Raw genomic sequence first — 225,554 nt, 5'->3', positions numbered from 1 at the left:
ACCATAAAGCTCTTAGGACAATACATAGGAGTAAGTCTTTTTGACTTTGGGTTAGGCAGTGTTTTTTTGTTTTGTTTTGTCTAATTTATTGATTTTAGAGTCAGGGGAAGGAGAGAAAGAAAGAGAGGGAAAAACAGATTTTTGTTGTTCCACGTACTTATGCCATCATTGATTGATTCTTGCATGTGCCCTGACTGGAGATTGAACCTGCAAACTTGTTATATGGGGATGACACTCTAACCTACTGAGCTATTCGGCCAGAGCAGCAATGGTTTCTTTGATATAAAACCAAACACAAGAGAAAAATATAGACAAATAGGATTTCATCAAAATTAAAAACTGTGCTTCAAAGGGCACCATCAAGAAAGTGAAAAGGCAACCCACAGAACAGGAGAAGATATTTGCAAATCATATAGCTGATAAAGAACAGTAATCCATGATATGTATAGAAGTGAATAATAAAAAGGCAAATAACCTAATGTAAAATAGGCAAAAGAGCTGACTAGACATTTCTCCAAAGATGATATACAAACGGCCAAGATGCACGTGAAAAGAGATTCAGCGTCGTTAGTCATAAGGGAAATGCAAATCAAAATCACAATGAGATATACCTTCAAATGCTTAGGATGGATATCAAAAACATAGACAATAACAAGTATTGTCAAGGAAGTGGAGAGATGGGAACACTCCTACATTGCTTGTGGGAAAATAAAATGGTGCAGCTGCTTTGGAAAGCAGTTTGGCAATTCCTCATTAAAAAGTTAATATGACCTAGATGGCCATATGACCTAGAAACTCTACTCCTAAGTATATACTCAGGAGACAATGTCCATAGCAGCATTATTCATAATCCTCAAGAAGGGAAATAACTCAGTGTTCATCAATTGGTGAAGGGATATGACATGGAATAGTATTTTCAAAAAATAGAATATTATTCAGCAATAAAAGGAATGAAGAAATAGTAGTGAAAAATATAATAAAGATTATATATATATATATATATATATGTATAGCGCTGGCTGGAGTGGCTCAGTGGATTGAATGCCGGCCCGTGAACCAAAGGGTGGCTGGTTTGATTATTAGTTTAAGGCACATGCCCGGGTTGCGGGCCAGGTCCCCAGTGGGGGGCACGTGAGAGGCAACCATACATTAATATTTCCCTTCCTCTCTTTCTCCCTTCCCCCTCTCTCTAAAAATAAATAAAATCTTTACATTTTTTAAAAAAAGATTATATGTATAAAAAAAGGAATGAAGTACTGATACATACTACAACATGGAAGGATGTTGAAACCTTACGGTGAATGAAAGAATCCAGTCACAAGGACCATACTTTGTATGATTCTATTCACATGTTGAGGAAAGGCAAATCTATAGACAGAAAGTAGGTTAGTGGTTGCCTATGGCTGAAGAGGTGGAGAAAACGATGTGTACAAGATTTTTTAGGGGCGATGAAATGGCCAAAATTTGATGATGATGGTAGCATAGTTGATGGATGGTAGTTGTCCATGTCCAACTGTGAATATTCTAAAAACCACTGCCCGGTTCACTTTAGATATATGCTCTAAATGTATAGTATTGAATTATATTCCAATAAAGCTTTTAAAATGCATTTATAACCATATGTGTACTCCTAAATTTATAATGCAAGATGGATTTAAAAATATTAATAAAGTAACTATACAAATTGTTCTGTGGCATTGCTACCACTTTTTATGTTAGATTATATAGTTTGTTTAATTTTTTTGAAAATTTCACGATTTTCTTACTGGTGGAATTTGGTTGACCAAAAAAAATTCATTCATCAATTCTACCAAATATTTAAGAAATAAGTAATACCAGTTCTACACAACTCTTCCATAAAACTGAAGAGGAGGGGAGACTTTCCAACTCATTTTATGAGGCCATCAATATGCTGATACCAATATCAGACAAAGACATGACAAGAAGATAAAACTACAGACTGATATCCTTTGTGAATATAGATGCAAAAATTCTTTTTTTTTAAGATTTCACTATTTTTTTTTAAAGATTTTATTTATTTATTTTTAGTGAGAGGGAAAGGAAGGAGAAAGAGAGGGAGAGGACCAGTGACGTGTGAGAGATACATCCACTGGTTGCCTCTCGCACGCTCCCAACTGGAGACCTAGTGTGCCACCTAAGCATGTCCCCTGGCGGGGAATCCAACCCGCGACCCTTCGATTCACAGGCGGGGGCTCAGTCCATTGAGCCACACCAGCCAGGGCTATGCAAAAATTCTTAACAGCATTTTTAACAGAATAAGTACATTGCAGAATAAACTGAATTCTTAGCAGAATAAACTGCCACACTGTTTGTGGTAATTTGTTACCAGAAGTCCTAGGAAACTAATATAAACAATAGTCTATATAGAAAGTTCTATGGAGCCCTGGCTGGTATGGCTCAGTGGGTTGAGCGCTGCTGGCCTTCAAACCAAAAGGTTGCCGGTTCTATTCACATCTGTCCAGGCACAGGCCTGGGTTGCAAGCCAGGTCCCCATTTGGGGGCCTGCAGGAGGCAAGCAATGGATGTTTCTCTCCCTCGTTCTCCCTCCCTTCCCCTCTCTCTAAAAAATAAAATCTTGTAAAAAAAAAAAAAAGTGTTTCTGTGCATGTGCAAAAATTATTAAATAAAAATGATGCTTAGAAAAAAAAAATCCCTGGCTTGTGCAGCTCAGTGGACTGAGTGCTGGCCTGAGAACCAAAGGGCCAATGGTTCAATTCCCAATCAGGGCGCATGCCCAGGTCCCCAGTAGGGGGCGGGTGAGAGGCACCCGCACATTGCTGCTTCTCTCCCTCTCTTCCTTCCCCTCTGTCTAAAATAAATAAATAAAATATTTTAAAAATATATTGAAAACATAAGAATGTTCCGCAGAATCTACAAAAAAGCTTCACAATCAAATGTACTGCAGAGCAGATAAAGAGCTTCCCAGACAAGGAAAAACTGAAGTTCATCATCACCAAGCCATTATTATATGAAATGTTAAAGGGACTTATTTAAGGAAAAGAAGTTCAAAACTATGATCAATAAAACAGCAATAAATATATAGCTATCAACAGTTAAATCTAAAAAAACTAAGCAAACAAGGAGAACAGAGACAGAATCATGGATACAAAGAGCATTTTCATGGTTGCCAGATGGGAGCGGGGTGTGGGGGAGTGGGTAAAGACGTGAGGGGATTAAGAAGTGCAAATAGGTAGTTACTGAACAGCCATGGGGATGTAAAGTACAGTGTAGGAAATGGAGCAGCCAAAGAACTTATACCATGACCCACAGACAGGAACAATGGTGTGGGGATTGTCTGAGGGAGTTGGGGGGTCCTGGGTAAAGGAGGGCAAAGGGGGAAAATTGGGACAACTGTAATAGCATAATCAATAAAATATAATTTTAAAAAAAGTTCTATGGACTCCACAAAAAAGCTCAATCTAATGAGTCAGTTTAGCAAGATTTCAGGATACAAGATCAATAAAAGCAATTTAAAATGAATAAAGACAGTATAAATTTTATTATAAAAATAGTGATTAGTAAAACAAGTTTTATTATTAAATAAATTGTTATAAATTAATTTTATTATAAGTAATAAAAGCAAATAAGCAATTTTCTTCTGTATGCCAGTAATAAACACTTGGAAATTGAAATTAAAAAATACCATTTATGATACTATCAAAAAATATGAGATACTTAGGGATAAATCTGACCGATTATGAGCAAGGCTTATACACTGAAAATTACAAAAATTTTTTCTAAGAGAAAGACCTAAAGAAATGGGGACCTATAATATATTCATGGATCACATGATTCAGTAATGTTAAGTATCAATTCCTTTCGAATTGATCTATAGATTCAGTATAGCCTCAACCAAAATCCCAGAAATTTGGGTTTTTTTTTCATCCTCACTGGAGAACACGCTTATAGAGGGGAAAGGAGGGAGCAGGGAGAAACATGCAAAAGAGAAACGATTGATTGCCTTCCATATGCAGCTGACTAGGGACCTTTGGACTCGGGGACCTCTCCTTCATGCCCCAGCTGGGACTGAACCTACAACCCAGGCATGCGCCCAGACTGAGATTTGAACCTGTGATTCTTCCATCTGTGGGAGGCTGCTCCAACTGAGTGAGCCACACCAGCCAGGGCCCCAGCAACTTTTTTTCTAGAAACTGACAAATTGATTCTAAGGGTCATAAACAATGCAGAGGACCAAATGCAATGGCCAAAACAACTTTGAAACAGAGAAACAGAGTAGATGGACTTACACTACATAACTTTGACTTATTTTAGAGCTACATAATTATAGGCCTATTGTATGACGCTTCAAGGCTTTTGATAGAGCTACTAATAGACTGTTGTGCGGCCAAAAAAATGGACAAGGAAATTAATGAAATGCAGCAGAGTCCAGGAATAGATCCTGTACATATGTGATAACTGATTTTTGCCAAAGGTGCAAAGGCAGTTCAGTTGGAGAAAGGATAATTTTTTTTTTTCTACAGATGGTCTTGGGACCTATGGATACTCAAATGGAAATAAATGAATTTTGATCCATATCTCACACCATTTACAAAAATTAACTCAAAATGAATTGTAAATTTTACAATATGGATCATAGACCTAAATGTATAACCTAAAATGAAAAAAGTGTATAGGAGAAAATCTTTGTGATATTGGTTATGCAAAAGTTTGTTGGCTATGACATAAAGGAATTGCAGACGTTATGAAAATTAAGAACTTCTGCACTGATAAGAGAATATAAAGGCAAGCCACAGACTGGGAGAAAATACCTACAAGTCAAATATTTTAAAAAGACTTGTACCACCTCATACCCATTATTATGGCTATGACCATAAAAACAGAAAATAAAAACAACAACAAAACCCAGAAAATAACAGGTGTTGCCAAGGATATGGAAAAATTGGAAACTTGTGTACCGTTGGTGAAAACGTAAATGTCTGTGGCCATTATGGAAAACAGTATGGCAGTTCCTCAAAAAATTAAAAATAGAATTATGATAAGGTCCAGCAATTCACCTTTGAAAAATAGGGTCTCAAAGAGATATTTGTACCCATGTTCAGAGCAGCATTATTAGCAATAGCCAAAAAGTAGAAGCACACTATGGCTATTGATGGATGAATGGCTAAGCAAAATGAAATGTTATTCAGCCTTAAAAAGGAAGGGAATCCTCCCCTGGCTGGTGTGGCTCAATGGACTGAGTGCTGGCCTGTAAACCAAAGGGTCACTGGTTCAATTCCCAGTCCAGGGCACACGCCTGGGTTGTGGGCCAAGTCCCCAGTAGGGGCTGTGCGAGAGGCAACTACACATTGATGTTTCTCTTCCTCTCTATCTCCCTCCCTACTCCCCTCTAAAAATTAATAAATAAAATTTTTTAAAAAAAGGAATTCATTCTACAACATGGATGAACTTGAGGACATTATACTAAGTGAAATAAACCAGTCACAAAGATAAAATACTGTATGATTGCACTTATATGAGGCACCTAGAGTAGTCGAATACATCAAAACAAAGTAGAATGCCGGTTGCCAGGGGCTGGGGGAGGGAGCATGGGGAGTTGTTTAGTGCGGGTAGAGAGTTTCAGTTTTGCTAGATGAGAAGAGTTCTGCAGATTACAGTACAATGTAAATGTACTTAACACTGCTGAACTGTGCACTTAAAAATGATTAAGATGGGAAATTTTATGTGTATTTTACCACAATTAAAAATAAAAATAAAGAATTCCAGCCAAGATGGTGGTGTAGGCAGACATGGCTCCCCTCTTCGCAAAACCACAACAAAACTAAAACTAAAATATAGAACAACTATCACTCAGAACCAACAGAAATCAAATTGAGTGGAAGTCTGACAACTATGGAATTAAAGAAACCACATCCATCCAGGCTGGTAGGAGGGGCACAGACATGGAACAGGCTGGTCCCACACCCATGTGTGGTGGATAAAAATTTGGAAGGGACATTTTGGGAGTGAGGACTCCCAGCCCCACACCAGGCCCCCCATCCCAGGGTTCCCTGCCAGGAAGGTAAGTCCCCACAACTTCTGGCTGCAAGAACCATCAGGGATTGAGTCAGTGAAAGAAACTTCTGAAGCCCAAAGCAGTTCCTCTTTAAAAAACCACACATAGAATCACCTACTTAGACTCATTCTCTCTGGGCTCTGGCACCAGGGAGGTGGCCTGAGGGGCACCAGTGGCGTGCAGGGTGAGGCTGAGGTGTCTGGCATCACTGCCCGCAGAGGCCATTGTCCCTTGTGGGGGCCCTTCCCCCACAGAGCCGGGAGACTGGTGCCTATCTAAGAGTCCATCAACCTGGCTAACGCTGTTTGATCTGCCTTGGAGGTCCTCAGAGACTCTGCCCCACCCAACTTAGGTGCCCACCCAAGCTGCTTTTCCATATGAATGGCTGGCCTTGGCTCCTGCTTCACAACTTCCTAAATCCTATCAAACAAGCAGCAGCTGGTCTCAGTGAGCCCGAGGCCTAGAACTAGCAACCTAGAGTCACAGCTTGGCTTCACCTGGAAATCTAGCCCAGCACAAGTAGAAACCACCTTGGATTGCTTTAAGATTTTATTTATTTATTTTTAGAAAGGGGAAGGGAAGGAGAGAGGGAGAGGCACATCTACATGTTGTTGCCTCTCGTGTGCCCCCTACTGGGGACCTGGCCCGTAACCCAGGCATGTGCCCTAGACTGGGAATTGAACTGGCAACCTTGTGGTTCATAGGCTGGCACTCAATCCACTAAACGGCATAAGCTAGGGCTCAGATTGCTTTATAACTCAGGCCCCTGGCAAAACACAGGTGGGGCTGACTTTGGCCAGCACCACCCAGGAAACCCCAGGGCCAGCATACCCAGTGGGCAGCTACCAACCACATCAGAGCACCACCACCCTGCCCCTGCACAGCTGATCCCCCATGGAGCGTGAAAGTTGGTGGCCAGTGGTCACAGCCAATCGTTGCCGCTGACTGGCCTGGGTAAATCCCTCCCATTGATCTGCCAACAGCAACCAAAGCTCAACTACAAGAGGAGGATATACTCAGCCCACACGAAGGGTGGGCACCTCGAGTACCCAGCTTGGGTGATAGGAGAGGCTGTGCCACTGGACCCTACAGGACCCCTTCTACCTTAGGCCACACTACCAAGACACATAGTCCAAGCAGTTCTACCTAATACATAGAAACAAACATGGGGTGGCTGCCAAGACAAGGAGAAAAAAATAACAACAAAACCATGGCCCAAATGAAAGGGCACATGAAAACTTCAGGAAAAGAGCTAAATGAAACGGGGATAAGCAGTCTGTCAGATGGAGAGTTCAAAACACTGGTTATAAGGATGCTCGGGGAACTTAGTGAGGACCTCAACAGCATAAAAAGGATCCAGTCAGGAACAAAGGATACACTAAGTGAACTAGAGAACAATTTACAGGGAAAAACAGTAGAGTGAATGAAGCTGAGAATCAAATCAATGATTTGGAACATAAGGAAGCAAAAAACAACCAATCAGAACAACAATAAGAAAAGAGAATCCAAACAAACAAGGACAGTGTAAACAGCCTGTGGGTCAACTTTCAGAATCCAACGTTTGCTTCATGGGGTACCAGAAGGAGAAGAGGAAAGAACAAGAAATTAGGAATCTATTAATGAAAGAAAACTTCCCTAATTTGGTGAAGGAAATAAACATGCAAGTCCAGGAAGCACACAGAGTCCTAAACAAGATGGAAACAAAGAAGCTCACCCCAAGACATGTCATAATTAAAATGCCAAAGGTTAAAGATGGAGAGATGGGAGGGGTGTATGGGAGAATGGGTGAGAAGTGAGCGGATTAAGAAGTACAAATAGGTAGTTACAGAATAGCCATGGGGATGTACAATACAATATAGGAAAGGAAGTAGCCAAAGAACTTTCATGTATGACCCATAGACATGAACAAGGGTCAGGGGAGAGGATGGTGGGTGGAGGGGAGCAAAGGGGGAAAAAATCAGGCCAACTGTAACAGCATAATCAATAACATATAATTTTAAAACATACAAATAAAAAAGGACATGTATCCAGAAAATCTAAAGAATTCTCAGAAGTCAGTTTCAGTGAGAAAACAAGTAATTTAATTAAATTAGGAAATAGCTTTGAAAAATAATTTTCCCCAAGAAGATATATAGGTGGCAAACACATGAAAAGTTGCTCAGTATCCTTAGTCTTTAAGGAAATGCATGTTAGAACAGATAAAAACCAAGCACACAGTGTATGTTTCCCTTTATGTACAATTCTTGAAGATGCAAACTAATCTACAGGGAGGGACCCAAAAATGCCAGAATTGTCTTCTGGAGGGTGGGCCCTTTGTGGTACAGACTTCCTCTGCTAGGTGAGTGTTCTAGGAACCCATCTGGATCAGTGCACCAGCTGGTGGTGTTGTGAGAGGCTGCGTTCAGCTTCAGTGAATTTTTTTTGAAGACTCTTTCAATGCATTTGCCCATTTCATGATGGGTGATTTGCGACTGCACCTGCCCACACTGTGCTTACTCCTCAGCAGTTTTTGACCAAAATGGGCCTGACGCCTGTGCCCCACCCTCCCTATTCACCTGATCTCACCTCAAGCAACCTTCTTTGTTTCCCTGGATAAAAAAAGTCCTCAAAGGGAACATTTTGCCGATGTGGAAGAAGTGAAACAAAAGAATAGCAGAAGCACTAAAAGGCATAAAATCAAAGAGTTCAAAATCTGTTTTGAGCAGTGGAAAAAAGTCTCAAGAGGTGTGTACCTTGAAGGTGGCTGAAGTTTAAATGTGTAAGAATAAACATACATTTTTTAAATAAATGAATTCTGTTTTTTTAGGGAGGCCCCCCCCTCCTACAGTGACAGAAAGCAGATCAGTGGTTATCTGGAGTCGGGGGAGCAGTGCGAACAAAAAGGATAAGAAGGGAGGAGATACAAAAAGGCAGAAGGGATGTTTTGGGGGGGCAATGGGTGTGTTTATTATTTTAATTGTGAAGATGGTTTCACAGGTATGTGTATATATACATCTAAACTTATCACAGGGTGCCCTTTAAACATGTGAAGTTTATGGAACACCAGTTTTATCCTGAAGCTGGTAAAATTGCATTAAAATAAAACCACTGAGGAAAACTGGGTGAAGAATACGAAGGACTTACCTGTACTACCTTTGTAACTTCCTGTGAACCTATAATATTTCAAAACAAAAAGTTTGAAAAGTAAAAAAAAGCAAAGATATACAAATTTTAAAAAATTGTATTAGTGCTTGTCAAATAGAAGTTATACCAGTTAAACTCTCTTTAAAGCTGTTTGAGAGAGGTCTGTTTCTCTGCAACTTAGTGATGGTGGGTGTAGTAAATAAAAATTACTTTTACAGCCCTGACCAGCGTAGCTCAGTTGCTTGGGTGTCATCGTGCAAAGCAAAAGTTCGCTGGTTGGATTCCTAGTCAGGTCAGGGCACATGCGTGGGTTGCGGGTTCAGCCCTGGTGGGGCATGTGCTCTCTTATTAATGTTTCTCTCCCTCTCTTTCTCCCTCCCTTTCCCTCTCTCTAAAAATAAATAAATAAAATCTTTAAAAAAATAAATTCATTTTCAGAGAGAGGGGAAGGGATAGTGAAAGAGAAGGACAGAAACATGGATGTGAGATTGCGTCTCGCGTTCCCCCTGTTGAACCTGGCCCGCAACCCAGGGAGGTGCCGTGACGGGGAATAGAACTGGCCACCCTTTGGTTCGCAGGCCGGCCCTCAATCCACTGAGCCATACCAGCCAGAGCTAAAAATAAATTTTTTACTAATCCAAGAGGTTTTTCAATTCATAGTCCTTTGAGTATTAGTCCAATTTAATGTCACTTTATGTTTCCGTGGGATGTTTTTATGTCTTCTCTGTCTTACCTCCTTCAGAACCTTACTTAGATGTCACCTCCAAGCAACTTTCCTGACCTCGCTGTTTAAAATCATAGTACCACCCAGTACCTGCTCCTGCTTTAGTTTCCTCTGTAGGATTTATCACCATCTGGCACACTGTTGAGTTTACTTATTGATCTTACTTAACATGTCTCCCCACACCAAAATGTCAATGTTTCAAGGGCAGAGGTTTTTGTCTGTTTTGTTTATTACTAAGTTCCCAATACGTAGAGCATACCTGGCACATCATAGGCATTCGATAAGTCTTGAATGAATGAGTGTTAATTTTTTTATGGGGGTATTTGTCTTTTCTTTTGATTTAAGAATTCTGTATGTTAGGGATATTTATCTTTTTTCACAAGGATGTATATATTTTCCCCTATTGATATTTGCCTTTTACTTTATCATATAGAAATTTAATTGTCTATTTAGCTATATATGTCTTATCTTTCATGTCTTCTGGACCTGTGTCTTCCTTCTGCAAGATTATAAACACTTTTCTGTATATTTTTCTTCTAGTCCCATAGATTTTTCCCTTGAAGAGATTTAATTCATCTAGAATTAATTTTTGTCAGATGTAATGTAGGAATAGAACTTAACTTTTTCCAAAGGATAGCCAACAATCTGTATTTTTCTTAGCATACCATTTGTATTTTACCCTGTATTCTTAACCAAGATTTTCGAGGCCTGGCTAGTATTCTTTTTTTTTTTTCTGGAAAAAATTCCTTTCCTGTTGTACAATTAAGTCAACATTTGTTCATTTCTTATATTTAGTATAAAGGAACTTGATCCTTGTGTTCTGCAGAAACATTTAGCACAGTACCTAGCACACAGTGGCAGCAGAAACTGTGGGAGGAGTGGACAGAGGAACAGAGATCTGTGTGCCTGCCCCAGTGGGCAGTGAGGTCCTTGCTGGGCATGCACATGAGAGCTGGAGGGGATTTCAAGAAATTTAAAAAATAAGGACAGTTATGCACACAAGCACATATATGTAGAGAAAATCACTGTACGGCTGCCAGCTGCCTTTTCTCGGAAAGGGTATAGAAATCTTGGCTTTCTTTTTCTGTATTAAATTCCTTTTTTGAAAAATATTTATTGATTTTTAGAGAGGGAGATAAATGCCAATTTGTTGTTCCATTTATTTATGCATTCCTTGGTTGCTTCTCATTTTTTAATTATTTTATTTTTAAGTATATTTTATTGATTATGCTATTACAGTTGTCCCATTTTTTCTCCCCTTTATTCCCCTCCCCTCTGCACCCCCCTCCCACCAGCATGCCCCCCCAACTTAGTTCATGTCCATGGGTCGTACGTATAAGTTCGGTTTCTCCACTTCCTGTACTATTCGTAACCTCCCCCTGTCTATTTTGTCCTTGGTTGCTTCTTCTGGGTGCCCTCACCGGGATCCAACCTGCAAATTGGCATATGGGGATGACGCTCTAACCATCTGGGTTACCCTGCCAGGGTTATGTTATAGTAAATTTCCTGTTTATAAAATCCAAAAGTAACGGAAACACTGAACTGTAGTCCAGCTTTCCATCCATATTTATTGAATCACCTTCTCTGCGATCACTACTACAGGGGGTTGAAGATTTCGCAGTGAAAAAAACCTGTATAGTGTGGCAGAGAAAGCACATTCCTGAAACAATGACGCAATAGTTTATTGCGGGTGAGGAACGTACAAGGAGGGAGACACGGTGACAGGCAGAGAGAAAGGGAGGCCCAGGAAAGAGCGAGGAAGAGCGAGCCCTACAACACACCATCTACCGGGTCGCTAGCGCATCCTCAAACTTGGCCAGAGGCCCTACTGGCTGGGTAGGGGCGGGGTGGGGGCGTGGTCTTAGCCCCCGCTATCCCGCCCACCCAACCGGCCACTGGGAAAGGGGGCGGCACGTGAGCGGGGCGGGGCGGGGCGGAACGTGCACGCGGGCGGCTGCGTTTCCGGTCGGAGGCCTCTGCTGAGCTCCCCGGGTCCCTGGGGGGCGGCGGCGGAGGCGACCGAGGCAGCAGGGGGATCCGGAAGTCAACACCATGTCGAGTCTGCACAAGAGCCGGTAAGGGCCCTTAGGCCAACCCGGCCAGGCCAGTCCTGGCCAGTCCGCTACCTCTGCCCAGCGGAGGGGGCGCGCAGATGCGGCCAGGCACCAGCCGTCCCCGGGCAGGGGGGCCCGGGTTCCTACTTCTCATTGCCTGTGGGCCTGACAGAGCTCGGAATGGAGGCACTTCTGCCTCCGTTTCTCCCCAGTGTCACCGCTTTTCTGTTTCGCCCTTACGTAGAACCCCTGGCTTCCCCCTTCCCTGGCGTCTTCCTGATTCAGGGCCTCAATGACCAGTTCCCCACGCCCCACCACCCCATCCTTGTTGTCTCCCTTGTCAACTCTCTGTCTCAGTACCCTCCTCTTTCCAAATGCTCCCCGTTCCCCGTGCTTGTTTTTACTAGAGATTCTAGAAAACCTGGATTCTCCCGTCCGTCCCCTCTCCCAGGCCAGATCCTGCCGCGTTGGCTAAATTTTGCTCCGTCTTCAGTTTTCTTCCAGGACTTGTTTTTTAAATCCTTTTGTCCTTGCCTGCCTGCAGGCCCAAAGGACTTCTAATGGTTATATTTTTGAGCCTGGAGAGCTGCATGCAGGTTCCACAGTTCCGTTGTCTACGGATCAAATTACTCCTGGTTCCTAGGGTTCATGGAGTTCAGATAGTGGAGCTGTGGGCTGGGCCTGGCCAGCAGGAAGTGCCCAATAAGTGCCAGCTCACTAAATGACAGAATGTATCTAATTTCACGGTGCTTGTTTGAGAATGTCTGGGCGAGAACATTTCTGTTTCTGGGCTTAGAGGAAGGCATGATCAATAGTTCTGTAGCTCCCTAATGTGGACTTTGATTAGGACCTTGACTGACTGCCATCTTTAGGTCCTAAAGGGAAGCGAGGAACAGGTTGGAGATTGGTGGCGTAATGGAACTGTGGGTTGAGGAGTGGTTACTAAGCCCGTCATCTTTCAGTTTAAGTGAACTTCATTTGCCTCTTCGTGTCTTCTAGGATTGCAGATTTCCAGGATGTGCTGAAGGAGCCCACAATCGCCTTGGAAAAGCTTCGAGAACTCAGTTTTAGTGGTAAGAGGCAGCTCTTCATTTTCAGGGTTTTCCTAGAGCAATGTTGCAGCTAGGGTGGAGGGGGACATGTCCAAGGCCATGCCTGCTCCGTCCTGGGGGCCAGCCTGCCTCTTGGTTCAGGTCCTGTGGAGCTGAACGAGCAGGGACTCTCCTGAGCTTGGAGGGAGTGCCCAGAGGAGTGGCAGCCACTCCTAGTGGCCACAGTTAGCTTGCCTGTGGGCCTTAGGGTGCTTAATTGGCATCTGAATGATGCTGGTTGCTTCCTTGGAGTAACTGGAAAGGACTGAAGATGAGAAGAAGAGAGTGGGGAGACTTCTTGAGCTGAGGCCGGGTCTTCCCTCATTCCAGCAAGCTTCCTGGGCTGTAGAATTTGGTGAGCTGCAGAGTAGTTCCTGATTCTCTCCCTGGCTTGGGATCAAAGCCTACTCAGGCGACAGTGAACTTTGGTTAATGGTGAGATTCCAGCCTTGAGACACTGGCTTGAAGGAGCTGCACCTCAGCGGTGTTTGACTTTGCCCTCGCTGGCACGGTTAACCTTCCGGCAAGAGATTTTGGTTCATCTTTAAAAAACCCCCAGGGTATTCTGTATAGTGTCTTGTCGCTGCTCTGCCTTTGTAACTTTGTCAGCGAGGAATTCTTGAGTAGCTTCCCGCATCCCCATGTGGATTCCGAGATGGGGGCATTACCTCCTATTCATAATACAACAGCTGCTTATCAAGGTGTCTGATGGAATTGCAGGGTTTTTTCTCTTCTAGAGTGATAGTTAGGCTCTCAAGGTCTTGTGAGGGGTCCGGGCACTGGACTGAGTTGAAAAATCTGCCAGGCCTCAGGGGTGGCAGCCTGCGGCCTTGTGAAGAGCTTGGGCTCTAGAGTCAGACCTGTGTTGGAGTCCTTGATTGCTCTTTCCTTATATATGAGTTTCTTTTCTTTAAGATTTTATTTATTTATTCTCAGAGAGAGGGGAAAGGATGGAGAAGAAAGGGAGAGAAACATTGATGTGCCAGAGGTACTTGCATCGGTTGCCTCTCGTGCGCCCCCTTACTGGGGACTTGGCCCGCAATCCAAGGCCCTGACTGGGAATTGAAAGGGCAGCCTTTCGGTTCGCAGGCTGGCATTCAATCCACTGAGCCACACCAGCCAGGGCAGATGAGGTTTTTTATCTCTAAGATGGGGGCAATGATGCTGATCTTCCCTACTTACTAGGGTTATAATGAGGATTCAGTACAGTTAGGCCCATAGAGCACAAAACACTTAGCATTCGTAGCTTAGCTTATACTCCACACGTACTTACAGAATACCTTCTGTGTGCCATGCCCTGTGCTAGGTACTGGGAATGTAAGACAAATATGCTTCTTGTCTTTCTGGGGCTTACCTGGTAGTTAAGGTTATAGATATTAAATAAGTACACAAATTATGTTACGTAATCCAAGAAGTGACAGATGCTCCGAGGAAGTCGTGGAGTCACTATTTATAATGGGTAACATGACTGATCGGGAAGAGATGGTGGTTGGTATAGGCCACTCTGAGGAAGAAATATCCAGTAAAAGAAGGTGTTATCCTCAAAAGAACAGCCCAGACAGAGGGAGCTCTGGCCTGGGGGAAAGGGTCGGGGTCAGGGGTCATGGAGAGAGATGCATATGGACAGGATTAGCATCTAGTCTAGTAGCCTTTGTGGCAGAAAATGATTCTTGGAGAAGTACTTCTCGCTCACTCTGCTCCCTGCCAGCTGGCTCCGAGGTGGAGGGCCGGGGGGATTGTGGGACTCCGGCCTAAGGGCGTGACCTTTGCCTGCTGTGTCCACAGGCATCCCCTGTGAGGGCGGACTGCGGTGCCTCTGTTGGAAGGTGGGTGTGCCTGGGCAGGGCTCCTGCTCTGCTGAAAGTCCCTGGGTTCCTGCATGGGCTGCCCCCACCCCGGGCCCCTTCTTTCTGTTCTGCCCCTTTGCTGACTTTGGGGAAACTTCCCTGGGAAGCCCTGGGTTTTCGGTCTCTCTTGGTTCCCTTCCAGGATTCCTCTGGGGATGGAATACTTTGTAATGTCAGTGAAGCCCTTTGCTTCCTGGTCTAGACAGAGCAGTGGCAGTGACGTGTATTGGGACAGAAGAGGCTGTGCTCTGTCCAAAGCTCTTAGCTGATATGGGAGTGGAAGCCCAGTATCCTCGTTTCCAGCTCCTTTGGGCACAAGGTCTTATTATCATTTGGAAGAGTCTGTGTGAGGAAAAGAAGAGGAAAGGCTTGGTTTGGGATAAAGGGCAGGCGCCCCCGGCCCATGCCTGTGTTCTAGCCTTCAGCCCTTCCTGTCCTCTCTGGGCATTATCAGGCCTTTTCCTTGGGGCCTGTCAGCCTCCGCCGCCTGTCCAGGGCTGGGCTGGGCGAGTCCCAGAGCTTTGCTCCTTCCCCTCTGTGCAGATTCTCTTGAACTACCTCCCTTTGGAGAGAGCCTCATGGACCTCCATCCTGGCCAAGCAGAGGTAAGACCCCGGGTACGGGGGCTGATGGGAGGGTCTCTGTATCAGAACACGTGAGGCTGAACCTGGCCTGCCTCCTGTCGGTGCCTCTCTCTTCTGGGCTCCCTGGGCAGGACCTTTAGGAATCATCTCTCCCTTCTCTTGTCTCCTGCAGGGAGCTATATTCTCAGTTCCTGAGGGAAATGATCATCCAGCCTGGCATTGCCAAGGCCAACTTGGGTGTGTCCAGGGAGGATGTGACCTTTGAGGACCATGTGAGTAGGAGTCATCAGCGGGGACTGAGGCTGCAGAGTGCGGAGGGGTGTGGGCTTTGGAGTGGGCAAGGCGCCCCCCACCTCAGAGGATAGGTGCAGCTGGTCTTAGTGCCGCCTGGCCCTTCCAGTACCTTCTTTCTTCATTTGGCTGCTCAGCCCCTGCAGGCTGTTGCCTCTCCCCTTTCTCCCGGGGCCCATTCAGGCACATAGGTGATAGCCGGCACTCGGGGAGTGCTGTGTGAGCAGCGCTGAGCCAGGCCCTCCGCAGACACGGTCTCCTTTGGCAGTTGAAGAAAGTCTGAGGGAGTGGGGGTGAGGGTAAACGGCCTTTCTGTGGCCTGGTGGGAGCCTCGTTCCATCCTCCAGGACTGAGCCTCGCCCTGTGTGCTTTGCAATGTAGGAAGTGGAGATGCATCAGACCCAGGCCCCTCCTCCAAGGATTGCAGTTGGCGACTCCAAGCATTGATGAGTTAGATTTGAAGAGGCTCCGTGATACGACATTCATTCATCCATTCATTCAGGCAACAAGCCCTTAGTGAGCACCTGTTACATGCAGCATCCTAGAGCCAGAGCAGCAGACAGACAGAAGAGGCCTGCCAAGCAGGGATCCGCTCAGAGCAGAGAGCAGGGCTTGGCTTGTAGCTGTGGAGTGTGAGTGGGATTTGCGAGGCTGCCGGAGGCCGATGCGCTCCTCCAAGGCTGTGCCAGGGGCGCAGCTGGGCCCCCGATGGGGTCGTGGGTGTGAGGCCACTGCTCAGGCCTCCAAACTGGTGCCTGCCTCTGGGGCCCTCTCTAGCCTAGGACAGCAGCTGATTTTCACCCCACAGCCACTCAACCCCAACCCCGACAGCCGGTGGAACACGTACTTCAAGGACAATGAGGTGCTGCTGCAGATCGACAAAGACGTCCGGTACGCGGGGGCTGGGGGCGGGCCCAGGGGGCTTCAGGGGATTCCCAGCTCCGCCCTTTCCCTTTCCAGCCCAGGCCCCTGGGGTCGGGCAGCGGTGTGAGAAGCCCATTGGTGGGCGATCTGGGTAGTCAGGTCCAGGCCCCAGCGATGGGGGCCTGAGAATGGGGCTGGCAAGAGCAGTGAGAGTGTATGGGGCGGCGGTGTCCTGTGCTTGCCTGCGCCTGGCTCTCTTTTCTCCCTGCCTTAGTGTCAGTTCTCCTCGGCATTCGTGGATTCAGCCGATCATTCCTTCATCAGGTGGACACGGAGCCCCTGCCCTGTGGCAGCCCCAGGGCCGAGCTCAGGGTTGAGGCTGAATAGACAGTCACGGTCCCTCCCGCAGAGGAACCTAGAACCTTAGGGGGAGGAGGGGAAGACAGGTGCTCCGCAGGTCAGGTCTTCCGGGGGATGAGCATTCACGGTAGATGCTCTGGAGGAAGAGTCAGGGTGTTTGCCGGCGTGCGGGACGCCTTCTGAGCCTGCAGAAGCAGTGTTCCAGCCGGGGCCTGGGGAGTCGGGGGCCTGGGGGAAGAGGGAGGGAGCGGCCGTGGTGGGTGGCATCTGCCTGCCTGGGGGGGGGGGGGGGGCCTGGGAGCGGGCGGAGCTGGGCGTGTTCACAAGCAGTGTGAAGGGCAGTGTGGTTGAAGCCACACTGGAGGGACACATGGGTGGACTTGATCCAAGGATGTGGGGCAGTCATATAAGGTTTTCGGCACAGGAATAACAGCGTCAGACAAGTGTTTATTTATTTATTTCCCCCCTTAACTGTGAGCTACAGTGTGGGCATGAGTGTGCTTTTCCACTTGGTATAGAACTGAGGAAATGCTGGCTGTGCCATCCTGTCGGGTTGGGGAGTGACCGTGGGTAGACTCCCCCGCGGGCTGGGGTGGAGCTGAAGGAAGGCCTGGTCTGCCGTGGGGCTGTGGGGGGGCGGGGGGCTGAGCCCTTCAGGCTTGGCCTCTGGAGTCCAGCCTCCTGCTGTGGGCTCCACCTTCCCCAGGTGTCAGTTGCGTTTCCAGCCGCTGCCCCTGGGTGCTGCTCCTCGGCTGGTGCTTGTTGTGCCTAGGTCCACCTGCAGGCGGCCTCAGGTGGGACCCCTGCCCAGGGCAGCCCAGCCAGGATGCAGAGGGGGGCTCTCGCCTTCGTTTTCAGGCTGGTGTTGGGGCAGCCTCTGTTCACAAAGGGTTTTAATGGTCCTGTGTAAATCAAGAACTGTGTCTTGAACCCGGTTCTGGAGGAACAGGTTCTGTCTTACACTGGTGCTGATGGTAGCGTGTTGTTCAGTGTTTCCAGAGGCCACGTTTGCAATGTGCTGTGTATAAGCAGTCTGCAAACTGTGTGTATCCTGCAGGGCATGTATGTTAAACACTGGATCATGTTCCTGAGACTGTTTTCAACCTGCTTTTTTTATATTTGATTATTTAGGTGGGGGGTGGGAGAGAGAGACAGAGACAGATAAACGGACATCAATTTGTTGTTCTATCTACTTATGTATTCATTGGTTGCTTCTTGTATGTGCCCTCTCTGGGGATCGAACCTGCAACCTTGGTGTATTGGGACAATGCTCTAACCAACTGAGTTACCCAGCCAGGGCTCAACTTTGTCTTGAACATTTATTTCCTGTGTTAGCTGTGTAATATTCTACTGTACAATGTGTAATTTAACCAGACCTCTTTAACCATTTTAAACCACACTACAGTTAATGCTCTTGTACATGTTAGATATTTTTGACATGGAAAGATGTCTGTGGTCTAAGGGAGTTGGATCGTAAGAGCATAAGGACATATATACGCTCGTGGATCTATTTGCAAATACACATAAGATGGGTATAGATATTATAATGACTATATTGCCTCTTGAAAACTAGATTTTTTAAAAAATATAATGTCATTTTTTTTTAAGATTTTATTTATTTTTAGAGACAGAGGTAGGGAGGGGGAAGAAGAGGGAGAGAAACATCAATGTGTGTGAGAGGACCCGGCTTGCAACCCAGGCATGTGCCCTGACAGGGAATTGAACCAGCGACCTTTCACAAGCCAGCGCTCAATCCACTGTGCCACACCAGCCAGGGCAGCGTTATTATTTTTTTAAAAAAATGTCGTTTGGGATGTTGGAATGTCTAAAACCTCTGTCCTGAGTAACGGCACTCTCCCCTGTTCCCTCTTGACAGGAGGTTGTGCCCAGACATATCCTTCTTCCAGCGGGCCACTGAGTACCCGTGCCTCCTCATCCTGGACCCCCAGAATGAGTTTGAGACCCTTCGTAAGCGGGTGGAACAGACGACACTGAAATCTCAGACGGTGGCCCGGAACCGGAGCGGGGTCACAAATGTGAGAGGCAGCCTAGGGGCCCCAGGGACTCCCCACGGCAGCCTTTCCTTTTGCTTCCCTTTGGCCACTGTCCCCTGTGCCCATGGCCGTCTTCTCTGGTGGTTACTCAAGGCAACTTTGATTCTGCCAGGCCTCTTCGGGAAAGTCAGGGATCAGGATGGAGGCTGGGTGTGATGGCTGCTGGGAGAGGTCCCTGCGGCGCAGTGAAGGAGCTGCGCTGCTGTGGCGGCGGAGGTGGCTCTCTCCACAGGAAGGACAAGTGTGATGGGAGCGATGCGGGGAGGGGAGCTGACCTGGTCGGGCCATCAGGGAGGACTTCCCTGAGGAAGTGACGTTGAGGCTGAGGCTCGAAGAGCCAGGAGGAAAGACCCTTCCAGGCGGGGAGGAGGGCATGTGGAAGTCCTCAGGCGGGAGAGGGTGTAGGGTGTTCACGGGTTGGAGGAGTCCGTCGTGGCGAGAGGCCGCGGAGAAAACAGGAGGGTTGCTGGAGGGCGCTGGAGAGGCGGTTGGCGGTGAGGCCACACGGGCCTTTATCGCGAAGGCTGGCGGGCCCTTGTAGCATTCTCAGGACGGTGATGTGGTTCCGGTCTGCCCTCCTAGACGACTGCTGCTGGCGCTGTGGGGCGTTTGATTGGAAGGGGCAGGAATAGAGATGGGGAGGGTGACTGGGGGAGCGGGGAGTTGGGCTGGGGTGGAGGGGGGATGGATCTCAGAGACTTAGGAGGTGGAATTGAGAGGGCTTGCGCTGGCCAGGTCACGCTGAGTGTTTGAATCCCAGCCTTCCACAGGCTCCTGTTATTGGCCAAACAAGCATGTGATCTTATTTGTTAACTCGTGTCTACTGCTTTGGTACCTGGAGCTCCGACTTGCTCAAAATTTTTTGCTGTCCTCCAGCAATGGAACAGTCCTCTGTAACCTGCAAAAAGCTAGGGACAGATAAGTGCAATGACCGATTAAGGCTCTGTGTCCCTAGGAGAGCAGCCACTTCCTGCTGCGGAGGTGACGGGCAGCTACAGCTGGCCCCAGGCTTCCTCATGCCTGCGACAGGGGAGGGTGCGCTGGGAGGTGCAGCGTGCTCGGCAAAGCGACCACGGGGCTTGCTGTGTGGGCCACCCTCTTACTCGGCTGCCGACGTCCTGGTGGCAGGACTTGGCTTCTGTCATTGGCTTCACTGAAGTCATTGGAGACTGGGAGCCAAGCTCTTGCCCATTTTAGGTTTGGACCTTGTCCTGAGGGCAGAGCACCAGACCGGAAAGCCTCACTACTAGATGTCTGGCCCCGTGGTGGAGCAGTTAGAGTTAAAGCCGACCATGTGTTTGACTCTGGGCACGCCGTACTGGGCTTACCTTCCTAGGCTTCCACTGCTGCCTCTGGAAATGGGGGCATAATCCTTTCTGCCCTGCCTGGCTTTAGAATTGCCAGGAAGATGTAATGAGGCCATGAGGTCATGTCTGTGCAGATTCTTGGAAAGCTGGAAAGCACTGTGCATTCGCAGGCCTGGACCTCAGGTTCGGGAGTCAGCTAGTCTGGGATCAAATCCCAGTGCTGCCACTTAATGCGAGACCTGCGGAGTGACCTAACTTTTCTGAGCCTCAGTTTCCTCATCTCGAAAGTGAAGTTGAGAGAATATTCTAGGTGGTTAGAGCATTACATGGACACATACTTGCAGAGCACTGTCTTGCACATAGAGAGCTCACGGTAAATGGTGGTGGTGGTGTGTGCATGTGTGCACATGTATGTAAAATGGGAACGAGAGTTGAATGTCCCCAGGGCCCTACACTTCCAGGATGGCTTCCTGCTCCGTCCTGGCCTGGGCTTGCCTGGGACTCGCTCATGCAGGGGTGCCCCAGGCACCAGATGCGTTATGGAGCTCCCGAGGACCCTGCTAGGGGGCAGCGATGGGCACCCCGGCTCTGTTGCACAAATTTTGAGCAGGGATTATCATCTCTATTTACCTCCCAGTTTTTTCTTAAGAAAATTTTGAAATGTTCAGAAAAGCTGAAAAAGTACAGTGCACACCCATACACTTTCCGCTTAAATTTAACAGTTAACATTTTGCCATCTTTGTGTATGACAGAGAGTGAGTGGCAGGTCATACCTTCAACCCCGAGAACGTCAGCAGGCGTCTCTTGGGCATAAGGACATCCTCCCCCTTACCAGCACCTCTAGGAAATTATCAGTAATTGCATGATAACACCTGTCATCCAATCCACGATTCCGTGTCCTTGGTTGTGCTGAGAATATTTTTGGTTTTTTACTTCCAAACAAGGACCAGCGCAGGTTTGCGTGTTGCGTTGGGATGCTATGTTCCTCTAGTCTCTATCGGAAGCAGGCCCCCCCTTGCCCCCCAGCCCCCCAGCATTTCACTTTTGAAGACACTTAGCCAATTGTCTGTTTTTCATATATTTAAATTTTGTTTTCTAAATTGAAGTACAGTATAACTTACATGCAGTAAAATGCACAAATGTCACAGATGCAACTAGATGGACGTTTTTTCTGTGCCCACCTGTGTAAATGCCAACCAGAACAAGACACAGAGCATTTCTATCGCCCAGAAAGTGCCCCCGCCCAGCCGGTAGCCCTCTCTGCAGAGGGAAGCTCTGTTTGTTCTTTTTTCACCGTAAATTAGAACTTAGTCCAGCTGTCTTGTTAGAGTGTCCCCCATCCTGGGCTGATCCACTTGTTTCCTTCTGGTGGCGTATGACATGTTCCTCTACATCCTGGATTTCCCATGAGCTGGAAATTAGGTTTAGGCTTCATGGTAGACATTGCTGGTGAGAACATATTGTTCAAAATGCCACCTGTCATCTTCATGGGCTCCTCCTCTCCTCCCCCAGATGAGCTCCCCACACAAGAGCTCGACGCCAGCGTCCCTGAATGAGTACCAGGTGCTGCCCAACGGCTGCGAGGCCCACTGGGAGGTGGTGGAGCGGATCCTGTTCATCTACGCCAAGCTCAACCCTGGCATCGCTTACGTGCAGGGCATGAATGAGATCGTGGGGCCCCTCTACTATACCTTTGCCACCGACCCCAACCACGAGTGGAAAGGTAAAAGGACTCTGGGTGAACCAGGGCTCGTGTCTGGTTGCTGGTGCCCTGGAAAATGGGACCACGGAAAGCCAGGCTAACGGGCTTTTTCAGGCCGTGCAGCTCACATCTGATCTCTGGGCCTCCATTTGCCCTCTCAAGGGGGTTGGCCTGGATCCTCTCTCAGATCTAATCCGGCTCAGACTTTCTAGATTGTTGGAAGTTTGCTGAGCTCTTGATATTTTAATGGAATTTCTGATAGAAGAGATGAGTTGTATATACAGGAAGTTGAGTGGTTAGAAAGAATTTAAATAAATAATGATTTGAAAAATGTCATCAGAAGAGCGTGTAATGAATTGATAAGGAGCGTACAGTGTTGCCAGAAGACACAGGAAGAAAGAAGTGATATCCTTAGTCGGGGGTGGAGAGAGGTCAAGGATAGAGAAGGTATGGAGCCTGACCATGGCAGGGCGGTGACTCGGTGACTCTGAGGTGAAGGAAGGGGTCTCCCTCCCATAGGTGAGATTTGGGGTGGGGCTCGGGAGGGCTCCAGCTCTCTTTCAGCAGCCTTCACCCTGCCCGTCTCGTCCAGAGCACGCCGAGGCAGACACCTTCTTTTGCTTCACCAACCTCATGGCTGAGATCCGGGACAACTTCATCAAGAGCCTGGACGACTCGCAGTGTGGCATCACCTACAAGATGGAAAAGGTGTACTCCACCTTGAAGGACAAGGATGTGGAACTCTACCTGAAACTGGTGAGGACCCCCAGGACCGGAGGGAAAGGGGCAGAGGACCGCAGACTTCCTGAGCACCCCTGGTCCGGGGCGAGCTCTGGCTTGAGTCTGGGATGGCAAGTGGCTGCGGCTGCTCAGGGAGCGCTTAGCCACTGCTGCGAGACCAGGCAGCAGATGCTGGGTGTCCCGGCAGGCTGGCGGTGGCGGGGAGTGCGTACAGGGCCCACTGAGTGCCAGGCACCGGGCCAGGCCTTTGCCATGCACTTCCTGAGTTCAGCCTGTTTGTCCCCTGAGAAAAGAAGGGTAAATTCACTTTTAAAAGTTAATAATTTTTTGAAAAATTGATTTTAGGGAGAGAAGGGGGGCAGGAGAGAGAAACATCAATTTGTTGTTCTCCTTATTTATGCATTCATTAATCGATTCTTGTATGTGTGCTGACTGGGATTGAACTCGCAACCTTGGTGTACGGGGACGATGTTCTAACCCACTGAGCATGGCCAAGGCTAACTTAAGAATAATTTTTAAAAATTATTGTACTGGTGGTCCTGGCTGGTGTGGCTCAGTGGATTGAGCGCCAGCTTGTGAACCAAAGGGTCATTGGTTTGATTCCCAGTCAGGACACAGGCCTGGGTTGTGGGCCAGGTCCCCAGTAGGGGGCGCACAAGAGGGAACCACACATTGATGTTTCTCTCCCTCTCTCCCTCCTTTCCTCTCTCTCTAAAAATAAATAAATAAAAAACCTTTAAAAAAATTATTGTAGTGGTATTCCATGCTTATTTCAGAAAACATTTCAGTAAAAATAAGTTATATATAAACACAAAGAGTTTTGGGAATAAGGAAATATATAAAGAGTTTTTGAAACAAATATGGAATTATGTTTTTGCTGTTTTGTAATACGCCTTTTCAGTTAATAATACTCACCGTGGCTGACCAGAGGCCTCGGGTCTGCGGGGAGTAACTGGCCCGAAGGGTTGTTGTGCGGAATAAAGGAGTGAGATGCCATACTTAACGTGCTGGGCCCAGGGCCGGGCGTGCAGTAAGCGCCCGGTTAGTGGTCTCTCTGTCTGTCTATAGTCCGCACAGTGTTTGAAAAGAACCCAAGCAACCATTTATAAATCTAGAGAGCTGATATAAAAGTTTGGGTTTTTGCCTTCTTTTTACAAAAAATCAGAAGACCCGACAGCATTGGCTGGCCGCAGGCAGCGGCCACCCCCTCAACCCAGCGAGGCCTTCTAGGGGCCCAGTGCCCCCCGCCCCCCCGGTGTGGTTAGGTCCTGGGCGCCACTGCTGATCTGAGTTCACCTCTGAGAACTGCGCGGTGTCACCTGGCATCCAGGCAGCTCGGATTCTCGTGCCTCTCTCCCCCCAGCAAGAGCAGAACATCAAGCCCCAGTTCTTTGCCTTCCGCTGGCTGACGCTGCTGCTGTCCCAAGAGTTCTTGCTGCCTGACGTCATTCGTATCTGGGACTCCCTCTTCGCTGATGACAACCGCTTTGACTTCCTCCTCCTCGTCTGCTGCGCCATGCTCATGTGGGTGTGGCCATGGGCGGGGGCGTGTGGGGGCCCAGGCTGGAGGGAGCCTCTGGGATCCTTGGGTGAGGGTCACAGCAGACTTGCTGGGGGTGGTGAGGAAGGAGCGGGAAGGTGCCCGGCTGGGCCTGCGCCCAGAGCAGCCCAGCGTCCCAGCACCTTGCTGCTTGTTGTCCTCAGATTGATCCGGGAGCAGTTGCTGGAAGGGGACTTCACTGTAAACATGCGGCTCCTTCAGGTAATGGGGTTCGGGCGGCAAGCTCAGTCTTAGCCATGAGGCAGTTCCTTTCCGGGCAGCCGCCCCACGCCCGCTGCTGTGACAGCCTGGGGGCCGCGGGGGTGAGCCTAGACCCCCGAGGCAGATCGGGCTTTGGATGGGTTGGAATCCCGGCTTTGCCACTGACCTGGAGTGTGGTGTGGCCTTGAGTGAATGACTGGGCCTCTCTGAACTAAGTGTTCTACCCAAATTAATGGCTCCTGGGACGCAGTGGCGCCCAGTAGGTGGGAGCGCTCATTGGCAGTCGCGCTCAGACCCAGAGCAGGACAGCGTAGGGCTCAGTGGTAAAGAACATGGGCCCAAGGGTCAGGCGGCGTTAGGTTTACGTCCTTGTTTGGCTCCGCTCGTCGCATGACCTGAGCCCAGTAACAGGCTCTCCAGGCCTCAGTTTTTTCACCAACACCTGGTCTGAGGTTGGTTTTCAATGACTTCATTGAGTAAATCTATAAAATTGGCATAATCGCCGTAACATCCAATGAGGAGGTTCTGGGGTGCCCCGGGCAGCTAACGCATGGCCCTTGGCTCAGGGCTGGCAGCGGGGCATGAGGTAGGCGGGCCTGGTCCTGAGGAAGGGCTCTGAGACCCTGCGGGGGGTGCCGGTCGGGTTGCTTACGTTTGTGCTACCTGTGGGGTTAGGGCAGAGGGGGTGTCTGATAACCTGTGGTCCAGCACGGTGACAGGCCCCAGTGGGAAGGACACAGGTGTGGCAGAGGTGGCGAAGGGTGAGCTGACTTCAGACGCGCCTTGTTGGCCTTTCCTGTGCCCAGGATTACCCCATCACAGATGTCTGCCAGATCCTACAGAAAGCCAAGGAACTCCAAGACTCGAAGTAGCCTGACAGTGAGAGGCCCAGGTTTGGGAGAGAAGGTCCCTGTGCCCTGGCTGCTGGGACACGAAGACGCGTGTGGGACCCCAGCCCGAGGGGAAGCTCCAGGACTGGCTGGCTCCAGGCCTCCTCACCTGGCTCCGTCCCCCAGGCCACTCCCAGTGGGGGCTCACTGTGCCATGCTCCTTCCTGACCACCAAGCCCTGGCTCTGTCTCCGCTCTTTAACACCGGGACCCTCTCCCAGGCTGCCGAGCAAGGCTGGCGCTCCCGAAGTTGTGTCCTGGAGCTGGGGCAGGCGTGGGCCCTGGGGCTCGCGGGCCCCGCCAGCCTCTGCTCTGCTGCCCCCTCTCCTGCTCTGGGGGAGGTGCTTGGCCAACGAGCCAGAAACCACTTCTTCTGGGGGTTGGTGCTTAGGCTTCTCCCTGGGGAAAGTGACACTGTGAGGGAGCTAAGAAGCTGCCAGGCCCAGGTCACACCCTCTGCCCCTCTCTCGCTGAGTGTGTGTGTGTATGAAGTTGTGGGTTGGCGTGTATGTGTCTCTTCGTCCTCCAGGCGTCTTGTCTCCTCTGTGTGTCTGTCTGTGTGGATATGAGGGAGGCGAGGGTGTCTCTGAATCCCCTCTAGGTCTCTGCTTCTCCTTCCTCTGTCTGCGCCGTCTCCCTCACTTCTCCCTCCACGTCTCACGGAGGCCGCAGGCCGGAGGCCGTGTGCATCTCTGTGTGTGCTCCTGCCCGTTGCGCCCCCCCGCCCTTCTCTCTTGGGGTGCCTTATCCCCAGCCTCTTCCCCTCACTCCTCCCCTCCACGTCTGTGAAACCCGGAGACAGAATGAGGAGTTGGGCTCAGCAAAGCCCCTGGAGGTCCACCAGGGCCTTTGTACCCAGTTCCCAGCCCAGCCCCAGGCTCCCAGCTCCCTCAGGCTGGGAGGGAGCCCACAGCGCCTCAGTGGAAGGCCCTGAACCTGCTTCCCCTGACAGAGATCTTGGAAACCAAAAGCTGCTGAGGAGTGATGGCTCACGAAGCTTTGAGCCTCTTACCCTCCTTTCTGCCTGGGGTGGAGGAGGGAGGAGAGCTGAGTCTTCCCAAGATATCCCCAAAGGAGCAGGGCATTAGGGGGATCCAGTAGCAGGGGTTGGAATCCAAGTGCTTCAGAAGAGTAGTCGTTCCCAATGGCTTCGAGGGCCTGTCCCAGGGAGGGCGAGTCCCATGAAGGGCAAATTGGACCAAAGGGAGCCTCTGCAGGCCGGACAGGGCTGAGCTGAGGCCCTGGATCCTGTCAGGGCCCAGGGAGCTGTGTGGCTCCCAAACAGGCTGAAGGAGGTGCTGGCCCTTCTCTGGTCACCTGCTTGGGCTGTGCCCAGGGTTCAGGGCAGGCACACTTGGAGCAGGAGCTGGTGGCTACTCCCAGTGCTGGGCAGTGGGTGGAGTGGGCTTATTCTGACCAATCCCCGCCCTCCTTTTGTAAGGAAGCAGGTAGTTTGGGTCTGGAAGGCTGGGTAATGTAGCAAAGGTCGTCATCCTCTCCTCAGTCTGGCTGGCAGGTGCCCTGTTGCCCGCTAAGCCTTCCTGATTCCAGCAGGAGGGACTTCGCTGCCCTCAGGGGCCAGGCTGTGGGCCAGGGACAGCTTCTCCCAGAGGGCTGCTTTACTGGGCTTCCCTTGGACGCTGCTGGAACTTTTCTGCACTTGCCTTTTTGCTGGAGGCAAAAGTTTTTTTGGAAGACTTTACTATTTATTCAGACTCCAGGTTATTTATTGTGGATTGTCGAGTGCTTGGTTTGGGGATGGGGGTGGGGGCCGGAAAGGTTGAAAGAATTTCGAAGCACGAGCTTCCTGACTTTCTGAGGTCAGGCTCTGTATCCCCTCCCCCTGCCTCTGGAACCTTCCAGGTTCTCCAGCACATCCTGGCTGGGAGTGCTCTGAGCTTGGTGCTGGAACTGAGTGTAAGGGAGGCTCTAAGACGTCCTTAGAGTGTGGGGTGGAGACACACTGCTTCCCACCAGCCCAGCCCACCTTCCCAGAGCTTGGGGGCTGGTGGTTCAGTTCCAACTTTGACCCTTTTACAACCTGAGGCTTGGGCCACAGCCGGGGACCCAGCAGACACTGCCCAGGACACCTGATGCATTCCCTCTTGCCTGTCCCCTTGCCTTCCCTTCTGGGGCCATACTACTTGAATCACTGCATCTTAACTTGCCTCAGTGGCAGGCCTGAGACTGGTGCCCTTTGACTTTGGGATGAAGGTCAAGAGCACAGAGACCATGTCCAGGTTTGGATGGGGAAAGGACCTCCCCCTTGGCAATACCCCCTCCCCAAACTCAGGAGGTTCCCAGCCAGCCAGAGCACCCAAGCTTCCTGCCTGGGAAGTCGCTGCCCCAGGAATTTGAACACTTACAGGTCGGGCTGTGTGAGTTCAGCAGGTTGTGCACACTCCGGAGGGTCAGAATGTTAGTCTGCCCCCCTTTTTTTTTTTTTTAAATTGGTTTTGTTTCTTGAGTCAATGCTGTTTGATGACAAGTTGTCTTTAATAAAAAATAATGTGTTCTTTACAGTGGGCATTGGTGCTGTAATGGGCTGAAACCTTTGAGACCTCAGAGTAGGAAAAAATAGTTTGAGCAAGGAAGGAGTCAGGAGGCTCTCAGAATTGTCTAAGCAAAGAGCCAGGACGTTCCTGTAGGAAGGGTGTATTTAACTCTTCTCATGCAGGCCTGCAATTTGCAGCTGGGGGGAGGAGGAAGTGGACTGGGGGAAATGGTGTTGCACCATGATTTTACTGCAAGGTATTTTTTAGATTGAAAAACTGAAAATTCAAAGACATGTAAATGAAACAAGTCATTCATACTCCACAGCCTGGAGAAGATCACTGGTAATATGTTAGTCTTTTCTTTGCAGATGTGATTTTTTTTCATGATTGTTTACTTTTCCCCCCCAAAGCAAATGAATACTTTTATTAACATGGTAAATTTTTTATTTTTTTAGGGCACAGTAGGGTTTTTTACCTCAAGTACCTGAGGTCAGGTCTGCTACTCAAATGAAGTTATAGCTGGACAATTTATGAAACTTAAAGATCCCTAGTCCCTCCCCATTTTAGGGTCCACTGCAGACAGTCCAGTCCTTCCCCAGAATCCCCTGAACTGCGTCACTGTCGTCTTGATAAAACAGTTTTGTGTATTGTCACTCCCCTCACATTAGGTGGGGGGCAAGTTGCTGTATGACCCATAGGATATATACAATTCTATCTAATATGCTGACAATGCTGGAAACCGGTCTATTTCTGAATATTGTGAGGAAGTTTCTGTTTGAAATACGTACTTGCATTCCCGATTTATTTCCCCAGCTAAGTCCTCTAAGTGGGTTTAAAGGTATAGATCTTTCTAAGGCTTTTCATCCATGCTGCCAAGCTGAATGGTACTAGTTTCTGTTACGACCAGCAATTAGGATCGGCCACCTGCATCCGCGTTCTCACCCTAGGTAAGGAAATCTTGGCCAAGCTTCTAGAACTTTTGGCTTATGGTGTAATGGTTAGGAGGATAGACTCCGGTGTCTTGTCCTTGTTCTGCCAACGAGAAGTTCCTTCTCTAGGCTCTTTTGACGGTTAAATTAAGTAGCGATGGAAGATCTCCAGCACACACACTTAGCACTCATAAAGTAGGTGCTCCACGCAGGCGCAGAAGGGGGCGTCTCCGTGGAGACCCGTAGAGAGGCGGGGCGGGGGTGGAGCTAGGCCTGGAGGCGGCCAATCACAAACCAAAACGCCAGTGCCATGCCCCGCTTCCTCCATCCCAGGTCCGTATCTTAAAGGATACAGAAAAGGCGTCTTTTCCCGGCTGGTCTCGGCCCCCCTTCGTTAGAGGCCTAAGCCGTTCCGAGTCTCTGTGAGAGGCAGGGACTGACGTTGCACCCGCCTGCCGTCCCAGCCGGCCCCATCTCCGCGGTGGGCCCAGCAGACCTGCCCGGCCCCTTTAAGAGCCTCGCAGATCGGACGCCGGAGGTCGCGGCGTTCTCCCGGCGCCACGGGCCTCCCTACGTTTATGCTGCTGTCGCCCTCCCGAGCCATGCGTGCACTGCGGGCTGGCCTGACCCTGGTGCTGGGCGCGGGGCTGGGCGCAGCTGCCGAGGGCTGGCGACGACGGCGAGCAGATGCGCGGCCGGCGCCTGGGTTGCTGGGCCGGCTGCCCGTGCTGCCTGTGGCGGCGGCGGCCCAGCTGCCCGTCGTGCCTGCCGTACCTGGGACCCCAGCGGGCGGCAGCCCCGGCGAGCTGGCTAAGTACGGGCTCCCCGGGCTGGCGCAGCTCAAGAGCCGCGAGTCATACGTGTTGTGCTACGATCCGCGCACTCGCAACGCGCTCTGGGTGGTGGAACAGCTGCGGCCTGAGCGGCTTCGCGGCGATGGCGACCGCCGCTCGTGCGACTTCCGCGAGGATGAGTCGGTGCATGTGTACCACCGCGCCACCAACGCCGACTACCGCGGCAGCGGCTTCGACCGCGGCCACTTGGCCGCCGCTGCCAACCACCGCTGGAGCCAGAAAGCCATGGACGACACCTTCTACCTGAGCAACGTCGCGCCCCAGGTAGCGCCCCTGGCCCGGGGGCGGAAAGCGGGGCCAGCCCCTCATCCCGCGGACCCTCGGTTTGCCCCTCTGCAACCGGGGAAGTTCGGAGAAGCTGCCGAGTGCGCGAGCTGGTCAGGTGCTTACTAATCACGCCGCGCGCTGTAAGCTGGAGGAACGGAGCACTGGGCGCCGAGCACCCTCTGCAGTTTGACCCCGAGAGCCCCTGGGCTTCGTTTCCTCTTCTGTAAAAGGGATATTACTGTTACTTACGTACTTTTTACAGTAGACTCGGCGCACATAAAAGTACTGAGAACCCTTCTGGCCCATGACAACCATTCAATAAATATAAGGTATAATGAGGGAACTGAGGCTCAAGAGACAAAGTGATCGATCGGCCCAGTGTCACACGTGTGGGAACAGACCCCGGCAGTTTGTCTAGTGGACCCTGAGCTTTCAGCCAGTCCTACCCCGCCTACTTTCCAGGAGTAAATGGAAAGATATCCGCTGGCAGTCAGCTGTTAGTAGCAAGCCGCCCTACCTTAGCCCTGGTCCCACAAGAGCCTGGCCCCCAGTGGATGAAGACTGATGTGGGGCCCAGCGTGAACCCCGTGGGGTCTGAGCCTCTGACCTGACTTCTGCTCTCCCAGCGATACAGTCTCCTATCCATTTGACCGGATATTGTGCTGAGGACTGGAGCACTCTAGAGATGGAACTGGGACCAGATTCATGATGGTCCCAGCTGGGCTCTGCATGTGGTTAAGGGGGGAAAAGGACAGACTGGGAGAGCTCGCTTTCCTCAGTGTGGTTTTTTGGAGCTGAGGAAGGGCTTTCAGATCTGGGATGCTTGTCCTTCTATTCTATATGGAGGAAGTGGTGGGGGCATGGTTGGTGGCTGGCACCCTCTTGAGCTCTGTCTAGGCTCCACCCTTACAGCCAGATGCCCTGAAGGAATCACTTTCATTCCTTGAACCAGTTTCCATTGCATGCTTGTCCCATCACCCAACTGGAGTCTCCAGGCTGGGAGCCCAGGGTAGCCCCTCTGACAGGGGGAAAGGTCCCAGCCAGCATCTCTGAGCCCCTGCTCTCCTGCCAGGTGCCCCACCTCAACCAGAATGCCTGGAACAACCTGGAGAAGTACAGCCGGAGCTTGACCCGCAGTTACCAAAATGTCTATGTCTGCACAGGGCCGCTCTTCCTGCCCAGGTAAGGTTAGAACTGGGGGCCCTAGGGACACCAGGGTTTCCTATTCACCCTGTCCAGGTTTGTCCCAGGTCAATCTTTGGCTTTTTAAAAAAAGTTTTATTTTTAGAGAGAGAGGAAGAGAAACATTAATGTGTGGTTGACACTCGTGTGCCCCCTACCGGGGACCTGGCCCACAACCCAGGCATGGCTCCTGACTGGGAATCAAACCAGGGACCCTTTGCTTTGCAGGCTGTCACTCAGTCCGCTGTGCCACATCAGCCAGGACTCTTCTGGCTTCTTCTTAACACCCCTGTCCACTCTGTGCCTGACTCCTGAATTCACTTCTGCAGCCAGAGACCTTCAGGACACCCACCGAGACCGTGTCTCCTTTGTCTGTGGGCCCCAGGCCCCACATCTGCTCGTGCTCCCCTCCCCTGCATCACCTCACACCACACCCACCCGTCTTGGCCAAACAGAAACCGTTTACCAGGCTCTTGCCCCTGGTCTCCTCTGGAGCAGCCCTCCTGCACCCTGCTCCTGCCCCCAAGACTTCACTCTTGTCCCTCTGCAGCCCTGCCTCCCAGGTACAAGGGATGGACATGCTCTGGGCATGCTCGGTGACTTTTCTGGCCCACTGAAGACCGGATGAGCGATGACAGGTTGCGGCGATGCACCTGGCTCTGGAACCCACAGGCTGGGAGGGCATCCAGGCCCTGTCACCCATTCTCTGGGTGCCGTGGGCAAATGACCTCAACATCCCCCATGAAATGGGGACAGCATGTTACCTACCTCGTGGTTGTGTAGGGGACAAAGTGGGATGATGGTCACCAGAGCAAGGGCTCGGCATAGGCTGGCCGAGGCACTGGTAACCCTGAATGGGCGAGCGCCCCCTCAGGCCTGCACTGGTGGAGCCCGCTCTGCTAGGGGTCAGCCCCGAGGTCGCCCCACAGGGCACCTGCCATTCACCTGGCCCTGTGCTGGCGCTGGAAATCCAGCTGCATGCCGGGCCCCCTCTACAGGGAGAGACAGGCATGTCAGGTGTCTGCATGGATGAATGTGGATGTTTAGAAGGCTGGGTTAGTTCAGCAGAATTTATTGTCACCACCACTTGCTCTGCCTGACCCAGTGTTGGGCATGAGGAAAACGGGACAAGAGTGAGTCTACCTTGCAGGAAGCTCCCAGTCTGCTGGGCAGCCAAGGAGGGCACAGAAGCTTCAAGAGGGGGTGTTTCTACAGACTGACCCAAGTTGGGGGTCAGGTCAAGGAATGCTTCCTGGAAGCGGAGGCCTTGGGCCTAAGCAGACTCCCTGGGAGCCCTGAATGGCCACGTGTGCCTGGGTTTGCCTGCAGGACAGAGGCTGACGGGAAGTCCTACGTGAAGTACCAGGTAATCGGCAAGAACCACGTGGCAGTGCCCACCCACTTCTTCAAGGTGTTGATCCTGGAGGCAGCAGGTGGGCAAATCGAACTCCGCTCCTATGTGATGCCCAATGCACCCGTGGATGAGGCCACCCCGCTGGAGCGCTTCCTGGTGCCAATCGAGAGCATTGAGCGGGCCTCGGGCCTGCTCTTCGTGCCGAACATCCTGGCGAGGGCCGGCAGCCTGAAGGCCATCACTGCAGGCAGCAAGTGAGGACAGCCGCCCAGCCAGACTGTGAGGGTGTGGGGCTGGGTCGCATTAAAGGTAGTTATTTTTGGAGAAAATCTTGGCTGTGTTTGTCCCAGGTGACCCTCAGGAACCTCTGGCTTCGCCACTTGCTTCTTCACTGTCTTGGGCCTGATGGAGCCTTCAGCTGTGCTGGGCGCCTGCCTGGGTGAGGCCCGGCTGCAGGGCAGCCAGGGAGATGAGAATGGCTTCCTGTGGGAGAAGCACGGCGTGGGGCTGGGCCCGCGGCCCTCCTCGGGGCCCGGGGACAGGCCCAGTGTCATCCTGCCGACCTGCCACTGGCTGGCTGAGCGCCCTGCCACGGAGGGGCCTCACCTCCCTGCTCCTCAGTCCCCCCTCTGTGAAAGGGGGATGGCCGTAACACCGGCCTCCTAGGCTCAGGGTCCCTGACAGGAAGCCCTCAGTTGGTACAGGCACTGCAAGGATGGGAGCAGGGTTTCTGCTGGGAAGGTGTGGCTAGTAGGCTTGCAGCGCCTGGTCCCAGCAGGGCCCTCGGGGACAAGTGGACTGAGGCAGGCCACCTGTTCAGACACACCCTGTGAGACTGGTCCCCAGCAGATTCCAGGCACGGCCTCCTGTGCTCAGCTTAGGAGTGGGGCTGCAGGTGCTGTGGACACACCGGCTCAGGCTCTCAGCCAGCGCATCCTGCCCCCCACGGGGACGCTGCCCTGTCCACCGTGGTCACACTCGAGAAAGTGGACCACTGATCATACAGCGAAGGAAATGGAGGCCCGGAGCAGGGGTGGGAGGGGTCTCCCAGGTACTGAGCTAGGGAGGCACCCTCACCCGGGAACCTCACACTCCCAGCTCACCTGTGTCCAGCCCCCGCCACAAGTCTGCGGTGTGGGAGGCCGATGGGGGAGAAGCCCATCTCCGGGGAAGGCTGGCTCAGGGTAGCCTTGGCAGGGTAGGCCACAGAGAGAGTCGCGTCCCGCCCTTGGACAGACCCCAAAGCCCCAGCTGGTGGCTGAACCTTGAGAACAGCCTAGGGCTGGAGGCAGGGCAGGGGGGCGACAGGCAGGCTCACCTCTGTGCGGATAGTGCGGCTGCCCTGGCCTGGGCAGGTGTTCAAATAGAGATCGAAGAGGACGCTGGGTTCAGCCACCTCCAGGTTGGGATCAGCATCCACTCCGGCCTCCAGTCCCTGGAGGCCCCCGAACACCACGAGAGCGTGCCTGGCACCCACAGGAGGGGGAGTCGGCTGGCTGCTCATCAAGGCCGCACAGAGAGCAGCCTTCCGCACACGGTGGGGGCCCGTCCACAGTTCTGCCCTCACCAGACTGGCCCTCTGTTCTGTTCCTTCTCCCCCAGCTCCTGCCCAGGTTGTACCCACCTGAAGCTGGGTAGCTGGGCCGAGGCCACATCTGAGCCTCGCTCTGATGTCCCGATAGTCAGGTCATACCCGTCTTGGAAGGGGGCCTCGGCAAACACAGCACCTGGGGGCGAGGCCAGCTCAGTGGCGCCCTGCTTTCCCCCAGCCACAGCGGCTTGGCCATGTGCATGTGGGCGGGGCGGGGCGGGGCGGGGTGCGGAGAAGGGGGCTCAGGGAGCGAGCCACCAGGCCCGCCACTGTTCCTGGGAAGCCAGGCACTGATCAGGGAGAGCTCACACCTGGGCTAGGCTGCGGACGCCAAGCAGAGGGCGGGTGGTCGCAAAGAGCTTTGAGAACACGTACCGCACCTCTGATCTATCTGGCCCTTTCGCCCCCAGTCCCAACCCCACAGCAGATGTTATCAATTGACCGTGATACAATACTTCCCCTCAGAAGCCTTTAACGGCATGCAGGCCGAGCACTCGGGGAGACTGAGGGCCGGAGCAGGAAAGGCAGCGGCCCAAGGACACAGAACAAGTTGGCAGGACAAGGACTCTGGTCTGAGTTTTGGGCCAAGCAAGGCTCTCTGTGGCCTGCCACACAGAGGAGATTCACAGAAGGAAGCGCTGTCCTTACTAAGGCAGGAGGCCAGTCGGACCGTGTAGCCCCAGTAGAGACCAGCTTTGGTGCGAGGGTCCTGGGACGACACGACTTTTCCACGGTGGGTCTTGCTTTCTGGAGGGGAGCAGAAAGGCTGTGAAGATGGGGTGAGGGGACAAGGAGGTGGAAAGAGGGGGCTCTGAGCCCTCAGGTACCTGGGAGCTGCTTCTGGTTTAGTCGCACAGTCACTCGAAGCCCAGGTTCCAAGTTCTTGTCAATCTGCACCTCCTAGGGAGAAGCCAGAAACGGTGTAGTTCCCCATAGAGCCAGCAGGGGTCACCACGCTCCCAGTTGTGCGGAATCTGTGGCTGGCAAGGAGCACAAGGGATCCAGGCAGGTCAACCTTTGCCCCTGCCCTTGGGCCAGACCTGCTTTCGAGACCACATTCCTGCAAAATGACTATCACAATACTCTGGTAAAAAATGAACGCTCTGGGCCTGGCAGGGCTGGAAGAAACTGTGTCGTGAGTAGACAAAACCCAGTTTTCTACATTTTGGTAGCTGTGCCACTTGCTAGCCAAAGGAGTTGGAGTGGCCCACTTAACCTCTCTGAGCCTCAGTTTCCTCATCTGTCAAACAGAAAACATTCCACAAACAACAGCTATTGTTATGCTGCCCAAGGCCTGGCACGAAGTGAATGCTGACTACGTGGGAGCTGTGATGAATAACCGGGATGTCTGTTTTGTGCCAATTCTGAATTCAGGACAGGGCGCTTCATCTCCGTCGAGGGGCGCTTACGCTTTTCTCTGTTCATCCGTTTCTGGGTCATCCTGGTCTGCCTTTAACCAGTTCTTTCTGGTTATTTGAGGGGAGGGGACCCTGCAACTTTACATGTCTCCACCTCTTACTCTAAGAGATGAAAGTAAACAGGTGGCAACCGAATGCTCTGCGTCACACTGGAGCAGCTCCAGAGTGACTTTGCCCTTGTGTTTGCAGGGTTTTGTTCTGCTCGTAGCCCAAGGACCATTTTCTGTTGATCTCCTTTTTAAAGAATAAGAAACAGTAACTTCACTCCTGGCTTTATCTACTGAGTCCCATCAGTGGGGAACTGGTGGGCAAAGATGCCTGGGTCCTGGGCTCCCCACTCTCACGCCCCAACCGCCCTCCATTGCCAGGCTGTGTCTGGGAAGTGGTCCGACCCCCACTCCAATTCCTACCTTCTTCATGCCACAGTTCACGAAGGAGCCGCGGCCCGGCCGGGTGGGCCGGTTCACCACAACGCCCTCCCGGAACTCAGATTCCTCATCCTGACGCACATGGTGAGGGCTGTCCAAAGGGTTCAGGAGCCCTGTGGGTGAGGAGGGGACAGGAGGATTCTGCGAGGTGCAAAAGCACATGAGGGTATGGCAGGGAACCCTGGCCCAGGTTCCCGCTCTGCCACAGACCTGCTGCTAGCCACCAGACACAGGCCTGCTCTGCCTGGGCCTGTTTTCCCGACTGTACAGCAATTTCTCAGGGCCTGGGGATGACCCATGGGAAATGGGGGTCAGACCCCCCCAAGCCTTACCTGCAAACTGCAGATCCTGGTGCTTGGGAAAGAATGCCTTTCTTAGGTACCTAGTAAAGGACACAGATCTCAGGAAGTTCCCAGAAAGGCCACCTCCTGCCTGCCCTGCACCTCGACCCCCTCCCTCATGCTCAGGAAGTCCGCCCTTCACCCCCTTACTGCGGACACTCCAGGTACTGCAGGATCCGGGCCAGCTGCACGCACGCCTGCCCCTTCTTGCCGATTCCCTTGAATTCCCCTTCCACAGTCCTGGAGAGAGAAAGACAGGGCTCAGAAGCCTACTGCGTTCCCTCCGAGAGCCCATCTGCCTAGTCTGACCTCTGCAGAGCCCGGCTTTGCAGCTCTACCCAGCAGGGCTACAAAGGGCGCAATTCGGGCAGGGCTCTCAGCCCACGTCATTTCCGGTAGCCCCTCCCTTCTCCCTGGGCCCCAGGACCCTGAGGATGGCCCTCTTACTTGGCGTCCTGGCCATCTTCATCGAATACCACAATCTCATCCACGCAGAAGATGGTGCAGGCTCTGGCAATCTGGCCAGCCAGGTAGGTGCGAAGCTCCGGCGACTGGGCATTGTCGAGAATGGAGCCAGGCAAGGCCACGCTCAGAGTGTAGTGCCGCCCTGGGCAAGGGAGGGGTGTTCCCGGTCAGTCTGAGTGGCCAGGCCCATGCTCTCCCCTCCTTCCTCTGTCCCCAAGGCCCAAAGTTAGAGAATCTTTCTACTGGGAGGAATTTTGAGATTAGCAAAATAGATCCAACTCCGTTCTCTAGGCCTCAATCTCCCCAAGATGCAAAACGGCCCAGTGTTTGGGAAGGCTCCCACGGACAGGGCAGGCCACTGGGCAAGGCCGGGGAGTGGCCAGCGGCACTGGTCTAAGTTTACATCCCGCCTCTACCCTTTACTGTCTCAGTTCCCCAGCTGTCAAATGGGGATAATAATGCAAGTTATTATCTATTATTAGTGCCTCTCACATGTGCACATTTACCTCATAACCCTAGGAAACCATGATCACCATCAAGAGGGGGGAACCTGCAGCCCCGAGGTCATATACAGGGCGCAAGGCCACACAAAAAGCAGGACAGCTGAGATATGGGTTCAGGTCGTCTGGCTCCAGAGTGGCCACCACACTCCCCTTCGGAGTTGTCCAAAGGGAGCCACATGCAATAACGTCTATAAAGGGCTTCCCTGGTGTCTGAAATGGTGTCACCACCATTACTGTTAACCACTGGGCGTTCAGGGTATGTGATAAGGGCCCCTGACCCTCCAGAGCTTCAGGTCTGGCTGAAGGAAAAGATACAATTTGTTAGGGTAGCTCCACATGCACTAATGTGGAAGAACATGCAGGACATGCAAGGTGAGAAAAACCAAGTCCACATGTACATGGATAAAGTGGCCTCATTTTTTGAAAACTGTATCTTTACATCTCTCTACATGTATTTAAGTGGGTGTAACATAACATCTGGAGAAACTTTCGCTGCAGTGTTTGCTGGCTTTTTCCTTTCTTCTTTATAGTTTTCTGTATTGTTTGGGTGGTTTTGTTTTGAACACAGATAATTTACTGAGAAAAAAAGAGCACTCAAAGTAATTCAATGAAGAATGGCATTAAAACACACAGACAGTGCTCAATAAAAAAAAATTAATTATCCCTATGATGATGAGGTTCTGGAGGCATAAAGTTATGATATCTGATGCTTACCACCCACAGACTTGACATCTACCTAAGCAGGAGGTTAGGACTCAGTTTTCTGGGCCTCTCCCACTCTCTGGGCTGCAGTTTTTCCATCCAGACAAGATGTCTAGACCCACTGGTCTCTGAGGCCCCTTCTAGACATGACGCTCTCCGCCCTGCCCAGGACCGCACCAGCTCACCCTGGTCCTCCCTCTGTGCAGCCGCCTCCTCCTCCTGCTGGCGCTTCGTCTGTTCCTCCTGCGCCTGCTGCCGCTCCAGTTTTTTCATCAGCTTAAGATCCTTCCACTTCTTTTTCTCCTCCTTCTCTGCATAAGAAGACATCCCAGTTGGTGGAGATGAGAGAGACTCTGGGGGGAGGGCCTCGGAGCAGTGCAGGAGATGACGCCCTCTCGGCAGGGTCAGGGCTCCCACTCAGGCCAGGCCGGCCTGGGAGCCTCCCAGGGCTTCTGACCCCTTCCTCCCATCTTGTGGGGCCCACAGTGGACAAACCTGGTGGCTTTCCCTAAAGCTTAATCGTGCACTGCTGGAGTGGCCTGGGGCGGCCTGGGGAAGGGTGAGCACAGACACTCCCAGTAACCCCCAGCCCCTTACTTACTCTGTTGCTTCCATTTTCGCCATTCGACCCTTTGGCCGTGTTCACCCTAGAGGAATAGGAAGAGGTATAGGAGTGAGGCTGAATGGTCACACTTGCAAGGGGGGTCCTACTTGCTGCAGGGAATCCACGCACAATGCTGTCCCAAGAGAGCGTCAGGAGGGCAGGGACCTGCTGTACCCCAGGGCCTGGGATCAGACCTAGCACGTAGTAAGCACTCAGTAAATAGCTGAATGAGTTCCCACTGGAGAGAAGAGGAAACTGAAGCTCAGGTAGTAGTTAAAAGAGATAAGCCACAAAAATGCTCGGGATTGAGAGCAGGGTTCCACCTCCTGAATCTGGGCAAGGGGCTCGGGTAATGGGTTACCTGACGCTGTCCCTCCTCTGGCTCAGACCCCGGCTCCCACCTCTAGTTCTCATCCCGGCAGGCGCGCGTGCGGCCACACGCATGCGACACCCTGGGGCTTCCGGCCTCAAGACGATCGACAAGCAAGGAGCAGGAGGCACAGCCGGACCCAGCCACAGGCCCCACGCGGTTCGTCCTCACGCCTCCACCCTGTGTCCTGCACTAGGAGTCCCATCTCCAGGTACCTACCGGGCCGCAGGGTCGCTTCCTCCCGCGCTCCGCCATGTTCGCCAGACGCTTTCAGCCCCGCCCCGCCAATCAGACTCACTCCTTCCGGCCACACCTTCCCCAAGTCGTCGAATCGGAGAAGCAAGGCGCGAGGGGGCGTGGCCTAGGTTCCGAGGGGCGTCGGGAGAGTGGGGGCCTGGTCGCGTTCCGCAGGTTGCGAGAAAGTGCACAAAGGTTGGAGGTTCTCGTTGCCGGCCGCTGTCCAGGTGGGCAGCAGTTCGTGTGCTGTTCCGGCTCCGTGGACCACTCTAGCCGCCCTGCGGCTCCAGTCGAGCGCGACACTCAAACCTCAGCTCGGTTTTATACATAGGGACCCTACGGCCCAGGCCCAGAACTGGATAGTGAGTCAAAACTGGAAATGACCTTGGAGATCATTTGATCCAATTCTTTTATAAATTCGTTCATTTACTCTCTTTTAATTAATAGACTTTTAAAAAGAAATTTAGGCTTACCGAAAGTTGAGCAGAGAGTTCCCATTTACCTGTATCTCCCAGTTAACACCTTGCCTTAATGTGTACATATTGTTATAGTTAAATGAATATTGATGCATTATTAAGTTCATTGTTTACATTAGGGGTCACTTCGAGTTGTGCATTGTATAGGTTTTGACAAGTGCATAATGTCATATACCTGCCCTTTCAGTACTATAAAGAATAGTTTCACTGTCCTAAAAATCCTCTGTGCTCCACCAACCCCCTTCCAAGCCCCTGGCAAACACCGATCTTTCTCACTGGCCCCGAAGTTCTGCCTTTTCCATACCGTCATATAGTTGGAATCAGACGGCATGCAGCCTTTCCAGACTTCCTTCCTCCATTAAGCATTAAGTGTCCTCCATGTCTCAAGACTTGTGAGCAAATTTCTTTTTATTGCTAAATGCTCTTCTGTTGTATGGATATGTCACAGTTTGCTTATCCATTCACCTTTTGAAGGATATTTTGTTGCTTCCAGTTCTGGGTAATTATGAATGCTGCTGCTATAAACATTCATGTGCAGGTTTCTGTGTGACATGAACTTTCAGCTCGTTTTGGCAAATAGCTAGAAGACTGAGTGCTGGATCCTACAGGAAGACCATGTTTAACTTGGTAAGAAACTTCCAAACTGTCTTCCAAAATGGCTGTACCATTCTGCATTCCTGTCAGCAATGAATGAGATATGTTTTCTTTCTAAAATTAGTAAATTTGAGTCAATATTCATTCAATCAGTATTTTGAGGCAGGGTTTATTTTGAGGCAAGAATTCCCTATGCTAACCACCAGGGACACCATGGTAAGGAAAGTAGATACTGATCTGGAGCAGATACTGATCTCTCTAGGAGAGGGGAGATTCATGTCTATGTCAATTCGTGTGTTAACATTACATGGGTCGTGTTATCTCACCATTCGCCCCTACGAGAAGGTCTTGGGAAGGCCTGCCATCTCAGGTTGGCTGAGGTTACTCAGTCTAAGATTTGGAACCTCTGTAGAGTCACAGACTTGAGTTATGGGCAGATGTTGGGTTGTTTCTTAAAGTTCCATGTTTCACTGTGGACTGAAGTGGATCCTGAATTTTTTCCAGTGAAAGTGTCTGGTTGCAACCCACTGAACTGGTGTTTCATCTCTCTCCCATCCTTTGCCTTGGAATTATTGAGAACAAAGACTGCTTCCCCGCCCCGCCAGGCCCGCGCCCCCCCCCCCCCAGCTTTGCACTTGGGGACTGCAGCTAGACAACATGATGTCAACTGTCAACTTTGGAGAAATTGTCACAATAGCTCCTGCTTAGGTGGTCTTGGTAACTGATGCTGTGCAAGCCACACAGAGAGTTGGCCTGAGTGCCTGAGGACATCATCAGAGACATGTGAACTTCAGACCGGGACAATTTGCTGGATGGTCACTGCCTTTCACTGCAGCAGAAGTTAAGCTTTGAGCCTTGCGTCTGGAGCTCTTCTCAACTGGCAGCCTCAGAGACTAGTTGGTGAATTGCTCTGATCATTGACCTTTGTTTTCATAAATCTAGTCAAATGCTGATGTTAGGGAATTTAACCTGTATAGTCAGTCATTTGGTTCATTCTACTGCTCAAGTTCTAAGACTCCAACAGACCACCTTAGAGCCCTTGGCACGCAGGTTCTTAGACAATAGGATTGTTTTAGATTACTTGTTAGGGGAACAAGGAAATGTATGTACTGTGGCCAACTCATCATGGTTTGGGTCCTGGGGGACATAATAACAAAAGTTACTCTTTATCCTTTCTCTCACATTAGGGAGCGGGTACCCTGACCTGCTGCTGCTTCTACAGTTGCTGTAGTCTCTGCTTGTAAACTGAACCCCCAGGAGGCCCTCTCTGAGGCTCAGGAACCATTGCGGAAGAAGTGGGTGTGTGAGATTGTAAGAGGGGCACAATGAACAGACAAATCTCCATCTTACAAGCGAATCTTCCCTCTTTAAAGCTTCATTTATTGATTTTTAGAGAGAGAGAAACGTCGATTTGTTGTTCTACTTATTTATACGTTCATTGGTTAATTCTTGCATGTGCCTTGACCAGGGATCAAACGCACAACCGTAGCATATTGGAACAATGCTCTAACCAACTGCACTACCTGGCCAGGGCTAATCCTCCCTCTTGATTGAACCTGGACCCAGGTGCCCTGTTTCTGTAGAGACTGAGAAAAGAACAAAAAGGGGGAGGGACTGTAAGAGAGTCAATGCTGGGTCTCTCTGACTCCAACTTGTTCTGGCCTCTGTGGTTCCCACGGCCCCCAGGCTAATAGCTCCTTCCCTAGACATGCTAATCATTAGAGGAATTCTGTGTGGGCTAGTGTTTTGTTTTGTTTTTTAATAAAAACAACCCCTCCTATTTTTCCTTCCCCTGACATAAAAGAAGACTGCATTTTGTACTTTTTAAAGATGGATTTGGGGAACTAGTAGGGCCCCCAGCTTCTTGAATTGTACCTTCTTGATCAATAAGCCTTTCCTTGCTCTGGACTCTGATGTTCTGAGTTTTTGCATTTCAGGGCGCTGGGCACCTGGAGTTTGGACTAGTAACACAGAGAGTGAGGTCCTGGGGGCAAGAGGAGTGTGCCGGGCTTTCGCGCCCTCAACGGATGTGCCACCCTCCCAGCACGTTGATGTGCGCACCAACCCAGAAGCTCCTTAAGACTCACAGATTACGTGGGATTTTATTACAGATGCATGATCAATTTAACCATTGGCCATGTGATGACTGAACTCAGTGTCCAGTCCCTCTCCCCTCCTTGGGGGCCGGGGGTTGGGGCTAAAAGTTCTGACCCCTCATCTCATGTTCAAATGGACTTGTTATGAATAACAAAAGACATTCCTGCCCTGGCTAGTGTGGCTCAGTGGATTGAATGTTGGCCTGCAACTAAAGGGTTGCCAGTTCAATTCCCCGACAGGGCACATGCCTGGGATGCAGGCCAGGTCCCCGGTTTGGGGTGTGCGAGAGGCAACTGATCCTGTTTCTCTCACATATCGATGTTTCTCTCTCTCTCTTCCCTTCTCTAAAAATAAATAAATAAAATCGTAAAACGACAGCAAAAGACACTCCTATCACCCAGTAAACTCCAAGGATTTTAGGAGCTCTGTGCCAGGAACCAGTAACAAAAAGACCTAATGCATTTTATTATATACTCTGTGTGCCAATCCGCTCCCCTAATAAATACCTAACAAAACCCATAGGCTTGCTATACAAATACAACTTCAAGGCAAGTCTCCAGCGCCACCTTCCAAACCAATCAGGAGCTGTCATTGCCTGCCACTAGGATGCCCGGCCCCTAGATCAAAGCGCACTCCACCTCAGCCCACTGGATGGCCTTGGGCACGCCACCTCGCCTCCGAAGCGGTCTCCTCACTGGTAAAATGGAGAAGTGATTTCTGTCTCAGTGGGCTGTTGGATGAGATGATTGAGGGCGTGCCTTGAGGACTGGCTGCTTCCCGCTCCTTCTGTCTGACTGGGTGAGCCCCGGCCCCCCGGTGCGGCCTCGGACCCCTGTGGGACAGGACTGTCTGTGTCTTCCCCGTCAGACACTCAAATGCGGCCCATCTCCTACATCCACACACCAGAAACACGTACCATCTGAGCCCCGGCTTTGAGGTTTTACCAGTACCTAAGTGTGTGACTCTAAATGAGCCCCAAGTCCCCGCCTTTCCCTGGGCCTCAGTTTTACTCTACTCCCCAAAACACAGGCGTATGAAGAGGGGCTCGGATCTGAGGTTCACCGAGGGGCCTTCCAATGTGACTAAGTCCCCATTAGCAACCAGCACCCGTGTGAAGCACAGCGAGGCCAACGGAAGTTTGAATAACTTAAAATTTTATTATGGGCAGAAAGCACGGGTTACATCCCAATGTCAAGTTTAGGTAAGGAAAGGGAGGGTTGCCGCAGCCTTGGTCGGGGCCAGTGCAGGGCTGGGGTCAGAGCTGGGAACCCAGGCCAGGACATTGTTGGACTCTTCCCACTGAGTCCCAGCCAAGTCTGGTGAGGCCAGAAGGGACCCAAAACTCTGCAGCCTGACCGAGGGAGGGGCCCAGGCCAGACCTCCATTACCTCCGCAACAGGATGGCAGGCACCATGGGGAGGTGCTCCTGACTCCCCCAAGACCAAGACGGGGCTCTGCCCTGGGACATTCTATGTTGCAGAGGAGGGGTTCGCCAGTACCATCTACCCCTAGCCTGGGAATAACTAAACCCTGGCCGAAGAGCCCTACAGAGCCTGCAGGACCCACCGGGGAGGCGGGGCCGAGGGGGCGCCCTTAGGCCCCGAGCTCATCCTTCCACTTGCGCAGCTTCTCGTCCATGGCCTGGAGCGTGGACTCACCCTGCACCGACACAGACGGTCCGCTCTCCTCCCATACCCACGGCAGGCCTGGGGAAGCCCTGGGAGGCTTTCCCTCCCCCGGCCCCGTCTTTTACCTTCACAAAACAGAAGCGGATGTAGTGGTCAAAGTGCTTCTGGTGTGGCACGCTGTAGAAGATGGAGACCGGGATGGCCACCAAGCCCTGAGGAAGAAGCCCATGTTTCAACAGGGCCTCATAGCCCAGCAGGCCTTGGCTCCCGGGGGGCACAGAGGTTCCACTATGGCGTGGGAGGAGGAGAGTTAGCTTTGATGCGGCACCTCCCAGTGCTATGTCAAGGTCAGAGGGAAGGAATCCCAGAATGTCATTCCAAGTCCCTCCTGTGTATAGACAAGGCATGGAGGCCAAGAGAGGGGTCAGGGCGGAGCCAGAGAAGAAATAAGCCTTAGAATCATAGCTCTGAGCTGTATGACCTCAGAATTAATGGGCCAACTCCTCCCTGTACAGATGGCAAGATTGAGGCCTTGAGAGGCCAGGAGTCCTTTCCTGCCAGCCCACATGGCGCCTCTGTGCAACTTAAACAGGCTCCCCGTTCCTCGACATGGACGCCACCCCGTACCAGGGCGTGTGGCAGAGGCCAGGCTGTATTTCGGCCCACCAGTGCCCTTGAGCAGTGTACAACCTACAAAACCACATGCAGGGGCCAGGCCGGGGCCCAGCCCACCTTGTTCTTGATCATCCACTTGACGAAGCGTCTGTCATAGGGCTCGTCCACAGCACCAGGCAAGTCAGGCATCTTGCGCTCTGGAGGACAGACACCATGCTGAGCCCTGAGCAGACTGCCACCCCTGCCCCGCTTAACCAGCCCAGCCTGGCCAGGCCCACGCACTGAAGTCTGAGATGTCTGTGACGAAGAAGTAGCTGCCCTGGGGGATCACGGGCCTCAGGCCCACAGACTGCACACTGCGCATCATGTGGTCACGGGTGCGCTGCATGGCTTGTGGGAAATGCACGAAGTAGCTGCTGGGCTGGCCGAAGTGCAGCTGCTCCCGCTCCAGGCTTTGGGCTACTGCGGCCTGCAGGGGACGGGATGGACAGGCAGGTCAGGCTAACCTGACTCTGGAGCCAGCCTGGGTCCGGGCCCTCCCCCGCCCCCCTGGCATGGCCCCCTGCCCCTCTGCACCTGGGCCTGCGTGGGACAATGAAAGATGGAATTCTGGTGCACGGTGTTCAGGTGCTTCAGGAGACTCTCCGGGCCTAGGACCCAGCCCACCTAGACCAGAAACACAGGTATGGGGTGAGGCCTTTCAGGGCCTGGCCAAAGGCTGCCTTCATTCCCAGGCCACCTTTCCTGCCAAGGAAAGGTGATCCCCCGGACCCTGTGGACTCACCTTCCAGCCAGTCACGCTAAAGGTCTTGCCAGCGCTGCCAATGGTCAGGGTGCGTTCCCACATGCCAGGGAGGCTGGCTGCCCAAGGCCAAAGAGAGGAGCTGCTGAAACAGCGATGAGGGGCGGGGGAGGGGTGGTGGCCAAACCCCCGTGGGTGCTCCAGCTCTGCCCACTCGGAGCTCTGATTTGTGCTAAGCTATTTACAGGATCTGTTCCACATCATCCTCCTGACAACCCTGGGGGTAGGTGCCACTGTGCTCCCTTCTTTTCAGAGAGAGTGAGTCGCTGCTCCAGGTCCCATGGACTGTGTGGCTCCACACCCTTCAGCCTGTGCTGACTCCCAGATTGGGCCCAAGGCCCTGGCCTAAGTGTCCAGGGGAATGGGGGCACCCCGCCCAGCTGGGCTCACCGATGCTGATGTGCTGGTACCCATCGAAGACCACCCACTGGTAGACCTCGTCGCTGATGCATAGCACGTCATGCTGCTGGCACAGGCGGGCCACCAGCTCCAGTTCTGCCTTGGAGAACACCTGCAGGGACCGCCCCCAAACAGATAGGCCTGCTCAGATAAACCCAGCACCAAGGGCTTTTCTGCCCCGCCCTCCCGAATCCCCACCTCGCTGACCCACTGCGGTCGGTTGTGAGGTAATAAGAAATATATATACTTTGGTCTTGGCCCATGGTTCCCAGCGCAGAGCTCCTGAAACCCTTATAAATCCCTAAGTGATAAGAACGCCAGGGACACCTTTTGTTCTAACAAGGCAACTTGGTGGGCTCCTGAACGGGCTGGTCACCAGGAAGACCAAGCTGGAATTAGAAGCCTGGGGTTTTCAACCCCACTTTTCTAGGAAGGGGAGGGGGCTGGAAATGGAGTTGACGACTGATCTTGCTATGTGGGGAAGCCTCCATAAAATCCCATACTATGGGGTTCAGGTTGGTGAGCATACCCACCAGGGTGACGCACCCTAGCTCCATGGACGGAAGCCCCTGTGCTTGAGGCACGCCCAGACCTGGCCCAGTGGACCTCCGCCCGCCCCCTCTCTCATACTCTTTAATACAGTGGTAAACGCGACAGTTTCCAAGTTCTGGGAGTTGCTCTAGCCAATTCATGGAACCCGAGGAGGTTGTCGCGGGAAGCTGAGATTCCTAGCTGATTGGCCAGGAGTACAGGTGACAACCTGGACTTGCGACTGGCATCTGAAATGGGGTGGGGACAGTCCTGTGGGACTGAGCCCTTAATCTGTGGGATTGGATGCTACCTCCAGGAAGACAGGGTTGGAAGTGAAATTGCTGGACCCCCAGTTGCCATCACAGAATTGCCTGGCGTGGGGAGAAAGCCCATCTTCCTGGTGTCAGAAGTGTTGTGAGGGTTGCAGCTGTGCAACAGTGTGGCAGACACACGGGGGAAGGCTAGACTGTCCTTCCTGTGGGTTTGTCATGTTCCCATTATACAGATGAGAAAACACTCCGAGATGTGAAGTCGCTGTCTCAGGGTCTCGGTCATGGAGAAGTGAGCAGGGAGGCGCCCGGCCACCCCACCACCGGCCCTCGCTCCTTCCCCGTGACTGTTGCCCCTGCCCTGGGGGCCTCTGGGAGCCTCATCCTCGCAGCTCGCTGCAGGGAGCCCTCCCCCTTCACCGAGGAAGAAACTGAGTCCCCAAGGCAGCAAATCAGTGGCCGGGTGGGGACGTGACCCCAGTCTGGAAGGGTCCCCAGAAGGAGGTCTGCCAGGTACCTTGCCCAGGGGGTTGTTGGGTGTGTTGAGGACTAGAGCTTTGGTGCGAGATGTGAACTTGCTGGCCAGCTCCTCGGGGTCCAGCTGCCAGGTGCTGCTGGAAGCCAGTTCCCCATTCTGGGTGGGGGTCTGCAAGAGGCGGGGCAGTGCTTACTTACCTGACATTCAGTGCTAGCGGTGTAGCCCTCCTCCCCCAGGCATCTGTCCAGTCCACCCTCTCCCCACCCTGGAGAAACTGGCCTCCATCACATCCTTCCTCCCCGGCGCCCCCGCCCCTAGGGCCCAGTGCAGCACACTCCCTGGACCCCTCCTCCTAGCCACACCCCGCCCGCATTCTCACCGGCTTCAGGGTCACAAACACAGGGCGCCCCCCTGCCATCAAGGTCATGGGCTCGTAACAGTCAAAAAAGGGCTCGATGATGATGACCTGGTACAAGGGTCAGATTAGCTGGGGTCGGTATCGCCCCGACCCCTGACCCCCACCCACTCACCTGACCCCACTCACCTCGTCTCCTTCATCCACCAGGGCCTGGAAGGCTGTGAACAAGGCCCCGTACGCACCCACAGTCACCAGCACATTCTTGAGAGGGTCGATCTCCTGTCCCAGCAGCTTCCCGAAGAAACTTGCCAGGATCTTTGTCAGTGGTGGGTAGCCCTGCCAGGAGAGCTGGGGTCAGCCACCCCGCTCAGCCTGGGCCCACCCTCCTGCTCAGCAGCACCCAGGCAATTCTAGCACCTTCCAGCCGCAGGCCTGGGGCAAAGTCAGCTCCTGTGGGCTGAGTTCTTTAATCTGCCTGGCAACACTTGTCATAGACCTGTTCTGTGCCCAGGGCTGGGATATGGTGGGGAACGAGGCAGAATGCACGCCGTCACGGGACACAGCCCAACACAGCCCCAACGCGGTGGCAACTCTACACCCAAAATGCCTCCTTTTAAGTTTGAGGAGCACATTCGTGCCACCTGACTCTCCCAGCAGCCTTGCAAGGCAGGCATTATTTGATCCCCATCATTTGGCAGGTAGAAAAAGATAGGCCAGAGGGAAGGAAGTGGCTTGCCCTGGTCATGCACAGCTGAGGTGCAGGGATAGGATTTTATGCCGCAGCTCTGGAAAGGCCCCGCTTGGAGAGGACTGGGTCTGCACGCTTGTTTGCTGAGGACACTTACTAAACACTCTAAGCCCGTGTCACAGGCTAAGCTCAGCGACTGAAACTGAAGATTAAGAATTTAACTAAATGATTCACTAAGCCAGATTTGACCGCATAAACACTAAAAATGTCTGTACAGCGAAATATACCATGAGCAAAGTTAAAAGACAAAGAGAAAAAACATTGCAATGTAAGAAAAGCAGGTGAGATGTTTAATATAGAAAGAGCTCTGATAAAGCAACAAGACAAAGATACACGCCCAAAGGAAAAAAGGAGGTAGGTCATGAAAGAGAAAGTGCTGATGCCCAATGGGCATGTGGAAGAATAATAATTGAAGAAAAGCAAAGCAAAGTAACATTGAAATAGTGCAATAAGAAATGACACTATTAGCAGATATGAAAAATATTGACACAGCCCACGGTTGGCGAGAGTGAGACAAATGAGTCCTCTCTTTCACCCAAAGAGTGAACTTTCCTGCCAGCTCTGAGACTGGTCTGGTAGGAATGTAAGTAAACCTTACTGGAGGGCGATTTGACAACATCTATCACATGCTTAAATGCTCATCCGCTTTGATTCTCTAGTTTTACTCCTAGGGATTTATCTGAGGGAAGCACTCACAACACAGGAGCAAAGATGTACACACAGAGCTATTCACTGTGACACTGTTTATAACAGTAAATGACCCAAGCCAGTCGAGCAGAGCAGGGCTGGTTAAGTAAATTATTCAATCTAGGCAACTGAATACTATGCAGCCATGAAAAAGAACGAGCTATTCTGACAAGGAAAGTTGTCCCTGACATGCTGTTTAGTGAAATAAACAAGGTACAGAATGTTATTTATAGTATGAGTCCATTTGTGTTAAGCACAAATCTCAGGTAGGTAGACATGCGTGTGTTTGTGTGTGTGTTTTTATATAAGCATTATATAAATGTGTGTGTGTAAACTTAAAAGTTTAAAAGTCTGAACACTCTAAGAAAAGTAGCAAACTGTTAGCAGGAGTCATCTATGGACGATGGAATCAGAGGGAGCATTCTTCCTGGCAATTCTGATGCAAACCAACATTTAGGAACCATTGGTCTACTCCAAGGCTTGGCAGATGTTTACTCTGTGACCCTTTACAGAAAGAGTTTGAATTTAGTCAAACGACATCAATTGCATGTCTCAATCAGTAGCTTGTCTTTCAGGCTTCGGCTTACATGTCACCCCCTCCAGGAAGCCTTCCCTGATCTCCTCTCCTTCCTGCCCCATTCTCTTCCTTCACAGCATATCAACTGCCTTTGTTTTCAGTTTTGCTTCTGTTTTTGTTTTTTTCCTTTCCCTAGACTATGAGCTGCCCCAGGGCCTGAAACTGGGGACATACTCAGTGAACACTGGACTATGGCTGGCCTGAATTCCCTGGGCTCTGCCCCTTCCTCCCCCAGGGCCTCCTCAGAGGCCTGTGTCCAGGGGCCCTGGCGCGGCTGGGAAACTCACAAATGCCTTGGTATACTGGTTGAGCATGAAGTCCTTGCTGACAGCATCCTGAAAGGCTTCCACGGCGAAGTCTGGAGGCGGGAAGTCGGGGAAGCCTTGTCCCAAGTTCACAGCATCATACTCTGTGGCCAATTTGGTGTACTCCACCCTGGGCAACAAATGGAGAGTTAGCACCAGCCTATCCCTCCACCCCACCCTGGACTTCTGCCTGTTTCCAGGGCAGGTGAGCAATGAGATCATTACCATAGAAATGGACCTTTCTAGAAAAACTGGGCAACGAGCATCTGCCCTGGCCTGAAGATCTGTGTCAGGCTCATAACTAGTCCCATGCCTTTCAATTAGGTGGGCCAGGCACTATGCCAAACACTGCTTTCAAACTTTGAAACTTTTCTTCAACCATGATCTGTAGTAAGAAATCATCTTTTACCTCACAAACCCTGCAGAGCACACAAGGCAATAACATTATCCTTCTGGTGTGATCTACTTCCCTTCCATACTGTTCCTTTCCTATCCTATCCAATCCGGTTCAGTTCCCTAGAAATACTTGTTGAGCAACACCCCCCACTCCAGGGTGGCTTTCATGAGCGATTTGTGCATTTGTCAACGCCATCTTGAAAGGCTTGCTCCCATAACCCTCCCGACGTCTATGAGGCACATCTTATTCCTGAATCACAGTGGGAATGGAGAGGCTGAAGTCTGGAGGGACCTGTCCAGTTAGTGCGATTCCACGTCTGTCTGCTGGAGCGAAGCTGATGCTCTTGATCATTACCCTGGACAGCCGGGGCCCCACCAGCTCTGCCACCTGCCATCTCTGACCCTTGACCACCTTTCTCGTGCGCCTGCCTGGTGGCCATCTCTTCAGGGGAACTGGGAGAGAGGCTGGGAGGCTGGATGAGGCTGGTACGGGGTTCCAGGTTGGCTGAGTTAAATTTGCATAACAGTAACTATCGTTCAGTCACTCTCTCCCCAGAGCTCCACAAGGCCCCTGAAGACACAGGGAGCTGCTGAGGCTCAGAGAAGCCAGTGACCTGCCTGGATTCACAGAGCAGCTCACGGCAGTGCTGAGAGACAAAGTCCAGGGGTGGGTGGTGATCAGGACAGGGGACCAGGCCCAAACATTCTACAGAGACTGGCTGCCCTCCAGGCTGGGCTCATAGGGTCAGAGGAATCTGGGGCCCATCTTCCCCCCGACTCTCATAACCTCGATCCCAAACACGGCCCTCCTGTTCCGCGCATTCTCCCCGGGCCCCCAGCTGCTCCGCCCTGTGCTGCTCTTGGCTTCGCCTCTCCTGGCCTCTGCCCCCCTGTACAGGGGGGGTGGTTAAGTTCGAGAGCCCACCAAGCCTGCGTCAGGAAGTACTCTTGCCGCCTCTCCCAGCCTACCTCCTCGTTCACTCCCCATTCTGAGTGGCACTTTGCCTTATCTGTAAATTGGGCCACCAGGCTGCCCAGCCTGCCTCACAGAGAGGACAGAGGGTGGCAGCCTGAGGATCAGGACCCCGGAGCCCCAATGTGGACCTCAGTCAGACTCTACAGGGCATTTGGGCCTGACCCCTCCATCCCTAACACCGTGGAGCGTTGAAGACGGTATGGGAGGGAGATATTCGCAAAACACAAAGCACTGTGCATGAGGGGAGTTTAAAAGAAATAATCATCCCATGTTTTGTAAAAACAGCCAATGATTTTATTTATTTATTATTTTTTTCCCACCGCCATTTATCCCCCAACACTCCCTTCCGCCTCCACCCCTTCTCCCCACCCACCCACCGCGATCCCCACACTGCTGTGCGTGTCCATGAGGTTTTTTTTTTTTAACTTTTTGGCTCAATCCTTCCTCTCTAGCTCCCCACCTGTGAGAGCTGTCATCCTGTCCTCTCTCTATGAGTCTGTCTGTATTTTCCTTGTTAGTTCCGTTTATTCATTAGATTCTACATGAGTGAAATCATATGGTTCTTGTCTTTCTCTGACTGGCTTAGTTCACTCAGTATAATGCTCTCCAGGTCCATCCATGCTGGCCCAAAGGGTAAGATTTTCTTTTCCTTTTTTTTTTTACAGCTGAGGAGTATTCCGTTGTGTAAAAGTACAACAGCTATTTCATCCACTCGGCCACAGGCCAAGGTCAGGTGTGGACTGGAAGATTGCGCAACCTTCGTCGCACATCTTCCCACGGCATCCATCCCATCTTCTGTGATGCGGGGCACATATCCTTCCGTATTGAGCGTAAGTCAGTGAAGAAAAGAAGTGCACCTCGGCCAATGCCCAGTGAAGAGCCGCCTGCGTCTCACCTTCTCGGCTTAGCTCGGCTCACTCTGTACTGAGCGTGAAATAAGAGGCCCTGGGAAGCCTGTGGCTGGGAATGGCTATTGCTATCATCAGTATTTTGTCTTATCTCCCCCCGCCAAGGCCGTTAGAGGGAAATAGAATTATCTCCATTTTGCGGCTGGGGAGCTGGGGCTCGGGGCAGGTGTCACTGGCCCCGGGGCCAGGGTCAAGTGGGGTGAGGCTGAGCTTGAACCCAAGCCTGCTGCTTCGGGTCTTGCCTCTCGTGGGCTGTGGCTGCTGATCTGACCATCCTGGGTACTACTGAGTTCCTGCAGACCCAGGGACCACCAGCCGTGTTCTGCCCCCCATGCCCGAGGGGACACCCCCGCACCTCCCGGCCCTGCCCGGCTCACCACGGGTTGTGATCGATCCCATCCAGCCTTCGAGCATGCAGCCTTTTGGCCATGGTGAGCTGGAGAAAGAGCAAACGGGAGGGTCAGAGGGGAGGAGGTGCCCCAGCCTGGGCCCCGAGGAAGAGAGGCAGCAACCTCCCCGCACCCGACGCAGCCCCTCCCATCCACTCCCAGGCTGGGTCTTGCCACCCGCCAGCCTGGGTCCTGGGCTCCTGAGACACAGACTGGATACAATCAGGGTACAGTCTGACTCAGGACGGGCTGGGAGGCCAAAGAGGGGGAGCAGGAGGCGGGGGGCGGTAGGGAGCAGGGGAAGGATCACGGCCACAGTGGCGGTGGCAGCTTCCGTGTGCAGAGGACCTGCTAAGCTCTTCCGTTCGCTTCTCGGGGCCCATTTTATAGATGAGAAAACAGGGTGGGGGTGCTGTGTTCAAGGTCACACGACAAACACACTCCGACTCAGGCCTGTCTGAGATGAGGCCATGTGCTGACCCAGATGAACTTGCTCAATTCTGGGGGGCTCGGGGGCCCTCCTCCAGCCACCTCTTCCCTCCCCTGTGTTCCTTCCAGGGCAGCTGCCCCCTTATCCGCAGATACTGGCCCGGCTGAGGGCCACAAACAGGTCCTGAGTCCACCCTGGCTGGGTGACACCGGACAGGAGACTTAGCTCCTCCTGGCCTCAGTCTCTGCGTTGGTATAGCGGGAGCATGGGTTTTGAGGTCCTGAGCAGCTTTGTGAGCCTCATGGCTGGCAGGTCTCTAATGTTCTCCTCAGCCACCTGCAGTGGCTGACAGTGAGCCCTGCTTCTCACGGTCTTTCTCTGTCCCCACAGCGTCCCTATCAGAGGTGGCTATGATAACCTCCCTCTGAAGACGAAGACCTGAGGTTCAGGGAGGGTTAGGGACCTGCCCAAGGCCACAGGAGGAGCCGGACAGGACCCTGTCCAGGGTGGCAGCAACAGCAGTGTTGCTAGCACCAAGGCCGTGTCCCCAAGGGCCTGAGGACCATCTGTATATGGGCCAGGTTTTTCCATAGCCTGGGGGTCCTGCCAATGTAAGTGGTTCAAAGAGAGCCCGGTGTGGGGACAGGCACCTAGGGGGAGCTTTGCCGACATTGGCAGTGCCCTCCCTTCACTGAATCCCTGACACCTATCACCACGCTGGCACTCACTATACATGAAGAGTTTAGTTTTTAAAAAATGTATTGATTTTAGAGAGAGAAAGAGGGAGAGAGGGGGAGAAAACGATGCATTGATTTGTTGTTCCACTTACTGATGCATTCATTGATTGATTCTTGTATGTGCTCTGACCAGGGATCGAACCTGCAACTTTGGTGCATCAGGACAACTCTCTAACCAACTGAGCTCCCCAGCTGGGACCAAAACTAAAATGAGCCCTGCCTGGTGTAGGAGGCTGCTGGTTCGATTCCCGGTCAGGGCACATCCCTGGTTTCCAGGTCAGGTCTCTAGTTGGGGTCAGGGGAGAGGCAACCAATCGCTGTTTCTCTTGCATATCAATGTTTCTCTCCCTCTCTTCCTCCCTTCCTTCTCTCTAAAATTAAATAAATAGAATCTTTTTTAAAAAAGTTTAAAATGAGGGTGATCCCTTCCAGGGAAAATCATGTTATCACCAAAATGTGAATTAGCAGTGATTATCTTTGGTTGGCTGGTTGGTTAAGAGATATTTTTTATTTTCTTCCTTACAATTTTCTTATTTTCCAAATTTTCTTTTCCTTTTTAAATTTTAGTTATTCATTTCCGCGAGAAAGAGAGTGAGAAGCATCGGCTCGTTGCCCCCCACCCCCTGCACTCACTGGCGATGTGTGCGCGTGCCCTGCCGGGGGGCTGCCAGCAGCCTTGGTGTATCCGGGCGGCATCCCAACCGGCTGAGCCACACCACCAGGACCAAATTTTCTAAACTGTTTTATTTTTATGATTAAAAATGTGGAGGGTTAGGGAGGGAAAGAGTAGAGAGGGGTACAGGGGCACAGAGGAAGAGAAAAGAAAGAGGTGAATGCGTTTAGGAAGGAGATAAAAGCAACGGGGGTACCACAGAAACTTGGGGTGCTCAAAGGAGTGACCTTCAAGTACGTCACACAACACTTGGATAAGTGAGGCAGCAGTGCTGTTCTTGGGCTTATGCACAATGTGCATAATCACATTGGTTTTTGTGCATAAACACAAAACTTGGTTTGCTTATTCACCAAACGTTCACTGAGTATGGACTGTGTACCGAACGAACATGGGCAGGACACAGTGGGGGATGGGGAGGCCACAGCACCAAGCAGCAATTCAGATGCAGAGCTATAAGTTCTAGATTAAAGGCAAGGGTGGGGAGGGGGACACATTCAGGGTGCAGTCAGGGAAGGCTTCCCGAAAGAGGAGGCTCATGCGCAGGTTTGAAGCCAAGACCAAGCCAGATGCCAGGGGCCCTGGGTCACGGAGGCGGCAGGATGCACTTACAGTCTGGTGCAAGCATCGGCTGAGTGAAGCTCCAGCCTTCTTTCTCTGGAGGAGCCCAACCAGGTAAAAAGAGGTGGCTGCCGAATTCCTGAACATGCCTCCCAAAGCCATGGGGCACTGATGACTTCTCCCAGGGCAGAGGAGAAGGGAGTAGAACACCCTGCCAGAAAATGGCTCCGAGCCCAGGGCTTGAGTTCCCAACACACAGCTCTAATAACAACGACAATAGCAACAAGGGCTAATATTTATTGAGTGGCCACTGTGCATCAGGCATGGCAGTAAGTGCTTTGTTGCAAGATTATCCCCCGGTCCTCAAAACTACCCTATCACCCCCTCTCACCCCAGCAACCAGGGCGACTCTTTTAAATGTAAATCAGCCCTGGCTGGTGTAGCTCAGTGGACTGAGCTCTGGCCTGCAAACCAAAAAGTCGCTGGTTCGAGTCCCAGTCAGGGCACATGCCTGGGTTGCAGGCCAGGTCCCCAGTTGGTGCAAGAGGCGACCCATCTCTCACACATCGATGTTTTTCTCCCTCTCATTCTCCCTCTTTCCACTCTATAAATAAATAAATAAGTAAATAAATAAATAAAATGTAAACCCCCCTTAATGGGGGAAAAACCCCCCACAAAAAAACAATCCAGGTAAAGATCATGAATAGCCCCTAATATCACAGTCAACCCTACATTATGTTTTGACTCTGGAAATACACACATCACCTGTATATTATTCTCATGCTAAATGAAATCCAAATCAAGTAAGGCCTCTGATCACTAAAATACAAGGGACACCACAGAGATGCAGTTTAACAGATGTGGACTGATGGACCTCTTTAGAACAATTGACCCTGTTCCTTCAACAAATAAAATGCAGGGAGAAAAAGTGTCTGGGTCACTATAGACCAAAAGAGTCTAAACAGACCGACATTTAAAAGATGAATGTCTTGAAAAACATTGGAGGACTCACTGCACATAATTTACTAAAAAAGCTACAGGAACCAGTACAGGTACTGGCACAAGGACAGACATATAATCAATGGAATAGAACTCAGAGTCCAGAAAAAACTCTTACATTCATGGTCAATTGTTATTCAATAAGGTGCCATGAAAACTCAATACAAGAAGAACTGTCTTTTCAACAAAGTGTGCCAGGACAACTGGGTCTCCCCACGTAGAAGTATAAATTTGGACCCTCACAGCGCACACACAAATGAACTCAAAGTGGGTCATAAACCTAAATGTAAAAACGAAAATTATAAAACTCTAAGAAGAAAACAGGAGTAAATCTTTGTGACCTTGAGTTAGAAGATGGTTTCATATACAACACCCAAAGTACAAGCAACAGAAGGAGAAATAGATAAACTGGACTTCATCAAAATTAAAAGATTTGTTTCAAAGGATGCCATGAAGAATGTGAAAAGACAACCCATAGTATGGGAGAAAATATTTGCAAATCATAGATTTGACCTTCTCCAAAGACATATAAATGGCTAATAAGCACAGGAAAATATGATCAACATCATTAGTCATTAGGGAAAAGTCACATTCAGATACAACTACAAACCCACTAGGATGGTTGCTATAACAAAGAAGATGGATAATTATAAGTGTTTTGAAGATGCTGAGAAATCAGAACCCTTATACACTGCTCCTAGGCATGTAAAATGGAAAATACCCTAGAAGTTCCTCAAAATGTTAAACGCAGTTTCCATTAGACCCAGCAATTCCACTACTAGGTATCTATCCATGAGAAATGAAAACATGTCCACACAAAAATTTGTACACATATATACATAAGCAGCATTATTCATAATAGCCAAAAAGTGGAAAAAACTGAAATGCTCATCAGTTGATGAACAAAATGTGGCAAATCCATGTGCTGGAATATCAATTGACAGCAAGAGGGAGTGGAGGGCGCGCTACAGCATGGATGGACCCTGCACCGCTGTGCCGGCGGAAGCCAGCCGCAGAGGACCACAAATTACATGATTCTATTTATAAGAAAGAGACAGATCTACGGAGACAGAGAGTAGATAAGCGATTGCCTTGGGCTGGGAGTGGAGTGGGAGTGAGGAATGACTGCTAATGGGTCCGGGGTATCTTTTTGGTCTGATGAAATGTAAAATTGGTGCTCACGATTGCACAAGTGTGAATATACTAACCACCAAATAGTACATTTTAAATGGCTGAATTATATGGTGCATGGATTGTTATATCTCAATAAAGATGTTTTTAAAAATTGCCGCGGTTTTAAAAAAAAGGCAGTGCCCTTATAGTTGCCATGGGAATGTGTCCCTCTGAGTCCAGGGGCCTGACTGAGGGGACAGCTGTGACCTTAGGCCAAGACTCCATGGCTGCTCCCGAGCGGCACCTGAGGGACAGTGAGGCAGGCTGCAGCTGGGAGACATGCACTCTCAAGTGTTCCATTGGCTTTGCTGGAACTTTCTGAGAACTGCCCTGCAGTCTGAGACTTTTCCTTCAGCCTTCCTTCCTTCCTCTTTCCTCCACGGTCAGGACAAGCCTTATAAAAGAAGTGGGTGTAGAGGGTTGGGGGCTGCTCTAGAGGGTACTGTGGGCACCCGCCCAGTCCAAGTATTAGTGTAGGTAACTAAATATTAACAAAGGAAGGGAGCAAAGGAAATCAGAATTAAGCATAATCAATAGGAAGCATAAGTCTGCTTTGCTAGGAAGTTGCACCATTCATAGATACCCCAGGGGATCACAGCATTGCCTCACAAAGAGGACTACCACCCCTTCCTCCCCTGTAGGACTGGGTGGAGGAAGGACTGGCTTCTCTCAGACTATGGGGGAAGATAAGCACATGGGCATTAGGAGCCAGGAGGGTGACCACAGAAGCCTGCTCCCAGCTCTCTGTGGGCTCCGAGGCAAGCCTGGGTGATGGACACCGCAGTGGCCCGCTGGCGGAGCATGGCCAGGAAGTGGACTAAGCTTTGATAGGGACTAAATTTCGGCATGGCACACAATCTTTGGACATTGACCCTATTTCTGGGCCTTATGAAGACAAAGTTGGACTTTTTCCCCTGGGGGACGGATGGAGGTGAGACATTGAGAATATGGGGACAGTCTTCTGTTTTCACCCAAATAAATCTCACCACGCCATAATCTCCCATACGTGGGACTCTTGGAATGCTTTCCTTGTGATCCCGCGAAAAGAACCCACTTCCACCAGCAAGATTAGGAGACTCTTATCTTCAAGCTGAGTCCAGGAGAGGAAAGCGTGTCAGGCAGAGAGGACGGTGCAAAGGCCCCGGAGCGGAAGCTGCTAGGAGATTCTGAGGTCAGTGTGGCCAGAGTTCACCCTCCCAATTCTCAGAACTGAGTCAGTTCTCAGGGACATCCGGCAGAAAGCAGTCCCTGATCCCTGCAGCTAAGCACTAGAGCTTGGAGTAACAAAGGGTGGTGTGATGGTTATCAGGAGGGACATTCCACAGTGTGTCATGTCAGGCGGTGCCACTGGCGTGCTTCGGCTTCTCTCAGCCAGGGGACTTGGGGCCCAAGGCCAGGTCTGAGCCCCATGCTGGGCACAGCTGGTACCCTGTGCCTACCATGTGTTCTAGGTGACCAATGGGCCCACTTGCCCAGAATGGAGGGGTTTCTCAGGACGTGAGATTTCTAGTGCTAAGACGGGGACCATCCTGGGCAAATGGGGCCAGCTGGTTCCCTTAGACTGGGAGAATGCAGGGTGGGCCACTCTCGTCCTGGGTCTGATGTCCCACTGACTCTTTCCAATGTACTCAACCCTACAGGGACCCTCTTTGGCCGCCTCCTAACCAACTGGTTCAAAATCTGCCCATGTCCAATAGGCTGATGCTCTTTCTGACCACATCCCTCCATGTCGATAGATTCTGTCCTTTCTGCTAAAGTGACTACACTTCCTCTGCTCTAAATCTTGCCTTTATCATCTCTCTGGATTACAGTTGTAGGAATTATTTGAAAACATTCAGCTCTAATTTGCTGAGTGCTCACTCCACACCAGGTACTGTGGTAAGGACTGTACATACGTCACTGGACCCTTTTAACAGCCCAGGAAAGCAGGTGCTGTCCTCATCCGTTTTAACAGGCAAGGACAGTGGTAACAATGATAAAATAATGACTAATGTCACACTGAGCTCCCAGAGGTCGGAGGAGGGCCTACAGCAGCCGGTGCCCAGCACAGGGCAGCACACGCACACTGGAGAAGACCCCACCCAGCTCATGGCCCTCTCTCCTCCCCAGCCACAACCTCAGCGCCTCACCCTCTTCGGGCACTGCCAGTTCTTGGGGCTGGAGGTGGCGTGGGCAACCTGGGTCCACAGAGGGCGAGGAGAGCCTGTGCAGGACAAGGATATGCTTAATTAGCCTCACTGCCCTGGGGCTGGGGATTGAAACTGTTTAGGCTTTTGCGGCAGGAAACTGACTGCCAGGGCCGGGGTGGGGGTGGGGCGTGCATGCCGGGGCATGTGCGCGTGCACGGGAGTGAGCATGACACAGAACCTTTGGTGCCACCCAGGCCCAGGCCCTGAACAGACCCCTGGGGAGATGATTACAACACAGGCTTTGATGTCATGCAGACCTTGGCTCTCTCACCAGAGGCAAGTCACTTTCCCTACCTATAAATTAGAAATAAAAATAAGATAATTCATGGAAAGCACTTCACTTAGTGCCTGGCACAGAAAAGGTGCCAAGGAAACGACGAGTATTAATAATAGAGTGGATACTTTATGAACACTCACTGAGTTAATGTAATACGGCTCGTGGGCTTGATGTGTGTGAATTTGTTCCTGCCGGCTGGCAGGCCTGACTTCTCCGTCAGGCCTCCTCCGAAGGTGTGCGCCAACCGCCTGCCATACTTTGAGGGGCCTACGAAAATGTTTCAATCTTAATTTAGTTTAAAGTAAGAAAAAAGAGAGGATACAATGATAATGAGTATATAATAATGATAAAATTCAGCTTGGGTGATATTCATTTTTTATCTACCAACAGAGTTGTAAAATATATATATATATATATATATATATATATTTAACTTTCTAATGGAGAAAGGGGCCCATGAAAGTCTTAATGTGACCTTGGACAGGAGTAAATCCACGTGTGGTTGAGGTTTCATGTGGGAACGTGAGTGTTTGCACTTGAGCATGCGCACACATCGGTCTGTGTCTGGGAACATGTGGATGTGGTGGGGGCAGTTTCCAGGAATTCGAAGAGGAGGAAGAAACCACGGGAGTCCCAGCAAAGAGCAGGAAGGGCACAGGTGGCCATGTGGGCTGCCCTTACCCGGCAATGCCACCAGGTCTCGGACACCCTCATTAACAGGCAAGGGACTCATCGTTGCAGGCTTGTTGTTCCTGAAGCTGCCAGCAGGGGCCACGCAGAACCAGCCCTAGACTTTGGGTTGGGACAGCCGGCCCTGGAGTCCCAAACACTCAGGCACAGGAAGACTTTCACGGCGGCACAGGAGGGCACTATGGCCTCACTTCATAGAGGAGGCCCACGGTGGGGATCGTGCGGGTCCAGACCCACCTGGAGGCGGGATGGCTCGCCTCCCAGTCCAGGGTTCTCCCAGTGACCGGGGATGACCCAGGGACCTCCAGGGGGGACCTATTCAGGGGCACCTAGGGGCCATGGAGAGCAGTCTTTCCCAGGCCTCACCTCCTCCAAGTCCTTGTGCCTCATCCTTCCTCTTCTAGGAAGCAGGTCTTCCTTGGCCAACTTTTCTATAGCCCCGAGGTCTGTCCAAAGGGTAGTGACAATGGACTTTTGTTTACTGTAAACTTCTGCTGTGCTAGGCAGCCTGCTGTGCACCTTACAGGTAAGTTGCATCCCTACAGAAGGGTTCCATCCAGAGGCTAAGCCACACACCCAAGGCCACAGCAAGTTGCAGAGCTGGAGTTTGAACCTAGGACTCTTGACTTCAAAGCCTGCCCTCACTGCCACTGTGAGACAAGGGGAGGCTCTGATCAGTGACAGGGTGGCTCCCTGGGCCAGTGACTCCACTTCCAGAAAGAGCCAAAGAGGCGTAGACTGACTGATGCTCAATGGGAAATGAGGGAATTTGGCTCAGTCACTCACATTTTATGGATGGGGATACTGATGACCAGGGCAGGGAACCGATTCCACTGGCACCAGGTCACCTGAGTCATAGTCCTGGCATTTTTATCATCCTAGCAGGCTGGCTCTCCCAGTGGACACTATGCACCTGGTACAGAGTAAGCTGCTCAGTAAACTTTTGTGGAATGAGAGAATGAGCGTCTGTCTCTCCCACCAGGCTGTGAGTTCCAGTAGAGCAAGGGCTCTCTCTCTGTTCATCTTTTTGTCATCAATACCTGGCACAGGGCCTGCCACATAGTAGGTGCACACCTTTTCATCACTTCAGCACCTATTTATTGAACTTCTATTATGTGCTATGCCCTATGCCAGCCAGCGGGCATACGGGGATAAACAGGATACAGCCTTCTCTCCTTTGAGGAGCACACAATCTAAGGAGGGGGACAAACAAGTGTCCAGGCCATTTTAATAAGGTGTGAACCTTTGTTTAAAAAATTGATTTGAAAGAAAGACAGAGAGAGAGAGAGATCAACTTGTTACTCCATTTATTTAAGCATTCATTGGTTGATTCTTATATGTACCCTGACCAGGGATCAAACATGCAGTCTTGGAGTATCAGGATGATGCTCTAACCTACTGAGCTACCCATCCAGGTAAGTGTGAGCATTAACATACAAGAGATTCTCACAAATCAAAAGACCAATATCTCAACAGGAAAAAAGGTAGGAAAAAATATATAAATTTACACAAAAAGAAAACAACTTGAAAAGATGAATCTCATGATAATCTTATGAATCCTATCATAATAAAATGCAAACTAAAATGAAACACTACTTTCTTTCAGATAGGCAGAGAATAAGAAGATTGAGAGTCATCAAATTGATACTACAATGCACTACACAGTCCATAATTTAGAAAATACCAGATTAGGGTGTTCACTGGAATCACTTTCAGAGCAAAACTTAATTGTGTGTGAGAGGAAAAAACTGGAGGCAATCTGATGTTATCAACTGGGGTGTTCAGTGTGTTCTGATTTATCTATACAATGCAATATTGTGCAGCCACACAAAGGAATGAGACAGGCCCTAACATGAAGAGATATTCAGGTTACATGAAAAATGCATGTTAATTTCAAAACTTACTACAAAGCCACAGTAATGAAAACAGTGTGGCACTGGCTTGAGGACAGACATATAGAACAGAATAATATTGAGAGACCAGAAATAAGCCCAGACATCTCTGGCCAACTGATTTTTGACAAGGGTGCCAAACCTATTCAATGGGGGAAAATAATCTCTTCAACAAACAGAGCCAGGACAAGTGGACAGTCACATGCAAAAGAATGAAGTTAGACCTCTGCCTCAATCCATCTACAAAAATTAATTCAAAATAAATCAACAGCCCTGACCAGTGTGGCTCAGTTGCTTGGGTGTCGTCCCACAAAGCAAAAGGTAGCCAGTTCAATTCCTGGTCAGGGCACATGCCTGGGTTGTAGGTTTGGTTCCCATTTGTGACACATACAAGAGGCAACTAACTGATGTTTCTCTCTCACATCGATGTTTCTCTTCCTCTCTCTCTCTCCATAAGGTCTTTTGATGCACAAAAGTTTTAAATTTTTATGAAGCCCAAACACAGGATTTACCTTATGACCTAGCAATTCCATTCCTAGGTATATACTGGAAAAAGAATGAAGACATATGTTCATGCAGAAACTTAGTAAATGCATTATTCATAATAGTGAAAAGATGAAAGCAATCCAAACGTCCTTCAATAGATAAATGGCTAAACTGTCGTACAGCCATATGATGCAATATTACTTAGCCATAAAAAGGAACATGCTACCACCATCCATGCTACACCATGGATGAACCCCAAAAACATTATACTAAGTGAAAGAAGCCAGTCCCAAAAGGTCACGTATTGGAGGATTACCTTCACACGGTATATTCAGAATAGGCAAATTCATAGAGTCACAAAGCAGGTTAGTGGCGACCAGGGGTTGGCAGGGGGGCGGGGGGGGAGAGTGTGGAATGCTTATTTATTGAGTATGGGTTGTTTTTCTAAGGTAATGAAAAAGTTTTGAAACTAGAGAGAGGCGGTGGTCACACAACATTGTGCATCCATTAAATGCCACTGGTTTGTACACTGCATCCTTCTCGTCAGGACCACTCTCGTCATTTATGTCGATAAATTTGCCTTCATGAAGTTTCTCTGGCTGGACAGCTACAGCCCCTAGGTCAGTGAACAGCTGCGGTCTCCACGTGCCCACTGTTGGCTGTTTCTTTTTTCGTTTCCTTTACGTTCAACTCCAGTTTCATGCTCAGGGCTGCCACTCTGCATTTTCCTGTTGTGCTTCCATCTCTGTTGGCCAACCTCCGCTTCTGATGATCTGTTTTTGTAAATGTCACCTGCATTTATCTCTGGAAGACAGGCGGCAGCACAACTGCGTGCTTTGCTGTCTGAATAGGAACTAAATAACATGCATGGTGACCAATCAATGACAGATGGCAAAAGAAGTGATGTGACCATCATGCGCATGTTATTCCATAGCGATTTGTGGACTGAAGAGCTAGCAGCAAAATCCACACTTGATGCAATTACTCATGGTTAATGTAACAAGGGCCCTGACCAGTGTGGCTCAGTCAGTTGGGCGTGGTCCTGCGAAGCAAAAGATTGCTGATTTGATTCCTGGTCAGGGCATGTGCCTGGGTTGTGGGTTTGGTCTCTGGTTGGGGCGCATACAGGTGGCAACCAATCTATGTTCCTCTCTCACATCAATGTTTCTCTCCCTCTCTTTCTCCCTCCCTTCTCCACCTCTAGAATAAATAAAAACTTCAAAACTATATATATATATATATATATATACACATATATAAAAAACATGGAGGCTGAAATTCAAACACTGTTGTTGAGGGACTGGTGTGCTTTAATGCAAAAAAAATTTTTAACTAAAAATTAACTAAAGTTACAATTTATTTTTAAATGGTGGTACCTGAAACTTATCCATATCAGAACCATGCAAAGCAAGGACCGCTTAATTATATATATATGTTTGTGCATAAGGATGTTTTCAGGGACACCACTAAATTATTAACTGTGGCGTTCTTTGGGGATGAGGTCATATAAACTTCTATAGTTTTTTTTTTTCTTTAAGATTTTATTTATTTTCAGACAGAGAGGATGGAAAGAAGAAAGAGAGGGAGAGAAGCATCAGTGTGTGGGTGCCTCTTATGCGCCCCCTACTGGGAAGCTGGCCCACAACCCAGGCATGTGCCCTGACAGGGAACTGAACTGGCAACCGTTTGGTTTGCAGGCCAGCGTTCAATCAACCAAGCCACACCAGTCAGGGCTATAGAGTTTTATTAAAAAAAAAACAAGAGGATGTGAAGCTCTGGAATAAAACAGACCTCAGGTCAAAGCCATTTACTGGCTGTGTGACACCTGGCAAATTACTGAACCTTTCTGAGAATAATTTCTGAAATGAGATTAATGAGTATCTGCCGCACAGGGCTGTAGCGAGAAGTCAGTGAGGTAACACATGAAATCACTTAACCTGGTGCCTGGCAGAGTCAGGGTTCAACAAATGCTCTCGTTATTATTGTTAAACACTAGTCCATGGAGAAGTGCAGCCACGCAGGCGGCTCAGGGGCTGTGGTGGCACTCAGGAGGCCAAACCTCCTGGACGGCACCAGAGGGCCCTTTGGACCCCTTCTAGGGCAGCTTCCCAAGCGCCTAAGGGCCCACGCCTCCTTGCTGTCAGGCCAGGGGCTGGTGGCCAATGGTCAATGTCCTCCCCCAACACATGCCTCCATCAGCCTGACCAGCTACTGGCCACCTTCTTGGCCAGAAGGCACCATGACTGGTGACCAAGAGGTGCAAGACTTCCAGGCAAATGCCTCAGTGACTGACACTCTGATGTGAACTATGCCTCCCCGCAGTTGGACAGGCCTTGCCACGTCCCTGAATTGATACCAGATAAAAGCAACAGCCTCCTCAGCCTGGGGTTTGGAACAGGCCTGGATCCAGACTCTGCAGTTTCCATGTTCTCTCCTTGTCTGAACACACAAATCCTTTGCTTTTGAACAGACGTCGCCCACCTTTGTTCAGGCTGTACCCCTGCCAGCCATGCCCCCTAATCCACTCCCCCGGCAGGCTCTAGCCCCAGCTCTGCCTCCTCTCTGCAGCCCTCTGTGTCCACCTGGGCCCTTCTCGGAACTCAGAGAGAACTTACTATGTGCCTGACCTCTGTGCTAAATTCTCTAATCTTCACGACAGTCTACTAGGAAGACGTTATCCCTAGTATCTCCCAAGAGGAGGCTAAACAAAGCTCATTCAGCTGCAAGAGCCTGAGCTGGGATTCAGGCCCTGGTCTGCCTGTTTCCAAAGTCCAAACTCCCCAAAAGTCCCTCTTTCAGGAGGTGGGTGCTGCTGCCTCTACCTGCTCACCAGCCTGCGGGAAACCATCAGCCCTTGGGGACAGCAACCATGTCTCATCCACCTTCCTTTCTGCATGGCAGTTTGCAAGGACAGGCAAGGTGATTTTGGCTTTGCAGGCTGGCTCCACATCACCAAAGCCAACTCAATGCAATAAGAACATTTGATTTTACTATTTCTCATAGAAGCACCCTGCGTGTTTGCAGCGAGTCAGTTCTGTATCGGGCCTCTCTGTCCAGTGCCTAGGAGGTATAGTGACCCTGGGCTCAAAATGCCAGGCACTTCCCAGTAGCTGAGAAAACACCAACCTCGGCACCTTTGGAGAAGGGTCTGGGGGGCAGGACCGGGTTCGGCAAGGCCGGTCTGTTACTTGAACAATCACAGATGATGAAAGCTTGGACTCTGACTTGGACTTGGATAAAATGATCCCAGCTCCACCGTGAAGTAGCTACAGGACTTTGGTCCTCTCTAGGCTCAGTTTCCTCACTTGTACAGCGGGGACAATAACAAGGTAATCATTCACAGAAAGCATTTAGCACAGGTCCTGGCCCACGGTAACCTGTACTAACAATATGCTGGAATAGTTAAACTTATAAGGCTTTCCGTAAAAAGTAGTACACCAAGCAGGACAACAAAATCTCTTGTTAGAAAATGAGTCCTGGTTTGTTTTTTCTTTGGGGGGGGGGTGGCAAGGGGAGAATCTAAAAACAGAGCCCCTATAAGACATGTAAGGTAAAAACTTGTTAATGGTTCTACTCAGGTCTCCCTGGGTTTGGAATTGGCAAAGGGGAAGTGACTTCTGGAGCCCAGGCTGCAGGCTCCCAGGCCTGTAAGCGGGGTTTGTGGATGGGGACTCTAAGTGAGACACAAAGCAAGTACCCCCCTCCTTACTCCTCCTTGCATGGAACCCAGATCCAAAACTGAAATCTCACCCTTTAGGGCAGTTTTACACATAAGGAACAACATATGTATATATGTTTAGTGCCTGGAACATTAGAGAGAGTCATATCCATTTTACAGATGGAGAAACTGAGGCCCAATGCAGGGAAATGACTTATGGAATCAGAGTCCCTAGAAAAGCACAGAAGGACGCCGTTGGTGAATTTAATGCTTGGACCACTGTCCTAGAATGAGGAAGTAGGATGAGCGTTGGGGAAATTTCCTCGGGAGCTGGCAGTGCCCCAAGAGCTCCTTTCCCACTGCAGCTGGCGTGGCTCTGGCCTGCTGGCTCCAAAAGAGAGGAGCCATACCCAGCCGGACATCCAGGCACACTGGCAACCTAAGAACCCAGGTGAGCATACACAGCCAGGGGCCTCCTGTGCGGCCATCTTCATTCCCCTGGGCAGAGTGCCAGCAACTGGACTGCCCTTCTGGGGGCCGAATGAATGGGGTGGGGGGGCCATCAGTGTGAAGGGCTTCCTCATTGCTCTTAACTTTCCTGTGTTCCTTTGTTAGCCCCACCCGGACTATAAAATCAGGGCATTCTACTCCTCGGGATATGGAAGGTTAAGTGTGGGGTGGGGGGTGAGAAACCACAGACTTTACCATGTGAAGTAATTCTCCAGGAGGAAAGAGCAATTGACACAGGAGCCAGACTGAACGTTTCTAACCGGCATGGTCTCCTATCGTGCCATTTACCTGCAGGTATGAGTAAGTCTCTGCTTGAGCTTCTAGCCCAGCGATTATCGTCTCCTGGCACAGATAAACTGATTAGTAACATTTCGCTGCACTCCAAAAAACAGTTTTTGCTGATCTGACCAAAAAATAGGTATACTTTCAATTCATTCATACCAAATGGCTATTGTGTTGGCTGTTGTTTTATTTTTATTTGACAATCAAAGGAAAAAAGATCAGCGCGCTGACTGAATAGTCAGGTATTGCATGTTTTAGGGGCTCCTGTGCCACACCACCGTGCCTCTTGCAGAATACCATCCCAAAACTGCTGTTTCATGTTTCAGAAAATGGCCCTGTCATTTCTCCTCCCAGACACCTATGGATCCTCAGTCACAGATTAAACGGGACCTCCTTTGAGAGCCTTTTTGACTCACCCAGGGTTGAGCCAGGTGCTCCCAAGGCCTGACCCACTACGACACTCGTCACAGATGTCAACTGCTGGATTTGTCACCCTCACCAGACTAATGAGGTTTTGTGGGCGGACCCTTTGGAGGCAGCTTTCTTAACTTCTCTGTGCTCTGCTCATTGATCTATAAAATGGGGCTAACTAATCTGCATGTAAAACACGGAGCAGGGCAGGTGGGAGCACTCTGTCAGCCACTATGGTCGTGGTTGTCATTTTTATAGGTGGGGACATGGAGGCTCAGAAAGGGACCTGCCAGGTCCACAGTGTCAAGGCTGGAAAGGGGCAAGTCTTGGACTCCAGTCTGGAATGTGAGCTCCAAAGTTTGCCTCTCATCCTGTTTGTTTCATTTGTTTAGTCAGTTAACAGCCCGTAAACAGTTACTGGACATCTGCTGGGTGCCAGGTCTCACGCTGGCTGCTGTATGGTTAACCAAAAAGCTTCTCAGCCAGAACTGTGGGCCTTAGTGTTAAATCCTCCAGGGCTCAAATTCCAACCTCCCCACTTGTGGGCCGTGAGATACTGCTAAGGTCCCCAACCTCTTGGCCTGTTTCCTCCTCTAGCAACAGGGGAAAGTAAGACCTCCTAGCAGGAGAGCTGAAACCAAGCACTGGCTCAGCACCTGACCCATGAGGGCTCTTATTTTATTATCTTCACCATCTTATTTCTGTTCATTTATTTATTTTTTGTATTTTAAGGCCCTAAATGTTTAAGTTTTTATTGAATTTACTGGGGTGACTTGCGTTAACAAAATTATGTAGGTTTTAGATGTGCAATTCTATAACACATCATCTGTATATTGTATTATGTGTTCACCACCCCAAGTCAAGTCTCCTCCCATCACCATTTATTCCCCCTTTACCCTCTCCTACCTCCCCCCACCCCCCTTTCCCTCTGGTAATCACCATACTGTTGTCTGTCTGAGTTTTCTTCTTAATTCCTTCACCTTTTTCACCCAGGTTCCCAAGCCCAGCTCCCCTCTGACAGCTGTCAGTTTGTTCTTTGTATCTTTCTGTCTGTTTTTATTTTGTTTGTTGGTTTATTTTGTTTAATACATATAGGCACTGGCCAGGTAGCTCAGTTGGTTAGTGTCCTCAGGATATGTCAAGGTGTCTGGTTTGATCTGGCACATACAAGCAGCAACCAAGGAATGCATAAATAAGTGGAACAACAAATCTATGTTTCTCTCTCTTCCTCTAAAGCAGCAACTTAAAAAATTCCATATATAAGTGGAACATCATATGTACTTCTCTTTCTCTTGCTTCTTCTCTTGCATAATCCTCTCCAGGTCCATCCATCTGTTCGTACGCTTCTTCTTCTTCTTCTTCTTCTTCTTCTTCTTCTTCTTCTTCTTCTTCTTCTTCTTCTTCTTCTTCTTTTACAGCTGAGTAGTATTCCATTGTGCAAATATACTAGAGCTTTTTTATTTACTTATCTACTGATGGCACTTGGGTTGCTTCCAAATCTTGGCTATTATAAATAAAACTGCAATGAACATAAGAATATGTTCTTTCATATTTGCACTTCTGGTTTCTTTGGATATATTCCCAGAAGTGGAATCTCTGGATCTTCACCATCCTATTTTTAAAATAACCAACCTGTGCACATGGTAGTAAATTCTGCCCCCTTGTCCCAGTACCCAGGGCTCCAGTTCTTCTGTACGAGGCCACCACAGTCGACAACTTATGCATCTTACCAGGTGGCTGGTGCACACACTCACAGACAATCCCAGCCCCTCACTTGTTTTATGCAAACTAGCTCAGACCAACGCTGCTCTTTTTATCCATTCCTTTTTTCATTTAAGGTATCTTACAAGTCGTCCCGTATTAGTGCATAGTGAACATTTTTCGTTTTAGTGGCTGCACATTATGCCACTGTACAGATTACTGTTTAACGTGGCTGCCGTTACCATGAGCAGTCTGGGAACTCCGAGGACTCGAGATCCTCACGGCTGAGGAGATGGAGTCCGGGACCCGGTTCCAGCCCCGGCTCTAACCAGAATTTACCGAACTACCTTGGGCTCCATCATCCCTACAGGTACTACAGTGGTATTCGGGTGGATTGAGCGGGGATGTGGGTGCAGGTAGGACCAGCCAGACGGGGACCAGTGTTAGACCGTGGGTCAGCGAGAGGCGCGCGCTACTTATTTTCGCGGGCGGCTTCTAGCTGGGAGAACCTTTCCGGCATCCCTTCTGCTATCACACCACCACCAAATGGTGCAAGTATTTTGGCACAATCCAGCTCAGAACCGGTTACCAAACCTCGGCACTTAAAACCTCGGGGCAGCAACGCTCGGCCGCTCGATTACTCACCTCTGCCTCCGCCGCTTCACACTGTCACCAAGGTCTTCCCGAAGGTTAGAACCGGTCCTGTCCCTTTAAAGGGGCCAAGCCCGGGCTCCGCTACTTCCGCCCCCAAACAACATGGCGTCAGCAGGGAGAGGAGGGGTTGAGAGTGGTAAGACAGTTCCTCTCAAAAAGATGGCGACGCCCAGGCCACCGCCTTCGCGCCTTAGGGTGACGTCACTTCCGGGGCGGAGAAGGCTGAGTGGTGCAGTGAGGGACAAACAAAAGGAGGCGCCGGAGGGGCGCAGCGGCCGGTGGCGGGACTGAGCGGCGGGGGCTCAGGGGCCGCCTGGTGGGCGGCCGGACGCGGCGGGCCCAGGTGAGTGGGTGGGGTGGGGAAAGGGGCGCGAGCTGTCACCTCTCGAAACCCACTTATACACGTCCCCGACCAGCTGCCGGGCTCCGGGCGCTCCTGCAGCTCCGGCCCTGCCCACTGGGGCCGGCTCCCTGGGGCCTCCCGCGGCAGTTCAGTTCTGCCTGTGTCCAGTCTCCCCCGTCCCTCGGGTCTCTGGGATCGCACCCTGTCCCCGGCGCCGCGGCGCGCGAGCCCCCTCCCAGGCACCCCGTGCCTCCCCTGCGCTCCACTACTGGGAGTTTCCGCTTTGGCTCCCCCAGGTCCCCTTGTCATCCCCTGGGTTCCCCCTGATCCTCACTCCTGCACACACTGCCCCCTTCGTAGAGGTTCCACTTCTGGGCTCTCTCTTTACCAGCTCTTTTTCATTTTCAAAGGTTCCCCCCTGCTCCCTTCTTCTGGGCTCTCGGCCCCTCCTTTCCCTTTGGGCCCCTCCCTCTTATTGATCTGGCGGGAGCAGTGCCCCGACTTGGGGGCAGGGTCCCGGGGTAGGCTCTTGGGGCCTGTCTGGGCTGGGGTCCCCGGGAAGACTGGTCCTGGGTCTGGGGCCTCAGGGCCAAGTCTGATTAGGTCCGGGCTGGTACCGCTACGGGTGAGCTGGAGATCCAGCAGAGTTGGCTCCCAGGCTGGGGAAACAGTGCCTCGGATCCTTGTGGTTCATGATGATTCTGCTCCTTTTGTTGACTCCTTTTCCCCCTTGATTTGGACGGGGGTGAACCAAGATCCGACTGGTTCTCAGCTGATGCAACTGCTGCCTTTTTTGGAAAGGAGGAGAGATGGCTGGGGGGGCGGGGGGTGGGGTGGGGAGTGTCCACAGCCTCCTCCTGGTGGGGACTTCGCTGAAAGGGTGGGGCCGTCCTTTGGTGACCACATTCCCCTGACCTGCCTCTTCCCTTTCTCTTCCCTGCCCTACCCCAGGAAGCATTTGGAGGATGAGCTGTGAGGATGAGGAGGGAGAGCGCTTGGTGGGGGAAAGGGAATTTGGGCTTAACTTGTGGAAGAAGATTTTGAAGAAGCTGAAAGCCTCCCAAGGGCCTCTCCCACCTTTTCCATTAGGAGGAGTCCATGTAACCCCTGCCCAACTGTATCCTGCCCACTGGAGCAGACAGACTGGCAGACAGACAGACTGGAGGCAGAAAGGGGAGGTCAGCTGTTGGTGACCCTTCCTTGTGGAGGGGATGGAGTGGGAGTTTGTTCAGGGAGACTGGGCAGTGGCTGTGGTTCATTCACATCGGCATTGCCTTGGTGAAGGTCACGTCTTCCTCTGGCTCACCGGGGAGGCAAGGGCAGATGACTTATGCTGAGGACTGGGTTTTGGAGAGATGCTAGGGCATGAATAACATGGCCTGTGCCTCCCTGTCTTCCTAGTTTTAGAGATTCTTAGGGGTTGGGTCTAGTGCCCCTGTGCCTTCCGGGGTCTGTTGGACATAGAGCAGGGGCTTGAGAAATGTTATGACTCCCCCGCCAGAACTCAATCAGGTGCTTTTGTGCTCCGTCCCATGGGCACACCCAGGAGGAAACGGTTTCCTTTGCAGACTTTGAGAGGCCTTGCTGGACAGTGGGGCTCCTGAGGGTTACCCCAGTAGGTCAGAACTCAGGGACATGGCTGGGCATTGGGTGGCTTCTGGCCTGGCCTGGACATCGCTGGTAAGAGTTGGAGGGAAGGAATCAGCCTGATTTCTGACTCTTGAGAGTGGAGATGATTCCAGGTTTTTACATGGGGACTCCGAGGCACAGGCAATTAGTCTACGGCCTCATGAGGTGTCAGGTCTGGTGGATGTGGAACCCTAGAGCCCAGCACACTCTCTCTCCCCCCGTGGCTCCTGTGTTCACTCAGCCTTCCGTTAGTAAGTGTCTGGCCTGGTTCAGAAATGGTGCTCGGGGAACGCAGTTCCTGGCCTCCTGAGCGGCAGTCTTGGAGGAGAGGCAGACAGGAAAGCACTGATACGGCTTAGTGATAGAAACATTACAGAGGCAGCCCCAAGAAAAGAGATGTTAGCTCTGAGTGACTATGGAGGGGCTGGTCACTGTGTGTTTCCTAGAAGAAGAAGTAGATGAATCCGTTACAAGGAGTCCAGAGGCCGGAGTTTGGGTCCTGGATCTGCCACAGGCATGTGACTAGATTGCCTAGTGGGTATCCCCATTCTCGCCGAGGAGGGCAGGGCAGGGGTAGAGGCCAGCTTAGGCGGCACTGTGGCTTCACAGCTCTAGGTGCTTTTCTGCGTCATTGCCATCACCTAGTGTGGGATTGCCAGGTGATTGTCTCCCTGTGAGATGGCGCCTGTCTTCTGCTTCTTTCCTTCCAGCACAGTGCCTAGCACTGAGTAGGTGTGATAGTGCCCCTTTGCATAAGTGGTTTAAAGGCTCCACAAGCAGGCCTAGAATCTTTCAAGTTCCTTTGTCTGCTTGTATTCACCCCTGCCCCCGGGCCCCCCACCCCCGCCCGCTAACTCCTGCTCATCCTTTGGCCTTCCCTGATGACTGGGCCATGCTCCCAGCTCCTGCTGGATTTAGATGCTCCCTCTACCCCTGCTGTAGTCTGAGTGCCCTTCTGTCCCCACGCTACTAACTTGTCTTGCTCACTTTTGTGGATATTTCTGAGCGGAGTGCTGGCAGGTAGTCGATGCTCCCTAAGTGCTTCTTGACTAATAGACAATGGTTGGCTTTTGAGTCTGAGTTGAAGTTATGTGTCTAGGCTGAGGATTTGTCTTTGCCCGGACCTAGCTCAGGCCACAGTAGCTCATCTCTCTCCACAGCCACCTCCGGCCCTGGATCTAGCCAGGTTGAATCACTGAACATTCTCTAGATGCCATGTTCTCTCCCCTCCAGGCAAACATGTGTTGTTCCTCTCTGCCTGGAATGCTCTTTCTCCAACTCCTCTTCTTCCTCAGCAGTCAGCTCAGGTAACGCCTTCTCCAGGGAGCCTTCCCTGACCCCAGCAGTGTGGGTCTGGTGTCTCTTCCATGGTCCCACAGCTTCTGGGTTCCCCGCAGCAGAGCCCTGGGCCCTCAAGAGCCAGTTGTAACTGTTGGCTTGGCATCTCCCCCAGTAGACTGTCTGATTCTCTGTTGTCACCCCAGAACCCAGCTGAGGGCCTGGCACCAAGCAGGCACTCAAAAAATGTTGGCAGCACAGCAGGTAACTCTGATAGTCACACACATCCCTGCTGACAGTAGCTCTTGCTTCCTCGTAGGGAGGCAGCTTCCATGGAACGAAAGAAATGCCAGGACCCTGCCCAGACAGAAGCGGGCCAGCCTCAGCACCGACAGCCAGCACGCAGATAGCAGAGCCGTCCCCGGGGTAAGGACTGAGCCCTCTCCCTCAGGCCAGCCACGGCCTCTGCCTGGGTGCCATCCCCAGCCTGGGGAGCAAAGGGCAGTGTCTCCTCCGTCTCTGCAGTCCTTTGCTCTTCTCCCTGTAGGTCTAGGGCAGAGGTGGCAGAAGGGAGAACCCTTCCTGCTCCTCCCGACTCAGTGGCCAGCTCAGTAGGATCTGTTTGCCGTGCGCTTCGAACGCCAATGTGAAGTTTCATTGCTGCCCTCTTTGTTTTCTCGCCTTCGGCCCAGACCTTGCCAAGCCGGGTGGTTGTGGGTGCTGTCTCATGGCCGCACTTCCCAAGGTGTGTTCCATGGAGCGCCGGTTTTCTCTGGCCACAGTGGGAAATGGCAACTTCCTGTCTTTGCTACAGGCCTTCTCGGGGCCTTGAGCGCACTGACCGAGCGTGACGAGTCTCTGAGAGGGAGCCGGCAGGTCATGTTCCCCCACGCTTACTTGGTCATGCGGATGGACCTCTTTGGGGACTGGGGTTTGTCATCCTGCACTTTGGAAAACAGCCCCTAAAGGCAGGAAGTGCCCTGGTTAGGACCAACACTTTATCCTCTCAGGCCCTGTGAGTGACTGCGGACCGGTCACTGCACCTCTGTGAGCCCAGTTTCATCATCGACAGAAAGCGGGTAATATCAGCACCTCATCTCCACGCAGATAGAGGGAAAGGCACTTGGCTGAGTGTGTGTCCCAGAGCGTGTTCCCTAATCATAGCAGCTTTATAATTTGGGAAACGCACCTTTATCAGTGATCTCCTTTGATCATTTGGGGAAGCTCAAGCAGTGGCCTTCCTCCCCTGTTTACAGACGTGGAAACTGAGGCTGAGAGGGAGGAAGCAATTCACCCAAACTCTTAAGGAAGGAAGGCAGGGACATGGCACTGGAACCTGATCCTGGGATCCTGGGCCAAGGTCCTTTGCTTCATGCCCAAGGCCTCCCTGCCTTCACCTCCCACCTCAGCTTTTTGTTAAGTGATGTCTGGCCCTTCCTAGGGTGGATTTAAAAAAAAATTATTATTATTATTTTTGTAATTACCAACATATTTGCATGTTCATTATGTTTTTATAACATTTTGGGTTTAATGTCATATAGAAAGGGAAAGTCCGTCCCCCCGATCCTCCTTCCAGTGATGTGAATGGGAGGGTGTATTCTTCCACACGTATTACAACTATTTGCTCATTCATGCAGAAGCAAGCCCTGTGACAGCTGCTGCCCCCACCTCACTCTTGCTTTGCTGGTGGTTACTCCTGGCCCTCTCTTCCAGGCCAGGGGAGAGCTGAGAGTGTGTGTCTCATCAGAATATCCCTGCTCTGGCTCTCCCACCCTCATGGCTCCCTTCCCTCACTCTGGCGGGGGGGGGGGGTGTTGAGCATTGTGTTGGGGCACTTGTGGCAGCAGAGGGGGGTGGGAAATGCTTGCTGTGTGATTTTGTTGACTCTCCTGTGTATCGGGGCAAGGATAGCAACTCCAGGCCCTGCCCTGTAGGAGTTTCCTGTTGGTTTTGAGGAGCTCTGTCCTACAGATTGGCAAGGCCTGAGCCAAAGTCTTTGGCCTACGATGAGCAGGAAGCAGCAGGTCCTACTTATCCGGGATCAAAATTCCTCCTCCGTGCCAGGGACGGCTTGGGGGGAATGGCGCGGGCGGCCTGGGAGTTTTGGCCTCCCTGTCTGCCTGGGGCAGGAGCCGGTTGGGAGGCGAAGGGGACACACACGAGTTGTTGCATGTGCCTGAGTGTGGCCCCGACTCAGTTACCCTGGTGTTTCCTAGCAGAAACTTCGGCCCTCGTTGCCTTGCAATGCTTCCTTTGGGTTTTTAGCCTTGAGGGTGGGCAGGCAGGCAAGAAGGCGGAGGGGCCTCTGTACGGCCTGGGTCGGAAGATAGGAGATGCTCTGTTGGGTCACAAATGACCTCAGGGTGGGTTTCAGTGCAGGGACTCCTGCCTGGCAGCCTGGTTTTGTGGAAGCAGGAGAGTGGTTTGGCAGGACCGAGCTGGGGGGAGGCCTGGGCCCCAGACGTCTCCCTCACCTGGCCGGGCTCTCAGGCTCCTGGCCTGACCCGCCCCGCTCCCGTTTGCCCCTCTCGTTCTTTCCCCCGGAGTCTCTTTCCTTCCCGCAGACACTTAAGCCCCAGGAGATGGCCTCTGCCTCCTCCCCGCTTCCAGCGGCAGGCCCTTCGGGCCGTGCTCATCCTCAGTGGCTGCGGTCCCAGCGCTGGGCCCTGTGCCAGGTCGTTACACATGTCTGCTGCCTTACCTGCCACAGCCGCCCGTGTGCGGTGGTTTCACCTTTTTACAGGCCAGCAGACCAAGTCTCAGAGGGACGAGGGCTCTTGCCCAAAGTTGCCTCAGTGGAAAAGTCAGGGTTCAAACCTGGTTCGTTTGCCTTGGCAGCCTGTGCTTTCACCCCACCTCCCACTTTGCTTTTTTCCTAGGTGCTTGGGCTTGGGGGTACTTCACAGTCACCCGGGGGCTTGTTGGAAATGCTGTTTCCCCTGAGCCCACCACCCCAGACCTGCAGTCAGAGCCTGGGGCTAGGCCCAGGAATCTGCACTTGAGAGGAGCTCCCCAGGCCGTCATGAAGCCAGTGGTCTGCAGGCCATGCTGGGAAACTGACCGGGGTGACTCTTTGGCCTTGGTCCCCACCTCTGGCAACGGAGGCTCTCTGCCGCCAGGACCGATGCCCCTAATGTGGAAGCTGGCTGAGCTCTGCTCGCTACTGGGAATCTCGGTGACCTCCCAGTAGGTAGGGGCGGGGGCGTTTAACCTTCTCTTGTCAGGACTGTGTGGGGCTGAGGTTCCCAGAACAGCTTTTACTCCCAGCCATGCCATCCCCTGCTGTCTCCCCTGGTGCGTTTCTACTGCACTGGTAGCAAGTTCTACATTTTAGTGTCTCTCGAGGGCCCAGAACCTCAAAACTAACTAGACCCTGGCAGTACTGCCTCAAGCCTGGAGTAACGTTGCACCCGAGCGAAAGCGGCTGTAAAATTCCACAGCTCTCACGTGCCACCTGGACACTCACAGAGGGTTCGCTGCCAAACTCCCGCCCTCTTGTCAGAGCCCGTGTGTCGTCAGCAACGCCGACCGGGGTGGGGCCTCATGGGAATCCTGTCCTTTGCACCTCCCAGCTGGCGCCCTGGGCCAGCGTCCCGGGGCAGCGCCCTCCAGCCCGAGGAGTGGGCTGCAGGCATCTCACCTGCGGCCGGGCCCCCCAGTCCCCGTCCCCAGGGATCTCAGCCGCCCTCGGGCGTTCCTGCACACATTTTGTAACCTGTCTAGGAAGCAGTGCTGGCATTTGTAGCAGATCAGACCTGTCTCTGAGGCCTCTCTGGCCCTGCAGGCCCAGACCCAGCACCTGGCTTCTGGGCTTGAGTCTAGAGCTCGCCTCCCTTCTAAAGTTTCCTTAAAACTGCACCTGAGAGACCCAGAAGCACCTGCGTATGGCTTGCTAGGTAGGGTTTCCTGCAGAGACGTTTGCATGTCCCCCTCAGAAAGAGGCGGCCTTGTCCCAGAAAGCACCTCCAGGGTCCCGGGAACCCGGCCAGGCCCAGGAGACCAACCTGCCTTTGAGGCCGATTGGCACAGTGGAAAGTCAGACCTGGGGTGGTGTTTCCCACCATCGAGCTTTGTGGCCCTGGGCAGGTCACCTAACTTCTCTAGGCCTCAGACTTCAGACCCTTAAAGGGACTGATATGACTTACCACAGTAACAACAGAAGCTAACATTACAGGGTCTTACTCTGTGGTCTCATCACTACCCTGCAAGGAATGAACTGATCAGCCCATTTTGCAGATGAGGAAACCAGAGCCCTGGGAGACAGAGTCACTTTCCTGAGGTCACACACGGGAGCTGTCTTGGTGGTTTGCCTGGAGATTGGGAACTGAGGCAAAGGAAGTGCTGGGTGCGACGTCAGTGACCAGCCACTCTAACACCAGCCTGGAGGGGCGGGGGGAAGCCCCCCGCCCCTCCAGCTGGGCCTTCTGCTTCTGTGTGCTTGGCTCACAGTGGGGGAAGTCCAAGGTGGGTGTCCCTTACGTGTCAGTCACCCTTTGCCCCGAAGGCAGGCCAGCCCTTACAAGTTTGCAGGAAGACAAGCCTGTTTGGGAGGCCCGGCCCAAGTGTGAGAGCAGTTGGGAACTGAAGCTCGCTCCCCTCCCACCTCTGGCCCAGACTGTCTTCCCTTTTCCTTTTCCTGGGAAGCGAGGGTGTGCCCTTCTCAGAGGGAAGAGCCTGGGCCAGGCGGCGCCCCCAGCCCTCAGCCACTGACTCACTCTGGCTGGGCCTGGGCGTGGGGGCCTGGAGGGCAGTGCCGCGCCGCTGGGGTGGGGGCTGTGTGCACCGGGGACATGGTCATATCCTCTCCCATCCTGCTCTGGGACCAGAGGAAGCCTATGCGTGCTGACCAAGGAGCAGATTCACAGGCTCAGAGCCCTCCTGGGACAAGGCCAGAGATCCAGTGTGTCCCTGGGGCCTTGCGGGAATGGCCCTGCCCCCTTTCCCCGGAGAGTGCTGGAGGGACAGCCTCCCTAACCATGGCAGAGGAGGGGTGCGAGCCTCCCCCTTCCCTCCTGCCTGGGAAGGTTTCCCAGTCTCTCTTTCTGGGTTTCAACAAAAGGCTGCCTGTGCCCTGTTTACCCGCTGCCTCGCCTGCCGCCACGGCTCAGGTGTGGCAGCCAAATCACTGTAGGCCGCCGTGGGGCTGGAGCTTGTTGGGTGGTCTCCCTCTGGGACTAAGCAGGCAGCGTGTCGTTTCCTTGTCTGTAAGAAGCTTCAGGAGGAAATCCACCATGGGGACCAGGTTCTAAACCCAAGGGGCGGCGTTGGGAGCAGAATGCCGGGTCCACACCCCGGGCCTTTCCTGGGGTCCTGAGCTGGGAGGCTCCAGAAGCTCATGGCTCTGTGAGTCCTGGAGGTTCTGGAGGCCTCTGGGTGTCTGCTCGGGGCTGTAGGGGTTTGTGCTTTCAGCTCAGCCCTCACCTGGGTGTCTCCCCCGAATTCCGTGAGGGTGTTCTGCCATGGCAGCTGGGTTGTGACCAGAGTGTGCCTTCCCCTGTGCCGGACTGGGTTGACACAATATCCATGGTCTTGTTTTAAATTCTGACAGGAAGCCTCTGAGATAGCTATGCAAGAATCCCCTTTGCCAGTTGAGGAAACTGAGGCTTCAAGAGGAAAAGCCTCGGGTCTGAGCTCACCCACCCTGAGATGCTGCTTCCCTGCCGTGAGGACTGCGGCCTGTGCCATGTAACTGGGTGGGGCAGGCAGGAGCGGGCTGACCTTTCTCTGACATAGGAGACGACAGGTACTTTTTGTAAACTCTTAGCAATCCTCAAAAACCACACAATGAGGAAGGCCTTTGGCTTTTCCCCCAAGTATTTTTTCCTGCTTATAAAAGTACCAGATTTAAATAATAGAAGAATATGTGATGTAGAAAACCCTCTAAATTTAATCATACACAGTTTTATGTATAGCTTTCTAGATTTTTCTATGCATACAGTAATAAGTTTGTTACTAATATAACTCCTTAAAACAAGAATGGGATTAAACATTTTTTCCTAATTTTTTTTTTTTATTGTGGTAAAATATACATAACATATGCCCTAGTCAGATGGGTTAGTTGGTTGGAGCATCGTCCCATGCACTGGAAGGTTGCAGGTTTGATTCCTAGTCAGAGCACATACCTAGGTCACAGGTTCAAATCCCGGTTGGGGTGCATGGGGAAGGCCACTGGTCGATGTTTCTCTCATTGATGTTTCTCTATTGCTCTCTCTCCCTCTCTCTAATACCAATGGAAGAAAAACGTATCCTCAGGTCAGGATTAAAAAAACACACACATGCCCTGGTGTGGCTCACTGGATTGAGTGCCAGCCTGCGAACCAAAGGGTTACCAGTTCAGTTCTCAGTTGGGGCATATGCTGGATTGCGGGCCAGGTCCCCAGTGTGGGGCATATGAGGGGCAACCACACATTGATGTTTCTCTCCCTTTCTCCCTCCTTGCTCCTCTCTAAAAATAAACAAATAAAATTTTTTTTTTTTTTAAGATTTTATTTATTTACTTTTAGAGAGGGTAAGGGAAGGAGAAAGAGAGGGAGAGAAACATCAATGTGTGGTTGCATCTCATGCATCCGCCGCTGGGGACCTGGCCCGCAACCTAGGCCTGTGCTGATGGGGAATCGGACCGATGACTCTGGTTCGCAGGCCAGCACTCAATCTGCTGAGCCACACAAGCCCGGGCAAATAAATAAAATCTTTTAAAGAATATACACACAGGTATAGATGTATGTATAAATCATGAAATTTACCATCTTAACCATTTTTAAGGGTACAGCTCAGTGGCATTGAGTCACATTGACATCATACAGCCATCACCACCATCCATTCCAGAACTCCTTTCATGTTCCCAAACAGAAACTCTGCCCCCATTAAACACCAGCTCCCCAATATCCCTCCCCCCAGCACCCCCGTTTGCCTTTCTGTCTCTCTGAATTTGACCACTCTAGGGACATCATAGCAGTGGGATTGTACAGTATTTGTCCTTTTGTGATTGGCTTCTTTTACTCATCATAAATGTTCATACTCATCAGCATTTCTTTTTTTATTACTTTATTACTTTATTATCACTTGGACATCTTTTGGGTTACTGTATATTGATCTCTGAGGTATGTAGCAATCTTCTTTCTTTGTAAGCCCAGTTTTAGAGAGAGAGAGAAAGAGGGAAATACTGACTGGAGAGGAAAACATTGACTGGTTGCCTCCTGTACATGTCCTGACTGGGTACAGAACCCACAAACCAGGCATGTGCCCTGATTGGGAGTTGAACCCGCAACCTTTTGGGGTACAGGACATGGTCCAACCAAGCGACCAAGCCAGGGCAGCATTATTCTTATTTTAGAGTTGTAAAAAGGGAGGCTTGGGCTAAGTAATTTGCCTGGGGTCTTGGAATTGTTTCATGGCAGAGCTGGATTTGAACCTGTGTCTCCCCAACTCAAAGCTCATGTTCTTTGCACCCTCTGAGATCTGTCTGCCACCAAGGGGAGGACCGGGGCCTCTGGGTTGCTTATCTGACTCCCAGGACTGGGGATGCCCCAGCCCTGCTGCAGGGATATGGGCCCACTTCTCCCCACCTGTGTGAGCAGCACGTGGGAAGGGTCTGGTGGCACCCTCCACACTTCCACTTCTCCCTGGGGGCAGGGCAGGGCCAGGAAGGGGTGATGCTGAACCTGCAGGAACCTTGGAGACCACAGGTGCTGCTGTGCCGGGGAGTAGCAGGCTGGTGGGAAGGAGTTGCTGCATCTGCTACCCTGGCAACCGGGTCCAGTTGCTACTGCCTCCAGCTGAGCCTGGCAGGTGTGAGGGCCAGAGAGAGGGCCAGCCAGGAGGACTGCTTTGGTAAATTTTGTATGAAATAATTTAAGCACACAGAAAAGTATAAAACTAAGCAAGTATCTTTGTATCCAGGTTCACTTTGTCAGACTTTAGTTTTTGCAGTAATTGCTTCAGATTTTCTCCCAAATTATTTCAGTCACAGTTGAAGTTTCTCTTTCAATCCCATTTGCTTCCCCCACAAAATGGAATTATTGCCTTGAATTGGAGCCCTCCATGCCTGTCTTTATACCTTCACTACTTGTGGATATATGAAGGGAGACCAAAAAAACCTGGCGTTTATTTATAAAAAATTGTGTATTTATTCTTATATATTTAAACTTCAGTCACCTTCAAAGTACTCTCCACTTGATATAATACACCTACTGAGAGATTTTTTTCCCACTGCTCTAAACAGTTTTTGAACTTACAGATTTTGATGCCTTTTAGTGCTTCTGCCATTTTTTTGTCTCACCTCTTCCGCATTGGCGAAACGTTTCCCTTTGAGGACTTTTTTCATCTGGAGAAACAAAAAACAAAGTTCCTTGGGGGCGAGATCAGGGTAGGGCACAGGGGTTATGACATTTTTTGATCAAAAGCTGCTGAACACTCAGAACGGTATGGGCAGGTGCACTCCTAAATCACCCATCGTGAAATGGGCAAATGCGCTGAAAGAGTCCTCAAAAGAAAAATTCAGTCAAGCTGAACACAGCCTCTCACAACAACGCCGGATGGTCCACTGATACGGACTGGTTCCTAGCACACACACCCAGCGGGGGAAGCCTGAACTCAAGGGGCCCGCCCTCCAGGAGACAATTCTTATTATTGGGTCCCCCCTCGTATACAATATAGAAAGCCTTACATAATGTGTGTAGTATTCTATAGCTTGTTTTTAGTTCAACATTGTTTTTTAATTTATTGATTTGCGAGAGAAAGAGAAACATTGATTTGTTGTTCCACTTCTTAATGCATTCATTGGTTGATTCCTATATATGCCCTGACTGGGGATCAAACCTGCAACCTTGGCATATGGGATGGTACTCTAACCAACTGAGCTCCCAGGCCAGGGTGTAGTTCAACATTATTTTTGAGGTCTATCCATGTACCTATAGTTCATTCACTGTCTTTGCTTTCCTATTCCATGGTATGATTGGGGCAGTGTATCCTTCCTTCCCTTGATGATATTCAGCTGAGTTTTTGCTATTAGGAACAACTCTTCAGTGAGCACCCTGTCCATGGCTTCACATGTGTATGTAAAGTGACTCAGGTCCAGAGAAGTTTCTGGATTGTAGGACCTGTGCATCTTAACCCGTCCTCTAGGAATTCAACATTGTTGCCAATTGCAGGGAAGTGAAATGGCATCTCATTGTTCTCAATTGCATTCCCTAATTAGTAATGAGATTAAGAATTACTTCATACATTAATTTCCACTTGCGTTTTTTTCCCCTTTGAGTTGTCTATTCATATAGTTGGCGTTTTTCCTCTTGCTGGATTGTTTCTCTTATGTTTCTGGGAGCTCTGTATTCTGTGATCATAAACCCCTTAGGACCTTGACCACCTTTTGCAAAACATGGGCACATCTGTGACAGATACTCTGCTCCCTTCCAGGCAGGGAAGCTGTGGCCCTGGCAGAGAGGCCATTTCTGCACTTCTGCTGGAGGCAGTGCTGGCTCTGGAGGGCTAAGGGCAGGGAGGGGACCAATGGCCCAGGGTGCCCCAAAGGCAGCTCTCAGGTGGGGTCTGCCCCATCTGAAGGGCCCCCTGGAGGAGATCTGGTATCACTTGCAGGCACGTGAAGCTGGCACATCACCTCTCTCCCCGAGCTTCAGTCTCCCTACCTGTAAAATGGGCATGAGGAGGAGTATTCAGCCTGAAAAGGAAGGAAATGCCGACACATGCTACAACATGGATGAACCTGAGGGTATGGCTCACACGTTAAGTGAAAGAAGCCAGACACAAAATGACAAATAGTGTATGATTCCACTGTTTGTCTCTAGAGCTGTCAAAGTGATAGGAACAGAAAGTAGAATGGTGGTTGCCTGGGACCAGGGGAAGGGAGAAAGGAGGATTTAGAGTACAATGAGGACGGAGTTTCAGTTTTGCAAGATGACAAGAGTTCCGCCGACGGGGGGTGGTGACGGTCGCACAGCAGTGTGAGTGCACCCGATGCCACAGCTCTGTACGCCTGAAGATGTTGAAGATGCTAAGCCTCATGTTCTATGTATTTTACTATAATAACAATTTTTGAGGAAAAAAGGGGGCACCAAAACAACGTGCGCCTCCTGGGCTTGTGAAGCTCCTGGGCTCGGCTCTCGGGCGCCAGGCGGGAACGGGGAGCTGCTCCAGCTGCGGGGGTGTGGGTGTTTAGTCACCTAGAGCCGCCCAGCTCCTGAGGAAGCTGGCTGCACGGGAGCTCCTACCTGTGAGGGGTCCGTGGCCTTCCCCAGGAGTCCGGTGAGGGGCTTGCCCGAGCCCCACCCCCTTGAGGCCCTGCCGCGAAGTTGGCACCCATTTCCCCTGATGTAACCTCGGCCGCCACTCCCCACACTTGGGGCCCAGTTACTCGGGCCCTTCTCTGTCTGTCGCACCCTCTCCACACTCTCACACTGGGTCGAGAGGCCCCTGGCACACCTGGGTCACTTTTATTGCCCCCACAGGACCGAGCCAAAGGCTGAGCAGAGTTCTGGATGTGCTTCGAGACCGGGTGTTGGGTGTGTATGTGAGGGGGGAGAGGTGGGCATGCTGGGACAGAACAGGCGGGACTGTTTCCTGCCCCTCTGAGCCGTAGGCTCCCTCAGCTGCACATGGAGCTGTGACCAGTTCCCAGCTCAGAACCAGGGATCAGGAAGGCAGTGTGTGCCGAGCCCCGGGGAGCGGGGCCCCCATACACCTCCTCACCGAGAGGCGGGGTGTTCCCCAGGCTCCTGACACACCCATTCCTCCTCTGAAGCAGGGAGGTTGCGACCACATCCTGCCTGGTCATAGGCTGCCTCCGCCCCCCAACACCTGGCACCCTGCCACGGCCCGCTCGCTCTGGATTTCCCAGGGCAGCTGTCGCAGGCCCTCAGGCCTCCTCCTCTCGGTCCCCCCTTCCTTCTGGTCCCCAGTGATTGGGTGTCCCCCTGGATGTGGACTCGGGGAGCCAGGAAGGGAGGGATGAATGTCCAGGTGTCCTGAATGCTTGGGTGTCTCTCGGCTGGAGGCCAGCTGCTGGATCCAGCAGGCCTCCCCTGGAGCGCTGCTTCCCGGGAGTGTGGGTGGCGTGAGGAGCTGGCAGGTCGTTCATTAGAGGGCCTGGGCCTTCCTGTGGGGCGGGCACTCCCCCAGCCTGTGCCTGCCGGCCTCACCAGGAGGGCTGACCCTGGGTGGGAGTCACCTGCCCAGGGCAGTGCTGGTGTCTGCTGGCCTTGTGGTGACCTGAGTTCTGGGAACCTGGGGCATCTGTGCCCCTGGGCGTAGTCGCTTGCTACCCCTGGCGAGTGGGGCCTCTGAGCAGGCAGGTGGAGAAAAGGCTGCCTTACATCAGTGGTAAGGACCCCAAGCAGAGGAGTGGATTATAGGAGGGACTACCTCTCTAGGCCTTAATTTTCCCATCTGTGGAATGGGGCTGAAAGCAGGCCCTTCGTTCAGGCATCAAAGGGATTCCCTGAGAGGGACCCCATGGGAGGGGTGCGCTTAGTGCCTGGCACACAGCCACCTCTACCCCGGTTCCTTCGCCAGCTCCCGTTTTGCTTCCCTCCTGTCCTCCCCGCCCATCCCAGCGTGCCCTAGGACAAGAGGCCCTGTTTTATGAAGCATTCATTACTGTTGTCATTATTTATATTATCGGTAACCAAAATAAGGTGGCTCTGTCCAATAAACTGGGCACCCTCATTCCTCTCTCAAGAAAAACAGACGCATTTGTCAAAACACAGGTATTTAGTACTGATCTGGGGCATGTGAGAGGCAACCGATGGATGTTTCTCTAACACATTGATGTTTCTCTCTCTCTAAAAATAAATACAATATTAGAATAAAAAAATCACAGGTATTTAAACCTTGATGTAAAGTCTAGATTTAAAAAGAGGATGAAATGTAAAATCCGTTTTATTTTTATTTTTATTTTTTTAATTTATTTTTTCAAATACATTTGTCTCTGCCTACCCCCCACCACTTTCCCTTGCCCTCTCCCTCCAGTTTTATTTTTTAAAGCATACATAGAAAGAGCAAGAAGGTTATTTGTCATTGAAAAGTTAATAGGCCCTGGCTGTGTAGCTTGGTTGGTTAGCGCATCATCCTGATAACACCGAAGTCGTGGGTTTGATCTCCCATCAGGGGACATGCAAGAATCAACCAATGAATACATAAATAAGTGGAACAACAAATTGATGTTTCTCTCTCTCTTTTTCTCTACCCCTCTGAAGTCAATTTTAAAGATCCCTGGCTGGTATGGCTCAATGGATTGAGTGCCAGCTTGCAAACCAAAGAGTCGCCGGTTCAATTCCCAGTCAGGGCACATGCCTGGGTTGCAGGCCAGGTCCCCGGTGAGGGGCGTGCGAAAGGCAACCACACATGGATGCTTCTTTCCCTCTTTCTCCCTGCCTTCCCCTCTCTCTAAAAATAAATAAAATCTTTATTTAAAAAATAAAATCAATTTTAAAGAAAAGCTAACATTGGGTAACCCTGGATGGTCTTTTTACAAAGTATTTCATTTCTGTCCTGCTTTTTGTTTTCTCCCAGGCATTGTCCCGTGAGCGTCTAGTACCTTTTTCATTCCGTTCGTCTTACGTTGCTTGTGACAAGAGCCACGTACCTTGGCAGAGCGACCGTGGATGAGATTCCTTACACAAGCTTATTTTGATGCACATCTGCTATATGTCACTGGCTGGAGTTCCTGAATGTGGCTTCTTACCTAGTATTTCCCAAATTTAGCCAATCAGTGTCACCAAAGTCATGAATTAAAAAATCAGATTCCTGGCTTTACCCAGTACCTACCGAATTGGACTCTTCGGGGAGAGATCCTGCTGCTGCTGCTGCTTCTAGTTTCTTTATATACACACGTGGATGGACACAACCAGAGATAATTTTATGTAAATGCATATTCGTCATTGTGTCATTCTGCTTGGGTGGAGAACACTCTAGTTCTCTTGTCCCCGCCCCCAGGAGCTCTTCTTCGGGTACACCTACTGGGTGTGTCCTCCAGTTCCCCCAGTGCCCCAGAATCCTGTATAGACATAGCTACATGCACACACATAGTTTTTGAACTTCCCTGTTTGGTTTACAAAAGTGAGTTCCTATTAAGCCCCCTTTTCTCCATTTGGCTTTTCTCATAGTTTGCACAAATCTCTTCAGGTCACTGGTGCAGCTTCATGGCAATTGGTTCCAAGTGAACTGGGGGGTTTCAACAGGCCCCTCCAGTCAGCCTGATCAGTAAGAGGATGGGATCTAGCTGGAAATTCCAGACTGTTTTTGCTGGGATGCAGGAGGTTCTTGTGAGGCCAAGTGAGCCATCTGTCAGCATGCGCCCTGATCTCAGCGCTCAGTCTTCCTTTCGGTTTAACGGGGAAGCTGCCTGCCTTCCCCCACGGTGGCTTCTCAGCCATGTGGTGACCACTTGGTTTCTGGAGAAAGGCTCGTGTGCTGCCCCGCGAGCGGCAAGGCTCTGACTCCCGGCCAGACTCAAGGTGGAATTTTGGACAACGGGTCCGTTGTCTCTTTCCCCTGACCCCTGGGCCCCAGAAAACCAGGCCACCTGCAGTAAACCCCTCATGTGGATCCCTTTTAGGTTGAACCATGATTCCAGTGACAGAGCTCCGCTACTTTGCGGACACGCAGCCAGCGTACCGGATCCTGAAGCCATGGTGGGACGTGTTCACCGACTACATCTCCATTGTCATGCTGATGATTGCAGTCTTTGGGGGCACACTGCAGGTCACCCAGGATAAGATGATCTGCCTGCCTTGTAAGTGGGTCACCAAGGACTCCTGCAATGACTCTTTCCGGGGCTGGGTGGCCCCTGGTTCAGAGCCCTCCTACCCCAATTCTACTGTCCTTCCGATCCCTGACACGGGCCCCACAGGCATCAAGTATGACTTGGATCGGCACCAGTATAACTACGTGGACGCCGTGTGCTATGAGAACCGTCTGCACTGGTTTGCCAAGTACTTCCCCTACCTGGTGCTGCTGCACACGCTTATCTTCCTGGCCTGCAGCAACTTCTGGTTCAAGTTCCCGCGCACCAGCTCGAAGCTGGAGCACTTTGTGTCCATCTTGCTCAAATGCTTCGACTCGCCTTGGACCACACGGGCCCTGTCAGAGACGGTGGTGGAGGAGAGCGACCCTAAGCCGACCTTTAGCAAGATGAATGGCTCCATGGACAAGAAGTCGTCAACTGTCAGCGAGGACGTGGAGGCCACTGTGCCCATGCTGCAGCGGACCAAGTCTCGGATCGAGCAGGGCATTGTGGACCGCTCAGAGACCGGCGTGCTGGATAAGAAGGAGGGTGAGCAGGCCAAGGCACTGTTTGAGAAAGTGAAGAAGTTCCGGACCCACGTGGAGGAGGGGGACATCGTATACCGCCTCTACATGCGGCAGACCATTATCAAGGTGATCAAGTTCATCCTCATCATCTGCTACACCGTCTATTATGTGCACAACATCAAGTTCGACGTGGACTGCACCGTGGACATCGAGAGCTTGACAGGCTACCGCACCTACCGCTGTGCCCACCCCCTGGCCACACTCTTCAAGATCCTGGCGTCCTTTTACATCAGCCTGGTCATCTTCTATGGCCTCATCTGCATGTACACACTGTGGTGGATGCTGCGCCGCTCCCTCAAGAAGTACTCATTTGAGTCAATCCGCGAGGAGAGCAGCTACAGCGACATCCCCGACGTCAAGAACGACTTTGCCTTCATGCTCCACCTCATCGACCAGTATGACCCGCTCTACTCCAAGCGCTTTGCCGTCTTCCTGTCGGAGGTGAGTGAGAACAAGCTGCGGCAGCTGAACCTCAACAACGAGTGGACGTTGGACAAGTTGCGGCAGCGGCTCACCAAAAATGCACAGGACAAACTGGAGCTGCACCTGTTCATGCTCAGCGGCATCCCCGACACCGTATTTGACCTGGTGGAGCTGGAGGTGCTGAAGCTGGAGCTGATCCCAGACGTGACCATCCCGCCCAGCATCGCCCAGCTCACAGGCCTCAAGGAGCTGTGGCTGTACCACACAGCAGCCAAGATTGAGGCGCCTGCCCTGGCCTTCCTGCGCGAGAACCTGCGGGCACTGCACATCAAGTTCACGGACATCAAGGAGATCCCGCTATGGATCTACAGCCTGAAGACGCTGGAGGAGCTGCACCTGACAGGCAACCTGAGTGCGGAGAACAACCGCTACATCGTCATTGATGGGCTACGTGAGCTCAAGCGCCTCAAGGTGCTACGGCTCAAGAGCAACCTGAGCAAGCTGCCGCAAGTGGTCACGGACGTGGGTGTGCACCTGCAGAAGTTGTCCATCAACAACGAGGGCACCAAGCTCATCGTCCTCAACAGCCTCAAGAAGATGGTGAACCTGACAGAGCTGGAGCTGATCCGCTGTGACCTGGAGCGCATCCCCCACTCCATCTTCAGCCTCCACAACCTGCAGGAGATCGACCTCAAGGACAACAACCTCAAGACCATCGAGGAGATCATCAGCTTCCAACACCTGCACCGCCTCACCTGCCTTAAGCTGTGGTACAACCACATCGCCTACATCCCCATCCAGATTGGCAACCTCACCAACCTCGAGCGCCTCTACCTGAACCGCAACAAGATCGAGAAGATCCCCCCGCAGCTCTTCTACTGCCGCAAGCTGCGTTACCTGGACCTCAGCCACAATAACCTGACCTTCCTCCCCGCCGACATCGGCCTCCTGCAGAACCTCCAGAATCTGGCTGTCACGGCCAACCGGGTGAGTGGCCGTGTCCTGGCTCCGCACGTGGGCTGGCAGGTGGGCTGGTCATGGCCCGTGGAGGGGGTGCTCAGGCAGCCCAGTGTCTCAGGACCTCACCTGTGGTTCCCAAAACTGCCTGGGAGGAGCTTTTAAAAATTCAGCTTTCCCTAGCCCTACTCCAGACCTGCCAGATCAGATGTCTGGGGCTAAGAGCCTGTCTCCACCATAGAACGCTACAGAGCTCTCCTGCCAGGAGAGATTGTGCGGTCAGGTGGGGTGTGTCCCCAGGGTGCCCTTGTGTGGGTTTCTCATAGGCCGAGTGTGCATGGGCAGGAGACCCAAGGCCTGTGATTTTCTCTCTCCGTCTCTGTCAGTGGGGTCGTGGGAGGTGGTACTCAGCCTGGAGCTGGCGGTGTTGCCCTGGACCAGATTTGGAGCTGAAGCGCCAGTCCAGGTCTGCCACGAACAGGAATCACGTGGCGGTGGCTGCTGCCCTCGCCCCTCTCCTCTCTGCATTTGGGGTGATGGAGGGCGGAGTGGGGCTTGGTCAGGGCCGACTTGTCACCACCTGCCTCTCTGGAGAGGAAATTGTGCAAACAGTTTGGGGCCAGTAGTGTGGGAAGCCACACCCTGGAGACAGTTGGCACGCCCTGTGCCGTGGCCTCTGTGCACCAGGCCCTTGGCTGAACTGGGAAGCCCCTACTCAAGGCCCCTCCACAGAGGTAGGTGGGTGAGGCTGAGGGCAGGGTGCTCCTGCGGCTTTGTGGTATGGCCTCTGCAGTGGAAGCAAATCCACAGCGCCTGGGGGCTCCCCCGCCTCCCGCTCCTGGGGACCTGCAGGAGATTGACAATGAAAAGAACAGGTCTTCTGGGTCCCTGCTTTCGGGGTGGGGACTCGTAGTGAGGTCGGTGTTGGAGTTCTGTGGTCAGGAGTGGGACACCAAGAGGGGCCGATTCTGCCGCCACCTCTGTCCCTCCTCGAAGGCGGGGGCCTAGAGCAGCCCCCTGGTTAGCGAGCACGTGCTGTGTGTCCGCCCTGTGCAGGGCACAGCGTTTCTGGAATCCCCAGTGTCCCGCAGCCCCAGACACTGACATGCCCCTGCCGTTCTCCAGTGTCACTCAGATTGGAGAGTCCAGGCGCGCCACCGAGCAGCTCCCCTCCTCTCTTCCCTGAGCCCCTCTGACTGCAAACCAACCTGTCTCCATATGTCAGAGATGATGACAAATCCTGTTTTCCTCCCCCAAGTTAGGACTGTGCGTACCCGTGAGAATGAACGAGGAAGAGTCAGATACCAGGTTGCTCCACCCTGGAGAATCTACCCGCAGACCCTGGGACAGGCTCGCTGATCAGGAAAATTGGATTTAGAGAAGCCATATTTGGAGAGCCCCCCAAAACCCAGCCCCTTCTTTAATATGTGTAGGGGGACCAGGTGGCTCCTCCAGAGTGTAGCCCGGGGCCAGATTGCTCCTGGCGCTGGGTCAGACATGGTCATCCCGTGACCCTTCGGACGGCCTGCGCTGCCCAGGGAACTGTGGAGGCACTGGGGCTTGATGGGCCCTCCCACCAGGCAGAGGGTGTGGCCAGCAGCCGGCCCGCCTCCCCGTCCTGTCCTCCACCCGCCCCTGCTCACCCCAGGCATGCTTGTGAGGTCATGTCTGTTGGCGGAGGTCGCCCCTCAGGAAAGGAGCTGGCGGCAGGCAGGCATGCTGTCCCCAGGAAGGAGACCCTCTGACACCCTGTTCATTGCACAGCTTAATCACGTCCTGTCCCTGCCCCCTGGAATGCCAGAGGCCTTATAGGGAAGGGAGCTCACTTGAGTCCATCCTGGTCAGGCTCCTTTTAAGTTGGAGCCCCTCCCCATCCTCAGAGGCCTGGTGGTTCCTTGTGGGCCACCCTTGGCCTGCAGTTCGAAAGGCAGGGCTGGGTATGGCCCAGCCCATGCCCTTGACTGCTGTTCTCCCAGGTTTAAACTCATTATAAGGGGTACCTGGACAGAGCAGGCATTCTTTTGTCCACTCATTCATTTATTCGTTCATTCGCTGATTGATTTGGCGTATGTTTTTTGAGTACTCCTAGCCTGGAGGTACTGGGGACACAAGGACAAACAAGGCCCATAGCTGCCCATCCTGAGCTCACTGTCCTGTGGGGAAAGAAAATAAATGTGGTGTGACAAGAGCTATGCTGGGGCCTGAGGCTCCTGGAGCACAGAGTGGCCTCAACACAGACTAACACAGGGCTGGCGGGCCTCCTGGAGGAAGAACGTTTCCTCTGGCCTGCAGGATGGGGAGGAGTTAGTCAGGCGAGAGGAAGGGAGAAGTTTAGCGGTCTGTCCCTGCTGTAACTGAAAGCGGGAGGGAGAAGCAGTGAGCCACCCCTGGAATTTGGACTTTGCCCTGAAGGGTTAGCAGGAGCATCCCGGTCTTCCCAGTTCTCTTTCCACAACCACACTTTGTTTATTTCATGTCCATTCTTCTTACCAGGCCATAAACTCTCAGGACAGGGAGATCGCTCTGGCTGCATGTGGGGGCGGAGGGGGCAAAGCGAGCCGTCAGGAGCTGATGGAAACCTGTGTACAGGCACAGGTGGGGGGGGGGGGGGGGCGTGCCTGCACTGGCAGAGCCGCCAGGGATGGGGAGACACGGGGCATCCACGAGACCTTGGAGGTAGAACCCACAGGATGGGGGCTGGGTTGGAAGGGGGGAGGAGGGAGCAGTCAAGTGACTCAAGGTTTCTCACCTGGCTGCCTGGGTAGATGAATGGGCATGGAGACAGGACGTGGGAGGAGGCACAGGTTTTCAGAGGGGATATTTTATGTCCCGTGTTGGGTGTCTGGAGCCCTGTGACGTCCAAGAGACCATGTTGAATCCGCCTAAAGCTCAAGGTGTCATCACCCCAGGGCTCATGGGTGACAGGGATCCTTGGCAGGGGATCCTCACCAGGGAGAGAGGACGGACAGGGAAAGAAAGAAGTCTGGCTGGAGGATTCAGGATGGACTGTGGAAGAGCGAGGCCAGGCAGGGTTCATGGCGCGTGAGGGAGTCAGGTGAACGGAGAACGGCTTGGGTCCAGTGGATTAGGAGTGACAGTTGGTGACTTTGGCCAGGAAGTTTCAGGGGTGGATGGGGAGGAAGCTGGATCACAGTGGGCTAAAGAGACATGGCCTCCTTCCAGGTATTGGTTGGGGAGGTTGGAGAATGATGGAGTAGCCCCAGAGGCTCCCGGGAGGTTGTCTTTTCCAACGATCAGGTAGACGAGGCCACTTCTGTGCTGACTGGGGAGTCACTGAGGTCCCTGAGGAGGTGGGACGGAGTAGGACTGGGGGAGATGCAAACTTTAAGCCTTCAGTGGGCAGGTGACATCTCGGGAAGAAGGACACATCCAAAGGACAGGTGTGGCCATGGTGGGGCCCTGAGCCACTGAAGGCACCTTTTTGTCTCCAGAGAGAGCTTGCTGGCTGGGGCGGGGATTTCAGGGAGGGAGCTCTGCATGTGAGCCCGGCTCTGCCCCTCATTGACCGCAGCCTTTCCTGCTGCTCCAACCCTGTCTTTGTCATCAGAGGGAGCCCTTGTGGGCCACTGTCATCAGGATGGGGCGTCTGGGAGGCTCTTGCCCTCAGGGTGGCTGGAGCCCATGTCCCATCTGCGCTCCCACCTTCATGCCCCTGAACTTGCTTGGCCCAGCTAACCTGACCGTGGGCACAGCAGTGGCAGTTTTGGAAGCACATGTCAGGAGTCTTTTTAAAATTGGCCACAGTGCCCCTCATAGCATGGCCTCTGCCCAGCCACAGCCTCATTGATTCCTCTGTCCGGAAGGACAAGCTCCTGACCAGAAATGAGCATCCTCTTCCAAAAATGGCCGGCGAGAGCAGGAGCCCATGAGGCAGAGGTCCAGGTCTGCCAGAGGTCCCCGCCAAGAGGCCTTTCTAGTCCAGCCTTTTTATCCTCCAGATGGGGAGGCTGAGTCCCAGGGAGGGCAAGGGTCTTTCCTGGGGTGGCACTGCCCGCTTGCGCCGTCTTTGGCAGACTGGGACACCAGTGGGCTCCGCGTCAGAGGAAGCCAGGCGTACACCCCCCTCGCCCCTTTCTGGCTCTGCAATGTCCTGTTTCACTTCTCCAGCCCTTGGCCTCCTCAGCGGGAAAATGGGGACAGTGACAGAGCAACCTCATAGCTGGCAGGATCCCTCCTGCCCATCACATCTGAAGTAGGTCGTTTCAGGACAGATTGACTCAATAAGAACTCATGTTGGTAGCTGACACTTGCAGAAGGGCAGGGAAGAAGCTGGCACTAGAGAGCTCTTCCTGGGTGCCGGGAGACAGCGTGTCCCCACCCGGGGCCCCTGTTCACCCCTTGTTCCACCAACAGTGCATGCACTTAGCAGAGCATGTGTTGAACCAGGTTCAAATCTTGACTCTACCACTTTCCAGCTGTGAACCACTGGCAAGTTAGCTTTTCTAGGGCCTCAGTTACCCCATCTGAAAAATGGGACGAGTGTTTGCAGAATATCTAGGTAGTTCCAAGAGCTAAAAGAGTTCATAGTCTCAGTGCTCAGAACTGAAGCCAGCCTGTATAGTAAGCTACTAACGGGTGTTGCCCATTTTTCTAATTTTGCAAAGTCAGAAGAAGGGGACTCTGAATGGCCACTACTGAGCTCCATGCCTCACGAACAGTCTGACTTGACTGATGAGGAAACTGAGGCTCCAGGAAAGAGAAGTGAGACAGCTTGAATTGTCACTCCTATTGGCAAGCTCTCCCAGTTCTCAGCAACGATTAGGGGTTGGGGTTTTCTCAGCATGCTGCTCTGCTTCCATAAAATGTCCTTACACCAGAGAGGACCAACAGCCAGGCTCCCAGTGAGCTCCGGGCAGTGGAGGAGCGGGTGCGGTTGATAGTGGCTGGCTAGTGCCATGTGTGGGAGACAGTGGGGAACAAGGTGGACCCAGGCCTGTCCTCTCAGAGCCCACAGTTCCGCATGGCAGGTGATCAAGCAGTTTCACCATCGAGAGAGCAGTGCTGTTGGGGACACGTGGGTGCCATCGATTACCCAGGAGGTCAGGGAAGGCTTTGCAGAGGATGTGACTACCGGGCTGAGACCTAACATGCAGGTGGAAGTGAGCCAGGCTCTGGCCCAGATTGTGCTCATGTTGGGGCCCTAGGGAGCTGAATATACCTCAGAGAAGGTGCCAGTGCCCCGGGGAGGGGGACAGGGAGGGAAGGGAAAGGAGGCCTCAGACCTCGAGGCCCTCAGGCCGAAGCCTGCCCCCCTCACTTTCCCTCCTGCTCCTTCTGCTCCAGATCGAGGCACTGCCCCCAGAGCTCTTCCAGTGCCGGAAGCTGCGGGCCCTGCACCTGGGCAACAACGTGCTGCAGTCGCTGCCCTCGCGGGTGGGCGAGCTCACCAACCTGACGCAGATTGAGCTGCGGGGCAACCGGCTGGAGTGCCTGCCCGTGGAGCTGGGCGAGTGTCCGCTGCTCAAGCGCAGCGGCCTGGTGGTTGAAGAGGACCTGTTCAACACGCTGCCCCCCGAGGTGAAGGAGCGGCTGTGGAGGGCTGACAAGGAGCAGGCCTGAACCGCTGCGGGCTGCCGAGTGCTGGGCTGGCCTGCAGCGGCCGGTGCTGGAGTCACCGAGGGGGCCTCTGGCCCAGGAACCCAGGAACCCTGGGACAACCAGCCCAGCCTCTCGGCCAGCGCAAGAGCCTGGGCTTGGACGTGAGCTGGGCCAGGGTGACAGGACAGTACCTGAGGGGCTGGCCCCTTTTCTCCCTCTGAGACTCAACCCCCAGGGCAGGCGCCTGCTGGGGAGATCAGAGACCTGTAATCTGTCTCAGAGCAGTGTTTGGACAGTTGGCCTCCCCCCAGAGGCCCGCTCTGCCCCGGAGGCTGAGCAGTCGCCAGAGGTCCAGGAAGTCTCTGCAGCTCTCGGTATTTATTTTTCTCCACCTCCCGCCCCCTCCCTCCTGATAACTGACACATTCCCAAGAAAGTTCAGCTCCAATGGGGGTGTTTAAGGAAGGGTGGGCTGTTTTGCTTTTCCTTTTGTGGCGATGCCGCCAGCATTTAGTGCCCACACAGCCTTGAGCAGAGTGGCCCCGGGGGCAGCCGGCTGTGGACGCCGCCCCGCTGGGGCGGGCCAGGCTGGCGTGTGTTGGCACAGCCCGTGGGAGAGCAGGCCGCAGGTGGAATGGCCGGGCCTGGGGCTTGCCTCATCAGTTTTGGAATTTTTTTTTTTAAGTAAAAAATTTTTTTAAGCTTTGAAAATGGAAGGTTTGGGTATTAAAAAGAAAAAACTTAAAAAAAAAAAAGACACTAAAGGCCAGTGAGATGGAGTCTCAGGGTGGGCGCAGAGCGGCAGGACCCTGAGTTGTGTGTCCTTCCTCTAGGGTGTCTTCCGGATCTGGTGCGACCTTGGTCCAGAGTTCTGTTTGTTCTTCTCCTCCCCTCGGGTGGGGACCTGTTTTGTTTTTGGTGTCTTGTTTTCCTTCTCCTCCATGTGTCTTGGCAGGCGCTCATTTCTGTGGCTGTTGGCCAAAGGGAATGTTCTGGAGCTGCCAAGAGGGGAGGAGACTCGGGTTGGCTAATCCCCGGATGAACGGTGCTCCATCCTCCCTGTCCCTCATCACAGTGTTAAAGGAGCCCAGAGGAGCTACCTCGCCCGGACTCTGCTCTCCCACCTCATGTGTCAGGCGTTTGCCCAGTGCCACCACTAGTCTCAGCTGCTCCCATCAGCCGCGTCACCACCTGGTCCTTCAGAACCTGCTGTGGAGGTGGGGCCGCGGGTGGGGAGGTTGGCCCTGGAAAAGCAGGCTGCCCAGGTTTTGGTTCCAGTTTCTGTCCCAGGTGCCTGGTACCCATGGCCCACTCGGCGCCTGGTGGTGAGAAGCCACCTCACTTTAGATCAGTCACCTGGGTCCCCGCCTTAGGTCAACCACTTGGACACTAAGGCACGTTTCAGCGTCTCTTGTCTCGATGACTACGTCTGTTTGTCCATTTGTGTTTTCTGCGTCGTGTCGTTAGATGTAATCCTCAGAAATAGCGCACACTAGCCTCTGACAACCACGAAGCAGTCCGTTCCATGTGGGTCTGAACTTGTAGACTCGGTCAAATATCAAATAAACCCGTCACAGAAAGTAGCCTTTGGAGGTCTCCATGCTGTGGGGGGACCCTTCCCTCAGCTCTCCGAGGCCCACGGGCCCAGTGGACCAGACTGTTGAGTAACCATTTATTGGGCACCTACAAGTAGCAAACTGCACCTCTCACCGCCCCATGCACGTGAGCTGGAAAGAGCACCTGGTGCGTGAGAGGCACCAGCCCGGCCAGGGCTCCCACAGCCAATCCTCTGCTGGCCTAGCCGCCTGTGTTTCGCCCGCGTGAGCTCTGATGGGGGAGGGGAGGCGGCCCTGGAGCGGAAGCCAGTGCTCTCGGGTCGCTGTCCCAGCTCGGCCATCCCTGCATGAAGCTGGGCAGATCCTTCCCCTCCCGTGGCCTCCATGCCCCGGCCTGTACAATGGGAACTCCTCTCTGCTCCCATAGGTTCCTCTGATTCCAACAGCCAGTCCCCAGGGCTCTGCGGAGGTGGCGCTGACCTGACCCTGGGAGGGCCTGACCTGCTCCCAGCCCCTTCGGGAGCCTCTCGAAGGGGCTGGGGCCAAGGACAGGCTCAGGGAGGTGGGCAGAGCTGCCCTCAGCTCAGGCTGTGCTGTTTTGATGTGTGGCCTCAGTGGCCTGGGTGTCCTCACTGGTAGAAGTCAGGGTGGTGCTGGCAGCCTGGCAGGGTTGCTCTGAGGGTGACTCATGAGAATTGTGCAAGTAGGTGGGGTTTTCAGCAGAGTGCCCGATCCCAGTACCCAGTGAAGGATATTTTCCCCCGGACCAGTGAGGCTTGTGCTGGGCCAACATGGGGGCCCGGGACAGCCGTCTTTTGGTGAAGGAGAAAGGGCACTGTGATCTTGGCCGTAGCAATGAGGCCTTACCTGCTGCTGGGGCTCCTCCTCTGGGACAGGCAGAGCCTGTCCTTGCTCCATGGACTCTGACCCCTCTAAGTGACCTTGGACTAAGCCAGGATATTCTTCCTCTCTGCCCCTGACATGGGCTTTCTGATGGGGAGCAGCTGGGCCTGGACCCCCCCCTCCAAGGCCCCTCCTGAGTCTCCACTCCATTGGGAGTGGAGGTCTTCCCCTCATGTCTGGTCCGGCTGCTCCCTCCCACGTCCCACGCCTGCCCCCACCCCAGCCTTGGGGCTGCCCAGGATCCAGAGCAGGTGTGTTTGATCTGGAGCTGGTTAGCTTTTGGAAAGAACAACCACCACCCACCCACTTCTCAAAGTCAGAGCAAAATAAAAGCAAATTGTGGAAGGCCCCCTTCCCCCCAGCATTTGCCACTTAAAACCACAGTGGGGGTCTCTTCTCTGATTACAACAGCAGTTTGGAAAACCTGGGGATGTTCAAAAAATAAAACACCCTCCTATTCTACCCAGAACAGCCTCTGCTAGCCTTTGGTGAATAGTTGGTGGGGCATTCACTAAGTACCAGGCCCTGTGCCAAGTTCTTCATTAGAAGTAAAGTGTTCATCTTCCTCTTCCTAAGAGAGACTTCTGTTATCCCCAAGTTATAGACAGGAAGGTGAGGCCGGGTGGGGACAGAACCCAGTCTGCCTCATCAGGACTCCACTACCCGCCTTTGGTGCGGTTCCTGGGGACCTGTCCACCCAGCATGCTGGACGCGCCCCCTGCTCTGGCGCCTGGCCTGTATTTGCTGGGTGGCTGCACCAGCAGGGGCCAGGACAGCGAGCGAGTCTCGGCTGTATTTCTCCCATGGTTCTGTCTTCTGCCTGCCCTCCTCTCCCAGCCGAATGCTGTGAACCTCTTGTCCCCTAGCCCTCCTGGGGAAGCTGGGACCAAGCAGCTACTCCCAGTGCGGTCGCCCAGAAAACAATTTGACTCTGGGCCAAGGCTCCTGAGGGCTGAGCTGTGTTCCGGAGCTCACTCCTGAGACACTCTGTCCCTCGGCCATTCAGACAGCGTCATTTCAGGGAAGGCCAGCGGCCAGTTTTTCAGTAGCTGAAGCCAGAATGGGCCCCGAAATGGCCCCCAGAATGGCCCGTCAGCTGCTGAGTGGGGTTGGCTAGAAGGGTCGGCATGCATGGGCTGTTCCACACCTCCTGACTTGAGACACCAAATCTCTTGGGCCTGGGGGTGGGGAACAGGAACCGTGGCGCTCGATGCTGAAGACCCAGGCCCCCTCTCCCTAGCCCCTTCCTCCTCCTAAGACCCCCCTGTCTTCTACCTTCCTGTGAGCTGCAGACTGACCTGCACACTCCCTTCCATCGCCCTGCCAGGACCTGGAGTTTTGGAGCTGGAGACTTTCCCTGGAGACTTCTTTTACCTTTGGAATACAAAGCCAGTCAGAGCCAATGTGGTGTGTAGGCCTCCCTTGCATTCCCCCCCGCAAGCAGATGATGCTGGTGGCCCTGGGACTTTGGTTACAATTAGTGGTGGCACACGCGCTGGCGCTCAGGTATTCTCTTGCCTGAGCAGCGTCTTTGCCCAGATACTCCTGGAATTCAACTCCTCGGTGGTACCCAGTAAGCAGCCAGCCGCAGTCTGGAGGGTGGGGGTTGGGCAGGGAGGAGCAGTGGAAAGCACGAAGGAATCAGGAAGGACTAAGCCTGGATTAGCTGGGAAGAAGGACCCAGGCTATAGGGCTGGGGTGGAGGGGGCCTGGACAAATGGGCTCAGCTGGAGGGAGCCCAGGCTGGCCTGGGGCAGGGGAGGGGCGGGGTGAGGCGGGGATTGGGTTTGCTCTGCACCGGCAGTGGTTAAGTCCTTCCAGCCTCCCAGACTCTACCCACTCACCCCTCTGACCTTTCTCCGCTCCAGCCTGAGCACAACACCAGAAGCCACCCCCGGCGGGTCCTCATGGCCTTCCTGAGCCCGGGGCAGCTCCAGAAGGTAGGGGCCTGCATGGTGGGTGCAGGGAGGGTCAGGTAAGAGTGGGAAAACCCTCTGGAGGGCACTGCAAGTACTCCCCCGTCCCACGACCCCGACCCCACCCCCTGCCGTTTTTCAGAAAAGGAAACTGAAGCCTGAGCAGTAGGTTCCCAACCGCCTCTAACTTCTGCACACACAGCCTGGGGTGTCCAGACCACAGGACAGAGTGGGATGGGAATGTGTGTGTCTGTGACCAAAACCCACAATAAAGCACCGGGGTCCGCCAGTCCCTGCCCGGATCCGGGCCTGCGATTCGGGGGCGGGGCCCCTCAGGAGATCTCCCAGAGCCCCGCTTGGGGGGCCCTGTGTGCTTTCAAACACAAAAGACTGACTCACGGGGATCAGAGGGACAGTCTTTAACATGACCCTTGTTGTTGGTTCCTGATGACAAGAGAAGAGTGCAGAAAAATACAGAAAAGCTCGAAGAAGAAAGTTTAAAACCACCCATCAATTCTTACGCTGACACAGTATTTTGGTATACAGCTGTAGAATCTTTTTTTAAGTCCATCCTAATAGCTACGGCTTTCAGCTCATTGAGTGCTTGGCTAGGTTACTAATTATTTGGCTTTTTTTTTTTTTCCCCCCCATCAGGAACATACTTCCATGTCAGTAAATATTTGTCTACCACATGATGTTTTTCAGCTCTGTTGTGTTCCAGACAGACTATACTTTGTTGAACAAAATCCCTTGTGCTAGGCATTCAGGTTATTTCTGATTTATTGCTGTTGTTAAACAAGCCTTGGGGAACACACTCATACATTCATCTTTGCTCCCCTATTTGCCAGTCCTCTAACTTTGTATCTCAAGAATTTTAGCGTGTTTACAGGACCGTGGGTTTGCATAAGTTAGCTGTGGGTGACCCAGTTCCCAAGGGGGCAGTTTCAGCTTGATACTGAGACGAGGACTAAGTTTCCATCGTGCAGCGCTGCCGGGAGACTGAAGCGCCCGTGGTGGGGGGCCATGAATGTCCCAACGTCCCGTGTGTGCACACAAGGCAGAATGGACATCGTGGGGGGTGGAATGGGGTGTCAGTAATGGGAAATCAGACACTTCACAGAGGGTTCAGGGGGCGACTTCAATGCTCCTTTCCAGGTTAAGACTTTATTTATATCTGTAAGCAAACGTGCATTGATTCTTCCCTTATCTTAACAGCCTCAGAGTAAGGGGACTGGAGGCAAGTCAGAGTTAGCCTTGGATATTAACCCCCTTGGCGCCCAGGGTGAAGCCCAGCTGCTTGCACAGCCGGTCGGCCACCCTCCCACCTTCCTTCCATACCCACCCTCGCTCTGCTCCACCGGGTCCTAATTCATGTGTTTCTCCTGAGCCCAGGGGCTTCACATGTCCTGCTGGTCCCCTTAAATGTCACTTCCTCAGGGCTGCCGCCCGGAGACCTCCTGTCCTCCCCATCCGGATCACATTAGACTCTCCTTCCTTTAGTTCCAGCACTGCCCTCTCCCGCCTTGCACTCAGCAGTTTGTAACAGTTTGCTCCCCTGTGTGTTGGTTGCTCCTTGTCTTGCTCCTTTGTTAGACGGTGGGTTCCGGGAAGGCAGGCATCCTGGCTGGCTGGCTCGCTCATTACTGAATCTCCCGGTCCTAAAACCATGTCTGGTAGATAGTAAATGCTCAGTTGATTTTTGCTGAGTAACTGAATGAGGTTGTATTCCCCTGTGACCCAAGCCCAGTGGAGGGGAGGGGAAGGGAAGGACCCCTTGCCTTCCTCCTTCCGTCATTCCGGCCAATACTGATTACTCATCACTGGGTGCCAGATACGGTGGCCAGGGCAGGGGACAGAGCAATGAACAGGACACTTGGTCCTGCCTTCACATGGCTTGGGCGAGGGGCTCAGATCGGTTCTCATGGAGAGCGTCTGAGGGCTGGGGGGAGCCTGAGCCTCCCTCCCGCCTGCAGTTCCGGGAGGATGGATTCCTGGTGCTGGAAGGGTTCTTGTCCGCTGACGAGTGTGTGGCCATGCAGCAGAGGATTGGGGAGATAGTGGCCAAGATGGACGTCCCTCTCCACTGCCGCACAGAGTTTTCCACCCAGGAAGAGGAGCAGCTGCGAGCGCAGGTGGGTGCCGGGGGCAGGTGAGGTTGCTCTCTGGTCTTTGATGGGGGGCAGTCCCCAGCCAGAGCAGCAGCCTGGAAGCCCACGGCTCATTGTGATAACAGGTCAGGCCCCTCGCCTTCAGGGTGCCAGGCTTCAGGCTAAATGCTTTAAGATGCCTGGTTCTTCCATTTTTCACTATGAATGCATATAGTCAGCATTACTGTCTCCATTTGACAGGTGGGGGAAATGGGGCTAGGCTCACTTGCCCCAGGCCACAGGGCTAGTCACTGATAGAGCAAGGATTTGAACCCAGATCTTTGTGAGACCAAATCCATGCTGTTCATGGCCCTCCTGTTCTTCCTCAGGAGTTCTCCAGCCGCAAAAGGGCGGCCTGGTGGCCAGCGGCGCGGAATGAGCCCAGTGATTGCGGTGGACCTACCTGTGTAGGGCTTGTTCCCCGATGAGGCTGGAAGCTCTGCTCGCTTCCCTCCAGTGACCTCATAGGGCTCAGTGCAGATTGGGATGGGGACCTTGAGACGGGATTCTCCCACAGTTTTTTCAGCCATCCCCCAACCCGCTAACGGTTCTCACACTCACGCTGAGGAGCTCCTGCCATCTGGTGGACATAAAGGGAATCACAGTGACTGAAGCCGAGCAACCCACAGGACAGGGACTTCAGAAGGAAAAAGGCACACGGAATCATAATTTCCTCTGAATAGTTTTATTTGTCAGCACTCCAGCCTTCTACGTGGGGATAGAAGAGACGGGGGTCTTGTGTCCAGCGTGACTCAAAGGCTCCTCTGCTGTCCAAGCTGCTTTCTGAGGATGTTGCAGGGACCAGTGGGGGGTGGGGGGAGAACCCGGGAGAAGCAAGAATATGTTTCTTGATTTACAGGATGGGGCAAGAGTTTACAGCTGGGAGTATGCACAACACAGTTTATTCTTGTATTATTACTTATTAATTATTGTATTATTTTCCATACAAACAACTGTCACCCTAATTTTGCCCCACCCTGCATAATGCTTGAGGAGAACTCTGCACAGTGCTTGCTACTCAGTAAATCCTCAATAGTCACTGCTGGTCTTGTGAAAGACTTTAACTTTAAAAGATAGAAAGATGAGGGAGTGGCCTGTCTAATTCACCCAGCTTACCTCCCTCCACATCTCATCATCTTTGAGTTATTTTACAACTCAAGCATGCAGTTAAGTTGCATAGAGCAGATAATAATGCACACATGATATTTGTCTTTAGAAGTGGATATGAACTGGCTAGCAGAATGAAATTATTATTCAGTGCCCTGCACTGGCTACAGTTATTCAGAATGCAGTTATTATTATTGCCCTGTGGAGAATTGAGTTTTGCACCAATTTGTCAATTCGTTTTAGCATTCGTTGCTGCCCACATGGGTGTGGTTCATGGAACTCTCCTGGGAACATCTTACTGGTTCCCTTGTGAATTAATGAGTTAAGTAAAATCTTTGGCACATTTAGCATCATTGTATTTGATATTATTAATGTTGATTTTGCTTCCCTGACTTGTTTTTCCTTCCCTTGATCCTAAAAGTAGGGTTAAGAATGTTGAAAAAATAAACTTTTAGTTTTCAGTGGGGATGTCTTTGAAGGGGTCAGGCAGGTCACCCAAGTTGAGCCTTATAGGCACAGGTCGGGGCATGGCGGGGCTGTGTCCCTGGGAACCCAGGTTGGGGGTCAACGCCACCCACCTCTACTCCACACCACGCAGGAAGGTAAGGAGATGTATATAATGGTGGTCAAGGGTGGCTAAAGCCACAGAAAAATGTGAGGCATCTTCCTGGAGCATCATTTTTATATGATGCTAAGGAATTTTAAACACGATATTAAAATGAAGAAGGAGAGATTATTCAAAAACAGAAAAACATTAGTAATAGCTTCTATTGGGTTGGCCAAAAAGTCTGTATGAGTTTTTCATAAAATAAAAGGCACATTTTTCATTTTCACCAATAACTTTATTGATTTGGATATTTTGAGTATGTCGGCTACCTCCTGCCTGATATAACATTCATTGTTCTCAATTAATGTCTCTGTTTGATCGCTATCCACTTCAACTGGTCTACCCGACTGTGGAGCATTGTCCAGCAAGAAATCTCCAGCACGAAACTTTGAAAACCACTTTTGACACATTCAGTCAGTCATAGCACCTTCTCCATACACTGCACACATCTTTTTTTTGCATTTCAGTTGTGTTTTCACCTTTCTTGAAATAATAAAGCATAATAAGCTGAAAATGTTGCCTATTTTCATCCATTTCAATATTAAAATGGCTACACAAAAATTCACCAATTTTGATGTCTTTTTAAATGCCACTGATATGAAAACTGTCACAATGCAATTTAACAAAATTGATTCAAATGAAGTAAAAGACAACTAAGTGCTACTAGAGCCATCTTACAGAAAAAACCAAATGAACTTTTTGACCAACCCCCATATTTATCAAGCATTTAGCCATGCCCTTGCTGAGTGTTTTCTATTTAGCAGCAGTAGCAATAATAATAATAATAAAAGCAGATATTCACATGTCACTTAACCTCTTTCCAAGGACTGTTCTAGTGCTTTTTTTATATACCCACAACACCTTGTGAGACAGGTACCATGAATAGCCTCTATATTCTATGAGGGAATTAAGCCTCCAGATAGGTCGAGTAATGTGGTCGTGGCCACACAGCCAAGTCAGTGGCAGAGCTGGGATCCAAACCCAAGTATTCTAGCTCCAGGGTCTGTGCTCTCTCTCCTCTGCTCGTAGATTCAGCCTCCACCTGAAGCCTCCAACAAGCCTGAGGAGGTCAGTTCTATTATTAGTCCCCTTTGCAGAGGAGGAAGCTGAGGCTCTGACAGGTGACACAAGTGGCTTAAGGCTCTCTGGGCACCAGGCCTGTTTTATTCTAGCACCTGTTTTGAACCGCACCATATCAAGTGTGAGTCGTGTGATTTACTAAGAGGATTCCGTGAAATTCATGCTTGTAGCTTCTGGCTGTGCTTCCGGGCCCTTGGGTTTCCCGTTCCACCTGCCTCCGTGGGCAGGTTTGGGAAACACCAGAGGGGTCTGAAGCCCTGTGGGTGGGAGCATCTGAGTCCTCTTCCCTCTTGGCCAGGCCCAGCTCTGACCCTGTGACGCTCTCTCAGTCCCTCTGATGTCCCCTCCACAGGGTAGCACAGACTATTTCTTGAGTAGCGGCGACAAGATTCGATTCTTCTTTGAGAAAAGCGTTTTTGATGAGAAAGGTTTGGAGCTGGGGTCCTAGGGGCGGGGGTGCACTGGACTCGGGTATCTGCCCCCAGGGCTGGGGGAGAGCTGTGAGGTCAGCTCCCTGGGAGAGGCTGGACTCCACGTTTCAGCCTTTACCTGTTCCTTGTGCCACAGGAAATTTCCTGGTCCCTCCAGAGAAATCCATCAACAAAATTGGCCACGGTAAGCAAGCACATTGTGGAAAGAGACTGGGTAAACTGAGGCCTGAAGAGTTTAGGGGTGTTACCCAAACCCTGCAGTGAGTTAGTGGCCCAACAAATGGCATTTCTGACTGCAGTGTCCTCTCTGGCCCTGCTCCTCCGCATCTTATGATGCTATCATGTGGCACTAGGAAGAGGGGTCCACAGAGCCCCCCCACAGATGGGCACAGGCAGACCCCTCAGCTCCCTTGGCCTGGGGGTGCTTCCTGGAGCCTCCTGAAGGACACCTAACACATTGACATGGTCCCTGTTCTGAGGCCCCACACCAAGCTAGGAAATCCCCCTCCCCCCTACATTATAACTTATTTTGTAAGCAAGCTTTTTAAGCTTGAAGTTATATTATGGTAGCTTTGTGAAAATTTTATTGTCAAATACATATAACATAAACTTTACGATTGTACCCATTTTGAAGTGGTATTAAGTACATTCAATCCTCCCTTTTTTTTTTTTGAGGTTTATAAGCAACATGTAACACGTCCACCCCTGCCCTTCCCACTTGGTGTAGTAACGACAGAGCAGATAATGAGAAGAGTGGCTTTTTAGTGCACACCCCGAGCTGTGGTTGCACATGAGTTAGCCCTGCGAGTCCTAGGCAGACGGGGAGGTGTCCCATAGAGTAAGTGGCAGTACTGAGATTGCCACCAAACGATGGGCCCCTTGGAGTGCTTTGTCTTCTGAGGAGTGGAGGGAGGCTCTCAGATGGCTGCAATGTCAAGACTAAAGTCTTGGAGGGGATGGGGCCTGGGATGCGGTGACGGTGTTTGTGGGGAAACTCAAGGCACACAAAATCAGCGATGGAGAGGCCTGAGCCTGGATGCCCAGGGCCAGGCATGGGAGGGATGCGTGGGGGCTGGGGGCGAGCCCATCAGCTCACCTTTGTCCCACAGCTCTGCACGCCCATGACCCTGTCTTCAAGTGTGTCACACACTCCCCCAAGGTGCAGGTGAGCCGAGGCGGAGGCAAGGGCGGTAGGCGGGCCGTGCAGGAGTGGGGCTAGGCCAGCAGTGTGACCTCTGCCCTCTTCCAGGCCTTGGCCAGAAGCCTGGGCCTCCAGATGCCCGTGGTGGTGCAGAGCATGTACATCTTTAAGGTGAGCTCCCTGGCCTCCCCAGGCCTCAGTTTATCCTCTGTAAAATGGGCAGAGTGCTTAGCCCAAGCCCCTCCTTACAAGGAGCAGAAACTCTTCCCAAAGGAGTTATTAAGTTGGGGGAAGAACACGTGATACTGGTTTTCCCTGCCTAATGCACCTGGCACTTAGTTGGTGCTCAGTTAAAATTTGCTGGTAAAAGGGAACCCCAGGGACTATGTCCTCACTTCACTGGCTATTACAATGCTCTGCTTCCAGCTTCCAAGGCCCAACTCAGTACCCTCTTCCAAGAAGCCTTTCAGCTCCCTTAGAAAAAGGGACTGGCCTGCGTCTTAGCCTCTCCTGCTGCCCTTCACTTCTGCCTTGTGCATGTGTGTGGTCAGACTGGGGGTGCCGTGTAGGGCAGGGTGGTTTCGCTCTTTGCAGCCCTCCTGGGCCTGGCGCACAGTAGGTGCCCGTAGATGGGCGCCGAGGTGAAATCCTTGGAGATAGACACCTGTGGCCAGGGCAGAGCTTCCCACAAGATTCAGAGCGGGCCCAGCCCCATCCTGCCCTCTGGCCTCATCTGGCCCTTCCTCTCTCTTGCAGCAACCTCACTTTGGCGGCGAAGGTGAGCCCAGGACAGACTATAGGCCGAGCAAAGGCGATCTGGGATGTTAGTGGTTGTTGGGTCTTTGGTGGGAGGGAAGGGGCTGCCACAATGTCCGGAGGCTGGGCAGGGGCAGTCACCTTCTGCTCCTTCCGGAAGAATGGATTGGGAGGGCGTCCTGGGTCCCTCAGCACAGTGGTTCCCGAACCTGGCTGCAACTCCTAACTGGTTAAAAATACAGGTTCCTGGGCCCCATCCCCCAAGCTCATGAGTAAGGCTGCCAGGGCCTGGGAAGCTGTATTTTAACAAGCTCCTTGGAAGATTGAGTCAGCATAGAAATTGGTGATCTAATTCCAGCCCCACCGGAGGCACCGACATCCTTTATGGCCTCCCTCGTGGGCGATTCCACTTCTGCTCACATACCTCCAGTGGCAGGGAGCTCATCCCCTCCCCGCGGCCCTTTCCTTCCTCACATGTGCCCAAGCTGGCCTTCTTGTGACCACCCTCCTCCTCCCCCCATTTAGTCAGAGGATGGTGTCTGAAGGGATGGCTGTCTTCTCCCCAAGTCCAGCACCCCCACTTCCTTCAGCCACTCCTCCTCCAAGCATTTGAAACACCCACCATTAGGACATCCCCCTCTGGACAGTGTCCGTGTTCTCATGTCCCCTTTAAAGTTTGGTGCTGAGAAAACACACAGTTCCCCTGGAAGGAAGGTGGTGACAGTAGCACCCCCTTTACTTGGTTGTTAACAGACAAAGTTCTCTTGGTCAGCAGCCCTCCATTCTGGCCGGACCCTAGCATCATGGAGAGAGGTGTTTGTGGGTGCTTGGTCGGCTGTCCCCCTAATTTTGCACTCAACTCCCCAGTCTTACACCACTGGGTGAATCATCTGGTGACTGGAGGTGCTTGTCCCTGGGTAGGACAGTGGCCTAAGTTACCTGGCTGGAATTAAACAACAGCAGCTACTTTTTGGCAAGTAATTTCAATGTTCGTCCCATGCCGGCACTTTTCGCGCCTCATGGAATCCTCCAGGAACACCATGAGGCAGATGATTGTTGGGGCTGCTTTACCATTTAGGAGACTGAAGCTTTGAGAAGCGGGATCTCTTGTTCCGAGTTCCTGGGCCAGGAACTGGTGGATCCTAACTGATCATGGGCAGTCTGGGCCTGGAGGGCGTGGGGAACAAGGCCCCGGGGAAGTGGGGCGGGGCCTCTCATGCCCGGGTGGGCCTGCCTCAGTCTCCCCTCACCAGGATGCCACCTTCCTGTACACGGAGCCCCTGGGCCGGGTGCTGGGCATGTGGATCGCGCTGGAGGATGCCACGCTGGAGAACGGCTGCCTCTGGTTCATCCCTGGCTCCCACACCAGTGAGGACACCTGTCCCTCCCTGCCCACGCACACCCCAGCCGCCATGGGAGAGGGACCCAGAAAAAAAAAAAGAGAGAGAGGCTAAATGCTTCCCCGTGGCCTGCAGGTGGAGTGTCGAGAAGAATGGTCCGGGCCCCAGCTGGCTCGGCACCTGGCACCAGCTTCCTGGGGTCAGAACCAGCCCGGGACGACAGCCTCTTTGTGCCCACTCCAGTGCATAGAGGTAGGCGGCATGCAGAGGGCAGGAAGGCAGGGCCCCGCGGCCATGCCTGTGGGTCTCTGCTTGCTCTGAGCACCCAGCTCACCTGAGGGCGGTGGAGTCACAGGATGAGAGATGGTCAGTCACAGGACACGGGGGAAGTGGGAAGCAGCGGGACTAAAAACAAGGTGTCCCAATCAGGCTGGACTCCAGACTCTGCTACTTCTGGGCTCTTTGGGCAAACGACCGGATCTCTCTGAGCCTCGGTTTCCCCAAGTGGAAAGTGGGGAAGTCAGTGAGATGTCGTATCTAAGATGTTTACACAGAACCTGTGTGGCAGATGCCAACTATTAGTGCCCCCTCTTTCTTTTGGGAAAGGGAAAACTGAGGTCCAACCTAGCATTTAATGGCAAGATCCCAGCTGACCAGCATAGCTTCCGCCTGGCTCTGCGAACACCACAGAAGAGGATGGTCTTGCTGAAGCTTGCCAACGGCATGGCAGAAGGGACCGGATCCTGGGGAACCCATGCCCTGCAGCCCAGCCTCAGCTCTTGGGGAAGGCTGCAGACCCCTGAGCTTTTAGAGAAGGGGATGGAGATGAATAGACAAAAGTGCTTGAGTCTTGGAGGGTCCCATGCCCTTTCCTGACCTGCTGTGTCCCTGCCAGGGGCCCTTGTCCTAATCCATGGAGAAGTGGTGCACAAGAGCGAGCAAAACCTCTCTGACCGCTCACGCCAGGCCTACACTTTCCACCTAATGGAGGCGTCTGGCACCACGTGGAGCCCGGAGAACTGGTAGGTGGCTGGCAGGGTGTGTCTCAGTCTCCTGAAGAGGTTCTGGAGGCTGGGGGGCGGGGGCAGTGATACTGCCACCTCGAGATCATCTCCTCTGTCCTCTGCAGGCTCCAGCCCACAGCCGAGCTGCCCTTCCCCTCGCTGTACACCTAAAGGAAGGCCCCCGCAGGGCTGGGCACTGTCCCCTTCCAGGAAGCTGCGGGCTGCAAGCACCAGCACCTCGCCTGACCGCCCAGCTGCAATGGGGAAGTCACAGCTCCTCCTGGACTTTCCTTCTGCCCAGTGTCTGTGCCCCTCAGTGCTGCAGACAGGCAGGCAAGTGGTGGCAGCGGGAGTCCAGCCGGGCGCCTTTCCCAAGATGCCTCCCTCCTCTCTCCAAAGCAGTGATTTTCAACCTTTTTCATCTCATGGCACAAATAAACTGGTTATTGAAATTTGGAGGCACACCAAAAAAAAAAAAGGTTTTTTGAGGATCTGGGAAAAAAAGGTATAATTTTGATTCGCTCATACCAGACTACTATTGTATTGGCCATTGTCATTTTTTAAATTGAGAATCTAAGAGAAAAGAGGGCCGTGCCCCTGACTAAATAGGGGTGTGTTTTAAAACCCCTTGCAGGGCACCAGTGTGCTCTGCAGCAAACGGGCTGGACACCGCTGCTCCGAAAGGCAGCCTCTCGGCTACAGAGGGGTTCTGGCTACTTCTCTGCCAGCTTCCTTTTGGAACTCTATTACAGTGCAAGACACTGAATAAAAATGACTTCCAAATGCAGCTTCTTGAGCCTTCTTTCCCAAGTACGCTTGTTCTCAAAATGAGGGCCCTGCTCAAAATCATCCGAGGTACCCAGCCTGGCCTGGTGAGGTCCGCGGTTTTCCTAACAGCAAGTCACCCTTAGCAGGCACTTGCTCATTGTGCCAAGAGCTTCCCATTTGTACCTCTCCGAGTCCTCACACTGATGGACCTTTGATGTAGGTGCTCTTACCATCTGTGTTTACAAGCGACATGACCTGTCCAAGTCACACAGCTGTTCAATTGTCAGCAAGCTCAGCCTGACCCAAAGCTTCTAACCCTGGGGATGGGGAAATAGGACCAGGACTGGGAATCCAGTCCCAGATTCTGGTCCTGGCTCTGTGACCAAATAGCTTCCTGGTCTCAGACCAGGCCCTTCCACTCTCTGGACCTGACGAGGGGCTCCATAGGTCCCCTCCTGCTTGGGCATGCTTGGCAGGCACCCAGATGTTTCACAAGAACTACCAAATTCTTGGGCAGGAACACAAAATGCAGTGTACAGATGGTGCTTTGTGGAATTGAGCACCTGAAACCTGTAAAATTTTGTTAACTAGTGTCACCCCAATAAACTGAATAAAAAGGGCAGGGGAGAACTACCAAATCTAGAATCTGTGTAGCCAGCATCTGGCTCAAAGGTTGCAATCAGAGGCTATTAGCTGATTCCAGACCACAGATGTGTTTTGTCTGAGCCTTGGTGTTTTTATAAAAAAAAAAAAAACTTTTTAAAGATTTTGTTTCTTTATGTTTAGAGAGAGGGGAAGGGAGGGAGAGAGAGAGGGAGAGAACCATCGTCCAACCAGTTCCCTCTTGTATGCCCCCAACTGGGGACCTGGCCCAAAACCAAGGCATGTGCCCTGATTGGGAGTCGAACTGTTGACCTTTTAGTTGTGTCAGCAGGCCAGTGCTCAGTCCACTGAGCCACACCAGCCAGGGCTATAAAAACTTTTTAAAATGGGGAGATTTCACCTATCAGATTTCTAAGCTACCTTGAAAGAACAGGTCAACAGCACTGGGCCTATGGTCGAGCCTGCTGACTGGCCGGAGCGGCCTCCTTAGAGGCACGTGTGCTCTTTGCATCTCACTTTTGCATCTTTTTCATCTGTCTGGCCTCAGAGGCCATATGAGTTTGTGGCCTTGATCTCCAGTCCCCACTGCATGCATGGACAAGCCAAGGCCCAGAGGACAGAGTCCTTTCCCAAGGCCACAGCGAGTCGAGGCAAAACTGCTGCTCTTCCCCGACACTTTGCCACCTCCTTTAGCCAGCAGTGGGGAGTCTGAGAGAAGGGGTTTGTCACCTCTCCTTGGAGCCCCCAAAGGAATGTCTCAATACTTTCCTCTGAGGCAAAGGATGTGGCAGTGCTTGCACAAGCTCCCAGAGCTCCACCCCTGGCTTCTGCCTTAGTGGTCAAAGTTTAGCTTCTCTTGCTGCTAGGCCTGTCCCTGCCAGGCTGGGTGAGAAGCAGGGAGAAACCAGCTCCTCTTCCCCAAGCCATTCCTCACATGCAACAAGTCAATCCCACAGCTCCCCTTCAGCAGTTCTTAGCCAAGCACTTCTTCTTGGGTTCACCTCCAAATAAAGCCCAGGTAACTCTGGTCTTCAAGTGCAATCTACAGCCGTTGGCTTGCTCAGAGAATGGCCTTGAGTAATGACACTCTCCCTTGCTGATCAGTCATGATGTGTGGGCTGCGGGCTGGACATCGTACACGCCTCACCTCCCCAGATCCTCACAACACACTGTGAGGTTGCAGGCTGTTATTATTCCCATCTTGCAGACAGCAGAATTGAAGCCCACAGTGCTTAAGCTACTCATACAGTTAAGCGGTACAACCAAGGATTGACCAGTTTAGTTTGACACAGAACCTTAAGTGTTAACCATTATGCAACATGGTCTCCAGTGTCCACTCTGGCCACTGTGAGGATTACAAAGTTGGGGGGGTGCCCTATATCACACTCAATGTCTTTAAGTTGTTGCACTATCCTTTAAGCCTTTTTCTGTCTTAATATCAGCAAAACTAAGACCAAGAGAGCTTTACTTTTTATTTTGAGTATGAATCAACCAAAAATTCAAATGTGCTTCTCACCGCTTGGCTTTTCATGCCCAAGGGGTTGGCTGCTGTGGGGACCATTCATCCTTCCCATGTCCCTGTTTCCTCCATTGCTGCTGCATAACAGCTAGGCCATCAGCAATATCAGGAGGTAGAGAGGCAAAAGGAGATTGTCTATCTGTGTAGTGTATGCTTCTAGTAGGGACACTATGCTGACGGACCCCAAAATCCAAGCATAACTGTGGTTTAGGTCCACTTCACTGTCAAAGATTAAGATCAGAGCTACAGAAATGATCTGGGCAAATATAGATGTCATGGTCCCCTCAAAAGTCTTTTTGGTTCCAGGCCAGCGGATCTCCCCCATGGTGCTGCCAAAGATGGAGGCCACAGTGTCGCCCACACCCACAGACAGGACTCCAGCATAGGGGACTAGGGCCCTTGCTCCCCCCAGGCTACCCTTCTGTGTACAGGGCCTAGGGATTAGCCAAATGGGAAGAGACATCCCCAGGAGCAAGTAGATGTGCGTCAGGATGAGCGGTCCGCTGTCTCGTTCATCCAGGAAGAGGGAGAGGAGGCTCCGCAGAGTGTGGCCTAGGGGTTTAATGCGGAAATAGCGCACATACTCCAGGAAGATGAAGACAGCCAGACATACAGTGGCGGCCACATAGAGCAGTGGTCGGTCAAAGATGATACCTGGGACGTAGGTGGCTACCACAATGAAGTGGAAATACTTCCGGGCAATGGTGGGGGCCTGGTGCTTCTTGGATTCAGAAGATGACCGTTTCGCATTCTGATACAGCACCACGAGGCAGGCAAAGGCGGCCAGCAGAGACCAGTAGGCTAGGAGGTAGATGCGGGTTTCCGTTTGGACGAGGAATTGAAGAAGCCAGAGCAGGGGGTTCCTGCGGATGAGTCGGTGCAGCCAGGGCAGGACCACGCCAAGGCCCAGCACACAGGTCATAAGGTGGAAGAAGATGGAAGAGGCCCAGGTACCTGAGTCCATGAAGACAAAGAGGGTGCTGAAGAAGATGCCCACAAGTACCATCCCTATCACTACCACCAGCAGCAGGAAGTCCACTGGGTCCCCCTGGCCTTCCACCACAGTAAGAGAGCGCTTGATGAGTTGGTTAAGCATGAAGCTGATGCCACCCAACACCAGCAGTGCCTCCCCAGGAGTGAAGCAACGGGGTAGCAGGTACAGCAGGATCATGTTGAGGTAAACGAAGATCAACAGGACCTCCAGGACCTCGATTACCTCACCCACACTCAATGAGTGCTTCATGATATAAGTGATGACACATCCAGCTAAGCCTGAGATAACACAAGTATTGGTGGGCACTGGGCGAGTGATGCCCAGCGCCAACACTGATGAGAAGAGGGCCACTGCCATGCCGGTGGCTGCCACCACAATTCCAAAGCGCTCGAAGTATGGGTTTCCAGCAGCCTGGCAGCGCTCCTTCATGACCAGTCCAAGCAAAGGCATGACCATCGAAGCGGGCAGGAGCCCACTGTTTGCGGACGTCCGGAACTGGAAGACGGCGCTGCCCTGCTGCAACAGCCGGTCCCACTTGTATTGAACGTAGAAGGCCTGCACTGCGAGGGCCACAGCGCACCACGAGTATCGGTCCAACACGGATGCGTGAATGCTCAGCACCACTGCAAACACCACTGCCGCCTCTGCCAGCACCGATCCGCTCAGCGGAGCTCCGATCCCCGGGGCCGGAGAAGCGCGCTCTCGGGTCATGTCTCTAGACCTGGGACCCCGGGCACACCGGGGTGACTAGGGACGCCTTGGATTCTGGGCCCCTCAAGCCCTGCCAGGCAGACAGCCGCAGCTTCACCCAGCCAGCACCTTCTCTCTCTGTTCTTCAGCTGCGAGGGCGCAAGCTCCACTGTAGGGCACTCTCTGACTCTTGATAGCTGGTGCCCAGTCACCCTCCGCCACCTCCCACCAACGGCACAGAGGTCGCCGCTCTTCCGCCTTCATCACACCCTCAGCTGCCCTAGATCCAGGATCCTAACCTCTGTGGAGCTCGCCATCTTGGCTCCGCCCCGCCATCACGTGACCGAAAGGCCGGCCCACGCACCCATTTAGATGCTAGCGGTCACGTGGGCGCCGCGTTTGGGGGCGGGGCTAGGACGCGCGCGCGCGCGCGCGAAGATGGCGGCTGCCGCCGGTGAACAGTGTGTGAGGTGCGGAGTGGGCCGAATCTGTTGGGGTGGCTGTGAGGCGTGGGGTCGAAGCCGAGTGGAAACGGGGCGGGAGTTGGGGGCGAGATGTGGCGGCGTTGGCGGGGCGAAGCCAGGCTAGGCGAACGGGCGCCGAGACGGGGGCAGTTACGTCCAAACGGTCCTCGCACGCGGGGATCTGAGGCGACTTCTCCAGGAAGGGGGCCGGTGCCTCAGCCCTTCCGTCAGCGCCGGCCTCCGTTCTCCTCACCCAGTCTCTTTCCCTCCTTTCCGTCTCCCCATGGGCGCTTCCCTCCGTCGCCCACCCGCCGGCCCCCCCACCCCCGACCGCGCTTCCTCGTCCGGCGTGACGCTCCTTCGAGGCGCGACGAGGCTGTCCGCGGTCGCCCGGGAGTCTCCCACCCGCGACCCTGGCGGCGCTCCCCGACTCCTCAGGTGCTGTCGCCAGGAAGGAGGTGTCTGGCGTGGCGCCTCTGCGTGGCCGGTGCCCTCTCTCCGCGCAGCCCTTCATTCATCCACCCATTCACGTTCTCAGGCGTCGGTGCCGTCAGGCGACAGCCCAGACCCGCGCCGCGGCCCCACGCACCGCACCGGGCTCTGGAGGCGAGGAGATGAAACATTAGAAAGAAAGAGGCCGTTGGTACCGACGGGGCGCTCCGGGGCGCCGGGCGCCGGGGAAGCGCCTTCTGTGCATCATCTCCGAATTCTCGTAACTCCGCGAGGCGCTTTCTGTTTTACAGATGACTCACAAATGCGCTCCGAGCCAGCAGCGGTCAGACGGGAGGATGCCAGCCCCGCGGCTTTAACCTCCGCCTTTCGCGCTGCAGCTGGCGGTGGCTGCCATTCTTCCCGCCCCCCTCCTCAGATGAAGCATCCCCGTCACTTACTGTCCCCTGGGCCAGCACTGTCGCCCCGCTTCTCTGTCTTGTCCGCTGCTGTACCCTTCACCCCCGAGGAGCATGTGATAGGCTCTGGGTAACGGCTGCAGGCGCCGGCCGTCTCCACTGAGACGCGTGTTTTGAATTCCCGTGGGACAGGCGTGGGCCTGCCGAGGGCCAGCTGGCTGTTCCCTCCTCGGCTGTCCCCGTCAGCGCCCCGCTCGGGCAGCGCCGTGGTCGCTGCGCCTGCCTTTCCTGAGGGCGGTTTCACGCTCTGTGAGGCGCCTGGGTCAAGCGTCGCTGCCCGCGGGTGAGGCGTGCCCGTAGGGGCCGGGGGGCCAGGAGCACTGGTTGGCCGGGAAGTGCTCGGGCCGTCCCGAGACCTGCCAGCCTCGTGCGGGAAGACGGGAGGAATGGCATTTGCCGGGAGGATGTCTAGACGCGGCTGTGCTCGTCGCCGGGATGGCGAGAACGACGCCTCCGCCGGTCGCGGCCCCGCCGACGGCGCCTTCTGTTGGAAACGCGCTGGTCCAGACCTGAGAGCTGTGATTTGCGTTCCCGCTGACGCGGGCACGCGGGTGACTCCCCACGGGCCGCCTCGGCCGTGGCGTTTGCGGCCCCCAGCGTGAGCCCTCTTCGGGGCCGTACCGGGGTGGCCCTGGAGCGCGCAGGAAAGTCAGGGCCTGTGCGGCCGGGGGTGGGCACGAGCCCGAAATGGAATAACGCTCTTCAGTCGCTCTTCAGTCAGGGATTCGGGGAGGTCAGGCAGGGTTTGGCAGAAACTGGGGGTGAATATTGGCATTTTGGGGTGCCTAATGTGTTGAAGAAGTGTGAGTGGGGTACCTGCGCTTAAAAAAAAAAGATCTGAAAAGCTTGCGGCTAGGCCGTCCCAGTGCAAGCGAGGCGGGGGGGCGGGACGTACTCGTCTGCGGGGTCAGCGCCCCTGGGCAGCGACCACCTCCATTTAGGGTCTCCCTGCGGAGTAACGCTGGTTTCCCAGGGCGGCTTGGCCGCGTCTCGGCTTCCTAGCGAAAGGACTCAGCGTAGACTGTCGTGCCTGGCCACCCCGAAGCGTCCACCGGAGGCCGCCCGGCCCCGCGGATCTCTGGGAGGGAGGGTCCGCTGTCCGGGAACCCCGGCTCTTCAGGAATGGAGTTCCGTGTTGGGGGAAGGTTCAAAACTTTACCTTGGAGGCAAGTTACTTGGTTTCTGTGCCTTAGTTTCTCCTCCAAATACTTAGCTCAAGTTTATCTATTTATTGTGCAAATAAGTGAGAGACACATGTTTTGTTTATGAAAATATGTAGAGAGGATGTTTCCCTGAGGCTTTTGACTTGGATGTCACGTTTCCAGCCCCGTCTTGTCTTGCGAATCACCCTGCTCAAACCGTCAAGTCCCTCTGCGAGGTGAAGTCTTCATTGACTCTTGGATCTGTTTCCAGTGATTTCTCTCTTCTTGGACCTTTTTTTTTTTTTTGTCTTAGATGATTATATTCCTTTGAAGTGTTTGTTAGGGTTAAGCTCTGTATTATTCTTTACTTTCTTGCTGATTGTGCAGTGCGTGCTTAACATCTTTTGTCATTCCCAACATTAAGTGAATGAGTATCATGAAGGTCCTAGGTTTATTTGTATTCCCATTATTCCTAGATCAGTAAATATGTAGGAAATGAGGAACCAGTGACGCTCATTTCAACAGGGGTTCCCTTCCCGTTAAATTTGCCACTTTCTCTTTTATTCTGCCTTTCCTTGGCACTTCTTTAGATATTTGTTTTTTCTAACTTTTCCCTTTTAATTAGATTACAGGTCTAAAAGGGACTTACATCCTCCTCCTTCAGTCTTTGCTAGTTTGTAGGATGACTTCTTGGGTGCAACTTGAGGCAGTATAGTGTAATGATTAAACTCGGGAGTCGTGCAAACCTGGGTTCAAGCACTGGCTCCATTATACATTGGCTTTGTGATCCTAGGCGAGTTACTTAACCACTTCTAAACCTTAGTTGCCTGATGAGATAATGGGGATGATAACAATTATCTTCCCATAAGTTGTCTGTATTCAGTAAGACAAGATGTTGAGTACTTCCACAGTGCCCCACATACTGCAATTAATTGCTCAATGTTGGCTATTGTTATGATCAAAGACTCATTTTCAATAAACATTATTTTTTGACATTTTATTAAAAAAAGACCATAATATGACATAGTTTTGCCAATGAAAATTTTAATTTCTAAAGAAATAGTTTTTTTTCTTTTGAGAAGTAGAAAAGTTACTGCTTTACTTTAGGGCAGTGATCTTGAATATTGTTTAGTAGCAGAATCTTTTTCTCCCTCTCCCTCATTCCCTCCCCCATTAAAAAAAAAAAAAGGTTTCTAGTGACCAGATCTTTCACCTTCTCTGAAAATATTGGTAACTTAGGAATTCACTTGCGTATTCATTTTAATATGTAGATTTCCCATGCCTAGCCTCTGAGAAAGAGTAGCTGTAAGTGGTGACCAGGATTCTATAGTGTTGCTGTTATTCTCAAGTAATTTTGCTGTTTGTGGTCTGAGGACCAATTACATTTTGAGAAACGCTCTTTTAGGACATTGTTTTCCTTTTTTTTTTTTTTAAACTGCACAGATTTTGATGTAACAAATACAGCTTGAATTTGAGAAAACAGAATCCTGGACTTGGCAGCTGGCCGCTGAGTATGGTAGTGGGCTTCTGGGAATCACTGCTACCTAGCTAGTTAGGGATCTAAGTTCTGAAAGAAAATGCAGATACATTAAAGCTTTTTGATGCCCAAGCTTTTTGAAATTAGAAAATGGATGATTAAGAAAGCGATTTAATTCAGGCATACAAAAGCCTTCATTTAATGATAAATTTCTTTCCATTAATTTTGATGTACTGTTAACCCCGTTATTAGCTATGTGTTATGTAATAGTTATCTAATCCATTTTGTGAAAACCAGAAGCTATTTTTGGTAAAGCTATTTTAAATAAAGCCCTTTTTCCTAATTCATGTTTATCAAACAAATAAATTGGGTGATAATTATTTTCTTTACAAAAGGCATTCTTTCAAAATTTACTATAAGTTTCTGTAAATAGTAAGCTTCCCCGTTTTCAATTACTATGGTCTTGGTTTACTCATACATTAGTATACATTATCAGTATAAAGGGACATACTTGTTTCATTAACTGGATCTAATCTCATTTTTGAATAGTGAATGCTATCTTGTTAATAGAAAAATGAGTAGTGTGTCCATAGTGCATTTATGGGAGTTGGTGGCTAATCATATAATAGAATAGAGGTTATCTTCTTAAAGGCATTAACCCTTAGAGGTTTATAGTTTTTAGGTGTATTTAAGTCTGTTAATGGAAAAATCCTGAAAGACAATTAAAAAAATTTTTTTTAATTGATTTTAGAAGACGAAAGGGAGGGAGAAAGAGAGGAAGAGAAACATAAATGTGAAGAGAGAAACATCGATTAGCTGACTCTTGCATATGCCCCAACTGGGGACCAAACCCGCAATTTAGGTTTGTGCCCTGACCGGGAATCAAACCCATGACCTTTCAGTTTATAGAACAGTGCTAACAAATTGAGCTACACTGGCCAGTGCCTGAGAACAGTTTTTAAATAGAGCTAGTGCTTTGTGTTATTTTTAATTTTATTTTAAATGTTTATATATTGATTTTAGAAAGAAAGGAAAGGAGAGAGAGAAACATCAGTTTGTTGTTCCACTTATTTATGCATTCCTTGGTTGATACTTATATGTGCCCTGACAGGGACTGAACCCCCAACCTTGGTGTAGCGGGACCATGCTGAGCTACCCAGCCAGGGCTTGCTTTGTGTTAATTTTAATGGAGAAAACATTTTCCAATTTATCCTCAAAGTTAACACAGCTTGTATTCTTTTTGATAAATGCTTAGTATATTTTATTAGGACCTGTTCATCTTCTCTTGGCAGATAGGCTTTCTAAACAGTCTTTAATTTTTTTTTTAATATCTTATTTATTTATTTATTTTTAGAGAGAGGAGAAAGGAGGGAGAAAGAGAAGGAGCGAAAACATCAATGTAGTTACCTCTCATGGGCCCCTCACTGGGGACCTGGCCAGCAACCTAGACATTTGCCTTGACTGGGAATCAAACCGGTGACCCTCGTGGTTCACAGGTGGGCACTCAATCCACTGAGCCACACCAGCAAGGGTGCTAAGCAGTCTTAATTATTTCAGGTTACTATTCTAAGGCTGATTTAGGCTCTTATGAAATATAATCTCTATGTTTTTTAAAACTTTTCTTTAGAGAATTTTTAGTGGCTACATTTTGAAATAAAATTTTAGACTTAAAAACCCCCCAAAGATACTTCCTGAAATTCCAGGGTCATGGATAAAGGAAGGAACTGGGGTAAGCACATGGTGGGAAGTATGGGTGTAGGGACTGTATCTAATTCTTTTTTTGATCTCACGTGTCTAGTACTGCATGTGACACCTAATAGGAATTCATTAATAAACGAACGAACATAGTACCATTCATAATGACTGTTGTGATTGAGAAGGTGAATTATATTGTGCATTTAGAAAATCTTCTGGAGGTGATAGGGGTCTTGGAATATACATAGTTCTTTTCTATATCCTTCTTCCTTATCAGTCACTGCATTTTAATAAGAAAGGAGGGGATAGAAATACTAAATTGAGGCATCTTCTTAGCATAAGGGATGTACTCTAATTCATTAATTACTATATTTCATTAATCCTAAAATATACATTTTTCACACTTTTAATACCTCTAAAATCAGAATGTGTTTTATTATTGAGGAATTGTAGAAAGTAATTATGTACCTTGCAATTAATGGCATCTTACATGTGTTGAAATATGGTGGCCATTCTTATTTTCAACGTAGCACCTATTGGTTTAGATTGAAATCTTATATTTTAGTTTCTTTTTTTTTGAAGCAAGCATTTCCTCAAGATTTTCTTGTCACATAATAAAACACAATATGATGCTTAGAACTGGATCACTTGACCCTTTCTCATTCCCTCCCAGTTCAAAATGCTGGAATCTCTCAATAGCCAGCATTCTCAACAGCTCCTCGTTAGTATAGTGGTTAGTATCCCCGCCTGTCAATAGCCAGCATTCTTTTAGATGTGCAGTTGGACCCAGTGCATTCAGACCTCAGCACCATCTTCTTTGTAGTTTCAGCCTTTTTGTGGAAAATCAGCTTAGTTTGCCCTCCGTAGCCACTCTGCTTCCTGTCATAATGCTGCTTTTCCTGTGCATATAGAGAATATTTGCTTTTCTTGTACTATGTTACTTTGTGGGGTTGATGCTTCCCACACTTACAGCAAGTCCAGCAGTTTTTAGGAACGTTCACCATGTTTGCAAGAGCTCTATCAGCATGAAAAAAGCTTTATTTTATTTCTTAACTTATATTTTGAACATCCGACTTCTAAGAATATAATAGGATTACTCTCCAGAATTTTACTAAATTGTTTGTACTTTGAGCTTTTTGCTTTAGAGAGACAAATAACTGTGAGATGGCTTAGTCCAGTCTGCTTTCTGTCATTTTTCAGGAGCAGTAGAGAACTGTGGACAATTCTGCTTGGAAGATCAGCTCTGAGAGAACTGGTAAGTGGTGGTGGTCTTTTTTTTGTTTGTTTTTTAATAGAAGGGAAGAGAGGGAGTAAGAGAAAGAGAGAAAAATTGATGAGAGGGAAACATTATCAGTCATCAATGTCTCTTACACGTGCCCTGACTGGAGACCAAACCCATAACCCAGGCATGTGCCCTGACCAGAAATCCAACTGGTGACCTTTCGCTTTGAGGGCTGATGCTCAAACCACTGAGCCACACTGTTAGGGCTGTGGTGTTCTTGAGTGGATTCTATGGTTCTTTGTGTAGTTTATATTCTTTTTAAAAATGGCCTTCTCTTTAAAGTAGAAAACAATTTTTTTTATTCCAAAACTTTATATAAGAATTATGAATTTCTTTTTTCTTTTCTGCTGAAATGTGGTGTATTTTATAGCCTAACTGCTGAAGTTTTCTAAATCTCCACCTTTCTTTGTCCCTCAGCGATTCCTTTTCTGAAAAGATACCAGTGCAGCTTGATGGCTGCTGAGGGTCGGAGTACAGATACCTTTCTGCTACCTCAGGCTACCACAAAGAGTCTCAGGCCTTTTCTCTGTTTCATACTTAATTTGCCTTTTCTTCCTTTTCCATTTAGCTGACTCCTTAGGTCACAGAGGCTGTGGTTGCTAGGTCATTTTCAAGTATATAATCAATAAAGGACAGTTCTTCATGTTGATTCTTGGGTATTCTGACCCTGTTAGGGTAAAGCGTTAAAATGATATTTAATTGTTACTATTGTAGTTATCATAATTAATATATGAATGTTATACTTTTTTTTAAAGCCTTGACTTTTTTTTGATATGCCTTCATCTGATAATTTTACTTCTAGAACTGTATCTTTTATTTATTTATTTAGTCTTTTTTAGGACTGTATCTTTTAAAAGAGAGAAACCCTGAAAAGTTTTGTGTACAAAGTTATTAACCATAGCATTATTTATGTTAATAAGACATTACAGTCAGCTTAAGTGTATTTAACAGAAGAATGGTAAATAAATTATAATCTAGCCACTTTACTGGTAAAATATGCAGCCAGTAAAGAATGTTTATCAAGATTTTCATAATAAGGTTAAATCATTATGTTAGAATGTTAAGTGAAGAAAAGGAGGGTCCAGAATTCTCTATTCAAAATAATTTCAACTGTGGGGAAGAATGCATATTAAAAAGACTCAAGGGAATATGTAATCATCAGTGTGACCTTGGGAGTCTGATTAAAATTGCATTGGTATAATTTTCTTGTTCTTTTCCAGAATCATATTGAGGCAGAACTGAATAAACATTGGCAGCGACTTTTGGAAGGGCTTTCTTACTATAAACCTCCCAGGTATGGCTATCCTCTGTGTGTCTGGTTAGGGTAATTCCCCTGGGGAAGCTAGCATAGATGAAGCCATTTTCATGCATGATTTTAGGGTACTACTAAATTAGGTAGATCAGAAAGAGTATAATTTGGTTACCAATGGAAACCAGATTGTCTCTCTAAAGGGAACCAGTGGAAAACTTCTTTTTAAAGGGAGGGAAATTCATTCTAGAACTACAATATTGTTGAATCCAATTAGATAACTGTAGTGTCTAGGGGTGAGAATTTATTAAATATTCAATTATTCTAATATTTATTTTGGTCCATATTGTGTGAGGCATTGTCATCACCAAATCCTTGGACACTTGGACATAGCAGTGAACAATTATTATTTCGGGGATGAATGTATAGTTTTTTTACTGGGCAGTGAAAAAAATGAAATGTGAAGTAGTTAAAAAAAGAGAAGCATATACGTTGTAGGACTAGACTCTCTTATTTTAATTCTTAGTCCAGATCTCACTCTGTTCTGCATCTTAGTTCCCAAGCCACCCTCATTTCCTTTCTGCTTCTGAACATCTGTTGATATTATTACATCTTCACTTTCCATCTTCATTCTCTTAGGTTAGTGAAGAATTTTTTTTGTTCATCTACTAATCCTTCCCCCATAATTATTTTGAAGTAACTCCCAGACATCTTTACAGTTATTTTATCTGTAAATACTTTATCATGTATTGAAAATATATGGACTTAACAAAAGATAATCCCTATATTATCACATTTAGGTACTTTTATTATTGTTTCCATTTTACAGATGGGGAAACTGAGGCACAAAGAGGTTAAGTAACTTGCCCAAGGTCACACAGCTAGTAAGTGGTAGAACCAGGACTCAAACCTGGCAGTCTTACTCCAGTGTCTGTGTTTTTAACCATCATTTTATGTTGCCTCTTTCAGAACTTATTGTTTAACCTTATACTAGCCTTTGTGTTGTGGATTTTCTGTGAAATGTGAAAGTCTATAAAAATCCAACAACAACAACATGCTTTTAGTTCACAGAATGGACATTTAGGACATTAGTTTCTTTCCTAAGAAAAAGTTCCTTTTTTAGTAACACAGGATTTGAAGTCTGACTGACCTTTATTTATTTATTTATTTATTTAACAGCAGGCTTTACTTGAATTTAACCAAAACATATTTTTTTCTTTAATGTCTTCTTTCTGTTGTAGGATCCAATCCAGGGTACCACATTGTATTTAGTTGTCATGTCTCCTTAGGTCTTTGCTGTGACAATATCTCAGTCTTCCCTTGATTTTCATGATCTTGAATAGTTTTGAGGAGGACTGGTAAAATATTTTCTAAAATGCCCTTAATTTGGATTTGTTAGATGTTTTCTTATTACAATAGATTGAGGTTGTGGGTTTTGGGGAAGAATTCAGAGAGGTAAAGTACCATTCTTATCCCATTGTAACAGAGAATACACATTGAAAGGGTTATCCACATGAAATCACTGTTGATGTTAACCTTGCTCCCTTGGGTGAGGTATCATTTGCCAGTCTTCTCTGTAAAGTCACTTTTTTCTCTTTGTCTTCTATTTTTTTGGAAGTGAGTCACTAAATATAGCCCACTCTCAAGGTAGGGGTGTAGTGGAATTAACTTTCACCTTCTAAAGGGGGTCGTACCTATGTATATTATTTGGATTTTTTTCTGTAAGGAAGATTTGTCCCCCCTTCCCTATTTATTTAATTGTTTGTTTGTTTATATTAGTAGAAACTCCTGTGTGTATGTGTGTGTATATATATATTTTTTAAATCCTCACCTGAGGATATGTGGTATGTTTTTTGTTGATTTGAGAGAGAAAGAGTCAGAGAGGGAGAGAAAGAGAAAGAAACATCAATGTGAGAAACATCAATTGGTTGTCTTCTGTATGTGCCTTGACTGGGAATTGAACTCGCAACCTAGATACGTGCCCTGACCGGTGATCGAACCTGAAATCTTTTTTGTGTACAGGATGATGCTCCAACCAGTTGAGCCATCTGGCCAGGGCATTGTGTATATTTATTTTACATCTGTTCTAGCTTTAGCCTTTGGGAGTTTTTTCAGGTTGGCTTCTATGACCTTTTGACATGTCGCCCCCCCCCCCGCCCCCCGCTTTTGTTTCTGAGTATTTTTTTTTTTACTTTCTGACATTACGAGATGCTCCAGGCTCATCTGGACTTTTCTCCACCCCAGCTCTAGATCAACCATTTTTTTAAGGATTCCTGGTACGTTTTATTAGAGAAATGGTATTAGAAACCAAGATCTGGGTGCTGGATGTGCTCACTGTTTGTGGGGGAGGGGTTGTCATAGCTTCTAGGCCTTCTCAGTGGACAGAGCTAGATAACATATGTATGTGTGTACTAACAGACCTGGTTTTAAATTTCACCTCAACTTTTCATTAGCTGTGGGATTTTTGGTAAGTTATTTTCTAAGTGTTGGTAATTCCATTTGTAAAATGGGGATAGTAATATTTACCTTTCAGGATAGTTGCAAAGATCAAAATTACTTAATGTAACTCTTATTTATAAATAATATTGTTATAACTATTGTTTGTAACAGACATATACTATATTTATTACCTAGGCATTAGTAGTTCTGTGTTATGAAGTCTGTAGAAATGAACTTGTGTGTGTGTGTGTGTGTGTGTGTGTATTTTGTAGTCACCTAAAAGGCAATAAAAGGTCTGTAGTAAAAATATTTTTATTTTTATTTTAAATCCTCAGAAGGTCATTGTGAATGAGGAAATGATTCATTGTTCTTTTCATAGTCCAAATTCAGCTGAAAAAGTGAAAGCTAATAAAGATGTAGTTTCACCACTGAAGGAACTGGGTTTAAGAATCAGCAAGTTTTTGGTGAGTAAAAATTAGCACTGGCTCAGTTTATTACCTGGAATGTGAAATGTGCCTGCTTTTATTGTTAGTGATTGCTAGTGAAAATTCAGTTTATTTCAGTTTTGGAGATTCAATTGAGCATATTGTATTTCAAGAATACCCAGATTGCAATACTTTAAGAGCCACAAATAAATTGCCTGACCTGTTTACTACATATCATAGGGTTTTCTTCAGCATATATGTGGTGTTCTTTAAATTGACTAATGATTTAAATATGTAATTGTTTCCTTTTCATTTTGGAAACCTAGATCATGTCCGCTGCTGTATTAATGTTCTTGATGAATAAGCACAGTTGTTTCTGGCATGGTATATTTATTATGTAAACTATGTCAGTGACTTGCTCCTGTTTTTTCCTATTTGGGTTAAAATTGTTATGTTGTATGAAGTCTTTTAAAATATTTTTGTTTACTCAAGTTCTCTGTCCATTCCAGAGGATAAATCTTTAGAATGCTTTGCCTCCTATGTGTGGTTTCTGAGCTGAGGTGGCTGTGTCTCACTTATGATCTCTGTATTTCAGGGTCTTGATGAAGAACAGAGTGTGCAGTTACTCCATTGTTACCTTCAAGAGGATTACAGAGGTACTCGGGACTCAATAAAGGTTTGTGGTTATGTCCAGCTCCCTTCTCTTGCCTTAATCCTTGTTGGTTTTGGATAATTAGGGTTTGGTTCCAGTTCCTTGTTAACAGAGTTAGGTGATCAGATAAAGCAGCTTTCAGGAAAAACGTTCTCAAGGCCTAAAAAACATATGCTTAAGCTGAGGTCTGTCCTCAGACTTGGAGATGGGGAGAGGTCAGAGACTGACACCTTTATCACAGAGTATCAGGATATCAGGGCTGAAATGGACCTTCGACTACATCTAGCCTGTCCAATTCCTCATTTTATATAGGAGAAAATTGAGGCCAGAGGAGGAGGGCAAGAATTTGAGCACAGACTTAGATATACTTAGGTAAAAAATGTTTGAAGAAATAAATGGGCAGTTATAGTCTTGAAGGGTGAGGTGAGGATGTTTACCTTTTTCTTTGTGAATTGAGTTTTGCTAACAAGATGGCTTCCTGACTTTTCTTTTTTGCTTCAGACGGTACTGCAAGATGAGAGGCAGAGTCAGGCCTTAATCTTGAAGGTCAGTAGTAGTCATCATTTCTATTCTTTGATTTAAAATTGGGTGATGGTTTCTTGACCTTGTTCTCTTGAGCATTGCTGGCTTTTGTGTCTTTTGGGCAGGGCGGGGGGTTAAGCGTTGAGGTCTTAATGAAGAAGCTTATTAACTTGTGAAACAAGAGGTGATTTCCTTTTTTTAGAAAAAAAGGTTTTGTTTATTTACTTTTATTTTTTTCCCAAAGATTTTTATTTATTTATTTATTTTTAGAGAAAGGGAGGGCAAAAGGGAGAAAAACATCAGTGTGTGAGAGAAACATTCATTGGTCGCCTCTCCCCTGCCCCTAACTGGGGACCTGGCCCACAACCCGAGCATGTGCCCTGACTGGGAATAGAACCAGTGACCTTTTGGATTGCAGGTTGGCGCTCAATCCACTGAGCCACACCAATCAGGGCAAGAGGTTTTTATCCATTGGGACCAGTTGAGTTCTTTTCCTGAAGGAGATTCTTCAGTCATTGGGGATGAGAACTGGTTCATGGATTTTTTTTTCCTCTAAATTTAAATGCAACAGGGCTAATTTGTGTATCTTTATCTCCCCTCACCTCACAAAAGCAACCGTCTCACCTGGGATCTCATTTTAAATTGGAATTTGACCATGGCTTCTGAAGGAGTTTCTTATTGGATATTTAATTAAAACTAAGTACATTAGTTATAAGGAATTAGGACATATACCAGTGGTGTTTTTATATTTACTTCCATGTATTTGGCTGTCAGTTTATATTGTGTGTTACTTGAATGCTCTAACAACTAGGAACACTTGTTTATATTATTAAATAATTGCTTTTATCTTGCATGACTTTACCTGTATCCCAGTTTATGAAGGTCTTTTGCTTTCTTTTGGCCTACCACTATGTTTCCATTTCTGTGATTGATTATACAAATTGAACTTTTCCGTTTACATCTTTACGTCATTTCTTTATCAGTAAATTTATAATTGAGTATCCTGTGCAACAGTGAGTAACTGATTTTGAATCTTTGGCTTATTCCCAGATTGCAGATTATTACTATGAAGAAAGAACATACATTCTTCGTTGTGTCTTACACCTTCTCACTTATTTCCAAGATGAAAGACATCCATATAGGGTAAGCCCATTTAGTCCTCTTGGTTCTTGTTACCCTGTAAAATTCAACTCTTAAATCATTTTGTTATTCATATTTATTCACTTGAATATTTACCTGTTTTGGATTATTTTTTTAAGGTTGAATATGCAGACTGTGTTGATAAATTGGAGAAGGAATTAGTTACAAAATATAGACAGCAGTTTGAAGAGCTTTATAAAACTGAAGCACCAACATGGGAGACACATGGCAACCTCATGGTATGTGATTAATGAGCCCTTGTCTAATTCTTAGGAGAATTACATACCCTTTCTTATAGAGCTCCAAGTTAAATTATTTATTCATTTATTAACTTAAAACATTTATAGATTATCATTCTTCAGAACACTTTAAACATGTTATTTGGATCAAAACATTTATGACTTTAACTACTGGTACTTAATTCTGGACCTTCTCCCTAGGCTTTGTCTATCCAGTTAATTTACTTTCTGTTCTTATCTAAAATATTCTCTTAGTGGTAAATGGAACTCTAAGCCCAAGATTTTATCTTCTTTATTATCATTATTTATTTAGGTGTGACACTAGTCTGGTTGTTTTATCCTAAATCTAAAACAAATTTCATTTATAGATTAATATTATATTATTATAACCTTTTGTTTTGAAAATACGTGTTTATTAAAACAATTCAACCAAAACACAGACAGTAGCTAGTTAAAGTATTTATTAGAAGAAAAGGGCCCATTTGCAAGAGCAACCAAAGCATAATTAAGCTTATACCACAATCCAAAATCTAAATGAAGACAACTTTAAAATTCTGTAAAGGGTATAAAAGAAATCATAACCAAATGGAAAGATGCCACATTCTTGAATATAAAGACGCGACACCATAAAAATGCCAGTACCTATTTAGTGCAGTCCCAGAAAAAATACTAACAAATGTTTATTTTGCTTTTTATTTTGGAACTGGACAAGCCGATTCTAAAAATCATGTGAAACATAAGTAAGAATAGCCAGGAAATTTTTGAAAAGGGAAAATAATGAAGGAAAATTAGTCTTATTAGATAATAAGACTGCAGTAACTTTAAAGCATGGCATCACCACATGAATAAATAGACTGTTGATAGAACATGATAGAAAGTTTAGCCATAGACCAAAATACTGATGGGGAATTAGTGTACAATAAAGAAAGACAGCATTTCAAATCAGTGGGGAAATGTTGGCTCATTCAATAAATGATCCTGGGACTACTAGGCAGCCTTTGGAAGAGAAACTGTGTCTCTATCTCATACCTTCTATCAAAAGAAAATCAGCTCTTCCACAGGAGGCCTACACGCTGCTACAGCCATGTCTCTAGTGATTCCTGAGAAGTTCTAGCACATTTTGCGAGTACTCAACACCAATATTGATGGGCAATGGGAAATAGCCTTTGCCATCACTGCAATTAAGGGTGTGGGGCTCATGTGGTATTGAGGAAAGCAGACATCGACCTCACCAAGAGAGCAGGAGAACGCAGAGAGGATGAGGTGGAACGGATGATTACCATTATGCAGAACCCGCGCCGATACAAGATTCCAGACTGGTTCTTGAACAGACAGAATGATGCGAAAGATGGGAAGTACAGCCAGGTCCTGGCCAATGGTCTGGACAACAAGCTTCGTGAAGACCTGGAGCAGCTGAAGAAAATATGGGCCCACAGAGGGCTGCGCCACTTCTGGGGTCTTTGTGTTTGAGGCCAGCAAACCAAGACCACAGGCCACCGGGGTCGCACTGTGGGTGTGTCCAAGAAGAAATAAATCTGTAGGCTTTGTCTGTTAATAAATAGTTCATACACCTGTGGGGGGGGGGGCGGAAAGAAAATCAAATAGATTAATAATTTAAATTTAAAAATTCAACTATAAAGGTACTAGAAGAAAACATGGGAGGTAGCTTTGTGTATTTTTTTTTTTTTTGAGTGGAGAAGACTAAAATAAAACTCAGAAGCCATAAAATTAAAAAATGGTAAACTCAGCAATGTCAAATCAAAACCTTTTGCAAGACAAAAACCCAAAAATAATGCTATAAACAAAGACAAAAGATAAACTTCATGTCGGAAAGGGTTCTTGAAATAGAAAGAATTATAAATCATTATGTAAAACCCAATAAGTAAACAGGGAAAAGTATTGAACATATTCACATGCCAACACTCTTGTCTAAGGGATAGGAAAGGTTACCCACTCATATATTACTCTGTAAATTGTTATTTTTTTTTAACGGAAAACATGAGAGTATCTAAAAATTGAAAAGCACATATTATCTGTTGTATTCTGAGTATCCTATAAATACCTTCATACTTCTGTGTAATGACTTGTATAAATGACAGATCGTGGTATTCCCTGCAACCCCCAGCTGCATTCAGGTATAATTACTAATGTAGCAAATAAAATTCATTCATTTTAAGTGTATAGTGTGAGTTTTGGCGATTATATAGTTATATGCAGTAACCGCATGCATGATCAATATGTCGAACATTTCCATCTTCCCAGAAAGTTCGCTCTCAATCTATTACTCCCTAGCCCCAAGCAACCACTTACATGCTTTCTGTCACTGTAGTTATTATTACTTTTATTTTGGTTTGTTTTTTTTCTTTTTTTACAAGCCAGAATTTATTTCGAAAGTTACAGAGGTAGAAGTGAGCTGTGGAAGAAGTGACCCAGTTGGATTCCATGGGCTCAGGAAACAGTTAAAGACGCTAAGCTCCTTTCTCCTTGGAGCTTAGGAGAAAGGAAGCAAGGATATACGCGCCTGGGAGAAGGGAGAGGGGTTTAGGCAAGCTTGAGATTGCACACTGAGGAAAGAGAGAATGGGGAAAGGCACCTGTGCTATTGTTTTTTAAATTATAATAAGATATACATAACCTAAGATTTACCATTCTAACCATTTATAAGTGTAATTATTACTATAATTTTACCTATTCTAGAATTTCACATAAATAGAACCATACAGTGTGTAGTCTTCTGTGTGTGGCTTTTCTCACTTAGCATAGTGTTTTTGTGATTCAGCCATGTTATGTAACAGTACTTTGTTCCTATTTGTGGTTGAACAATATTGCATTGTATGGGTATACTGCATTTTGTTTAGCCATTCATCAGTTGGGTTGCTTCTATGTTTGGCTATTATGAATAATGTTCTGTGAACATTAACATACAGTTCTTTGTGTGCATATAGGGTTTTATTTCTCTTGGATAAATATATACCTGAGAGTTAAGATTGTTGGGTCATTCTGGAAGGGTATATTTTTATCTTTATAAGGTGCTGGCAATCTTTTTTTTGTGTGGGCTGTACCACTTTTCATTTCTGCCAGAATTTATAAGAATTCTTTCTGTTTCATGTCCTCACCAACACTTAACATGGTCACCATTTAAAATTTTAGACATTCTAATAGGTGTGTAGTGGTATCTCATTGTGTGTTTCCCTGATGACTAGTGATGTTGAGCATCTTTTCACATGCTTATTTGTTTATATCTTCTTTGGTGAAGTGTTTATTCAAATCTTTGATCCATTTATTTTTATTAGGATATTTATCTTATTGCTAAATTTTAAGAGTTCTCTGTTCTGGAAACCATTTGACAGAGAGGTGTTTTGGGTTTTTTTCCTCACCTTAACTGTATCTAAGAGCCAAAATTTAAAAATTTGACAATGTCTGTTTTATCAGTTTGTTGTATTATGACTCTTCCCTTTTGGGCCTTGTTTAAGAGATCTTTGTCTAACCCAATCTCACAAAGATTTTGTTTTCTTCTAGAAGTTTTATTATTTTAGCTCTTTTATTTAGATTTATAATTAATTCTTAGTTAATTATTGTGCATAGTATAAGGTAAGGAACAAGAATCATTTTTATCTTATACAGGTATCTTCTTCCAGTACCATTTAATGAAAAGACTGTCTTTTCCTGTTGAATTATCTTGGCACCTTTGAATAAAATCTATTGAACATGTAAGCATGGACCTATCTCTGGTCCACTGTCTTTATGCCAAAATCTCACTGTCTTGATTATTATAGCTTTATAGTAAGTCTTTTTTAAGATATTTATTTTTTATTTTTAAAAGATTTTATTTATTTTTGGAGAGAGGGGAGGGGAGGGAGAGAGAAGAAAAGAAATATCAATGTGCGGTTGCCTCTTGAGCGCCCCCTACTGGGGACATGGCCTGCAACACAAGCCTGTGCTCTGACTGAGAATCAATCCAGAGACCCTTTGGTTTGCAGACCAGCCCTCATTCCACTGAGCCACACCAGCAACAGCGCTATGTAGCAAGACTTAAAATCAGGTAGTGTCTCTTTCAACCCTGTTCTTTTTCAAAGAGTCCTGGCTATTATTCTAGGTTCTTCGCTTCTCCATATCAACTTTAGAGTCAGCTTGTCTTTTCCATAAATAAATAAATACTCGCTAGAATTTTGGTTAGAATTTTATTGAATCTGTAGATCAATTAGGGGAGAATTGCCATCTTAATAATGTTATTAAGTCTTCCAGTCCATGAACCTCTAGTATATCCTTCCATGTATGTATCTTTTTAATTTTCCTAAATAAGGTTTTGCTTTCAGTGTTCAAGTAGTATACATCTTCCACTAAATTCAGTCTTAAATATTTATTTTATTATTTGATGCTATTGTAAATATTTTTTTAAAAAATATTTATTTATTTTCAAAGAGAGGGAAAGGGAGGGAGAAGGAGAGGGGGAGAAACATCGATGTGCAAGAGAAACATCAATCAGTTGCCTTTCGCACGCCCCGAGCTGGGGACCTGGCCCTGACGCCAGGTATGTGCCCTGACTGGGAATTGAACTGGCAGCCTTTTGTCTTGTGGGATGATGCTCAACCCTGTGAGCCACACTGGTCAGGGCTGTAAATACATATTTGTAAAAATTATTTTTCAATTGTTCATTGTTAGTATTTAGAAATACAATTGATTTCTGTATATTGATCTTATAGCTTGTGACCTTGATACATTCCTTTATTCTAAAAGGATTATCTATAGATGATAATGTCATCTGTAAATAAGGACAGTTTGACTTTACAAACTGCATCTTTTAATTCTTTTACTTGTGGTATTATCTGATTAGGACCTCCAGTCGAGTGTTGCATAGAAGTGGAAAGAATATTGACATTATTACCTTGCTCTTCATCTTAGGTAGAAAGCATTCAGTCTTTTACCATTATGTTGTTGTAAATTACTTTTATAATTATCCTTTATCAAATGAGGAAATACTCTTCTGGTTTTTAGTTTGCAGTTTTTAGTTTTTGTTAGGAGTGAGTGTTAAATTCTGTCCATTTTCTTTTGCATCCATTGAAATGATCTTATAGTTTTTCTCTTTTACTCTGTTAATATAGAGAAATATATGGAGTTTTGAGAGGTCAAACCAATCTTGAATTCCTACAATAAACTGCACTTAGTCATGATATATTTTGCTTTTTATATATTGTTGGATTTGACTTGTTAACATTTTGTTAAGGAATTTTGTGCCTACGTTCATGGAGGATATTTGTATGTAGTTTTCCTGTAATGTCTTTGTCTGATTTTGGTATTAGGATAATATATTGGCCATATAAAATAAGTTGGGAAATATTTATTTTACTCCATATTCTGAAAGAATTTGTATAATATTGGTATTATTTCATTCTTATATGTGTGATGGAATTTACCAGTGAAGTCATCTTAGCCTATAGTTTTCTTTGTGGGAAAGTTTTAAATTCTGGGTTCCGTTTTCTGTAGTTGATACATAGCTATTCAAGTTTCCTGTTCTTCTTGGGTCAGTTTTGGTAATTTGTGTTTTTAAAGGGAATTGTCCATTTCATCTAAGTAGTGGAATTTACTTGTATAAAGTTGTTAATACTTTATTCTTCTTTTATTCTCTGTAGGATCTGTAGTGATACCTCATGACTCATTTCTGATAATGGTAGCTTTGTCATCCGTTTTCTCTGTTGGTTGTCCATTTTATATTTTATTGATCGCTGCATTATTTTGCTTTATTCACTTTTGATTTAGTTTGTTCTTTTTCTTATTTTTTATGGTATAAACTTAGATAACAGATCATAGGTCTTCTAAAATAAATAACTATATTGCATTAAGCATTGCTTTTAGCTTCAGTTCACAAATTTTTAAAAAATTATATTTTATTGTTTATGTTCTTATAGTTGTACCCCTTTGCCCCCTCTACTCAGCACCCTCCCTACTCCCTTAGGCAATCCCCACACCATTGTTCATGTCCATGGGTCATGTGTATAAGTTCTTTGGCGACTCCATTGCCTATACTGTACTTTATATCCCCATGGCTATTCCATAACTACCTGTTTGTACTTCTTAATTCCCTCAACTCTTTACCCATTTCCCCATAACCCCCTCCCATCTGGCAACCATCAAAACAGTCTCCGTGTCCTTGATTTTGTCTCTGTTCTTGTTTGCATAGTTTTTTTAGATTCAATTGTTGTATATATTTATTGCCATTTTATTGGTCATAGTTTTGATCTTTTTCTTAATAAGTCCCTTTAACATTTCATATAATAATGGTTTGGTGATGATGAACTCCTTTAGCTTTTTTATGACTTTGAATATTTTTTGCCAATTCCTTCTAGCCCGCAGTTTCTTTTGCGAAATCAGCTGACAGTCTTATGGGAACTGTCCTGTAGGTAACTAACTTCTTTTCTCCTGCTGCTTTTAAGATTCTTTCTTTATTTTTAACCTTTTGGCATTTGAATTATGATGTGTCTTGGAGTGGGCTTCTTTGCATCCATCTTGTTTGGGACTCTCTGTGCTTCCTGGACTTACATGTCTATTTCCTTCACCAAAGTAGGGAAGTTTTCTTTCATTTTTTCAAACAGATTTCCATTTTCTTGCTTTCTCTTCTTTTGGCACCCCTATGATGTAAATGCTGGAATGCCTGAAGTTGCCCCAGAGGCTGCTTACACTATTCTCATTTTGTGGATTCTTTTTTCTTCCTGTTCTGATTGCTTGTTTTTTGCTTCCTTATGTTCCAAATCATTGATTAGATTCTCGACTTCATCCACTCTGCTGTTGTTTCCCTGTAAATTGTTCTTTATTTTAATTAGTGTATCCTTCATTTCTGATTGGATCTTTTTTATGCTGCTGAGGTCCTCACTAAGTTCCTTGAGCATCCTTATAACCAGTGTTTCTAACTCTGCATCTGATAGATTGCTTATCTCCATTTTATTTAGTTTTTTTCCTGCAGTTTTGATCTGTTCTTTCATTTGGGCCATGTTTTTTTTGTATCCTCATTTTGGCAGCCTCCCTTTGTTTGTTTCTATGTAGTAGGTAGAGCTGCTATGACTCCGTGTCTTGATAGTGTGGCCTAATGTAGGTAGGTGTCCTGTAGGGTCCAGTGACATAGCCTCCCCTATCACTCAAGCTGGGTACTTTGAGGTGCACCCTTTGTATGTGCTGAGTACATGCTCCTCTTGTAGTTGAGCCTTGATTGCTGTTGGCAGGTCAATGGGAGGGATTTACCCAGGCCAGTCAGTTTCAAAGACTTGCTGTGCCCACTTAACACCAATCTCTACCCTCCATGGAGGATCAACTGTGCAGGAACAAGGAAGTGATGCTCCAGCGTGGTCTGTAGCTGTCCAGTGGTGCACAGGTTCTGGGGGTTTCTCAGGTGATGCAGGTGAAGGTCAGCTCCCACCCGTGTTTCGCCTGGGGCCACCCTGCCTGAGCTACAAAACAATCTGAGTTGCCTGCTACTTATGCTGGGCTTGGAGATTCCCAGACAGATCAAGCTGTGAATCTAGGCTGGTTGTTGGTAGTGCCAGGCAGGGGCCACTTAGCAAGAGATATGGGGGGCTGGGGGCTCCCTAAGGTGAGCTGTTGCTTGTTTGAGAGGATTTAGGAAGTTGTAAAGCATGAGCCAAGAGCAGCCATTCATATGGAAAAGCAGCTTGTCTGAGCCCCTGAGTTGGGTGGGACAGTCTCTGGGGATCTCCAGAGCAGGGCAAACAGTGTTAGCCAGGTTGATGGAATTTCAGATATGGCACCGGCAGGCCAGCTCTGTAGCTCTGCTGGGATAGGGTTCAGAAAAGGAACAGTGACCTTTGCCCACTTTTCTGTCTGAGTGAAAGCTGTCCCCCAGCTATCATCTGAATGCCAGACACTTGTAATTTCTCCCTGTTTGCCACTGGTGCCTGTCAAGCTGCTACCCCAGTGCTGGAGCTTAAAGGGAGTGAGTCTGAGTAAGTCCATGTGTGGGTTCTTTAAGAGGAACTGCTTGGGACTTTAGCAGTTTCTTCTCACCGATTCAATGCTCACTGGTTTTTGTAGCCAGAAGTTGTGGGAACTTATCTTCCAGGCACTGGAACCCTGGCCTGGGGAGCCTGGTGTGGGTCTGGGTCTGGGACTGGTATGGGTCTGGGACTCCATGCTCCCAAGTTATCCCTCCCGAATTTTTATCCACCACATGTAGATGTGGGACCAGCCCATTCTACATCTCCGCCCCTCCTACCGACCTGGATGGATGTACTTTCTCTAATTCTGTAGTTGTCAGACTTCCATTCAACTTGATTTCTGACAGTTCTGAGTGATGGTTGTTCTGTATTTTAGTTGTAATTTTGATATGGTTGTCTGAGGAGGCGAGCCGTGTTTACCTATGCCTCCATCTTTAGTCCACAAATTTGGATGTTTTATGTTCATTATCATTCAGTTCAAAATAGTTTCTAATTTCCCTCTTGATTTTTCTTTGATCCTTGTATTATTTAGAAGTGTGTTGTTTAATTTCCAAACTTTGGATTTTTTTTAGTTATCTGATTGTTACTGATTTTTAATTTGATTCCTTTATAATCAAAGAACATAATCTATATTATTGCTGTGTTTTAAATTTACTATCCCATGGTGTATGGTTCACCACCTGATCTATCTTTGTGAATTTACCATGTACACATGAAAAGAATGTGTATTTGGCAGTAGTTGGGTGTGGTGGTCCCTTACCTAAATATCAGTCAGTTCAAGATTGTTTAGATCTCCTGTGTCTTTGCTGGTTTTTGTGTAGTTGTGTCAGTCATACAGTATTCATCTTAATAGCAAAAGATTGCTAATAATCTAAATGTCCTTACAAGTGGGCTGGTTAAAATAAATTATGGTATTTCCATCCAGTGGAGTAATATGTAATATTTATTAAAAATAATAATGGGACAGGTTGATAGATTACTATGCAGCTCTAAAATGGAATGAAAAATCAGGGAATTCTTAATACATTGTTAGAGCAAATAATCTGTAAGCAACATTGTTAAGTGAATAAATAGGGTACAGAATAGTTTATGTAATATATTATTTGGTTTAGAGATTGAGGGAAGGAGGAAAGGATGGATGAATGGATAAATAGGCAGACAGACTAGAATGAATGGGTTTAAGTGTATGGCATATTACTGGAAGGAGAGACAGAAACCTCTAATAGTGGTTGCCTCTGGGGAGAGATTTGGATGACCAATAGGAAGCAGGGAGGGAAACTTTTTTTTACCCTATTCTTATACATTAGTTTCCCCTTATCTGTGGTTCTGCTTTCTGCAGTTCCAGTTATACCCATAGTCAACCATGGTCCAAAAATATTAAATGGAAAATTCCAGAAATAAACAATTCATAAGTTTTAAATCACATGCTATTCCAAGTAGTGTGATGTGAAGTCTTGAGCTGTTCTACTCGGTCCCACCAGAAAGTGAATCATCCTTTTGTCCAGGTAGCCACTCAGTAGCCTCGGTTATCAGGCAGCCATCACGATATTACAGTGCTTGTGTTCAAATAACCCTTACTTTAAATAATTATACCACATTCACATTATTTTTATTTTTATTTTTTAAAAATATTTTATTTAATTATTTTTAGAGAGAAGGGAAGGGAGGGAGAAAGAGGGAGAGAAACATCAATGTGTGATTGCTTCCTGTGCACCCCCAACTGGGGACCCGGCCTGCAACCCAGGCATGTGCCCTGGCTGGTAATCGAACCAGCGACCTTTTGGTTTGCAGGCTGGCACTCAGTCCACTGAGCCACACCGGCTAGGGCCACATTATTTTTATTAGTGTATTGTTATAATTGTTCTGTTTTAGTGCTAGTTATTGTTAATCTCTTGCTGTACCTAATTTATAAATTAAACTTTATCATAGGTTATGTATGTAAAGGAAAATACGTAGTACATATAGGGTTCAGTATCATCCACGGTTTTAGGCATCCACGGAGGGTCTTGGAATGTATTCTTTGCAGGTAAGGTGGACTACTACACACTAGTAAAAATAACTTTAAAAATTTAAATACATTTTTAAATCTGATTTTATTTTTCTCCCATTTTTTTCTTCATTGGTTGTGAAGACTGAACGCCAGGTGTCTCGCTGGTTTGTCCAGTGCCTTCGGGAACAGTCCATGCTGCTAGAAATTATTTTCCTTTATTATGCATATTTTGAAATGGCACCAAGTGACCTATTGGTATTAACTAAGATGTTTAAAGAACAAGGATTCGGTAGTAGGCAGACCAACAGGCACCTGGTGGATGAAACCATGGATCCTTTTGTGGATCGGATTGGGTAAGTCTGAATGAACTGAGGTCGTAGAATTTGTACAGTGTTCTGTTATATTATGTTGATGTTATAGACCCGTGAATGGGTGAGGGGAGACGTACTTTTCAGTCAATGGGTCTGGAAATAGATGGGTGTGCTGGCATGTTCCAGGTCATATAGGGAGTGAAATCTGGGATTGAGAGGACATCTTCTTTCAAAATAAGTGTTGCATTCCATTCTGTTCTTTACTCGCTCATCTAAGAGTTTCATCCATTCATTCAACAAAGTATTTGTTGAGCCCCTATTGCAGGCCAGGCACTGTGCAGTCACTAAGACTGTGATAAATAAGGCAAATTCGTTCCCTGACCTATTTGAGATCAGTTTATGAACTTTGAATTTTATGGCAATGGATATATTTACATTTTGAGTCCTGTTCTCTCTTTGGACAAAGATACATACTTTAGCAGTAAGACAGGTAATCAGGGTCAGATGTAATCGGTGGCTGTAGAAGCCTTCAGGACTTGATCTGTGCTTTGGTAGGCACAAGCCACATGTGACTGTCGCTGGTCAAGCCCTGGTCAAGCCCTGGCCAAATGGCTCAGTTGGAGCATCTTCCTGTACACCAAAAAGTTGTGGGTTCGATTACTGGTCAGGGCACATACCTAAGTTGCAAGTTTGATGCTTGGTCTGGGCAAGCATGGAAGTGTCTCCCTGCCCCCCCACGCCCTGTCCCAATTCTGTCTCTCTAAAATCAATAAACATATCCTCAGGTGAGAATGAGATGTGCTGGAAGTTTAAAATACATACTGGATTTAGAATCCTTAGTGTGAAAAAGGATGTAAAGTAACTCAATGATAATTTTTTTAAATACGAGTGTCTTACATTTCGCCTGTTTTCCAGTGCGGCTAGAGTAGTACCCATGACACTGTTCTCCTTTCCAGCTACTTCAGTGCCCTTATCCTGGTGGAAGGCATGGATATTGAGTCCTTGCACAAGTGCGCCTTGGATGACAGAAGAGAACTGCACCAGTTTGCCCAGGGTGGGCCTATTTGTCAGGTGAATGTGGAGCAGCCTCTCTTCTTTTTTCAGACCTTTTATAGTTAGTAATATGTTTTTAACGGCGCAACTATACTGTTGCATAACATTTTTCTTGTTGTGGAATTTGAGGTTCTACATTGTTACAAAGTTAATTGGATCTGGGAGAAACCTCAGATTTGTAGGTTGTCTGCACAGAGGTGAGAGTAGAAACTGGGATAATGAGTTTAGTCACTCAGGGAGAGGATATGAGGACAGAAGCAGCCCAGGGACAGAACTTTGGGGGATGCCTGTATTTATGGAGCCTGTGAAGGAAGAAGAAAGGGGAACTTTAAGATGGCATGGTTAGAAAGATAGAAAATGGGGAGTGAGCAGAGAAAGTTCAAGAAGGATCAGGGGAAATTTTCTGGGGTCTCCATTTAAACATGTATTTTATAACCTTGAATTAAGATTACTTAAAATCAGAAGGAAAAATAAAAAGTGTGGATAGAGGGAAGAGTAGTTGAAGGGTTTATTAGTGAGTGGCTGGGGGTTTGGGAAGAGTAAACTTCCACAGTGGGAGAGGGGGGCCACTGTGGATGAATGGAAGACTTGAAGCATGATGAAGGGTCTTGTAGAGAAGTCCTGATCCTTTCTGTTTAGTGACACAAACGTTTTCTTTTTCTCATCAGGATATGGACCGTCTGATGTTGACCTTTGGGGACATTCCGCATCATGCCCCAGTGCTTCTGGCCTGGGCTCTCCTCCGCCACACCTTGAATCCGGAAGAGACAAGCAGTGTTGTCCGGAAAATTGGTGGCACAGCCATCCAGCTGAACGTATTTCAGTACTTGACCCGACTGCTCCGCTCACTGGCCAGTGGAGGAAATGATGTGAGGCTCAGGCTTTTGGTGTTGAGCGTGAGAATGGGCAAAGAGCAGAGAAGAAGCTCATTACTGAATCATGATAATAGTAGTAATAGTAATAGTGATGTGGATAATGATAGTAATGTTATAACTGACCTTTATAGACACTATACTCAGTGCTTCGTTTATATTACCTTATTTCATTCTTGTATCACTTCTTTGCAGTATGGATTATCGCCCTTTTTTTTGCATTAGGAAATTGAGATTCAGGGAGATGAAATTTGCTCATAGGAACAATAATTGCCACTTAGTGGTGGATATGTTTGAGCCCACTATCTATGCTTGATTCTTTGCCAGTATGTATCTCCTAGAAGGTAATGTATTGCCTGGAGAAATCTTTTTGGAGTGCTTACTCATTCAGCTGTAACAGGATGAACTAGAAATTCTCTTGCGTTTTGTGTTTGGGACTTAATTTGAATGGCACAGTTTAGTCAGGTTGTTTTGACATACTGAAATGAAACCTCAGCCAACAGGCCCCACTTGTTGGCACTGGTTGATTTATCTTAATGACAGTTCAGACAGCTGCATAGTTCATATTAGCACATAGAGATTCTCTTCTTTTTCTAGGCTGGATGTGGTTTTCTTATTAAAACTTGGGCCATTTTGAAAACGATTCCCCTTTGATTTTATTCTTATCTTGTAATATTTGTGGTTCTTACTTTTTCTTCTCCCTTTGCCTTCCTGATCTTGAGACTAAATCAGGAAAATTATGAAGCCTTGGATTCCCTTCCCATTTATTCACAGTGACTGTATTAATGCGATAGGGTTATACCGAATCTGGGAAAGAGTTGTGTTATTCAGAATTGTTCACTGACTCTGTTGCTATTACAGTGTACCACCAGCACTGCATGCATGTGTGTCTATGGACTCCTTTCTTTTGCCCTGACCTCACTGGAGCTGCATACACTGGGCAATCAGCAGGTCAGTGCCTGGCTTTCGTGAGGCTACCTCCACTACCCAGCTTTGCAATCAGATTTCTAAGGTACCGCTCTGGAGCTGATAAAACATACACCCATATACCTCAGGTGTAATTTGTTTATTGCTGTTTGTTTTCATTCATTGTGTTATACAAATGATACATACTAAACATACAAAAATCAGGAAGTGCTGATAAAAAGAAAAAGTGTAATCCTACCACACGGGATAACCTGTTAACATTTTCATGGATTCCCTTCCAAATATTTTCTGCACGTACATGTGAAAGCATTTTTAAATTCTTCTCTAGAAATGAAATCACAATGTAGGTACTATTTTGTAACCTTGTTTTTTTACTCGCTAGTGCATCTGTCCTAAAATCGATGAGTGCAAATATTTTTTGCGGTATTTTTTTAAATGAAATATTTCAAACTTACACCAAAGTAGACAGAATTATATAATGAACTCTCGTGATCTTATCACCATTGTCACAGCTGATCTATGCATTTTGGCCCCTCACCTCCTTGATTATTTTGAGGCAAATTCTAGACGTTATTTCATCTCACTGTGAATATTTTTAGGAAAACTTCACAATCATTATTATATCTTAAAAACAATATGTTTATCAAATTAGGATTCAGATTTCAACTTACAAATGTCATACATTTGTCATAAGTTTGTTTCTTTGAGTCAGGGTCTAAATAAATGAGATCTACACATTATTGGTTAATAAGCCTGTCAAGTTTCTTTTCGTCTGTAACTATCCTGTCCACTATAGTAGCCACAAGCCACATCATTGTCTAGATCTATTAATTCATTAGAGGTTCCATCTAATGCTATTCCATCTTTCCTTTTATGTTTAGTGGTCAGAACATTGCTATAAAAAAGAAGTTTGTTTCACAATATATACAAATAGAGAATTATTATGTACATAAGAAACTAATAAAATGTATGTCAATTATACCCCAATTTTTTTTAAAAAACAAGTTTGCTGTCATTAACTATTTGGTACTTTGCTTCTTTTCCTGTATTTCTCAGTTTTCCCTATCGTTCTCCAAAGTTGTTAGTGAGGATTTAAAATTTTTTACATATCATTGTGAACTCATGATTTTAGTTTATTATCTTTGTTTTAATTTAATCCATTGTAGTTACTATTCTTATGCTCAGATTGCCCCATCTTTGGCCTGTAGGAGCTTTTTTAGATTAGCTCCTGAACCTCTGTAACGCTTCCCTCACATTTTTTGATAACTCTGTTGCATTCTGGTATGGCAAACTGCTGCAAGGTTATCTTACACAATACTTGCTCCATGCCTGGAATCTGCCATTTCTCCAAGTCCTGGTTCCTTTCAGTGAGAGATGGTGTTTGAGGAGTTTTTTATAACTAAGTCATTGTATTCATTTTTAATAATTAGGAACTTTCAGAAATTGATGAAGCTGATGAAAATTTTTTATCATTGGAGAGAAGAAAATTGGTGTTAATTGAAAGACTCAATTTCCAAAGCACTGGCAGCTTAGAACAAGTTTTTCATCCTTTGCCACATTTGGACCCTACTATACCCCTGGAGAACTGGCATTGGCGTACTGGTGTTGCAAGAGTCCTAGTAGTTGGATTTTTTTTTAAAAAATCATTTTGTAAGACTTTATTAGATTCTCAGTGTGTGCCTAGTTCTGTGCTAGATGCTGAGGATAAAAAAATTTTAAAGGCATTATTCTTGTCCTCTAGAACAGTTTAGCTGATCCTAGTAATAGCTCACATTTAGCTGGCATTTGAAAATGTACAGTTCACTTCCCCATCTGCACATTATTGCATTTAATATGGTAATACTGTGAAGCAAATAATATTGTCACCATTTTACAGGTAAAGAATTTGAAATTCAGAGAGTTTAGTTTGCCTCACATCGTGTAACAGATATAATACACACCCTGGATGGGACTGTATTGTTACTTTTTAAACCCAGAGTTCTTTTTGACATACTACATGAGGTATCATTGGTGTTTTTATTTCAACAGAATAAAGTTAAAAAAAAAAAAAAAAAAAAGGCTGGTTCAACTAGGGGAAATAAGCCATTTTTTCCCCCTCCCTCAACAGGATGTAATCGACGCAGCATGTGAGGTCTTGGCAGACCCTTCTCTTCCAGAACTATTCTGGGGAACAGTAAGTATGCCAGAGGGAGTCGTGCTATTGTATTTTCTGTAGCAAAAGAATTTATCAAGCACTTACTTTGTGAAAGATCTTTTACTAAACATTTTATATCCATTTTCTTATTTAATCTTTGCAGTAAATAAAAAATCTATAAAGTAGATAATATTGCCAACACCATTTTGCTTATGGGGAAAGGTGGTGCTCAGCGATGTGAAGTGACTTGTCCAAGTGACTTGTCCAAGGTCACCTGCATAGACAGGCAGCCAGGATCAGGATCCAGCTCTGACTTGATTCTGTAGTCCACAGTATTAACCAGTGTGTCATCTATTCTACCTGTTAAGTCTTTTTTCACATTGGGAATTTCAAGCACCAGTATTGCTCTAACTTTTTTTTTTTTTTTTTGGAGTATTTTTCTGAGTTTATTTGAGACAAATGAAGACATATGCTAAGGAACATGATCTCAAATGCTCCCATTGCTATAACTCTTGAAGGTACTGTTGGAGGTTGTAATCCCAATGAGATGTCAGAGTATATGTTAACTGGTTGGGTGTGTTTTACTTATTGAACACATGTCACGCAAAGGTGAACAATGTTGTCTTCCTATAGAGAGGATGGCTGGAAGAGGTCATTGGAGGCAGTAGCAGTCCTTTTTTAGGTCCTAATCAAATCATTTGTCAATAGTCTTTTTCAGTGGAAATATGAAGTCTTAAATTACTGGGGAGCCCGCCTAAAGGAAAGGATTAATTTTAGATTTTCTCATGATTGCTGGGCAGTTTGGGGATATGTTAATTTGTAAATAATGTGAAGGTTAGTGATTTCTCCCTTTCCACGATAGGAGCCAACCTCTGGTCTTGGGATCATTCTGGACAGTGTATGTGGAATGTTTCCCCATCTCCTCTCCCCACTCCTTCAATTGCTGCGAGCCCTCGTGTCGGGGAAGTCTACTGCCAAAAAGGTGGGTGGTTCAGTTGGATGCCTGAAGAGAGTGGGGGATAGTTTTTAGGAATCTTTTTTGCTTACCACACTGGAATCCCACTACCATGGTAAGAATTAGTCTGATGTTTAATGAAAATGCCAAAGGTAGTACCTCAGTTCTATAAAATTAAATGAAAATGTTTCCATTATGTACCTACAGTAGGTAATGTCAAAATACGACAAAATATAAAGTTCCTTAATGTCAAATTGGAAGAGAAGAATAGAGATAAGAAAGAAATAATTAATAAAGCCAGGTGGTGTATAGTAAATGCCATTTTGTGTAGTAAAGACCATAATGTTCAAGAAAGGCAACTATTTGGGGCGGGGGGGGGTCGTGGCTGGAGTTAAGTATTAAAGAATGGTGAAGATTTGAGAGTCTGCATATGCACAGTCTGGCTGAAAGAGCAGAATGGCAGGTGTGGGACCCTTTAGCATAAAGGTGAAAATCCCCTAGGTAAATGCATGCCTGGGTTTTTTTCTGCATGTTGGCAGGTGTATAGTTTCTTGGATAAGATGTCTTTCTACAATGAGCTCTATAAGCACAAGCCCCACGATGTGATCTCCCATGAAGATGGAACGCTGTGGCGGAGGCAAACGCCTAAACTCCTTTACCCGCTTGGTAAGACAAATAAGGAGACCTTGGTTCAGTAGCCTCTTGTCCACTGATTTCTGTTTAGATTTCATCTCTTTAGACCTCAGTTCTTTTTTAATTATTCAATGCAAGCTGCCTTTAAAGCAGTTCTCTTCTCTCTGCTGTTGTTGATTTGTTGATAAATTATTAGTTTCTTGCTTTTTTACATCATTAGATTGCTTTATTTTAAAACATAATTCCTATTCACTGTAACAAGGGAAACAATGCACAGGTACATTGTAGAAAGTTTCTCTCTCTCTCCAGGCCTGTCTCCTTTAGAGAATCAATATTAAAAGTTTGTTTGTCCTTTTACACGTTTCTGTATACTTGCACAAATTCATTCTAGAAGCTGATCTTACTACACATGGATCTGATTCATTCTTTTTAGTAACTACAAAGTTATTGTTGATATTCTATTATTTTTTACCTTTTTCCATCTAAAGGACATTAAGGCTGTGTCAGTTTTTTGCCACTACAAACAATGCTACACTTGGTACATATACCTTTCTATATTGGTGGTTTTATTTTTAGTACATAGGATCCCCAAAGTGGGATTGTTGGGTAAAAGGGTATACGCAATAAAAATTTTAAGTGCATGTCCACCGACATATGAACTAAACAAAATGCGTGAGAGAGAGAGAGAGAGAGAGAGAGAGAGAGAGAGAGAGAGAGAGTGTGTGTGTGTGTGTGTGTGTGTGTGTGTGTGTGTGGTGGAATATTATTCAGCCTTAGAAGGGGAATTCTGACACATGCTATAACATGAGTGAATCTAGAAGACATACTAAGTGAATAGGACAGTCACAAAAGGACAAATATTACATGATTCCACTCATATAAGGTACTTCGAGAAGTCAAATTCATTGAGACAAAGGAGAATGGTGAGTAAAGAGCCGAGGGATGGAGGAATAGGGAATTACTAGGTAATGGGGACAATTTCAGTTTTGCAAGATGAGAAAGGTTCTGGAGACAGACACTAGTGATGGTTGTACACAACGTGAGTGTACTTACTGCCGCTGGGCTGCACCCTTAAAATGGTTAAAATGGTAAGTTTTATGTAATGTATATTTTACCACAATTTTATTTAAAAGTAGATAGTGTCAAATTGTAGGAAAAAAGTTGTAGCAATTTGTTTTCATACTGGAGTAAGAGTGACCAGTTAAAACTTGTAAGCTTATGTATAGTCCAGGTGCTCAAGGAGCAAAATATAGAAGAAACAGCCTTGCTCTTCTAACCACGTTACTACTACTGACTTACCCAGTGACCAGCAGTCCCAGAAGGTGGTCTTCCCATAGTCACCATGTGAATGGAATATCACTCTCTGCCCTCACCTGTTTTCAGACACATGGAAAGACTCACTTCCCCAAATTAAAAAAGAGGGCTCTTTTTGTTTTGGGATTTTTAAAAAAGACTTCATTATTAGAGAGAGGTAAAGGGGGAGAGAAAAAGGGAGAGAAACAAATATTGATGGGTTGCCTCTCTCGCACACCCTCAACTAGGGACTAAACCTGCAACACAGGCATGTGCCCTGACTGGGATTTGAACTGGTGATCTTTTGCTTTGCAGAATGACACCCAACCAATTGAGTCACACTAGTTAGGACTTGGCGTTTTTTTGTTTTTTGCTTTTTAATGGAAAAGGTTGTGGCAATGTTAGATATTAGGATTAGAGTCTGTGTATCTCTGTGTGATTAAATATTGGTGTCTGGTATAGGAGTCACACACCTTGTTGTGTCCTCAGATATTAGACTAATTTCTCTTCCTCCCTTCCTTAGGTGGTCAGACCAATCTTCGCATACCTCAGGGCACTGTGGGCCAAGTAATGCTAGACGACAGGGCTTACTTGGTACGCTGGGAATATTCGTATAGCAGCTGGACTCTCTTTACCTGTGAGATTGAAATGCTGCTTCATGTTGTTTCCACTGCAGGTGAGGACAACTTTGGGAGACAATACTATGGGGAAGAAAAATGGACATTCTTAGAGGATTTGGAGGATATAACAGAGAATTTCAAAATAAAATTCAGAAGCATCCAGGTTATAATTAGTGTAACTTGTTTATCTGGGTGTCAGAGACTATTCAGTGATCTTAAAGGAATTGTTTTCCATGAGGTCACAGACTTCCTTTCCCCTTAGATGTGATTCAGCACTGCCAGCGGGTCAAACCCATCATCGATCTGGTCCATAAGGTCATCAGTACAGATCTGTCGATAGCAGACTGTCTCCTGCCCATCACGTCTCGCATTTACATGCTGCTACAGCGGTGAGTGTCTGGTCACAACACCCATGGGGTTCGAGTCCACACACATTCATTTGTGGGAATCCCTGGTGTAAGCCCTCCAGCTGAGGGCTGTTCTTTTTCAATGTCCCTGCTGAGAGGAGGGACTTGGGAAAAGAGAACTGGAAAATATTTGTGATGGAACAAATCGCACTATTCATTTTACTGAGTATAGTGCACTGTTCTCCACCCAGGTTAACGACAGTGATCTCCCCGCCTGTGGATGTCATTGCTTCTTGTGTCAATTGTTTGACCGTTTTGGCTGCCCGGAACCCAGCAAAGGTGAAACACTAAGTCTTCAGAACAACCCCAAAATGTTGCGCTTTGGTGTATACCTGAGGACACAGGGACATTTGACTCTTCTTTTCCTTTCTCAGGTTTGGACTGATCTTCGTCACACAGGCTTTTTACCATTCGTGGCCCACCAGGTCTCCAACATGAGTCAGATGATTAGGTGAGCCAGGTCTTAGGGTTGGCAGAGTATACATATTCCCTGGGAGCACTGTGGACATTTCAGTTTTGTTATTTTCAAAGAAGCTTCTCTGTGCCTGATAAAATTAACTTTTTACCCTAGAGAATCCAGAGGTGTCTGGATCCAGAGACTTGATTTCCTTTTTTTAAGCTAGAATCATTCTGTATTTTCCCGTATTGTGTGACTACTCCAGCTCTCCTGATAGACCAGTTATTAAAGCACAGATCCATCTTACTACCTGCACATTCTCTTCTTGCTCCCTCTCTTGCTCACATAAGACAATGATGCTTTCCAGATGTTTATTTGATTTTTCATTTTAAACCTGTTGAGGTTATATATTGGGTTGGCCAAAAAATCTGTATGATTTTTTTCCCCTAAAATAAAAGACACTTTCCATTTTCACCAATAGCTTTATTGATTTGGGTATTTTGAAAATGTCGGTTCTCTCCCACATGGTATAACATTGATTGTTCTCAATGTTGTGATTTGATCACTGTCAAGTTCAGCTGGTCTACCTCACTGTGGAGCATTGTCCGTCAATGAATCTTTAGCATGAAACTTCATGAACCACTTTTGACATGTTTGATCTGTCACAGCAGCTTCTCCATACACTGCAGAAATCTTTTTTTGTGTGTTTCAGTTATGTTTTTACCTTTTTTGAAATAATAAAGCATAATATGCTGAAAATGTTGTGTATTTTCTTCCATCTTCAATATTAAAATGGTTACACAAAAATTCACCAATTTTGATAAGGTTTTCTTTTTAATGCATGCTGATGCTAACAAAATTTTTTTGAATGAAATTAAAAGACAACTAAGCACTACTATAACCATCTTCCAGAAAAAAACCAAATGAACTTTTTGGCCAATCCAATATCAATAAAACATGTTCTTAATGTTTACCCTGCGTATAAAACTGCCTAAATTTAATTAATTCCTTCACAAACCTTTCCTATTTTATACCCAAGCCATCTAACAATAATAAAAATGTTCTGTGATTAGTTTCTTGCAACCTTGAAATCAACCCATTTTTTTTCCCTCTGCCTCTCTGTCTTTCCCCAGTGCGGAGGGAATGAATGCTGGAGGGTATGGAACACTCTTGATGAATTGTGAACAGCCCCAGGGCGAGTATGGGGTCACTATTGCTTTTCTGCGGTTGATCACCACTCTTGTCAAGGTAAAATCTGGTCAGATAGAATCACCTGGAATAGTTTTCCTGCCCCCTGCTACTGGTGTCATCTTGTCCGCAGGCAGAATGGTTCTCCTGAAGTTACGATGATAGTCTAAGGGGGAACCCCCCAAAAATGGGAGTTATCTTCTGGAGGGTAGGCTCCTCGTAGGCTTCCCCTGCTAGGTGACCGTTCTAGCAACCCATCTGTATCAGTGTACCAGCTGGCGTTGTTGTGAGAGGCTGCGTTCAGCTTCAGTGAATTTTTTTGAAGACTTTGAACGAATTTCCCCGTTTCATGATGGGTGATTTACAAGTGTACCTGTCCACACTGCGCTGACTATTCAGCAGTTTTTGACCAAAAATGGCACAATCCCCATGCCCCACCCTCCCTATTCACCCAATCTTGTCCCAATTCACCTTTTTTATTTCCCTGGATGAAAAAAGTCCTCAAAGGAAAATGTTTTGCTGATGTGGAAGTGGCAAAACAAAAAATGGCAGAATCTCTAAAAGGCATCAAAATCACCGAATTCAAAAACTTTTCTAAGCAGTGGGAAAAAACCGCTCCATCAGATGGAGAGTACTGTATTTTGCTGTGTATAATGTGTACCCACATTTTCTAGAGTTACACTTTTAATGCATAAGCGTAAAATAAGAATTTAACAATTTATATAGATACGGAATTGGTTCTGCCCATGTATAATGCGCAACCTTATTTTTCCCTCAAAAATTTGGGCAAAAAAGTATACATTATACACGGCAAAATAAAGTACTTGGAAGGTGACTGAAGTTTAAGTATGTGAGAATAAATACACAATTTTTTATAAATAAATTCCAGGGGTTTTTGGGTTCCCCCTTGTAGTTTGTGTGTATTGCATATTTACTGTGTGCCAGATTCTATAGTAGGTGCTTTGTCTATGTTTATTTGTTTAGTACCCAGAGACAGTATGTAATACGTTATCAAGCTATTTTGACTGTAGCCCAAGGCAGTACATACATTCCAGTATATACCTGTGTATATGTATATGCCTAAAGCATAGTTTCACAATATGACACTACTCTTACTACACAAGATTCACTTTGATGTTTTCTAAGAAGCTGATCTCACAGTCCAGTAATGCAGCAATTTTCAATGGTATGCCACAAGAATTTTTAAAATATGCCATACCTGACTGTTTTCTCAAGGGTACTGACATCTTTTGCCTTAGATTGTCAAATTTTTAAAAAAATGACAGCAGCCAGCACAACAATAGTCATCCAGTGTGAATGAATCAAGATTATAACTATTTTTTTTTGTCAAATCGGCAAAAATATATATTTTTTGGTGTGTCACAGAATTTTAGTAATTAGTTTATTTGTACCACAAGATGAAAATGGCTGAAAATCCTGCACTAACATGAAAACTCAGTTTTAAAAATACTGCTATAGCATGGATTTCGGAGTCAGAGAGAGTCAGGTTTATATTCCATGCTGCCTGTTTACTAGCTGCATGACCTTGGGCCTGCAGAATTTCTCAACCTCTAAAATAGGAGTGGTTGGTCGTCTCTAGCTCATGGAGATGTTGAGAGGGCCGTATGTGGAAAGCGCTTGGCATGCTTCCTGCCTGCAAGCATCAGCCAATCAAGAAATGCTTTGAAAGTGGGCAATAGTCCTTTCTAGACAGGGATGTAAATGTAGATGTTTATACATAAAAAAAAGAACCCACATTTTTATTTATTTTATTTTCCGTTTATTTATTTGGGAGGAGGGGAGCAGAAGGAGAGAGAAAGAGACATTGATTTGTTGTTCCACCCATTCATGCATTCATTGGTTGATTCATGTATATGTCCTGACCAGGGATAAAACCCGCAACCTTGGTGTATTGGAATGACATTCTAACCAACCTGAGCTACTCAGCCAGGGCTAGGAGTCCCCATTTTTAAACTAAAGGAAGCTGATGTTAACAAGTAATGTTCGGACAAAGAATTCTATCACATCTCCTTCCTGGTATTGCAATGACAGGACGGGGTAGAGGCCAAGGGGGCTGGCTGGTGGCGGTGACACTGGAATGGGCGTTCTCCATAATTGACAGTCCTGTAGCCTTATGTTTAAGGTACCTCCTTTCTGACCAGATTTAGCCTTTATCTCTCTCCTTCATGTAGGTGTCTTTTGTGACAGTGTCACATTGTCTTTTTAGTCCTTTACTCTATAAAACCCTACAGCTTGGACTCATTGAATTAGAATGTTCTGATGTTTCTTTTCCTTTTTCTTTCTCACTGAAGACTGGTTTACCCAGACTTTCTTTGGACCTGTGGTATGGAAGTTAAATCTCTAATAACTAAGTGATTTTTTATTAAATGGCATAAGCTCTCACACTGTGGTTTCTTGTAGGGACAACTTGGTAGTACCCAGAGCCAAGGGCTGGTGCCCTGCGTCATGTTTGTGCTAAAGGAGATGCTTCCCAGCTACCACAAGTGGCGCTACAACTCGCACGGTGTGAGAGAGCAAATTGGTAAGGACAGTGTGGGCAGGGAAGATCTGAGGAGTTTCTGGGTCCCTGGAGACCTATCTTTCCCTTTTTGAGTTAAGTGTTATCACATAAGGCCACATCATTCCTGTGTCTTTTCCGGAGTCCAGGTTGCCTGATCCTGGAGCTGATTCATGCGATACTGAACCTGTGCCATGAGACAGACCTGCACAGCAGGTATGAGGGGAGATTGCTGGCGCTTGGTGCTCTCGGATGCCACCACTGAGCAGGGGAAGCACAGGCTTCTGCTGTGCAGAGCCATCTCGCCCTTCCGCAGGCTGAACCCAGAGCTGTCTCTTGAGGTTCTGATTTGCTTTCCACTGGACTGTTTTACCCTTTCTCCCTGTGGGGAGAGGAGAGCGAATGAAGTGGGAATGAGGTTGTTCCCAGTGAGATTGTTGCATACATGCACACATCAGTTTTATGATCTTTCCAAAAGTTATGCATATTTATTTGAAAACACTCAGTGCAACATGCCCTTTGTAACCTGTTTTCCAGAGATGACTGTTACCAATCTAGTGTGTATTCTTTCTCTGCTTATGCTCCCTCCTCTGTGACTTTATTTCCATGCCACTGTATGTAGATCTACCTTGTTTTAATGGTTCCATGCATTCCATTGTGTGAGTTAATCATCATCACTCATTTCAGTAAACATATCCATTAATTATTGGATATTTAGATTGTTTCTCAGGGTGATCTTTTAAGATGAAGTCCCTTTAGAGACAGTGATCAGAGTGCCTTTGTCTGGTCAAGAGCAGATCAGTATCACTCATGCCCAGTTGGTTAGATTTGGACGATTGCTTTTCCTTCCAGTAGTAAGCCTGGCAGTTCCCTCGTAACTCAGAAGTATCTGTCTTCTAGCAATACCCCCAGCCTGCAGTCTCTCTGCATCTGTAGCCTGGCCTATACAGAAGCAGGACAGACAGTTATCAATATCATGGGCATCGGTGTGGACACCATCGACATGGTGATGGCTGCTCAGCCCCGCAGGTAGGACTTCCTCCCCACCTTTCCCCCGTTCATCTTTATTGTGCTTACATGTTCTAAGAACTGTGGTGTAAGTTAGCGTGCAGTAGCTTTTTAAAGATAACCCTGTTCCTCCTTGGACATAGCCTTTATGTAACCTGGTGGAGCTATATAAACTGATACATAGCAGAGGGAGTAGATGGCTCTCCCTCTCTCCTAGTTTGGCCTGGGGCCTCTGACAGAAGCTGTTGAACTCTGGGATTATGGTTGGTATGGTTGGAATCTAATTCATGAGAGTGCATAGGTTGTGAATGAAGTCATGTTGTCTGAATCAACTTTGGTTTCCATTTGACACCCTAGTGATGGGGCAGAGGGCCAGGGGCAGGGCCAGCTGCTGATCAAGACAGTGAAACTGGCATTCTCCGTCACCAACAATGTTATTCGGCTGAAACCTCCTTCTAATGTGGTGTCTCCCCTGGAACAGGCCCTCACACAACATGGTATGTATTTCTCTTCCAATCAGCAACTGCCCATAAGTACATACCTTAGGCTGTGTTTTTAGAGGTCAACAGTATTTTCTGATTCACTCCTTGAAATTTGGGGATGATCACCAACTCCCATCCTGGATGTAGAAACAAGAGGACTGGATTGTATTTCATTTCTGCCTCCTACTGATGACAATAATTAGAACACATGTTCAGAGTCAGATTGCCTTGGTTCAAATTGTGGCTCCAAACAGTTGTGCGTGACCTTGGGCACATTATTAAACATCTCTGCCTCAGGTTTCTCATCCATAAAATGGGGATAATAGTAGTCTCTACTTTATAACATTATAATAAAGATTCAATTACAATCTGTAAAACACAGAGATTCCTATTTCAGTTTTGACTGTTACTACTCTTTGACCTCAAACTGTTCACTTAATCTCTTTGGTACCCAGTTTCCTCAAATAGGTTATTTGGATAATGTCTCAGACCTATTCTAGCTGTATTGTTTTGGGATTGAGATTTTTGCATTTCAGTGTAGTGCTTCAGTGTGATGTCTTTTTCTAACCTATTTGATAAAAGACTACCTATTTTCTTGAAAATGTATTTTTTCTGCTATTAATGAATTGCATTGAGCTGTTCCTCCCCAAATCCTGCCTGTCCACACTTGGCTACTGAAAAAAGAGAATGATAGGGTCACTTGGATTCGCTCTGGCCTTCCAAGTACTTGAGAGTAAATTCCCGCACATATATGAGACTTTTTTTTTTTAAGATTTTTATTTATTTATTTTTAGAGAGAGGGGAAGGGACGGAGAAAAAGAGGGAGAGAAACATCGATGTGAGAGAGAAACATCGATCGGTTGCCTCTCGTACACGCCCCAACCGGGGACCAAACCTGTGAGTCAGGCATGTGCCCTGACCAGGAATTGAACCGGCAACCTTTTCGCTTTGTGGGACGACGCCCAGCCAGCTGAGCCAGACCGGTCAGGGCATATATGAGCCTTTTGAACAGCACCCTCTCTTAAGAGCTTGAATCAGGCACACTTGGTGTCTAAACTATGTCCTGTGCTTTTCCAGGTGCCCATGGGAACAACCTCATTGCTGTTCTTGCCAAATACATCTACCACAAACATGACCCTGCTTTGCCACGTCTGGCCATCCAGCTGCTGAAACGCCTGGCCACGGTAGGATCCCGCTTAACCAGCCAAAGCCCAGAAAAATGACTTTGTGCTTTTGGCCGCTCTTGCCTTCTCCCAAAAGAAGCAGCTAACTTTTGTTGGACTTTTAAAGTGACATAGCCACAGGCACACACACACACACATAAATTGTTTTATGAAGATCTTTTTTTTCTGATTACAACAGCCTTACATACTCACTTAAAAATATTTATTTAAGTGATACAGATAAATGTAACAGAAAGTTTAGGTACCTCTGACCCCTCATTCCAGGTTCCCTATGGACAGAGTGATATACACTGCCCCAGATTTGTCTGTCTGTGCTTGTATAGTAAAGGGTGTAGGTGTGTGCTTTTGCTCCTTTCAGAAGTAGAATTCTTCTCCGCAGACTGTTTTGTGACTACCTTTCTTCGATTAACACCATGTATTGCAGTCTTTCCACATGGGTGCGTTTGGAGTTACTTCATTCCACCTAATGCTTGCCTGGCATGCCATAGAATGGGTGCATCCTAATTTATTTGGGCTAGTTTCTATCTTTCATTGTTAGAAACAGTGCTGCAGTAAACATTATCTGTAGAACTCTGAACTTTTATTGACAGTTCCTAAAAATTAGATGTCAGTGAACATTTAAATTTTTATTAGACATTCCCAAGTTATCCTCCAGAAAGAAGTGTAACAGTTTATACTCCTAAATACCACGTCTTCTATCCTTGCCACATGGCTTCATCAGTTTCTTAATCTTTGCTAATCTAGTAGGCAAATCAGTATTACCTCATTTTTTGCTTTTCATTTATTTAACCATGCATCTTTTCTATTAATTACTGTTTCTCCTGTGAATTGTTGGGCATCTTGTGCTATATTTTGAGGTTATATCCCTTTTGACCCAGAGGTGCATGTCTGGATATTTCCCTTTCTGGCCATTTTCTGACAGTTTTCCAGCACCCATGTGCAGGAGCCTGTTGGTTTTTCTAGAAATAGAGCGCTGAGCCTGTGTGTCTTGGTCTCACCAGGTGGCCCCGATGTCAGTGTATGCCTGCTTGGGCAATGACGCAGCTGCCATTCGTGATGCCTTCCTGGCCCGGTTGCAGAGCAAGATTGAGGACATGCGCATCAAAGTAATGATCCTGGAATTTCTCACGGTCGCAGTGGAGACCCAGCCAGGCCTCATCGAGCTGTTTCTGAACCTTGAGGTGGAGGACGGCAGCAACGGCTCCAAGGTGAGCCTGCGCTGGGGTGGAGCCGGGGGGCGGCTCCCTGGGGGGGTTATGGGCTCTGCGTGCAAGGTTACCACAGTTGCTGGTGATGGCTGTGCCCTTGAACTCTTGTCTGCCCCTCCTGCAGGAGTTCAGCCTTGGGATGTGGAGCTGTCTCCATGTGGTGCTGGATCTGATTGACTCCCAGCAGCAGGATCGCTACTGGTGCCCACCCCTGCTGCACCGTGCGGCCATTGCCTTTCTGCATGCCCTGTGGCAGGACCGGCGAGACAGTGCCATGCTCGTCCTCAGGACCAAGTAGGTCTGACTTCACCAGAGCTCATGTTCTTGTCTGTGAGATGGGGTAACAATAGCTTCCATCTTAGTGGTTTGTTGTCATGGATCACTGAGCGTGTGCAGAAGTGCTCAGTGCCTGGGTCGCTGAGTGCAAGTATTCTTAGCTGTTCTCTTTTTAATGCTGTTACCAGCAGGTATCATCTTACTCTAAGGTAAAGACATGTTTACCTTAGACTTCCTGCCTTTTGTGTTTTTGCCTTGTGCCAACCCCCAAAACCCATTGTTCATGAGAAACAGCGGATTCAGATGAGTGTGGCTTGCTCCAGCCATTGAACTGAATTGTCTTGGGCCTTATTGTCTTGGACCCTAGTTACACAGAGGGAAGGAACTTTAAAATGGCTGAACATGGGAGCCTGTGTCCTTGTTCGCCTCCTCATTCTCTTCTTTGTAGAGTGTCACAGGTGTACAGTGGCGTGAATCCTGAGGGTGTTTATTGGTCAACTCTGTAATATACAGTTGTGTTTCTTATTAATGTACTTAATCTGTGGAACCCTTTACCTTCCTGTAGGAGCAAATGACCTTTGAGACCATGTTAGGATTGGGACTGGTAAAGTAGGAGGTAACCACCAGAGGGAGGTGGAGAAAGGAGACAGAAAGGACTATGTGAGAGGAAGTGTGATTTACAACATGTATTTTCTTTATAGACCCAAGTTTTGGGAGAATTTAACCAGTCCCCTGTTTGGAACGCTTTCTCCTCCCTCAGAAACATCTGAGGTAAGCTGTGTGTGGTGGTGGCGGGGGGCCGGGGGGGGCAGTGACCGAAAGTTCCTGGGAGGCACGGCTGGGCTGTGAGACTGAGCTGGGGGAAATGATACCTCCTCTCCGTGAGCAGCCAGAATGTTTTCGTCACTGGAGACTTTTTTCTGAGAGAAGTGCTTGCTTCCCTGCCCTCCAGTGTCTTACATGGGGAAGGAAAGTGGCATGCCCTGCTCTGTGCTGATGGCTCCGTGATTGTCTGCAGTTGCTTGGAGACCCTGACCCTTGTGCTCTTGCAAGTCAGAGGGCCACTCACACTCAATAGGTCCTGTGTTCCTGTGTCGGGAGAGACCCTGGGACGAGGTTCTCCTTGTGATTGGTGCCTGCTTTGCTCTTTCCTCCACAGCCCAGCATCCTGGAGACCTGTGCCCTGATCATGAAGATAATATGCTTGGAGATATACTATGTAGTCAAGTGAGTCCTTTGGCCTTTTGAGACTTTAAAGATTTTTTTTTTAATTTTTAGAGAGAGGGGAAGGGAAGGAGACGGAGAGTGAAAGAAATGTCAGAGTGCGAGAAAAATACTGATTGGCTGCCTCTTGCATGCCCCAATCTGGGGATCTAGCCTACAACCCAGGCATGTGCCCTGACCAGGGACTGAACTGATGAGTTTTTGGTTTGAGCCCAACCCACTGAGCCCCACCAGTCAGGGCAAAATTTTAATTAAAGGTTTAGGAGCGGGGGACCATGGTTGCCTACCACTGGGTGCGTGGTTGTACAAGCCAAGTTAAAGGAGAGAGCTGGTTTGGAGCCATTTATGGAGGGCTACCAAGCTCTGTCCCTACCCAGTCCACCGATGGCATCTCTGATTGTCAGAAAGAGTTACTGTGAAGTGAACTCCATGTGCTCAGGATTTTATGGAGGAGGAGCCTGGAAAAGGCCTCAGCTTAGCCCCATTAGGTTGAGCAGGGAATATGAGTCCTACACATTAGAGGGACCCAGACCCGTCTGCCTTTAGCCCTTGTGAGACTGCTTTCTCTGCCTCAACAGGGTCTGTGCCGATCACATTGCCATCTGCTTTCAAATCCTAACGTTAGATTTCTGTGTTTTCTTGGACACTCCAGGGGCTCACTAGACCAGTCATTAAAAGATACACTCAAGAAATTTTCCAGTGAGAAACGCTTTGCCTACTGGTCAGGGTACGTCAAGTCTTTGGCAGTTCACACAGCCGACACAGAGGGCAGCAGCTGTACCTCCTTGGTAGAATATCAGATGCTGGTCTCTGCCTGGAGGATGCTTCTCATCATTGCCACCAGTCACGTAAGAAGCTCATGGGACAAGTTTTCACTCTGGTTTCCTAGCAACGATGTGCTGGGGTGCCTAGCAGTTATAGCCTTTTGGGATGATGAATGAGTTAGGATGTTTGTTTTTTTAAAGATTTTATTTATTTATTTTTTAGACAGATGGGAAGGGAGGGAGAGAAATATCAATGTGTTGTTGCCTCTCGCATGCCCCTTGCTAGGGACCTGACCAGCAATCCAGGCAAGTGCCCTGACTGGGAATCGAACTGGCAACCCTTTGGTTTGCGGGCCGGCGCTCAATCCACTGAGCCACACCAGCCAGGGCTCAGGGTGTTTCTTTGAGAGCTAAAATATAACAGGTTCTGTGTCAACAGATGGAGGCCAAGATAGGGTATTTGATGGTATGGGGCCCAAAAAGAGACTGATAAGAGGAGTGCAGAGAAGTAATGTGAAATCCCTTCAGACATTCATTAAAGCCTCCTATAGCTACTTTTGCAGCCTTGGATAGGTCTTAGTGGCTTCCTTCATCTACCTCTCATGCACATGTGTTATTGTCTCATGCTGTGTGCCCTGTATTTGACTAGTCAGGTAGCTGTAACCACTGAAGCAGGACCCTCTCTAGAGAGCTGTTTGTTTTCATTGGTTCTAGAAACTGCATTTTCTGGTCTTAGCAAAAGAATAGAGGCCATTCTCTCAGCACTGTGTGTCTACTGAGTGTTGGTTTTTAGAAAGAGAGTTAACATTTGAGAAGAGTTTGCATATTTTCTTGTTATTTTTTAGTGACTTGATGTTATCATGCTGTGTAGTAAGGATTTGGTGTAGAACTGTTCATCCTGGGAATCCAGGTTGATTTCTTAACTTCATTAATTACTTCATCTTGATAGGGACCACGTATTCCAGGCATACTCTTACGTCTTCTCTGACGTGCTGCCCACAGCCTTGGGGCTTTGCTGCGGCACAGTGACTGTAGAACCCTGAGATTGCAGACACACCGGAGGCTCAGCCATCTTTAGGGAATAATTGATTTTCCTCCGGGAATAGCCTCTGTGTTGACTGCTTGTTAGGCCCTAGCTAGGCGGCGGTTCTTGAATTGTTATTGAGAGATCCCCCATCCTCTTTGCCCTGGCTCGGAATCCTACCCAGTTAAGTCCAGCATATTGACCATTCATCCTTCCATTGAATGGGTGTTCATGGAATGCTTGCCATGTGTCAGGCACCAGGGCTACAGCAGTGAACAAAGGAGACGAGGTCTTTGCAAACTCATGGAGAGCGTCATGAGAGGGAGACAAATTGTCAACACACTCACAAAGAAATACAGTTTCAGATTGTGATAATTCACTGTGTAGGAAATAATTAGGATGCTAAGGTAGTGAACACTGAAGTAGGATGGGAGTAGGCATCTCTTTGAGGAGAGATGCCCAAACTGAGACCTGAATGTGCAAAGGAGTCCTCCAGGTGGGGCGCCTGTGGAAGAGGGTAGTCTGGGCAGATGGAATCACAAGTGCAAGGGTCGAGAAGTGCTTGGTATGTCCAGAGAGGAGGAAGTTGGCTTTAGGGTTGGGGTAGTGTGAACACCCGTGGGCACAACCAGGGGGAGCAAGTCCTCTGGGGCCTCCCGAGCCCCGTGGAGGAGTTTGTATCTCCAGCACACTGGGAAGCCTGAGGTCTGGGCTGAGGAGGGGCATCGTCAGGAGGAGGAGGTGAACCTGGGCTCGACTCTGACCACATCTGAGGGCAGGCAGAGAAACAGCAGGGCCCTCAAGCCCCACTATAATCAGGGAGGCAGTGACTTATCAATGACTGATCGCCTGACAGAGAACCCTGCATTTTGGGGGCATCTTTAATCTGGGAAATTTTCCTACTACTATTTTTCTGTTCCTTTGCAGGCAGAGATAATGCACCTGACCGACTCTGCAGTGCGTCGCCAGCTCTTTCTTGATGTGCTTGATGGGACCAAAGCGTTAGTAAGTGTGTCTGGGAGATTTTACATTTCTCCCCGGGAGAAGGTCTCCGAGGTCAAATAGCAGCTCACGAGTCTGCATGGCGCAAGTGGTCAGGTCAGAGGGCTCAGCTGGCCTGGGAGGCCTGAGACTGCAGTGGGGAGGCAGAGGTCTGCTGCTGCTGGGCTGGCCCCTGGCCTCTCCCTGTGTCCCACCCCTTTTAGCTCACTGCTAGGAAACAAAGGCGAGGCCCAAAGGTGCCCTGTGGATGGAGCTGGAATCTCCTGGTTGGACCAGCCCACAGGAAGCCTGACATCTAGCTGGTCTGCTGTCTTACCTTAGCTCCTGGTCCCAGCCTCAGTAAACTGCCTCCGCCTTGGCTCCATGATGTGCACTCTGCTGCTTATCCTCCTGCGGCAGTGGAAGAGGTGAGCTCTGTCCGGGACGGCCTGCTCAGTCCTCTTTACTGACCCTTTGCTTTCTGGAAGGGGAGAAATGGGTGTGAAATGGGCGAGCTTTCCATCCTGCAACAGGCCTGAGACACCCAACTGCCCAGTGGGCATCTTCAGTTGGAACAAAGGCAGTTGTGGCCTTTTTGTGAGCTGTGTTCTCCCCTCTCTTTTGACCCCATATTATTTCCAGAGAGTTAGGTCCTGTGGATGAGATCCTTGCACCCTTGACAGAGATCCTAGAGGGAGTGCTGCAGGCAGACCAGCAACTCATGGAAAAGACCAAGGCCAAGGTGTTCTCAGCGTTCATCACTGTGCTGCAGATGAAGGAGATGAGAGGTGAGGGGTGTGGGGATAGAGCGCCCCTTTCCCTGCTGATGGCCAGGCCCTGCCAGGCTTCCTCTGGCCCAGAGCCACACATTCCTCCTGTGCGGGTTGAGTGTCCAGTCTTGGAACTCTGGTCTTTAGGAAACCTTGGTGTGCAGTGAGAGATGGCAGGGTGGATGTGACAGTGTTTTCTCCCTGTCTGCTCCGCAGTGAGTGACATCCCCCAGTATTCTCAGCTAGTGCTTAATGTCTGTGAAACCCTCCAAGAAGAGGTGATTGCGCTCTTTGACCAGACCCGCCACGGCTTGGCATCAGGCAGTGCTGCAGAAGACAAGGATAGCATGGATACTGATGACTGCTCACGGCCCCGGCACAAGGACCAGCGTGATGGGGTGAGTGCACACCTGGGAAGCTGTCCTTTCCACATGCTCCCAACAAACATGAATGGCCTGCCTGCCCTATGCCAGGACCTAGGGGTGATTAGTGAACAAGATAGATAGTCACTGCTCTTACGGAGTTCACAGACTGATGGAGAGAGTTCCTAAATTTCAGGCTATGCAAGGAAGAGTTGGAATTCCATTGTGGCAAGTCCTGCAGGAGAGCAGTACAGGAAGAACGTACGTGGAGTTGTCCCTAATTTAGAGGCTCAGCGAGAAAGCGCCCTTTCAGCGGTGACCTACAAGCAGGCTGTTGAGAGCCCAGAGAGTTGGGGGCTAGGTGACTGGAAGCTTTGTCAGGGTTTTTGATCTGCTTCCTAAGTGAAATGGGAAACAATTTAAGCAAGCGTGAGAAATGACCAGATTGCTCTGGATGGAGTAGCAAACAGTGGTTTTCAGACTCTGGGTCATGACCTGTTACTGGCTCTTGAAATGAGCTCATTTGGCAAAGATGAGCATTTAAAAAAAATTATATGAAGTAAAATATAAAATAATATTAGTGTGCTTTACAGTGCGTAAGGGCAGGTACTACTCAATGAAAATAAATAAATACGTGTATGCCAGGGCACAACATAAAGGTAGTTATTACTGAGCGCTGTGGTCAAAAATGTTTGAAAAGCCACTGGTAAAAGAATTGACTAGAGTCAGGAGAAGGTGAAGAAGGGCCACTTAGGAGGTGATTGCGGTAGTGCAGAGAGGGGAGGCCACTTTGGCTCCGTGTGGTAGCAGAGTTGGGTGGAGTGAGCAGATGTGGGACAGGAAGTAGCACTGACACCACTTGATGGCAGTTTGGGTGATGGGGGAGGGAAGTGATTGGTAGTCCTGTCGGCGTAGGGCGGGTTCATGACCAGGGGTGGAGTTGCCAGTCCCTGAGAGTTGGATGTGGGCGCAGAGCAGGGTTGGGAGAGATTCCAAGTAGTGTTCCAGTTCAGCTTGCTTAGGGGGGGCGGTGTGACCGAGTCTGGGGCAGCTGGGCACAGGGCTCTCTGTCCTCCTCTTCCTCCTCTTTCCCTGCCCCATGCTGCTTTCTTCCCTTCTACCTGTCTTTGCCCCTGGGCCTTAGCAGGTGTGTGTCCTGGGCCTGCACCTGGCCAAGGAGCTGTGTGAGGTGGATGAGGATGGTGACTCGTGGCTGCAGGTGACCCGTAGGCTTCCCATCCTGCCGACCCTCTTCACCACCCTGGAGGTGAGCCTGCGCATGAAGCAGAACCTGCATTTCACCGAGGCGGCGTTTCACCTGCTCCTCACCCTGGCTCGCACCCAGCAGGTAGGAGGCAAGCCCAAGGGTGGAGGGAGCCTCCTAGCTTGTGCTGGGCGGGTCTGGCACTGCCTGTGATCTCCCCGAAGCTCTGGTCTAGCCTGAGAGCTCCCCTTTCCCCTAAGTGGGCAGCCTTGGGGGCAGGTTGCCTCTCATTCCATGTCCCTCCCTTCTAGGGAGCCACAGCAGTGGCTGGAGCCGGCATCACCCAGAGCATTTGTTTGCCCCTCCTGAGTGTGTACCAGCTCAGCACCAATGGGACGGTGCAGGTGAGTGTCAGTGGCCTACCAGGTGGCCTGGACTGCCCAGACTGCACTTCCAGTGGAAAAATGCAGTAGCCCCCTTTACTTGCCCCAGAATGCCCTCCTTGGTGGCTTATTTACTGCACTGATGGAATGGAATTTTCCCTGTCACACTGACCTCCAGCAAGAGAAGCTCACACAGATAGTCTAGATCAGAGTCTAGAACCCAGGATTCTTATATTTCTGCCTAGTGTTCTTTGTTACTGCTGGCCTTGGACCCTCTCAGGTCCTGCTGGTTGTCAGATAGTGACTGTGTCCATTCCAGGATATTTTCTCCTCTGAGCAGCTAAGCTGCCTTGGCTGCTGTGCTGTACGGAGGCCCTGCTGTACCCGTGAGCCAAGTTCCTTGGCGCTGTGTCCTGATTTGTCTGCCATTTGTGTCTTAGACACCTAGTACCTCTCGGAAGTCCCTGGATGCCCCCTCTTGGCCAGGGGTCTATCGTCTGTCCATATCACTGATGGAACGGCTCCTCAAAACTCTGCGCTACAACTTCCTGACTGAGGCCCTGGACTTTGTGGGTGTTCACCAGGAGAGGACCTTACAGGTAAGGGGCTGCCAGGGGTGGGGCTCGAGGGTTACGGCGGACTGGGCCATTCAGGGCTTGAGGCTTGGTAGTTGAGGGGTGTCAGTGCCCCCATTTCTGAGGCGCTCTGAGGACTGCTGGCTGGCTGGCCAAATGGGGCAGCTGCTCCGCTGAGTGAGGCAAAGAGCCCATGATCAGCTCAGACAGAGCCACTTGGTTGGAACGCCAAACCACCTGTTGTGCTGCCACTTCAGTGTTTGTGGGCCCAGGACCTGTCCTCCCCACAGGAGGGCAGGAACAGGTGTGTCGGGTCCTTGTGTCACCCCATCCTCCCCTCCTCTCCCTTCCCAGTGCCTCAACGCAGTGAGGACGGTGCAGAGCCTGGCATGCCTGGAGGAGGCAGACCACACCGTGGGCTTCATTCTGCAGCTTTCCAGCTTCATGAAGGAGTGGCACTTCCACTTGCCTCAGCTCCTGCGGGACGTTCAGGTGAGGCTTGACTCAGTTCGTGGGAGGGGTCTGGGGAAATGCTCAGGGACAGGGTGCGGTGGGCCCTCTCTAGGGTCCAGGAGTTTTGCTTAGGGAGCATCAGTTTTGGTTTCACGCTGATTTCTCTGGAGCTAAATGTTTCCCTCCCCAGCACAGGGCAGCCTTGTAGATTAAAAGCCTGGGCTTTATCGGTTAGATCTTGGTTCACATCCTTTAGGAAGAGGTCTGAAGCTGGGACCTAGCCAGAGGGCAGGGCAGGGAAATTACACAGGCTGTGGAGTCAGTCTTCGCTGGTGTGCGACCCTGACCCAAGTCACTTCACTACGCTAAGCCTTTTCCTTTTTCTGTAAAATGGGAAAATAATCCTCATCTTATTTACTGACTGAGGACTGATACTGTATAGACCTTTAGTTAGGTCACTGGGAAGCCATCCAGGCACCTGTTGGCCCAGAGCGTGCAAGTGCTTGGTGAGTCAGGAGCGCAGTGGTCTGTAGAGACCTTTGTGGTTGGTCTAGTCAGATGGCTGGGGCCACTGCCATGAGAAGCCCTCCGTCCTCCTGTTTGCTGCAGGTCAACTTGGGTTACCTGTGCCAGGCCTGCACCTCCCTCCTGCACAGCCGGAAGATGCTGCAGCACTACCTGCAGGTACCTGGGCCTTCCCCACATGGCTGCCGGGAATGCCTCGCCCCAGCACGCCTCTGTGCTCCACCCCTGCTTCTCTCTCCTCCAGAACAAAAATGGGGACGGCGTCCCCTCGGCTGTTGCCCCCCGCGTTCAGCGGCCATCCACAGCTGCCCCTGCTGCCCCTTCCTCCTCTTCCTCCTCCTCCTCTAAGCAGCCCACTGCTGACACAGAGGCTTCGGAGCAGCGAGCCTTACACGTGGTCCAGTATGGCCTCCTCAAGATCCTTAGCAGGACCTTGGCGGCCCTGCGCCACTTCACCCCAGACGTCTGCCAGATCCTGCTGGATCAGGTAACACCACCTGTGCTGCGCCACCAGCCTTCCACAGTGACCTGAAGACTTGGCTGTGCCCTGCTCTCTTCTCGAGAGCTATCTGGGGCCCTAGATGGGCCCTAGAATGCTCTGGTCTTGCCTTGCAGTCCCTGGACCTTGCTGAATACAACTTCCTGTTTGCCCTGAGCTTCACCACTCCCACCTTCGACTCTGAAGTGGCCCCTTCCTTTGGGACCCTTCTGGCCACAGTGAATGTGGCCCTAAACATGCTTGGAGAGGTGAGTTGGGTGCTGACCCCTTCATCCAAGTCGTCCTCCCATTTTACCACTTCTAACCATGACCTTGGCACAATACCCAGCCTTTTGAGCTTGTTCCTCATCGTAAAAGGTGACAGAGCCTGCCTCTGTCAGGGATTACCGTGAGGATTAAATGAGGTGACTGATAAAATTGCTGAGGGCAGGACCTGCCATTGTAGGAAGCTCTCAAAGCTGTCAATGTTACCTGGGTTTGTTTTTAATTCATTTCTCTTCCTCCAGCTGGATAAGAAAAAGGAGCCCCTTACACAGGCTGTGGGGTTGAGCACACAGGCAGAAGGGACCAAAACACTGAAGTAAGAAAGCCCTCCTGGAATTCAGCCTGGGGTTGGGGTAGACATGGGCTGGCTCTTCTTGTAGCTCAGTGGCCCACCTAGCACCTTGCTAGCTTGGCCCCCTGCAACAGTGCCAACCCTGCCTGTCCTAGGTCCCTCCTGATGTTTACCATGGAGAACTGCTTCTACCTGCTCATCTCCCAGGCAATGCGTTACCTTAGGGACCCGGCTGTGCACCCGCGGGATAAACAGCGGATGAAGCAGGAGCTCAGCTCAGAATTGGTATGCAGGGACAGAGGGCCCTGACTGGGGGGTTGGGGCCGGTGGAGGAAAGGCAGCCCGGGGTGGGGCAGGTGCTGGGCCTCATCGGGCTGCTTGTTTTCTCCTAGAGCACGCTGCTCTCCAGCCTCTCGCGCTACTTCCGCAGGGGAGCCCCCAGCTCGCCTGCTGCTGGCATCCTCCTCTCGCCTCAGGGCAAGTCCACCTCTCTCCCTAAGGCCAGCCCGGAGAGTCAAGAGCCACTGATCCAGCTAGTGCAGGCCTTCGTCCGGCACGTGCAAAGATAGGGCAGTGGCGTGCTGCCTGCCTGCCCCTCCACCAGCCTGCACAGCAGCCCAGCGGGCCCACCTGGGACTTAGCAACTCCGGCCGCCCTGCCCTCTCCCCAGAGTAGCCACATCTCCAACCACCTGCACACTGGCATTATTTTTGTAGATCAAGAGGTCAGCAGCAGGGGCAGTGAGCCCCAAGTCTGCTGTGCTCACCCCTTCACCTTCCAAATGTCCCAGAGGTGTGTTCCTTTTCTTCAAGCATTCCCCAGAGCACTTGACCCCGGCCCAGGGGAGACAGGGAAGCCAATGTCATGTGTAGCCGGGAGAGGCTGTATGCACGGGTTTGAAAATCTGTTTTCCATGCTGTTACTGCAGTTTTTTTGGTAATACTGTGGTCTATTTATACAAATATTAAAATACTGTTTATAGACAACTGTGTGATGTGTGTCTTCAAAGCCCAGGAAGGACTAGTGAGGTCTCAGTGCATGGACCAGTTTGACCAGGGTGGAGTGGAGGTTTGGAGGCAGGACGTGTATTGACGGTTGACTCGCTGACATCCCTGCGTTAATTGGGGGGTTGGGGGGGTGCAGTTTGCCATGTGGACACTTGATTTTCCCTTCCATGGCCTGCCCATATCTTGTCCCCCTCCCCATCCCTGAGTTTACCACTCGGTGTAGCCTTTCTTGAGGCTCTGCTCCTTCCTGTTCATAGCTGGGCCCCTGTCCTGCCCTCCCTGGGGCTTCTCAGGGCCTAATCATGGGCTGGGCCTGGCCAACGGGGGTCCAACCTGTAGCCAACACAAAATCGGAAATTTACTCAAAACATTGAGGGTTGTGTTTTTGTGATTACGTGTTGTAATGTATTTAGCGTGTGGCCCAGAGAAGTCCAGAGGTTGGACACCCCTGACTAAAACCTGGCTTGTGGCCCAAATGCACCACTTGAAGTTTCTAGAATCAGACCTTCCTGGGTCGGGGTCCCTGCATGGCTACTTGCCAGTTATGGAACTTTGAGGAGGTGACTTTCTGATCTTCCCTCATCTGTGAGGACAAAGAGAATCCACGTGAATAGCCAAGCCCACCAGACACTGGCAACTGCCTGCCAGCGAGCCTAAACCATCAGCTCAGACAGTTCACTTCACTCTGCCCCTCCATCGGCAAAGCTCCTAGGGATGACTCAACTGTGCAGCATCGCACATGGGAACTGCTCACTCGGGCCCTGGGGGAGACGGAGCGCTGTGCACGGCACTTTATAGAACTTCCCTGTCCCTCTGCCCTAGCGCTTCCGGAGGGTGCCAACAGCCCTGTACAGCGGTCCGCACCGAGGAGGAATGGAGCAAACGTGAGGTCTCAAGGGCCAGCCCCAGGAGGCCCACGACCCCAGAGAGGCACCCAGGCAACCTGCACACCAAGGATGGTTGTTTATTCGTCACTGGCTAGAGAGCAAAGCAGACAGGCAGAGTAAAAAGATCAGTTAAAAAGTGAGTGTGGAGAGGTGCAGGCTGCAGCCGCCCTACTTGGCTTGAGCTCTACGGTACGAGGGGAAGGGTAGCACCGGGGAGAGGCCGCTCGCTGGCCCAGCCCCGCCTCTCTGGCCAGGCTCCCCTCTGCTCCAGTTCAGCCAGTGGCGGCGGCGGCGTCCAGTCCCCGGGGCCTGCCACTGACCTGCCTGCCCTTCCCCCTTTGCTGCTTTTGGCAACTGAAAGGCAGGCGCTCTCTTTGCCGAGGGTGAACCCCAGGGCTTCCTCAGGCCTCTACGCCGACCCCCGCTGGCCAAGGTGCTGGGTGCGGAGACTGCAGCCAGCCCCGCCCTCCTTAGGAGTCAGGAGGGCTGGGTGCTCAGGGGACGCAGGCAGGGTCGGGGCTCCGGAACCAGGTCAGAAGCAGGGCTGGGGAGGGGCTGGGAACAGTCGGCCTCTGAGGCCCCTCACAGCTGGGGACCGGGGCAGGGACAGGACGGGGCTGGTCTCCCCACCCTGAGCAGCCAGGTCACCAACAGACAAGACAAATGGCAGGGCTGCACCCATCCTCTCCTGCCCAGGCCAGAACAAGCAGAGGCCTGGGAGGGGTCCTGCTTAGCTGAGCAGTTCCAAGTAGGTGACAGGGACCTTGCCCTTCTTGTTGCCCCTCTCGCCAATGAGCCAGTCAGGGTCCATGCCGGGCAGGCTGTAGACAGTGATGAGCTGAAGATGGAGGCAGAAAGGCACGGTCACACTCTGGCTGGTGAGGGCAGAACTGGCCCAGCAATAGACGGGGACAGTCATGATCCCACCATGATACTCGGGCACCTGCTCACCAGAGGTGAGCGTTCACCTCCTGCCCTGCCCTTTGGCCCCAGGTAACCCCCTGGCCTCAGTTCTGCCCCCAGGGTCCCTCAGAGACCCTCAGAGACCAGGACAGCAGTGTGGGGTCTGCAGGCCCAATGCACCCAGTTCAGGTCCCGGGGCGAGCCTAAGCCCAGCCCCTCCCGCCACCCTTGTGGCACTGGGACCCACCTCATCAGCCAGCAGGGCCAGCTCACTGCTGTCAGCTGCCTCGTAGTCATAGAGGACCCGGGCCTTGCGGGTTCCGCTGGCAGGCGGCGCCACCTCTTCCAGGCAGAGCGCAGCCTCCCCTGGGGGGGCCAGGCCCGCCACCGAAGGCTCCATGGGCATGGTGGCCGCGGTGGTGGTGGGCGAGGTGCTGCTGAGGGGTGGGGAGGCAGGCTCTGTGGTGCCCACGAAGGTGCCCGGAAATCTGGAGAGTAGGGGGCACATCTCAGCACCCGGGAGGCACATCCAGTCCCATGTGCCCCCAGAACACCCAGAAGGCCCCCCAGAGGCTGGGAGGCCCCAGCTACTTACATGGCTCCCTGGGAGCTGGCAGCATGAAGGGAAAAGTGAAGTGAGGAAAGTGGGAGGCCCCGGGCCCTGTCCCTCATGCCTCCCCCGCACCCTTGAGAAACCGCTCAGGTCCCCAAGACCAGCACCCTCACTGTCATCCAGAGCAGGGTGTGAGGCCCACCAGAGAGGCTCTGGGCAGGGCCTCGGCGGGCAGCCCTCCGACCCGCCCTGTGCGCAGTGGGGCGTTCTGGCTCGGGAGGAGGTTCTTGCCCGAGGGAGGCTGGGCTGCTCATTGGGCCTGGGAGCCAGGGGACCCCAGTGGGCACCTGCCCAGCTGTTTCTGTAGGTCCAGCATGTGGCGGTAGCACTGCGCATAGTAAGTTGTCTGTGACTCGACGAACTCATGGAGGCAGCGGAGGTGGTTCACCTGTGTGGGCGAGAGACCAGTGGTGACCGGCCGGGAGGGGCATCGTGGTGACCGCTCCACTCCCACCCCAGCGCAGCCTTCCGGTGCTTCTGCCACCACTTCCAGCGCCTTGGGGGAGGAGAGAGGTTCCCGCCCTTTGCAGCAGGCTCTCTCAGGACCGCCTCACCCTCCTGTGGGACCACGAGCTCCAGCCCTGCCCTCCCCTCCCCCTCTGCTTCCCAGATCCAGGTTCATTCACGCCTCATTAGGGACAGAGGAGCACGCAGTGGGGACACGAGGTGACAAGAGAGCGGATGGAAGAAGTGGCAACAGGACTCACGTGAGTGCTACTGATTCCCTCCAGCAGGAGACGGGTCACCTCTGCCTGACGGTCAAACTCTGTCTGGGCCACTCGCAGTTCTTGCTCGGACTGGAAGGAGTGGGGTGAGAGTGTGTGACAAGGGCCCCCAGATTCCCTCCTGTCACCCTCTCCTACGCCAAGGCCCGCCCAGGAGGACCTGCTCCTCCCCTCCCTGGCAGGTGTCACTTCCCCGCAGAGGTGCAGACACCTGGGGAGCAGGGGTGCGCTTCCCACCCAACTGCAGACCTAGGGCCCTGCCCCCAGGGGAGCAATAGCCTCACGTGATCCCTGCGGCCCAGTTTCCCAAGAGCAGACAGGGAGATAGACCCTCAGGGGCTGTGCCCAGGCTCCTGGCTGACAGCACCCAACGGGGAAAACCCCACCCGCCACCCCCTCCGGGGGCCCACTGTGGAGGTGGTCTCCCCACAAAAGGGAAGTGACAACCCCCACAGCAGCCCCAGCGGGCCGGGCTGGGGGGCAGGACTATAAATGGACCGGAGCCCTGTGGCAGCAGCTGGGCCCGGCCACCCGCTTCCCACCCCTTCGAGCTTCTTCCGCAGCCCCCCGGCCCCACTCACCTTGTCCACCTCATCATTCCAGAGCTGCAGGGACCACAACAGGGCCGGTGAGCAGGGGTGGGAGGGGGCACCGGTCAGCAGGGGACAGCAGGCAGGGGAGGACAGCTGAACCCCAGCGCCTGTGCCCTGCCCCAGCTCCTCGGGACCCCCAACCTCTCCGCACCCCTTCCCTCCCCCACCCCAACCCAGAGCTGAGGCTGGGCTGAGGCCTGTTGAGAGGCACCTGCAATCACAGTCCAGTCCAACATGCCACATGCAGGGAGGGGGACAGCCAGCTGGAAAGTCCTGCTTGGGTTTCTCCTATTGTGTAAGCCCCCGGGCCCTGACGAGGGTCTCAAGGGAAACGGAGAGTCCCCCAAGCCCACCCTGACACTGGGCTAAGGCTGCTGGGCGAGCAGGCAGGGCTGTGTGACCCTGGGTCAGTCACTGAACCTTCTGTCCTTCAGCCGAGGAAGGCGGCCTTGTGCCTGAGTCACACTGGGGTTCAAGAGCAAAGGAAGAAACGGGGCAGTCGCCACTCTTCAGGACAGTCCTCCTCCCACTTGGCCCCAGAAGCGGGGCGGAAGTGTGATCCAGAGTCGAGAAAAGAAAGACGCCCCCTCCCCGCAGGACTGAGGAGACCCATGTGCCCTCCCCACTGCGGGGATGCTACCCGGAGACGAAGACCTGCCCTGGGGGTAAGGTGTCCCACCACAGTGCTGGCTAGGGAGTCACACCGCGGGAAGCCACCTCCACCGGGACAGAGGCAGGGTGCCCAGCAATAGGAGCCAGTGGACTAAACTGTGGTTGATGCCACTGAGGGATGATGGCCCAGCCACTGAACGACTACACAAGTACACACGGCAACATGCTTGAGACAGACGTGAAGGAGAGCCAGAGGGTCTGTGCAGGACAACGCCACCCGTGGGGGAAATGGAAGGACAGAGAAAAGGCACAGGAAGGCACAGCAGTGGTTGTGACAGGCAAGACTGATGGGATACGTGTGATTGGCCTATTTCCCAAACTGAACAGTAAATGTCAAGTATCTCAGTAACGCTGGAGAAGGAAGAGACACCAAGCCATTCAGAGTTCTGTCCCCGCCCCACCCCTCCGGCCCCCACGCTCAGCTTCAGCCCTTTGCAGGGCCACGCCCTGGTCCCAGACCCCTGGGCCCTGGCACAGGCTGCTCCTTGCCCTCTCCCCGCTCATTCTCAAGGCCTCCTCACTCCTGTGACACCTGGCACGGGTGCTATCAACGCAGCTGGATGACCCACGCCCTCCTCATCACCTGTCTTTAGGGGTCTGTGAATGCGTGGCAGGCCAGGCAATCATGGATGGTGAGTGGGGGTGGGGGACAGAGCCTGCTCTGGGAGGGGGCGGTCAGGGCTGTGCTTGGGGGCATGCAGGCTCAGATCCACTGGAGACGGGGCAGCTGCCAGCCTCAGTTCACCACGCTGCGCAGGGCAGCTGGTCCGGTCTCTACCTTCAGTGTTTTGCAGGGAGAAGGGAGCCCAGCCACACGGTCACAGGGCACAGGGACGGGCAGGCGGGTGGAGCTCCTAGGACCGGCCCTACCAGGTGTGCGGCCCCCCTGCCTCAGACACCTCTGGCTCCTGTTGGTTGTGCAGCAGCCCCCGAGGGATGGGAGGGGTCAGGGAAGCCCAGGGTAGGGGGGTGGGGGCGCTTACCGCGGAGGCGCTGGCCGAGAGAATGTAATTACGAGGTCTAGTCTCCTGAAAGTCAGGCACCGTCTAGTGGGAACAGAGTTCATGGGGGGGAGAGGGGTCATGGTGGGCCAGAGCAGGCTGGGGCCGGGAGGCCGCCCCGGAGCCTCCCACCGAGCAATACCAGGAGGCCCTGGCCCCAGGGACAAGAGACGACAGACAAGTACAGCACAGACCCTCTTCCCACACCCACCGCCTGGAGAGGAGGCGGCTTAGAGACCCGGAGGGTGAAGACAAAGACAAAGTGGGGGGTGGTGGACACGCTGGGGAGGCCAGGAAATGAGATGCCACAAGGAGACAGCCTGTGGCTGCTGTCGCAGCCCCTTGCCCGTGACAGGCTGGATCCAGCCCCTGGCGCAGGGGTCAAAGGCCCACCGCTCCCCGGACCCCAGTCTCACTGAGAAGCGCCAGTCAGACCCAGTCCTCCCAACGAGCCCTGCCCGCCGCAGCTGTCTCCACCCCAGGACCGCTGCACATCTCTCACTCCTGCAGCAGGGACCGAGGCCCCTCCCCCACAACGAAGGTGGACAGATGGATGCATGGATGGACAGAGGGACAGGCTTTCAACATTTGCAAAAAGCTGACTCACAGGCTCCAATGCCTGGCATCCCCCCAGAACAGAGGCTACCCACGGTAGAGGCTCTGACGGGGAGACCAGCTGCTTGCAAAAGGCGCCGGGGACGGGCCCCGGGCCAGACGGGCAAACCAGAAGCAGCACGGCAGGTGGGACAGGTATACTCACATCTCCCTCACACTGAGCCAAGTTACCCAAAGCAGAACGGAAAGGAACAAAAACAAAGAGTTAGTGAGTCCGCAGAGCAGGCAGGAGCAGGCCCTCCCGGGCCCCAGCAGGCGGGGACGCTAGTCCAATGACTGGCAGATGGACACACACAGCCCGCCCTCTGGAAGGTGTGCTGGATGTGAATGTGTTTAGCAGTAGGGATGAGGCAGCAAACTGCTGGGCTGGGGTCCTCTGGGACTCTGTACCTGGGCTGCCCAAGTCCCTGCTCCAGGGTGGGTGTCCTGGACTAACCCGCCGGCCTCAGGCTGCCCAGGCCAACCAGCTGAAGAGGTTGTGCCGCTCCACTGCCCAAGGGAGGGTTCCCCAGGCCTGGCTGATGGAGGGAAACCTTGTTCTGGTCAGGTCATTCCAGGGTGACAGGGAGGTCGTGCTGTCTAGGTGGCTTAGTCAGGTCATCCCACTAGCTCTACGTCATCTACCCGGCCCGAACAAGACTCCAGTGGCTGAGCCCCTGCCTCCAACCTGGACCCCGCACACCCCGATGAGCTGAGACCCCGTCCATGGCTCCTGCTGGCAGCCCAGGCTCCGGGCCCCAGGTGGCTACCCTGGGCGAGGGGGACGCATGGAGGGTTTGGGGCCAGGACTCTCACCAGCAGCTGCCAGGCACCTGGGCTGGGCCTGGCCTCCCTCAGCAGGCACAGGTGTCCTGGCACGTCCTGGAGGGGGATGCGCCCTCGGGGCGTGAGGGGGCCTTCAGGCCCCGCCCCTGCGAGCAGCCTGGCCCGCTGAGCGCAGCTCAGCCTCGGTCCCAGTTCTGCCAGCCCTGGCCTAGCCCTGATCAAACCGCCCCACTCTGCACCCCCAGGCCCATCCAGGCCGAAGAGGCCTCAGTGAGCAGACAGTGAAGGGGGCACCCCTATCCAGGCGACTGGGGCCACTGAAGGGGCCCCTCAGTCATGCTCCTGAGCAAGCAGGCAGCCCAGCTCTGGAGTCCTCACACCGTCGCAGGGGACCTGGGCAAGGGCGCCCTGGGACCAGCGCTGCAGCGGTGGGGGTGGGAGTTAGTAAGGGGGAGCCATGCCCTGGCAGAGCCGGGAACAGAGCCGAGCATCCAGGGAGGGCGGGCAAGGGCACGCGAGAAGCTCCGCTGTGGCTGTCCGGAGAGGCTGCAGGGTGCCCTGGGCCCAGCTCGGGCCACGGCTGGTTGGCCCGCCCCATCAATGTCGGCCCCGGGACCCAGAACTCTGGGCTGTCAGGGTCCCCTTGGGAGCAGGGGCGTCGAGGTGCGACCTGAAGTGGCCAGCCCCTACTAGTACTCCCACCCAGGCCTCTCCAGGCAAAAACAGGGAAGGTCATGCCAACACCAGGTCCCTGCAGCGCCCCCTCTGGCTGGGGGTGGGAGGGCAGCAGGGACACCCACCGTGGCTTTGGCTTCTGCGGCCTTGGCCTTCTTCAGTCGCGCTTTGCAGGCATCCAAGTCTAGACGCCGGTTTTGGAGGAGCCGTCTCTCCTTCTGCAAGCAGGGGACAGGGGACAGTGAGGCGCTGGGCCGCCCTGGGAGACCCTGGGCCCACTGGTCAAGGCAGGGAACGGAGGCCCTGGGAAGGAAGTTTATTCACTCTAAAGGAGCTCAGTCCACAAGAGCCACGGCCGGGGAGGCCCCAGGGAAACTGAGTTCCCAACATAGGGGGAGAGCCACGCTCAGCAGCTCTGAGGACAGGGCCGCCATGGGGATGAGGAGGCCAGGCGGCCCAGGTCCCTCACCGAGATGGTCTTCCAGTCCCCTTCCAGGAAGTTGCGCAGGGGCGTGAGGAAGTTGATGGAGGCCGTGTGGATGAAATCCCGCTCTGCGGCCCCCAGGCGCTTTTCGGCTTCTGCCACCTTGATCAGCGTCTTCCCTGAGGAGGACACAGAGTCGAAGGTGAGAAGGAGGGTCTGGCTAAGGTGGTTCTGATCCCAGGTAGTAGCGGGGGGCGGGGGGCTTGGAAAAAGACGCTGGAGAGGCAAACCCAAGGATGCCAAGTGCAGAGTGGCTGGCCTGGAAACACGGGACACAACCTGGATATCCATCTACCAGGGACTGATGAATAAATGGTGGGATGTTCAAAAAATGGGACATCACACTGCCATTAAAAAGATGGGGGGCGGGGGACTTGTGGAATGACAGAGAAAGAAGCACAAAAAACCCTCTCCCCGAAGAATAAATAAAACTGGAGCCAGTTGTCAAAAACAACCTTTTCTGGGTTCCAGAAATTGACAAAAAGCAAACCACAAATTGAGAAGCATTTATGCTAGAACTATCGGACCCTGGTAAGAACCATACGGAGCCTGTGCCTTCCTTTCCTGGGGGGCGCTCCCACCTCCTCAAACTCTGCGCGGCTGTAACTTGACAGGGAGACAAGCCCTGAGGCTGGCAACTTGGCTGCCGGAGCCCAGAAAAACCCTCGGGTGCTATCGGAAACCACAGCCATCTCAGTGGCAAACAATCAGGAAAGGCCAGCACCCCAGCTAACGTGAAGCTGGAAAGCTGGTTGAAACAAGCAACAGAACTACTAGAAAAGTAACGGCAGACCAGCTGAACGAGATCGTCCCAGTGGGCCCTGGTAAAACCCCCGGCTGGAGTCCGGGAAGGCCATGCACGCACGCAGCTCACTCAGCAGAGCCTGGAGGGAACCCCCGCTGTCTACTCATCCTTGGCTGAGCAGGGCGCTCTGCACACCCACCAACTGAACGGTGGGCAGACGTGTAAACTGCTCTGAATGCGTTCCCCAGCCCACTGGGAAATGCATCTGTAAAGCCTTAACGGTGCCCTGGTAGGCCCGACCTCCGACCAGTCACTGGCTGACCATTACTGACGTGTGCTGACCGAGGAGCAACCCGCAGGAGGCTAGGCATAAAAAAAGAGGCAGAGACATCTGCCGCTGCGAAGTGCGGGGGACACAGGCTCTATACAATGAGTTCAGGCAAATCTCTCCACAAACAACAACAAGAACAACCCCGTGGGAGATCAGAATCCAGAGCTGCTACATATGTAAAATGTCCAGATTCAACAAAATATTAGGAAGCATGCAAGGAGACAGTTAAGTAGTGTCAATACACAGGGGGGGAAAAAATCAATAGACACCGTCTTCAAGGAGGCCCCTATGTGAGACTTAGCAGACAAAGACGACTATGCAGCTATTACAAATATTATAAAGAAAACGACGGAGACCCTGGCCAGATAGCTCAGTTGGTTAAGAGTGTCCCTGATATGCCAAGGTTGCAGGTTCAATCCCAGGTCAGGGCACATACAAGAATCAACCAATGAATGCATAAAAAAGTGGAAAACAAATTGATGTCTCTCTCTAGTCAATTAAAAAAAAAGAAAAGAAATAAAGAACACCATTAAAGGTAATTATGTAGATAACTATAAAAGACAATATAATTTTTCTGATTTCTTAACTGATTTAAAAGACAATTGCATAAAACAATAATTGTAAAATTGCATTATTGGGCTTATAAGATATGAAGAGGTAACATGTATGCAATAACAGCACAAAGGAAGAGGGAGGGAATGGAGTTATATTGGAGCAAAGTTTCTATACTTTACTCATGTTAACAGTATTACTCTGAAGCATATTGCCGTAAGTTAAAATGCAAATTGTAATTCATGTTGTAAAACCACTAAGAAAAAAATTTTAAGTTTAAAAAAAAAGCAACAAAAAAAATTTAAGTTAAAAGAAAGTAACAAAAAATGTTACATTAGAAAATATCTATTTAACACAAAAGAAGGCAGTAACGGAGGAACAGATTAAAAATGACCTGAGACATAAATAATAACAAAATTGCATATGTAAGTCCAACCACATCAACATTAAATGTAAAAAAGGATTAAATACTCCAATCAAAAGGCAAAGACTGTCAGACTGGATTTTTAATAAAGATCCAAATATATGTTGTATATAAGAGACACACTTTGTTTATGTCTTTGAACTTCAAAGACATAAAAGGGCTGAAAATGGTATACCATGCAAACAGTAACCACGGAGAAAAAGAGTGGCTATACTACTATCAGATAAAATGGACTTGAAGACAAAAAACAAAACAAAACAAGAAAAACATTACTCGAGACAAAGAGCAGTGTGTTATAAAAATGAATCAATTCATCAGGAAAATGCCTAATATAAACATACAGATCTCACAAAAGAGCTCCAAAATATAGGAAGCAAACACTGACAAATTGACAGAAACAGACAGCTGAATAGAAACAGGTGGAGACCCCAATACTTTAACTAACTGACAGGACAACAAGACGAAATCAGCAAGGATTCGGAAAACTTGAACAGCACTATCAACCAATTTGTCCTCACTGACACCTCTACAACACTGTACTCAACAACAACATACAATATTCTCAGGTGACCACGAAACATTTTCCAGGACAAACCATATTGTAGGCCATAAACAAGTCTTAGTAAGTTTAAAAGGGAGACCTCCAGTCAAGATGGAGGCATAGGTAAACACGGCTCGCCTCCTCGCACAATCACATCAAAATAACAACTAAACTATAGAACAACCATCACTCAGAACTGTCAGAAATCAAGTTGAATGGAAGTCTGACAACTATGGAACTAAAGAAACCACATCCATCCAGGCTGGTAGTAGGGGGAGATGCGGAATGGGCTGGTCCCACACCCACATGTGGTGGATAAAAATTCAGGAGGGACATCTCGGGAGCGAGGACTTCCAGCCCCACACCAGGTCCCCCAGTGCACGGTTCCAGTGCCCGGAATATAAGTCCCCATAACTTCTGGCTGCAAAAACCAGCAGGGACTTAGTGAATGAAAGAAACTGCTGAAGCTCCAAGCAGTTCCTCTTAAAGAAATGGCACGCGAACTTCCTCAGATTCACTCCCTGAGCTCCAGCACTCAGAGAGCAGCCTGAATAAGTTTAAAAGGATTAAAATCATACACAGTATGTTCTCTGACCAAAGTGTAATTAAATTAGAAATCAACAATAGAAGGAAACCTAGAAAATCCACAATTATCTGGAAATTTAATTCCACCCTGCTGGTGAAAATGTAAAATCACCCAGCCACTTTGTAAGAGTTTGGTAATTTCTTAAAAACTTAAATTTACCATATGACCCAGCAATTCCATTTCCAGGTATGTATCTGGGACACATGAAAACATACGTCCTCACAAAGGTTTGTATGCAAGTGTTTATAGGGAAATAACTGGGAAATAACCCAAAAAGTCTATTAAACGGTGAACAGATAAAGAAAATGTGGTATATTCATATACTGAAATACTATTCAGCAATAAAAAGAAATGAAATCCTAAAATAAGCTGTAACAGGAATGAACCTCAAAGACATTAGGCTAAGTGAAGAAGCCAGATACAAAAAAACGATATATTGCATGATTCCATTTATATGAAATAATGAGCCCAAGCAAATTGATAGCCACAAGGCACATCAGTGGTTCGCTGGGGCTGGGAGCTGAGAACGGCTGTAAACAGACACCAGGGATTGTTTTGCGAATGATGAAAATGCTCTCTAAATTGGATTGGGGGATGTATGTACAACTCTCAATTTACTAAAAATCATTGAACCCCACATTCAAAACAGGTGCATTTTATGGTATATAAATGACACCTCACTAAAACTTTTTACAAATTAAAGAACAAAACAGAGGTGGCTCTGTAAGTGCTGCTGGGAACAGGTGTCTGTACCGCAACGCCAAGTTTAAAAGTCAGTTGCAGCCCGGCTGGTGAGGCTCAGTGGATCAAGCGCCGGCCTGAGAACCAAAGGGTCACTGGTTCGATTCTCAGGCAGGGCACATGCCTGAGCTGCGGGCCAGGTCCCCAGTGTGGGGCACATGAGAGGTAACCACACGTTGATGTTTCTCTCCCTCCCCCTCTTTCTCCCTCCCTTCCCCTCTGTCTAAAAATAAAGAAAGAAAACAAAAGCTTTAAAAAAAATTTTTTTTAAAAACCAGTTGCAGAGCAGACACACCATGATCCCATCGCAAAGTGCTCACGAACCAAACTGGTTAAGAGAGACCTCACTTTTTACTCTATTTTCATCCCCACTGTTTGAGGTTTGTACAATTAGAGTGAATAATTCAGGTATAATCTGTGTAATTAAAAAGAAGAGAGAAGGGAGCGGGGAGGGAGGGGAACTAGAGAGAGAGGGACGGGCCGCCGCTGCCCACCGCCCAGCAGCTGTGGGGCCTGGCTCACCATAGGGAGTGGTGGGTCCCAGCTCACTGGCCGCCTCTGCCATGTACTGAGCCAGCAGCTCCCCGTTGGTGACCCTGGAGGGCACCTTCCTGTCCAGCTTCTCATACAGGAACTCCTCCACGCGGGCACCTGCGGGGAGACGGACGCCTAGTCACAGGGCTCTCGGGTCCAACCCGAGGGTGAAAGCCACGCTGACAGAAACAGACCCAGAGCAGGGTCTGCCTGCTGCAGCCTGGAGACTCCCAGAATATTCTCTTGCTGATGTCCTCTCCTATGAGACTGGCCCTCGACCTCGTGGAATCCTTCACTGTAGAGAGGGGGAGGCCTCAGCTCGGAGACACAAAGAGCCTGCCCCAGGTCCCACGGCTGGCGGTGACGGCCAGTAGTCAAGGCCTGCCACGTCTCCATCACACTATGGATTTCCAGAGCACGGCACGGCACGCGACCGAACCACCCGGGGCCTGCACACGGCGGGCTGGCGGGCAGCCGGCATCTCCGCCCAGCAGCCCTGCACCCAGGCTCTCTGCAGTTTGCCTCAGCCTGCGCCGCGCCCGGCGTGCCTCTGGGCAAGCCCTCTCTCATCTCGGGCCCCACCGCCCCGTCAGGTGACCCTGCTGGCATCCTTCCTGCCTCTCCTCCCCAGTGCGTTTCAGTTTCCGGGCATTTCTTCAAGTCCTCTGCGCAAAATTTAGCATTTCCACTGCCCCTGAGAGCCCATCTTAGAGCCCAGCACTGACTCCTGGTTTCTTAAACTGGGATCCCTCCCCCACAGCAGCCATAAGCCCCCAAAGTCTCAATCAGCTCTCACCCACCGACCAGTCCCACCTGCAAGCCTCAGCCACCAGCCTCCAGCCCTCGCCCCAGGACCAGCCCAGTCCACTCACTGGGGTTGGGCTGCAGAAGCACCTCCGTCTGCCTCAGGATTTTCTCCGTCCAGTTCTTGGTGCTGTCCGCCCGGGCCAGAAGGTTCTCAAAGTGGGCATCGAGCTCAGTCTTCTCGGCCTGGCCGAATTTCTCCTCTGTGAACTGGGTGGGAAGGAGGGTCCCGGGGGTAAGGGCTCAGTGGGAAGAAGGGAATACTGCCCCTGCCCTGCCTGCCCACCTACCCTTCCCTGCCAGCTGGAACCCAGGTCCCAAGGTCAGGAAAAGTGCTCTGTAACCCTGTTCAAGTTAGTACCCTGCTTTGGGCTTCAGTTTGCTCTTTTGTGAAATGAGGTGGTTGGACCAGAGTTTGGGGATAATGGCTTCTTTCGAAAACCCAATTGTAGCTACAAATCCCTTCCCTGCCAAAAGCACATTTGTACGAAATCTGGCATACAGCCCTGGCTTGTGTGGCTCAGTTGGTTGGACCATCATCCTATAGACCAAAAGGTTGCGGGTTCGATTCTCAGTCAGGGCACCTACCCAGGCTGCGGGTTTGATCCCCAGCGAGGGAGCATGTGAGAAGGCAACCGATCGATGTTTCTCTCTCACATCGATGTTTCTCTCGCTTTTCCCCCCACCCTTCCTCTCTCTCTAAAGGCAATGAAAAATGTCCTTGGGTAAGGATTTTTAAAAGTTTTTTTAAAAAAATCTGGTATACAACTTAGAGGGGTAAGAAACCCTTGGGAACCCACTGCAAAGGGTCCTCTGCGCCTGACTCCGCAGGAAGGAACTTGGTACAAAGCACTCACGGAATAAACAGGGCACAAAGTAATTTCTGGGGTTATCAGGAGGCCGGGGAGCGGGGGGACGGGGCTGGCTGTCAGGGGAGGGAGTGGTTTCAGAACCAGAGGGACCTGATTCAAGTCTCAGTTCTGCTACTGATGAGCCGTGTGACCTTGGGCAAGTGGCTTTGCCTCTCTGAGCACCAGTCTCCTGAGCTGAAAAATGAGGATAGTAAGTAACAGCACCCCCTTCGCAGGTTGTGAGCACGGGAGAAGGAAGATGTGGCTGAGACACACAGGCCAGAGTCTGGCAGGGCGTCGGTGTTCAACGGAAGGTGCCGCCACTGCTGTTAGGAGCTGATGGGAGGAGAGACGGCTGGGGAGCAAGGACTGCGTGGGAGGAGGACCAATGGCTGGGCTCCGGTCACCCGGGGTGGTGGACGGGGAACGCTGCCAGCCCATCAGAGCCAGCTCAGAGCACACGCAGGGCCCAGAGGGCTCGGCAGCCCCACGCCAGGGCCAGGCAGGGACCAGGGTCCCCCATGAGAGCTGTTGGTGGGCCACCGGGGAACAACCAGAAACCAGCTCAGGTCCCGGCCCCTCTGCTCTACAAGGGCCCTCGGACAAATGCCTCTAGTCTTCCAAACAGGGACGCAAAGCCCTTGTCCAGACAGGCAAAGAGCCTGCTCAACGTCAAGGCCAAACAGCAAAAGGGTGAACATCACAGGAACAGGACCGGTAATAACAGCAGATACAGCTGACCGTCTCTGCGGCCAAGCCCTCTGCTAAGGGCTTCACCCTGGTGACCCATTCATAACTCCGAGGGCCCTTTGAGGCAGGTCGGGTCAAGCTTCCCATTTCACAGATGATGCCGCCGTAGGCCGAGCACAGGGCAGACTGTGCTGGAGTCCGGGTCCGGGCGGCCCGGAGGGCCTTCCCAGACCATTTAGCAAAATAAATTATCCAGAGACCAAGGACAGCTCCAGCTGAAGAGGCCGGGAGGCAGCCACCAATAGCCCTGCAGCTAATCAGGCTGGCGTGGCCATCAATTATGCAACAGAGCTTGGGTTTCTCCCCGCAGGGCCGGGGCCACGGTCACAGCCTGAGCTCCCCACCAGGGGCCGGCTGCTCCTGGCCTCCTCCGACCTCCCCAACTCCCCATCCTCCTCACCTTCGCCAAGCTAAGGCCTCCCACAGCCAGGCCCTGAACGGGCCTACCTCGCCTGGCCCTTTGAGGCCGTGGCATTAGCCCCATTTTCCAGATGAGGAAACCGAGGCTCAGAGAGGCACCCCGGTGGGCCTTGGTTTCCCACCTGGAGAACGGGGATAACAGGACCTAACTCAGAATGTTTGGAGGGCGCTAAGCTCTGGGGCCGGCACGCAGTACAGGTCTGAGGAACGTCAGCGGGGGCCGCCATTGTCATCGGTAAAAGGCCTCCTCCCTCAAGTCCCTCCTTGCTCTCAGGAGCCACCTGGGGACCTCCTTACCCCAACGGTGCCAGTCACCTGGGTCTAGGTGACACACAAATGCCTTGCCAAAGCTAACAGCAGCCCTGCCCACCGAGCTCCGTGGCCACCTGTCCCTCATACCGCGTGTCCACCCAGGGTCAAAGTCCTTCCAGGCTTTCCCAGCTTCTGGGGCATCCATGCCACGTCCACTGCTGCCTGGCTCCGATGACGACGAGGCCATGCCTCCCTGACTTTTATTATTATTACTCCTACCACAGCTCTCACTATTATTATAGTTACGACTAATAGTGTTAGTACTATCACTTCCACAGCCCCCTCCTGCCCCCACTGGCATCTTGCCCGGGTATGCCTCAGGGTTTCCTGCCCCAGAGCCTTTAGCCGGGCTGTTCCCACCACCTGCGCCGACTTCATAAGCCCCTTCTGACTTCAAGCATAGTTCGGGCACTAGGAAGCCATCCTAAGATTACCCATTCTCTCCCCAAGAGCGCAGACCTGTTCCCTACCAGAGGGAGTGGGGTGAGGCTCTTAAAGGAATCCCTAGTACGTGGAAGGGCTGAGCGCTGACCCAGCATGGAGGAGCTGCCCATGCGTTGAGACTAGGACACCCCCTCCCATCCCTCCCGGCCGACGCCTATCTCGGGGCAGATGGGTCTCTGGCAGGCCCCCTGAATGTCCTGCCCTGCTCACTTCTGATTTCAGGCCCCTCTCTCCTCTGACCTGTCACCCCTGCCCCATCCCTGCCAAGGGGAAGAGCCTGGTGCTTTAGAAGCTGAGGCCTGCAGGCCAAGGCTGCTGCTTGCAACACGACAGCAGCAGGGGGTGGGCGTGCAGAGCCAGAGAAAGCCTCTATTTATAAAGCTCCCAGCTCCCTCCTCCACCCTGGAGGCTGGGGCCTCGGAGCTGGCTCCCACTTCGACAGGGGCAGCCCCCGGGCCTGCCCCCGCCGGGAGAAGCAAGGCCACAGGGCCCAAGCCTCCACAGGTCCTGTCCAGGTCAGGTGCCGGGGCCCCACGGGAGCAGGAAACCAGATCAGTTTCTTCCCAGATGTGTGAGATAACACAGTTGCTATACCAACACTGGGGAGGATTCCGTGCCTTTCAGATGCCCTGGGCTGTCCCAGGGGTTCTGGGGGCCCAGCATCCTCACCAGGGCTGGAGTTACCCACAGGGCTTGGAACACCAAGCAGCAAATCCTCATCGGGACACTGTGCTTTCTAGTAAACACGGCCACATGGGCCTCCCGGTGACTGCCTGGGGCTGGGCTCCTCCAGAAAACAAACATGGGAAGGACAAATACCGGACCTACCTGTTCCCAGGGCACTGGGAGGACAGAAAGCGCCGGGGCTGGGGTTGGGGGCAGACTGGTGTACACGGGATTTGGGGGAGTGACTTGCCTAAGGTCACATGCTGCACAAGTTCAGTATAAACCACAGTAACACCAATGGTGAGCTTGCCTGCACAGAGCACACACATGCCAAGTGCCAGGAAGCCCTCACATCCACCCTGGGAGGGAGGAATTGCGATGCCCATTTTTCAGACTGAGAAACTGACACCCAGGGAGGTAGCGCCCCTTCCTCAGCATCACAACCGGGAGCATCCACGCCCATAGCTGACCCTAGGTCTTCACCATTATATTCAGCTGCCTCAGTTTCTTTCTCTGCCTCCCAGCGGAAGGCTTGTTCCAGTCACAGCATTTATGGCCTGGACAGCTTCCCAAGGTACCCAGCCAGACCCCAACCCTCTCCCCATCCCCCATGCCCGGGGAAATAAGAGGAAACAGGCCTCTCAGGGAGCAGAAAGGAAATTATCCCAGCCCTCTGGCTTCCGGACTGCCTATCCAAGCGTGTAAAAGGGACCTGTGGGAATCCTCGTACTAGCCCATTGCACAAGGGCAGAGACTGAGGCACAGAGAAGGGGTCGCAGGGGATGCATGAGAACTCGAGCCTGGATCTCAGGCCTCCCAAGGCCTGCGGGGAGCCAGAGTCACTGCTGGACAAGGGCAGGGAGGCAGGCACCGCTTGGTGCCTTCTCCTCTCCTCTCCTCAGCGGAGCCCCCACCGGCCCCTGGGCCGGCGCCAGGGCAGCGGGGTAACCCGGCCGGTCGAAATGACTAACACTGATACTTCTCTCTCAGGCAACTGGGCCGAGGCCCGGCTCCGTCCCCGGACCCGCGCCACGCCTAGGGTGCGGCCAGTGTGGCCGGCCGCCTGAGCTCTTTCTCTCTCTTGGGCATTGCAGGAGTAGGGTACACGGAGGGCTAAGGTGTCTGCGCAGCGGGGAAGGAGGCAGCTGCCTCCAGGGACTTCTCCTGCGCGCCCCGGGATCTGCTGCAGGGGTGCTCCGGGCCCGCCCCACATCCGGGACCCGGGAACCGGGCGCGCGGGGCCCAGGGCGCACGGCCTCACCTGCACTGCCCGAGTGAAGAAGATGCCCGCGTCCGATGCCAGCTTCTTCATGTTGAAGTCCATGGCGCACCGCACGGCCCGCCGCGCCCGGCCCCAGCGCAGCCAGGCGCCCCCCGCCCGCCCCGGCTGGCCCGCACCCCGCCCACCTGCTGCCGGTGCGCCCGCCCTCCGCTAGCCCTCCTACCCGCAGCCGCCGCAGCCGAGCCAGCCGGAGCGCGCAGGGCGGGACGCGGGGTGCGGGGGTGGAGCCTTCCTGACGGGGCGGGGCAGGGCGGGGCGAGGCGGGGCGGGGCGGCCGGCCGGGCTTGCGCTGCTGGCTGCTGCCCCTTGCAGCCTTCTTACGCCGCCTAGCGGGCTTCTCTCGCTTCTTCGACTCTTGGCTCCTCACCCATTGGTGCCTCTTCATCTCTCTTTGTCCATTTGCAACCCCTCGGCCCCTTGGCTCTCGGTCTCCCTACTTCTCCACCTCCTTGCACCGCTCACTGCCTCCATCACCACCTTGAACTCTCTCCAGCACCCTTTCCTCTTCTACCCTTGACCTTGGTGACAGTAAGAGCAACTGAGCCAGGGGACAGGCTGGCTGGGGACCACCACTGGACAAAGGCTATTTGTCCCCCAACCCTTTAGGTCCCCAAAGTTCGGGGAGGGTGTACAGAGGGGTTACAGGAAGGAAGAGAAGAGAAGAGAAGAGAAGAGAAGAGAAGAGAAGAGAAGAGAAGAGAAGAGAAGAGAAGAGAAGAGAAGAGAAGAGAAGGGGGGCGCTTTCATTCTGTCCAGGTGGAGGAGGGAGTGGAGAATGGACATGCGCTGACCTTGAACCTAGCTCCTCACAATCCCAGCCGGGCCAGGGGATGGTCTACCAGTACGTGCCTGTTCTGGTGAGGCTTGAGAAGGGGCTAATGACCTGTCTCCACCTCTCCGTGCTCTCAACCTGTAGGATTCATCTTTTTAAACTTGTGGAGAGTGTGTTCCTGAACTGGTACCCTGTCCTCTCTGATTCTGTCCCCTGGATGCCTGGCTTTATTTCCCTACACTTACCCCAGTTCCCCATCATCTACCCCAGTCTGTCTGTGCACGGTGAGCCTTGAGTCACCTACTGGTGTGTTGATAACACAGACCCCTGTCGCACTCCCAGCCCTGGTTCTTTCAGGATGGGTGGGGCCCAGGCAGGTGGAGTTTTGAAAAGCTTCCAGGCCATTTAAATGTGCACTCCAGGTTCAAAACCACTGATCTGAATTATTATCTGTGTGGAGCCATCATCGACTTCCTGTCTCATACGCACTTGCAGATCATCAGTATATGTTTCTTTGTACATTTCTGTGTTCACTATGTGTTTCTACTCATCTGTATTGGTCATTGACTGACTTACCAGCATCTGCCTCTATAGTTGACCATATCATTTATTTAGCCAGCATCGAGCCATACTGTTGACAGGAGAGACCTGGTTCTTCTTGCTGACGCATGTAAAGAATTCCAGATCAGCAAATCTATTAGCGTGCAATCAAGGTTTATTAGTGATCCGTTTCCATGTGAGGGAACGGACCCAGCTAAGGTGAGGGGGCTGAAAGGCACAGGTTCAGGGCAAAGCAGGGAAAGGGAGGGTGGCTGAGAGGCTGACAAGGCTGGGATGGCAAGTCCCAGGTGGCCAAATGCCAGGTGGCCTGAGGCTGGGTGGCCAGAGAGCCAAGAGACGGAGTCCTTTGTTCTGAGGACCTACATAGCTGGCGGAAGGGGGATGAAAAAGTTACATACCAATTGTCAGGTAAAGATGGTACCAGCTTTCCCTGGGTGATGTGACTACCCAAACACAGGTATGTGTGGGGGTCTGTTAGCCTGAATCTTTATCTTGCTCCAGACCCCCTTTGTTCATCTTGTTGTAAAACACATACGTGACAGGAGGCAGTTACTTTTGCCTCCTGTCACGTCCCAATTGGGGCAGTTACCCAAAGTTATTTGTGGGTTCTTTCTGTAAGCATTAGGAGCTCCCTCGTAAAAACAGATTTGGTCAATTGCCCGAGATGGGCAATTGACCAAAGTTGTTTTATGAGCTTCTTTGGGCACTGTGTACCCTGGCCTGGGAATGAAAGCACAGATTCAAAGGCTTTCGTTCCTAGATAGTGGAAACGCTACATAGAATTTCAAGGACCTCCCCCTCCTGTGCTAGCACAGCGTTTCCTGTGATGTTGGAGCACCTGGTAATATTATCGGACCAGGCTCAGGACTGCTGAGTTGAGTGGGTGAGGCATGTCTCCCTCCTCCTTGCCTTGGCTTGCTGTTCCTTCTGCCTCAGTGCTAAAAGGCATTTCATGGCAACCAGGAGGCTAGATGCTGGCCAGTAAGAGCAGCACACTCTCAGAGTTCTTCTTATGCTATCTCCTGCCTCAATATCATCTTTCAACAGGCATTTATCCATATACTTACATATTCATTCACGCAATAACTCACACTGAGCACTGTTAAAGAAAAAAGTATTCATGATACTTGTTAAAGATGGTAAAGAAGACCATTCAGGAGAGACTTGCACAGTGAGGGTTTGCAACAGGAGAGATAGATCAGGCTCGACTCCAAATACAAGAAGGTCAAATGGAGATTTATAGCCAAAGAGCAGGGTGTGTGCGGGCAGCGAATGGAAGATGACTAAGAGAAAGCATCAAGGCTAGCGGGAATCTTACTGAAGGCAGGCCAGGGTGATAAGATGTGGAGGGTGGAGAAGGTGGAACTCCATCAAGTATGGATGATCAGATACCAAGGGTGGGAGGATTTTTGCTAAACTGACTCAGCAGGATTCTTGCTGGAACGTTTCTACAAGGATGGAGATGGAAGGCCAAGGCTGAGCCTTGTTGAGCAGTGGGCTCACAGGAGCTGACTCAGGTTTGGTCAAGGACAAAGTATTTTTTAGCACCTATTATGTGCCAGGCACTGTTCTAGACAACAGGGATGCAGCAGTGAACAAAACGGTGCCCCTCTCCTCTTGGGCAAACAAAGTTGTAACACGTCAGGGGCCACGTCCTAGGAAGAAAAACACAATAAAGGGGAGAGAGTGAGAGAGCAGGCGCTGATTATTGCTGGTCTTATAGCTGCCCCCGCCTAACTGTTTCACTTATTCTTCTAGCTCTCCACCTGACGGTTGCCGTTTTTCTAACAGCAATGGCCAAAGTGTCCTGAGCCCATGCCAGGCCCAGCACTAAGAACTTTTAAGTGAATAATCACCTAAGATTCTCATACCAGCTCAGGAACCATCATCCGCCTCATTTTAGGGGCAAGGATGATGACGTTTGGAGAAGTTGAGTGATTTGCCCAAGGTCACAGGGAAGGAAGTGGTGGATTTCAGCCCAGAACCCAGGCAGCCTGGGGGTGTAGCCTGCTCTCCTTTGCTCTGGCTCCCTCTTCCTTGGCTCATTGGCTGCTGTTCTCTCTGCCACCTTGAATCAAAGATGCCAGATTCCCTCTTGCCTCTGGGGCATATCCCATGCTGTTTCTGGAACTCCTTCCCCCCCTTCCTGTCCAGTTAATTCCTGCTTATTCTTCAGGTCTCCCTTTGGATGTCCATTTCTTTAGCGAGCCTCTCAACGCAGCATGAAGGGGGACTACCAAGGGATCCCCGTATCCCTTGGTGTTCCCCACATTCCTGAGTTTCCCCTATTCGAGCAATATTACACAAGATTATATTTAAGTATCTTAATTACATGTATCTTGTCCACTGCTGAGCTCTCATGTCCAGCCAAAAGACTGGCACACAGAAAAGAAATATTAGTTGTTGAATGAAAGAATGTGCCCTTACTGATAATTACAGTTTAAAAACTTAGATGTGCCCAGCTCTTCACAGTTATAAAAGGGCTGCCACACAGTTTTCTTCCAAGCCCCACCCAAGCCCTGTGACTCGGGCAAGGCAGGAATTCCGCTGCCATTTTTACAGAGGAGTAAACTGAGTGAACTCCGGAAAGATGAAGTGGTACAACTTGATTCCTGAGTGGTACAACTCAGGTCGGCCTGATTCCAAACCGAGGGTTTAATACAAGGCACAGTTGGATGGTCAGAATCCAATCACTTGACTCCAACTCTCAAGGAGACACTCTTTAGTGAGGGAGACGCAGCACTTTGCAAACAACTCCTGAAGAAGGTAGAAAGAGAATGCTGCGGGAAGTCGGAGGCGCGGGCATTTGAAAATGGGCGTTTGAAGGGCGGGAAGGACTTGTCTCTGGGGCCCCAAAGAGGCCGGTGAGCCAAACACGGGGGACCAGACCGCCGCAGCTTCCTTTAACGAAGCCCCTTCAAAACCTCATTGATTTTCATGAGCCCCTTTAAGAGCTGCTCCGCCTCACTCAACCAGCCTCCCATGTCAATATAATCTCTGTGGCCAATCATAGGAAAGGAAAGATCACTTTCTTGCCTCAACCGCACTTGGGGGGCGGGGCAGAGGAAGAGCTGCGGCTAAGTAGATCACGTGACACAGTCCCTCGGTGCGGGGCGGAACGGTTCAGGGACGCTCATTGGCCAAAATGGGAGTTGGCCCCACGTAAGGCCACGCCCCCGAACGGCTGAGGGGTTGGTTGCGCGGACGCCGGGGAAGGAGACGCTGCCCTTCCGCAGCTATGGGATCCCTGGTGAGTGGTGGCCCGGGCTGAGCCTGCCGGGTGTCGGGCGGCGTGGCCGGGCCCGGGATTGAGGCTTGCCGCGGGCGGGAGCCGAGCCTGCGCGGAGGACTGGGTAGGGGCCCAGGTATCCGGGCTCAGCCAGACTAGAAGGGCCCAGGTTGGAATGAGCAGGTATCTGGTCGTGGGCGGCGCGAGAGATCGAACGAAAGGTACCGGGTCAGCGAGGAGATGCCCGGGCCTGGAACGTTGTGGGGATCGGAGCAGGCCTGGGAAAGTACCCGGGATGGAAGGAGCAGGTGCGCCGGCTGTGGGCGGCGCCGGTGGGCACGTGGAGGACCCTCAAGGATATTCCCGGTGCCGGGGCAAGCGAGGAGGGAGCTTGACTAGGGCTGCTTTAGGAGATGTCTGGGGTGGAATGAGCAGATTCTGAAAACGGGGATATTGCTGACGTCCGGTGTGGTAGTGCCCAGGTCCCGGTCGGGTCGGGTTGGTGAGGTGTCCCGGGTGGAATGAACTGAGACTGGGCAAAAGGGAGTGCCTGGGTCAGGGTCGTTGCTGAGGTCAAGGCTGAAAGGACTGTTAAGGCCAGAGTCCTTGATAGGATCGTCCAGGGCAAGGGAGAGTCCAGGTGGAGAGTGTGGGCGTCCAGCCTGAGGGTGTAAGTGCCACGGTGAGGGCGGAATGAGTAGGTTTCTGTCCAAGGTTATAGGGCAGGAGAGGTGACTGCCCAGGTGGGGGTGGCATTAAAAGTGTCCCTGGGCTGGGGACATTGCCATGGGCTTATCATCGTGGAGGCTGCTCTCCAGGTGGTGCCAGAGGTTGGATAGGGTGTGTTTGGGCTGGATCTGGATACATCCCTGGAGTGAAGCAGGTTTGGGGATGGGTGTTGTCACCTTGTATCTGGCGTCCTTTCCCTCAGTTGGGGCAGCAGAGGCTGCTCTTGACTTTCCTGCAGACACACTCCAGGCCTCTCAGCCCCGTCCCACTCCTGGAGCATGTGTTCGGGCTCATCTTTATTGCTCCATGTGGACTTCTTGGAGACCCAGAAGTCCTTCAGGTGTGGCATGGAGGGAGAGGTGGCAGTTGCAGCAGACAGCTCAGGGGAGACCCATAGCCTTGAGATCCCCTAGAACTGAGGTCACATCCAGATTGGCCCTTCACCCAGTGACCTCATTTGGTTCACTTACCTCTTGGAGCTCCGTTTCCTTATCTTATATAGCGGTTGCCGTCAGAGTTCTGGGAGTGACTAGACTCAAAGCCCTCTGTGGGAATCCGGTCCCGTGCCTGGCCGGTAGGAAGTGCTTGGGAAATGGCCGCCGGAGGAGGTGAGAGGAGTGGCTTGTGATACTAGCCCTCTCCCTGACCACTGGCAATCACGTAGCTCAATTTGCAGCTTCCTGACGGGATGTCTCCTACCCTTGACATGCCAGTTTCCTTCGTCCTAGAACATTCCGCCAACCCCCTCACTCACAGCCCAGCCCTAGAGCTAGACTGATAGCAGTGTCCTTCCTTCCCACTCGCTGGGGACGAGCTGTTTCTTGCACTGTCCAGTGACTTTGGCTACCATCCCAAGTAGACAGGGCCTGTCCCGGCCTGTGTATTCCTTCTGCTTGAGCTCCCCGGAGACCTGGGAGGCATCCTCGGTCTTCGTGGCAGCGGCGGCGGCTAGGAGCACGCTGCAGGATCGTGGGAACGGGGCTGTCTGCGGCTGAGCCACTTATCCTGTGCCGTGGGGTGGGCGGTGGGCCGTGGGCCACCCCGGCAGGGTCTCAGAAGGATCTCGCCCTGAGAGAGTTGCCATTGCAGCCTGTGGCTCCTCTGGGGCTTGCCACTGCCTGCTCCGTGTCACATTCAGCAAAAGGGCTGCACTGAGCACAGAGCCTAGAGTCTGAGAGACCTTGGGCCAAGTTGTGACTCTACCTCATACCAGCTGTGTAGCTGCGCACTCCTGACAGCCTCCCTGAGCCCTGGTTTCCTCATTGGAAATTGGCAAGGGTTGGGGGCGCAGGTAGAGCGCATCCACTTCACAGAACTGTAATCATTCAGTGAAATAACATATGTGAAGAACCTAGCGCAAAATATACACAGGTGTGTAGTGGCCATTATTATTTGAGGAAATACCCTGCTCTTTTCATAATACAGGCCACAGGAAGTAAAACATCCTTGGCTTTGTGCGAGGTGAAAAACTGTAATGATTCTCAGTCTGGGGCCTGACCTTTTAGAGGCCTGACAATTTTGTTTAGCAAAAAAGGCCATCGGCTTTGAGAGGGACTTGTCCGTCTCCCAGGCCCTGGCCCCGCCCCTGCCCTTGGGCCGGCGTGCCGAGGCACTGCCTTCTGCCCCCAGGGCTCGTAGTGGGCTGCGGGTGAGGCGAGGGGCATTTGACTGCCTTCCCACTGGTAGGCGCAGGAGGCCGGGGTTCCAGGCCTGGCATTGCAGAAGGAGGCGTTGCTCCTGCCTCATCCCCTGGGGCGCCCTTGTGTACGTTTCTCTGCTCCTCTGCGCATGGCCTTGTATCTGACTTGGTCATCTGTCTCCCAGCTCTGCGGAGGGACCCTCTGGTATGTGCATTCCTGTCTTTCCCGGCCGTGGGCGGTGCCTGGGACCCAGCCGGCAACCAGTTGAAGACGCTCTCCTTGGGAACACTCGCCCCAGGGCTCTTGCCTGCGGTGTTGCGACTGCCATGGCGTTCCGGAGGACGGAGGGCATGTCCGTGATCCAGGCCCTGGCCATGACGGTGGCCGAGATCCCTGTGTTCCTGTATACGACGTTTGGGCAGGTGAAGACTGGGTGGGCCGTGGTCCCGCCCTTTGACTGCCCTGGTCCCTGAAACACTTGAGTCCCCCGCGTCAGGAAAGCTGGGTCCTCACTGCTTCGGTCTTGGTGTCTGGGGTCTCCTCTTCGAGCAGAGTAAGACGGACTGGGTTTGGAGTCTGGGCCTGGAGCCTGGTCTGTACCTGCCGTCCTCAAATGTCTGTGCTCACCAGGCCTCCTGCTTTCGACAGCCCTACCCAGGGGGGCGCGGCCCCACTGGAGCGACTCCCAGCCCAGCAGGCAGAGAGTGAGGGCGGAGCAGGGATGTGCGCACGCAGGACAGCTGGGTGGAATGAATGCTGTCGTCTTCCAGAGGTCATTGAGAAATGGAGCTGGCGCACCTGGGTTCAATTTCCGTTTCTCTGTCACCTTGAGCATGTGTCCTAACCTCTGTGAGCCTCAGATTCCTCGCCTGGAGGAGGGCGGGCATTCAGACAGGGGATGCAGGTAAAGTCACAGCACGGCGCCTGGCGTAGGGGGCTCCCAGTCACTGCAGCTGTTAGAATCGTGGCCGCCATTGTTAGTGGCACGTGCTGGGCCCCAGATGCGACCTCTTTGGCATCTTCATTTTGCCATCTCCAGCCCCCTCTTTACACCTCTGTGGTCCACATTTCAGAGGGGTTGGCCAGGTCCCCCCTTTTGAGGTGGCCACCTTACACTTTCTGGTCAACAGATATCCCCCAGGTGACCGATGGCGTGCTCCCGGCTCCTTGGTGCTCCCTGGGCAACTGCCCCCGGAGCCCTCCTGGGGAGGAGTAACCGGCTGTCTCCCTCTTCTCCTGCAGTCTGCATTCTCGCAGCTGCGGCTGACGCCAGGCCTGCGGAAGGTCCTCTTTGCCACGGCACTAGGGACCGTGGCCTTGGCCCTGGCCGCCCACCAGCTGAAGAGGCGACGGCGGAGAAAGAAGCAGGTCAGCCCTGAGATGGGAGGCGAGCGCCTGGGCACCGTGCCGCTCCCCATCCTCATGGCCCGGAAGGTCCCATCGGTGAAGAAAGGTAGGTGTGAGGTGGGGCAAGGACCTGGCCTGGGGTCAGGTCCCAGCTGGGCCCCTGTTAACTGTGGGATCGGGGGCGAGTGGCATCCTGTCTACAAGGTCCTGTTATCTGGGAAGCAGGGTTGACAGCAGAACCTCCTTCCCTGCGCCCTTGTAAGAGTTTGGTGGGTGATGTGGCCCAACACCTGTCCACTAGGTGGTGATTGTTCCCATCATCTGAGGACCCTGGGGAGCACCTGGGTCCTTGTGTGAAAATGAGTTTCCATTGTGAATTATCATCAGGAAAGGGATGCTTTCTCTTTACAATGGTAAAGAGATTTTTAGATTCATTAACAACAGGACCTGAGAAATGCTGATTTGCTGGGTTTCCATTTTGCATCGGCCCCTGGGAAACGTGGAGCCACCTTGGCACCAGCCTCTTGCTCACCTTCCCTCTACCAGCTCCCTCTCTGGTTCCACTTGATTTTCCTTTCTGTACTTCTTTTACTTTTTTAAGAAAAAAATCTTTGCTGTATCTTTAAAAAATTGTTACCTTGAATCCTTTTTGGAAGGAGGAGAATTCCAAATCAGTCACTCAGCCAGAAGCACAGGGCAAGTCGAGTAAGGAGGAGGCCAGGAAGACCCTGGCCGGGTAGCTTGGGTGGTCGGAGCGTCATCCCGATAACGCCAGGGTCGCGGGTTCGGTCCCCATCAGGGCACATGCAGGAGTCCACCTGTGAGTGAGTGGGTGGGTGGGTAGAGCAGCTGGCTGGTGTTTTTTTCCTCCTCCTTCCTCTCTCTCTCTCTCTCTCTCTCAAATCAATTTAAGAAAAAATAAAAAAGGCAGGAAGTAGCTGGACCTCAGGCCCTGTGCCAGTGACAGGGACACAGCTGTGAGTAGCGGCTCTGGCCCAGCACTCTTGCGAAGCACCCAGCTCGGGGTCCTCTGCCACCACCCTGACCTCGCAGGTCACGACAGGCTTCAGATGAGGCGGGGGGCGGGCTGGAGGCGGGGGGCGACCTGGACCAAGGCTGTGTGGGAAGCCTGCATGTCCCCTGCTCTCCCGTTCCTCACAGGCTACTCCAGCCGGAGGGTACAGAGCCCCAGTAGCAAGAGCAACGACACCTTGAGTGGCATCTCCTCCATTGAGCCCAGCAAGCACTCGGGCTCCTCCCACAGCTTGGCCTCGGTGAGGACAAGGGAGGAGGGGAGGGGGCGGGGGGCCCGCCGCGGCCTCAGGGCCCAGTCCCCAGCTACCAAGTCGGATTCCATCTCTGCTCTCAGGGGGCTTATGGACTGGTAGGAAGATGGGAGTAGAGACTTTATTCAGCCTTTCATCTGTGCGCTCATTCATTCATTCGTTCACTCATTCACACACACATGCATTCAGTCACTCACTCGCCCCCCAGTCCAGCAGGCTGTCAGACCCGGTCACTGCGTGCCAGGCATCGGTGGGGAAAGGTGGATCAGTGCCGAGGAGAAGCTTGCGGCCTCTCGGGGGAGACTTCTCTGTGCAAGTTCATTCACTCATTCGTTGGACATTGAGGGGGCTTCTGCTTTGTGCCAGGGACTCTGCTAGGTGCCGAGGACACAGAGATAAATAAGGCAGACAGGTCATTTTCATTGGGGGATGACTTTGTCTCATTTACTCGTCTAGTTATTCATTCATTCATTCAGTCAGCACCAAGCCCCAGCTCCGAGCTGGGCCTGCCCTGGGGACCTAGGGCGGGTAGGAGGTAACTGTTGTCTCAGAGGGACCCACAACCTGTCAGGGCAGGTGGTCGCTCATGTGGGAGAGGGCGTGGGTGACAGTGGGCCCCGGCCAACCCGCGTGCACTGGGTGCTTCCTCACTCTTCCCCATCTGGCTAGCAGCGGAGCCCCAGAGCAGGGAAGGGGCCCGGGGCAGGTTTTGTACGAGGCTGCAGGGTCCTGGGTTGGGTGTGGGCCTCGGTGTTTCCTCCTGCCTCAGCATTTCCTGTGAGGTGTGGTCAGGTGCCTGGTGGACCAGGTTTTGCTGAGGATGTGACCTCTGCACTCAGGGACTAGCTCCAGGGATGGTGTCTGGAGAGAGTGTGTGTGGCACGTGGGCAGGCAGTGGGGGAGCCCCAGGTCCTGCAGGGGGCCCGGAAAGGCCTCACCTCTCGCCCTTGGGTCTTTGCGCCGCTTGGTGCCCAGATGGTGGTGGTGAACTCATCCAGCCCCACGGCTGCGTGCTCGGGACCGTGGGATGCCAGAGGGATGGAGGAGTCTGTGACCGCCAGCGACGGCAACGCCGAGAGTCTCTACATGCAAGGTACAGGCCAGCGGCGGCCGCGAGCTCTCCCGGGGCGAGGCGGTGGGACATGGCCTCCGGGAGCCCAGGCCAAGCCCAGGACACTGCTCCGGGTGCTGCTTTGTACCCCTTCCATCTCCCCATGCCCAAACCCCCGTTCAGTGGTTTCCAGCCATTTCTGGACAGGGGACAGCCTCTAGAGCAAATCTGATCTGAATGAAGGGCTGTAAACTGATCAAAAAAGCGATCAGGGCCCTGGCTGAGTGGCTCAGTTGGTTGGAGCGTGTCCCGCACACAAAAAAGGTGGCAGCGGGTTGGATTCCCCATCAGGGCACATGCCTAGTTTGCCGGTTCAATCCCCAGTCAGGGCGCGTACGAGAGGCAGCCCTCTCTCTCTAAAACCAATAAACATATCCTTGGGTGAGAATTAGAAAAAAGAAAAAAATGACCAGGACCTGGCCCACAAAGTCCTGCCCGTTCTTGTCCTTTGGGGCCCCCTCGAGGGATGCCATGCGGGGCCGAGCTGCTTCTCTTCGCTGGGGCCCTGACTCTCCCTTCTCTCTGGCCTGTGCTCAGGCATGGAGCTGTTCGAGGAGGCTCTGCAAAAGTGGGAGCAGGCGCTGAGCGTGGGGCAGAGGGGGGACAACGGCAGCACCCCCACACCGGGGGACAGCCTCCGGAACCCCGAGACTGCTTCAGAGACACTGTCTGAGGTAGGTGGTCCTCACGCCCTGGCCAAGGAGAGGATCGATGGGCAGCCAGGCTTTGGGAGGCAGCCCAGCAGCCCCGCCTCCTGCCAACCAGTCACTCATCCCCTTGGATCGGAGTTTTCCCCTTGACCAGGATGTCGGCCCAACCAAGGAAAACATCCCTGTAATATGCTGAGCATGCGCCTGGCACATGGTAGTTACACAGTAAATCACAGCGATGCTCACACCCAGACCCCAACCGTGCACTCCTGCAGGACCGGGGGAAAAGAGCCTGCGGGCATAGCTGAGTGGATTATACAGCTTTTGTCTTTTCTTTGTACTTTTTGGGGGGACATCATCCAAGTTTTCTACAGTGAACCTTTATTTCAACATCAGGAATGAGGAATAAAGTAAAAAAGCTAAAATAAAACGTTTTTGTGAAAAGCACACCAAAAGTATGTCCTAGGATGGATGGCCCGTAAGGCATTATTTTGTAAGAGTTGGAAACTAGAAACAATCTAATTTCCCACCAGCAGGGGTCTGGGATACCATGCAGCCATTAAAAGGCCGCGGGAAGTCACGTGGGCTGATTGGCTGCTATCTGCACAACACATCAAGTAAAAAGAGCAAGATGTGGACTGTGTGCAGAATGGCCCATGTGTGTGTTTTGAACAGATACAGCTACGCACCCGTGCGCCTCTTGGTGACTGCTGATATGTGCGTGTGTTTTTACTTTCCTCTGACAGATGCACTGGAAATGGTTCACAGTGACCTACGAGGAGAGGGTCTGCAGGGAAAGGTGGACAAAGGCTTTTATTGTACTTTCCTGTTCTTTTCAGCACTCCTTTACTGTTTAACTTTTCTCATTTTGAGCACATGCGTATGTGTGGGGTTTGTATAATTGGTGGGGCTGTGGGCTTCTTCTCTGTTAAAAAACAAGGCCCTGGCTGGGTAGCTCAGTTGGAATAGTGTCATCCCAATACACCAAGGTTACGGGTTTGATCCCCGGTCAGAGCCCATGCAAGAGAACGCTTAAAATAGTGAAACAACAAATCAAGGTTTTTTTCTCCTTGCTTTCCTCTCTCTGAAATCATATAAATAAAAATATAAAACAATCATAAGATGTAAATTTTAAATAATAAAAATTAATAACAAGAAAATAAATAAAAATTAAAATTAAAAACAAACAAGGAAAACATAGCCGTTATGAGCTCCTGTGCTCTGCTGGAACAAGGTCCAGCGAGGGGGCATCTCTTTGGGGAGCAGCCTGACAATATCTGGCGAGTCCGTCAGGGGTTCCCAGGAGACGGGAACAATTTCAGCTGTGACAGTGGAGGGCGGGTCGTCCAGGGGATGATCGCACAGGTCAGGGCGGGGCTGAGACGCCCAGCGCCAGAGGCGGCGTGTCCATAGCTCACCTGGAAGCTGGAGTCTTGCAGGGGCTGACCAGCGGGGATTGTCCCTACTTTGGATAGGGTAGGGTGGGGACATGGTGTGAGGCAGGGACAAGAAGGAACGTCTCTTCACCTTCTTCCCCACACCCTTCTTTCCTCCGCCTGGGCCTCTGTGGGCTGGGAGGCTGGGTAACAGTGCGCAGGATGAGGACTGCCTGGCGCAGCCTGTGGCAAGGAGTACTGCCCTTCACCCCAGCTGGGGGCACTATTAGCTCGGAGGCCTGTCACGCAGGCATGACTTCGCAAAGGTTGGGAAATACCTTGAATGCAAGAAAGCCTTCAGCACCCCAGGGCGCAGCTGCTTCAGGCCGCCTCTGCGTGTGGGCAGAAGGGAGCGCATTGGGGGTGGGGGGGTGGCGCCTTTACCACAATTGTGTTTATCGCTGACACTGCATCTTTTTTGAAAAAAGATTTTATTTACTGATTTTTAGAGAGGAGAAGGGAAGGAGAAAGAGAGGGAGAGGTACATCTATCAGGTGCCTCCTGCATGTCCCCAACTGGGGACCTGGTGCGTGACCCAGGCATGCACTGTGACCGGGAATCAAACTGGTGACCTTTCGCTTTGCGGGACGATGCCCAACCCATTGAGCCACACCAGTCAGGGCTAATACTGCATTTTAATGTTACAGCACTTTCATTGTTTTCCTTATTGTGAAAACAATTAAACAGTCCTTAGTGAAATAGTGAAAACTACAGAAACAGAAAGGAGTGGGAAAAATAAGAGCTCAGGCTCTGATCTGTGTGACATGGACAAGGGCTGTTGGTGCCTCTGAGAGCCGGTGCCCTCAGTGGGACAGCGGTGCCCGCCCCGCGATCCTGGCCCGCAGGGGGTGCCCAGTAAATGATCTTTGTCGTCGGTATTATTGATGCTCAGAACCTGTCGCCCAGGCAGAACCCCTTCGTAGTCTTGGAGGCATTTTTCTGTGCTAAACACTTTTTAACAAGTTTATTGAAATATAATCCTCCTACCATAAAATTCACCCAATTTAAATGGCAGACTTCAGCGGCGTGTAGTATATTCCCAGCGTTGTAGGAGTGTATCACACAGGCACAATTTTGGAGCATTTTCATCACCCCAGCAAGAACTCCGGTGCTGCTCGTGGTCACACCTCCCCTCCCAGTCCTCCGGCTGCACCCCGTACCCTAGGCAACCGCCAATCTACTTTCTGTCTCTGTAGATGTGCCTGTTCTGGGTGTTTCTTCCAACTGTATAACCCGTGGCCTTTTGTGACTGGCTCCTTTCACATGCGTTTTCAGGCGCATCCTTGTTGTAATATAGGTCGCTGCTTTGTTTCTGTTTACTGCTGACTGATATTCTGTTGTATGGATAGGCTACATTTTATTTCTCCATTCACCATGGGATGGGTGTTTGTGTTGTTTCCATTTTGTGGCTTTTATGAATAATAACTGCTGTGGATATTTGTGTATAAGGTTTTGTGTAGACATGTATTTTGAAATCCGTCGGGTATGTACTCAGGAGCGGAATGACTGTCGTATGGTGACTCTCTGTCTAACGTTTTGAGCCACTGCCAGGCTGTTTTCCGAAGCAGCTGCGCCGTTTTACGCGCCTACCAGCAGTGTACGAGGCTCTAAGTCCCCACCTCCTTGCCACTCTTGTTATAGCCTGGCTTTTTGATTCCAGCCGTCTTAGTGGGTGTGAAATGGTACCTCATTGTGGTTTTGTTCTGCGTTTTCCTGATAGCTAATGAGGTTGAGCATCTTGTGCTTTTTGTCCATTTGTGTACCTTATTTGGAGAAGTCTCTACTTGGATCCTGTGCTTTACTTTTAATCCAGTTATATGTCTTTTTCCTCATGAGCTGTAAGAGTCCTTTAGGTAGTCTGGGCCCCCATCCATGTCAGAGATAGCTTTTGCAAATACCTCCTCTAATTCAGTGGTTGTCTTTTCACCTTCTTGCCTGTGAAGCACAAAAGTTTCTTAGTTATGATGAAATTCAGTATCTTTATTCTTTCTTTTGTCATTGATGCTTTTGGTGTCAGAGCTAAGAAACCAGTCCCTAACACAAGGTCACTTCACAGAGACGGAGCTGGCAGGTCGCAGCCAAAGCCACGAGTCTCGCGCTGCTTGGAGCAGCGTCTGACCCTGTGGGAGAACTGAGCGAAGTGGCCTGTGGGTCTGGAGTCGCACCCCAGCTCTTCCCGGCTCTCCGTGGTAGGCCGGGCCCCTGAAAGTGCCTTGCGTTTTTTCTGTGAAATGGAGTCAGAGTAGTACGTGCCTCTGAGGGAGACCAGGGGGCTGAACTGCGAGGCGCCTGCTCCAGGGCAGGCGCTCGGTGAAAGGCACCCATTCACATCATTACTGTCCCTTCTGAGCTCTTTCGGCCCTTTCTCCCCGGTGGCCTCAGGCCCGAGTCAGCCGTCTCCTCCCCCCGGGTCTGGTTTCGTGCAAGTGCAGGACCTGGCAGCTTCTGTGGAAACGGAGTTGGGTCTGCCCGTGCCTGGCCTCTTGGCACAGAGGAGCCTGGGGTCAGAGGAGGTGGGGGCGGCAAGGAGGTCGCTGGGGCCGCAGGAAGCCGGTCGCAGTGCAGTGCCTTCCCGGGCGCTGCACACAGCGCTCCTGGGCTCCTGACTGCTCTCCTAGTACAGTGGTAACAACAGGCACGATGAGTATTCTAACAGCTAACACTTGCTGGCCTTTCTCCTTCCTGTTTCCCCTAGAACCCTAGGAGGTAGGCACCCCTAACTCAGTTGACAGATGGGGAAACTGAGGTTCAGAATGGGGGTGCTTTTTGCTTCAGGTCACACAGCTTGGAACTGGTGGGGCCACGGTCTGAACCCGGGTCAGCTTGGGTCAGGACAGCGCTGCCAGTAGGAGGCCACATAGCTCACTGAATAGTTTCTAGAAGACCACGTTAAAAAGCAAAAGGAAACAGATGAGTTAATTTTAATAATACAGGGTAGTTTATGTAAGATAGTATATCCATAGTATTATCATTTGAACATGTAATCAACGTGAACAATGGCTGAGATCGATTATTTATTTATTTATTTGGCGCTTAGTGTTTGAGATCTAGCGTGTGTTCATACTCGAGCACATCTCATGACGTGAGCAACTGACGACATTTCCGAAGCTCACCGGCCACATGCGGCTCCTGCATGGGGCAGCTTCAGTTTACACCTGAGCTCTCGTAGGGTCTCCGAGCCTGCCCCTCCTCCCCGGGGGCTGGGACCCCCATTCTTGGTGAGGGAGGGGGCTGCTGGCATGGACGCAGGGAGGGCCCAGGTTGATGGTCACTGTTTTAACCGCAGCCAGAGTCACAGCGGAGGGAGTTTGCAGAGAAGCTGGAATCCCTGCTGCACCGGGCCTACCATCTGCAGGAGGAGTTTGGATCCACCTTCCCGTCCGATAGCATGCTGCTGGACCTGGGTGAGCCGGCCCCGGCGGCCTGCACGGCGGTGGGCGTGGGGGGTGGGGAGGCAGGGCGGGAAGCGGAGCATGACTCCCTCAGTGCAACGGGCAAACCAGAGTCCCCAGGGCCCTCAGGCCACCTGCGATCTAGTGCGCAGGTAGGGAAACCGGTCCTGGAGGGATAGAGGTGTCCCCTGATATGTGGCAGGCAGGACCTGAGCCGCGGCGGGGCCCTGGGGAGCCCCTGGCCCTGTCCCCTGGGAGTAAGCCCGGGGCCTGTTCAGGCCTCTGGTTCGAGTCTTTCCCTGCGGGCACTGGGCGGGTAGAGAGGATGACTCCCAATATCAGCCCAGAGCAGGCCAAAGGGCCAAGGACACGAGCCTTGCCACCACCCTGCCCCACTGCGGCGAAGGGCGTGACATCGCCGGGAGAATGACGTTATGCCGCCAGCAGCCAAGGGTGTCCTAGTGGCTGCTGGGCGCCAGGCCCTGTGCAGTGAATGTGACGACCCCCGGGCCTCTCCCTGTGTGCTGCCAGCCCTGAGGGGGACAGCAGAGCCCAGAGTGTCCAGCTCCCCGGCTCTACCAGTGGCGACCCAGGCCCAGCACAGGTTGGCCAGGGCGACACGCTTTCCCACAGCCCCTCCCTGAGCGGCTTCGCCTGTCACAGGTCCCATGTCCTCTGGCCTCCCACACAGGAGAAGGCTGGTGGGCTCTCGGGCAGACTCTGCTCGTGGGTTTCACAAGCCTTTCTGAGGTGCTGTGAAGGTCCAGGCTCCCTCAGCCCTTGAGTGGGTGAGGATGAGGACGCTTGAGTGAGTGGCCCATGGGCTCCTCTGAGCCCATGGTGTCACTGGCTAAGTTTCAGCTTGTCAGAGAGGGCAAGCGACTTGCCAAGGGCCACACAGCACAAGGGGGCCTGCCTCTGAGGAGCTCAGGGGCCGCCAGGACTCAGGATGCAGCTGTGTGGTGGCGGGCCGGTCCCCTCAGCAGCCTTGCTCCCACACCTAACTGTGCTCTGCTGCCAGGATGTCTCAGGATTGAAGGGGGCCCTTCATTTGAGGCGACAGGCCCAGGGTCTTCACGCACAAGTGCTCAGTAAGCAGGAGCGTTGTGCTGATCGGCGTCATCCGCCAGAGTCCAGCATTCGGGCCCGAGCGCGCACCTCCCACCCGGGGATCTCGGGAGTCGTGCTCAGCCCTCCTCTCCCCGCTCCTCGCAGAGCGGACCCTCATGCTGCCCCTGACTGAGGGCTCGCTGCGCCTGCGGGCAGACGATGAGGACAGCCTGACCTCGGAGGACTCCTTCTTCTCCGCCACTGAGGTGATGCGGGAGGTGGATGGGCACGGGGATGGGTGGAGCTAAGGCCGGGCCTCCGTGCGACCCTGTGTGAGCACGGGCGTGGGAAAGTGCAGCTGTTCCCTCGACGGGAGCGGAATCGGGCGGTCGCTGAGGGCTGCTCCCCGGGGAGCCCAGGCAGTTGCTGGGGGTGGGGAGGCCTGAGAAGCCAGGGGTCACAGGTCCTGGGGTGAGGGCAGCGGTCTCTGCCGCCACCAGCTCTAGCCCACACTGACCTCTCCCTCACTCTGCCACATGCCCGTGGCTTGGCGCTGGTCCCCTGCCACGGCATGTGTGTCAGGCCCAGCCGTCCTGCCTGGGGCGGGAGGACGGGGGCTCAGCTTCCTTCAGGAAGAGTCCCTGGAGATGGGGACACCGAGGGCCTGAGCTGGACTTGAACCCAGGCCGTCCACCTCCTGGGCCAGTGCTCCTTCCGACCTCGCCTCTGAGAGGTTGGCCCCTAGGGTGTCCGCCAGGCGCAGGCGCTAACCCCGGGAGCTGGTGACACGGGCTTTGATGGGCCTTTCCTCTGCCTCTGCTCCCTCCCCAGCTCTTCGAGTCCCTGCAGATCGGCGATTACCCGATCCCGCTCTCCAGGCCGGCCGCCGCCTACGAGGAGGCCCTGCAGCTGGTGAAGGAGGGGAAGGTGCTCTGCCGGACCCTCAGGTGAGCGTGTGGGGCTGCCCCACCGCCCCGAGGAGGCCGGGGAAGCCAGCAGTCTTCTCTTTGGTGAGGACTCAGCCAGGCTCGCTGAGGACCATGAGGGGCTGGCCCCACTCCCACCCCACCGAGGAGGGCCTCGGACGCCCTGAGTCCCGAGACAGGCGGGTCTGGAATGAACAATGACAAATTAATACAATTAATAATAAAACATTTCGTGCTTGTTCCAAGCTCTCAAAGGGGTCCAGCCACAGAAGCACTCTGGGCTTTGTTCCTTGGCCTCATGTCCTGAGACGACACTTTCCGTGGTGTATTTAGGTCTCTTACTCATTTTAAATTAATTTTTCTGTATAATATGAAACTCATAACTTGGCTTTCGGTCATGACTACAAATTTGAGTTCTGTGTGTTTAAAGTTCATGGGCTGAAGTGGCTGAAAGCCCAAGCTGAAGCTCTGGCGACCTGGGTAAAGGGCAGCCAGACCCGGTGGGCAGCAGCCCCTGCCTGGCATCCTGCCAGCCGGGAGCAGATGGCATTTCCGTCCTCTGCTGACTGGGGCCTAAAGGCGGCCAAGGTCGGCTCGACCCTCGGTGGCCAGGCCTGCCGGTGGCGCTCAGCACCACTGCGGCTGCCTGTCCTCAGAGAGTGTCCAGTCAGCCTCTTTCTTCGGCTTGGGAGAGGCCGAGGCGTACATGGGACAGACAGCTGCCCAAGGTCACGCCACCAGGCCAGGCCAGGGCCACCTGGGGCTCTACCCAGAACCCCATGGGGGCTTCGCTGGATGGGGCCCTGGTGGCGCGACTGCCTGTGCTTCCCCTCAGGACAGAGCTGCTGGGCTGCTACAGTGACCAGGACTTTCTGGCCAAGCTGCATTGTGTGCGGCAGGCGTTCGAGGTGGGTGTGCCGTGGGGCACCTGGGGATGACCGGGTCAGGGGTGGGACCAGGCCAGCAGGGTTCTGCCGGGCCTGTCCCCGCACCTGGCCCCTCAGTGCACATGGGTCACCTGTTAATACACTGGACTGCCCTCGTGGTTGCCGTGGGGGCTGCCGGCTGGGCAGCTCACTCTCCCCCCCGCCCCTCCTCCCCACGCCGTAGGGCCTTCTGGGAGACCAGCGGAACCAGCTTTTCTTCGGGGAGGTCGGCCGGCAGATGGTGACGGGCCTAATGACGAAGGCCGAGAAGGTAGCTGGGGGCGAGGCCTCTTCTTTCACGTTTTCTTCCCCTGTCGCCTTGTTCTATTTTATTTTTGAACTTCCATTTGGTTATGTGAGAAAAAGAGAAAAGAGAGAAGAAAAACCCTACCTGAAATCAAGCTGGGGAAGTTGGACTTTATCCTGTGGGGGAGCTGGGAAAGGCGTGGAGTTTTTTCCTGTGTTAATTTTGAAAAATACGGATCTGTATAGCTTCGTATTTCTGATTACAATATAATAAAGCTCTAAAATTCACCGACTATGAAGTGCACACCGCAGAGGGTCTCCCTGAGGGCCACCTGCCAGGGGGAACTGCTACTTGCAGCCTGATACCTGTCCTGTTCACTTTTGCCGGCTTTAACCCTTGAACTTGTTGCTAATTTCCAAGGCTCAGGCTGCGCCCTGCAGACCCTATGCAGCCTTACTTGGCTGTATATGAGTGTATGTTGTTCGTGTTTCCATGTCAGTCCATGCAGTTAATGTTGACCAATTGTGTTGCATCCCAGAGGGTTTCTGCCTGTGGCTTACCCGGTTCTCCGAGGGATGGGCATTTGGCTTGTGCCTCATTTTCAGGGTCACAGACACCGCTCTTTTTTTTTTTTTTTTTTTTTTTTAAGATTTTATTCATTTATATTTAGACAGAGGGGAAGGGAGGGAGAAAGAAAGGGACAGAAACATCAATGTGTGGTTGCCCCTCGTGCGTCCCCCTACTGGGGACCTGGCCTGCAACCCAGGCATGTGCCCTGACTGGGAATCGAACTGGCAACCCTTTGGTTCGCAGGCCGGCGCTCAGTCCACTAAGCCACACCAGCCAGGGCTCACAGACACCACCATTGTAATCAGTCTCTTACAGATCTCTCTGGGTGCTGGGAGCTTTGCTGTGGGGCAAAGCCCCAGATGTGGCAACACTGGGGCGTGGGCTTCAATGTTGAAAAGGCTGGCAGACCTGGCCAGTGCGCCCCCTGAACTGCCTTAACCTAGGTCCTCGCGCAGCACTGTAGGAGTGTGTCTCCTTACATCCTGGCCAATACTGGATGTTAATAATGTTTCTAGTGTTTATTTTATTCGTGCTTGATGTTCCTTTCATCATTAACGAGGTTGCATAAATTTCCATGTCTGTTGGTCACACGTGTTTCTTCTCTTTGATGGGTTTGAATGAAACTCTTGGACGTGCCTCTTCCCCCTCAGTCTCTTCTCCTCCCGAGCCAGGGTAGTTCCAGAACGCAGCTCTGGCCTCATCACCCAGCCGTGTCAGACCCTCCCCTACTCCCGCCGCCCTCGGTGTAAAGGTTGGGCTTCGTTCGGTGGCCTGCCGCTCTGGGCACTTCGTCCTGTCCACACTGGGCAGTTCCAGGCTTCTGGTCCACACCAACTTTCTCCCTGATTGGGCCTTTGCCTCTGCTGGTTCGTCCACACCTGGCACACTATTCCTCGATATGTGTTGTTAACAATGTCACTGTGGGGTGTACTTATGAGAGCGCAAAAGTGCATCTGTAGGGTTTAATGATTGAAAAGGTGAACCGCCATGTATCTGGCACCTAGGTTAGGAAGTGGCATGTTGCTGGCGTCTGGAAGGTCCCCATCCGCCTGCCTCTCTTTCTCCCTTGGTCATTTGTCTTCTGAGTCCCTGCTAGCAGCTCTTCCCCTAGCGTGGCTGCACCTGCCTCTTTCCGTCGGGCTCGAGAACCCAGCACAGCCCTCACCCCACAGCCCGCTGTGGGCTGCCTCGGTCTCCTCGAGGCTCGGTGAGTTCTGGCCCCGCCCTGTTCACGTTTTGGAGACTGTTTCCCTGGTGCCATCTCTGCTGTGGTTCTGTACAAATGGCATCAACCTGCCCCTGCTCTTGGGGGTCAGCTCCACACTGCCTGGCTCTTGGACACATCACTGATCTCCAGAAACCTCAGTATTCTTATCTGTAAATGGGCATAATCCAGAATGTCCCCCATAGGACGGGACGAATTAGGTGAGTGGATCCGCATTAGATCAGTCCCTGGCATGTTCTAGCTTCCCATGCCCATAAATGCACATCCACACCTGCAAATCGTGCCCCCGCTAAACCTCACAGTGCCAGGGGGTGAGGGACTCGGCCTGTGCGCTGGTGGCCCGAGGACTGGCGGCAGCAGGCTCATGCCTTATTCGTGGCCAAGGTCCAGGCACTGGGCCGATTGTGTTACGTGCATGAGCTCATTGACTCCCCTGGAAAAGCCCTGTGAGCGTGGGGCTGGCTCGAGCTTCTCCTGTTTCGCCAGTGAGGCTCAAGGTCATAGAGATTTGGATCTTTGGCTGCCTGACTCAGCCTCCTATTCTCACCCATCCTTCCAAAGTGAGCTCCTACTCTGGCATGTGCACATCTCCTGGAAGGCAGTAGGGGCCCAGGAATGGGCTGGCGTGAAATGTTGCACTTGGTGTTAGAACTGTTGTGGAAACGCCCTGGTCTCTGCAGAGGTACATCGAGGCAGGCAGGGGACTCTTCTTGCTTTGTTTTCTCCATGGCTGCTCCTCAGGGATTGGCCCTGGCCCTGCCTTGGCTTGTCCCCATCCACAGGCCAGCCTGTCCTCGCAGATCCAGTCCAGCTGGGTCTCGGGGCTTCTCCCATGAACAGGACAGACTGTGTTTCTCCCCACAGAGCCCCAAAGGCTTCCTGGAGAGCTATGAGGAGATGCTGAGCTATGCCCTGCGCCCGGAGACCTGGGCCACCACTCGGCTGGAGCTGGAGGGCCGAGGGGTGAGTCGGTTTGTGCTAGTGTGTGAGGCCCTGTGCAGGGCGGGTGCCTGTGCCGAGCTCTGCCCTGGTTCTGAGGGTCTCAGGTGGCACCATTGCTGCTGTAAGCCCCCAGTTTCCGCCCCGCCCCAGACCCAGGCCGTGGCCGTGAGAGAGATGGCCCCAGCAGCACCCCGTCACAGAGCAGAGACGTGTCTGCTCCCCCATGGGGCCCCACACACCCTGGCCCCCTCTGGCCTCTGGCCTCCCTTCTGGGCAGCGGTCCTGGCCACAGAGCTGCCTGCCTCTCGCAGGTGGTGTGCATGAGCTTCTTTGACATCGTGCTGGACTTCATCCTCATGGATGCCTTCGAGGACCTGGAGAACCCCCCGTCCTCAGTGCTCGCTGTCCTGAGGAACCGCTGGCTGTCGGACAGCTTCAAGGAGACGGTGGGTGCCACCCCACTCCCAGCGCAGTCCTGTGTGTTGGCCTGGACGCTGACTCCCCCCGTCAGCCCGCAGTCACCCCGTGGGGCAGGCTCCCCGCCCCTCCGCCCTGAAGGAGCTTCCTGGCACCCATGCTCTCCTCGGCTGCGCTGTGAGGCTGGTGGCCTGTGCGTTTTCCTTCTCTGCTATGGTTTCACTTAACTCTACTCATCCTGTGCTGGTGTCAGTGTTATTCAATTTTCAATGCACCCTATTAAGTCATGTTAAAACATGGAAAAGAAGAGGAACAGCAGGAGAGCACTGAGCTCGGGCGCTGCAGGGCAGGCATGCCACTCAGGAAGCCGAGACGGGTGGCAGGGCGTGGTCTGGGGAGGCTGGGCTGCTCCTCACAGGCGGTATCCAGGCGGTCACTGTGGCTTGCACAGCCCCCGCATAAGATGGGGTATCAGCTCACAGCCATTCTGTGGGTCAGGAAACAGACCCAGAGATGTTCAGTGCCTAGTCCACGGGCCCGCAGGGGTAAGCGTTGGAGTCGAGATTCAGATTTAGGGGTGTAATTCCTAATAGCGGGCAGGGAGACAGCAGAGCTCAGGCACCAAGCCCCACCTTCCTGCTGGGAGTAAGGCCTTGGTCCCGGGCTGGGGATGGGCAGGGCTGCGGCCTGGCCTGCTCTTCTGACGCCCATTGCGCCCTTTTGATTTAGGCCCTGGCCACCGCCTGCTGGTCTGTCCTCAAAGCCAAGAGGAGGCTGCTGATGGTGAGTGACCTGACGGCCCCCAGGCGCGCGCTCTTGGGGGCTCTGGGGGTCGCACCGGCCTAGGGGTGTGCTGGTCCCTGGGTGGGACGGGGCAGGGCTGGGCGTGGCAGGGTGGGCAGAAGATGGGGCTGGTGCAGGGAGGCCTTGCTGAGCTCCCAGGCCTGGCTGCACCTTCTGGACTCTGTCACAGCATAGCCGCCTGTCTTGCCAGTGCCTCTCCCCTGACCAGGAGCACCGTCATCTCACCTCGCAGGGCCCAGGGGAGTGGGGCATCAGGAAATGTTGAGGGAATTAGGAGAGGGGGAAGGGCACAGGCACAGGTGCGGCAGCCGGCAGCCGGCCGGAGGCAGGGTGCCCTGGGGACGGGCAGACCCCATCCGCCCCGGGGCGCTGTTACCTGCGCTCCCAGGCAGCGCGGGCTGCACTGTCTGGGCTGCGATCCATAGTGCCTCTTGGCCAGCCAGGCTCTGCTGCCCAGCTGATACCAGCTGCTGCCACCACGCACTCGGGGCACTTCCTGTGCCAAGCCCTCCCCAGGCCCTCCCTGGGCAGCCCTCACAGCAGCCCTGAGGTCACCCCCATTCTGTAGAGGCAAGAATGTGGCCTTCCCTGGTCTCTTGCCCAGGGTCACCCAGCGAGGATGTGAATGCGCCAGGTCTCCCTCTAACGCCCAGCCCTTCGGATGACCCCAGGGTCCCAGCCTCAACCTTCTGCCCCCGAACAGGTGCCCGATGGCTTCATCTCCCATTTCTACTCCGTATCGGAGCATGTTAGTCCTGTCTTGGCCTTTGGCTTCCTTGGACCCAAGCCCCAGCTCGCCGAAGTCTGTGCTTTCTTCAAGGTAAGCATGGAGCGCTGTGGCTGCTGCCGCTCCTGGGCCCTTCCTGCCATGGCCCCTGGAATCGGAGCCCTGGAAGGTGCTAGGAGCAGAGCGAGAACCTGGGCCTGCTCCCCAGAAAGGGCCAGCGGGGTGGCTGCAGAGAGCGTGTGCTGCCCCTCCCACGGGGAGCCTGGCCCCGCGGGTCTGCGGAAGCCCCGGGAGGGCCCTGGGGACCTGGAGGCCTGGAGGCCATCCGTGGGGGCAGGGGCCTCAGCCCAGGTCTCATGCCAGCCCTGTACCCCAGGACCAGATCGTGCAGTACCTGAGGGACATGTTTGACCTGGACAACGTGCGCTACACCTCAGTGCCGGCGCTGGCACATGACATCCTGCAGCTGTCGCGGCGCCGCAGCGAGATCCTGCTCGGCTACCTGGGCACGCCGGCGGCCAGCAGCGTTGGCCTGAACGGGGTGCTGCCCCGAGAGAACGGCCCCCTGGAGGAGCTGCAGTAGCGGCGGGTGCAGGCTGGGGAGGGGCTGCCGGGGCCTCGTCCACACGGGTGACGGCAGGGAGAAGGTGCCTCCTCCCTCCTTTGGGTTGGCACCCAAGGGCCTGGGCATCTGTGGCTGTCAGCAGCGAGAGAGCCCCGGCTGTGGAGAAGATGGGCATTGGCCCTTGACCTTGCCCCACCCCCATCACCTGGGAATCCCTGAGGCCTGGGGAGCAAACTTCCCCGGAGAGGGATGGCGCCCCCAGGGGCCCCTGACTGCCCTCGGCCGTGCCTGGGGCAGCGGAGGCTGGGCCAGTGGCCACTGGGGCTTGAGGGAGAAGGTAGTGAGAGAGAGGCGCGTGTTGTGAGGAGAACTGGGGCACGCAGAGCTGGGGTGCCCTCGGTGTGGGACCCCAAAATCGCCTCCCACCCCAGGGCTGCCGATGAGGAGGGTGGCAGTGAAAGGTGGGGATGGCAGGGCTCTGTGGTCAAGGTCGCTGATGTCCTGAGCCAGAAGGAACCTGGGCTGAAGGGTCTCAGAATCCAGGCCCTGACGGGCAGGCCAGCCCCATCCGCCCCGGGGCGCTGTTATTTTGTGGCTCCAGAGAGGGAGGGTGGGGGCCTCACTGGGAGAGTGGGGTGGTGGGCACCTTGGTGGCAGTAGGCTTGGGCTGGCAGCAGGTGGGAGATCTGCCCTGCTGGGGACTGCTCCCCCCACCCCCTGTGCTCGCATCTGGGCAGGGAGCTGGCCTGGGACAGGTCGCAGCAGCAAACCAGGACATTGTCCTCTGACATTCCCTCTCCCTGCCAAAGCCTGTCATTTCTCTTTCCACTTCTGCCACCACCAAAGACAGGAGGTGGGGCTAGTCCTCCCGCCCCACCTGCCTTCCTCTGTGAGCCCCAAACCCCCTGGGTGGGGCCCAGCTCAGAACTGGAGGCTCTGACCAGGCCTATCACCTGTGCTGCTGTTGGCGGTGGCCCGAGGAGCGAGGGGCCCAGGGACCACTTGGGTGGGTCAGCGGGTGTGCAGGCCTGGACCAGCTCCCCAGCCCTCCCTAGGACCAGGAACTGCCCCGCACTCGGCCTTCCCCTGGACACACAAACGCTCTCCAGAGGGGCAGCCGCCTAGGGCCCGCCTCCCTGCTGGTCCTGCAGGGGAGGCAGTCAGCACTTGTCCCCACGTCATCTGTCCCCACACCACAGGGCTCCTGTCAGCCCGGCAGACTCAATTCTCGCATGGTGTCTTCACCCCAGCTGGGATGTTTTATTTATTGCCTTAACACTTTATTTTGAGGTTCTGCCCCTGTCCAGGTTGGGGGGCCTGTGAGAGACGCCCTTCTCCTGGTTCTCCGCTCTCTGGATGTGGGGGACGGGCTCCTCAGGCCGGGGCCCCTCTCCCCTGAACGGCAGAGGGGCCCCAAGGGGGGCCAGCCTTGCCCATGTGGGTCTGGAGGGAGAAGGAGATGGGGGAGGGAGATGCTGGGCGTGGCCCATCCTCTGTGAGCCCACCTTCCTCCTGGAATCCCCCTCCCAAGCGCCCCTCATCTCCCCCCACCGCCCTGCACCCCCCAGACTGGGGGGCTGCTGGCACTGACCTCGGTCTGACTCCAAACCCAGCGGCCTCCTGAGAGGGGAGGACCGGGGCGGCGTCCCCCATCCCCACATTCCGTTCATTTGCACTTACCCCGCGCTGTGAATGTAATCTTGGGCCTGGGCCCAGCCCACTCTGATTTGCTCCCAGATCACACAGAAGTGGCATTTTCATTTTGTCTCTGTTTACAGTCCATGCACTGCCTCTGGCACTCGATCTGTTGCAGCTTCCAACTTTTGTATGGTAGAGCGTCTGTGCATTGACTTCAAGTCAAATAAATGATTCAGAGGACTTCCTCCCAAGTTGCTGTGCCGCTGGGTACACGTGTGGCCGTTTACTTCCTGGGCCAGGGCTGGGGACCCAGTCTTTGGGGTGCAGTTGGTGGAGGTTCCAGGAGAGCAAGGGTCGCAGCAGCCTGGTGGGGGCTTGAGGCCTTTCGGGGCCCCTTAGCCTGGCAGGGCCCCTGTGGGGGCATGAGGGGGCGTGGCCAGTGAAATGCTTGAGGGCACAGATGTGGCCGAGACAGGTGGGCACAGCAGACCTGACCCTGCCTGACCTTCAGCGTGTTCACACACAGGCAGTCGCCGCAAGGTTCATTTGAAGGTGCTTAAAAAAGAAGTTGGAAAATTTTCAAATGTACTGAAAAGTTAAGAAAACCACGTAAAATCTACGCATAAAATCAACACCTCAACACAGTAATTAACATCTTGCTATTTCTTTTAAAAAATATTTTAGAGAACTTTAAGGCATGTACTTCACCCTTAAACACCTGAAAAGCAGATCTTAAAAATAAAGGGGTTCTGACATGACCAAAATACCATAATCCCACCTTAGAAATGTATCAGTCATTCTCTAGCATCTGCTGGGATTCTGAGAAGTGTTTTCAATCAACTAATGGACTTAAATTCCGCCTAAAAAAGAAAATGTTTGACTCTTCCCTTTACTGATTGTAGAGACGCGAGCTGATAGTCTCCAATGCTGGCAAATAGGTTTGTTTGATTTAAGCAGCTTTATTAAGGTCATTTGTATGCCATAAAATGTATTTGTTTTAATGATTTTTCTTTCAGTAAATTTACAGAGTGCAGCTGTTGGGACAACAGGCTCATTCCCACCAGCACAGAAAGCCCCTCGGCCCCCAGGCTGCTCCTTACTCTCTCATTGTGCTTTTCAGACATTTATGTAAATGGAATCCTACAGTATGTGGTCCTTTGTGCTCGGCTTCCAGTGACATTTCTGAGATTTTATGGCATGTATCAATCATTTATTTCTCTGTTGCTGACTAGCATTCTACAATACAACGAGTTCCTTTTTTTGAGTACCGCTGTGAACTCATGGGTTTTTATTTGATACGTGCAGTTATAATCTCTCTCCTGATGCTCAGATGGTCACAAATCTGGCCAGCGAGAACCCCTTTGAGCAGGCTCCTGGGTCCTTTTGACAACCCCCACCCCATCCCCATCAGTGTTTGAGCACATCTTTTCTAGAATAACAGGATGTTCCCAGAAGCCAGAATCCTGGAGACCAGAGCTGCGAGGGCCCCGGGGGAACCCTGGCCCACTTCTGTGACAGACAGGACTGCCTAGGAATTCGAACACAGAGATTCTTGAAGGGAAGGGAAAATCCTCTGGCTTAGAGGGCGGTGCTGATGCCATTCGGGGAAACAAGCCCAGAGAGCCGAAGTGTTTGAGCGCAAACCAGCGTTACGCTTTGTGCCTCTAGCTTCAGGGCCGCCCCCCCGAACTCTGCCAGAGCAGAAGCCAGAGTGAAAGACCAGCCCTACCTGGGACAGCTGGGGACTCTGGGAAGCCTGGCTCTCGGGGCTTGTCTGAGGACATCTAGGTCAGTGGGGGACAGCTGCCAGCAGTTTGGCTCATGCAATGTGGTGTGGTTCAGAACCAAGGCCCACCCATTAGGCAGACCTGGGTTTAAACCCTGCCTCTGCCGTGTCCTAGCCGGGGGACCTGGCACATGGTGGGACACCCTGGGCCTTACTGTCCTCACCTATAAAGGGGGATCATTAAGAGCTACCGTGCAGGATGCTGGGAAGATAACAAGTGACTAAGGCTGGAACACCTCCCAGGATGCTCAGAGCGATACCAGGGGCATCACTCGCCTAACCCAGCTCGGAGGAGGCAGGTGACTTCTGCAGCCTCCCGTGGCTCTCCGGGCAGCATTCACACCTGCACTGCCGAGCCCCTTGTCCACACGCCAGGCCTGACTGGTCACCTCCACCCTCTCATGGGACCCTGCAATGGCTCCTAGGCACATCTCCATCAGAAATGCATGAATAGGTACACCAAAGGTGTGCACAAGGACGTTCCTAGCAGTACTGTTTGTAACACCCCAGACCTGGAAACACCCAAAATGCCTGTTAAAAGTCAAATGGAAGTCCCGGCTGGTGTGGCTCAGTGGAGCGGGTGCTGGCCTGTGAATGAAAAGGTCACCCGTTCCATTCCCAGTCAGGGCACATGCCTGGGTTATAGGCCATGTCCCCAGTAGGGGGCGTGTGAGAGGCAAGTGATTGACGTATGTCTTGCACATTGAGATTTCTCTCCCTTTTTCTCCCTCCCCTCCCCTCTCTCTAAAAGTAACTAAAATCTTTAAAAAGAGTCAAGTGGAAAATAAACTGGTGTGTTCACACGGTGGAATACCACATGGCAATGAGAGTGAACAAATTACAACTAGAGGCCACAGTATGGATAAATCTCATAACACAGTCTCGTGAAGCCACACACCAGAAGTACATAGAGGATGGGGCAAAGGTAGGTTTACAGTTCGTATAGAAAACAATACAATAATTAATAATCATATTGTACAAGTATAAACTGCTTTGCATACTCAGAACTGTAAACCTACTTTTACCGCGCCCTGTGCTGTAGGGTGTTGTTTATAGAAAGCAGAAAATCAGACCAAGTAAAGTGTGGAGATAGATGTTGGGACGGTGGGCACCCTGGGGTGAACAGATGGGGTGTCAGGGGCTGCTTACGCAGGTGTATTTTGTTTGTGACACTTCATCACATTCAGTTTCTGGAATTTCCTGTATAAACGATATGTTTTAATTAATTTTTTTGCATTATTAGGGAGAAGAAGAAACATCAATTTGTTGTTCCACTTTTGCATTCATTGGTTGCTCCTTGTACGTGCCCTGGACCCGCAACCTTGGCGTATTGAGACGACGCTCTAAGCAAGCAAGCTGCCTGGCCAGGGCTGTATTTAAATTTTTTTAAAAAGCACAACCAAACCAAACAACGCCCCCATCCTTCACAGCTCCCATCTGAACTCACCACTAATTGTGGCCCTCAAAGTTTTGGGGGGCCAAGGCCCTGCCACCTCCCAACTCCCCCAACCCCTCACCCCTCACTCTCTCCCACTTCATCCAGTCACACTCCTGCCTCAGGACACTTGCTCATGCTGTGCCCTCTGCCAGGAAAACCCCGCGCTGGAGAACTCCCTCTCTTCCTATAGTTCTCCATCTTCACCCCTTGGAAAGCTTCCCGAGGCAAGGTGACTCCGGAATCAGGCCTGGGTTCCAGGGGCTTTGCCTCTCTAGGTCTGTTTGCTCATCGGTGAAATGGCCATTACCCAGGGAGCGGTAATGCAGCCAGACCAGGACGGCTGCCCTGTCCCAGGGGACTATGCTGGGAGACTCACAGCCTACTCTTCTCATACCTCCTGCTTCTCAGAAGCTAGTAATGGCAGTGCCTGAGGTGGCTGACGGCAGGTGACAGGGAAATGGGGCCGGCTGACCCAGAGGAGCCCAGGCTGGGCGGGGTGGGGAGCTGAGCACAGCTGAGGGGGACCCGGGGGCCCTCCTGGCTCCCTGGTGGGCTCTGAGTCAGCATGGATCCCCCAGCCCTCTCAGCCGAGCCCTCGGTCCTGGCTCCAGCTGTCCTGTAGCCTCTCAGAGCTACCCATTCTGGTCAGTGGGATTCCTGGGCTTATTCTCCCTTCTCCTCATAAGCATTTATCAGGTTCTTGTTTTAAGTCTGGCCTGGGCCAGGCTCAAATGCATAACAGGTCCTGTCTTCATGGTGCCCTCGGCTTCTCCAGGCATGGCTGGAACCATTTCCATCGGAACCCCAGAGTGCGTAAGAATGCAGACTCCAAGGCTCCAACCCAGACCCTAGAGGGACCTGGGAATCTGCATTTCCTTCACGCTGATCTTAGTGCTCACGAAGTCGGAGAACCATTGTGTACCGAGAGAGACAGACAAGAAGCCGATCACCGTCCAGTGTGCTCAATGCTGAGGTAGGAGAGGGGCCCAGTGGAGGCCCCTTAACGGGCTGCAGAAACCTCTAAATGAGAACTGACACTTGAGGCAGACTTTGCTCAAAGGCAAAGTAGGGGCGGGAGCGGGGATGCGTTCCAGGCAGTGGAATGGCATGTGCAAAGACTAGGAGGAAAGGGGAGGGGGGGGGGTCAGCACTTCATCTGGACTATGCGTGATTCAGCCCAGCCTGAGAGAGTGGGGGGACGGGAGGGGCAGATGGGCGGGAAGTTGTGGCTCTTGATGCAGGGCCTTGTTGGCTACTGAGTGGAATGCTTCGGGAAAACTGAGGTAGATGGAAAACCGGCTTCTTGTCTAAAATGTTCCCAAGATGCCTCATTAAACAGTATGAATGAGACTGAATCAATAAGTCTTTGTTAATTGAATAAAAGAAGGAAGGCGTCTTTCTTAATTTCAATTATGCTTCCACTCTTCGCATCACGTAAGAAAAAATAAGTGTCCTCTGGGTCTTTGACTTCTGTTTACTCATAATTAAAAGTGTGTGGACCCAGACCTCATCGTGCCGAGGTGGCTTCCCCGCTTCGAGTATGTGCCCAGTTCCCTCCGACTCAGGGCGGGCTCGGAGTACCGGAGAAGCCTGCACTCCGCGCAGGTCCCAGCCAAACCAAAGCTCCCACCAAAGTTCAACACGCCCCCCAAGCTACGGCCTGATTGGCCCGTCCTGCCTACGCTGCGCGCCAGCTTCACATTCTGATTGGCTGTTCTGCCCTCTATTCTGGGCTGAAACCCTCCTCTTCCCTGATTGACCAGAAACCTACCTGCGCTCGCCCTGGATTGGACGCTGGCTTGTCTGGCTCGCCAGCTCCAAGGGACCTCGCTCTCTGATTGGCCACTGCGGCCAGCCCTACGGCCTGCACGCTAAATGGCTGCGCCGCTACCTGTATAGGCTTCCGATTGGATGCACGACGCCTCCCCAGCGTGATAGGTCAGGACCACCGCCCCCCTGGCACCCTATTGGCTGCTGGGCGAAGCCCGGTCTCCGGGTAAGATGGCAGCGGACGGACAGTGCTCGCTCCCCGCTTCATGGCGGCCGGTCAGCCTTACCCACGTCGAATATCCTGCAGGTAAGAGGCGGCCCGGGCACCAAGGACGCCTTCCCGGGGCCGACCTTTCAGCCGCGGGTGCTCCGGCTCCCGCGAGCCTGCGGAGGTGGTGCTGGGGCATCGGGGTAGGAACTGTCAAATAGTGAGCCATGGAGGGGCTCGGCCGGCGCGCGCGCCGCGCAGGCGCGGTGGTGCGGCGATGAGCTGGGCGAAATTGGGAGACTCGCTCGCGCACTCTGCGGTTGCGCGACCGGGCTGCTCCCCCTGGTCCTGGGGCACGGGTGGGCTGTAATGGGGAGGGGGTTTGTGTGAATCGGGAAAGGATTACCGGCCTGGACCTGGGCCCTCCTTCCCCGCCTCCCCCGTAGCCAGAGAGGCCAGACTCTCCCCGGCGTGCAAGGGAGTGCCTGTTTCCTTCAAACAGTGCATTATTTGGGTTGCCTATAAGAGAACGAGTTCCTCGTTGCTGGAAGTGTGCAGACCGAGGCCAGGCAGCTCTATTCGTTGTTTGAGTGCTTCTGGTGTGCCACGCCCTGAGCAGGGAACTGTCCACAACGGAGAGGACCTGGTGACGGGCAGGGAGCCCCCAGGATCTTGACTTCGGGAGCTTCCCATCAGACATATCTCTAGAAGCTCAGGGTTTTCCAACTGGGAGGTTCTTCAGCTACCTTTCTTCTATTAAGAGTGTGGCGGAGCGTGGGCCTTGGGGTCCGCGGTGGTTGGGTTTAAGTTCAGGCCTAGGCCTTGTACAGGTGACTTCACCTGTAGGTGCCCCAGTCACTTCATCTCTCAAGTGAAACTAATCTCAGTGCCTCCCTTGTAGTAGTGGTGTGAGAATCAAATAACAGGGGGCGTGAGAAATGCTGAGAGCAGTGCCTGGTGCACAGGAAGCATTAAAAAAATAACTGCAGTTAATATCCCACCTTCTCAGGACCCTCTCAAGCCTACCCTGCCCTCCCTGGGTAGGATTGTTGGGTATCAAGTGAGCCCCTCATGGAACCCTTGTTGTCCTGGGAAGGGCCTGCTCATCATATGTTGCTCTTTTGGGCGGAGATGGGAGAACCTGGCCCTGCTGAGGGCCCCAGGCTGGCTGCCAGAGAACTTTGACCCTGGGTGTTCTCGGTCATTCTGGGGGTGGGGTGGCACTGCCAGGTGCTGGGCCCTGCAGCCTGTCTGCCCACCATCCATCCATCCACCTGTCCATTCATTCAGGCAGCATCCGTTGAGCACCTCCTGCGTGCTAGTCCCTGGGCTAGCTCTGGGTTTAGAATGTCAAACAGACCAATAAGTCCCTGAAATCCTGGACTATGGAAAACATTCCCACTTTACTGGAGGGAAGCCAAAGCCTGGAGAGGGAAAGGACTTGGCTGAGGCCTCAGCACCTCATGGCTCCACTTGCCTGGCCTCAGAGTAGTTTCTCTGAGTGCTCACAGTCTAACAAGGATCAGGAACCTGGAGGTTGTGAGCAGTACGATGCAGGCTGTGATGAGGGACCCTTTTGTAGGGATGGTGGGTCTGGAGGAGGGACCTGGCTGAGCCTGGGGATATCCCTGATGCCTAGCGCCCTGCTGACTCTTCTATGGCCTTCTACGTGTCTTTGTACCCCTTGGCCCTTTTTCATTCTCCACTCACTGACCATTATTTTGGAGCCCAGTTAAGCGCCAGGCGCTGTCCTGGGCTTGGGGGATTGACTGCTGTGTAAGGAGACCCCCATCCCTGCTGTTACGGGATGTGTAGAGGAAGAGACAGACACAGCCCAACGTCCACGCTAACAATAGCGTATCGTCAATGATGCCTGGTTGCATATTCCCCTGCCGTGCTGAGAGCTCTGCGATGGCAGGAACGTGTCTTTTTTGCCACTGTAGTGGGCACTTACTTTATGTTGTATTAACCCAGGCAGCATCCCAGGTGGGAGCAACAGTGTGGGTCGGGTCCAGAAGTAGGGCAGAGCGCGGTATGTTCAGGGAACTAGAGTGCGCTCCCTGGAACTAACTGGAGCACAGGGTGGGAAGGGAGCAGGGCTGGGCCTGTTCAGTGAGCTGGCAGAGGGAGCCGCTGAGGGACTTGGAGCCGAGTGGCGAGGCCAGAGTCACAGGCAGCAGCATCTGCAGGGAGGTCCCAGGTTAGCGCCATGTGTGCAACAGGCCATGGAGGTGGCCAGAGGTTCGGGGTACCAGCTCTTCCCTGTCCTCGTGGTCAGGTGCTCTGGGCATCAGCCGGGCAGCTGAAAGACCCAGAATCTCAGGGCTGTAAGAGGCCAGGCTGTCGCGTGGGTGAGGAGCCGTGGGAAGTTCAGTCTTAGGCCACGGCCCAGAGAAGGGAAAGGCCTCACCCAGCGTCGCGCGGCTGGCCTGTGGCAGCACTAGCTCTTGAACTGAGCCTGATGGCTTCTTGTCCCAGGCCAACTCCAAGCCAGCCCTACCCTGGGTGGTTGGGGTGAGGCCAGGTGTGTGCCCATCTCTTCAGCCTGAATCTGGGCTCAGCCCCGTGTGGGCACCTTCTCTGCAGCCTGTGTGAGACCAGGCTGGGGCTGTTGGCCATTTCCCACGCTGAGTTCACCTAGCTGCTGGGTCTCACACAGGCATAGGAGGTGGGTGCTAGTTTCCCCTTTTCACAGATGAGAGAGTGGAAACTCAGGGAGGTGGAGTCTTTGCCTGAGGTCAAGCAGCCAGCAAGTGCTGGCCCGGGAAGTGAGCCATGCCCACTGACCTCAGGGTGGCCACGTGGCCGCCCTGCCCTCAATGGTAACAGTGGTCTTGGACTTGACATAAGCTCTGCCCTTGAGCTGCAGGGAAAGTGGCTCTCATCTCTTGGCTGCGGTGTCATCTCTGAAAAGGGGCTGGCAGTCCTCACACTATCTCCCTCCCTGGCCTGTTAGGATGGTAAAAAAGCAGGCAGTCAGTAGGTAGCCAGTTTCTCGACCATTAGAGAGGGAATGAGAAGCTGTTACTGCAACAGGCGTCCATATTGGGCAATACAGTCGCCTCCCCACCCCTGGCCTTGGTCCTTGTGGGAGTCTGCAGCACAGGCTCAACTCTGTGTGTGACCAGAGAGTTCCAGGTCCCCCTGGAGACCCAGGGCTCGGCTGGGGCAGTCTCAGCCCAGCGCTGTGTTCCAGAGGCACCGGTGTGCCTCCCGGGCTGCCCCTGGCCCAGGGCTAGCCTTGGGGTCAGGAGTTCAAATTCCTGACTTGGCAGGGTGGTGGGTGTAGTATCTGGGCTAGGCCAGAGACTTGCATTGTGGTCCAGCCCCTGCTCGTTGTGACAGGCGGCCACAGCTGCCTGCCCTGCGTGCTGGGCCCCTCCCCGCTGGGGCCTCCTTTCTGGCTCAGGTCCTGCTTAACTCGTAGGTAGGGCTGGCCCCTCTTCTGATGCTCACGCTCTGTCCTCATCCCAGTCTCCCTGTCGCACCCAGGTGATCTCTCTGGCCACCTCCTTGCCTACCTGAGCCTCAGCCCCATATTTGTCATTGTCGGTTTTGTGACGCTCATCATATTCAAGCGGGAGCTGCACACGGTGAGTGAGTCGGTGCCCCCCGCTGCCCTCTCCCCGGGAAGGGGGATTCCCGCCATGTCATCCCGGGGGCTCCCCCGCCCCTCCCATGCCTCCACCTTTCTTGAGGTGTTTGGAGCCTCCCGGCTGGTCCCAGGTTGTTCACGAGTTGGCCTGGGAAGTTCAGCCCCACGGCCTGTGGGGCTGGGCAGTGGCCAGGGGGCACAGAGGCCCAGCTGACCACACATCCTCCCGGCAGATCTCGTTCCTCGGGGGCCTGGCATTGAACGAGGGGGTCAACTGGCTCATCAAACACGTCATCCAGGAGCCGCGGCCGTGTGGAGGTAGGGCTCAGGCTGTGCGGCTCTGGTGGTCCCCGGGGCCGGGCCCTGACGGGGAGGCCTACATCCTCCCTCCATGCCCTGTTCTCTCTCCCTCAGGCCCCCACACGGCAGTGGGCACCAAGTACGGGATGCCCTCCAGTCATTCCCAGTTTATGTGGTTTTTCTCTGTCTATTCCTTTCTTTTCCTGTATTTAAGGTGAGCTTCTCCCTGGCTGGACTGGCCCTGACCTGGCCCAGACCAGGTTCCTTTGGACACCCCCCGGGGCTTGGCCTCTTCTGGGGGTGGGAGGAGCTGCAGCAAGGACAGCAGGCGCCCAGGGAGCCTGTGGATGGGGCGGGGTGCGGTTTGGGAGGCCTGGGCTCCAGGCTGTGGGCTGAGGCCCTCTGACAGGCCTGTCTTCCCAGAATGCATCAAACGAACAACGCCAGGTTCCTGGACTTGCTGTGGAGGCACGTGCTCTCCCTGGGTCTCCTCACCGCAGCCCTTCTAGTTTCCTACAGCAGGTAAGGAGGGAGGGAGAGCCCCCACCCCGCACCCTGCCCCTGGGTCTTGGTCCCTATTGGACCTCCCTGTAGACCTGGTCCCAGAGCCCATAGGGCAGGGCGGGGAAAGGGGTCCCAGCCTCTTGTTTTATGGGGGCAGGGCTCCACTACCCCTTGTAGCTAGTCCTTGCTCTCTCCTCCCGGCTGAGCCTAGGGTTCAGGCCACCTCCATAGATCAGCCATCTGTTCCCAGCGTCCTGGGGTAGCCCTTGGCAGACAAACTCGGAGTTCAAGGGCTAGAGAGAAGGGAGTTGAGTCTTAGCTGAGCTGTCCCCTCACTTTGAGCTGAGAGAGCAGCTGTCAAGGCCCAACCCCCTGCCTCCTCCCGGAAGTCGGCCTGAGGCTCTGTGTTCACAGAGGTTCATACCTGTCTGTGTGTGCCTCCTGGGTTGTGTGCACACAGTCCCCGGGAACCTAGGACTTGGGCCTGGGGCATCGTGCAGGCCTGTTCATGAACTTCTCTCTGTCCTTGGCCCAGGGTCTACCTGCTATACCACACCTGGAGCCAGGTGCTCTATGGGGGCGTCGCTGGAAGCCTCATGGCCATCGCTTGGTTTGCCTTCACCCAGGAGGTTCTCACCCCTCTGTTCCCCAGGATAGCATCCTGGTAACTGCTTTCGGCCCCTGTTGCTGCCCCTCCCGCCTTCCCAGGCATCTTGGTCCCTGCCCCCTCTTGTGGAAGGGGCCATCAGCGGGAGGACCCAGGAGCTCCTACCCCAGCCTCGGTCTCCCTGGGAGAGCCCTCGTGTCCAGGCCTCTGGTGGACATAAGGCTGCAGGCCCCACTCGCCTGCTGCCCCGGGGTTTCCTCAGGCCCAGAAGCCAAGATGGCACCCTCTGTCCTCGCCTAGGCCCTCAGGGGCTTAGAAAGCAGCCTGAGTCCTGCTGAGCTGTGTGTGCCTGAGGGACTGCCCCTGCCTCAGTGTCATACAGGTGACACATCTGGGTCTCTCAGTGGCTCTGGGGCCACTGGCCAGGCAAAGACTCTCTGAACAGTCAAGGGAAGGTGCATGGCTGGCCTCAGGCACGGATTGGGAACTCTGGCTTGTTGACATTTCTGATGTGGCCCTGGGTGTCTGGGTGTCTGTCTCTCCAGGCCTATCTCTGAGTTCTTCCTAATCCGAGACACAAGCCTCATCCCCAACGTGCTCTGGTTTGAGTACACAGTAACCCGGGCCGAAGCCAGGTGAGTTAAAGGTTCAGTAGTCACTGGGTTCCGGTTCGGTGTGGCATGGCCCCAGGGAAGCCCCTGCCCCCAGTTTAGGAGGGCTCCCCAAGAGCCAGGCACCTGCCTAAGCACTTTTCTTGCACCGCCTCACTGAATCCTCTCCTGGATTCCATTTTGCAGATGAGAAAGCCGAGGCTCAGAGATGAGACCAGGAGTTACTTCACAGATGACTGAGGGATCGTGGGTGGGGGAGCAGGCCGTCTGGCCCAGAGCCTGCTTGTAACCCCTGTAGCCTGGGACCAGGGAGCTGGGCCACCGGGATTCTCAGGATGCGTTTGTGTGGATGACCCCTAGACTGTTTAGTCCAGACACTTTCCCTGTAAATGGGTCAAACGTTGCACAGCAAGTTGATGCAAAGCCAGGCTTTGGGGCATACTGACTGAGCTTTCCCACTCACCGCAAGTCCTGGGTGGAGTGTCAGCCAGGTGGGGAAGGCCTGGCTCCTCCCAGGGCGCAGAAGGGAGCCAAGGGAGGCCAGGCTCCAGAGTGGGCCTGCGAGGTTTCCCCAGGGAGCTGGTGAGAGGGATCATGGGGCAGGGCAGGGCAGGGCAGGGCATCACAGCAGCCTGGGAATGTGTCTAGTGCATCATGGTCCAAATTATCCTAAGGAGCTTAAGGGTAAAGCCCCGGATCCAGGAGGAAAGGGGATTTGGGGTGGTTAGGGCAAGCAATCTCTTTACTGGGTGAGAGGCCCCAGCTGGCTCAGGCTCTGGAGTGGTCCTGCCCTGCCTGGCCCCGCCCTGCCCCACCCGACCCTGCTGGCCATGCCTGCCTTCATTTACCAAAATTTCAAAGTGCACAGGCCCTGGGCCAGGCTGTGTGCTGCGGACAGGCAGAGAGTGAGGCAGCCCCAGGGTCAGGGAATAAGGCACCTCCCCATGTGATGCGGGCCCTGGGCCTGAGAGCTCGAGGCAGGGACCAGGTGTGGAGGCAGGGTAGGTGGGCCTGCTGCCCTGGGGGGTAGGGGTGGGGGGACAGACCTGAATGTGGAGGTAGCGGAGGCTGCAAAGGTGGGGCTTGGGAGGGAGCGCTCCCAGAAGAGGGAATGGCGTGCGCAAAGCTTCCAAGGCAGGAGGACGTGTGGCGAGTCCACCCGAGGGAGGAGAGGCGGAGGCTGGAGCCCAGGGATCAAGGGGGCGGGGCGGGGCAGGGCGTGAGGCGAAGCTGGGCGACATCCCTTGGGACCAGTGGGTGCAGTTAGGTTTCTGAAATTGAACTGGGATTCTAGACTGCCCCAGTCCTCTTTCTAAGCCTCAGCCAGGCCCTCTGGAAAATGGGGGAATTACCCCTGCTTCCCTGTTCCCTGGCCCCATGATGGGTATAGCCGCACCCCCAGACCAGGCGCTCCCGTCCGCTCTGTGGCCTCCGTCAGCGGTTCTGCCGTCGCTCACATGCCTCGCAACAGAGAGCTCGCCTTACAGGCTGTTCGGTCAGCTGTGACAGCCCTGCTTGTGCTGGCTTATCTGTGAAGTGGGGCTCCCCGTAAATCGCTGGAGTCCGGCCCGGGCCCTCATCTCCTGGCTCTGTCCCTGGACTCCAGAGCCGAGGCCTCGATGATGCAGGCGAGCTAGAGAGAGTGACCGTCTTCAGGGCGAAGGTCTAGGGCAGGAGCTCTGATTGGCCTGGCCCGAGTCGGTCACTGGGGTGCCTGGGGGTGGGCCTCCACTTGTTTTGCTAGGACGGGGGGTAGGGAGAGGCCAGCTAAGGGGGTCGCTGAACGCCAGGCATCCCCTCACCTGACCCCCGGGCACCCTCACTTCAGACCCCCGCCCCCATTTTGTAGGAACAGACAACGCAAGCTGGGGACGAAACTGCAGTGACCAGTGAGAGAGGTGGGTCCAGCCTCCAGGTCTGGCCTGCGCGACGCCATGCAGGATGGGTGGAACGACAGAGGGACGAAGCAGAGACCTCTACAGACCCAAGTCACCGAGTGGAGCCTTTTTTTTTTTCTTATTTTAATTTGAATGAACAAGGTGGCCCAAAGGGCTGAGTCAGCCCCTCAGCCAGGACCCTGGAGGCCTGCTGCCAGGGGCCACACGGCCAGAGACCCTCGCTGTGCTGCTACCGGCCCCCGGCCGGGCGGAACGTGCCCTTGGTGTGGGCGCTGGGTGTGGGGCAGAGGAGAAAGGCTTGCACCTGTGCTCGCGGGACCAGGAAATCCAGGTGGCGTGAAAAACACACACTATTTATTTTTTGGTTTTATTAACGGCAGGCAGGATTTTGGAGATGGGGCCGGAAGAGCCTGCTCTGCTGTGGCTGCCCCAAGTGCTGAGGGGCCCAGGCCCTTTGCCTCCTCCTGGGCCTGAAAGGCGGCCTGGGGCTCCCAGAGGCGGGAAGCGCCCTGTACCGGCCCTGCCGCCACTGCCGTTCCAGAGCCTCGTTCAGTGTTCCCTTGTCTGGGGGCCGGGCCCAGGGAGAGCACGCATCTGGCGGCTGCTGTCGTGTGTCCTACCCCGTATCGACCCTGCACCACAAGGGCTTTCTCTGGTCCCCTGTCTCCCAGACAGTGGTCCCTTTCTGACAAAAGAGCCTGCACATGTGGGTGAGCAAACCCAAGCTGTTTACAGCTCTTTTTGGTCCTGCCATCTGGGAGCAGTTAGTTTTCATCTCCACAAGAACAAAATGCAAAGGAACCAGGAGCCGGCTGAGGGGAAGGGGCTGCGCGGGTGCCTGACGTCCCCGCCCTTCCCCTCCCTTCCCTCTTCGCTCTGAACATTCCTTATCCTTCCCGGCCCCCTCTGAGGGGCTGGAAGCTGGCCTGGGGCCACCCTGCAGCCTGTGTATGGGGCATGGTTCACAGATCCCCACTGTCCAGCTCAGAGCAGGGTCCCTCCTAAAGGGACTCAATCTCTTAAGTCTCTCTGAGATGGGGTTGTGGAGGGGACCTGCTTCCAGACTCTTGGAAGTTTCTAGAACTGACCCAGGCTTGCATGGGACCTGTGATCAAACCCTACCCCTCCTTTTCTTTGTGGAGGTTCCTAACCCGCTGCTGAAGCACAATGTTTGGGTGCTTTCTTTTTTTCATTTGTTGAAGACAGTGTCTGTCCAAAAGCCATTCCAGGTGCCAGGACCAGGGGCCTGTTTCTGGGGAAGGTTGGTCAGTCCCCACATTTCCTCCCCTCCTCTTTCCTTCTTATTTTGTACGTTTTGCCTGAGACAAGCCAAGTGTGAGGTGGTTTAAGAAAAATCAATGAAATTGTTTACTATTGTTTTAAAATAAAATCTTGAACTCTGGCAGCTTGAGAACATGTTGACTTGAGCTCCTGTGAGGCGGCTGGAGACACGTGACTCTGAGGAGCAAGGATATGGTGAACACCATAGACTCCTAAGCATCTCTGAGACATCTGGTTCCTCCCTGCCCACAAAGCCACAGTTTGGCCCAGCGACGTTTCCCACCAGAGTCAGAGGAGACCTCACTGCCACATAGTTAGGAAGTGTCCTCTTTCCCGGTCCCAGTCCACCCCGCTGTGTGGCCCTGGCTGGCTCCAGACTTGCTCGCAGTAAGCCTGGCCCCCGCTCCGTTGACAGCCCTGGAGGAGCAGGGGCCCCCGGTGCGCTCTTCCTAAGCCGCTGCCAGGACCTCCGCCCCTTGTGTAGTTCAGTATCGCTTGAGCGTGTGTGTGGTTGATGTCGCTTTGGAAGAAATAACTGCAAACAGCCAGGGCTTTGGAGGCCTTGGAAGAGTGAGGTGGACATAGGTCGGACCTGGCCACAGTGAGGAGTCTAATCCTCTGATTCACTGAGCTGAGATGCAGACTGGCTACACCCTAGGGTGAAGGGGTCAGAGATAATCCTGTCCTCGCAAGAGCTCAAAGGCTGTGGGTCAGTGCTCCTAAGTGGCCCATAGAACCTTGACATTCAGTACAGGCGAGCTCACTCGAGATGTGAGGCAGAAGCAAATAAATATCGGGAGGAAGGAGCCTACATCCTAGACTTGCCATTTGTATGAGTAGTTCTCAAATTCCAGTGAAGAGAACGTAGACAAAGCCAGAAGGAAGTGACTGCGACAGAACCAGCAGGAAGCGGGTCGTGGAAACAAACCTGCAAAACCCTTGGATGCAAGAATGATTGGGCACAAACTGTAAATTTTATATTTTAAGGAAGTAGAACACAACCTTGAAAGTGTGCAGGTCATGGGGACTAAGTTGAACTGTGGAAGATTTTTAAATGAATCAAAACAGAAAGATCCAATAGCTGAAAAATGAGCTCAACAGGTATGTTTCATGGGCAAGACACGGTTGAAGAGGAAAAAACCAGACGTCAGGGCAGAACCCCTGAGTGCACGTGGAGAGAGAAGGGCTGAGCCCTGGGTGTCCCAAGTCCCAGCTAGACTTGGCTTTCACCCCAAACAACATACCTGCCCCCACCTACCACCGCCATCAACTTCTTTTCCTGTTGCTCACAGTCTTCCTGACTCTGCCTCCTAAGTGCCTTTAAACATCTACTTTTCTCTGCCTCCCCGGCCCTCTGGGCCCCAGCCCCCAGTCCCCGCCGGGAGGCAGCAGGGCCCCTGTACTGTCGGCCTCCTTCAGTCCCTCGGACACCCTCCTCGGGGGCTCTGGTCGGCCGCGCTGTGGACGTGGCCTTGGTGCGGCCCCCTCCGTCTGGCCCTCGCCCCCTCAGCAGGCTCCCCTGCAGGCCTGGCTCCCTGCCGGCCGCTGCACTTTCCCCGTGAAGAGAGCCAAAGCCAAGTCCATGCCCACCTGGACGGTCATTTAGGGGATCTGGGTAACAGCCGAGTAATCGTCGATTCCTTCACTCACTACACCTCACATTTCAAATAACACGTTGCACAAAGTGTATTAATTTAGAGCAGTTCCTTATTTTTTTTTTTAAATCAAGTGCATCATTGCCCTCAGGGTCTGGTTGCCCCAGGGCCACCTCTGGGTCAGCTCCCTGAATTCTGGGTTCAGCATCATTTTCTGGATTTCACGCATGATGCTGTCACTGGAAATTATATCTCGAGCCACAAGTGCCTGTTGGCATACCATTCGGACAGTGGATTTAAAGATCCTGTATGTGCGTCGTCTCCCCAACACTTACCTCCTGTGTGTCCAAAGACTTTTAAAGCACCTGCTTGTCCCACTTCCAAGGGTGAGCACACAGGCCATACCCTCAGGAATAATCACCAAGTTGCTCTGCTCCTTTGCTTTCCCCCTCCCCACCAGCGCCCCCAGGACCTCTAAGCACTCCATCTGACAGGGGGGTGTTTGAGCAGCTCAACGTACCTCCCGCGATGTACTTCATGGCCCTAAAGGAGAGTTTTGGGGAGGGGGAACCCTGCCTTATGTTCAGGCCTGTGTGGTCTTTAGGACTCGAGTTTTGGGAGTCCTGGGTGACACTGCTGTGTCCGTGGCCTGCTCGCTCTCCCGTCCCCGTGGCCTCTCCTCAGTGTTGCTCAGGCAGCGCTCAGCTGCCGGGGGCCCCCGCTTCCTGGGGCTCCTGGTGGCTCCCACAGGGAGCAGATCACCCCCGCGGTACAGAAGAGGACACCAGGCTGTGTGTTGCATGCCTGTCCTGGCCCTCTTGCACGTGGCCCAGGAAGCAGCATTCATGTACCGGCCGCCCTCCCGCCTCTGGCATTACAGGGCCCCCACCCCGCCTTGCTGTGGGCCTGAGGAGCGCCCGGCCCAGGGCAGCGCCCACTTGCCCCATTGTCCGGGCTCCACTTCTTGCCCCGAGACTCTGGGCAACTGGCATATCCTCTCTTTCCTTCACTGGAGAACGAGGACGCTTAGTTCCCCGCCCCGCCCCCGTCTTTTGTGGCTCTGGAGAGAGGCGGCAGGGCCCGGCAGGCCCCAGCAGGCCCCAGTACCAACAGGGGTGAGTTCTACCTAATCTGGCTCCACCCAAGGCCTCCCTTCCTCCGCCCCTGCCCTGGGGCGTCGCGGTGGGTGTGGCGGGTGTGACGTGGGGCTGGTGCCTTGGCTGCAGGGGCTGCCGCACCCTGGCCTGAAGTATGGCAAGTATGGCCTCGGGGAATTTCTGCTCTGCTCTTCAGGGGCCTGGTGACCTTAACTTCTCCGAGCCTCACTTCCTCATCTGAAAAAAGGAGAAAACCCACAGGCCCCATCCTTACGTGACTGTCACCTCTCACAGGCTCCATGAGGTCTCACACCCACAGCCCCACTCTCTGCTCTGGGTTTTCAGGTGTCATAGGGTCAGAGTGTCCCTCGGAGAGAGGCTCCTCTCCCCACATACAGCTCACCTGACTGGCAAGACACCATTTCTGCCAGGTGCCTGGGGTTTGGAACAGGTAGGTAGGTTTAGGGTTCCGATTAGGGGGCTATGTAACCTGGGGTGCCACTGCTGTTGGGCTCAGTGGGGAGGTTGCGGGATGAGGCCTTGGGCCCTGGGTGTCAGCCACACGGCCCACTAGACCCGGCCTGCAGGGCCCCACAGCTCCCTGGGA

At 51.4% G+C, this 225,554-nt stretch overlaps 11 protein-coding genes and 1 pseudogene across 21 annotated transcripts; 8 read left to right on the top strand and 4 right to left on the bottom strand.

Annotated features, from left to right (window-relative positions):
- The first annotated feature begins 11,807 nt into the window (after window positions 1-11,807).
- TBC1D13 (TBC1 domain family member 13) lies at window positions 11,808-27,886 on the top strand. Of its 2 annotated transcripts, XM_054584269.1 has the most exons (13): window positions 11,808-11,956; window positions 12,935-13,008; window positions 14,812-14,852; window positions 15,417-15,478; window positions 15,630-15,729; window positions 16,557-16,639; window positions 18,849-19,008; window positions 21,846-21,896; window positions 21,990-22,056; window positions 22,628-22,791; window positions 24,140-24,300; window positions 24,481-24,538; window positions 25,345-27,886. In XM_054584269.1, exons 1-13 carry the CDS (start codon window positions 11,934-11,936, stop codon window positions 25,408-25,410), a joined length of 1,110 nt encoding a protein of 369 aa, XP_054440244.1. In that variant the 5' UTR covers window positions 11,808-11,933; the 3' UTR covers window positions 25,411-27,886. The 2 variants fall into 2 exon arrangements, with proteins under 2 accessions (XP_054440244.1, XP_054440243.1); XM_054584268.1 differs by having other exon boundaries at window positions 21,846-22,056.
- A 1,323-nt stretch (window positions 27,887-29,209) lies between these two features.
- ENDOG (endonuclease G) lies at window positions 29,210-32,837 on the top strand. Its single transcript, XM_054584267.1, has 3 exons — window positions 29,210-29,969; window positions 31,045-31,154; window positions 32,484-32,837. Exons 1-3 carry the CDS (start codon window positions 29,430-29,432, stop codon window positions 32,764-32,766), a joined length of 933 nt encoding a protein of 310 aa, XP_054440242.1. The 5' UTR covers window positions 29,210-29,429; the 3' UTR covers window positions 32,767-32,837.
- SPOUT1 (SPOUT domain containing methyltransferase 1) lies at window positions 32,813-39,213 on the bottom strand. The gene is made up of 12 exons (XM_054584266.1): window positions 39,150-39,213; window positions 38,558-38,603; window positions 38,142-38,267; window positions 36,734-36,893; window positions 36,437-36,526; window positions 36,278-36,327; window positions 35,928-36,058; window positions 34,927-34,999; window positions 34,748-34,846; window positions 34,133-34,235; window positions 33,827-33,974; window positions 32,813-32,991 (listed from the first exon to the last, which is right to left on the bottom strand). Exons 1-12 carry the CDS (start codon window positions 39,183-39,185, stop codon window positions 32,923-32,925), a joined length of 1,131 nt encoding a protein of 376 aa, XP_054440241.1. The 5' UTR covers window positions 39,186-39,213; the 3' UTR covers window positions 32,813-32,922.
- Window positions 39,214-43,489: 4,276 nt separating this feature from the next.
- On the bottom strand, window positions 43,490-69,799 carry KYAT1 (kynurenine aminotransferase 1). Of its 2 annotated transcripts, XM_054584264.1 has the most exons (14): window positions 69,712-69,777; window positions 54,850-55,059; window positions 52,389-52,447; window positions 49,714-49,861; window positions 47,601-47,750; window positions 47,436-47,522; window positions 47,096-47,224; window positions 45,770-45,890; window positions 45,362-45,438; window positions 45,154-45,243; window positions 44,860-45,046; window positions 44,695-44,774; window positions 44,088-44,174; window positions 43,490-43,993 (listed from the first exon to the last, which is right to left on the bottom strand). In XM_054584264.1, exons 2-14 carry the CDS (start codon window positions 54,958-54,960, stop codon window positions 43,928-43,930), a joined length of 1,392 nt encoding a protein of 463 aa, XP_054440239.1. In that variant the 5' UTR covers window positions 54,961-55,059; window positions 69,712-69,777; the 3' UTR covers window positions 43,490-43,927. The 2 variants fall into 2 exon arrangements, with proteins under 2 accessions (XP_054440239.1, XP_054440240.1); XM_054584265.1 differs by lacking the exon at window positions 54,850-55,059 and having other exon boundaries at window positions 69,712-69,799.
- A 156-nt stretch (window positions 69,800-69,955) lies between these two features.
- LRRC8A (leucine rich repeat containing 8 VRAC subunit A) lies at window positions 69,956-98,142 on the top strand. 5 transcript variants are annotated; one of them, XR_008530054.1, is made up of 5 exons: window positions 69,956-70,063; window positions 73,290-73,396; window positions 86,538-88,702; window positions 93,977-94,605; window positions 98,017-98,142. XR_008530054.1 is itself a non-coding variant. In XM_054584260.1 (5 exons), exons 4-5 carry the CDS (start codon window positions 86,546-86,548, stop codon window positions 94,250-94,252), a joined length of 2,433 nt encoding a protein of 810 aa, XP_054440235.1. In that variant the 5' UTR covers window positions 69,956-70,063; window positions 72,853-72,999; window positions 73,290-73,396; window positions 86,538-86,545; the 3' UTR covers window positions 94,253-95,953. The 5 variants fall into 5 exon arrangements, 4 of the variants coding, with proteins under 4 accessions (XP_054440235.1, XP_054440234.1, XP_054440236.1 ...); XM_054584260.1 differs by lacking the exon at window positions 98,017-98,142 and adding an exon at window positions 72,853-72,999 and having other exon boundaries at window positions 93,977-95,953; XM_054584261.1 differs by lacking the exons at window positions 69,956-70,063; window positions 98,017-98,142 and adding exons at window positions 70,983-71,241; window positions 72,926-72,999 and having other exon boundaries at window positions 93,977-95,953.
- A 360-nt stretch (window positions 98,143-98,502) lies between these two features.
- On the top strand, window positions 98,503-108,998 carry PHYHD1 (phytanoyl-CoA dioxygenase domain containing 1). 2 transcript variants are annotated; one of them, XM_054584257.1, is made up of 11 exons: window positions 98,503-98,629; window positions 100,579-100,737; window positions 103,899-103,974; window positions 104,114-104,161; window positions 105,087-105,142; window positions 105,227-105,289; window positions 105,875-105,896; window positions 107,114-107,242; window positions 107,350-107,466; window positions 108,110-108,236; window positions 108,344-108,998. In XM_054584257.1, the coding sequence occupies exons 1-11, from the start codon at window positions 98,597-98,599 to the stop codon at window positions 108,387-108,389; spliced, it is 876 nt and encodes a 291-aa protein (XP_054440232.1). In that variant the 5' UTR covers window positions 98,503-98,596; the 3' UTR covers window positions 108,390-108,998. The 2 variants fall into 2 exon arrangements, with proteins under 2 accessions (XP_054440232.1, XP_054440233.1); XM_054584258.1 differs by lacking the exon at window positions 105,875-105,896 and having other exon boundaries at window positions 107,128-107,242.
- A 1,961-nt stretch (window positions 108,999-110,959) lies between these two features.
- Window positions 110,960-113,131, bottom strand: DOLK (dolichol kinase). Its single transcript, XM_054584860.1, has one exon. The coding sequence runs from the start codon at window positions 112,811-112,813 to the stop codon at window positions 111,197-111,199; it is 1,617 nt and encodes a 538-aa protein (XP_054440835.1). The 5' UTR covers window positions 112,814-113,131; the 3' UTR covers window positions 110,960-111,196.
- Window positions 113,132-113,204: 73 nt separating this feature from the next.
- NUP188 (nucleoporin 188) lies at window positions 113,205-164,123 on the top strand. Of its 2 annotated transcripts, none has more exons than XM_054584255.1 (44): window positions 113,205-113,262; window positions 119,679-119,733; window positions 120,981-121,054; window positions 123,828-123,912; window positions 124,469-124,549; window positions 125,027-125,071; window positions 126,098-126,190; window positions 126,307-126,426; window positions 136,500-136,711; window positions 137,626-137,740; window positions 138,391-138,591; window positions 139,456-139,545; window positions 141,629-141,694; window positions 142,518-142,637; window positions 143,150-143,276; window positions 145,060-145,212; window positions 145,419-145,545; window positions 145,755-145,842; window positions 145,938-146,014; window positions 147,094-147,208; window positions 149,570-149,690; window positions 149,816-149,882; window positions 150,567-150,695; window positions 151,032-151,171; window positions 152,234-152,340; window positions 153,342-153,548; window positions 153,673-153,842; window positions 154,526-154,595; window positions 154,984-155,051; window positions 155,701-155,896; window positions 157,764-157,841; window positions 158,160-158,245; window positions 158,460-158,605; window positions 158,804-158,985; window positions 160,094-160,297; window positions 160,465-160,557; window positions 160,977-161,135; window positions 161,466-161,603; window positions 162,174-162,248; window positions 162,334-162,576; window positions 162,705-162,836; window positions 163,095-163,168; window positions 163,300-163,429; window positions 163,537-164,123. In XM_054584255.1, exons 1-44 carry the CDS (start codon window positions 113,231-113,233, stop codon window positions 163,711-163,713), a joined length of 5,268 nt encoding a protein of 1,755 aa, XP_054440230.1. In that variant the 5' UTR covers window positions 113,205-113,230; the 3' UTR covers window positions 163,714-164,123. The 2 variants fall into 2 exon arrangements, with proteins under 2 accessions (XP_054440230.1, XP_054440231.1); XM_054584256.1 differs by having other exon boundaries at window positions 113,216-113,262; window positions 160,097-160,297.
- On the top strand, window positions 127,511-127,998 carry LOC129079219 (40S ribosomal protein S18-like; annotated as a pseudogene).
- Window positions 164,124-165,115: 992 nt separating the features above from the next.
- SH3GLB2 (SH3 domain containing GRB2 like, endophilin B2) lies at window positions 165,116-182,159 on the bottom strand. 3 transcript variants are annotated; one of them, XM_054584251.1, is made up of 12 exons: window positions 182,047-182,159; window positions 177,411-177,552; window positions 176,527-176,655; window positions 172,070-172,203; window positions 171,726-171,818; window positions 169,528-169,590; window positions 167,861-167,884; window positions 167,262-167,351; window positions 166,842-166,942; window positions 166,537-166,551; window positions 166,189-166,429; window positions 165,116-165,876 (listed from the first exon to the last, which is right to left on the bottom strand). In XM_054584251.1, exons 1-12 carry the CDS (start codon window positions 182,107-182,109, stop codon window positions 165,769-165,771), a joined length of 1,203 nt encoding a protein of 400 aa, XP_054440226.1. In that variant the 5' UTR covers window positions 182,110-182,159; the 3' UTR covers window positions 165,116-165,768. The 3 variants fall into 3 exon arrangements, with proteins under 3 accessions (XP_054440226.1, XP_054440227.1, XP_054440228.1); XM_054584252.1 differs by lacking the exon at window positions 166,537-166,551; XM_054584253.1 differs by lacking the exon at window positions 169,528-169,590.
- Window positions 182,160-186,590: 4,431 nt separating this feature from the next.
- Window positions 186,591-209,502, top strand: MIGA2 (mitoguardin 2). The gene is made up of 16 exons (XM_054584250.1): window positions 186,591-186,650; window positions 189,183-189,420; window positions 190,241-190,451; window positions 191,507-191,619; window positions 192,607-192,724; window positions 193,280-193,416; window positions 198,115-198,232; window positions 199,436-199,536; window positions 200,102-200,217; window positions 201,032-201,104; window positions 201,307-201,393; window positions 204,029-204,127; window positions 204,418-204,552; window positions 205,253-205,306; window positions 206,031-206,147; window positions 206,431-209,502. Exons 2-16 carry the CDS (start codon window positions 189,205-189,207, stop codon window positions 206,635-206,637), a joined length of 1,902 nt encoding a protein of 633 aa, XP_054440225.1. The 5' UTR covers window positions 186,591-186,650; window positions 189,183-189,204; the 3' UTR covers window positions 206,638-209,502.
- Window positions 209,503-213,469: 3,967 nt separating this feature from the next.
- Window positions 213,470-222,372, top strand: DOLPP1 (dolichyldiphosphatase 1). Its single transcript, XM_054584859.1, has 8 exons — window positions 213,470-213,558; window positions 216,952-217,052; window positions 217,288-217,372; window positions 217,469-217,568; window positions 217,778-217,876; window positions 218,394-218,522; window positions 219,011-219,100; window positions 220,926-222,372. Exons 1-8 carry the CDS (start codon window positions 213,483-213,485, stop codon window positions 220,960-220,962), a joined length of 717 nt encoding a protein of 238 aa, XP_054440834.1. The 5' UTR covers window positions 213,470-213,482; the 3' UTR covers window positions 220,963-222,372.
- The last annotated feature ends 3,182 nt before the right edge of the window (window positions 222,373-225,554 follow it).

The sequence above is a fragment of the Pteronotus mesoamericanus genome, unplaced genomic scaffold, assembly GCF_021234165.1.
Source record: "Pteronotus mesoamericanus isolate MK-2021 breed Mesoamerican mustached bat unplaced genomic scaffold, CSHL_Meso_final contig_78, whole genome shotgun sequence".
Classification (NCBI taxonomy): domain Eukaryota; kingdom Metazoa; phylum Chordata; class Mammalia; order Chiroptera; family Mormoopidae; genus Pteronotus; species Pteronotus mesoamericanus.
This window is presented reverse-complemented; position numbering and strand designations above follow the sequence as displayed.

Coding starts and splice junctions, on each gene's coding strand:
- MIGA2 (XM_054584250.1), top strand. CDS start 189,205: ATGTGCATTCCTGTCTTTCCCGGCCGTGGGCGGTGCCTGGGACCCAGC. Junction 189,421..190,240: donor TGTATACGACGTTTGGGCAG/GTGAAGACTGGG, acceptor CTTCTCCTGCAG/TCTGCATTCTCGCAGCTGCG. Junction 205,307..206,030: donor CCAAGAGGAGGCTGCTGATG/GTGAGTGACCTG, acceptor GCCCCCGAACAG/GTGCCCGATGGCTTCATCTC.
- NUP188 (XM_054584255.1), top strand. CDS start 113,231: ATGGCGGCTGCCGCCGGTGAACAGTGTGTGAG. Junction 157,842..158,159: donor TTGATGGGACCAAAGCGTTA/GTAAGTGTGTCT, acceptor GTCTTACCTTAG/CTCCTGGTCCCAGCCTCAGT. Junction 158,986..160,093: donor ACAAGGACCAGCGTGATGGG/GTGAGTGCACAC, acceptor CCTGGGCCTTAG/CAGGTGTGTGTCCTGGGCCT.
- SH3GLB2 (XM_054584251.1), bottom strand. CDS start 182,109: ATGGACTTCAACATGAAGAAGCTGGCATCGGACGCGGGCATCTTCTTC. Junction 172,204..176,526: donor GGGACCCACCACTCCCTATG/GTGAGCCAGGCC, acceptor TGTCCTCCTCAG/GGAAGACGCTGATCAAGGTG. Junction 167,352..167,860: donor GGAATGATGAGGTGGACAAG/GTGAGTGGGGCC, acceptor CACTCCTTCCAG/TCCGAGCAAGAACTGCGAGT.
- LRRC8A (XM_054584259.1), top strand. CDS start 86,546: ATGATTCCAGTGACAGAGCTCCGCTACTTTGCGGACACGCAGCCAGCG. Junction 88,703..93,976: donor TGGCTGTCACGGCCAACCGG/GTGAGTGGCCGT, acceptor CTTCTGCTCCAG/ATCGAGGCACTGCCCCCAGA.
- DOLK (XM_054584860.1), bottom strand. CDS start 112,813: ATGACCCGAGAGCGCGCTTCTCCGGCCCCGGGGATCGGAGCTCCGCTG.
- DOLPP1 (XM_054584859.1), top strand. CDS start 213,483: ATGGCAGCGGACGGACAGTGCTCGCTCCCCGCTTCATGGCGGCCGGTC. Junction 217,373..217,468: donor GGAGCCGCGGCCGTGTGGAG/GTAGGGCTCAGG, acceptor TCTCTCCCTCAG/GCCCCCACACGGCAGTGGGC. Junction 219,101..220,925: donor GTAACCCGGGCCGAAGCCAG/GTGAGTTAAAGG, acceptor CCCATTTTGTAG/GAACAGACAACGCAAGCTGG.
- PHYHD1 (XM_054584257.1), top strand. CDS start 98,597: ATGGCCTTCCTGAGCCCGGGGCAGCTCCAGAAG. Junction 100,738..103,898: donor AGGAGCAGCTGCGAGCGCAG/GTGGGTGCCGGG, acceptor TCCCCTCCACAG/GGTAGCACAGACTATTTCTT. Junction 105,897..107,113: donor ACCTCACTTTGGCGGCGAAG/GTGAGCCCAGGA, acceptor GGCCTGCCTCAG/TCTCCCCTCACCAGGATGCC.
- SPOUT1 (XM_054584266.1), bottom strand. CDS start 39,185: ATGGCGGAGCGCGGGAGGAAGCGACCCTGCGGCCCG. Junction 38,604..39,149: donor GGAAGCGACCCTGCGGCCCG/GTAGGTACCTGG, acceptor CTATTCCTCTAG/GGTGAACACGGCCAAAGGGT. Junction 33,975..34,132: donor GCCCAGCTACCCAGCTTCAG/GTGGGTACAACC, acceptor TGTGGGTGCCAG/GCACGCTCTCGTGGTGTTCG.
- TBC1D13 (XM_054584268.1), top strand. CDS start 11,934: ATGTCGAGTCTGCACAAGAGCCG. Junction 15,479..15,629: donor TCCATCCTGGCCAAGCAGAG/GTAAGACCCCGG, acceptor TGTCTCCTGCAG/GGAGCTATATTCTCAGTTCC. Junction 24,301..24,480: donor GTCTGCTGCGCCATGCTCAT/GTGGGTGTGGCC, acceptor TGTTGTCCTCAG/ATTGATCCGGGAGCAGTTGC.
- ENDOG (XM_054584267.1), top strand. CDS start 29,430: ATGCTGCTGTCGCCCTCCCGAGCCATGCGTGCACTGCGGGCTGGCCTG. Junction 29,970..31,044: donor TGAGCAACGTCGCGCCCCAG/GTAGCGCCCCTG, acceptor CTCTCCTGCCAG/GTGCCCCACCTCAACCAGAA. Junction 31,155..32,483: donor GGGCCGCTCTTCCTGCCCAG/GTAAGGTTAGAA, acceptor GTTTGCCTGCAG/GACAGAGGCTGACGGGAAGT.
- KYAT1 (XM_054584264.1), bottom strand. CDS start 54,960: ATGGCTTTGGGAGGCATGTTCAGGAATTCGGCAGCCACCTCTTTTTAC. Junction 47,225..47,435: donor TGTTTGTGACCCTGAAGCCG/GTGAGAATGCGG, acceptor CGCCTCTTGCAG/ACCCCCACCCAGAATGGGGA. Junction 44,775..44,859: donor CACAGACATCTCAGACTTCA/GTGCGTGGGCCT, acceptor TCTGTCCTCCAG/AGCGCAAGATGCCTGACTTG.